Consider the following 288,358-nt stretch of genomic DNA (forward strand, 5'->3'; position numbering starts at 1 on the left):
TTTTCCAAAATGGTTCCCTCTTAAAGGGCTCCAGTAAGGAGTCCCACCTTGAATGGGTGGAGACACATCTCAATGGAAACCATCTAATCAAAAATTACCACCCACAGTTGGGAGGGTCATCTCCATGGAAACAATAAAAAAGCTTCCACCCAGCAACACTGAATGAGGATTAATAAACATGGCTTTTCTGGGGTATATAACAGATTCAAACTGACACAATGACCTATCCTGAAAGGCTAGATATGTGATAATAATTAATTTTCATTTCCCAGGAGCCTCCATATAATTTAAGGGAATCTTTCCTTTCTGGCCATCATAATTGACTTTGGCTCATCATCTGCTGAACCCATTACCATATGTCATCAGGATCTGTTCATTATTCCAGAGGACTTAAATAACCAAATTAAAGCTCCAAGTTTTTTTACTAGATTTCTATAGAGGTATCTTTTGCCACATCCTCACTCAACCATTTCCATTTCTGGGACGTTTCCCAGAAGGAATAGATTTCATAAAACAACTGCATTTTGGGGGTACAAAGTGACCACTAGAACATCTAGCCCAGAATTTCTTAAACTCATCTTCTAAGATTCATCTTCACAAATTTTGCCATTTTCATATACCACTTTCATTATTATCTGCTTACCATTTATTTTCCAATTTTTTGCTTAGTCACCTATGTTAATCTGGTCTGAAGCAATTATATTCATAAAATCACATATTTTAATTTCAAATTCAACTTCTAATATGCACTAATATACATTTATAACTTTAAAAAAAATAAAAAGAAGGAAATTTTCCCTCTGTTCCAGATAACATTGCCTTATCCCTGAAGGACATTTAATATGTTGTTGCAGATTTGTAAAAAGCTAAGTTGCAATGGCTGGGAAGAAGACTTCTATTTAGGGAGGCATCCCAGTGATGAAAACTGCATGGAAATCTTGTTATTTTCCAAGGCCAAGGCAATTATCCATTTTATTACAGTGAAGTGATGAAAAAGCTATGTATGCATTTATTTGTTTCCTCTTCTCTTTAGACTTTTTAAAAATGATGTTGTTCATTAGATTACAGCAATGCTTAGTGTCCTCAAAAGTCATTTTAATCAAGTGAAGCAAAAAAAGCAGATAGAGTAATAAAGCAAGTAAGGAAACCAGACATTAACCAGCACTAATGAGGGACAGAAAAATGTTCTTGCTTGGGTCACCACTTGCATGGCTTTCTCTCTCACCTTCCTATTCAGTCTCTACAGTTAGAAACAGCTGTTCCATGTTTCATGCTCTACTGTACCTACAAAGGCTCTGTATTTTATCCTTTCCCTGTTTCTCCAGCAGTCTCTGAGCTCAGAACAGTTTTATTCCTATAGATATTCCTATCACCTGGTATCACCCTTAAGTACTTGGGTATTTAATATTGTTGAATAAATAGCCAGAAAGTTTTGCATAGATATAATGAAGGCATAGGAAAATTTTACTTCAACACTCATTATTAATAATGCTTAATAAAATGGATAACAGTCCTTAAATCAGAGCCCCCATAATGAGAACTGAATGAGTACAGATTTAAGGAGAGGAAATGACTAGCAATATTTTTATAAAGTGGAGAAATTCTGCTGAGGTTCTCCTGTCTTAAAAAAAGTGGGTGGAATTGGATTGAAGTCACAGGCATGTCCAAGCAGTACATACCTCTGAATCTTGATAAAAGAAACAAATTACTCCTGGAAGGTAATTTCCAAGACACAGTTTTATCCTTCCATTGGTTTAGTTTTCTTTAGTATGAATGATATTTTCTGTCCTTTAGGACTTATGCCCATATGTGACTTCTGACCAGATTCTTTATAGTCAATATAAAGCATTATTTTACATACAACCCTATTTGTTTTAGCACTCTGTTAAAATTTAAAGTAATAACTGTAAAAACTAATTATTTTTGTTATCATAAAGGCAGATATCAGCCCTTCTACCATGAAACTTACAGACAAGTTGGTGACAGGCTGTAAACAAATAAACATATCTCTATATAGATTGCAAATGCGGGCAAATGTCAAGAAGGAGATACCCAAGAGGAACTGACAGAAAATATTTGGGGGAACTTTTTAGGTAGCATTTTAGTTTCCTGACTACTAAAGCAAATACAATAGGATAGGTTGGCCTAAACAATGGGAATTTTCTGATTTTGAAGCTAGGAGAAACTTTCTTCCTGAACACTGTGCCCTATGGAGACTGGCTATTGCTGATCCTTGGTCCTTGGCTTTGCTGTCACATGGCAATGCACATAATGACGCCTTCTTCTGGGTTCTGTTTATTGCCAGCTTCTGACTGCTCCCCTGACTTCGCTCTCCATCTAGACTTTCACTCTGCTTATAAAGGACTCCAGTAATCTGGATTCAAGCCCAACCTAAATCAGTTGGGTCACAACTTAACTGAAGTAACACCTTGAGGAGATGTTCTTTGCAATGTGTCTATACCCATTACAATGAAACCAAAGTCAAGAACTTGTCCAAGCTGGAATGTGCAATTTCATATATATCAGATAATGGACAAGAAAGGGCTAGAAATATTTGGGAGACCTATTTAGATAGGATGGATATGAAGGGCTTCCTGAAGAAGTAAAGATCAAGCCAAGGTCTGAAAGAACAATCCTTAAATAGTGAGACAGAATTCTAGGCATAAGAAGAAAAAAAAGTATCTGAAGAGGTCTGAGCTGTGAACACACTTAAGTGGATCTAGAAATGAATAGAAGACCAGTGAGGCTAATGTTTTTTAAACAGAGGAAAGAAGGGCATGGGATAAGTTTGAAGAAGGAAAAAGATATTACAGGCCACAGTGAAGAGTTTATTTTCATTCCATGTGTATTACAAAACATACTAAAGGGCTGTAGATGAGAGGCATGCTCTAATTTATATCTTCAAAAGATTATTTCAACTACTTTGTGAAGAATAAATTAGAGGTGATAGAAAACATGGGAAAACCATAAACAGCCTATTAAATTGTTTAAGAGAGAGGTAATAGAATCTTACATTAGGGTGATAGTAAGTGTGGATAAAAATGAAGGAATTAGAGACATATCTAGAAAGTGAAAATTAGTAACAAAAGATAGGATTCAAGATGACTTCAAGTTATTGTCTGAATAACTACATATGATACCAATTATTGAGAAAGGGAACAATGAAAGTATAAACAATTTGTCTGGGAAAACCAAGAGTTTTTCTATATTAGCAATTGACAATGTGTGTCAAGGAGGGGGCAGGCCTCCTGGGTGCTGACATAACCAGCCCCTCATAACGGCACTTTCCATGGACTGTGCATCCTCACCCCTCAGGCTCAGGGACAGCTGACCCTTGTCCCCAGGCTTGCTTGCACTGATGCAGGCTGTTTCAGACCTAGAGTCAGGACCCTTCTCAGCAGCCACAAGTAGGTTCCCCTCCTCCAGGTCCTGAGGCACACCAGAAAGGGCTCTGAGGGAGAGCAGGTCCGAGTCCATGAGAGGAACAGAAGGTGGACAGCTAGACTGAGGACAGCTCATTCCAGCCTCCCTCCTGCAAGCTTGGGGTGATATCCGGTGGAAACCCAGAAAGGGCCCCATCCCATCTCTTGGTTCTTTTGGTTAGTGTCTGTTAATGACCCTCCTTTCCTATGTCTGTCCATCCTCCCTACCCTGAAATCCACAGAAATCCTTGTGGTGGGTTTGCATCTTTGAAATGACCCTTTTGGATAAAGGTATTGGATCTCACTCTGCTTTGGTGCTTGCGTGTGCAGCCGGGGCCAGGCTCACTGTATCCCTTTGGGAAGACTCTATGTGGCCTCTGCCCTCACCCCCAGCACCAATGAGGCACCTTTTCTTGAGTTGGTGCTGCAGAGGGTGTGCTGGCATAGGGTCTGGGAGTCACCAGCTGTGTCAGACCTCATTTCACCAGCTAGGTGCCAGCTGTGGTGTCAGCTTCACAGAGCTGTGAGGACGCACATTGCTGGGTCGTGACTCCAGCTGGTCTGTGAAAACCAACCTCTATCCTGGCTTTCCTCTTGCCAGTGCCACATCGCCTTCTCCTGTGTCCCCCACTTGCTCCAGCTTGGGGTGGCCTGGGGCCTCAGAGCAAACTTGCCTGGTGCAGCACCTGCACAGGCACTTGTGTGTGATGGGGAAGAATCCTGAAGGCCAGGCCATGGGAGCCCAGGGACTCTGACCATTCCATGCCACCATGCCAGTTCCATCCAAAACAGCATGGCAGATGGTAGATGGCAGGGTTGGACTGCGCTGGCTGTTCTTGGCTCCAGTGTCTCTGCAGCCATCTCCTCAGGTGTCCATGTCTCATCCCACACCTGTGGGGAGCTCACGAATCATGGTGCCAGGGGCCACCACTCCGTGAGATGTGCTCATCTCATGGAGAGCACAACCACCTGGTGCCCACCCCTGAACTGGGGCTGATGGAGGGTCCACTGGGGTGCCATCCACCGTGAACTGTCCCGCAGACCCACCACCGTAGCCCTGTTTCAGAGCCACTGGAATGGGGACCTGCCATTGGCACCTCCAGTCTGCTGCATGAATGTGTCTGCAGGGACATCTGTGGATGGTGGTTACCAAGGATGATGCCCACTCGGGGCCTGTGCTCCCAAAACTCAGATCAAGTCCGAGGGCTGGAGGTCCATGGGGTGGAGTTTGTTGTTTGGATTTTTCGTGCTCTGCAGTGGCAGCATCTCAGCTCACTGCTGTGTTCTCTGATGATCAGTGGGATTCGGCATTCCTGGGGCACGCTTCTTAGTTCCTAGAGGCAGTTCTGGGCGGCACAACCTGTGAGTCCAGCATAACTGAACAAATCCAGGACAGGAACAGCCATTTCAGCTAATACTTCTACAGTAAGATCATCATGTTGATTTGATAGTATTCTATATGGAACACAGATTTATATCCATAGTGAACACTATTGGAGAAGTACTCACAGCACACATCATCATCTTTGTTCTCTAGAGTGAATTCTGTTTTCTAGAGTCCTTTGAAAAAATTTAATTTGAAAGGTAATTTTCGAATAACTGGTTTTAAGGAAAACTCTTGTAAAGGACTCAGGCATTTCTTTATAAAGCATCTTTTCAAAATCCTTTCCAATCATCTCTTTTATCGCTGCTGCATGAGAAATGTTATGTGGAGCTTTCGGTTGTACACGTTTTTATTTTTAGACACTTTTATGGCTAGAGTCAAACATTATAGTATACTAAGATCAGCAGAGGTGAGTTTCTACCTAGTAGGCCTGTGGTCAGTGTTTCAGAAAAGCCATCTTGCATTTTCTGAAGCTCAGGTCCCAGCATTTACTGCATGAATGTCAGGTTTCTTTGATATCGTAGCAGTGTCCTGGAGAGGAGGGCAGAGGCAGGAAACCTCAGGATTTCAGATCTAAGTCAGGAATGCAACAGTGTCCACCTCTGTGCAGTCCCCATTGGGAAGATGTGGTGCCATCCACGCAGTCTCTGTTGGGCTGACACAGTGCCATCCACCTCTGTGCAGTCCCTGTCCCAGCACAGTGCCAGGACTCCACATCCGCTCCCAGAGGCACTATAACCAGAATGAGTGTCGGAGACTGGGTTCTTGGGTGCTCATTTTAATCCAGTAGCTGATGTGATTAAACTAAGGCCTTTTAGCCACACGGGCAGCCCCAGTTTCAAAACTGAGTGACAATGAGAGCATGTGTGCTAAGGGGAAGCTGGCTCACACAGGCCAGAGCAGAGCAGGGTGAATGCCGGCCATGCTAGGAGAAGATGGGTGTGAGGCCCCAGTCTGTGGCTGCGGTTAGACAACCCACTGAACCCTGCACTGCAGGTTATTCGTGTGGAGAGGGCAGGCAGCTTTCAGGAGGGCAGGAGATGGCTGACACAGGCTTCCTGGTCACCCACCCTGTTCTGCAAGCAGCCAGGAACTGCCTGGAAGCTGGGGGCATAGTCAGGGTGCAGGGGCCCATCCTGTATGCTTGCACTGGGGGCCTTGGACAGCCTTCATCCCAGTAGCTCTGGCTGTCAGTGGCTTGTGCCTGTCGCCCTCTGGGGAGCCCCTGGGTGGATCCTCTCCCTACAGTCTAGCAAGTGCATGGTGAGAGCCCCACCCCCCACCCCTTGCAGGTTTCCTGGCAGTTTCCAGGCACGGATTTGTTCTCATTTTTTCCCCTCCTTTTCAGGAGACCTTGCTGATAGTGGCACAGGTTTCTATAAATGAGCAAAGCCAGCAACCATGCTGGACTCAGGCTGATGGACAGAGACATTTTGTAAGCTGCTGCGAGATCCTCAGCTTCTGAGTCGGGTTCGAGCTGTGCATGGGGGCGTGTGGACAGGAGGGTGCTGGGACTTCCCAGTGCCACGTGGATCCTCTGCTGAGATTTATCCCTGATGGACTTGCCGCCTTCAGGCACTTTCATTCTGACCCACTGTGGATGGCAATTTTTAGGCTCATTTCTTTTGCAGGCTTTTCCTTTGAGTTCAGGAATTGGGTCCCGCACACATCTGCTCTCAGCCCCCGTGTGCCCCACTGCCCTCTGTCCATCCCCTCAGGTTTTGCGATTTCTCACTATTGGGGGCCTCCTTGTTCTGTGCTGTGAAGTTGTCTGTGGATGGAAGCTCAGAGCAGGGTCACATGTAGAGGGACAGGCATAAAAAATTGGTGAATGTGCCTGCAGGGCCACCCACCAGCCCTCCATCCCTGGGATCAGGTCTGCACATGGCAGTGAGGCTCATGCCACAGCCGGGACTGGCACTGCACCACAGGGTGCCCTGCTCACGCTTTGGCCAGCTTCACTTATCCCTTTGGTTTGTCAGTCGGATGCTCCCAGTCCCAGCTAGAAGTTTGCTTAAGAACCAAGCACTTTCCTTACAACGGTATCTGTTCCTCTTTGTCAGTCTGAGAAGGAAACTTCTGCATGTTTAAACTCGGTTGTTTAATTTGTGTTGTGTCTGTTGCGGCCCTAGAGGAGACAGTTCTGCCTGCGAGCTCTGAGCACCAGGCCTCTCTCTGGTCTGGGCATGGGGTGTGCATGGCTGCCTTCCCCCCAGGGCTGGGCTGTGGGCTCTGGCTGTACTCGAGTCCCAGGAACATCCAGTCTGAGCCACGGCCACTGGTCTCACATCAGAGCTGCCACCTCTCCATTTTCTAGCATGTGGATGACCTAAAATAGATGCTTCTGAATTGTGAGCGGGAGCCCAGGCAGCTGTCCCAGCCACATGGCGCCTCATAGCAGCAGCCGATTGGTCCAGGTCCTGGGCATGGCTGCCCACTCTGCCCTCTTCCCCTCATAGTCAACTCTGGGGCTCCATTCAGTCGCACTGACCAAGGACCATTACAGTTCCCGGAGCCCTTCCTGACCCCGAGGCCAGGCACTACTTGTGTTTCTTCAGTTGAAGATTCTTTGACTCTCAACTTATGAGAGCCAGTGGGGGCAGCCCTCTTCTGTTTGGAGCAATGGCCTCGTCCAGTGTGGGGAGGGGCACCTGCCGGGGAACGTGCATCCTGCGCCACGAGGCCCTGTAGCACCTGCTGCCTGTGGGCTCTGCACGCTGGGCAGCGACCTGCCCTCAATTGGGAGATGGGTGCATAGGGTCACTTGCTTTTAAAATGTCTCGAGTTTAAAAAGAGTCACTTTTCTTAGCAGTTCCATAAGAAGGTGCTTGCATGTTTCCCTTGACAGCTGTTCACACAGTGTGTACGTGTGGGGGCCACATGGATTTTGTCTTTCATTTTGATTTCGTTTAACTACTAAAACTTGTGCTTTTGCTCCCCAAATTGGAGGGAGGCAGGTGGTGAGAAGACCCTGCTCTTGGAGAGATAAAGGCATTCTCAGCCCCAGGTTTGCTTGTCTGGGAAACTCTGTGGATGTCAGAAGCTTGGGCCATCGATCGACTGTTCTGACCTGCTCACCCAAAAGTGTGCGTGAGCTCCTCTTCCCCTTTGTGGGGCCCTGAGACAATGGGCTCCTTGCTCCTGAACCCTCCACTGCTCCACAAATGATCAGGCATCTGGGGGACCCAACAGAGGTCTTGGGGTGCTTGGGCCCTGGTCCCCACAGCCAGGGTATATGCTTCCTCACTGTTGCTGCTTCTGGATATGGGTGTGAGGAGGCAGGTCTGGGACTGGGCCTGCTCCTTGGGGGCCACAGGCAAGCAGGACCCCTGGACCCAGGGTCTCTGGCATCCTGTGGGTGCATCACAAGATGCTGCATTTGCTGAGTGGCACTGTCCCGTGACGTCTGGGGTTGACCCCCTCACCTCCCTTCTCACCCTTCTGGACCCCTCCTGGTCCAACCCTGGACAAGCCTGGGTGGGCCTTCCCGCTGCATCCATGGCATCAGCTCAACCTTGCCAATGGCACCACAATGAGCTGCAGCATGTAGGATGTAGGCACAGCTGTCCGCAGCCCCTGTCCCGCCCCACCAGGCACCTCCATGCCCCACCCAGCACTCCCACACCCCGCCGAGACACCCTTTACCATGCTCCAGGGATGCTCTGTTCAGCCAGGTCCAGGAGGGCAGGGCCAGTGGCTGCTAGGCTGGGCATGACCGTCCTGGGGCTCTGACTCCCTGCCCACAGCAAGGGCCTCCCTGGGCACCTCCGGGGCTCCCGTTCCAAGTAGGTGCTGCCAGAGATGAGCAGACATGTAGCTTTGAAAGCTGCTGGTGGCTGTGGACTGAGAGGCTGTGTTTTCAGTGGAGGGTGCAACAGAGCTTTCATTTACCATGTAGACCTTTAGCAGGTGAAAGGAGAAAACTTTACAGAGGTGCACGCCCTCCCCACACTGCAGGCTGCCTTCCTGGTTTCATCATTCTTAGCAGTAAACACTCTGTTTCTGTGCCTTTCCCTTGCCATGCCTCTCACACAAGCACACCTTCCCCACAGAGCTGTGTTGTGACTGAGCGCCAGACTCCCCCACCCCTGAGCAGGGAGGAGAAGCTCACTTAGGCCCTTGGTTGACCCCGTCCAGTGGTCCCAGAAGCCAAGCACCCTGGGTGCTGCTTCTAGAAGCTAAAGAGGAACGGTCATAGGAGATGGAAGGACTGTGCTTCCGAGCAAAGGGTCCCACAGCAAACGCCACTCCTGCCATAGGGGTGGGCACAGCCAGAGATGCAAACCATAGCCCAGCCAAGTGGCGGCTATGAGGTGTCTACCCACCATCCCTGTGCCACTCACTGCCGAGGGTCCTGTCCCTGCCTGGGTACACATTGGGTGGCATGCTTGCTCTCTAGCTCAGTGAGGAATGGGCAGCATGGCAGGACAAATGTCAGAGGGCACAGGCCTGGGGTCTGAAAGCCTCACCCACTTCTCATAGCCTGCTGTCTGATTGGAATATCTGTTTGTCCAGCCAAGCAGGTCTGGTCACCAGTCGGTGTCCCAGGCCTGGGCTTGTGTGGCCTCTTTGTCCTTCACACTCAGGGTCTACCATGAGTGCCCCTGTGTCCTTGTTTAGGCCTCAAATAGTCAAAAGTCTCAAAAAAGATCACTCAAAACTCCACACACATAGTGGAGGGCCAGCTGCCTCTCATCTGCTGGTCTGTTCTAGTGAGGTGTCCCCCCCATCCTGGGAGACATTGTGGAGGTTAAAATGGGCAGGGCCAATCCGGGTGAGAGGAGGATGCTAGTGTGGGGCGGGGCCTCCTTCCGGGCAATGCAGGAGCGTGCCCAGACATGCTGCCCAGGACCCAGTGATGGTGACTTGTTCTCAGAGGCTTGGGGCCTCCTCACTCCTCACCGCCCAGGCATCAAGACATTGGCAGCTGCGATGCAGGAAGAAAAGTCCCCAGGGGTGGTATGGGTGCCCTCTGGGGTTGCTGGACAAGTGAAAGCCCCCCTTTTGAGCTGCGCAGGGCTGGCCCACTGAGGACGGTTAGCCAAGGTCTTTCCAGCAAGCTGAAGAGGTTGCACCATGCTTCTTACAAAAGCCACTTCTCCTTCAGAGGTCCCTTGGTGGGGAAAGACAGGACCTGCAGGCCCGACCAGCCTTGTGTCCTTTGTGCCCTTGACCCCAACTCTCCACCTCTGCTTTGGTCACTACAAGCCTGCTCAGTTTTTATCAAGGCCTCTCATGAAGTGATGTTTTCATAAGAGTGGAAATCTCCTGTGAACCATCTCATCTTGGGGGCAGGCCTGTGCTCTCCTTGGCACGTACCTACAAGCCCCTTTTCCAGGGCAGGGCTGGGGTTCTGCACATTGTGACACATGGTGATTTTTATCTGGGAGCAGTCACAGGGACTCTCCCCAGTTTCATCTGGTGCTTTTTTAAGAGAACAATGAGAATGGTGCCGAGTGCTTTCCGCACCTTCGCTCAGGTCTGCAGAGCAGTGTGAGGGCAGCTGAGGCGTTGAGGGTCTCCCTATGGTGCAGAGAGCAAGGTCCATGGAGCAACACTGCTACGTTCTGTAAAAACAGAACAAAATGGTCACCTACTCATGTGTTCTTTTTAGTAGCAGGAATTGAATTTTATAACTGTGTGACTGGAGTAACACATAGGGGTTTTGGTTTTGTGTTGGTTTTGATGTCATTCAGTAGTTTTAGTTTAATGTCTTGCTTTCTGTTATGAGAATTTATTTGTGATCTTATCTCTCCTTTCTGGAAACATTTTCCCTTCCTGTGTGGCCAACTTTGTGTGAAATGACATGCCCACCCCCACCCCCAAGGACCAGGCCCCTTTCCAGGGGGCATCCACACGTGTTCTCGGCTTTGCTCTGAAACTGCTTCTACCCTACTTGCTTTCTCATCGATCCTGTCTCTTCCTGTCTCCTTCTCCAGCCTGTTTTGTAACCCTGCCCCCCACCTATGTGATTCTTTGCTACTGCTTGGTCTTCTGGAAATGCTGACTTCTTGGCACTGACTTGTTTTACCAGGAAATAATAGCTAGTCATGTGGTAAGCAGTGCCTGGGGGGAACCAAGCCAACATAGGGGTTGGCTAGATGGATGTCATTTCTTCTTGACCTTTGTCAATAAGGTCTACTTTACAACAAAGCCATGAAGGGGAGATGGCTTTCTTTGGAAATCTTCTCCTATAAGGGCTATTTGTGATTTAGCCTCAGAAGAGAGGTAGGGGAAGAAAAGGTCTTTCAGATGATAAGCCTGAAGTGGCTGGCTGTCCCCAAGACAAGAGGTGCAGGGTCACCTATGTGATGGGCCTCTCCTTTCTGTTGGGACTGAAGGGACTGGGACCTGGCCCTGGCCCTGGCCCTGAGGGACTATGGAGACCCACCTGGGGAGTGATTTCAGGGCAGCTTCTGCCTCCATTGCACATTGGAAGTAGAAAACCATCCCTGGCTGGCACACCCCTCCCAGCCATGCCTGTTTCAATTTTAACATCAGCCAAGAGCACACTCGCGCCACATTCTGTTCTTTTTCCAGCATGTTAAGGGTTCCATCTCTGAGAGAAATAATTCATAACATCGTCTAATTGGAATACTCATTACATGACTCTTAAGGTACTCTTCTACCTGCTTTACCTGTGTCCCATTTAGAACTCAAAAACAGTTTGGTGGAGTAGATGGTATTCTTGTCTTGCCGATTTGACAGATGGCAAAACTGAGATGTACAGAGGTTACGTGACTTGTCTGAGGTCTGTGTTCATTTTTAAATTGTTATTTACCCCTAAATAGCCATGTTCTCTTAAAGATTGATCCAGTCTTGTGAGGGCAGCCATGTTCTTTAATCCTGATTCAGTATTGTAGGTGGGATCTTTTGATTAGGTTGTTTCCATAGAGACACGACACACCCAGTCGTCGGTGTGGTCTTCTTTGGAGATATGACCATACCCATTCAAGGTGGGTCTTGACTAGTTTACCTGGAGTCCTTTAAGGAGAAACATTCTGTAGGAAGCAGATGCAGATATTTGGATTGCCAACATGGACACAGACATTTGGAGATACAGAGCCCAGCCGACGTCACCACGTGCCTTCCCATGAGATGCTGAACAGGCCAGAACCAGAAGGATCCCCAGGGGCTGAGAGCACCATTTGAAACCAGAAGCCAGGAGAAGATACAGCCATTCTGAGTTGAGATATAATCCTCTGAGTGCCTTAGTTTGGACAATTTTGTGGCCTTAGAACTGTAAATTTGTAACTTCATAAATCCGATGTATAAAAGTCATTTCTACCATGTTGCATTCTGGCAGCACTGGCAAACAGAAACAAATTCTTCTAGCCAGGAGGAGGCAGGTGATGGACTTGAACTTGGTGCCCTCACCCCAGAACCTGCCTTCATCACCACTCTGCTTTGACCATGCTGAGAAAGGGACCAGAGTAAGGAAGTAGGTGTGAACCAGGGTGGAAGTAGTGGAGGAATGTTCGGTTTTGTATGTGTTGATTTAGGGATGGCTTTGATTGAGTAGTCAGCAAATTTGTGGGTTTTAAAGCTTAGAAGACAGGTTTTTGCTAAAAGTTGAAATTTAGGACTAACCAAATATGAGGAATGGTGTAGGACTGTATTTTATTGAGTAGAACTAATTTAACATTGCGTTTTGTATTTATTATTGCATTTAGACCTTCCTGGAGGGAGGATTAGAGATAAAGACTCGATTTTGTAAATGAGGCTTTTCTGACATTGTGTGCTTGCCCAAGGCACTAGCTAGAAACTGGTGGAGTTAAAGGTAGACTTAATGCCACAGATAGGCCAGAAAAGAATATTTAAAATGAAGCATGAAGACACAAAAGCAGTGGTGTTTTAGTGTCCTCATTGCTAATGCACAGACCATGTAATGAACTGGTTGAAACAAATGTTTATTGGCTTGTAGTTTTGAGGCCAGGAGAACTTCAAATGAAGGCATTACTAAGGTGATGCTTTCTCACAGAAGACTGGTGCTCAGGGCTGGCTGCTGGTGGTCCACGGTCCTGGGCTCCTTGGTCATCTGGTATAGTAGTCAGGGTTCTCTAGAGAAGCAAAACCAATAGCAGATATTTACAAATTTAAGATTTATTGAAGTATTTCACACACACCTGTGGGAATGCTAGAGCCCTAAAGCTATAGGGCAGGCTGTAGGCTCCAACTCTGAGGAAGGGTCTTGATGAAGTGCACTGTAGGGACTCGCTGGCCGAAGAAGTGAAAATCCTTTCTTCTCCTTAAAGGTCCTCAACTGATTGGATCACATCTAACCAATCAAATTTTCTCCTTTGTGGGAGACATGCTCTTAGTTGATCATATGTGTAATCAGCCACAGCTGCAGTCAACTGGCTGATGCCTTAATAAACCAGCCCTCTCATTTATCAGTCAGCCATGAAATGACCTTGCAGTAATGGTTAGCCCAGTTCTTGCCTGACCCAATGCCTGGGTGCCATCACCTGGCCAAGTTGACATGAGAACCTGCCATTACACCTGGGAATGCATGTGGTGGTTTTTCCTTTCTCTTATGAGTTCTTTTGAGTTCCAGCTTCTGGCTGTTCCCTCAGCTTACTCTTCCTGTGACCATCTCTACGTGGACCTTGGTGGATTAAGACACATCCTGGGCCACACTTATCTGAAGTGACCTTATCCTATTTACAAGAAATCGACTTAGTTCAAAACTATGTTTCTCTGGGATGTATAGCCCCAAACAACTGTGAGTAGGGAAGGAGATGAGTAAGAGATATAAAAGGTATGTGGTCTAATATATGTGTAATCTGAGTCTGGAAAGAACAGCACACAGAGTAGAATGAAAGTCATTTCTGTGGATTCAATAAGTGACAAATTTCCAAACTGAAGAAGGACCTCAATGTACAAATTCAAGAAGCCCAACAAACCCCAGCAGATAAATTGTCCACTGATGTTCCTAGTGGCACTATTCATAATTGGCAAAGGATAGAAACACTCAAGTGTCCACCAACAGAAGAGTGGATAAATAACATGTGTCCTCTACATATGAGGGTCTATTATCCACAGTAAGATGAAATGTGGTCCTGGAGCATATGACAACATGGATGAACCTAGAGTATGTAATGTGGAATGAAATAAGGAGGACACAAAAGGATAGATATAGTATGATTTCATTATTATGGCTCTGATAAAGAGAGCAAACTTCAAATCATACAGCCTAGGAAGTAAATCTGCACTCCCATATAGCAATGAACTAAATGTTGCATCTCTGCAGCTATAACCAACACCATTCCTGCCAACCCTAAAGAACACCCATGGCTTTATGAAAGATTCTACACAAGCTTCACACACTAAGATTACTTCTAGAAACCTACAACCTCCAGATGGGTCCCTAGGCCAGATAAGGCCTGAACTGCAGAGGAGCCAGCCCCTCCAGAGCATCAACTACTTCATCCCTGTACCGTGTCTTATCCACAACCCCTTCCACCATGAAAACATTTCAACAGGCATAGTCCAAATACCTGTAAAGAGTGGGAGGAAGATTCAAAGAGAAGATGGAGTTATTCAGAGAAGATCAGGTTTAACAAACGAGAATGACTCCTGAGTAATAATACTGATGTTTCTTTTAGTCTCTAGTGTCTTGGAGCAGATGGCAGTAAAAACCAAAATTATGACTTGTAGCCCATACTAAAATCTGAAATTTGTTCTACAAAAAAATGTTGCAGTTTGTGTTGAAGTTGTTTGCTTTTTCCTTCTATGTTATCCTTTATACTAAAAAGGTAGACTGTGATGATGAATGCAGTTACATGATGATACTCTGAGTACTGTGCACTTTGGATGATTACATGGCATGTGAATATATATCAATAAAATTGCATTAAAATTTTTGAAAAATGTGAGTGTGAGATTGACATTCCCAAATAAAGAAAAGCTGAAGAAGTTTGTCCCCACTAGGCCAGCCCTACAAGAAATGCTGTTTTAGTTTCCTACCTGCCCAAACACACACCATTTGGCTTACACACTGGGAACCTCTGAATCACATGTCCTCAAGACAATTCTGGCCCTGTGCCCTGGAATTCTCTGTCCCCAGGCTCCTCCCTGCCCAGGCTCCTCCTTCCTGGGGCTCCTCTGTCCCCAGGTGCCTCCATTCCCAAGCTCCTCCCTCCCTGGTCTCCTCCATCCCCAGGCTCCTCCAACCCCGGAATCCTCCATTCCCTGGGTGTCTCTGTTCCCAGGCTTCTCCCTCCCCAGGCTCCCTCCTACCCAGGCTCATTCCTCTGCAGTCTCCTCCCACCCTGGGCTCCTTCCTCCCTAGGCTCCTCCCTTTCTGGGACCCTCTGTCCCCAGCCTCCTCCCTCCCTAGACAGTGTACCCAGTGGCCTCCCCTGGCCAGCCCCTTCTCTTCAGTGTCCCACGGATTCTAGCCTCCACAGGCACCTTCCTGCTTTCTCTCTTGTGACCTTCCTTCCCCATGAGGCCTCTGGTCAAAACACGGGAACTCATCCTGAGCCCGCTGGGCCACACCTTCATCGAGGTGGCCTCATCAGAAGCTCCTACTGACAATGGGCACACACCACATGAGCAGACTGCGTTGCAGAACATGTTTTTCTGGGGTGCATAGGGCCCAAGCTACCCCATATGCTTAACAGGGCTCTACAGGCTGAAAGGAAAGGACAACAGACAAGAGCTAGAAGCTGCCTGAAGAAGCAGAGATCTCTGGTGAGGCAACAATGTGGATACCTGTAATGACAGCACTATTGTAATTTTGGCTTGCAACTGCACTTTTTATCTCCCTCAGGATCTAAAAGGCAGGTGAATATAATACAATGATAATTCAGTGGTTTGGGACTCAATCCACATGTAACATGAGACAAGAACTACATAAAGATGGGGGACTGGAGGGTATAGCAACACAGTTTGCATTTACTGCTGAAGTTGGTGTCAAAGTAAACAAGACTGTTATTGCTTAAGGACCTTAAAGTTAAGCCCCAGTAACTACAAACAAAGCATCAGAAGAAATCCAGCTCAGGGAGACAGAAATTAGAGTACAAATTGCAGGTGCAGGGGGTGGGGTGGAGGGTGGGACAGGGAGGTAAGGCACAGCATAAAGGCAGGGCAAGAAACAAGAACTGAAAAATTCTCCTCTGTGAAACAAAACCTAAGTTAGAGGTCCAGAAAAAGCTGAACTGAATGTCAAAGAACAGACAGACAACAAATTCATCCAGCAAGAAAACCTTAGGTAAAAAGTTAAAACAATCTCCAGAATAAACTAATTAAATGCCTAGACACCAGGAAAAAATAACAAATCAAACGAGGAAACTGAACATATGGCCCAGTCAAAGGAACAAACCAACAATTCAAATGACATACAGGAGTTGAAACAATTAATTCAGAATACATGAACAGACATCAAAAACCTCATCAAAAATCAAATCAATGAATTAATGGAGGATATAAGAAAGGCAAGGAATAAACAAAAAGAAGAAATCAAAGTTCTGAAAAAGCATATCACAGAACTTATGGGAATGAAAGGCACAGTAGAAGAGATGAAAAAAATAATGGAAAACCACAATGGTATATTTTGAGATGCAGAACATAGGATTAGTGAACTGGAGGACAGGACATCTGAAATCCAACAAGCCAATGAAAATATAAGGAAAAATGGAAAAATATGAGAAAGGACTCAGGGAATTGAATGACAATATGAAGTGCACGAATATATGTGTTGTGGGTGTCCCAGAAGAAGAAGAGAAGGGGAAAGGAGGAGAAAAATTAATGGAGAAAACGAAAATTTCCTGGAATTTTCACTGAAAATTTCCCAACTCTTATGAAAGGCTTAAAATTACAGATCCAAGAAGTGCAGCATACCCCAAAGAAAATAGATCCAAACAGACACACTCGAAGACACTTACTAATCAGAATGTCATAGGTCTAAGAGAAAGAGAGAATCTTGAAAGGAGCAAGAGGAAAGCAATCCATCATGTACAAGGGAAGCCCAAAAAGACTATGCATCAATTTCTCAGCAGAAACCATGGCAGCAAGAAGACAGTGGGATGATGTATTTAAATTACTAAAAGAGAAAAACCGCCAACCAAGAATTCTACATCCAGCAAAATTGCCCTTCAAAAATGAGGGGGAAATTAAAATATTTTCAGGCAAAACATCACAGAGAGAATTTGTGATCAAGAGACCAGTTCGGCAAGAAATACTAAAGGGAGCAGTAGAGATAGATATGAAAAGACAGAAGGGAGAGGTGAGGTGTGGAGAGGAGTGGAGAATGAAGACTGTGAGTAAAGGTAAAAAGAAGGAAAATTAGGTAAGACATATAAAATCCAAAAGGCAAATGGTAGAAGAAAAGACTACCCATACAGTAATAACAGTAAAGATCAATGGATTAAACTCCCCAATGAAAACACATAGACTGGCAGAACGGATTAAAAAACTGGACCTATCTATATGCTGTCTACAGAAGACACATCTTAGATGCAAGGATGAACATAGGTTGAAAGTGAAAGGTTGGGAAAAGATATTTTATGCAAATAATATTCAGAAAAGAGCAGCAGTAGCTATTCTAATATCCAACCAATTAGACTTCAAATGTAAAACAGTTAAAAGAGTCAAAGAAGGAGACTATGTATTAATAAAAGGAACAATTCAGCAAGAAGACATAATAATGATAAATATTTATGCACTGAGCCAGAATACACCAAAACACATGAGGCAAACAATGAAAAGAGAAATAGACACATCTACCATAATAGTTGGAGACGTCAATTCATGACTCTGATCAATAGAACATCTAGACAGAGGATTAATAAAGAAACAGTGAATTTGAACAATACAATAAATGAGCAAGACTTAACAGACATTTAGAAAACATTACACCCCACAACAGCAGGATACACCTTTTTCTCAAGTGCTCATGGATCATTCTCAAGGATAGACCATATGCTGGGTCACAAAGCAAGTCTCAATGAATTCAAAAAGATTGAAATCATGCAAAACACTTTCTCAGATCATAAAGGAATGAAGTTGGAAATCAATAATAGGCACAGTGTCAGAAAATTCACAAATATGTGGAGGCTCAACAACACACTCTTAAACAACCAGTGGGTCAAGGAAGAAATTATAAGAGAAATCAGTGAGTATCTCGAGGCAAATGAAAATGAAAACACACTATATCAAAACTTATGGGACACAGAAAAGGCAGTGCTATGAGGGAAATGTATTGCCCTAAATGCTTATATCAAAAAAGAAGAAAGTGCAAAAATCGAGGAACTAATTGTCCACTTGGAACAAATAGAGAAAGAACAGCAAACTAACCCCAAAGCAAGCAAAAGGAACGAAATAATGAAGATCAGAAAGAAATAAAAGAAACTGAGGATGTGAAAACAATTGAGAAAATCAACAAAACCAGAAACTGGTTCTATGAGAAAATCAATAAGATTGATGGACCCTTAGCAAGACTGACAAAAGAAGAGAGAGGATACAAATAAATAAGATCACAAATGGAAGAGAAGACATAACCACTGACCCCACAGATATAAAGGAATTAATGACAGGATACTACAAACAACTTTATGCTAATAAATACAATAATGTAGATAAAATGGGCAACTTTCTAGAAAGGCATGAACAACCAACATTGACTCGAGAAGAAATAGACAACCCCAACAAAACAATCACAAGTAAAGAAATTGAATCAGTCATTAAGAAGCTCCCCAAAAAGAAAAGTCCAGGACCAGACGGCTTCACATGTGAATTTTACCAAACATTCCAGAATCTTTCTATGAAGCCAACATCACCCTCACACCAAAGCCAGACAAAGATATTACAAGAAAAGAAAAGTGCAGACCAATGTCTCTAATGAATATGGATGCAAAAATCCTCACCAAAATTTTAGCAAATCGAATCCAGCAACACATTAGAAGAATTATACATCATGACCAAGTAGGACTCATCCCAGATATGCAAGGAGGGTTCAACATAAGAAAACCATATCAACAAATCAAAGCAGAAAAACCACATGATCATCTGGATTGATGCAGAAAAGGCATTTGACAAAATTCAACATCCTTTAATGTTCAAAATGCTTCAAAGGATAGGAATAAAAGGGAACTTCCTCAAAATGATAAAAGCAATATATGAAATATCCACAGCTAACAACATCCCTAATGGGGAAAAACTGAAAACTTTCCCCCTAAGATTAGGAACAAGACAAGGATGTCCTCTGTCACCACTGTTATTCAACACTGTGTTGAAAGTTCTAGCCAGAGTAATTAGATGAAAGAAACACAAGGCATCAAAATTGGAAAGGAAGAAGTAAAATTCTCACTGTTTGCAGATGATATGATACTCTATGTTGAAAACCCTGAAAAATCCACAGCAAAACTACTGGAGCTAATAAATGAGTACAACGAAGTGGCAGGTTACAAGATTAACACTCAAAAATCTGTAGTATTTCTATACACTAATAATGAACACTCTAAGGGGGAAATCAAGAAAAGAATTCCATTTACAACAGCAACCAAAAGAAGTAAATATTTAGGAATAAATTTAACTAAAGAGACATAAGGCCTATACAAAGAAAACTACAAGAAATTGTTAAAAGAAATCACAGAACACCTAAATAGATGGAAAGGCATATTGTGTTCATGGATTGGAAGACTAAGTATAGTTAAGATGTCAATTCAACCTAAATTGATTTACAGATTTGATGCAATACCAATTAAAATTCCAAAAACTTACTTTTCAGAAACAGAAAAAACAATAACCAAATTTATCAGGAAAGGCAGCGTGTACCAAATAGCTAAAAGTATCCTGAGAGAAAAATGAAGTCGGAGGTCTCACGCTATGTGATTTTAAGGCATATTATGAAGCTACAGTGATCAAAACAGCAAGGTACTGGCATAAAGATAGATATATTGACCAACGGAATTGAACAGAGTATTGAGATATAGACCCTCTTACTTATGGACAATTGATCTTTGATAAGGCAGTCAGGCCAACTCACCTGGGACAGAAGAGTCTCTTCTATAAATGGTGCCTAGAGAACTGGATATCCATATGCAAAAGAATGAAAGAGGACCCAAACCTCACACCTTATACAAAAGTTAACTCAAAATGGATCAAAGACCTAAACATTAGATCTAAGACCATAAAACTATTAGAAGGAAATGTACAGAAATATCTTATAAATCTTATACTGGAGCCAGGTTTCTAGACCTTACACCCAAAGCAAGAGCATTGAAGAAAGAAAGAAAGAAATGGGAACTCCTCAAAAGTAAACACTTTTGTGTGTCAAAGAACTTCATCAAGAAAGTAAAAAGATAGCCTGTCCAGTGGGAGACAATATTTGAAAATGACATATCAGATGAAGGTCTAGAATTCAGAATTTATAAAGAGATTGTTCAACTCAACAACATAAAGACAGCCAGCCAACCCAATTACAAAATGGTCAAAAAACGTGATCAGACACTTCTCAGAAGAAGAAAGATAAATGGCCAAAAGGCACATGAAGACATGCTCAACTTCCATGGCTGTTAGAGAAATGCAAATCAAAACCACAGTGAGATATCATCTCACACCCACCAGAATGGCCATTATCAATACAATAGAAAATGACAAGTGCTGTAGAGGATGTGGAGAAAGAGGCACATTTATTTACTGTTGGTAATATTTACAATTGTCAAGAGATGGAAACACAGCCATAATGTCCATTAACTGGCAAGTGGCTAAACAAACTGTGGTATATACATACATTGGAATATTATGCAGCTGTAAGACAGAATAAAGTTATGAAGTATGTTACAACATGAATGGACCTTAAGAATATTATGCGAGTGAGATTAGCCAGAAACAAAAAGACAAATGTAATATGGTCTCACTGATATGAACTGACATTACTGAATAAACTTGGAGAATTTTGTTTGTAACAGAGACCATCAGGAGATAGAAATAGGGTAAGACATTGGGTAATTGGAGCTGAAGGGACACAGATTGTGCAACAGGACTGAATGTAAAAACTCAGAAATGGACAGTACAATACTACCTAAGTGTAATATAGTTATGTTAAAACACTGAATGAAGCTGAATGTGGGAATAATAGAGGATAGCTGGGGCACAAATGAAATGAGAAAGAAAGACAATAAAGACTGAGGTGGTATAATCTAGGAATGTTGAGACTGTATAATGATAGTGACTACATGTAAAAATTTTTTTAATGTTTCTGCATGAGGAAGAACAAAAGAATGTCATTACTGCAGGGTGCTGAAAATAGATGGTAATTAATATTTTAAAATTTCAAATTGTGTGTGAGACAAGCAAAAAATGTTTACTTGGTACAAAATTTATACTTTGACTATTGCATTTCCTAATACAACTTATGTAGACAGTTTAATTGAACACCATAAGTACAAGGAACCTTGAGAAGAACAGGAGATTTTGTTGGTTTGTCCAGAGTGATGCCCCAATAAATCCCAGAATCATTTGTACAGTGAATAAAAATATATTTGGAAAGTCCACTTCAGGGAATGGTGAGAACAAGGGAAAATTCAACTTCCCCAAGTTGAATTCTTGATATTCTCACAAGTAGTCTGGACAACCAAAGCTATAGGCTGAGTCACGAGTTTCAGGGTTTGTTCATATGAAACCTACCCCCACAAAGGACAGGTCAAGCCTGCTTAAAATTAGGCCTAAGAGTCACCCCCAAGAAAACCTCTTTTGTTGCTCAGATGTGGCCCCCCTCTCTCTAAGCCCAACATAAAAAGTAAAATCATTTCCTTTCCCTCTTCATAGGACATGACATCCAGTGGTGAAAGTCTCCCTGGGAAAATGGGACATGACTCCAAGAGCTGAGTCTAGCCCTGGCACCACGGGATCCACAATGCCTTCTGGATCAAAAGGGGAAAAAGAAATGAATAAAATAGGTTATCAGTGGCTAAGGGAGTTCAAGTAGACTGAAGAGGCTGCTCTGGAGGGTACTCTTACACAAGCTTCAGCCAGATACTGCTAATTACCATGGTCTGCCAACTTCAACCAACACCATTCCTGTCAACCCTAAAGAACACCCCTGGATTTATCAGAGATTCTACACAAGCTTCACACACTAAGATTACTTCTAGAAACCTACAAACCCCAGATGGTTCCTAGGCCAAGTAAGTCCTGAAACGCAGAGGGACCAGCCTCTCCAAGAACATCAACTAGTTCCTTCCCCCTATTTTATATTGCTGATACCCCTCTGTAACATGAAAAAGTTAGAATGGGCAGAGTCCAAATATCCCTAAAGATTAGGAGAAGGGTCAAAGGAGAAGGAGGTGTTACAACAGAGAATTAGAATGTAACAAATGAGCATGACTGCTAAATCACTATAGTCATATTTCTACTATGTCACTAGGGTCTTGGAGCAGCTAGAAAACCCAAAATTGTGGAACTGTAACCCATATCAAACTCTAGTTTGATAAGTACTTCTTACAATGTACTTCAAAATATATTCCTCATTGTATAAATGTTATATTCACAGTAAAAAATATTATAAAAAATAAAAAGAAGGTAAAGTGGCCCACGACAGGTGAGGCCAGCACCCCCTCCTCTTTAACAGGTGCTTGGAGAAACTCAGAAGACCCCGCCAGACAGATGGGGCCCAAGCCCCCATGGAGAAATATCTAAAACCAACTGCTACAGGGGGCTTTTGCACATCATGGCACCAACCTCCTCAACAGGCAAAAATCACAGCCCTAACTTCTTAACCGAACATAATGCAATTTCATATTTTCAGCCATTCAACGCACATTTTAAGAGAAAAGCCTCAATCAAACATCCAGCTGGACAGGTTTGGCCTTTGGGTTGGCGATATTCACCAGACAACTTTTCCAAAGGAAACTAAAGTTCGTGGGTTAAGCCAAAAATGCTCCCACAGAAGGCTTCCAGGTCACACCTGTGAGGTCAGGGCCCTGAGAACAAGGACCCTAACCCTGCGGCCCAGCCAGCAGGCCCCTTCCCAGGCCAGAGCCCCACTCCCCGCTCTGTGACCATGCTCTGCCGCCCCCTCCTGTGCTCAGCCACCCCACTCCTGCACCCATTGTCCCACTTCCGTGCCTGGCGCCCCACTCCCTGCACCCACTGCCCGACTCATGCACCCTGTGCCCTGCTCCCGCACCTAGCTGCCCCACTCCCAGGCCCGGAGCCTCACCACCCTTGTGCGCTACTCCCCGTGCCCTGCACCCCACTGCCTGCCCAGCGCTACACCCCACAGGGTGCTCCCCCACCCCCACCTGCACCTGATATTCCCCTTCCCGATGCTCTGCCACTGCGCGCCCACCCCCGCTCACCTTGCAGAGCTGGAAGTGCTCACCTGCAGTGTCTCGGCACTCTCAGGCTGGCGGCTGCTGGGTAGTGCTGGCGGTGGTAGCGGGCGTGCAGCCGAGGATGATCTGGCAGTCAGGCAGTCCAGTCCTTTGCTGATGTTGAATTTCCTCATGGTCTCAGCAAAGCCCCCTCCTGAGGGTTCCAGTGGCCCCAGGGCACACACCGGACCCACACAGGAAACATTCGACAGCAGTCCTGTGCCCAACTGTCTGCTCACCTGGATGTGGGCAGGCCCCACACCACCCCTGCCGCTCCCACTCTGACTCTGGCTCTGGCTCCCGGCTGGCCTCTGCTCTCTCTGCTCTCCCACCCAGCCCCACACAAATGCCTGGAACCCCAGGCCAGGCCAGCCCACTGCTGACTGGACCGCTGTGGCTCCCTGAGGGTCAGCAACCAGCACCAATGCCTGCCAAGACACAACAGACGCCAACGGTCGTGACCCACACACGGGGCCACGGGGCAGAAAATGCATCTAGGAAGAGCAGGAAGCCAGGCCTGCACAGGTGTGGCATGACCCACCAGGCCTCCGGTCATGCACAGGTGCATCGTGTTAGCACCTGCTGAGCTTGCAGTTGGGTGTGCACAAGCTCACCAGGAGGACCCGGGGTGGCGAACTTGGACATGTGCATGTGGGTCAAATGGCCAATCTCTGAAATATGTTCTACAGCTAATTGTAGTGCTGTGCTTTGAAACTTGTAGCTTTTTTGTATATATGCTATTTTTCACAAAAAAATTTAATAGTATGTTGTTGATTCTCTACCCTTCATAAATTCACATATCAAGGTCAGTAATTATACTTAAACACCACGTGTTCAAATTAGAAATTAATTTCAAATGAATGAATGAATGATCCATTAAATGAATTAGTTCAATTATAAAAATAGGATGATTTTTCCCTTTTGGGGATTTTAATATTTGCTCATCCCTTAAATATTTGAATCAGAACAACTCTTTTTCTTGGGTTGAAAAGCCAGATTTATTTTTTGAAATCCCTCTGCCCAACATGACATTCTAAAAATTACTTATCAGGATTTGAAACTAGTGTTTTAAACACTAGTATGTATGCTTTAAGCATACATTTTTTAGTATCCTCTCCTTAAAAAATTTTCTGAAAGTATTCTCAGTTTACCATATTCTCACTTATTCCCTACAACAACTCAGAATTTCCTAATCCAGCCTCAAATGAATGAGGGAGTAGAGTCATCACATCATCACTTAAACTTCAGTGGTTTCTCAGGCTCTTTACATGGATTCCAATTTATGTACTGCTTTCCATGGAATAAAGTCACTTTATAGAAAGGTGTGCTTATAAAGAAAACCTATATTATCTCTGTAAACCAGGTTGCAGATATAGATACTCTATGAAGAGGAGGAAAATTTTGTAACTGCTGCTCAAGTTTGGAAGTGACATGTTGCCATTTCTATAACTAACTTGTTAACCCAAACATATTTTTCTATCATTTTCTTTTGATATTCAGAAGTAAATTACAAGAAACTTTGCCTCAGTTTTAGAACTCATATATTTACTTTTGTTGCAGGTAATTCACACTTATTTCCATTGTCATCCAGATGATAAAACTGAACCCTAGGTTGAGTGGCTCACAGCAAGCAAAATCTGGGTGTCCATGGGCAGCTGTGGTGGCACCCAGTGTGGCCTGCAGAAGAAAGAGAGCAAGGGGGGTCAGAGCTAATAACCAGTGAGAGGAGTAAAAGATGAGAAGGTTCCTGGTGGGGTAGGGGACAGAGATGTTGGCATCCAGAAAAGAAAAAACGCAGAAGAGATCTGTTGACACCACTGAATCAAGTTGCAAAAATGAACATATTAGTAGTTAAGTTTAAAACTTGAGAGTATAAGATCTCTTTCCGCAAGACATAAGATGGAGGGAGTCTTTAGAGAATGGTCTTATTGAACCAGCTAACTGTTGCATCCAGGATGTGTGATGATTGCATTTGAACTTTGGGAAACAAGGCTTTTATGCAAGAGCAACACCAAACAAATCTAGGATGAAGAACCTCAATAAATGTGTTGTTTTATCACGTAGTTATATATTCCACACCATGATAATATTTAGAATATTTCCACCACACCAGAAAAAGAAATGAAAAAAGTAAAAACTCATTCATATCATACCCCTCCTCCCTCTCATTGACCACTTATATATTTTTAAACATTGTTTTATAGCATAACATAACATATATACAAAGCGAGGAAAGAAAAAGACAATAGTTTTCAAATCACACTTCAATAAGTAGCAGCAGAACACATCCCAGAGTTTGTCATAGGCTACCATTCCATCATTACAGATTATTCCTTCTGGCTGCTCCAGAACAGTGGAGGCTGGAAGGAATGTTACTATAGTGATTCAGTGGCCATGCTCATTTGTTGAATCTCATTTTCTCTACTGCACATCCTCCTTCTCCTTTGGTCCTTGTCCCAAACTGTAGGGATATTTGGGTAATGTTTGCTATTTTTTAAAAGTATATTTTTATTGAGAAATGTTCACACACACAGAGTCCATGTGTTGTGTACAAACAATGGATCACAGTATCATCACATAGTTGTGTATTCATCATCATTATAAGTTTTAAAATATTTGCATCACTCCATAAAAAGAAATAAAAAGAAAAAAGCATGCACAAACCCCATACCCCTTACCCCTCCCTCTCATTGACCACTAGCATTTCAATCTACACTGATTTTTTACTCCTTATCTCCCTTATTTATTTTTTATCTTTATTTTTTCCTCATTTATCCATACCTTGGATAAATGGAGCATCAGATACAAGGTTTTCACAATCACAAAGTCACATTCTAAAATCTATATAGTTATACAATCATCTTCAGGAATCAAGGCTATTGGAATACAGTTCAACAGTTTTAGGTACTTCCCTATAGCCACTCCAATACACCATAAACTAAAATATGATATCTATATAATGCGTGTGAATCACCTCAAGTGTAGCCTTTGAATTCTAGAGCCTCTCAGCCAATGAAAATTTATTTCTCAACAAGTGATTTTGACTAGATGGTTTCACCATGAGATGCTGTGTTTGGTGGAGTTCTTTCCTGTGATGTTTTTTCATGTTGTTATGTTGTGAATGCCTCGCTATGTTCACTCACTGGAGCATTTATGTGGCATTTGGATATTGCTGACTACCTCTGCCCAATCTCATGACATACTTCTCCAACACTTCATTCAGGTGAAAATCTAGGAATTGATTGGAGTAAAAATTCTGACAGAAAGGTTGTTGATTTTGGATCTTCCTACCTGTGTTTGCAAGCTGTAAGAATAAAATATATCAGAAATGGAATGACTTTTTTCAAGGTGAATCTAATAAATTCTAAGTTTACAGTTCCAAGTAAGTGAAAGTATCCAAATCAAGGCACCAACAAGAGGTTCCCTTCACTCAAGAAAGACTGATTTATCACTAACACCTCTGTCAGCAGGGTAGTCATGTGGCTGACATCTGTTTTTGCCTTGCTCCTGGGCTCCATTGCTTTCAGTGTCTGTTCCTTGGATGTTCCTCACTTTACTTCTCCAGGGCTGGCTTGCATCTGCTGGATTCCCCTGGCTCTCAACAGTTTCTGGCTTGCTTAAATCTCATGGCAATATCTGCTGGGAACTAAGCATCTCCAGTATCCATGTGTCTGAACTTCAAGTGTTGGCATCTACATCAGATCTGGGCTCTGTTGGCTCTGAGGCATCTGCTGTTTTTCTAGGCTATGATGTTTCTGTCAGCTCTGACTCTTTACAAAATGTTTACTCTTTTAAATGACTCCAGTAAATTAATCAAGACCCAGAAATGGGTGGAGTCACATCTCCATCTAATCAAAACTCACACCAACAAATGGTGTGTCATATTTCCATGAAGCTAATCTCATCAAATGATTACAATCCACAGAATTGAATTAGGACTAAAAGAAATAGTTCCTCCCACAATATTGGATCAGGATGAAAATGGTTTTTGGGAGTACATAATACTTTCAAACCAGTATGTTACCTCTGATGATTTATTGCAATCTTTGACTCATTTATATGTGAATAGAATTCATTTGACAAAGAGCATCATGTTCTGAGTTCTGTCTTCAAATCCAATGATTATCATTTTTGTTAGATTGGACTGTTTTGCAAAAAAAGAAAAGAAAAGAAAAATCTGCCTTCTACCAATTCTTCCCTAACAAAATTGTTTCAATGGGGTGGAAAAACTGAACCCTAAATAGTTTGAACTCATTTATTCCAGACTAAACTATAACCTGATATTACAACAGAAGCTAAAATCATGTTTTCTGATTCCCAATTCAGAGTTCTATTGTCCAGGCCTAAGCTGTTCTAAAACTGTGTTTCCTTCTTCTTGGCAATGACATAACATTCAGCAATAATCCTCACAAGTAAATGACCTGCAGTATAATAAGTAAATCTTCTAGGACAATTCCTTTGGTGTTTTATTATTTTTAACCAAGTAAAGCTCAGTTATAGATGCTGAAGTTTCTACCTTTCTTAGACTTCTAGAAATGTAATCCTCTATTAACTGTCTCATTGCATCCATGCCTTACTCAACAATTTCCAAGATAGAGGTGAAAATTGAACTTAATATTGTGTCCTTGTTCATTTCTTTAAACACTTATTTAGTGTTTTTCGAATTTTCATATTTAGTTTATTAAATTGCATTTTCAATTGCTAGGTACAAAGTTAGCTTTTGTTTTCGTGACTAGGTTTCCATGAAATTCCACATATTGAAATTATAATTTTTATTTAATATGAACACAGATAAACATATACAGACAGAGAGAAGGAAAGAAGGAAGGAGAAGGGAGAGAGAAAGATAAATTACTGGAATATATCCTTTGAATTGTGATTCAGATGAGGATGGGTTGATATTACTACATTTCTCAATTAAACTTTGCAAAATTTGGTTTCAAATCTTAGATCAAATTTCAGCACTCTCGCTTAGTAGGTATTTGACATTAGTGTTGTAAATTTAACCATCTGAGCTTATTTTTTTAATTTTTTTATTAATTAAAAGAATTAACTAACACAACATTTAGAAATCATTCCATTCTACATATGCAATCAGTAATTCTTAATATCATCACATAGATGTATGATCATCATTTCTTAGTACATATGCATCGATTTAGAAAAAGAAATAGCAAGACAACAGAAAAAGAAATAAAATGATAATATAGAGAAAAAATAAAAATAAAAATAAAAAATACAAAAATATATAAGAAAAAAAACAACTATAGCTCAGATGCAGCTTCATTCAGTGGTTTAACATAATTACATTACAATTAGGTAGTATTGTGCTGTCCATTTTTTTTTTTCAGAAATCATACCATTCTACATTTGCAATCAGTAATTCTTAACATCATCACATAGATGCATGGTCATCGTTTCTTAGTACATTTGCATCGGTTTAGAAGAACTAGCAATATGACTGAAAAAGATACAGAATGTTAATATAGAGAAAAAAAATAAAAGTAATAATAGTAAGAACAAAACAAAACAAAACAAAACAAAACAAAAACCTATAGCTTGGATGCAGCTTCATTCAGTGTTTTAACATGATTACTTTACAATTAGGTATTCTTGTGCTGTCCATTTTTGAGTTTTTGTATCTAGTCCTATTGCGCAGTCTGTATCCCATCAGCTCCAATTACCCATTATCTTGCCCTGTTTCTAACTCCTGCTGAACTCTGTTATCAATGACATATTCCAAGTTTATTCTCAAATGTCGATTCATATCATTGGGACAATACAGTATTTGTCTTTTAGTTTTTGGCTAGACTCACTCAGCCTAATGTTCTCTAGGTCCATCCATGTTATTACATGCTTCATAAGTTTATCCTGCCTTAAAGCTGCATAATATTCCATCGTATGTATATACCACAGTTTGTTTAGCCACTCGTCTATTGATGGACATTTTGGCTGTTTCCATCTCTTTGCAATTGTAAATAACGCTGCTATAAACATTGGTGTGCAAATGTCCGTTTGAGTTTTTGCCCTTAATTCCTTTGAGTAGATTCCCAGCAATGGTATTGCTGGGTCGTATGGCAATTCTATATTCAGCTTTTTGAGGAATCGCCAAACTGCCTTCCACAGTGGTTGCACCATTTGACATTCCCACCAACAGTGGATAAGTGTGCCTCTTTCACCGCATCCTCTCCAGCACTTGTCATTTTCTGTTTTGTTGATAATGGCCATTCTGGTGGGTGTGAGATGATATCTTATTGTGGTTTTGATTTGCATTTCTCTAATGGCCAGGGACATTGAGCATCTCTTCATATGCCTTTTGGCCATTTGTATTTCCTCCTCTGAGAGGTGTCTATTCAAGTCTTTTTCCCATTTTGTAATTGGGTTGGCTGTCTTTTTGTTGTTGAGTTGGACAATCTCATTATAAATTCTGGATACTAGACCTTTATCTGATATGTCGTTTCCAAATATTGATTCCCATTGTGTAGGCTGTCTTTCTACTTTCTTGATGAAGTTCTTTGATGCACAAAAGTGTTTGATTTTGAGGAGTTCCCATTTATTTATTTCCTTCTTCAGTGCTCTTGCTTTAGGTTTAAGGTCCATAAAACTGCCTCCAATTGTAAGATTCATAAGATATCTCCTTACATTTTCCTCTAACTGTTTTATGGCCTTAGACCTAATGTTTAGATCTTTGATCCATTTTGAGTTAACTTTTGTGTAGGGTGTGAGATATGGGTCTTCTTTCATTCTTTTGCATATGGATATCCAGTTCTCTAGGCACCATTTATTGAAGAGACTGTTCTGTCCCAGGTGAGTTGGCTTGACTGCCTTATCAAAGATCAAATGTCCATAGATGTGAGGGTCTATATCTGAGCACTTTATTCGATTCCATTGGTTGATATATCTATTTTTATGCAAATACCATGCTGTTTTGACCACTGTGGCTTCATAATATGCCTTAAAGTCAGGCAGCGCGAGACCTCCAGCTTCGTTTTTTTTTCCTCAAGATGTTTTTAGCAATTTGGGGCACCCTGCCCTTCCAGCTAAATTTGCTTATTGGTTTTTCTATTTCTGAAAAATAAGTTGTTGGGATTTTGATTGGTATTGCATTGAATCTGTAAATCAATTTAGGTAGGATTGACATCTTAACTATATTTAGTCTTCCAATCCATGAACACGGTATGCCCTTCCATCTATTTCGGTCTTCTGTGATTTCTTTTAGCAGTTTTTTGTAGTTTTCTTTATATAGGTTTTTTGTCTCTTTAGTTAAATTTATTCCTAGGTATTTTATTCTTTTAGTTGCAATTGTAAATAGGATTCGTTTCTTGATTTCCCCCTCCGCTTGTTCATTGCTACTGTATAGAAATGCTACAGATTTTTGAATGTTGATCTTGTAACCTGCTACTTTGCTGTACTCATTTATTAGCTCTAGTAGTTTTGTTGTGGATTTTTCTGGGTTTTCGACGTATAGTATCATATCGTCTGCAAACAGTGATAGTTTTACTTCTTCCTTTCCTATTTTGATGCCTTGTATATCTTTTTCTTGTCTAATTGTTCTGGCTAGAACCTCCAACATAATGTTGAATAATAGTGGTGATAGTGGACATCCTTGTCTTGTTCCTGATCTTAGGGGGAAAGTTTTCAATTTTTCCCCATTGAGGATGATATTAGTTGTGGGTTTTTCATATATTCCCTCTATCATTTTAAGGAACTTCCCTTGTATTCCTATCCTTTGAAGTGTTTTCAACAGGAAAGGATGTTGAATCTTGTCAAATGCCTTCTCTGCATCAATTGAGATGATCATGTGATTTTTCTGCTTTGATTTGTTGATATGGTGTATTACATTAATTGATTTTCTTATGTTGAGCCATCCTTGCATACCTGGGATGAATCCTACTTGGTCATGATGTATAATTCTTTTAATGTGTTGCTGGATACGATTTGCTAGAATTTTATTGAAGATTTTTGCATCTATATTCATTAGAGAGATTGGCCTGTAGTTTTCTTTTTTTGTAATATCTTTGCCTGGTTTTGGTATGAGGGTGATGTTCGCTTCATAGAATGAATTAGGTAGTTTTCCTTCTGCTTCGATTTTTTTGAAGAGTTTGAGGAGAGTTGGTACTAATTCTTTCTGGAATGTTCGATAGAATTCAGATGTGAAGCCGTCTGGTCCTGGACTTTTCTTTTTGGGAAGCTTTTGAATGACTAATTCAATTTCTTTACTTGTGATTGGTTTGTTGAGGTCATCTATGTCTTCTTGAGTCAAAGTTGGTTGTTCATGTCTTTCCAGAAACCCGTCCATTTCCTCTAAATTGTTGTATTTATTAGCATAAAGTTCTTCATAGTACCCTGTTATTACCTCCTTTATTTCTGTGAGGTCAGTAGTTATGTCTCCTCTTCCATTTCTGATCTTATTTATTTGCATCCTCTCTCTTCTTCTTTTTGTCAATCTTGATAAGGGCCCATCAATCTTATTGATTTTCTCATAGAACCAACTTCTGGCCTTATTGATTTTCTGTATTGTTTTCATGTTTTCAATTTCATTTATTTCTGCTCTAATCTTTGTTATTTCTTTCCTTTTGCTTGCTTTGGGATTAGTTTGCTCTTCTTTCTCCAGTTCTTCCAAATGGATAGTTAATTCCTGAATTTTTGCCTTTTCTTCTTTTTTGATATAGGCATTTAGGGCAATAAATTTCCCTCTTAGCACTGCCTTTGCTGCATCCCAGAGGTTTTGATATGTTGTGTTTTCATTTTCATTCACCTCGAGGTATTTGCTAATTTCTCTAGCAATTTCTTCTTTGACCCACTCGTTGTTTAGGAGTGTGCTGTTGAGTGTCCACGTATTTGTGAATTTTCTGGCACTCTGCCTATTATTGATTTCCAACTTCATTCCTTTATGATCCGAGAAAGTGTTGTGTATTATTTCAATCTTTTTAAATTTGTTAAGACTAGCTTTGTGACCCAGCATGTGGTCTATCTTTGAGAATGATCCATGAGCACTTGAGAAAAAGGTGTATCCTGCTGTTGTGGGATGTATTGTCCTATAAATGTCTGTTAAGTCTAGCTCATTTATAGTAATATTCAGATTCTCTATTTCTTTATTGATCCTCTGTCTAGATGTTCTGTCCATTGATGAGAGTGGTGAATTGAAGTCTCCAACTATTATGGTATATGAGTCTATTTCCCTTTTCAGTGTTTGCAGTGTATTCCTCACGTATTTTGGGGCATTCTGGTTCGGTTCGTAAATATTTATGATTGTTATGTCTTCTTGTTTAATTGTTCCTTTTATTAGTATATAGTGTCCTTCTTTGTCTCTTTTAACTGTTTTACATTTGAAGTCTAATTTGTTCGATATTAGTATAGCTACTCCTGCTCTTTTCTGGTTGTTATTTGCATGAAATATCTTTTCCCAACCTTTCACTTTCAACCTATGTTTATCTTTGGGTCTAAGATGTGTTTCCTGTAGACAGCATATAGAAGGATCCTGTTTTTTAATCCATTCTGCCAATCTATGTCTTTTGATTGAGGAATTCAGTCCATTGACATTTAGTGTTATTACTGTTTGGATAATATTTTCCTCTAACATTTTGCCTTTTGTATTATATATATCATATTTGAGTTTCCTTCTTTCTACACTCTTCTCCATACCTCTCTCTTCTGTCTTTTCATATCTGACTCTAGTGCTCCATTTAGTATTTCTTGCAGAGCTGGTCTCTTGGTCACAAATTCTCTCAGTGACTTTTTGTCTGAGAATGTTTTAATTTCTCCCTCATTTTTGAAGGATAATTTTGCTTGATATAGGAGTCTTGGTTGGCAGTTTTTTTCTTTTAGTAATTTAAATATATCATCCACTGTCTTCTAGCTTCCATGGTTTCTGCTGCGAAATCTACACATAGTCTTATTGGGTTTCCCTTGTATGTGATGGATTGTTTTTCTCTTGCTGCTTTCAAGATCCTCTCTTTCTCTTTGACCTCTGACATTCTAACTAGTAAGTGTCTTGGAGAACGCCTATTTGGGTCTAATCTCTTTGGGGTGTGCTGCACTTCTTGGATCTGTAATTTTAAGTCTTTCATAAGAGTTGGGAAATTTTCAGTGATAATTTCTTCCATTAGTTTTTCTCCTCCTTTTCCCTTCTCTTCTCCTTCTGCCACACCCACAACATGTATATTTGTGCAGTTCATATTGTCCTTGAGTTCCCTGATACCCTGTTCAAATTTTTCCATTCTTTTCCCGATAGTTTCTGTTTCTTTTTGGAATTCAGATGTTCCATCCTCCAAATCACTAATTCTATCTTCTGTCTCTTTAAATCTATCATTGTAGGTATCCATTGTTTTTTCCATCTTTTCTACTTTATCCTTCACTTCCATAAGTTCTGTGATTTGTTTTTTCAGTTTTTCTATTTCTTCTTTATGTTCAACCCATGTCCTCTTCATGTCCTCCCTCAATTTATCGATTTCATTTTTGAAGAGGTTTTCCATTTCTGTTCGTATATTCAACATTAGTTGTCTCAGCTCTTGTATCTCATTTGAACTCTTGGTTTGTTCCTTTGACTGGGCCATATTCTGAATCTTCTGAGCGTGGACAGTTATCTTCTGCTGCTGGCGTCTGGGCATTTAGTCAGATTTCCCTGGGTGTCGGACCCAACAAGGTTGTAAGATTTTTCTGTGAAATCTCTGGGTTCTGTTTTTCTTATCCTGCCCAGTAGGTGGCGCTCTGGCACACGTTTGCCCGCAGGTCCCACCAGTAAAAGGTGCTGTGGGTCCTTTAACTTTGGAAAACTCTTGCCGTCTGGGAGGTTCGCTAGCTGAAGCAGCTTGGAAGAGTGCCAGCAGGCCCGGGGTCTGAATGCAGGGAGGGTCGCTGGCTGCCGCAGCCCGGGAAAGCACCCATCCGAATTTCCTAGTCGGCCCAGGGCACCAAGCTTGGTGGGAGGGCACCAGCCACAGCGGCCCACCTGGGAGAGTGCACGTTCCCTGGGAGTCACGGGTTTGAAAGGGGCCCCCCCGTCGCCGTTCTCCGCGGCCTGGGGATTTCCGATCCAATTTTCTCAGTTGGTTCGGGGGGCCGTGCGTGGTGTGGGTGCCATCCACTGCGGTTTGAGGGGGCCGCCTGTCCAATTCTTCCAGTCGGCCTGGGGAGGGGGAAGGGAGTGACTCTGGCCGCTTGCCGCCCCATCCGGTGAAGCCCACGCCCCTCAGCTATCTCATCAGAGCGGGTTCTCTCAGCCAGCCAGCCATTCCAGGATGGGCTATGCTGTCTTTTTTATCTCTGTCATGGCTTTGGGAGCTGTTCTGTATCATTTCTACTCCCCTAGTAGCTGTCCTGGAGAGAAACTAAGATCTGCGCGTCTTACTAAGCCGACATCTTCTCCCTGAGCTTATTTTTTTAAATTAAACAGGTAGAAGAAATTAAATGAGTCAATACATCCTGAGTGCATAATATATCTTGCATATTCATCAGTTAATTCAGTAGTTCCCAATACAGAGGTGATTTGCCTGCCCAGGGGACATTTGACAATGTATGGAATTGTAATTCCAGTTATCATTGCTGGGGAGGTGCTAATAGTATTTCATGGGTAGATTCCAGGTATGTTTCTAAACGTTCTACAATGGTCAGAATAACTGCCTCTCAGGCAAAAATGTCAATTTTGTTGAGGTAGAGAGATGCTTAATGATTGGTACATTTGATCTTCTCCTACTTTTTATTTCATCTACACTTTCTTCATTTCCATACTTGCCATCTACTAAGATTATATAATGATAATGTTCTCCAGTACTTTTCTATAGACTGCTCCCATCTGATTCTCTGAGACCACTGCCATGTAGTCAGCAAAAATATTACATCTTTTTCACTGAAAGCTGGGTAAGTGTTCAAATCAAAATAGCAAATAAAAGCTGGCAATAGCATAATTTTTGGCCCCTTCTCCATTAAAGACAACAACACACAAAGAGGACCTTTTCCTAATTGATCATTGTTGATGACTTGACTATAAGAGTGTTATTGAGCTGGTTTGAAATATTACATACCCCAGAAAAGCCATGTTTTAATCCTTACTCAGTCTTGCTGAAGCAGTCATTTCTTAAAGTCTTGCAGGAAACTTTTGATTAAATTATCTTCATGGAGATGTGGCATGCCCAGGTGTAGATGTGACCTTTAGATTAGATGAGGTGTAACTCCACCCAATCCAGGTGGGTCTTGATCAGCTTAATGGAGTTCTTTAAAAGAGTAAATATTTTGGAGAGACAACAGAGATGCTTGGAAAACAGTTGCATCACAGAACAGAGACACTGATGTTTGGAAATGTTTGGAGCCCAGTATTTATCACCATGACGTGTTTAGCAAGCCAGAAACTGGAGAGAACCAAGGGTAGCCAAGAGATGAAAAGCAACCATGGAGAAGGAAAGTGAGAAGCACACACAGTAACAGATGCTGGAAACAGCATAGCCCAGGAGTAAGGTGACCAGCATGCCTTCCTAGCTGACAGAGGTGTTCCAGACACATTGGCCTTTGTTGAATTAAGGCATATTTCCCTGGATTCCTTAGTTTGGACATTTTCATAGCCTTAGAACTGTAAATTTGAATCTTATTAAATTCCTCTTTATAAAAGCTGCACCTGTTCTGATATATCCCACTCCTGCAGCTTGCAAACTGTAATAATTAATGCAGTTATTCTCTGGGTATTCTGCAGCAACCTATCTAATTCAGCTCTCATGTGGAAGGGTGCTGTATATGCCTGTGCCAATAGGTCTCAGTCTGGATCTCATCTCTCTTCCAATTCAGACATCATGTTCATAAATTAGCTCAAAACATAAACAAAAGAAAATAAAATACCCAATTGACTATTGTTTGCCTTCCAACCCATAGATATTGCTGAATAGTGCTTTATAAAAATATTCCAGCTTCCCCAACCCCTTTTCTAAAATTCTAATACCTATCTCTACTTGACATTGGATTGACTACCTTAACTATAGTGTCACTTCCTTCCAGAGTCAATCACACCAAGTGGATAATTTAAAATTTAATAAAACATATATAATCACATAAGATATCTGCTTTTAAACATTTACAATGCCAAGAATATAAAATTCATTGCAAACATTATCAACATCACAGTCATCTTCAGCTATAACTTCATAGATCTTGTAACCTACTAAAAATCCCTTTCCCATAGTGGTATAATTCCATTTTCTGTACTGTTTATCTCTAATCCTCCCTTTGAATATACCTTTACTGTTCAAGTTTCTTGACTAACTAAAGTATTCAACCATATATGATTTTACCTGCTTCACATTCCTTTTAATTTTGACACTGATCACCCATTGTCATCATGCTTTTTCCCTTGATTGGTGTTGTAGATTTGGGATTTGTTATCTTCAATTGTATCCTCAATGTAATACATAAGACCTCATTATTTTATAATAACATAGCTCTGTACTTAAATCTACCTATTTGAGAGTGAATTTAATTTAGGTTAGTAGACTGATTGTAACACTATATCACATAGACATATATGATTACTACCAGGTAGTCAAGTCCTACAGTGTAAATAACAGTATAAGCCTATTCATAGGCTGGTAATTCATAATATCTAATAAATGTTTTTTTTTTTTTTTTAAAGGAAAGACAGAGAGAAGGAAGGAAGGATAGAAGGAAGGAAGGAAGGAAGAAAGGGAAACATCTTTAAACATTTTCTTGTTTTATTGTATTTTGTTTTTCTGTTTTTGTTACATGGGCTGGGGCCGGGAATCGAACCGAGGTCCTCCGGCATAGCAGGCAAGCACTTTGCCCGCTGAGCCACCGCGGCCCGCCCCCTAATAAATGTTTTAATCCACATTTTAGAAGGTAATGGATAGTTCTATAGGATGTTTTCCATTGCCCCAAGTAATGTCTTATTTTGAAGGCTATAGATCACAGGGTTGAGCATAAGAGTAACAATAGTGTAGAAGACAGACCCTACTTTCTCTTACTTGGGATATGGGAAGAGATTGGGCTCATGTACATGAAAATGGTGGCTCCATAATATAGGTTAACCACAGTTAAATGACGGACTTAGGTGGAGAAGTCTTTCTGTAGACTTGCAGTAGAAGCCATCTGGATGATGGTGACCAGGATGAGAGTGTAGGAGGCCATCGTAACTGCAAATGGTACAGGAAACTAAACAGTGGTGCTGATTAATATCCCAGTCTCATAGGGCAAAGTGTCCTCACAGAACAGATCAAGACACCTGGAGGCCAACATAAGAAGTATGGATTTCTGTGGCTCCACAGTAGGAGAATGTCATGGTGTAGACAGTACATATTAAGGCATCCAAAGCACTAGTTATCCATGAGGTAACAGCCATCTTCAGGCAGAGGGACCAGTTCATATGGAGAGGATAATTCAGAGGCTTGCTGATGTCAACATAACAGTCCTAGATCATGAAGCCCAAGAAGACCCTCAGTTCCAGGACCAATGCCAGGAATATTCAGACCCCACATCCAGACACAGAAATGCCTTCCCTGTGCAGAATGTAGTCAGTTAAAACCTTGGGGACAATTATAAGTGTGAACAAGATGTCAATGACATAGAGCCACCAGAGGAAAAATGCATATGAATTTTGTGGTGGGGGCCAAACAGGATCAGCAGACCCAAAAGACTGTTTCTAGTCAGTGTGACAAGTAACATCCTGGAGATAAGAGCAAAGAAACAGAAATGTGCTGGGGTGTATTGTACAAGACCTGGAAGAATGAATTAGTGAATGTTTGGTTCTTGGAATGTATCATCCTCAGAAACTCCAAATAGATAAAAGGAAAAGCACCCTAATGTGGAAACTATTTACAATTAATTTGATCTATATGGAAGGTGGCCCATTACAAATGTTGTTTATGCTACTTTAAGAAATTATGGAGAAAATGGTAAATCAGTAGAACAGAAGTGATCACATTATATTTGTTCTTGATTTGGTGTTACATGACGTGAGACTGTCAATAAGACTGATTTTTTACAAGTTTTAATATATTTTGGATACAGACTTTTTCAGTGTGAAATATGTTGAATACTATGTATGTATTTATAGCGTTTTTGTTTGTTTACCAATACTTTCCCAGCACTCTTAGTGATGGCTCTCCAGTGTAATATATTTAATCATAATGAGATCCTTTTCTGCACCTTCATATGTTCCCCTTGGTTTGATAATGCTGATCTTTAGAACAAAGTAATAACTATAAACAAGTATGTTATGAATGAAAGAAGTTCATGGAATCATCACATCAGACATAAGTGCACAATAGTTCTGTTTTGGTTAGTAAAATCAAATTCACCTGAAATGCTTAAGAATTTCCTAGACTTTTTTTCTGCACATGCCTAGAGTTTTCTATATATTATTGACATTTCATTCATACTTTCCCCACAAATGTCAGCCACTATCATTCACTATTTTGACCATTCACCCAACTTTCCATAGTCAATAGGGATATGGTGGATATTCTTGTGGCCATTTTACTATGGTGATGAGAAAATTAGGTAATGGTCCCAGTGGTTAATGGCCACTTTATAATCCTCTGTCTTTCAAACTCCCACATTCAAGCATGCACCTTCACCTCAACATGGGAAAAGGCTAAGTTTTGTCCAAATATGAAACTGCCTTTTAACCTCTAATAAGATCAAAACTGTATACCCTCACAAGATCACTCCTTCGAGAAATGATTTCAAGCCTCCTCTTGAAATGTCTTATAAAAGTGATGAAGTTTTTATTTATGTATCAACTCAACATTTATACAAATTAAATAATTTTCTCTGCATAAATTTTAGCTCTCTTTTGGTTTCATACGGGAATAAGGTTTCCAATAATCTGTATGTCATAAAAACTGATATTATAAAATGATGTTCTGATGATTTAAAAAGTGAGATGGGTGATAGTGACCTGTGCACACTGAACTACAAAAATTTTTTCATGTGAAAGCTTCAGTAATAATTGTACTACATAACTATTTTGTATTTGCATTTAAACATTTAGTATAATACATCTGTTGATCAAAATACACAAAAGCAAGTAAACATATTTATACAATAAAAGATATCAATTATCTATTATGAAATGTGCAAATATAATAAATGAACACAGAAATGATAGCAATTATAATTATGATAATTTATAAACCTTAGAAATAGACAAAAAATAAAAATAATAGCTGCAGAGGTTACCAATATTATGCAAAATATCTGATAATTGGGACACTAATTTTTAAAAAAACAACCTAAAAACTAAGTCCTCATTAATGTACTTCTGATAACATTTTTACTTTATTTGCTGTTGCAATTTTAGATTATGGAATTCAAATAAAAATGCATATGGTGAAGAGTATTTTTATATAAATAATTCATGATCCAATCCCCATACTCTGAGTAAATTTCTACATCTTCAGATAAATATATCTTTACTCATGTCTCTTTCCATTGAGAACACCCACTTTATCTTACATTATCACTCCTTAAAGTAGAGTAGAGCCTTCTCAAAGCTACCAGTACATTTTCTAGTCCCATATCACTCTGTGCCTGATAGAACAGTCAAAATTGTCATGAAGCCATTTTCTTTATATCCTACAATACTGTTGTCTCTATCATATTAACATATATACTGCCTTATTTTACTTTATACCTGTTGGCAAGGAATTGTTATTTATTTTTAAGTGTATGTTATTTTCATAACTGTTTTAAACTCATTTGAACAGTGAGTTTTTACCAAGTTTATTCTCCCTCATTCATAGATCTCAATATTATTAAATATATTGTTATTTAATTAATAATGATTAAACATTTTGGTAATTGTACTCTGGTGAAAAAAGCATGGTATTTAAAGTCAAGATTTAGTCTGGGTTTTTTTTTTATATTTACTCGCTCTATATTCTGGGGTGAAGAACTTAATTGAAACCCCAGGATTTATCATTATAAAATTGAGATTTGTCCATCTCAAATATTTCTAGTACATGGTATATGTTAAGGAAGATATGGATATGGGTTATATTTTATTTTAAAACAAAAAGTGGCTTATGATAATGAATTAAATTTTTTTGATAAATTTATTATTTCCAGACCTAGCTAGTGAAATGAAATGACTTTGAAAACAATTGATGCACTCTTTCCACCCAGTTTCCTCAAGCTATAAACAGAACCTCTGACTCTAAGAACTCTCTAAGATGTCAACACATCCATCACACAAACATGAGGTCTTATACTGCTGAAAGAAATGAAATCCCAAGGTAAATCAATTCACATAATTGCTTGCCATGAAGACAGCAGATCACTATGCACATCACAATGCAGACAGACAGAGCCCTGCCTAATGACCAAATTAAAACACCAAAAGACAGCAGAAAAGCATAAAGAGGAATTTGAAAGAATAAATAAAAAAATAGTGGTTATCACATGGATTAAAGACACTGTTGACCAAATAAAAAACATAACAGAGGCACACAATACCAGATTTGAAGAAACAGAAGAAAGAATAAGTGATATAGGAGACAGGATAACTGGCTTCGAAGACTTAAAGCAGCAAATGGCAAAAAATATGGAAAACCTTTAATTGAATCTCAGGGAAATGATAGGCAAAAAAAGTGAACAAATATAAGAATCATTGGTGTCCCAGAAGAAGAGAGGAGTAAGGCCTAGGATGAGTTGTTGAGGATATGGGGGGGGGACCTCCCAACCATTATAAAGGACATAAATTATATACATCAAAGAAGCCAAAAAACTCCAGAGTAAATCCAAATAGGCCTTTCCCAAGGCACATACTAATCTGTCTGTTAAATGTTGAAGAGAAGCAGAAAATCCTGAAAGCAGCAAGAGAAAACCACCCTACAACATACAAAGGAAACCAAATAAAACTGAGTTCAGACTACTCAACTAGCACCATAGAAGTGAGAAGGCAGTGGTGTTATATTCAAGATCCTGAAAGAGAAAGATTTATAGCCAAGGGTTTCTATACCCAGTCAAATTATCCTTCAAAACTGATGGGGAGATTAAAGTATTCACAGACAAAGAAGTCCTGAAAGAATATGTCAACAAGAGAGGAGCTAAACAGTTGAAACATAGGGAGCCCAGAATAAGAAAGAGGTCCTTTAATCCTGTATAGAATATTGTAATGCTTGGATGTATCCTAGAGTATATTAAGTAGATAATCAAAAAGTATAGTCAAAGTCCCCTGAGGGATGGGAGAAAGAATATGGAACTATTAAACCTTACCATGAAGAATCACCTGATATTGTGTCAAACTTTAGGGACACCCAAATCAATAGGCCATGCCCTTGATTCTGAGGCTTACTCTTGTGAAGCTTATCTAGGTAGCAGAGAAAATTTGACTACTATAGGCCTGAGATTTACTTCTGGAGGACATCTTTTGTTGCTAAGATGTGGCCTCACTTTCTCTAAACCAAGCTCTGCAAGTGAATTCATTGCCCTCCCCCCTATATGGGGTATAAGATCCAGGGGTACAAGTCTCCCTGCTGATTTGGGATATGACTCATAGGGATGAATTCAGACTTGGCACCATAAGACCAACAATTCCATCCTGACCAAAAAAGGGGTAGAGAATTATAACTAATAAAGTATCAGTGACAGAGAGAGTTAAAATAAGTCAAGAGGCTACTCTGGAAGTTGCTCTTATGAAAGCTTCCATTACTCCTTGCTACCTTTCATAACCTGCCAACCCCCAACCAGGACCACTCCAGCCAATACTAAGGAACACTTAGGATAATATATAAGATTCCACAGGAGTTCCAGGCACTAGAGTAACTTTCCAGAAACCGACAACCTCCAGACAGGTTCCTGATCCAGATAAGTCCTGAAACCTAGAACAGCCTCTCCAGAACATCAGATAGTTCCATCTCCCTACCCCCATACTAGTGATGAACTCTTCCAATATGAAAAATTTAGAAGGGTCATAACCCAAACACCTCTGAAGAGAGGGATGGATAAATCAAAGGTGATGGTGGAGTTATACAAAGAAGATAGGATTTGACAAAGGAATATGAATGCTGAATCATTAAATTGGTATATCTTTTAGTTTTCAGTATTTTAGAGCAGCTTGAAATAAAAATAGAAAATTATTGAGTTGTAACCCATGCCAATCTCTGAAATATGTTCTACAACTAAGTGTAGTGCTGTGCTTTGAGACTTGTAAATTTTTTGTATATATGCTATTTTTCACACAAAAAAGAAGGAATAACAGTTGATTGTGTTGATAAAAAAATGTAAGCTTTCTAACCTCCTATATTCTGGGACAGCTAAAAGGAAAAACCTGAGAGGATTGTATGGTGACCCATGACAAACTCTGGGATCTGCCCTGTAACTACTTTTTGAAGTGTGCTTTGAAGACTATTGCTTTTTTATATCTTTGCTTTGTATACATGCTGTAACATACAATTAAAAAAAGTTTTAAAAAAGGGAATTGAAAAAACTACATGTGCAGAAATATCCATTTACTTTGATTTTTAATTTTTTATTTTTTTAAATTTTTTTGTATAATATAACATATACCGCAAGTAAAGAAAAAAGAAGTAATTTTCAAAGCACTCTTCAACAAGTAGTTACAGAACAAATCATAGTGTTTGTTATGGCTTACCATTCCATCATCTCAGATTTTTCCTTTTAGCTGCTCCAGAACCCTGGGACTAGAAGTAATATTTTTTATCATCACAATCAACTTATATTTATTTTTGGGAAAAATAATTTATATCCAAAAAGGCAGTAAATTTCAAAGCACATTGCAGCAGTTAGTTGTAGAACAAATTTTGGAATTTGGTATGGGATACAATTCCACAATTTTAGGTTTTTACATCCAGCCACTCCAAGACACTAGAGACTAAAATAAATATCAATATAATGACTCATCAATCATACTTATTTGTTAAATCCTACCTTCTCTGTATAATTCCACCCTCACCTTTGATCTCTCTCCCACTTTTTAGGGGTATTTGGACTATACCCATTACAGTGTTTTATGTTGGAAGGGGCTGTCTATAATGTGGGATAAGAAAGGAACTAGCTGATGTTCTGCAGAAGCAGGTCCTTCTGCATTTCAGGACTTATCTATTCCAGGGACCACTCTGAAGGTTGTAGGTTTTCTGGAAAATTACCCTAGTGCATGGAACTTTTGTAGAATCTTATATATTGCCTTAGGTTTTCTTTAGGTTTGGCTGGAATTGTTTTGGTTTGGGGTTGGCAAATGATGATAGGTAGCAATGTCTAACTGAAGCTTGTATAAAAGTGACCTACATAGTAGCCTATCCATTCCATATGAACTCTCTCAGCCACTGATACCTTCTTTTCTCCTTTTTAGTCAGGATGGTATTGTTAATTCCATAATGCCAGGGACAGGATCATCCCTGTGAGTCATCTCCCATGCCAACAGGGAGACTTTTACCCTCAGATGCCATGTGCCACATGGTGAAGAATGCAATGATTTCACCTGCAGAGTTGGACTTAGAGAGAGTGAGGTCACATCTGAGCAACAAAGGAGGTCCTCTAGAAGTAACTGTTATGTATACCTGTAGGTGGGCTAAGCTTCTCTGATATATACAGAAGCTTCACAAGAGCAACCTTTAAGTTCAAGGGTTTGGTCTGTTGATTTTGGTATCCCTAATATTTGACACAGTATCAACAATTTCCCCAGTGATAAAGTTTAATAGTTCCATATTTTTCTCCTATCCCTCAAGGGACTATGCAAATACATTTTGATTATCTGTTTAATATACTCTGGGAAGAGACATCCATTTTTTGTAACTACATACCTTTGTGAAGATTAGGAAGCTAACCAATGCAATTTTGGTTTACTTCAGAGTACTGAAGAGGAACATTTAAACTAAATAAATGAAGAGAAGCAGCTTTATATCAGTAATATCTTCTATGCATACTGCACCACACACACACAAAAAACACCGAAGACACTAAAAATCACTTAATAATTAGAACATTTTTAATCAGGTCAAGTGGGATTTTCATCATAGCAAAGGGATTTAGGGGAGGAAAAAGCCTGAGTGGAAGCAACTGGGGAGTTCTTCTAATTGTCTTATGAGTGCCATGTTTCCAAAGGAAGAAGATGAATTCAGGTGCTAAATATGATGCATGTAAATGTTAAGAAAATGGAATATGTTTACTTATGTCAATATATTATTACTAAAATTTTCACATCCATTAAGTCATTTTTGTGGCAAATGAGGTGTGCTTAAACAGCCTTAGTAAATGACATAACAATACTAAATATTTTAATGCAGTTAGTTGCTGAAAGTTATATATAAAAGTTACTAAAATCATTAAATGTAGATCCTTGTAAAGACACTGAAAAAAATCCCAATGAAAGTCATCTGAAATATTGTGCCAAATATTACCTAACATGAATAAATGTCTTCAATAAAATGGAGCTAAATAAAAACTGAATGACTAATCACATTTATGCATGCTTCTTTATCTTGTCACTAGTAATGTCCAGTTTTAAAAACATATAAATATCCATACGTTTCATGGATTTGTCCACTTAAAATGAATAAATTCCAGATATTCAAGTAAGCAATTAGAGAAACATCATTTAAAACTAAATGAAATTCAGCAAGATGACAGAGTAAGAAACTTTAAACATTCAAAGCTGAAAGAAACATAGAAAAATAAGAAGACACTGGCAGAACTATTTCAGAACTCTTGCAAACACTCAAAATTTAAAGCAATTAAGCCACATTAAAGGCAAATCTGTTGAAGACATTTTGCTCCAAAGTGCAATCTTTAGAAGGAAATGGACCCCACATATGGGAAATTTAAATGTCAGGAACCCTTTTCAAGGAAATGCAAAAGTAGTAGGAAAGCTTCAGGGCACTTTCACTATCTCATTTCCATCCTTGGCAGCAATCCTTGCCCATAGGGGTTTCCCTGGTCCCTGGTTCAAGAGAGGAGAATGCATATTATTCACTTATTATGACATAAGCATGCTTGTTCCAACACAGCTGATGGCTGTGTGAAGGACTGCATCAACATGCACATTGCTGTCTCATCTATCCTGGAATTAATTCGAGGCACAGAAGTGGCAGGCATTGCCATAAAAACACTGAAAGTGAGTGATCAAACTACATCCACATAGGTGGAAATTTATGGTTGAGACATTGTGGTGGCTTGAAGCTGTTATGTACTCCAGAGAAGGCCATATTATTTTAATCCATTCCTGTTGTTGTAAACCTATTGTTGGTGGGGCATTTTGATTAGGTTATTTCAATTGAGATGTGACCCACCTCATTCAAGGTAGGTCTTAATATGTTTACTGGAGTCCTTTATGAACCAGATGCAATTGAGTGGTGTTTACAGAAAAATATCCCAGAGAAACTAAGAGACAAATTTAAGAGAATCTTATGTGAATAACTTGGAAGAATGTAAGAGAGGATGCACAGAAGCTCAGTGGGCAAGACACTGAAGAAAGAAGCCAAAAGCAAAGAAACCCAGAAAGAAGGACCAACAGATGTTAGCCACATGACTTTCCATGTGACAAAGGTGTCCAGCCTGTAAGTAACCAGTTTTCAGAATCATGGTATGGTCCTCCTGAGCCTTGGATTGGACTTTTTACAACCTAAGAACTATAAATTGTAAGTTAATAATTCCACATTGTAAAAGCAAACTCATTTCTATTATAGTGCATTTCAGCAGCTTTAACAAACTGGATGGCATATACTAGATTGCATACGAGCTGAGATGAATGGCTCTGGGGAGTTCCCTCTGTGAATTATGGCATTCAGAAATATCCATAATTAGTTAACTGCCACTCCCTTACAGCACTCAAAGAGAGCTGGAAGGTAATAGAACATCAATATTGGAAAAGCTCTTTGAGCACATCTAGTTTATCCCTCTCATTATACTCCTATGGAAACTGACATCCAAAGAAGTAGTGTGTCTTGCTCAAATGCTCACAATTAGTTAAACCAGAGCTGGGATGAGGATCTACATATCCTAATTTCGAGTTAATTATTATTGCTGGCATATCACATGGCCTTCTACTTAACAAATTTTGTCTTGTAATACTTACATTGACACATGTGTTACCCTCACCATAGAGACTAGATACCTAATTTACCTTTCTATGAATTCAGGTTTATGCAGGGAAGAGATGGCAAACTGGAATTGTGTAGCTTATATCGATCTTTATAAAAAGACCATTAGAAAAACCAGGGTTTATATTTTCTTTAACCAACAGAAGATAGTGCTGTACTTTGAGACATCAACTTGGTAGGAAACCATTACCACCCTGGGCCTGAAGGGGCAGGGAAATAGCATTTACTAGTCCCCAAAGGCAGTAGCTCCATGAGTAAAGCAGCCCATCTAGCATGAACCAGCTTTTGCTGGCTCAGAATAAGTACCACAACTGTATTCTCCTCCCACTCCAGATTTCATCCCAGCATCCCCCATCAGCTAAACATAATGGAATCCAGAAGGGAAGCATTCTATATGGGTGCAATCTATCCTAGTCTGAAAGCAAGTGGAAAAAGAGTGGATAGTAAATCTGGAGAAATATGGGTGATGTCCAGAGCAGTTCTTAGCACCCTGCTTTGAACAGAATAGTGTTTTGGTTTGCTAAAGCTACTGGATTGTGATATACCAGAAATGGGTTTGCTCTATAATGGGGATTTATTAGTTTACAAATTTACAGTTCTAAGGCCATGAAAATGTCCCAGTTAAAGCACTGAACAGGATGATACCCCCTCTGAAGAAAGGCTGCTGGCATTTGGGGTTCCTCTGTCAGGTAGCAAGGCACATGATCAGCATCTGCTGGCCTATTGCTCCTGGGTTTCCTTGCTTTCAGCTCCTGATTCCATTAGCTTTCTCTCTGAGATGTCTGTGGATCTTCTCTTAGTATCTCTGGGACTATTTTCTCTTGGTGAACTCTCTCTCTCTCTCTCTCTGGGTGTTTCTCTCTCAGCTCCCTCTGGGTGTTTCTATCTTTTATCTTCATAAAGGACTCCAGTAAGGACTAAGACTCACCTTGAATTGGGTGGGTCATATCTCCATGGAAACAACTTAATCAAAACTGCCCCACTCAAAACAGATCTGCCCCCACAAGAATGGATTAAAAGAAAATAGTCTTTTCTGGGGTGCATAGGGTATATTTCATGCACAAAAAGTAAGAGAGAAAATCCTTTCCTCTGTCTCAGGTGTTCTTTATGCCCCTCTCATTTCCTAGGAGCTGTGCACGTTGAATTTAGTAGATCACATCTCAATTGAAACAATGTAATCAAAAGGTACAACCCACAACAGATCTGCCCCCAAAGCAATTGATTAAAAGAATCTGACCTTTTCTGGGTACCTAAACAGTTTCAAACCAGTGTAAGTAGGAGACTCATAAAATATTTTTAAAATATTAAGTATCAATTAAAATAGTTTAAAATTAAACAACATATTTAATGACAAAAATCTTCATATTTTATTTCACATTTCAGGTATGGTGTCTTCACTTTCTAAGTTAATTATAAACGAAGGGTTTCCTCACACTGCACAGACAGTGCTGTGCCTAAAGTACACATTATATAAGTATTCGGAGAAAGCCCAGATAGACAAAAATAAAATCACTTTTCTTGAGCAAAAAGTAGGCATGAAGGCCAAGGTCAGTCAGTGGAATAGAATCAACATTTGCAGACAATGTCACACATAATACTCTCCTGTCACTGAACAGTCTTTATGGATTTTTCTGCAAGTCATTTTCCTCAACCATGGTCTCTAAGTTCTCTTCACTTACATTAGAAGCTTAAGGTGCAGGTGACATAAGGAGCTATATACTCTTTACAATATGTATTGCCTATTAGCTTGATTGCCCTTTTAAAATATATTTATTTATTTATTCAAATTATTAAAGTGTGCTAAGGGTTATGATAGAGGATCTCCTAGGTAAATGGCTGCCAGTAAAACACATGATCCCCTTTTATATCACGGTACTATTTATTATGTGACTGGCTCCATTGTTCCTCAATTTCACTGTGTATTAAAAACTGATGACCACATGCACCCACACCTGGGTAACAGTTGCTTTTAGAAACCCCATATAAAATGGGGTTTCTAAAATACTGGTAGGGCTATAAAACCTGGTAAAAATTAGAGAAGTCTTAAAGATCTACTATTTTTCTCTGGGAGAATAAGTATCATAAAGGATTAAAATCCTACTTGAGCTTAGGTTCACACTTTAAAGAGTTTTCTAATTTTTGTATCACCCATCTAATTCCATTTATCCTCTATTAAGCACACTGCCAAGAGTTAGTCACTATGAAAGATGACCAAGGTGGCTTATGGCCACAAATTTTTCCAGCAGCTTGAACAGGAGAGAGAAGCCAAGTTCAAGTCTGGTTCATTACTCAGTGGTGTGATAGTTCTTTAGGAATGCTAAGGTTCTTTTCATGGTATCTGTCCTTATTAGTGAGTAGTAAAGAAGAAAGAAGATTTCAGAAGGTGAAAGTATGCCTGTAGTCATCTCCTGAGTGATGGTCAGAGGCTAAAGTGAGAGACTGCATACAGATCTCATTGGAAGAAGACTTCCTTAGAGCTCTCACATTGAAGATTTCTCAAGACTTATAGTTCCCTATCCAGCAAAGGATATGTAACTCTCACTAAAGCCAACAGAATCTGTCCAAGCCTCTCCAAGAATAGAATCCAACCTCTGTGTTCTAAGAGTCAAAAAAATGTTAAAGGAATGAATTATATTTGAACACTCAGAAGTGCTCCTTCCCTACCAGTCATGCACTCTGCCCTCACTTTTTTCTCTCCTACATGGACACCTGCTCTCAGAAGAATAACTTGAGCTAAGATGTAAATAAATGAACAAGGTTTAATATGTATGGGTACCTACAGCAGGAAAATGACCAAGGTACAGAAGAGAGAGGCAAGATTTTTTCTCTGTTAGGAGTAGTTTCTGGGAATGGGGCAGGTTGACTCAACTTTGTCTCTTTAGTTCATTGCCCAATGTCTAGCTGTTTTTGTCAGGAATTTTCAGAAAAATAGAAACCACTGTAGATATTCTGAGCAAGAAAAAATTTAATATCTCAAATTAGAAGCCTATCCTGCCTTTGAGAGAGTTGATGAGCTGAGTGCAGGTAGGCCCTGATGGCTTTCTGGAAGTCTGGAAATACCAGAAATGCAGTGAAGTTACCAGTAAAAATCTCAGCTGCTTTAATACAAAAGTGGATGATCCACAGAAGGATGCTGGAGACCCCTGATGTCCCTCTGTGAACTATCAGCAACCACCCACTTGCCTGGAGCTGCTACCATAGAATGATGGCTTCTCCTCTCTTGCCTTCCAAGTATCACAGATATGCTTTGCATTGGAAGAATCTAAATGGAATAAGAAGGGTGGGTTTCTTACTGGGAGAAAGAAAAAAACTGTCACGTTGGCAAAGGACTCAAACAGTTTTGCTAAAGTAATGAATGAATAATTATATAGAGGAATGGCAAAGATTAGATGGGGAAAGTGGTAAGGCCCTTTTCCCTCTGAAGTCTGTGGGTCTCTGTGTTTGAAACGGTTGCATTCCACTAGATTCAAAGCTCTATTTTGCTTAGTTCAGTGAAGTGAAGCTCTAATTCTGGAATTTTAGGCATCTTCTATTTTGTGATGCCAGGTTTTGAGGAGGCAACATGGAGTACTTCCAGAATCCCTAAACCTTGACCATGAAGGCTACCACTCTACTCTACCTATTAGGAAAGAATGCCCAAGTTACAAAGCAATGCACATGTGTGTGTGTACATATACATACACACACACATGCACATCTCTCCATATATGCTTTTTTCAGAGAATTATCTTGATTTAGAAAGTTTTATAAGAAATTGTCATCTCACATTAGGCAGAATTTTACTTCTGTTAGTTATAATTCTCTACCATGGTGAATAAACCTCTATAAATCATATAATAGAAAGACTAGGGCCTAGAGATATGGGTTTCAATTGTCAATTATTCCCAAAATTCCTTGAATGACAATGTACATATTTCCATCTTTTATACTTTCATTTTCTTGATTTGAAATTTGAGGGCTTTGAAATGTATAATTTCTGATAGCTGTTTCAAGGTTCAAACACCCATGGTTTTATAACTTAATTGTCACCTGTATCAAAAAAAACATAACCATTAGTCATTAGTGATATTGTGACCTCTTTTGGTTAGCTGTTTGTTTGACTTCCCGATTCTCTCTTGACCATACATTCCACCATGTTGGGATTTTGCGGTTGGGTTTTTACCTAAGGTTGCTAAAGCCACCGTAAGTCCCTAGACAATGTTCTTGGTCCCTTAAGGTTTCTTTGTGGTAAAATGTACTGCTTTGTCTCTAAAGAGCCCTAATTGAAAGATCATAAATTCCTCCCTGTGTCCATCTCTCATCCACTGGACTTGGGGTGACATGAAGGTGTTACTATAATGGCATTAATATGATGTCTGGTCAGAGATCAGCAGTGTCTGAAGACTGCCTTGGCTCAGGTCTTCCCCCCATCCATGAGTTCCCTTAAGGGGAATTTATGCACAAAGATATGAAGGCAAAGTAACAATTCATTACTTAGAAGCTTTGACCCCAAACACCAGTGAATTGGATCATGTGAAAGGCTCCTTCTACTTAAGTTAAATAGGTCCAAGTAACCTTGAAGCAAAGTACTCCTAGAGGATTGTTTTATCTGCTTCATCCCTAATGCATAAAACTAGTTTTAGATCTTACCATTATGTTAAAAGACTGATCCAAAACACACCTCCTAGAGTCTGAGAAACTTGAACTAGAGAGAGGTATAAAAAAGAGGGAGAGAAAGTTTGCTCCTAATGCCTGTTGTTGAGCTGACCTAGACTGTAAACAGGGCAGCAGTCTCAGTCCCCAGGGGTACTGTGGGAAGAGGAGGCAGTGTCCAAGGAACAAGAGAGAACCAGTGCTGAGACTGCTTCTCCCTGGGCCTCTGAGAAGGAAGGGAGAGATGCCTTGTCTATGCATGCTGAACTTTTGAGCAGTTTGAAAGTTCCAACTGTAGAAAACTGCAGCCCAGGGCTGGCTACATAATTTGAGGGGCCCTGTGGAAAATGAAAATGCCAGGTTCCAGTTGGAGGGCCGGCAGGTCCCAAGGGATTGAAATTTATACACAGAACATACTTGCTCAGTATCTGATTTCTGGGTAGAAGGTGGCAGCAGCCACAGGGTGGGGTTGAGAAGAGGCAGGTCGGATTGGGCTCAGGGCACCATGGAGTGCAGAAAGCAGAGAAGCTGTTCTAGGGAGGCAGAAAGGTGGGCAGAGGTGATACAATCCATGAGCAGTGAACCAAAGCTCCATGCCCCAAATGCATACTCTATTGACCCATCAGACTCTGTTCATAAAACACAAATTCAAAGGTAAAATTAATAGGAATTTCAAGATGGCAATGGCAATTGCAGAGCATTAAATTCCAAACACAGGGTCTTTACAAGTGATGGGTCCTGTATGGCTATATTGGTCACATTCCTGTGATTCTGCTGCAGCCCATCCAGTCCCAGTCCAGGTTAATGCACCTTCCCTACCTAGAGGTGGAATGCATCTGGCAGGGCATGGAGGGAAGGGCAGAGATAGGAAAGCTTGAGCTCTCTGCAGGTCTCCAAAGGGATGGAGAGCAGAGCTCCAAACAGGAAAATTCTACCAGCTCAACACTCTTAATCACTTCTCTCAGTTTAAGGCCCTGCCATGAGTCCTGTCAGCAAGCCCAGGGACAGTTCTTCAGTAGAACACAGACTTTGTAGGCAGAGAGACCTGGGTTCAAATATGACTCTAGTCTAACAGGGTACAAACTGTTTGATTTCTTTGAGCCTCAGTTTCCTCATAGGTCAAATACAGATAATAATGTCTTCCTTAGAGCTTTTATAATAAAGTGCCTGTTGCAGAGTCCAGGAGTGTGGCTGGCTCGGCTGTCATGTGGTAGCTGTCTCCATCAGCAGGGATTTCACATACTGGCTTTCAGCATCATTTCCCACAGTTGATGGCTCCTGTCAGAGGTTGATCTTACCCAGAATGACTCTCCAGTGCTTTCAGCAGCCATACTGTCAGTGGGCCCAGCCACACTTCCTGTGGCTTCTGGAGTGCCCTGGTGCCTCCTGCTTCCCTAAAGAGTGCTAGGAAGACTGGTGAGAAGGCCCCAGAATGACATTAAGAAAGAAGGAAGTATATATATTAGAAAGAAAGAAAAAGAGAGAAGGAAATGTCTGTCCTCTGATAGTACCACACATTTGTCTCCTTAGGCTCCCTGGGCTGGGCTTTGGGGCAAGATCCAGGTCTCCTGAGCCTCAGGACAAGGTCATTTCCATCCTCTGTAAGGCACTTCTACCAGAGGATGGAAAGCAACTGTGCCCTTCTAACAGTATCTGAACTCTGGATTTTAGGAGATTTGGGATCTGGCATAAGTCCCAAGTCCCTGTTTGCATGAAGCCTCAAAGGGCTCTGGAGCATCTATACAAATAAAACTTCTAGAATAGCTTCTGGTGTGCTGTTCTTTCCCAAGACAGATGTGCAAACTTAATAGCACCCCTGGGTTATATACCTCTGTGTGTGTGTGTGTGTGTGTGTGTGTGTGTACATATATAGGTTTTTCTCTACTTATCACATCTCTAGAGTCAGATTTCGAACTCCTGGTTGTGCAGATGATCTCTTTGTTAGGTTTGCTGCACTGATTTGCTGAGCCTGGCATAGCCTTCAGCAGGCATCCTTGCACTGGCATCTCGGTGAGTGCCTGTTGATTTATTTTTTACTGGTCAAGGCTGCAGAGACTGCCGATCTGAGAGACAGACTGTCACTTTACTGCACACCTTTTGTGTGTAAGAAGTTCTACCACATGGATTTGCCATAGGGCATTTGGACGTGGTTCTTTTATACAGAGCTTCTCAAACTTTAATGTGCATAGGAATCTCTTGGGGATCCTGTTAAAATGTAGGTTCTCTTCCAGGAGGTCTAGGTTGGAACCTGAAATTTTGCTTTGCTAAGAATCTCCCAGGTGATGCCAGTGCAGTTAGCCTGAGGACCACAATTTAATTAACAAGGATTTAGACAATGACCATTTTTCAGATGAAGAAACAGAGGCCCTAAGAGGCATCTAGCACAAGTGGAGGCCCTACTTCTAACTCCTTACCCCATGTTGTGCTTGCTGAGCTGCAGAGACTTTCAGAGCAGGTTTCTGGCCCCTTTTCTCTCTTCACTGCTTAACTCAGGCTCTGTTTTCTTTGGCTCTCCCAGACCTCACTTTTGAGCAGGAGACTCAGGGCCAAAAGTTGACAATTTCATGACAGTCCCTCTGGAGCCCCATCAGAGTTCAGGGCGAGGTTAAATTTGCTCTGGCTGGACTGCTAACAATCACTTTTGGGTGTCCAAACTCCCAGACTTGAAAAAGGAAATGTAATATCTCCCTGAGGAAGCACTTTTATTGAGTCCATGAATAAGAGAGCATGCAGTTTACTGCATCTAATTCCAGCTCCACTCTCTCCATGTGGCATGCCTGCAAGGCAGGGGCTCTCATGGCTGGGTGATATCAGAAATGTAACAGGAGTTAGAAAAAAAAACTGGAACTGTGTAAAAGTAGAGAGCTCATTAAAGCAGCATAAATGGCTAAACTCAGTCTGTGCTTCCACTGATATTATCTAGGATTTAAAAATAACAAGATTACTTGTTTCAAAAAGAAACATAGTCAAGAGTCTCTCTCTCCCCCTTCTGCTTTTCCAACTACTACAATAAATACACTTTTATACATTTATATTTGGCACAGAAAGATCAGGAAGGTATGCATCTTAGGTTTGAAGTTTCATTCTAACATTCTCTGCATGCAAACAATATAGACAGCAATTAGACAGGTGAGTTACTTAACAAGGCAACAAAATTGAAGATATTTCCCTATGACTGTTTTAATCAAAGTCTGGAAATTTTGGTTGCTGGATGGAATTTTTCCCTTGTCAGGAGAAACTATTATTTGCCCTGTGTGTTTAATAGACTCTGTGGAGATTTTATCTCCAGGAAGCTTCAGGGAAGAGTGCCTTTTAAAAATGTGCAGCTGAAGCAGTTTGCAAATGCACAATGATTCGATACTAAATTAAAAATAGGTATTCCAAGATTATATTTAAATAAACTTTAGGATAAGAAATGTTAATGCCTTCTCCTTCCACAATGTAATTCAGGGCTTCTAATCCCAATCCTGTATAGACCAAAATGAGTGTGTAGGGTACAATGTGTAGGGAAGTTAGAATTAGTCATTAATGTTTATAAATGTATCCTCCTTCTCCTTACTATGCATCTAATGTGATATCTGATTCTTATATTCCCAAATGGTTATAATTATTTGTCTTCTTTTTCCTGTTACTTCAGTTAGCAGCTGAGTTTCAACCAATATAATCACCAGAGAGAGCTTCCTTTTCTGTGCAGAAGAAATCTTTAAAAAATAAATAAAAAGAGGACATACATTTTCACAGTACCCTAAAAGGTACTTTGGGGTTCATACATCTTGCCTACTTCAGACTCTCTGTTTGAGTGGTGATCTTTTTCCAACAATAATTCCTAATCAATGTACACTTCACTGGAAAAGAAAAAATTTCTTACATTGACTGAACAACCACAAAAAGAATTATATGGTGTTTTTGCTACATGTGAGTAAATAAATATGCTTTTGGCATTCCTGGATATCTAACTCATTAAATGAGCCAAAATATCCATTTGCTCTGCTTTTTTTCCAGTTTAAATAAATTCTCAAGACCTGTTACAGCACTCAAGGGTGAGTTCTTCTGCAGTTGAAGCTGCAGGAAATATTATTGTGCAGTGAAAAGTGCAGCAAGTGAGATGTCAGGAGATGTGGTTTCTGGCCTGCTCTACCACTAGCAAGCAAAGGTACCCTCAGCAAATCCTTTTGGCTTTCTCATCGTCAGCTTTCTTATCAGTAAGAAAAGAATTTTCATTCATTTATTTATTCATTCTTTCAACAAGTATGTTTTGAGCCCGCATTGCACCACACATAGTCTTGTGTTTGGGAAGCTTAAATGAACAGAAAAAGTAAAGGCCCTGCTCCATGTTGGTCTAGAATCTTGGCTCTAGAACCTAGAGTCTAGATGATCTGTGTAATTTTTCCCAGAGTTGAGACTCAGTGTTTCATTCTCTCCAGAGCATATCAAAAGGTGAGGGTTTAAATGTCAGTGATCAAAGTGGCAAGATTCTGGATTTTGTAGTAGTTTAATGTTTTTGTTGCTTTTTTTCCTGCTTTTCCAGTTAACAGAGCACAGTATATCTACATGCAGACATAGAGCAGGAAATCAAATGTCTTTTCTTTTTTGTACCTCTGATGACCCATTCCTCACCCAAGTTCACCTCTACATCACAACCCCACCAGCCTCAATGGTTAATGGGATGAGTTCCATTCAATGGGACTTCTGGACAGAGTCTGGAGTTGACTGACAACTCTGAGGAAAAACAGTGGTAATCTGAGATCAGCATGGGAGTCCAAAGCCCCTTTCCGCATTGTGGTGCGTTCACCTGAACTCCCCTTAACTCTACATTCAGCCACCATCTATGGACACACAAGAAGAGGGAACAGATACCTGAAAGAATAAATTTACCCCCAGAGACTGAGTAAAACAAACGATAATATTAAAACCTGAAGGAAAGCTGGAATACATTAACTGGCAAGTTAAAGCACTCCAACACCCCTGCTGCCTACCAGGTAAGGTTGAGAGTTTATGAGGAAGATAGAATTAATTCTAGAAATAAAGAACTTAGAACTTCCAGGCAACCAAGGCGATGGTAGCACAACATTGTAAATGGAATTAATTGCACTGAATTATATGTCTGAATGTGTCTAAATGAGAAAATTTCAAGTTGTATATAGGTTAATAGAATAAAAATGAAAACAAACACATAGCATAGCACTGTAAAACATGAACAGTGAACCCTAAGTAAAACATGGACTATAATTAGTAAAATTATAATAACATTCTTTTATCAGTTGTAACAAATGTACCACATTACCACACTAATGCAAACTGTTAATTATAGGGGATGGAATGGGGAAATTCTGAATTTTTGCCTGGCTTTTCTGTAAACCTGACTTCTCTGATAAAAACAACAACAAGAAGAAAGAAAAAATGGATGAAAAGAGCAGGAACTCAAGTGTTCCTCATACATCTGAAACACTTATGCTGCATTTAAAAATTTTTCTATCTCTTCTGCCACATCTTAAAGTCACCTAAAATTCAACATGCCCAAAACATAAATCATGCTCTTCTGCAAACTTCGGTCTTTTCTTTTATTTTCTGTACCAGTGGTGCCACCATCCAACTAGATGGAAAATCCAACAACATATGCATTGCTTTGCCTTTCATTTTAAATTCATCACCAAATTACATTAAGTTTATTTACTAAGTATCTCTTAACTCTTTCCATTTTATCTCTTTCTCTAGCACCACCATATTCTCTCTCTCAGTATTCCTGTCTCACTCTCTTTTCCAAACTACAACCAGATTGAGCATTGAAAATGAAAATTTCAGCAGATCACCACTCAACACCTTCCCATTTGTCCTAAAATAAGGATTAAAATCTACAGTGGGGTTCATAAAGCCCTTCCTGGTCTGTCTCCTGCCTCCCTTTCCATAAATTCTTCCTATTCTTCCTCCTTGCTCTCTGCACTCACTCTTTCTTCAGCCTCTCCACTGGGTTCTTTTTCCTCATGCTACATTCTTATGACTCATTGTGGAGCTTCCACCCCCTATCCCTTTCTCACCCTTCCTTGAGGTCCTGGCTTCTCCAGAGAAGTCTCCTTGATCCCCATTCCAGGTCAGACTTCACACTAGGCAGTGTATACACCGTATGCCATCCTTTCATAGCAGTTGTTTCCATTTTAATCATACTGGGACAAGCAGGGTCTGCCTCTGATTTGGCTCACAACTGCATCCCTAGTCAAGGCAGATACTGTTTAAATATGAATATAGAATAAATGAATGAAGTTATTCTCTTTTCATGGGTAGATTTTTTCTGAGGTTGTTTTTCCCACCTTTCTGGTACAAGATTGATTTTGAAAAATTCTAGCTTGATTCTTTTTTTTTCCTTTCTTCTCCAATTACTGCTTATGGCAAATGGGGACCACGATATGAAATAAGAAATGTTTATTAGACTATTGTCTCCCTCTTTCCATAAATCCTAGAAGGCAACTTTTTAAAAGTGTGGCTTTTCCTCTTAATAACTAAACAAGAAAAGATGCAATATGTTTGAAAGGAATCTGTTTGCAAGATTTTTAAGGAGGCTGACTGAGGCTAAAATTGCAGCAAAAGAGTTCAGAATCACACTCCTTCACATCAAGGAAACTTGTCTTGCCTTCTTGAAACCTTATTTTAATTACTTCCTTCTAACGTTTCAGTAGTTTTCCCTTATATTATCCAGCTCTTGTACTAAACACTGATGTAGGCATAATACTTATTCTAACCTTTGTGAGTAATGTTCAGGCACTTTTTTTTATAGTTCTACACATTATGTTTTAGGTTCATACAGGGGAATTGCATGATTAGGTAACACCATTATCATCAACAATGGAAGTTAGCTGAGAACTTACAACTCTTTTTTTTTTTTACCAGGCTCTAATTTTTATTTGAATAAATAAATTGTATCCCCAACTCTTGTTTTTAAGGTGGTTTAGTCTGCGCAGGTACATAATTGAAAGGTTTTAAGATATGAGGTATTTGAGAGAAAGGAAAGTGGATGAAATGAGTTTAAGTGAGTGTGCTTTATTGGCTGCGCTCCCGGGCAGAGTTCACGGAACCCAAGATGGAGTGAGGTGAGACCGTGCATGGGCTTTGGTGAGTGCAGCTTTTAAGGACAGGGATTAGGTGATGGCATGAAAGGGGCGGCACATTAAACAAAGGATTATTATGCTACAGGGTTGAGCAGCGGGTGGTCAGATGTCCATTGAGCAATGAGTGAGCTGATGTTTGCTGTGTAAAGACCTTGGTTGTAATGATTCACCTCCCATTCCAAAGTGAATTCAAGAGTCCAGCCCTTCCTTATTCCCCTGACCTAACAATAATTATTGGAGGTTTGAGTTCCAGTCTCACCCACAAAGGAGAGGTAATAACAGCACTATTCCAATTGCAGGTAACCCTGCCACACTGACTTCTGTAAGAAAATTTGTTCCATGCCCAGCAGTGGACACAAGATGGTGACTCTTGCACTTCTCAGTGTGGTAGGCTGTTGTAGCAATAGCAACAACAGGAGATACGAAAGGGGACTATTCTTGAACTTTAAGTCTCTGCACTTACTTTAAGTCTTTGCAACTCTCCACCTCCAAAGAAGTGCCTCTGCTATAGAGGACATTCTCAGGGTGCTCTGGAACAGAACTGTATAGACAGAAGCAGAGGCAGAAGCTCCAGGCTGAACTTGCCCCAAGTCTACAGGGCCCTTGAATGAATGCTGAATGCTTGCTTGTTGAAATGTCTGTGCCCTGAATTGAGAGGCAGTACAAGCCATAGGATTTTCTAGAAAGGTAACAATCTTAAAATTGATTTCACCACTTCCAATGCCAGCATATGTGGTGTATTCAGAGAATACTAGAGGTAACAGCTTGTATTGGTCATTGGTATCCATTCCTTCATAATGAGCTCATTTTCCCTATGTTCCTTTAGATAGTAAGGAGAAAAATACAAGTATCCTATTATACCTACCTATAGTTTTTTTAATTGTGTCTAAATTTAAACAGCTAGTGTTAGAAAAGCCAAGGCTGAATGATGACATACAAAGACTACGGATCACTTACTTGGGCAGTTTCATAGAAGGAAGATTTCAAAGTTATGTTAATTAGAGGTATTATGGCCTTGAGATAAAAGCTTTCTAATGAACTAATTTTATAGACAAAGAGAGAATTTTTCCTGGTTATCAATGAAAACTGCTTTACCAAAAGTAAAAATGAGGGAGAAATACTTAGTGAGTCTAGATAAAGTATTTCCTTTTGGAAAACAGAAAAAGTTAGAGGTAAACACCCTCCAAAATTTGTAATTGGTAAATCACTCTTTCTCCCATTCAGCATTTACTGATAATCTACTATGTAAAAACTATTGTAGCTAGCCATATAGACTGCCTTCCCTCCACCAAGAAGCATAAAAGTTTCAAGCTACCAAGGTACAATTGGAAATAATCCCAGGCCATACTTGAAAACAGTCTAATAAGACTCAATCAGAAAGGAGGAAAACTGGGAGGTGTAAGCTGGAAGGTGAAATTTCTCTGCTCATGGAGCCTGAAGAAGAGCTTGGCGAATGAAGATTTGCAAAGATAAAAATGTCTCTCTAATCACAACCAAGAAATATTGGAAGGGCAGATAGAAAAAAAACAAGGACGAGAAAAAGGTGAGGATGGACTGAGATTGTTAAAGGGAAATCTGTTTGTTTTTAGATGGTATAAAGAGAATTTTAAACATCATCATCATAAGACCAAAAAAAAAAAAGAAACAGCTTTGGGTGTGCATTCCAGATCACATGCTGAATTGGATGAAAAAGGAAATTTGTGTCATTTTGAACAGTGATTCTTTAAACTTAGTCCAGTTTATGACACAGAATTGGGTGAAGGAGAATTCAAGGAGTCTAAAACAGAAACTGTACAAGAGACATTCCCTCAGGAATGTATTTACAAAATCATTCTGGGTTTAATTCTCACCTCTTAACTTCTTTGAGGGATTCTGACACTATAATTTCTGAAGGTGAAAAAATAACACTGCTGGAAAGGAAGCATATGGGGAGAGAATGTTGATTATGCTTTTTTCAAATATGAAGGTGGCTCAGCTGCAACAATCTGGACTTGTGAAAATTTAGTTGATTCTTGTAATGTCATGAAAGAGGAAACTCCAATAGATGAAGCAGGACAAGTTTTAGACTTGATTGAGAAATTAGATATCAAGGTATTCCAAAAAGGAGTTTGAACCAATACCAAAAATGTAACAGGAAGAGAAAGAAGTGGTGGGGGCAGGGTGGAGAGGGAGGGAAGGAAAGAAGAAAGTAGAAGGGTAGAGACAGAGGAGAAAAAATGATTTTTAAAGTATATCTAATGCCTATGTGTCCAAGAACACACTCTTACTTGAATTTTTTGTTCTTTTCCTAGTTTAGGAAGTCCTACTGTTTTTTGTTTTGTTTTGTGTTTCCTACTCTTTTTTGATGTTGCTTTGGGGTCATAAAGACAATTTCAATTGTCTCACTCTGGGGAGGAGTTGACATGAATAGAGAGGAACAGAGCAGGAAGGGAAGTGATAAAAAAAGGAAGTGTGAGAGAACAACCATAACAGCTCATGACCTGCTTTGGGTTCAATCCAGGCATTAAGTTAAAGCTTATCTCTAAAAGTAAAGATTTATTGAGGACAGGAACTGAAACCTTTTACTGAAGGAAAAATGCCCCCGACATCCATTTTTTTTGCCTACATTTGCCCACCTCTATGAGCCTGTATATAAGGTAAAGCATTTTGAGAGTGGAATGCAGTCACTTACTTTCTCATTCATTACCTATTCTCAAGGAATTTGTTTTCTGGTATTACAAGGAAAGAGACAAACCCAATACAGTATGATGATGATGATGACATCAAAAATGACAGAAAGGAGGATGCTGATGCTTATGCTGACAGTAATGATAAGAGTAGACCTGTGTACAAGATTCCCTGGACTATGGTGGGGATGGGTGAGAGGGGAGAGAGCCTATACTTCACATGGGAGAGCCAGGAAGATTTCCTGAGGTGGGCAGTTAGAAAGAAGAATAGGAGTTTTCCAGCTGACCAAAGTGAAGAGACGATCATTCCAGGGAGGTCTATAATGTGTAGGGTATTTAGAGTTAGAGGTTGTTAAATACAGGAGAATAGGAGAAAGGTGATGACAGGAGATGCAGGTAGACAGATGTGCAGCGGCCATATTATGAAAATCATGTTAAGGAGCTTAGGGTTTATACTATAGATGATAAGAAGATATGGAAACATTCTTAGTAGAAAAATGATATGTTGAAATTTTCAGTTTGGAACATTTTTTAGCAATGAATTTATCAGAGTTAATATTTCTCCCACCATATTGATTAATCAGGACAAGATTTCTCAGTAGCCTCTGAGCTTGCTTTCTATTGTCAGGTGTCTCAAGCTTTTCTTAGAAATTTCTGAACATAACTGAATAGCTTCCAGGACCTCTAACTCTTGCCCTCTAGAAAACTACTAGCCCTAGTCTTCATGGTTAAAGTAAGTTAAATATATACCCATAGAGGAGCAAAATATGAACAACTGGAAAAGTACTTATTTTTACATTTTTACCTGCTAGAAAAGAGGGACTACTCAGGGGACCTTCACTTTTCTGATTGCCCCATTAGGAGTACTTGAGGATTTCAATGCATTAGTTATAGGAAATCCAGTCTAAGTCTCATTCAATGAGGAGAAAGGAGGAAACCTATTGCAATAGTTGTCAAAAAATGACTCATCTTTATAAAAATCATCTTACTGGCAAGTTACAGGAATTTTTTGTTGTTGCATGAAGTTCATATAATTGGTCAAGGAGAATGAAGTTAAATTAAGAATGTCAATTATTCTTAAATGAGATTTTCAGGTTAAAGAGATTCCCAGGTCCAAGCCTGGAAGTGTGTAAGAATTACCTCATAGCTGCCTTGTGGTTCTCAGCCATAATTTATATCATGTGCTACAATTGCCCTGCTCATGACTTTTAAGAGTGGGAAGCAAAGCAATGTGAGGATTGCAAAACAAAGCCACTCTACCCATGAGAGGAAGAAATCAAGTGTGACAGTAGGTATAAGTATTCTTAAAAACAGGCTCACATGATTTGTGTGGAAGTTATGAAGAGCTGTTAGTGCTGTCTAGTGTTTTTCAATCTCTTTGAGTGAAGTGTAAAAACTTCCTCACCACTAGGATGAGTGCAGGTCTTCCTATATTACAGCTCTGTTAATTTGGGAATTGTGCATCTTCTTCCAGAGAGATCTAAGATTGCTTTTGTCTTTACAACCTTAATGGATCTTGAGCTTTGAAATCAGGTCCAAAAGGTGGCAAGGTGAAAAATCATCAGACTAGGGATCAGAAAATCAATTCAGTCCTGGTTATGTCATCTACAAGTGGTCTTTTGGCCCCACTGGGTCTCAATTGAAACTTGGGATTCTGATTTTTTAAATTGAGACATTATTTACCACTCCTTTTAGATTGCTTCTGCTAGATAATATTGTATGGATCCAGAGACAATGCACAAGCAGCAACCTAATATTTTAATAGAGCTATATAAACAAAAGCATTTGTACTATTGATGACAAAGTTAAGACAATATCTACTTTGGAAAAGAAATGTGAACATGAAATTGATATTAATGATCCTTGAGGGTCTCAGTGAATGGTAGAAGGGATGAGAAATTAGAAGATTTGAATTTTCCTTTTAAGAACTGAGATTTTCACAGGATACAATTGTCAGGATTCCCAAATTAATGAAAGCACACCTTTGATGTGATAATAGAAGGGGGTTTTATAGATTGCTCTTGAATTTTGACCATTCACAAAGGAAGTGCATAATGATACTGCCTCTCAGAGGCTACTGTCTGAAGCCCAACATTAGACTGAGCATTGCTTTTTTTCCTTCTGGGGATCAGCATTTTGTTGGCCCAGGTGACAGCAGTCATAACTGTTCCCTGCTATATGGAGCCAGAGCATCAGCATGATGACATGAGAGTAGGTGAGAAGGATCATATAGGTTGGTTGGAGAGAGAAACCTGATAATTTAAGGCACATTAAATTCAACATATACAAAGAAGAACAAATTATCATCATGCCAAAGAAGGTCCCTCTTCTAACTTTTCTTCTAGACACAAATGCGCAATTATTTTCTGACTTCTTTATCTCCCTCTCTTCCTCCATCATCCAAACAAACAGTTATTAAGACATATATATTCTCCCTGAAGATCTTTTTTGCACTCTTCCCAAGAAAGAGAGAGGACTCAAAGACCTGCTAGGACTCATGGCATTATTGGCTGTAATCCAGACTTGTGCTCTAGACACAGAGAGCACCTGGGAAGTCTCTGTTTTTGACACCTTAACAGAGTTTTGTGGAGTCAAGAGGTATAATGATGTTGGCTGGTTGTTCTTAGATACACTGGATACAGTTATAAGAGAAAGGGGTGAGCTAAAGACTTCAAATTTGCAACTTACAGGCCATATGAAAGATGTAAAACTTTCTATGTCTACCCTGAAAGAAAATCTTATTTCCTGAGGTTGCAGAAGCAGACTTCAGATTTCTGAAAAAAAGACCCACAGTCTCAGTGTACAAAAAGGAGATTTACAATGTAATCTAAAATCTCAACCTTGCAGGTGTTTGCTGTAAATGCATTGACTGTAAAAGGATGGGATTCTGAAAATTAGGATGGGAACATATGGGTGGATAATGATGGCATTGGGGAAATTGGAAACCTGAATTCTCTTGGGTCTTTGCTAGAAAAACCTCTAAGATCTGCCCTGAGAAACTGCCATCCATCCTACACTTAAAGACATAAACTTTCAGTGCCTGCTAATGCTGTAACCACCTCCCCTGGGGAAACAGCCACCACCCCTCTGTCTGGAAAGATCAATCCTGTCTCACTGGATGAAACTGCAACAGAATGCCCTGAGGTAATTGGACTGAAGAACACTTCAAATTATTTTCCTGACCTATCCCCATCACCCCTTTTCTTCAGGACCTATAATGAGACTTAACTCCAAACAGACACTGAAAAGTGAGGTACTAAGTTTTACCCATGAAGAACAATGCTATACTCCAAAAGAACTGCAAGAGTTTTCTAATTGATATAGACAAAAATCAGGGAGTGTGTGTGAGAATGATAATTAAGGGCATGGGATAAGAGTGGATGGAATATAAAGTTGGATCTGGCTGAATTTATTGATGTGGGCCCTTTAAGCAGAGATTCTGTATTCAATGTTGTGGCTTGAGGGGTTAGAAAAGTTGTTAACAGTTTGTGTGGTTGGCTGAAGCATGGATCAAAAGGTGGCAAGCATTACCTGAGGTCAAAATGCCAGAACTGGTATAACATACAGGAGGGGATCCACAGGCTTAGAGAGATTGAAACGTTAGAGTGAATTTATCATAGAAGACCTGCTCACACTCCTAAGGAATGTCCAAAGCACACACATTTTTTAACCAGGACTTTGAAGGACTAATTTGTGGGACTAGCTCCATCATCCCTAAAGAATTCCATAGTCGCCCTTCTCTGTAGGTCCATATTACTGTGGGAACTGCTGTCACTGAGCTGGAATCCTTGAACACAATGTGGATGATGCATCTCGAGTTGGCAGAAGCTTAAGCATTAATGGTAGTGCTTAACCATTAAAGGCACGTGGATGTGGCTACCATAATGGACAGCAGACTCAAAACAGCAGTCAACTAAACTGACTTGTAGAGACTTAAGACATTGCTTAGTAGATCATGGGGTTCCTAGAAGTAAAATAGATAGGCATTCAACTAAATTCTTGTTTGAGCTGTATAAGCAAAAGAGTTCTAGGTCAAGTGAACAAAAGTCTAACTTAACTTAAAAAAAAAACAAGGAGTCACAGCCCCTTAATCAATTTCTAGATTTTAGACAGTTCATAGACCCAGAGCTCCTTGAATTAGGGGAAGGCCAAGTAATCTTGGAGCAGGACCTTATTACACTGCCAAAAATTTGTTCTGCTAATCTTCCTCCCAGCCTTGCCTAAAGAGTCCTATGGCCTTTTACCAGGGTAACTGTGCACTGGAGAAAAGGAAATAATCATATATTTAGGGGATTGTTAGACACTGGCTCAAACATGACATTAATTGCAGGAGACCCGAAACACACTCTCCACCAGAGTAGGAGGTTATGAAGGTCAGTTAATCAATGGAGTTTTAGCTCAGGTCTATTTCATGGTAGATCCAGTGGATTCCCAGGTCCATTCTGAGATTATCTCCCCAGTTCTGAAACTCATAACTGGAATAGACATACTCAGCAACTGGAAGAATTCCCATATAGGCTCCCTGACTCATGGAATGAGGGCTACTATGGAAGAAAAGACCAAATGAAAGTCACTAGAACTGCTCCTACATAGCAAAATAGTAAATCAGAAGCAGTACCGGGTTCCTGGAGGGATTGCAGAGGTTAGTGTCACTCTTAAGGACTTGAAGTATGCAGGGATGGTGATTCCCACCGCGCCCTCATTCAACTCTCCTATTTGGCCTGTAAAGAGAGCAGATGGGTCTTGGAGGATGACAGTGGATTACTGTAAGCTTAACCAGGTGGTGTCTCCAATTGCAGCTGCTGTTCTAGATGTGGTATCATTGCTTGAGAAAATCAGCACATTAATAACTGTACCTGGTATACAGCTATTGATCTGGAAAATGCTTTTTTCTCTATAGCTGTTAGTAAGAACCACCAGAAAGTTTAATTTCAGCTGATAAGCCAGCAGTATACCCCCACTGCCCTACCTCAAGGGTATATCAACTCTCCAGCCCTATGTCATAATCTGGTCTGCAGGGACTATGATAATTTCTCCTTCCCACAAGACATCACACTGATCCATTATATTAATGATATCACATTGATTGGACATAGTAAGCAAGTTTTAGCAACTATTTTAGGCTTATTGGTAAGGCTTTTGCATGTCAGAGGGTGGGCAATAAATTAAAAAGTACAAGGACCCACCATTTCAGTAAAATTTCTAGGTATCCAGTAGTGTAGAACATGTTAAGATATCTCTTCTAAATCAATAAAATTGATGGATGCTTAGCAAGGTTGGTAAAATGAAGAAGAGAAAGGATGCAAATAAATAAACCAGAAATGGAAGAGGAGACATAACCATTGATCCTGCAGAAATAAAGGAGGTAATAAGAGGATACTATGAACCACTTTATACTAATAAACTAGACAACGTGGATGAAATGGAAAACTTCCTAGAAAGGCATGAACAACCAACATTGACTTGAGAAGAAATAGATGGCTTCAACAAACCAATCACAAGCAAAGAAATTGAATCAGTCATTAAGAAGCTCCCAGAAAAGAAAAGTCCAGGACCAGATGGCTTATATGTGTTATTTTTTACAAAAAAATATTTATTGTGATGATAAATGCACAGCTATATGATGATAATGTGAACCACTGATTGTGCACCTTGGAGCATTACATAGTGTGCCAGTTTGAATCTGTGGTGTACCCCAGAAAAGCCATGTCCTTTAATCCTCAATCAATATTGCTAGGTGGGAGATTTTTGATTATCCATGGAAATGTGACACACCTTGTTGTGGGTGGCAACTTTTGATTAGATGGTTTTCATGGAGATGTGTCTCCACCCATCCAAGGGTGGGGTTACTTACTTGGGCCCTTTAAAAGGGAACCATTTTGGAAAATATGAGAGCTAGGAGAGTCACATGCAGCCAGAGACCTTTTGTAGATGAAAAAGGAAAATGGGGGAGCTTCATAAAACAAGAAGCCTGGAGAGAAAGCTTGCAGATGTTGTCATGTTTGCCACATGACTTTCTAGTTGAGAGAGAAACCCTGAATGTCATTGGCCTTTTTTGAGTGAAGGTGACCTCTTATTGTTGACTTAATTTGGACATTTTCACAGCCTTAGAACGTGAATGAATGAAAAGTTTGCATTAATAAATATAAATTAATCCATGAAAGTACATTCAGAGAATCACTCACAAACATTGTTATTCCTCTTTGTTACCATAATAGTAACATATAGTGACAGAATAAGGAAAACCAGATATATTCTGTATAATTGCAAGAGTCATTGATATCAAATTAATGGCAGAGGGTACTGTTTTGTGCTAAACTATTATTTCTGAGTATTTCAGAGAAATCAAATTAAAAATAGTAGAGGAATGCTGAACTCAAATGAGAAACTTTCTGTAAATCTCAGATTTTTTCATAATTGATGATTTTCCCCATAGGTAAATAATGACAAATACAACTTTAAATATAATTAATTTAAATTCCTTGATACTGTATTATTTATAATAGCTATAAAATATTCCCTTAGTTATATAAAATTTCAAGCCTGAGGCATTTATACCTATCTTTAATGTTTGTATATAGCTGGTTGTTTTATAAAATATATAATCATTGATAATGCTGGGGTTCTTAAGGAAATTTCTTGGATGGTATAAAAATAACTAAATTTTCTGAATCCATAGTCTATACATTAAGAAAAGGGTAGTCCATCCACCAGGGCAGCTAATAAATAACCAAGAACTGTTTGAAAAAAAATGTTTGTGGAGCTTCAAAGACCAGGTGCTCATTGTCCACCAGGCAGGAATAATGAAAGTGGGAGACTGATTAATCACTGTTATAAGTAAATCCTTCCATGCTGTGGAGGCTGGTGTCCTTCAACCACTGCCATGACAGAGTGACTCAAAGTCACCCTCTAGTGTGAGACAGAAACCCTTTCTCCTAGTTACAAGGAAGGGAAATCAGCCAGGGACAAATGTACAGGTTTGATTAATGAATTTGGACTACTGAATACCAGTCTGAGCACAAATAAATTTGCAATATAATCAAGAAAGAAATCAGGAGATCTGTTACAGCCCAACTCCAAGCATGGAGGAGTCTGGTTAAGGAGAAACAAAAAAAACCCCACAGGCTTCTGGATTTGGTGGAGCTCAGATTACTCAAAAAGGGCTGTGCCCAAGCAAAAGGGCACATAGAGCCAGGTACCAAATCTGACTCCTCATTGTTAAACCTGGGGTGCTGAGGTCCAGCTCTGAGAACAGCTAATTTTTTAAGCATCCCATTAAAGAAAGTAATTCAGTCTTGCAATAGGGAATGGTGGAAGTACATTTAACTGAGACATTAGAGACCATATGGCAGATCTTCCCCAAGCAAAGGGAGGTAAGGCCCAGTGCATATGGCAGGTGTCATTCAGAGAATTTAGATCCCAAGTCTGTGATTTCAGCAACAATTCAGTCAGCTAAAAGCAGAGCTCAGCTTCTGTCTAAAACAAACCAAGGCAATGTAGGAAGTGGGGCTGCTTAAGCATCACTCTAATGTTTCCAGCCTACAGGGTACAAGGAGCTGAAGAGTGGCTCCACCCAAAGAAAAGTGGGTTTCAAGTCCCAGCACAGGTGGCAGCTATTATTTATAGAATACACAATAGGGCTGGGAAAACAACAACAGTTTCAAATAGCTCACCCTTACTGCAGCCTCTACCTCCACCATGCTGCTGGTCAGGATATGGTCAGCTGAGAAGTGAAAGTAAGGAATCACTCTAGGCCCATGGGATTCAGTGGGTGGAAAGGCACCGTCTATTGGGGAGGACAGAAAAAACACTGAATCAGGATGCTTCACAGGAAAGACTAGCACCCTCATCCCCAGAGAATATCGATACTGAAATACAGCACCTGCTTACATCCTGGACTGATGTAAATTTTCTGACTGGTGTAGATTCACTCTAGGGGTATTCTCCCAGAATTAGCTTTCAGATAAAAGTTCCCAGATGTAAAGAAAGGAGTATTAAAGAAGCAACAAAGGAAAACAAAACAAAACAAGAAACAAGAGAATATTATTTCTTGAGAAGGAAGAGGGAAAAGAAAGCTTTTCCTTGGGACAAAACAATTGGACAAAAAAGGTAATCTCAAAAATCATTACATACATGCTGGGAAAGAATGAAAAAAAGAGCTGAAAAAATTCTGACCAGCTAAACCAAAGCTATGCTATAGGTCTAGAAAACATTGAATCATATGTCAAAGAACAGTTAGAGCACAAATCCAATCAAGGAGAAAACCTTAGGTAAGAGAGAGAAATTTACCTCCGGAATAGCAGGAAAATAAGATGCCTAGAAACCTGCAAAAAATCATAAGTCACACTTAGAAACAATCAAAGGGAAAAACAAAACAAAACTTCAGATAAGATACAGGAGTTGAAATAATTAATTAAGGATATTTAAATGAGCTTTCTAAATCAATTCAATGAGATGAAGGGAAATGTGACAAAAGAGATTAAGGATATAATGAATACACTGTATGACAATAAAAAAGAACTTGGAGACTTGCAAACAAAAATGACAGAACTTAGGTAAATGAAAGACATAACAGAAGAGATGAAAAATGCAATGGATACATACTGCAGCAGATTTGAGGTGGCAGAAGAAAGAATTAATGAACTAGAGGACAAGATATATGAAATCTTACATAAAAAGAGCAGATAAGGAAAAGAATGGAAAAATTTGAGCAGAGTCTTAGGCAAATGGATGAAAACATGAAGCACACAAATATATGTGTTATGGGTATCACAGAAGGGGAAGAGAAGGGAAAAGGGGCAGAAATAATAATTGAGGAAATAATTACCCCCAAATTTCCCAACTCTTATGAAAGACAAAAAATTACAAGTCCAAGAAGCACAGCACACCCCAAACAGAATAGCTCCACATAGATCTATTCCAAAATATTTTCTAATCAGATTTTTAAATGTCACAGACAGGAGAGAGAGGTTTGAAGGAAAGTGTATAAATGAAAATTATCAGTAAGATAATCAAAAAGGTAAAAAGAGGAAAAAATAGATAAGACATAAAATCTAAAGGTCAAAATGGTTGAAGACAGTATTGCCATCACTGTAATAGCATTGAAGGATGCTAGATTAAACTGCCCATTCAGAACACACAGACTGTCAGAATGGTTAAAAAAAAAAAGGATCCATCAATATGTTGTCTACAAGAGACTCATTTAAGACTCAAGGACAAAAATGGGTTGAAAGTGAAAGTTATAAAAAGATATTCTATGCAAACAACAACCAGAAAAGGGCAGGGTTAGCTATACCAATATAAGGCAAAATTATAGCTATATGTAAGACAGTTAAAAGAAACAAAGAAGGACACTCTATGTTAATAAAAGAGATGATTTTTGGATTCTGGGAAGATGGCATAAAGGAGATCAAGTTCAGCTCTGCTCCAAAGAAAAGTTAGAGAACGTATGGGAGGGCTACTGAGATGAAAGTTCAAGACTGCAACTGATCTGGCTGATATAGGGCAGCCCTGACTTCAAAAGCTGAGGAACTGAGAAGCCAAAAACTGCAGCCTAATGTGGAAGCCTGGAGCCCACAGGAGTGCACCAACAGGGAGATCAGGACTAGGAAGTAAGCCAAGCTCCACTCCTTAATGTGCTACCCTCACCAGTGCAGCTTCATGACATATGACTCACCCCATACCCCACATACCTGAACCCAGTTACCAACCTCCACTCCCAGCACTTCAAGCACCCTGCCCCACCAATACCCCCACTGCATGTACCCACCCTCCACCCCCACCCCAAGTGCAGCCCAACTCACCTTTCCTGCAGCCCTCCTGAACGCTACCTCCACTTCCCGGCTCCATGAAGGCTGTTTCTAACACATAAAAGTGGTGAGTGCTTACTTCCATACCAAGATACACCCACTCCCCACCTTTTGGGCTGCACCACCTCACCCCACCCCACCCCAAACTCTTTACATCAGTTTATGGCACTCATAGACCCACATATGCACTCAGCCCTTTGTCAAGCCCCTCAGCTCTGGGAAAATCAGTTTATGGCACTCCTAGAACCATGCATGTGCATGGACCCCAATTATGCCCTTCAGCTCTAGGAACATCATTTTATGGCACTCATAGACCTGCACATGTGCATGGCCCTGAGTCAAGCCACCAAACTCTGGGAAAGCACTGAATTGTGCATCTGGGTCACATCCACTCACAGCCCAAGCAGGCATAAAGCCAACTTGAAGTTATAGCTCTGCATATGCACATAAAGGGCCCCATGCCCTAGACCAGTGCTCACCAGGGTTATGCCCCCAGACATCTGTATCTACACAGCTACATCCCCCCCGGCCACTGGTGTCCACATTTTAAAGTCTTAGCATTACATCTCCACCTGTGCTTATACCTGCACTGCAACACATCACTGCACTGTTATGCTCTGCCCCATACCCTGCATCCTGCTACATATCCACCCCACAAACACAAGGCATAAGACTACTGAAGGAAATCAACTCCCAAAGTAAATCAATCAAGATATTGATATGTGACAAAACAACAAAAGATCACCAAACATATCACAATCCAGACAGTTATGACTCAGTGTAATGACCAAGTTAAAACACTAGAGGAGACACAGACATTGGAACAGCAATCAAAGATGTTCATATAAATCTACTAAATAAAATAAGTGGGATGGTGTTCTAGTCTGCTAGCTGCCAGAATGCAGTATACCAGAAATGGAATGGATTTTAAAAAGGGGAATTTAATAAGTTGTTACTTTATAGTTCTAAGGCTGAGAAACTGTCCCAATTACAGTAAGTCTATAGAAATGTACAATCAAAGGCATCCAGGAAAGATACCTTGGTTCAGAAAGGCCAATGAAGTTCAGGGTTTCTCTCTCAAGTGAGAAGGCACATGCTGAACACAGTCATAGTTTCTCTCTCATCAGGAAGGGCACATGGTGGACATGGCATCATCTTCTAGCTTCTTCTTCTGGCTTCCTGTTTCATGAAGGCCCCCAGGAGACATTTTCCTTCTTCATCTCCAAAGGTCACTGGCTGGTGGACTCTAATTCTCATGGCTATGTCATTCTGCTCTGCTTTCTCTGAAAGTCTTTTATTCTCCAAAATGTTTTCTTTTTATAGGACTCTGGAAACTTATCAAGACCCACCAAATGGGTGGAGACATGTCATCATCTAATCCAGTTTAACAGCCAGTCTTGATTAAATCACATCTCCAGGGAGATGATCTGATTACAGTTTCAAACATACAGTACTGAATCAGGATTATTCTGCCTTTATGAAATGGGATTTAGATAAAACATGGTTTTTCTAGGGGACATATATCCTTTCAAACCAGCACAGATGGCTAATGATTTGAAGGAGATCAAGAAGACAATAGAAGAGCATAAAGAGAGATTTGAAAGAATAAATAGAAAAATAGCAGATATCACAGAGATTAAAGACTGTTGACCAAATAAGAAAATAATAAAGGCACAGACAGCAGATTTGAAGAGACAGAAGAAAGAGTAAGTGAGCTAGAGGGCAGGCTAACTGATTTCAAACACTCAAAATAGCAAATGGCAAAAAAGATGGAAAAATTTGAATTGGAATTCAGGGAAATGATAGACAAAATGAAGTGCACAAATATAAGAATGGAAGGAGAAGAGAGGAGTAAAGGACTAGGAAGAATAATTGAGAATATAATGGGGGAAACTTCCCAATCCTTGTAAAGGGCATAAATCTACAAGTCAAAGAAGCCCAATGAACTCCAAACAGAATAAATCCAAAGAGACATTCCACAAGACATATACTAATCAGTTTGTCAGGTTGAAAAGAAGCAGAAAATTCTGAAAGCAGCAAGATAAAAACAATCCAATACCTACAATGGAAACCACATAAGACTGAGTTCAGTTCAATTAGCACTACAATGGTGAGAAGGAAGTGGTGTAATATTCAAGACCTAGTAGTAGGAATTAGCTTCCTAAGCTTTACACCCAAAGCACAAGCAAAAAATTTTTTTTAAAAAATGAATATGAACTTCTCAAAATCAAATGCTTTTGCACTTCAAAAGACTTTGTCAAAAAGGTGAAGAGGCAGCCAACTCAATGGGAAAAATATTTGGAAATAACATATCAGACACAGGTTTGATATTCTGTATACACAAAAAAATCATACAACTCAACAACAAAAGAACAACCAAATTATAAATTGGGCAAAAGATATGAATAGGCATTTTTCTGAAGAACAAATGCAGATGGCTCAAAAGCACATGAAGAGATGTTCATTTTCTTTGGCTATAAGGGAAATGCAGATCAAGACTACAATGAGATACTACCTCACAACTATAAGAATGGCTGCTATTAAACAAACAGAAAACTATAAATGTTGCAGAGGATGTGGAGAAATTGGGACACTTGTGCACTGCTTGTGGGAACATATAATTGTGCCACCACTATGGATGACTGTTTGACATTTCCTTAGGAAACTAAAAATAGAGTTGCCCTGTGACCAGGCAATAGCACTACTTGGTAAATGCCCAGAACAGCAGAGAGCAATGGCACAAACAGACGTCTGCACACTGATGTTCATAGCAGCATTATTCATAATCAGCAAAAAGATGAAAACAAACAAATGCTCATCAGCAGATGAGTAGATTAACAAAATGTGGTATATACATGCAATGAAACATGTATATATGAACCTGTTATTTAGAGATAAGAACAAAGCTGAATGTTGTGGTTAAATTCGGAACACAGATCTGGCAGGCGGTGGCTCCACAGAGAAGGTGCTCAGCAGCCTGGAGACTGCGGCGGAAGGAGGTGGCGGCCGGGAGTCCGGAGACAGAGTCTGAGGAGGACAGCAGAGTAGTGCTTCGTCACATCCGGGAGGCCTGGGAGGATCTGCTCATCTCTGATTTCTGGAGTTCAGCACTAGAAACCATTGGTGGATGCCTTAGGAAACATTCGGAACAGCTGAAGACCTTTGTGGGCAGTCTTTCAGACACCCTTGGAAACCTGTATCTTGACCCATCACCAGAGGAGTCAGATGTGGCCCCTGACTCCATCCCCAGAGAGACTCTGGTCGTGGAGACCTGTCATTGGAAGTGTGTGTGTTATGGCATTGGAAACTCTGCCACCTGCATCATAGCTAGAAACCAGCTAACATTTTTGCTGCTCTGCCTGTAAAAGTGCCAGATTCCCAGAAGTTACTGCTTGATATATGACCCATTGTTTAGCCAACTGGAAATTGCCACTCTTAATGCCTTTGGTGTGGCTGTTCTCAGTGAGAACGAGGAAGGAAAGCAGAGCATTTGTGGTAATCCCACCATCTTTTACATGCTCCATTGTGGGACAGCTTTGTACAACAGTCTTTTATGGAGTAACTGGTCAGTAGATGCCCTTTCCTAGATGATCATCATTGGAAACAATTTCAAAGGACTTGAGGAAAGGTTGCTGACAAGGATTCTGCAGAAAAATTATCCCTACATTGCCAAGATTTTAAAAGAACTAGAGGAGCTTGAGTTTCCTCAGACGTCACAGTACATGGATATATTTAATGATGCCTCCATCCATTGCTTCCTTGTACAAAAGCTAAAACTACTCTCCATGGATACATGGGTGTTTCAGGAAGAACCAGATTATCAGGACTGTGAGGACCTTGAAATCATCAGGAACAAGGTGAAGGGTCCTTAAGCTGCTGACGTGAACTCACGGTAATGTATCTGGTGACAGCTGAGGTAGAGGACTCTGCCAGGAGAGGACCACAGAGAGGTCTTTCTTTGCTAGTGGACCAAATTTCAGTGATAAAAACAGGAAACATTTTAACTTGAATTTTGTGTTTAAGGAATGATTCATGTGTTTGATGATTTGTTATGAAGAGTTACACATTTAAAATCTGCAAAAAAAAAAGCATAATTATGTTGTATATCCTTCCTTGGTGATGCTGCCTGACATGGAGTAAATCCTGAATAGAGAAGTTACCTTTTAAAAGATAATTTAAAGTAATGTTTTATTTTTAAGAAGCGTTTTGAACATCCCTCTTAGGCGCAAGCCTCCAGACTGCCCTGGCCCTTGGCCGTCTACTTGGCCATGTCAATCAGGCTCTGCAGGGAGGTGGGCACCCATGTCTTCTCCCCCTGGATGAATGCCACTCCCTGGTCAATGTAGATTACAATGTGGCCAAAGGTATAGAGCTGCTTCCCTTCATGTCACTTTCCAATGATGGGCATGAAGACGATGTTGTGTTCCTCAGCCTTGGTCTGAATAAGGTCCTTAAGATTCATGAGCACTGAGCTGGCCACCACACTGATGCCCCTCTGAGCCATGTTCTCGGCCTCTTGTCGCTCCGGCATGGCCTCGTACTGGAAATCCTTCCTCCGCTCAGTGTGGATAAGATGGGCAATGTTCTCCCGTGCTCCAGGCTGCATGTAGGCACCTGAGAGAGGCAGAGGAGGGGGGAAAGGTGTTCTCAAAGTGATATCAAAGATGATTATTTGGCCTAAGTGTGAGATGTTAGATGTGCCACCATTATAAAATCTGTGACTTACTGATGAGCAGCTCTGCCTCCAAGACCCAAAGCACTAAAACAGGTGATCACCAATGGAGAAAGTTTAGACAGGAGCCTAGGATCACAGATCTGAAGATAACTGGCAGGGGTATCTGAAACTCCTTTCAGAACTGGAAACCTTGACCCCATTATCAGTTACTATTCCACGCCTATCTCACTTGGTTGAGTTTTAAACTCCTCACTGCCAAAGAGGTAGGTAACTTTAAATACCCTGAAAAACATACGGCCTACTCTGGTGGGCTTCTCCTGCCCTGGTGGAATTTAAAATGTATTAGGGGAAACAAAACATGTGTTTATAGGATTATCTGGAACCAGAATGTCAAGTGCCAACTGAGGAGTTCTGGGAACATGGAGACTGGGATGTCTGAGGAAGTTTTCCAGAGGATGTGAAAACGGAGGTGGCCCTTGAAGGACTTGGAGACATGGAACTCAATGCTAGCACATCCAAAACTGGACTCCCCACTTACCAATGTTGGAGGACACAGCCTGGTTCATTCTATCAAGTGCTTCGTTAAATTTATCCTTAATAGATGGATGTGTGTCTGAGAACATGGATTTCCAATCCACTTGGTGATTTCCTCATAATTTGGGCTGTTACTAAGCCATGAGCACAGCACCTGCCAAAAAAGAAGAAATAAGAACCCATCCTTTCAGGCAACAAATAGGAGGCAAAATTTGCAAAGGGGCTCTTTGTTTCAAGCCTAGTCCTACCAGCTTCTGACATAAGGATTTCTGGGGGCTGAACAGCTGGGCACTTAGTATGAGTTAGCTTGGTAGCCATGGGACCTTACAGGTAAGCTCTTTGAGCCTCAGTCTCTGGGATTGTTGTAAGGAGCCAAGAATTATTTTTTAAAATTCATTTATATCCTAATATATATAATTTTTTTCAATACATAATTAAAGGGTTGTCATCTGACTGTTATCCAAGGACCAAGTACCTACAGTTAGGCCTTGGCAGGAAATTACATGAACTCTCCACCCCCAAATAAGCAAACCAAAGTGTAGCTGAAGCCACTTGGGGAAGAAATGCTTCTCAAGGAGCCCTACCAGGCTGGAGATGGAGATCATCCCCTCCCAGTCAATCACCCAATAAAAGGTATCCATGTGCTGCTGGTGGGTGTTAATGGCCAACTCACCAAGACACATTCCTGGAAGAGAAACCAAGGCTCTGAAACTCAGCTGTAGTCCAAGTAAAGCCACAGAAGAGACCAAGTCATCATCAGACATCATAAGTCTTTGCTCTGCTTTTAAATGTCAATTTTAAGCTCTTGAAATAACATTTATTAAAAACCATTTTTCTCTAACCAAGAAACCTCTCCCTTCCTTAAAAAAACTATATTTGGAATAAAATGCCACAAAATTTTGAGAAAAAAAATTCAGAACACAAGGGTAAGAAAGACATTGTTTATATTTTAAAGCTCCCCATACTCTTTAAGAACAAAGGAAGAAAGCTTTATTTGTTCTGGAACCAAAATTTTCTGTAGCATGTAGTCTAACTCAATTAGTTTGTATAGTTCATTTCAACAGTTGAAACACAGGGAGCCCAGTATAATAAAGAAGTCCTTTAATCTTGTATAGCTTAATATAATGCCTCGGTACACCCTAGGGTATATTAAGTATATAGTTAAATGTATTGGGAGCAAAAGCATGGAACTTTTTAACTTTACCATCAGGAAATCCCCTGATACTGTGTCAAACTTTAGGGACACACAAATCAGTAGGCCATGCCCTTGATCTTGAGACTTAATCTTGTGATGCTTATGTAGGTAGTTGAGAAACTTAGCTTACCTGTAGATATGCGTAAGTGTTACTTTTGGAGAACTTCTTTTGTTGCTCAGATTTTTGTTGCCCAATTTCTCAAGCCTGGCTCTGCAAGTGAAATCACTGCTCTCTCCCTTACATGGGACATGACATCCAGGGTTCATAGTCTCCCTGGTAGCATGGAAGATAAATCCCAGGGATGAATCTGGTCCTGAAACAGTGGTATCAACAATTCCATCCTGACCAAAGGGGAAAAAATGTAACTGATAAAATATCAGTGACAGAGAGAGTCCATATAGAGGTGAGAGGCTACTGTGGAGGTGGCTGTTATGTAAGCCTCAGTTAGACATCACTACCTACATTACCTGACAAACCCAAATGAGGGCCATTCCAAGCCAATTTTAAAGAACACCTAAGGCAATATATGATTGCACAGATGTTTACATGCACTAGTGTAACTTTCCAGAAATCTACAACCTCCAGATGGGTCCCTGAACCAGATAACTCCTGAAACCTAGAGGGTCCAGCTTCTCCAAAATATCAGATAGTTCCATCTCCCTAACCCATATTAGTGACAGACTCAACATTAAAAGTCAGATTGGCCATAACACAAACTCCCTGAAAGAGAGGTATAGAAAGATCAAAGTTGATGGTGGTTATACAGAGAAGATAAGAGTTAACAAATGAGTATGATTGCTGAATTATTAAATTAATAACTCTTTTAGTCTCCAATATTTTGGATCAGCTAGAAGTAAAATCCTCAAAGTGTGGAATTGTAACTCTTGTCAAACTCTGAAATATGTACCATAACTAATTGTAGTGCTGTGCTTTGAAATTCATTGTTTTTTTTGTATATATGTTATTTTTCACAAAAAAAGATTTTAAAAAGTCAATTGTGATGATAAAAAAGTTTATGCCTTCTAGCTTCTTATATTCTGTAACAGCTAGTAAGAAAAATCTGAAGGGATCATATGGTAGCCCATAACAAACTCTGGGATTTGTCCTGTAACCACTTGTGGAACAGTGCTTTAAAAATGATTGCTTTTTATTTCTTTCCTTTGTATATATGTTATGTTACACCAAAAAAAAAGTTAAAAATAAGAAAAACCAGAGATGACTTCTAAAGAAGAAATAATCACAAACATTTATGCACCTAGACAAAGTGTCCCATAATACATGATACAAACACTGGAAATGCTAAAGGAAGAGGTAGACACCTCTACATTAATGGTTGGAAAATTCAATACACCACTCCCATCAATGGATAGAACATCTAGGTGGAGGATCACTAAAAGAACAGAGATCTTGAATAACATGATAAATGAACTAGCCCTAACACACATATGCAGAACATTGCACCTAACAGCAGTATATACATTCTTTGCAAATAGTCATGGATAATTCTCCAGGATAGAACACCAGTTAGGTCAGAAAATAGGTATCAATAAATTTTAAAAATTGAAATTACACAAAAAAACTTCCTCAGACTGAAATGGAATGAATATGGAAAGAAATAACACTAAAAGGTTGGGAAATTCACAAATATATGGAGTCAAATAATACATTCTTAAACAACACTTGGATCAAAGAGAAATTTCAAGAAAAATCATTAAATATCCTGAGGCAAATTAAAGCAACAACACAGTATATTAAAACTTATGGGATGTAGTGTATATAGTGCTGGGAGGAAAATGTATTGCCCTAAACTCATATGTTGAAAAAAAGAAGAAAGGGCAAAAATCAAGAACTTAACTGCACACTTGGAGAAAATAAAATAAGATCTGGAAAAGTAACCCCAAAACAAAGAGAAGGGAAGGAAAAAGAAAGATTAGAGCAGATATACATGCAATCAAGAATATAGCAACAATAGAGAGGATCAACAAAGCCGGACATTTGTTCTTTGAGAAATCAACAAAATCAATGGACCATTGCCTAGACTGAAAAAGAGAGAACACACAGGCAAATAAAATAGAAATGGAAGTGGGGACATAACTGCTGACACAGCAGAAATTAAAGTGATAATGAGAGGATACTTTTAACAACTGTATGCCAACAAACTAGGCAATTTAAATGAAATGGACAACTTCCTAGAAACACGTGAATAATTTACATTAACTTGAAGAGAAATAGAATATCTCAACAAATGAATCATATATAAAGAGATATATTCACTCACAAAAACCTCCCAAGAAAGGAAAGTCCAGGAACAGTGTCTTCACATGTGAATTCTAGAAAGCATTTTAGGAAGTTTAGTGCTAGTCTTGTTCAAATTTTTCAAAACCGTTGAAGAAGAGAGAAGGTTTCCTAACTCCTATGAAGACAATATCCCCCAATACCAAAGCCAAGCAAAGGCACTCCAAGAAGAAAAATTACAGACCAAACTCTCTAATGAATAAAAGTGAAAAATTCCTCTACAAAATAATTGCAAGTTGAATCCAGCAGCATATTAAAAGAATTCTACATCATGACCAAGTGTGTTTTACTACAGGTATTCAAGGCTGGTTCAAAACAAGAAAATAAGTTAATTTAATATACAACATCAACAAATAAAAGGGGGAAAATATGACATCATCTCAGGGATGCTGAAAGGTTATTTTTGAAAATTTAGCAGAATTTCTTGATAAAAACATTTTGAAACACAGATGAAAAGCCCACAGCTAATATCATACTCAATGGTGAAATACTGAAAGATTTCCCTGTAAGATACAGAACAAACAAGGATGTCCATTGTCACCCTTGTTATTCAACATTGTATTAGAAGATCTAGCCAGAGGAATTAGGCAAGGAAAAGCAATAAAAAGCATCAGACTGGAAAGGAATAAGTAAAACTTTCACTGTTTGTGAATGACAGGATCCTATATGTTGAAAGTCCCCAAAAAACTACAAGAAATCTTCTAGAGTTAATATGAAGTTCAGCAAAGTTGCAGAATACAAGTAAACATGCAAAAAAAATGAATAGTGTTTCTATACAGTAGTAACAAGCAATGTGAGGATGAAAACAAGGAAAAAATCCATTTACATTAACAATCAAAAGAATCACATATTTAGGAATAAATTCAGCCCAAAACATGAAGAAATGATACACAGAAAACTACAAAACATTGACAAATAAATCAAGGAAGACCTAAATAAATGGAAGAACATAATGTGTTCTTCGATTAGAAGATTAAATGTAGTTAAAATATCAATTCTACCCAAAATGATTTATTGATCCAAAGCAATACCAATCAAAATCCCTACAACTTACATTGCAGAAATAGAAAAACCAATAATCACATTTATTTGGGATGGCAGGATGCTGGGAATAGCTAAAAAATACCCTGAGAAAGAAAAATTAACTAGGAAGTCTCACACTGTGTGAATGCAGAGCATATTACAAAGCTATGGTGTTCAAAACAGCCTTGTACTGGCATAAAGATAGATAGACCTACCAATGGAGTTGAATTGAGTTCAAAGATAGGCCCTTTTATTTATGGAAAATTGACTTATGATGCAGGAGCTTTCCCTAGCTCCCGCCTGGGGTCTTCCTCGCAGCGAGACGGGGGAACTCGGTAGCCGACCAGTCCCGGGGGCTCGAAGGTCTGGAGGGCGCGCGAGACGAAGAATGACTCACGGGAACTGGAGGAGCTGGCAAGGCGTGTGCACCAGAACGTTTATTAGTGGAAGTACAGAGCTTTATATAGTGGTGAGGCGGAAATAGGGAGGGGCCAGGGGAGGCACGCTGCATGATTGGTGAGGAGGCTAAGGGGTAGCAGCAAGGGATTGGGTGAGCTGAGAGCAGAAAGATCCAATGGGATAGCTTGAATATGTTGCTAGGCAGAGAGCTAGAGGAACGGGGCCAAAATTACATCCGGCATTATGACAAGGTGGCCAAGCCCACTCAATTTAGACAGAATGGCCTCTTCAAAAAATGGTGCTGGGAGAACTGGATATTCATAGTGAAAAGAATGAAAGAGAGCCCCTATCTCATTCCTTACATAAAAATTAACTCAAAATGGATCAAAGACCATGTTCTGATTTTCTAGCTACCATAATGCTATGCACCAGAAATGGAATGGCTTTTTAAAAAGGGTAATTTAATAAGTTACAAGTTTACAGTTTTAGGACTATGAAAAGTCCCAATTAAAGCAAATGTATAGAAGCATCCAATCTATAGCATCCAGAGAAAGGTACCTTGATTCAAGAAGGCTGATGAAGGTCAGGATTTCTCTCTCATCTGGAAAGGCACATGACAAATATGGTCAGGTTTATCTCTCATCTGGAAAGGCACATGGCAAACATGGCATCATCTGCCAACTTGCTCCCCAGGTCTTAAGGAGGCTTTCATCTTCTTCATCTCCAAAAGTCACTGGCTGGTGGACTCTGCTTCATGGTTCTGTGGCATTCTGTTGTGGCTTTCTTGTGACTCTTAAAAGTGACTCTTTCCAATAGGTTTCCTTTTCTAGAGGATTAATAGGTGGAGTCACAACTACATGGAAGCTTCTGATCAAAAGCTACCACCCACAATTGGGCAGGTCACATCTTAATTGGAACAATCAAAATGCTTCCAGCCATCAATATTGAATGAGGATTAAAGGGCATGGCAATTCTGGGATCCACCACAGATTCAAACCAGCACATTCCACCATTTGGACTTCAAAAGTCATGTTCTTTCTAAATGCAAAATAAATTCATTCCCTAATAATGTTAGAAAGCCTTAAACAATTTCAGTCACAATGCAAATACAATACCAAGTCAGATACAGTATAAAATATCATCAAAGTCAGTTACAGGCATGGACTGTCCTAAGGCAAAATTTGTCTCTGGCTCTGGACCTGTGAAACTTAGACAAGTTATTTGCTGCCAGTGTACCAACAGCATGCAAAGGAGGAGCAGTCATAGCATACATATATTCATTTTCATAGGAAGGAAAGAACACAGTCCTCACCTGACTCAAATATTTTTTTGAAAGCCTACAGGGAAAATTCCATCAGATTTCAAAGTCTGAGAGTCAATTATCCTTGGGACTTTAGAAAACTCAGCAGCCCCACCCTTTCCAAGGGTCCTTTGCCATGGCCTGCCTCTCTCTGAATGCAACCTTGGGGGACATTGGGGAAACCACCTTTTTCATGGCTGTTCCTCTCTAACAATCAAGGGCTGCACCCAGGCTCTCTGCTATCACTGGGGCACACACTCAATCCCTTCATTGAGAACCTGGTGGCAGCAAGGCTCTCCCCAAACTCCAAGGAATGTACTTCTCCCTTGCCAGGGCCTGATGTGGCATAACTCTTCCATTGCAGTGAGGTGCCTTTGGGGCAACTCACTCTCTCCACATGCTGAGGTGGGTCCACTCTCTGGGCCCAATACTTATTGACTTAAAACCCCAGCATCCGTGATTTTGCCTCTGAAGTTATTTTTCCTTCAATGTGATTCTTCACTGTCCTTCTCAGTTCCAACTTGCAGTGGTTCTGTTTGTACAGGTCCCAAAACACTCTCATTGGCTTTCTATGCAGTAGCCTTGGATCATGCCCATCAGACATAAGGAGTTTCCATATATCCTTCCTGGATAACTCCATGTCCAATTCTGGCTTTCTCTGAAATGGCTGACTGGCTCCTCATTTGGTTAAATTTTCATGTGGGACACCACTCTCTGGGGTCTCACATCCTAGGAGCCAAGAATTTTCCAGAACATCAATTTCTGGTTTCTTTATACCCAAGAGTTCAGTTCTCAGCTTATCTCTTTCCTGTCTCATTTCACTCTAAGCTGTGAGGAGAAACCAGGCTTCACTTTCCACATTTAATTTGGAAATCTCTTCTGCTAAGTATTCAAGTTCATGGCTTTTAAAATCTGTCTTCCAGCCAAAATCATTAGTCAACTTTGCCAGATTATCTGCCATTTTAAAACAAGGGTCATCTTCCTTCTGGTGTATAATAACACATGCTTCATCTCTGAGTAAGGCCTTACCAACAGATATGTAAAGTCCACATTTCTACCAACAGTCTCTTCAAAGCATTATAGGCCTTCTCTATGATGCTTCTCACAACTCCTTCAAAATCTTCCTTTTTACATTTAGAAAGCCATTCCAACATGTTTGGTAATTGCAAACTGCAGCAGTACCCCACTCCCAGTACAAAGCTGTATTAGCTAGGGTTCTCTAAAGAAATAGAATCAGCAGGAGATATCCATAGATGCAAAAATGATAAGTGTCTCACATAACCTTGGGAATGCAGAGTCCAGCGTCTGTAGGGCAGGCCACAAGCTGGCAACCAAAGAAGGCCCTAAACAAACTATCAGAAGGGACTGGCTGGGAAACCATGGGAATGTAAGGGTCCAAGTCTGTAGGGCAGGCTATGAAGCTGGTGACTTCAGTGAAGGGTCTGTACAAACTCCACGTGAGAGGCTCATTGGCTAAAGCAGAGTGACTGTCTCTTCTGAATCCTCCTTAAAATGCTTCCATTGATTAGATTAAATGTCACTCATTGGAGAAGACCTCCCTGTAGCTAATTACAAATGCAATCAGTTGTGGGCACAGTCAGCGGAGTCATGATTTAAGTCCATAAAATGTTCTCATAGCAACAGACAGGCCATTGCTTGCCCAATCACATGACTGGGCACCACCACATGGCCAAGTTGACATATGAACCTGACCATGAGAGACCTAAACACAAAAGCTAAGATCATAAAATTCTTAGAAGAAAATTTATGGAAGTGTCTTAGAGAAATTGTGATAGGAGGTGGTTTCCTAGACTTTATAGTCAAAGCACAAACAATGAAAGAAGGAATAGATAAATGTGATCTCCTCAAAACTGAATACTTTTATTCATCAAAGGACTTTGTCAAGAATGTAAAAAGGCAGCCTACTAAATGGTGAGAATATTCAGAAGCCACATATCTGATAAGGATTTAGTATTTGAAAGCCTAAAGAGCAACAACAAAAAGATAAATAACCCAATTTATAACAAAATGATGAAAGACAAAGAGTAAATATAAATGGCTAAAAATCATATGAAAAGATGCCCACCTTCACTAACTATCGGGGAATGCAAATCAATACCACAATGTGATACTCGGTTACACATAATAGAATGGCCATTAGTAAAAATAAAAACACAACAACAAGAATACCCTGGTATTTATCTCTTTCCTGTCTCAGTTCACTCTAAGCTGTGAGGAGAAACCAGGTTGCACTTTCCACATTTAATTTGGAAATCTCTTCTGCTAAATATCCAAGTACATGGCTTTTAAAAATTCATGGCTTTTGTCTTCTTGTTGTTGAGTTTTAGTTTTTCAAATATTAAATCCTTATCAGATATGCAGCTTCCGAATATTCTCACCATTTAGTAGGTTGCTGAGAACTGAACTCTTGGGTATAAACCTTGCTTGGTGGAGAGGATGTGAGGAAATAGAAATATGTACATTCGTTCACTGTTGGTGGGAATGTAGAATTGTGCAGTTACTCTGGAAAGCAGTTTAGTGGTTCCTCAGGAGGCTAAATATAGAATTGCCATGTGATCCAGCAATCTAGTTGTAGGTATATACTTGAAGGAAATGAAACCTGGTAAATGAACAGACATCTTCATACTGATGTTTACAGTGGCATTATTCCCTTTTTCCAATAGGTGGAAACAGTCCAAATGTCTATCAATGGAAAAGTGGATAAACAAATTGTGATATGTACAAAAAGGATGGAATACTATGCAGCTGTAAGACAGAATCAAGCCAATATTGCATGCAATAATATGGATAAACCTTGAGGACATTGTATTGAGTAAAATAAGCCAGAAACGAAATGACAGATATTGAATGGTCTCACTAATATGAACTAATTGTAATGAGCAAACTTTGAGAGTTAATTTAGAGAGTACGGATATCAGGAGATAGAAAGAAGGTAGAGATTAGAGAGTCAGTGCTTAAGGAGTACAAAATATTCTGTAAGGTCAATTGTAAATATTTGTAAGTTGATAACAATACTGTGTGAGGGAGCACCATATTGTAAGTGCATTTAACTAAGCTTGGTGTAAGTGTGGTTGCAAAAGGAAAGCTAGAGTGGTGTATGTCCTAGGAAGATAAGCTAGCATAAACACTGGGGCTGTAAAACTTAGCTAAACCCATAGAGGGCAATGGTGGTGGTTAATTGTACAAATACGAGAAAGATTTTAATGAACAAGAGCAAATATATGTCATTATTGCAATGTCTTAAAAATGGGATGGTATATGGAAAATACAATTAATGCAAACTAAGTTCTATTGTTAACAATAATGTAATATTTTTCATTAATTGTAGCAAGGACAATATACTAAAGCTCAATGCAAATAAGAGGTATATACAATGGAGTTTTCCCTCAATTTTTTCCCTCTTTCCTTTTTGGAATAAATAGAAATGTTGTTATGTAGATTGTGGTGATAAATGCATAACTATGTGATAGTACCAGGAGCTATTGATTGTACTTATGATGGATTGTATGGTGTATGAATAAAACTGTTTAGAAATAAACAAGCATTGGAAGATATGTGGAGAGAAATGTATTCCTATTCACTGCCAGTAGGGAAGTAGAATTGTGCATCCCCTTCCATTATGTGGAGGGAAGTGGAGTGGTTCCTCAGGAAGCTAGGTATAGAATTGCCATATTATCTAGCAATCTAGTAACTAGTTACAAACACAGAAGAACTGAAAACGGGAACATCAATATATTTGGTGGCATTATTCATGATTGCCAATGAATGTAGGTGGCTGATGGGCCCAGTGACTGATGAACTGAAGGGTGAACTGTTGTGTATACATATGATGGAGTGCTGTGTGGCTGCAGAAAGGAATGAGTTAGTGTGGCATGCAATGGGATGTGAATGAACTTTGAAGGCATTATGTTGAGTGAAATAAGCCTGAAGGAAATGACAAATATTATATGATGTCACTAATATGAACTAACTGTAATAAGCAAATATTAAGAATTAAATTAGACAGCATAGGTATGAAGGTTACGTTGTGGTGTCAACTTGGACAAGAAATGATGTTCAGTTGTCTGATCAGACAACTACTGCCCTGACTTTGTAGCAAGGGTATTTCTTGGCTTGTTAATGACCTGGAAGGCTGGTATACTAAATTATCATTCAGCTGATTGCATCTTTGGCTGAGTGCATCTGCCATCAACTAAGGCATGTCTCCAACCAAAAAGATAGTTCAGTCAGTTGAAGGATTTTAAGGAAGAAGAGAGATTATTTCACTGATTCTTTAGCCAACAAGTCTCTCCTGAGGATTTCATCCAGACCCTTCATTGGAGCTGTCAGCTTCAGAACCTGCCCTGCAGATTTTTACTCTTCCATTTCCACAGTTGCATGAGACACCTTCATAAATCTCATACTTACAGATATCTCCTGTTGCTTCTGTTCTATAGGAAACCCAGAGTAATAGAGATTGGTACTGGGAGTGGTTCTTGACAAAGAAAATCTTAAAAATGAAGTTTTACAATTGATTTTCTACTCTGATTAGAATCAGAAGCATGGATATCTCTGCTCCAAATAATCAAGATGACACCGACAGTCCATGGAGTGAATTGGCAAGAGAGATACTAAAAATATCACCAGTAGATTCTGCTAATTGTACACTTACAGAAAGCAAGGCTCTAGGTGAGATTGTTTTTGACAAAGTGTTTACAATGTAAACTAAAATCTCAACCTTGCATTTTGTCTGATGTTAAAGTAACAGTTTTGATTGGAAAAGAATGGGATCCTGAATTTAGGTAAGGGGCATATCATATGACTTAGTAATTATGGTGATGGGGAGATGAAATTCCTAGAATCAGCTGAAACTTTGCTAAATAGCCCTTTGAAGGATGGCCCTGAAAAAAGAGCCTTCCCTTCCAGCCTGCCTTAAGGAAACAGGCCTCTGGCATTTGGTGTGCTGAGAAGGGTCTGCCATCCAAATTTCACCTAAAGAGATTAACACATCCATTCCTACTAACTTGTAACCATTGCCCCTGGGGAAATGACACTTATTCTTCTTTCTTTCTGGAGCTAATAATCATGTTTTATCAGATGAAACTGAAATGGAATGCCCTGAGATAACTGGTTTAAAAGCATTTCTATTTCTTTTTAAGACACCTTCACCACACCTCTTTACTTCAAGACTTATAAGTAGCTAAAGTCTTTACAGGCCCTGACACATGAAGTACAGAGTGAGACCTATGAGGAGGTGTGGGATAGTTTTGAAAAGAATATAAAGTTGGATCAAGCTAAATTTATTGCTTGACCCAGTAATCAGGGATTCTGCATTCACTGTTCTAGCTAAAGGGGTTAGAAAGAGCATTAACAGTTTGTTTGGATGGTTTCCTGAAACATGGATCCAAAGGTGACTGACATTACAAGATGATGAAATGCCAGAACTGCAGATATAGATGAGGGGATCCAGAGGCTTACAGAGATGGAAATGTTAGAGTGGATTAAACATGGAAGAACTGCTCACAAAACTAATGAATGTTCAGAGGACATATCTTTCCCTAGACTTTGAGAAATAAATTTGTGAAACTAGCTCCATCACCCCTGAAAAGCTCTGTAGTTGCCATACACCACAGGTCAGATATTGCTGTGGGAATTGCTGTCACTTAGTTGGAGACTTTAAACACAATGGGGATGATTAGATCCAGAGCTGGCAGAAGCCATGTGGTGACAGTTAGTCACCATAGTCAAAGTGGGTGTGGCCACATTAATGGACTGCAGACTCAAAGTAGAAGCCAAAATAATCTGTCTTGCAGATTTGTGGTATTGACCAGTAGATCTCAGGGTACCTAGAAGTAAAATAGATATGCAATCTAGTAAATTCCTGTTTGAACTGTATAAGCATAAGTATTCTAGAGCAAGAGAATAAAAGTCTAACTTGAATTGCAAAAGCAGAGTCAAGGCCCCTTAATCAATTCCAGACATGAGAGAGTTTACAGACCTAGAGCCCTTTGAGTGAGGGGAGGGATGGCTCACCTTAGGGAAAGACCCTGTTACACTGCCCAAAATTTACACTATTAACCTTCCTCCCAGTCTTTCCCAAGGAGACTGATGGACTTTTACCAGGGTGACTGTGCACTGGGGAAAGGAAATGATCCCCTAGTTCTTTCCCCTGTTTCCAGGGAGATGTGCACCATTTGGGGTAGGTCCTTTGTGGCTGGAGGGAAGCAGTGAGATGACCTGCTGAGTTGGCAGAGAGAGGGCAGGCCCCTGTGGGCCACAAAAGACGAAGACTAGCAGGATGTACTGCAGAGGCTGGATGGAAGTGCGTGAAAATGTCAGGCTGTGTTCCAGAGGCCATATTTCTTGAAGATGATTGTATAATGATATAGCCTTCACAATATGACTGTGTGATTGTGAAAACCCTGTGTCTGCTGCTCCTTTCTTCTACCTTGTCAACAGACAGGTTGAATATATGGAATAAAAATAAATAATAGAGGGAACAAATGTTAAAATAAATTTACTTCGAAATGTTAGTGATCAATGAAAGGGAAGGGCAAGTTGTATGGCATGTATAATCATTTTTCTTCTGCTTACATTTTATTTCTTTTTCTGTTTTCTATTTGTTTCTTTTTATTTTTTTTTTCTGAATTGAGGAAAATGTTCTCAGAAATGATAAATATACAACTAAGTGAAGATATTGTGAATTACTGATTACATATGTAGAACAGAATGATCACATGTTAATGTTTTAGTATGATTGTTGTTTCATTTTTTCAATGAAAAGAATAAATTTTTAAAAAATCAATTTTATTTGGAAATGCTAGTAATCAATGACAGGGAGGGATAAGGGGTCCAGAACATATAAATTCTTTTCTGTTTTCTTACTATTTCTTCTTATGAACTGATGCAAACATTCCAAGACATGATCATGACGATCAATATGCAAGCAAGTGATGATTTTGTGAATTCCTCATTGTATCCACAGAAGGAAATGATTGAAAGAGGAATGTTTGCATTTGTTTGGTGATTTTTGATATTGAAAACAAGTAAATGAAACAGGAAAAACAAAAGAAAAACTCACAGGGCCACAGCCCCTCCGTCACAAAAGTGTGTAGCAGTCAGCCAGAGGTAGTGTCCAAGGGAGGTGGAGCTGAGAAGGAGGCCCCCCACTACCCAGTCCTCTGCCGACATGACGATGGCAGCAACTGCGGGTCAGGGAACCCCAGGGAGGGTCTGGTGCCCCACCCCTCCAACGCTCCCAGGTTTCAGGTAGACGGAGGCCAATCAGCATGCCCAGCATGAAGGCATCGATCTCCGCTGCCAGGGAATGATGCCGCCGGAGGTCCTGACCAACACCCAACACAGAGCGCAAGTGGCTAGAGTACACCTGGGGCGCTGGCTGGGCTTTCCTGCCAGAGTTGAGGGTAGCAGAGCTGCGAGGTCTCCCCGACTCCTGAGAGGACCAGAGAGGACCGGCCAAAGTCAGGGGTGATTGTGAAGCGCTACCTGATATACTGACGGGTGGGCCGTCCCCTCTTCCCAGACAGGTTTTCTGCTGAGCCACTTCCCAGGTCCCAGGCTGGAACCTGGCTCCGGACGGTGCTCCGGCCAGCCCAGGGGTCCAAGCGGCAGGCGGCGCTGGCCAGTTGGGAGCGGTGGTAGGGAGAAGCTGCACTCCAGCAGAGAGGGTGCATGGGTTGTGCTGGGTGGCGAAAGCGGCGGGGGTCGGCCTGGCAGGAGGGGGCAGGTTGCTGGAAGGGATCCCAGAGAGTTGAGCTGCATGCAGGGTGGCAAGGTGCGGCGCCCTGAGCACACCAGATGTGGTGGTGTGCGGGCAGGAGGCCGACCGAGGGAGACGCTGGCAGAGGGTGGGCGGCCAGCAGGGCCCTGCGGTTGGGAGCCAGACAGCATGTTGTGGAGGCCAGCGCAGCCCTCCCCAGCCTCAGCTCTTGGGACTGCCGGTGGTGGACCGCGGCACTAAGTCCCTAAATTGTTTCAGTGCGCATGCTTGCCTTTCAGCAGCAAAGCTAAGCAGGGTCAGGCCTGGTTTGGGCTTGGATGGAAGACTGCCTGCCGTTTGCATCTTTTTTCAGGTTTCCTGATTCAATTGATGGTGACGGACAACTCATAACCAGTACTCCTTGTGGGAGGAATCGAATGATCGAAAACTGGCCACACCTGTGCTCAGGGTGCCAGTCCAGGGAATGTGAGGACTTTGGAATAAATCTGTATATCTCAATTGCACGCTGTCTAGGTTCTTGGAAAATTATTTTTGTGCATAAAAATTCATACCAGTGCATTCCATCCAGGTGGAGAATCAATCAGCTCGCAGTATCATCACACTGGTGTGCATTTGAGACCGTGATCATTTGGTAGAATATGAGAGGAATTCTTAAGAAAAAAATTACTCACACAAGCCATGTCCTTTCCCCGTTATTCTCATTCACCACTGGTATATGAAAATGCACAATTTGCTTTACCCTCTCTGCTGTCTTTTATGTATTGATTATTTCCCATACCCGTTTTGTGCTTCAATAGATACCCTGGAGAAAGAAGCAGCAAAATAAAAACAGATTTCCCAAGACCACAGTCCCTTTGTGAATGTTGAATCTTTCAGTGATCACCTTCATGAGTCAAGGCTTGGGGTACAGGGCTCATCAGGTTCAGGTAATTCCCTCCAGCCTCTCCACTCCACCATCAATACAAGCTGGATGTCCATAGAATGCCTATGAATCAGTAGCAGGATACCATCAAGAGTATTTGAAATCTCTTGGCCACTTAATCCTTCTTTGGCTCATTTCTCTCCTTCCCTTTTGGCCAAGCAGGCTTTCTCATTACCTTGATACTGGGTACAGGCTCATCCACTGAACTGTCCCATGTTTCTAGGGAGATGTGGACCCCTTTGGGTCGGTCCTACATAGCCAGAGGGGAGCAGTGGGATTACCTTCTGAGTTGGCCAAGAAGCAGTGGCCCCTGTGAGCCACAAAAAATGATGTCTGGCAGGATGTAATGGGCTGGACGGAAGTGACTGAAAATGTAGAGCTGTGTTCCAGTAGCCATGTTTCTTGAAGATGATTGTATAATGGTATAGCTTTCACCATATGACTGTGTGATTCTGAAAACCTTGTGTCTGATGCTCCTTTCTTCAACCTTGTCAACAGAGAGATTGAACATGTGGAATAAAAATAAATAGTAGGGGGAACAAATGTGAAAATAAATTTAGTTTGAAATGCTAGTGATCAATGAAAGTGAAGGGCAAGGTGCATGGTATGTATAATCATCTTTTTTCTGTTTTTGTTTTATTTCTTTTTCTGTTGTCTATTTCTTTTCCTGAATTGAGGCAAATGTTCTAAGTAATGATGAATATACAATCACATGTTAATGTTTTAAAATTTTTTTCATTAATAAATAAATAAATTTTAAATAAATCAATTTCTTTTGGAAATGCTGGTGATCAATGACAGTGAGATGTAAGGGATATGGTATGTATAATTTTCTTTCTGTTTTTTTTTACTCCTTCTGAATAGATACAAACATTATAAGATATGATCATCATGATGAATATGCAATCATGTGATGGATGATATTGTGAACTACTCATTACATATGCTGAACGGAATGATCGGAATAGGAATGTTTGCATTTGTTCGGTGATTTTTGGTATTTATAAAAAGATAATAAAACAGTAAACAAAAAGAAAAACTCACAGGAACCACAGCCATCACACCACAATCGTCTGCTCCAGTCAGACGAGGGGAGGACACACGTGAGGTTGAGGTGAACAGGAGGTCCTGTCCACACCCCAGTCTCCTGGCTGACACAGCAGTGGCTGAAACTTCAGGTCAGGGAGCCCCATTGATTGTCCCATACCCCACCGCACCAACAAGCCAGGGCTTCTGACAGGTAGAGGCCAATTCTAGTGTCTGATGTTTCTTTTATCTACGTTGTCAACAGACAGGTAGAACATATGGAATAAAAATGAGTAATAGAGGGAACAAATGTTAAAATAAATTTAGTTGGAAATGCTAGTGACCAAAGAAAGGGAGGGGTAAGGGCTATGGTATGTGCACATTTTTCCAGTTTCCCTTTTATTTCTCCTTCTGAATAGATGAAAATATTCCAAGAAATGTTCATGATGATGAATATGCAAGTATGTGATGAAATTCTGAATTACTCATTAAATACGCAGAATGGAGTGGTCAAAATAGGCATGTTTCCATTTCTTTGTTGTCTCCTGGTATTTGAAAAAAGAAAATAAAACAAGAAAAAATAGGAAAAAATCACGGGGACCACACCCCCTGCATCACAAATGTCTGTCACAGACAGTTGGGGGGAGGATCCGGGGTAGGTGGGGCTAGGCAGGAGGCCCCACCCACTGCCCAGCAGGCCGGGCAACACGGAGGTTGCAGCAACTGCGGGTCAGGGAACCACAGGGAGGTTCTGGTGCCCCACCGTACTAATGAGCCTAGGCTTCTGGCAGGAGGAGGCCATTCCTTGTGTCTGATGCTTCTTTTATCCTCCTTGTCAACAGACAGGTAGAACGTATGGAATACAAATGAGTAATAGAGAGAACAAATGTTAAAATCAATATAGCTTGAAATGATCATGATCAATGAAAGGGAGTGTTAAGGGGTATGGTATGTACAATTTTTTTTCCAGTTTCTTTTTATTCCTTCTTCTGAATAGATTCAAATTCTCCAAGAAATAACCATGATGATGAATATGCAACTATGTGGATGATGAATATGCAACTATGTGATGATATTTTTAATTACTCATTATATACATAGAAAGGAATGATTGAAATAAGAATGCTTACATTTGCTTTGTGTTTTGGAGTATTTAAAAAAAGAAAATAAAACAGGAAAAAAAGATAAAATCACAGGGACTGCAGCCCCTGTGTCACAAAGGTCTGTCGCAGTCATTCTGGTGGAGGGTCCGTGGAAGGTGGAGCTGAGCAGAAGGCCCTGCCCACTGCCCAGCCCCCTGCCAACTGGCGGTGGCGGCAACTGCGGGTCAGGGAGCCCCAGAGAGGTTCTTGTCTCCCCCAGCCCTCAAACGAGCCTGGGCTTCTCCCTGGTGGAGACCAGTTGGTGTGGTCAACACGAAGGCATCGATCTCGGCTGCCAGTGAATGCTGCCAATGCACATCCTGCCCGACACCCAACACACAGATCCCAACTGAATGGCAGACACCTGGGGCGCTGGCTGGGCTTTCCTTCCAGAACTGGGACAGTATAACCGAGAGGTTTCCCCGACTCCTGAGAGCACCAGAGGTGCCGGGCCAAAATCACGGGGTGCTGTGTGAAGGCCTACCGGCTGTCCTGTCGGGTGGGACGTGCCCTCTTCAGTGTTCGGTTTCCTGCTGAGCCACTTCCCAGGTCCCAGGCTGGAGCCTGGCCCCAGTTCTTGTTGCATCCAGCCCAGGAGGCCAAGCGGCAGGGACACTGGCAGTTTAGGAGCGGTGATGGGGTGAGGCTGCACTCAGGCAGCATTGTGTCCCTACTGTTTCCCTCAAATTCTTTAGTTATTTGTCCATGTTTTCCATTAGCTTTAGGTCCTTTTTTTAAGTTTTTCCCTGGAGTACCTCATGTCTTCTTCTCACCACCAATGTTTTCTGCTCCTTCAGTCTCCCTTACATTGCCCATTGCCTCCTTTTTCTTCGTATGTTTATTTAATATTTTGTTGAAATCTCATTATTTTAACATATTATCACAAGAGGTTAGACTCTGTGGCATCTGTTCCTTAAGCTTATATCCAGCCCTTTATGAGAGACCTTACCTGAATGCCAAGAACTAGCAACAACATCATTCCCAGTCTTGGCTGATACACCTGTGTAAATTCTCTCCTTCAGAGTTTATGCATGCAAGGGGTTTAGAGAAAAGCTCAAGGCCACAGCATAGAGGCATCTTGGGTCTTTTTGCATGTGTTCTTTATTTTGGGCATGTGTGCTTTGCTCTCAAAATAACACCATTAACACAGATAAAAGTGCCCCCTTTTTTTCTGGGAAATAGTTCCTTAGTTTTTTGGGGCATGGCACTATATGTCCTTCAGTCAACATTCCCTCACTCCACATACTCACATGACTATTCTCTCACAGTATTCTGTAGGACAGCTCTGTGGGTTTCCTTCTACATACAGGACACGTGGTGGGAAAGTGAATTCTTCAGATCACCTGCAGACTAATGGGCCAGACATAAATGCTCCCAATATTTTCAGGAGGGTCACTCTGCTCCCTTTGGAACCAAGACCTGGGATCTTCACTGGGACCACAGGCTGGCTCCACCCTGAGCAAGGGAGGGCTGGGGAAAGGGCCAGCCTCAGTGCCAGGAGATACTATGTATTTTTAAGTTGGCCTTTTCCTTGTTGTGGTGCTTGCCCTGCTCCTGCACTCTTACAGTTTCCTGGAGCTTAGAGAAAATGTTTATCAAAGTACTTCCTGGTTGTTCAAACTTGTGGGAATCAGAACACTGAAACTTTTTATTCTGCCATCTTAATTTGGAAAAGTATTTTTGATGTATATGAAAATCTAAGTTTATAATTATTTCCTGTCTGTACTTTAAAAGTGTTCCCTCACAGTTTTATCACTTGTATTATTTCCAACAGGAACCATAAGAATTTTAATATCATCTCTATCTTGGTTTATTTAATAATTCTGGTTTTATATTCTGGTCAATTGCACAAATTTTCTCTCTCAGGATGTATTTTAATGTAGTGTTAACCTTACCTGCAGTTATGACTGTGTCTTGTGCTTGTTGGGCTTCTTGGCTCTGTAATTTTATAGTTGACCTTAAGTTTGAAATATTTTCAGCCTATCATTTTGAAAATACTTTTCACTGTCCCCCTCAAATTGCTGCCTCCTTTAGGGACTTGAATACTCTATATTACACAACTGTGGTGTTCCCATACCAAACTGGTGCTATTTTCATTATTTTGGCTAATTTTTACTCAGAGTTTTACAATGAATAATTTTACTGGCATGTCTTCAACTTTAATGTATTTTATTCTGATGAGTATATTCTGTCATCAATCTCATCTAAGGTAAATTTCACATGAGACACTGTAATTTTCATCTGTAAAAGATTGACATGACAATTCTTCTTCCCTGTTTCTGCTTATCTTTTGGAAAGTCTGAGATAGTGCTACAATAATCACTTTAATTTTCTTCCCTGCCAAGTGTAAAATCTGTGTTGTGTGACTTAAATTGTTTTATGTTATTTTTTTAATGTGTGACACCTAGAAGGTTTGGCATGTAACTATAGTATTTAATGCTACCCCTCCAAGAACTGAATATTTTTTTAAATAATAAAGTTTACTAGAGAACAGTTTCAGATTTATGGAAAGTATACCACAAATCCATTGTATCCATATACCTCATAAACCCACATAGTTTCCTCTATTACTGAAATCTTACATTGGTGTGGTGCATTTACTGCCACTGATAAACCAATATTGGTACACTCATAGTAGTCAAGTCTACAGTTTATATCAGATTTCACTCTTTGTATGTACAGTTATGTGTGTATTGACAAATGTGTAATACCATATATTCACTAATGTGGAATCAAACAGAATAATTCCACTGGGCTAAAAATGCAATGTGCCCTACCTATTTATACCTACCCCATAAACACCACGAACCCATTGAAGTTAGTGATATTTTTATTGCCTCTTCTGTTTTTTTTCCAAAATGTTATTTAATAGGAAAAATACAAAATATAGCCACTTCATACTGCTTCTCCATTTAGCAATATGCTCTTAAGGTTCCTTTGTAATTACTTTCACCAGGCTTGATTGCTTATTTTTTTTATTATTTATTACTATTTCATTGTGTGGATGTGCCACAGTTAGTTTATACATTCATCTATGGATGTCCATTTTGGTTGCTTTCAAATTTTGACAATTATGAATAAACCTACTATAAATGTGAATGTGCAATTTTTATATGAACATAGGTTTCCAAATCCTTGTGTAAATATCTAGATGCATAACAGCTGGATATTATAGTAGGTCTATGCTTAGCTCCTTAAGAATCTGCCAAACTGTCCATCAAATTGGCTGTACAATTTTGACTTCCAAGCAGTAATAAAATAGAGTTCTTATTGTTCCACATCATCATTGGAATTTAGTACCAGTGGTTTGGATTTTAGTTATACTGATATGCATGTAGTGATATCTTATTATTTTAATTTGTAGTTCCCTAACAATTAGGATGACAGACATCTTTTCACATGCTTGCTGGTCATTTCTATATCTTATTTACAAATGTCCTTACAGCTGTTTTGTCCAATTTTTAGTTGGATTGCTTGCTTATTATTAAATTTAAGTATATGCATATTTTCAATAAGGTACTATTTTACACATGTGTTTTGCATATATTTTCTCCTGAGTTTTAGTGTGTTGTGTGTATGAATGTATGTATATATGTTGTATGTATGTATGTATTCATTATTTTATTCAACAGGGTCTTCCACAGAACAGAAGTTCTTAACTTTAATGAAGTTTGACTTTTCAAATTTCCATTCATGAATAGGGCATAGGGATTCAATCTAATAAATCACTGTGAACACAAAATTACCTAAATTTAATCTTATATTACCTTCTAGAAATTTTATCATTTTTTATTTTACTTTTGGGTTTATGATCCATTTTGAATTGATTTTCATGACTGCTGTAAGGTGTATTTATTTATGCTTTTGTTTTTTTTTTTTTGCATACAGATATTCAGTTGTCCCAGAACCATTTTATGAAAAGAATATCCTTTCTCAACTTTAATGCCTTTGCTCTTTTCTTAAAAATCTCTTCACTATATTAATTTTGGCCGTTCACATGTTGCTTTATTCAATCTATTCATTTACTCTTTCACCAATACCATACTATCTTGCTCCCTATCATTTATAATAATTCTTAAGGATTGGTAGTGTCATTTCTCCAAATTTGTTCTTCTGCAGTACTGTGTTGCTTATTTTGAGTCGTATGCTTTTTCCTAACAACTTTTGAATCAATTTGTTGATAGCCCTAAAACATAGTGCTTAGATATTGATTGAGAATGTGTAGAATTAAAATATCAATTTGGAACAGTTTCAGTTTGATAAAACTGCTAGAATACAGCATACCAGAAATGCACTGCCTTTCAACAATGGTGATATTTTAGATTAGAAGTTACATTTTTAATGCCATGAAAATATCCAAATTAAGGCATCAACAGGAGTATATCTGTTTTCATGAAAGATTGCTGACACCTGGGACACCAATGACACATGGGCAGGCAGAATGGTCAGTGTTTCCTTGTCTGAATCTTCTCGGTTTTAATATTTTCAGCTTATGATTCCAATGGTTTCCTTCCTGAGCTTTCCAGTTCTGTCTGTGGGTCTCTTAGCTTCTCTGGGGGCTTTATTCTCTAAGTTCTCTTGGCTTTTTCTGTATTTTATCCTTTCATAAAGGACTCCAGTGAAAGGACTAAGATCCACCTTGAATGAGAGTGGGTCAGACTTCAATTGAAATAACTGAACCAAAAGGTCCCACCTGCAATATATCTGCAGCCACATAAAAGGATTAGAAGGAAATGGACTTTTGTGGGGTGCATAGCACCTGCAAACTAGTATGGAAGTTTTGTCAATTAATTAATATTTCATCTTCCCATCCATAAACATAAAACATCTCTCAATTTACTTAGGTATTCTTTGATATATTTTTATTGTGAAATACAACATATATGCAGAAAAGTGATAAATTCCAAAGAACATTTTAACAAACAGTGATGGAAAAAATTTGAAAATATCATATTGGTTACAGTTCTACACATTCAGAATTTCCCTCTAGCTGTTCTAATATACTGGAATCTAAAAAGAAATATCAATATAACAATTCAGAAGCTACTTGTTAAATCCTACCTTCTCTATTAAAAATCCTCATTTGATCCTTCTATCACTCTTCATGGATATTTGGGAAATGAGAATTCTAAATTCTTCAGGTTGAAACAGGTGTTGACATTATGGGGTAGGGAATGAAACAGTTTGATGTTCTTGGAGAGACTGGTACCTCTGGGTTTCATGCCTAATCTGGCATAGAAATAATCTAGAGAGTTTAAGTTTCTGAAAAATAAGCTTACAAAGTGGAACTTTTATAGAATCTCAGATAGAGACCTAGGTATTTTTCAGGGGTTTTAGGAAAACTACAGTTTAGGTCTTGGCATACCATGACAATTTGCAATATCTAGTGAAAAACTGCATAAGAATAATCTCAAGACTAGCTGCTCAATCCTGTTTGAAATCTCTTAGCCACTGAAAATTTATTGTGTTATGCTTGTTTTCCTTTTTTGGTCAAGAGGGCATTATCAATTCCATGATACCAGGGTCAAGCTTATTTCTCAGATTCATGTTCCACATTGCCATGGAAACACCATGTGGAAGTCATGTCCCACAAAATGGGTAGGGTAATGGTTTTCTCTGCAGCTTTGGGATTAGAGAAAGAAAGGGCACATCTGAGAAACAGGTTCTCTGAAGTACAATCAGGTATAATTTTAGGTAAGCTTAATTTAACCACTGCAGAATTATGTTTCATAAGGGCAAGGCTTAGGATTGAGGACTTGGCCTATTAATTTGGTGGTCCCTAATACTTGAGAGAATATCAGGAATTTCCCAGGTAGGCAAGTTTAATAGATCAATAATTTTTCTTTAGTTCTTAAGGGACTTTGCAATTACTTTTTTATTATCTTCCACAAATACACTGGAATGTATCAGGGTATTACATTAAGCTATGTAGAATTATAAAATTTCATTCCCTGTCTTTGGTTCCATTTGCTTAGGTTGTTTAAATGAATTTGCTAGAGAGTTAAAGTTAGTTTTCAGCATTCTTAGTTTTCGTTATTTTTCTTTTCTAAACTTGCTATTGTAGTAGCACATATAGAATTCAAAAGTTTCCATTTCAACACTTTCAGGTGTACAATTTAATAACTTTAATTATATTCACAATATTGTACTACCATCACTGACATCCGGGACCTCTATTTTTCATTACCTTACACAGAAATTCTGAACCCATTAAACAATAAGATTCATTTACCTTCATATTCTGGCCCCTGGTAACTGTGATTTACTATGTGACTATATTAATTGCTGATACTATATTAAATATTTAATAGAAGTGAAATCATGCAATATATGTCTTTTTGTGTCCAGTTTATTTCACTCAAAACAATGACTTCAACTTTCATCCATGTTTTTGCAAGTATCAAAATAATCATTCCTTTTATGGGTGGATACAATTTCATTGTGTGTATACCACATATTGATTATCCATTTATTTGTTGATGTATACTTGGGCTGTTTCCATTTTTTGACTATTGTGAATCATGCCACTATGAACATTGGTAAAGAGATATCTGTGCCCTGCTTTCAATAGTTAGGGGCATAAATAAGAAGTGGAATTTCTATAACAGAAGTCATATAAGACTTTTTTTAAAAAAAATAGAAAATACAAGCATCATATTCATGTGAATTGCAAGGGGTCCCAAACAGCAACATCAATTTTGCAGTACAGGAAAAAGATGGAGGCCTCACACTTATTACAAAGCTGCAATAATAAAAAGAGTTTTCCAAGCATGAAGATAGTCATATAGACTCATGGAATAGAATTGAGATTCAGAAATAAATGCATACATCTCTGGTCAGTGACAAGAACACTAATTGGAGAAAGAATGATCTCTTCAACAAATGGTGCTAAAAATTTGCATATCCACCTGAAAAAGAGCTAAGCTATATGGCCATATCACAACACATACAAAAATAGCTCTAATTGTATAAAGGAACTAAACATAAAAGCTAAAACCAAAAAAGGTCTTACAAGAATATTTAGGGGTAAAATTTCATAGCCTTGGAAATGACAGATTTTTTAGATATGACAAGAAAACATGAACAAAAAAAGGAAATCGATAGATAAAATAGGCTTAATCCAAATTAAAAACTTTCTACCAAAGACATTATCAAGAAAGTGAAACGACAACCTATAGAATGGGAGAATATAATTGCTAATCATATATCTCATAAGGGTTTAATATCCAGAATATATATAAACAGTTATAACTCAACCACAAGAAAGAAAATTACCCAATTTGAAGATGGGACAAGGACATGAGCAGACATTTTGTGAGAGAAGACATCCAAATGGTCATAAAGCATATAAAAATGCCCAATATCATTGGACATCAGGAAATTAAAAATTGAAACAACAATGAAATATCACTTCACTTATGCTGAGATGGTTATTGTTTTAAAGAGTGGTGACAGAGATATAAAAATTTTGAAAATTTACATTATTGTTGGCTTTGTGAAATTGTGGACACACTGAAAATCTATTTGGTGGTTCAACAGAAAAAATGTCTTCATGTAATACTATATGTAGTTTGTTCTTACAATGATTCTATTTTTGATGGTAATGTAAATGGTGTTGTGTTTTAAATTTCAAATTCTCATTTTTTCTTGTGTGTATATAAGGAAGCAATTGGATTTTGTATATTAGCCTGTATATTTCATTCTTGATATAATGACCAATTGGTTCCAGAGTTTATTTTATTTATTCTCTGGGATTTCCTACATACACTATCATATTATCTGAGAAGAAGACAGTCATTTCTCCAATTATTTGTTTTTCTTGTCTTATTGTGTGAACTATGACATCAGTATGATACTGATTGGGAGTGGTAAAATGTGCACCAATTTTCTTGTTCCCAATCTTAGTGGGAAACATCAATTTTGTCAACTTTAAGTGTGATATTGGATGCAGATTTTGGCATATATCTTTTATCAGCTGGAGGATGTTTCCCTCTACTCCTAGTTATGGGGGATTTTGTCATAAAATGGTGCTGGATTTTTCCAAATGCATTTTCTGCATCTGTTGATAGGAACATGAGTTTTCTTCTTTAGCTTGTTGATGTGGTAAATAACTGGTAGTTTAGCTCATGTGTCAAACTGGCCAGGTTATGGTGTCCATTTGTTTGCTCAAGCAAGCATTGGACTGATTGCTACTGTGAAGATATTTCATGTATTTAAATTATCAGTAAGTTGACTGTATCTATGGCTGACTAAATCAACAATCAACTAAACAGACTACCTTCAACAAAAAGAGAAGTCTAATCCAATCCATTGAAGGCCTTAAAGGTAGAACTGATGATTTCAGGAGTCAGAGGGAAAACTTTCCATATTTATATCAACCAGCCAACTTCTCCAGGGGATTTATTAAAAAACTTTCTTTGGAGTTCCCAGCTTGTGGAACGCGTCATGAAATATGAACATGCCTGTCCTCACAGTTGCATGAGCCAATTCCTGTAGTAAATCTCATAAAATTTACATAATGTATACAATATGTATCTTGTTGACTCTATTTCCTTGGCAAACCCTCACTAATACAATTCCATTAATTAATCTTTGAATGATGAACCAGTGTGTTTAATCTGGAATAATTCTTGCTTTGTCATGCTGTATAATCATTTTATAAACTGTTGGATACAATTTGCTAATACCTTGGTGAGAATTTTTGCATTGCTTCTCATTAGAGAAATTACTCTGTAATTTTCCTTTCCTTTAAAGTCTTTGGCTTTTGTACTCTGATATTACTGGCCTTACAAAATCAGTTAGAAAGTGTTCCCTCTGCTTCCATTATGATTTGATTTTGATTGTTTGATTATTCCCATTATTATGGGTCATGCTTTCCTGTCCATTGGGATGCCAGCTAATCTTTAATACTTTCCATCCATAGCGAATTTTATGTTGCTGGCTGCTGCATATATTTGTGTGACTGTAAATATTCCTGAAATATGTTGGGTGATATAATTAAGTTATTTAGGAACAGTTTTGGATTTTATATCAAAATCAGGTTTTGATTTATGATCTATTAGTTGGGGCTTGAGCAAATGTGAATCTAAGAATAATTATTCCACACAACTAAGACAATACCATCTTCCTAAATCTACCCAGAGCCTCATAAATTTTGAGTATTTTTTCCCAGTCTTTTTTTATCAGAACAGGTGCTATGCCTTGCCCTCAGTGAATGTCATATACTCTGCAATCTAATCCTATTACATGGTCTCCCTTAATGTTGACTACTTTTTCCTGCCTATGTGAAGACTAATTTGATCAATACTTGGAGAGACCCTTGCAATTTTCTGAGTTTCTGTCTGTGCAGTTCTCTCTGGATTTCTTTCTGTTTCTTTAACTCTATTTGTCTTGTCTCCCTGGACCTCCGACCTCGTATCATCAACTTAAGGAGCTGTCTGTCCTCTTAATTCCATGAACTACACATTCTTTCCAGGCAATAATCTGGTCTCACAATAAGTGTGATGGTTAAGTTCATATGTGAATTTTGCCAGGTTATGGTTTGGTCAAACAGGCACAGGCATGATTGTTATTGTGAAAACATTTTGTGGACTACAATTATGATTAAGTTGATTGTATCTATAGATGATTACATCTACAATCAACTGGTCTGTCAGAATTCATTCAACAATGAGAGAAGTTTAATCCAATCAGTTGAAAACTTCCAAAAGAGAACAGATGATTTCAGCAATCAAAGGGGGGAACTTTCATCTCTTCATCATCCTGCCAGCTTCTCCTGGGGAATTCATTGAAAAGCTTCATCAGAGTTCCCGGCTTGAGTGCTTCCCTGCAGAATTTGGACTTAACAATCCCCAGAGTCATGGGAGCAATTCTTATCGAAATATAATGCTTACAGATATCTCCTGTTGATTCTGATTCCCTAGAGAACTCTGACTAATAATGTAAGAATAGGACTCACCTCTTTCATTTATTATTTGTCAGGGATCATTTTCCTTTATTGCCACATATCTTATTTCTTGAGCATTATTGTTGAATGTATAATATCTTCTTGTATTTGCTGTGTCAGGTGAGAAGGTATATCTTGTCTCTATTAGCTATTGTGGCCTTAAGAAGTCCATTTTAATTTTTAAAATATGATTTTGATTCATTTGGCATTATTTTGGAGCATGACCAAAGGAATGGATCAGAATTTATCTCTTGCTTTTCAATGAGAATATGTAAGAGTTTGAACACAAATTATTAAAAGTGTGTTCCCCATTGCCCTCTTTTGAATATATCCTTACACACTCTGGTATATTCTTGAATTTTCTAATCCAGTAGTCTCTCAATATATTCACACAAATACCACATTGTTTTAATTAGAGATGCTTTGTAATATGATTAAATAGCTTGTGGTACTAGCCACATTTGAGATATGTTTTCTTGACTATTTATAACCATGAAAAATATACATGGCTATATATACTGGGGTTATCTTCCTATCTAAGATGATGGCATACTTTTTCTCATTTCCTCAATTTAGCATTACTTGTATTAGAAATATTTTCTGATTCTCTCAGGTCTTTTCACATTTCTTGTTAGAATTCTTCCTATTTTAATTTATTCTTTTTAAATGATAGCCTCACTTCTATTGTAACTTGTAAATGATTAGAATGTGTAAATATGAAGTTCTTTGCTCTACCCTAATGTCATATTCCCTAAAATTATTTTATAGATAAAATTTTTGTAGTATTTTTTTCATTGATTTTTGGGCTTTCCCCATATATATTCATATGTTCTGCAATAAAACATGATTTATCCCTTTAATTAGTCATTTTCCTATGTTTAATTATCTTTACTAATGCCTACAATAATGTGCTAAGCAAGTGAGGTGATGTGGATCTCCTACAGTGTTCTTTTGAACTTACTGAGAATTAATCTACTACTTTTTATACATGAGATAACATTTTAGAGCTCAGTTAAATTTGTTTTAAGTTAAGGAAATAATCAAAATATTTCATCGAATTAGTTTCATCATCGTCTATAGGATTTTGTCAAATAAATTCATTTACCTCTATAAATATAATCATATATATTTCTCCTTAAATGTACAAAGATGATTAATTCTATTGATGCATTTACTAATAATGATAACATTGCATTCCTGTTAAAAGCTGTACTTAACCACTCTATTCATATTTCTAATTATAGATGATTAGCCTAATAGGTTGATTTATTTATTTATTTTTGCTAATAGTATATAGACTTATTTTACATCTTTGTCTGATGTAAGATTTCTCAAATATTATAACCATGACAAACTACTGAAGAGTTTGGTAAATTATCTGGAAGCAGTGTTCATCAATAACTTTGAAGGGCCTAAGAAGCACTCATTTATTTGATATTTTAGAGGAGTAGAATGTCACTGACAAACAATGTCGACTCTTCCTTTTATGTAAGGAATGCCTTTCATGAGTACATTTTTCTTCTATGGATATTTTTAATCCAAAATTTCCAACTTTTCTTGGATCAATGCTGATAAACTATATATTCCAAGAAGATATACATGTCAATATTAACTGGTTTTTACAAACAATTTGAATTGAATGGAAAACACGTTCTCTAAGGATTTTCAATTTAAGTCGATGGTATTATGTTCTTCCTTTCACTTCTCTTCTTGAAAGTCCCTTATCAGGTCCTTTGTACCATTCCTCTGCTCTTAAACTACAAAATTTTGTAGTCCAAGAGCCAGAGGATAAACTGACAATTATATTTGTAGCCCTAAAAAATCCTAGGAAAGTGGTGAATCCATTGATTTGCATTTGCTTTGTGGCCTGCTCATCAAATGACAGGTCTAAATATTTCCTACTTCTGCCATATGAAATGCTGTTTACCTCCAGCTATTAAAGGAAAAACATCTCTCAGGAACTCAACCTGTCACTTTGGATATGCTCATTAGAAACTCTTAATTGTTTCTTGAAATTGGGAACTGGGAAAAATTTGTAATAAATATTCTCAGTGAAACAAACATATAGTGTCATTGAAAATACAGGTAAGTACTAATTGCAGTTAATTTGGGAATTGAAGTCACAGAATCACAAACCAATATCTCAGTGTCCACTTTTCCTCTCTCCCAAACAAAAAGGTGTGTCAGGACTGTCACAATAATCCCACCATTTTTGTAAAAGAAAGGATTTGGGTATTTTCTATTTTAGTCTGTGAGGAGTCTGTAAGGGAAGGAGATGTATCATCTGTGTAAGTCTTTATGCCTGGTTAGGGATCTTTTGGGGACATGGACTTGTCGGTAGCAAAGTCACAAGGAAGAAGGATAATTCTTAATTCTGAGCTTGGACTATGGAAGTTAATAATAAAAAATAATAATCTGACTGATGTGGCAAGTATTGCATTTGATAAATTTTACTTGTATGAATTTGTTGACTACTAGAGCCTCTTTGTGAGATAATTCTCACTTGAGAGGTGGGAGAAACTGGAAGTTCTAGATCCTACACCAATCATAACTCTTTCTAATATATTTAAAACTATCTTTCATGATGATAAACATTGTTCCAAGGAATGATTAAGACTGATTTTTAAGATCCTTGAGACAGTAATCCAGAAATTAACCTGCAATTCAATATGTTACAAACAAATCACAGAGAAATTTTCACTTAGTATAGTTATATTTAAAGAGTGCTGTACATATGATAATAGCTCATTGATTTTCCCAAATTTTCTGTACAAATAATATGAATGAGTGGCTACTTCTGAAAATAAATATTTTTCTCTCTCTTGGGTTTGATGTGTTTGATGGAGATGAAAGCATGTGTCTACTGAGAATGTCTCTAGAGTGTTGATCAGGCTAGAACAATTATCCATCATGAGATTAGGGAAGGAGTTTTTAAAGAAAGCTTAACTTCATCCTTGCAGGATACAGGGAGTGGGGAAAAACAAGGGATGTGCAAGTTTTTTGATGCATGGTCCAGAAATCAAACCCATTTTCCTGAGTGGGAAGTGAGCATTCTACCACTTAACTATCCAAGCACCCCCAAGGGCTTTGGCATTTTTTAAACTCAAAATATTCTGGTATTTTCTCAGGTTAAAAATTCTACTTTCCTTTTTCAGGTTCATCTTCATCTCTCCCTTATATCAGTTTAGTCAATACATGAGAATTTACAACTGTAAATTCCATTTTACCTACTTCACATATATGTTAACTTTTCTGAATCACATTAAAATTTCACTTAATCTTTTTAAAATAATGAAATATAATTACATGCAATTTAATGAGGAATAATTTAGTTTCTACATGAAAATATTTATCTCTTATTTAGATTCCTTATCCCATAGCTTAAGAAAAAGACAGATATTATACAATAATTTCTTATAATGATACTATAAATGAAAATAGCAAGAAAATGATATGAGTCTTTCTATTGTTCCCCTAATATTAATCCACATTCACTAAATGGAATTTGGTCATGGAAATTAATTAAATGTCCTTTCATTTTAATAAAACCTTTCCATTTTCATCCATAAGTGATGTTGGCTTTTATTTAAAATATTTATGCAAAAAGATGTATTAGCAAAAATATAAAGTAAAACATTTCAACAAAGAAAGATACAAATATATGAGGAACGTTTAAAGAAAAGAGCCAGGTTATGGGAGTATAACAGTGTGGTAAATAACAAAGTCATGTCAACCAAGCCTCCAGGTTCAAACTTTGACAATAGTGATATTTGGATGAGTCACAATCTCTTTTTAGTTTAATTATTCTAGTCTTTAAAATGAGAATAATAAATAGTTCTTAATTCTTAGAGCTGTAAATATTAAGAGAAATAAGTAAAATTTTAATAATAATGATCTATATATTTTAAGTGCTACATACAAACTTGGGAAAATTCTTAATGAAATAAAAGATATTTTAGAGATAATTTTCAGAGAAAAAAGTAGTAAGTGGAGAATTTAGAGTTTAATTTTGCATGAGAAAAAAAATAGCCCACAATTTATGTTTCCACACAGAAACTCATATGTGAAAGTGAACGATGAGTCCTAAAAAAAGAACAGAATGGCCTCCATGGATTTTAAAATTGGAATAATCTTCCTGTTTCAGATTGCCACTGAAATGTTGGGGAATGTCTCATTATTATATTATTATCTATTCCTTAACATCGTTGGATACAGATCAAGGTATACAGATTTGATTTTCAGTTACCTGGTTGTTGCCCACTCCTTGGTCATTCTCTGCAGAGTAATCTGTGAGACAATCAAAATTTCTGGGTGGACAAATTTCTTCAATGATTTTGAAACTTCTTCTGTGACTTTGGCATGCCTCCCATCATGAGTATGTTCCAGGCCATCATGAAAAGACCTTGGAACTCCAGGTGGGCAAAGCTTAAATTAAAACCCCAAAGTACCTTGGTCCCTTTGATACCGTCTGTTCTAGTTTGCTAGCTGCCGGAATGCAACACACCAGAGACGGATTGGCTTTTAATAAAAGGGGATTTATTTTGTTGGTTCTTCAGAGGAAAGGCAGCTAACTTTCCATTGAGGTTCTTTCTTATGTGGAAGGCACAGGATGGTCTCTGTTGGTCTTCTCTCCAGGCCCCTGGGTTCCAACAACTTTCCCCGGGGTGACTTCTTTCTGCATCTCCAAGGTCCTGGGCTGAGCTGCGAGTGCTGAGATGAGGAATGCCGAGTTGCTTAACAGTGCTACATTGCAATCTCTCATTTAAGCACCAGCCAATTAAGTCAAACATCACTCATTACAGCAGACACACCTCCTAGCTGACGGCAGATGTAATTGGCAACAGATGAGGTTCACTTACCATTGGTTTATGTCCGCAGCAACAAGACTAGGTATGCTCACCTGGCCAAGTTGACAACTGAATCTAACTAACACATGTCCACACCTTGTCAACTTGGCAACTTCGAGCATCACCTTACATAGATGTAAAAAATTCTCTTGCTGTGGACCTGTGAATCTCAAAACAAGTTGTCTGGTGCCAAGATGCAAAGGAAGATATTCACAGGATAGAGATTGTCATTTCCATAGGGAGAAACTTGAACACAGATGTAAAACCTGCAGGGCAAGCGCCGTGGGATCTCAAAGTCTGAAAGTCATTTATCCTTCGGCTTTAGAAAGTGGCAGTCCCACCCCTTCCAAGGGCCTATGCAGTGGCCCGCCTCTTTCCAAATCAACCTCGGGGAACATCGAGGAGACCATCTCTGGGCTCCACTCTCTCCAGGCATCAGGGCCACCCCTGGGCTCTCTGCCATTTCTGGGGCACATGCTCAACCCCTCCACATGGTGGCAGCCAGGCTCTCCCAGTCCCCCAAGGAGCGTGCTATGCCTTTTCCAAGACCCGAGGCTGCACAACTCTTCCACTACAATGAGAGGGGAGACTCATCCTCACCCTTCAGGGTAAACTCACCCTCTCCACGTATACAGGTGGGTCCACTCTCCTGGCCAAGGTTTCTTGGCTTCAGACCCGAACTTCCATGGTTCTCACTCTGCAAACTCCAATCTCTCCCTTTTGTGTCCTCCTTTGTCAAGATTGATGGTGGTTTCATTTACACCAACAGTCTCTTCAAGCCCTCCAAGACTTCTCCATCATTCTCTTCATGGTTCCTCCAAAATCTTTCCTTTAGCCATCCCAAAACTATTCCAACATATCTGGTATTTGCAAACCACAGCAGCACCCCACTCCTGGTACCAAATCTGTTCTAGTTTGCTAGCTGCCAGAATGCAACACACCAGAGATGGATTGGCTTTTAATAAAAGGGGATTTATTTTGTTGGTTCTTCAGAAGAAAGGCAGCTAACTTTCCACTGAGGTTCTTTCTTATGTGGAAGGCACAGGATGGTCTCTGCTGGTCTTCTCTCCAGACCCCTGGGTTCCAACAACTTTCCCTGGGGTGACTTCTTTCTGCATCTCCAAGGGCCTGGACTGAGCTGCGAGTGCTGAGATGAGAAATGTTGAGTTGCTTAACAGTGCTATGTTGCAATCTCTCATTTAAGCACCAGCCAATTAAGTCAAACGTCACTCATTACAGCAGACCCGCCTCCTAGCTGACTGCAGATGTAATTGGCAACAGATGAGGTTCATGTACCATTGGCTTATGTCCGCAGTAACAAGACTAGGTATGCTCACCTGGCCAAGTTGACAACTAAATCTAACTAACACACTGTCTGTTGGATCTTGCACATGATAATAAATACTGTTATTCATATATAGATTATCAGCATAAAAAGTTTAGAATTTTGGTACTCTTCCATTACTCTTGGGGAAACAAACCTCAGACCTATTCTATGTAATATTGCTACCTTTCCATGATGTTTTTTTTTTTGATGGGCAGGCACTGGGAACTGAACTTGAGTCTCCAGCGTGATAGGTGAGAACTCTGCCATTGAGCCACCATGGCCCACATTCCATAAAGTTTAGTGTTTGGGAATCATGACCTGGGCCATTGGCTCTATGGTTTACTTCCTGTATAGGCACCAACAGTAAGTATGGCTCCTCTGTAGGAACAATAACTCCCCCAGATTCTCCCCTGAAACCAGAACTACTTAAACCATCCTTGTTTTTTTAAAAATATCTTTGTTGTTTTATATTCCTTCTTACATAATTTATAGTTATTTTTCTGTTTTCATAAGTCTAGTTGGTGGCTGGCAAAACCTATTCCTTAATCAGTGTATGTTCCCTAACTGTCTAATCCTTTGTTCTCTTGAGTCAGGAAGCCTGAGTACCCAGGCTCTGCTTGAGAACCCTGGAAGATTTGAAAAAGTCTCACATTTCATCAGGAAAAAAACTGAATTGACTGCTTTTCACCTAGTTCAGTTATTGATACATTCTAACATGAAAAAATGCATTACCTCTGTGGGAGGTAAGAATAAATAAAAATTCAAAGCTGCTTTTGGGTGACTTGGTGGTAAAAGAGAAGATGGAAATAATGGAGGAACTTGAGATCCTGGAGGAAAACAAATAAGAATGACAAATATAAACACACCCCAATTACTCTTTTTCCATTAAAAATATGTTGAACAAAAGACACTCATGAACTAGAAATTTTGTAAGACACCGAAAATCTTAACTCTCATCCTATACCTATAGAAACCTTACTTCAAGATTCAAAATGAACAGAAAGAAAAATCAACAAATAGAAAGTTACAGAAAGAAAAAAAAAACAGAAAATGAGAACCATAAAATTCAACTCATGAATTCCTTCAAAAAAGCAAGAAGCAAAGAAACACAACAAAATTTGAGGGCTAGTTTGCCAAAGAAGTGGTTTCTGTTACACAGATTTGCCTATAAGTGGTTGATTTCATGTGCACTAAAAAATAATACCTTTAAAAAAAGTAATGGAACCAGGATTGGACAGAGGGCAAAACTCATATGAATACAATTGCAACAAAGTTTTCCGTCAATATCAGAGGAAACTCTAAGGTCAGGATAGCCTTAAAGATGTCCCAAATCAAAGCAAATGTAGTGGCATTCCATATTGTCACTCCAAAAAGTAATTTTATGCTGGCAAAGATGAGTCACAATGTAACATGCCTGTCAAATAAGCACAATCTAAACCTAATCAAAATGGAACCACCAAATTCAGATTGAGGTTAGTTCCACAAAGCATGTGGGAAGTACTTGGCAATGTGTTAATGTAATGAATGCCAAAGAAAACCTGATGGTCTATCCAAGATTAAAATAAAATAAAGAGACATAGCAATTAAATGCAATGCATGATTCTGGATTTGCTCCTAGGCCAGAAAAAAATCACATACAGAAATTTATATGAATAGTTGATGAAATGTGAATATGGACACATGCTGGGCAATTGTGGTTTAGGGATATTACTGAATTTGATACTTCATTGTGCTTTTGTAATAAAATTCCTCTGATATATCCATTTAAGAAGCATTCAAATTGTCTAATTCAAGGGACTGAGAACAAGCAAAACAATCTTTTACGAGAGCATTGTCTTAGTTAGATTCAGTTGTCAACTTGGCCAGGTGAAGGCACCTAGTTCAGTTTCTGTGGACATGAGCCAATGGTATGTGAACCTCATGTGTTGATCATTACATGTGCAGTCAGCTAAGAGTCATGCCTGCTGCAATGCATGATGTTTGAGTTAATGGGCTGGTGCTTAAATGAGAGACCGCTACATAGCACAGCCCAAGGCAGCTCAGTACTCCTCATCTCGGCACTTGCAGCTCAGCCCAGGCCTCTGGATATACAGAAAGAAATCACCCTGAGGAAAGTTGTTGGAACCCAGAGGCCTGGAAAGAAGGCCAGCTGAGACCATCCTGTGCCTTCCCACATAAGAAAGAACCTCAATGGAAAGTTAGCTGCCTTTCCTCTGAAGAAATAACAAAATAAATCCCCTTTTATTAAAAGCCAATCTGTCTCTTGCCTGTTGCATCCCAGCAGCTAGCAAACTAGAACAAGCATCCTATTTCAAAATCCACTGTAAACTGCAGTAACAAGGCAATTTGATATTGACATAAGGCATGATATAAAAATCAATGGAATATAGTTCAGTGTCTGGAAATACACCTTTACATTTATCATCACTTCCTAATTGACAAGTGTAGCAATAACATTCAATTGGAGAAAGAATAGATTTTTCAACAAGAATTACTGGAAAAATTCAATATATTGATATCTACATATATAAGAATAAGGTGAGTCATTACCTCACATCATAGACAAAAAATTATTTAATACTAGTGATCAATGAAAGGGAGGGGTAACGGGCATAGAAAAAATAGGGGGAACAAAGGTTAAAATATTTTGGGTAGATGGAAATACTAGTGGTCAATGAGACGTAGGGGTAAGGGGTATGGTATATATGAGTTTTTTTCTTTTCTCTTTTTATTTCTTTTCCTGGAGTGATGCAAATGTTCTAAAAATAATCACGGTGATGAATATCCTACTATGTGATATTGTGAGTCATTGATTGTACAATATGTATGGAAAGTTTGTATGTTAAGAATGTTTGTGTTTGTATGTTGTTTTGGCTTGTCACATAAAAAATAAATAAATATAAGAATAAAAATTTATTATAAAGGAGTAAAGACTTAAATGTGACTGCTAAACCTACAAAATTATTACGATAGAAAGAGGAGCAAAACTTTGTGACCTTGGGGCAGGTCACGGTGGCTCAGCAGGCAAGAATGCTCACTTGCCATGCCAGAGGACCTGGGTTGGATTCCTTGTGCCTGTCCACATAAAAAAAAAAACCTTGTGACCTTGGATTGGGCAATGGTTTATTAGCTATGACATCAAGAGCATCTGACAAAAATAAAACTAGATGAAATGAGCTTCTTCAAAATTAAAACTTGTTAGACCCCAAAGAGCTCCATTAAGAAAATGAAAAGACAACATATGAATGAGAGAAAATATTTTGCAAACTCTGTACCTGATAATGGACTTGGATTCAGAATATAAAGAAGTTTTTCAACTCAAAAATAAAAGACTAAGAACCCAAATGCAGAGTGAGTTAAAAGTTCAAATGAACATTCCTCCAAAGAAAATACTGAGATGGGCAATAAGCATATGAAAAGATGCTCAACATTATTAGTGATTAAGGAAATGCAAATCAAAAACAAAATGAGAACTTCCTGGAAGATGGTGGCTTAGTAAGACGCGCGGATCTTAGTTTCTTCTCCAGGACACCTACTAGGGGAGTAGAAACGATACAGAAAGCGCCCAAAGCCACAACAGAGATAAAAAAGACAGTGTACCCCATCCTGGAACAGCTGGCTGGCTGAGAGAAGCAGCTCGGGTGAGATCGCCGAGGCGCGCGGGCCTTACCGGGCGGGGTGGCAAGCGGCCGGAGTTACTCCCTTCCCCCTTCCCGGGCCCGCAGGGAGAATTGGAGAGGTGGTCCCCTGAAACCAAGGCGGCTAGCACCCACACCACGCGCAGCCCCCGGACCAACTGAGAGAATTGGATCGGAAACCCCCAGGGCGCGGAGAACGGTGACGGGTGGGGGAGGCCCCTTCCAAACCTGTGACTCCCGGGAAACGTGCACTCTCGGGCGGGCTGCTGCCGCTGGCGCCCTCCCGCCACACTTGTTGCCCAGGGCCGACTAGGAAATTCGGACGGGCTCTTTCCCTGGCTGTGGCGACCAGCAACCCTCCCTGCGTTCGGACCCCAGGCCGGCTCAAGCCGCTTCGGCTAGCGAACCCCCAGGACGGCGAGAGTTTTCCAAAGTTTAAGGTCCCACAGCACCTTTTACTGGTGGGACCCGCAGACAAACGTGTGCCACGAGCTCCACCTACTGGGCAGGATAAGAAAACCAGAACCCAGAGATTTCACAGAAAAATCTTCCAAACTTTTGGATCCAATATCCAGGGAAATCTGTCTAAATGCGCAGACGCCAAAAGAAGATAACGGATCACACTCAAATAATTGAAAATATGGCCCAGTCAAAGGAACAAACCAATAGTTCAAATGAGATACAGGAGCTGAGACAACTAATGCTAAATATACGAACAGAAATGGAAAACCTCTTCAAAAACGAAATCGATAAATTGAGGGAGGACATGAAGAAGACATGGGCTGAACATAAAGAAGAAATAGAAAAACTGAAAAAGCAAATCACAGAACTTATGGAAGTGAAGGACAAAGTAGAAAAGATAGAAAAAACAATGGATACCTACAATGATAGATTCAAAGAGACAGAAGATAGAATTAGTGACTTGGAGGATGGAACATCTGAATTCCAAAAAGAAACAGAAACTATCGGTTAAAGAATGGAAAAATTTGAACAGGGTATCAGGGAACTCAAGGACAATATGAAGCGCACAAATATACGTGTTGTGGGTGTCCCAGAAGGAGAAGAGAAGGGAAAAGGAGGAGAAAAACTAATGGAAGAAATTTTCACTGAAAATTTCCCAACTCTTATGAAAGACCTAAAATTACAGATCCAAGAAGTGCAGCGCACCCCAAAGAGATTAGACCCAAATAGGCGTTCTCCAAGACACTTACTAGTTAGAATGTCAGAGGTCAAAGAGAAAGAGAGGATCTTGAAAGCAGCAAGAGAAAAACAATCCATCACATACAAGGGAAACCCAATAAGACTATGTGTAGATTTCTCAGCAGAAACCATGGAGGCTAGAAGACAGTGGGATGATATATTTAAATTACTAAAAGAGAAAAACTGCCAACCAAGACTCCTATATCCAGCAAAATTGTCCTTCAAAAATGAGGGAGAAATTAAAACAGTCTCAGAGAAAAAGTCACTGAGAGAATTTGTGACCAAGAGACCAGCTCTGCAAGAAATACTAAAGGGAGCACTAGAGTCAGAACCAAAAAGACAGAAGAGAGAGGTATGGAGAAGAGTGTAGAAAGAAGGAAAGTCAGATATGATATATATATAATACAAAAGGCAAAATGGCAGAGGAAAATATTATCCAAACAGTAATAACACTAAATGTTAATGGACTGAATTCCCCAATCAAAAGACATAGACTGGCAGAATGGATTAAAAAACAGGATCCTTCTATATGCTGTCTACAGGAAACACATCTTAGACCCAAAGATAAACATAGGTTGAAAATGAAAGGTTGGGAAAAGATATTTCATGCAAATAACAACCAGAAAATAGCAGGAGTGGCTATACTAATATCCAACAAGTTAGACTTCAAATGTAAAACAGTTAAAAGAGACAAAGAAGGACACTATATACTAATAAAAGGAACAATTAAACAAGAAGACATAACAATCATAAATATTTATGCACTGAACCAGAATGCCCCAAAATACGTGAGGAATACACTGCAAACACTGAAAAGGGAAATAGACACAAATACCATAATAGTTGGAGACTTCAATTCCCCACTCTCATCAATGGATAGAACATCTAGACAGAGGATCAATAAAGAAATAGAGAATCTGAATATTACTATAAATGAGCTAGACTTAAAAGACATTTATAGGACATTACATCCCACAACAGCAGGATACACCTTTTTCTCAAGTGCTCATGGATCATTCTCAAAGATAGACCATATGCTGGGTCACAAAGCAAGTCTTAACAAATTTAAAAAGATTGAAATCATACACAACACTTTCTCGGATCATAAAGGAATGAAGTTGGAAATCAATAATAGGCAGAATGCCAGAAAATTGACAAATATGTGGAGGCTCAACAATACACTCTTAAACAACGAGTGGGTCAAAGAAGAAATTGCAAGAGAAATTAGTAAATACCTCGAGGCAAATGAAAATGAAAACACAACATATCAAAACTTATGGGATGCAGCAAAGGCAGTGCTAAGAGGGAAATTTATTGCCCTAAATGCCTATATCAGAAAAGAAGAAAAGGCAAAAATGCAGGAATTAACTGTTCAATTGGAAGAACTGGAGAAAGAACAGCAAACTAATCCCAAAGCAAGCAAAAGGAAAGAAATAACAAAGATCAGAGCAGAAATAAATGAAATTGAAAATATGAAAACAGTAGAGAAAATCAATAAGACCAGAAGTTGGTTCTATGAGAAAATCAATAAGATTGATGGGCCCCTATCAAGATTGACAAAAAGAAGAAGAGAGAGGATGCAAATAAATAAGATCAGAAATGGAAGAGGAGACATAATTACTGACCTCACAGAAATAAAGGAGGTAATAACAGGATACTATGAACAACTTTACGCTAATAAATACAACAATTTAGAGGAAATGGACGGGTTCCTGGAAAGACATGAACAACCAACTTTGACTCAAGAAGACATAGATGACCTCAACAAACCAATCACAAGTAAAGAAATTGAATTAGTCATTCAAAAGCTTCCTAAAAAGAAAAGTCCAGGACCAGATGGCTTCACATGTGAATTCTACCAAACGTTCCAGAAAGAATTAGTACCAATTCTCTTCAAACTCTTCAAAAACATCGAAGTGGAGGGAAAACTACCTAATTCATTCTATGAAGCCAACATCACCCTCATACCAAAACCAGGCAAAGATATTACAAAAAAAGAAAACTACAGACCAATCTCTCTGATGAATACAGATGCAAAAATCCTCAATAAAATTCTAGCAAATCGTATCCAACAACACATTAAAAGAATTATACATCATGACCAAGTAGGATTCATCCCAGTTATGCAAGGATGGTTCAACATAAGAAAATCAATTAATGTAATACACCATATCAACAAATCAAAGCAGAAAAATCACATGATCATCTCAATTGATGCAGAGAAGGCATTTGACAAGATTCAACATCCTTTCCTGTTGAAAACTCTTCAAAAGATAGGAATACAAGGGAATTTCCTTAAAATGATAGAGGGAATATATGAAAAACCCACAGCTAATATCATCCTCAATCGGGAAAAATTGAAAACTTTCCCCCTAAGATCAGGAACAAGACAAGGATGTCCACTATCACCACTATTATTCAACATTGTGTTGGAGGTTCTAGCCAGAGCAATTAGACAAGGAAAAGAAATACAAGGCATCAAAATAGGAAAGGAAGAAGTAAAACTATCACTGTTTGCAGACAATATGATACTATATGTCAAAAACCCGGAAAAATCCACAACAAAACTACTAGAGCTAATAAATGAGTACAGCAAAGTAGCAGGTTACAAGATCAACATTCAAAAATCTGTAGCATTTCTATACACTAGTAATGAACAAGCTGAGGGGGAAATCAAGAAACGAATCCCATTTACAATTGCAACTAAAAGAATAAAATACCTAGGAATAAATTTAACTAAAGAGACAAAAAACCTATATAAAGAAAACTACAAAAAACTGCTAAAAGAAATCACAGAAGACCTAAATAGATGGAAGGGCATACCGTGTTCATGGATTGGAAGACTAAATATAGTTAAGATGTCAATCCTACCTAAATTGATTTACAGATTCAATGCAATACCAATCAAAATCCCAACAACTTATTTTTCAGAAATAGAAAAACCAATAAGCAAATTTATCTGGAAGGGCAGGGTGCCCCGAATTGCTAAAAACATCTTGAGGAAAAAAAACGAAGCTGGAGGTCTCACGCTGCCTGACTTTAAGGCATATTATGAAGCCACAGTGGTCAAAACAGCATGGTATTGGCATAAAGATAGATATATCGACCAATGGAATCGAATAGAGTGCTCAGATATAGACCCTCTCATCTATGGACATTTGATCTTTGATAAGGCAGTCAAGCCAACTCACCTGGGACAGAACAGTCTCTTCAATAAATGGTGCCTAGAGAACTGGATATTCATATGCAAAAGAATGAAAGAAGACCCATCTCTCACACCCTATACAAAAGTTAACTCAAAATAGATCAAAGATCTAAACATTAGGTCTAAGACCATAAAACAGTTAGAGGAAAATGTTGGGAGATATCTTATGGATCTTACAACTGGAGGCGGTTTTATGGACCTTAAACCTAAAGCAAGAGCACTGAAGAAGGAAATAAATAAATGGGAACTCCTCAAAATTAAACACTTTTGTGCATCAAAGAACTTCATCAAGAAAATAGAAAGACAGCCTTCACAATGGGAGACAATATTTGGAAATGATATATCAGATAAAGGTCTAGTATCCAGAATTTATAAAGAGATTGTTCATCTCAACAACAAAAAGACAGCCAACCCAATTACAAAATGGGAAAAAGACTTGAACAGACACCTCTCAGAAGAGGAAATACGGATGGCCAAGAGGCACATGAAGAGATGCTCAATGTCCCTGGCCATTAGAGAAATGCAAATCAAAACCACAATGAGATATCATCTCACACCCACCAGAATGGCCATTATCAACAAAACAGAAAATGACAAGTGCTGGAGAGGATGCGGAGAAAGAGGCACACTTATCCACTGTTGGTGGGAATGTCAAAGGGTGCAACCACTGTGGAAGGCAGTTTGGCGGTTCCTCAAAAAACTGAATATAGAATTGCCATACGACCCAGCAATACCATTGCTAGGTATCTACTCAAAGGACTTAAGGGCAAAGACACAAACGGACATTTGCACACCAATGTTTATAGCAGCATTATTTACAATTGCAAAGAGATGGAAACAGCCAAAATCTCCATCAACAGAAGAGTGGCTAAACAAACTGTGGTATATACATACGATGGAATATTATGCAGCTTTAAGACAAGATAAACTTGTGAACCATGTAATAACATGGATGGACCTAGAGAATATTATGCTGAGTGAATCCAGCCAAAAACTGAAGGACAAATACTGTATGGTCCCACTGATGTGAACGGACATTCGAGAATAAACTTGAAATATGTCATTGGTAACAGAGTTCAGCAGGAGTTAGAAACAGGGTAAGACAATGGGTAATTGAAGCTGAAGGGATACAGACTGTGCAACAGGACTAGATACAAAAACTCAAAAATGGACAGCACAATAATACCTAATTGTAAAGTAATCATGTTAAAACACTGAAAGAAGCTGAATCTGAGCTATAGGTTTTTGTTTTGTTTTGTTTTGTTTTGTTTTGATTTTACTATTATTACTTTTATTTTTTTCTCTATATTAACTTTCTATATCTTTTTCGGTTATGTTGCTAGTTCTTCTAAACCAATGCAAATGTACTAAGAAATGCTGATCATGCATCTATGTGATGATGTTAAGAATTAATGATTGCATATGTAGAATGGTATGATCTCTAAATGTTGGGTTAATTTCTTTTTTTCCATTAATTAAAAAAAAAAAATGAGATAACCCTTAACTACCACTAGGATGGAAACAACTTAAAAGACAGACCATAACAAATGTGAGTGAGAGTGTAGAGAAACTGGAACCCAAATACATTGCTGGTTAGATTGTAAAATGGTGCAGTCACTTTGGAAAATAACTTGCTATTTCTCCAGAAAGTTAATCATAGAATTACCATATTACCTAGCAATTTCACTTCTAGAGAATTAAGCATATATGTCCACAAAAAGTCTGCCATAAAAGTTCATTGCAACATTATACATAATAGTAAAAATGGAGGCAAATCAAATAACTATCAGCTGCTGAATGGGTAAACAAAAAGTGGTATACAATGTGATATTATTCATCCATAAAATAAATGTAGTACTGATGAGTGATACAATACAAATGAAACTTGAAAACATTATCCTAAATTTAAGAAGTCAGACTGTAATAGCTAGGGTTCTCTAGAGAAACAGAATCAACAAGAACTATCCATAGTATAAGATTTATGTGTCTCACATAACCATAGAACATAGAGTCCAAGGTCTGTAGGGTAGGCTGCAAGCTGGTAACTTTGAGGAAGTTCCTCAATGAACTCTCAGGACTGACTGGCTGGACAAATATAGGAATGGAAAAGTACAAAATCTGTAGGCAAGCTGTGAAGCTAATGACACCAATGAAGAGTCTGGATGAATTCCACAGGAGAGGCTCACTGGCTAAAGCAGGAAGTAACTGTCTCTTCTGAATACTCCTTAAATGCCTTCCAGTGATTAGATTAAGCAACACTCATTGCAGAAGACACCACCCTTGGCTGACTATAAGTGCAATCACCTGTGGATGCAGCCAATGTAATCATGATTTAGGTCCAGGAAATGTCCTCATGGCAGCAGATAGGCCAGCACTTGCCCAACCGGGCAAACAGGCACCACAACCTGGCCAAGTTGAAACATGAACCTGGCCATAACAGTCCATCCCTTCTCAAATGGGCAGATATACACATCACTTTAAGCCATACATAATCTCTGAATAAAAAACAATAAAAGGCACATTTTTCCTTGCCCATTAATACTCAGGAGTCCCACGTACAACCAGAAATGCATTCAATCACCCCAGAATAGGGTGCAAGTCCTTGGGTAATATTCATCCTTAAACTTGATATCTTATGCTTGAATACTATAGCATGAACAAAACAGCATTATGACCCTCGTGTCTGTAACTGATCACATGGTCATAGTTTATATGTATCACTACCTTCTTCCACTACCCATTTCATGTTCCCTTTACTCTCAGCAAGCACTTCAGCTGACCATGGTTCTTTGCTTGGTGGGGTAACCCAAACCTTCACTCCTGAAGTTTCAGGGCCATTGGTAGCCCTGTCTGGATTGACTTGCAATTTTCCATTGATTTTAATCACAGGGCATGTTAGTACTAAAAGATGCCCTAAGTTATCTCCTACATTTCAGGAAAACTCTTCTTTTCCTCCTTTCTGTAGATGTAGTCTTATTTCCCCCAATAGTTCCTGATTGTAAGGGTCAATCAGCCCTGCCAATAAAATAATCCCCTTCTTGGCTTGCTAATTCAGGGGCATGAGTAGCCCAAAGTGACAAGGTGGCAGTCTTAGATTCCAGTCCAATGGAATCATTGTTGTTTCTCCTGGTGGAAGCACTCCCCCTTCTAGAACTAAAACCTCCAGACAAGCAGAGCTGAAGGTAACAGGAAAGGAAGCAAATATTTTCCTAGTGGATTTCTAGGGGTGATACTGAGTGGTGCCACTTCCATTTCCACACCTTGGCTCCTAACCCATGGATAATGGCTATGGGAGAAACTACACCATACAGTGGATGCTGATTCAAAGCATACACAGCCTCCTGGAGAACATCATCCAAGCCTTGCAAGTTATTGCCACCTAGTGGGCCCTGTAATTGAGTTTTCAAAATGTCATTCAATCATCCTATCATTCCAGCTGCCTCTGAATGATGGGGAACATGCTAAGTCCAAAAAATTCCATGAGCATGTGCCCATTCCAACACCTTATTTGCTGAGAAGTGTGTTCCTTGATCAGAAGCAATGCTTTGTAGAATACTATGATGATGGATAAGACATTCTGTAAGTCCACAGATGGTAGTTTTGGGAGATGCATTGTATACAGGGAAAGCAAACCCATATCCAGAATATGTTTCTATTCCAGTTATAACATATTGCTGTCCCTTACATGAAGGGAATGGTCCAATGTAATCAACTTGCCACCATCTAGCCAGTGGGTCACCTTAAGGAAATGTGCCATATCAGCGACTGAGTGTGGATCTCTGCAGCTGGCAGATTTGGCACTCAGCAGTGGCTGTAGTCGTGTCAGCCTTGGTGAGTGGAAGTCCATGTTGCTGAACCTATGCATAACCTCCATCCCTACAACCATAACCACTTTGTTCATAGCCCATTGAGAAATGACAGGAGTTTCTGGGGAAAGATGTTGACTAGTATCCACAGAAAAGGTCATCTTATTCTCTTAATTACTAAGCCTTCCTCTGCTAAAGTCACCCTGTGGTGCACATTCACATGGGACACAAACATCTTCATGTTTTTAGCCCCTCAGAGAGGTCCATCCTTATACCTCTTCCCAAGACCTCTTTGTCACAAATTTTCCAATTATGGTCTTTCCAAGTCCTTGACCAACCAAACAATTAGCAACAGCCCATAAGTCAGTATACAAACACCACTCTCAGTAGTTTTCTTTCCAAGCAAAATGAACAACCAGGTGCACTGCTCAAAGTTCTGCCCACTGGGAGGATTTCCCATCACCACTGTCATTCAGGGATATCCTGGAAAGGAGTTGTAGTGCTTCAGCTGTCCACTTTTGGGTGGTACCTGCATATCATGTAAACCAGGCCTGAATTTTCTCTTCTACAGTCAATTCACTGTAAGGAACTCCCCAAGAAGGCATATCTCTGGTCCAGGAAAGAGAAGGTAATGTGACAGGAGTGCAGAACATGGGTATTTGGGCCACTTCCTCATGTAACTTACTTGTGCCTTCGGGACCTGCTCTGGCCCTATCTCATATATACCATTTCCATTTTGTGATGGAGTGCTGTTGCATATGCCCAAATTTGTGGCTTGGTGGGTCAGACAACACCAGCTCCTTATAGGCAACTTGGGTTTCATGGTAACTTGGTGGCCCATGGCTAAGTGCTCTGTCTCTACTAAGGTCCAATAGCAGGCAAAAAGCTGTTTTTCAAAGGGAAAGTAGTTATGTGCAGCAGATGGTAAGGCTTTGCTGCAAAATCCCAAGGGTCTGCATTGTGATTCTCCTATAGGAGCCTACCAATGCCTCCAGACAGCATTTCTCTTTGCCACTGACACTTAAAGCAACATTGAATCTGCTGGATCATGTGGTCAAAATGCCAAAGCAGTTTGTATGCCTTTTGGACATGTCACAGAGCCTCCTCTTGTTCAGGTCCCCACTCAAAATTAGCTGAATTTCTGGTTACTCAATAAATGGGCTCGATTAGCACACCCAAATGAGGAATATGTTGCCACAAAAATCCAAAGAGACCAACTAGGCATTCTGTCTCGTTTTCAGTTGTAAGAAGGACCAGGTGCAGCAACTTGTCCTTCATCTTAGAAGGGATATCTTGACATGCCCCACACCACAGGACACCCAGGAATTTCACTGAGGTGGAAGGCCCATGTATTTTTGTTGGATATGTCTACCATCCTCTGACATGCAAATGTCTTAGCAATAAGTCTAGGGTAGCTGCTACTTCTCGTTCACTAGGTCCAATCAACATGATATCATCAATATAATGGACCAGTGTGAGGTCTTGTGGGAGGGAGAAACAATCAAGTACCCTGTGGACAAGATTATGACATAGGGCTAGAGATTGTATATACCCCTGAGGTAAGGCAGTAAAAGTACATTACTGCTCTTGGGGGTCAAGATGGTGGCTTGGTAAGGGGCGCACATTTTAGTTCGCCCTCCAGAGCAACTACAAAATAACCAGAAACAATACAGAGCAGCTCCCAGAGCCAAGACAGAGACCGGACACGCAGCGTGCCCCAGTCTGGACGAGCTGGACCAACTGCGATTCTCCGCGGCAATGAGTTTTCGGAGCCACGCGGATTTCCCCAAGCCACGGTGGCCAGCAGCCAGCACCACTCCCTCACAGGCGGCTTCCCAGACTGGCTGTGAGGCTCCGGAACAGCGAGTTCCCCAAGCCACAGTGGCTGGCGACTGGTGCCCCTCCCCCACAGGTGACTTCCCAGACCAGCTGCGAGTTTCCAGTCCAGCTGCGAGTCTCAGAGCAGCAAGTTCCCTAAGTTGCAGCAGCCAGCGACTGGCACCCCTCCCACACGGGAGGCTTCTGGTGGGAAAGGAGGGAGTCTCCAACAGTAGCATGGACTGAGTCTAACCGACCACCAATAGTGGCATTAATGAACAAATTCTGACTACTGAAAATAGGCCCGAAGCTTAGGCTTGGTTGCCTCTGGACTCAGCGCCAGGATTACACAGGCTGCAACTGCCCCAAATGCAGAAACAGGCTGCTTTCAGGGCTGTCTACCACCTGAACCTTCCCCAAGGGAGGGGTGAAATGCAACTCAGGTGGAATCCCTCTCTCAAGGAATTCAGATCCCAGGGCTTCGCAATTTGAAGCCATTAAAACCAGCCTACAACCTTTCCTCTGTCTCCACCATGCTCCCAGCAAGTAGAGCCTTCCAAAGTTAAAGGAGCCACAACATATTTTGCTGGTGGGACCCGCAGACAGACAAGCACCACATACTGGGCAGGATAAGCAAAACAGAGCCCAGAGACTTCACCAGAAAATCTTTCATCCTGCTGGGTCTCACACTCAGGGAAAACTGATGCAGGTGATTCCTTCCCCATAAAAGGAGGCCAGCTTAGTCCAGGAAAACCCAGCTGGAGTTTGTAATACCTATGTAGACCCTCCTAAGGGTAGGGAGGGAAAAGGCACCTTACAAGCAGGACAAGAAAAAAGAAAATAAGAACTGAAAATTTACCCTCCATTAAACAAAACTTAAGCTAGAGGTCCAGAAAAAGCTGAACTGAAGGTCAATGAACAGATAGACAACAAACTCATCTAGTAAGAAAACCCTAGGTAAGATAAGTGAATGCATTCTCCAGAATAAACTAATTAAGGTAATTAAATGTCCAGATGCCAGCAAAAAATAACAAATCACAGCAGGGAAATTGAAGATATGGCCCAGTCAAAGGAACAAACCAATAGTTCAAATGAGATACAGGAGCTAAGAAACTAATTCTGAATATACAAACAGAAATGGAAAACCTCTTCAAAAACCAAATCAATAAATTGAGGGAGGACATGAAGAAGGCAAGGAATGAACAAAAAGAAGAAATGGAAAGTCTGAAAAAACAAATCACAGAACTTATGGGAATGACAGATACAGTAGAAGAGATGAAAAAAATAATGGAAACCTACAATGGTAGATTTCAAGAGACAGAGGTTAGAATTAGTGAACTGGAGGATGGAACATCTGAAATCCAAAAAGAAACAGAAACTATAGGGAAAAGAATGGAAAAAATTTGAGTAGGGGCTCAGGGAATTGAATGATAATATGAAGTGCACAAATATACGTGCTGTGTGTGTCTCAGAAGGAGAAGAGAAGGGAAAAGGAGGAGAAAAACTAATGGAAGAAATTGTCACTGATAATTTCCCAACTTTAATGAAAGGCCTAAAATTACAGATCCGAGAAGTGCAGCGCACCCCAAAGAGAATAGATCCAAAAAGACGTTCTCCAAGATGCTTACTAGTTAGAATGTCAGAGGTAAAAGAGAAAGAGAGGATCATGAAAGCAGCAAGAGAAAAACAATCCATCACATACAAGGGAAACCCAATAAGACTATGTGTAGATTTCTCAGTAGAAACCATGAAGGCAAGAAGAGAGTGGGATGATATATTTAAATTACTGCAAGAGAAAAACTGCTAACCAAGAATTCTATATCCAGCAAAATTGTCCTTCAAAAATGAGGGAAAAATTAAAACATTCTCAGACAAAAAGTCACTGAGAGAATTTGTGATCAAGTGAACAGCACTGCAAGAAATACTAAAGGGAGCGCTAGAGTCAGATACGAAAACACAGAAGAGAGAGGTGTGGAGAACAGTGTAGAAAGAAGGAAAATCAGACATGATATATATAGTACAAAAGGCGAAATGGTAGAGGAAAGTATTACGCAAACAGAAATAGCACTAAATGTTAATGGACTGAATTCCCCAATCAAAAGACATAGACTGGCAGAATGGATTAAAAAACAGGATCCTTCTATATGCTGTCTACAGGAAACACATCTTAGACCCAAAGATAAACATAGGTTGAAAGTAAAAGGTTGGGAAAAGATATTTCATGCAAATAACAACCAGAAAAGAGCAGGAGTAGCTACACTAATATCCAAAAAATTAGACTTCAAATGTAAAAAAGTTAAAAGAGACAAAGAAGGATACTATCTACTAATAAAAGGAACAATTAAACAAGAAGACATAACAATCATAAATATTTATGTACCGAACCAGAATGCCCGAAAATACATGAGGAATACACTGTAAATACTGAAAAGGGAAATAGACACATCTACCATAATAGTTGGAGACTTCAAATCACCACTCTCATCAATGGACAGAACATCTAGACAGAGGATCAATAAAGAAACAGAGAATTTGAATATTACAATAAATGAGCGTGACTTAACAGACATTTATAGGATATTACACCCCACAACAGCAGGATACACCTTTTTCTCAAGTGCTCAAGGATCATTCTCAAAGATAGACCATGTGCTGAGTCACAAAGTAAGTCTCAACAAATTTAAAAAGATTGAAATCATGCACAACACTTTCTCATATCATAATGGAACAAAGTTGGAAATCAATAATAGGTAGAGTGCCAGAAAATTCACAAATATGTGGAGGTTCAACAACACACTCTTAAACAATCAGTGGGTCAAGGAAGAAATTACAAGAGAAATTAGTAAATATCTTGAGGTGAATGAAAATGAAAACACAACATATCAAAACCCATGGGATGCAGCAAAGGGAGTGCTAAGAGGGAAATTTATTGCCCTAAATGCCTATATCAGAAAAGAAAAAAAGGCAAAAATACAGGAATTAACTGTCCACTTGGAAGAACTAGAGAAAGAACAGAAAACTGACCTCAAAGCAAGCAAAAGAAAAGAAATAACAAAGATTAGAGCAGAAATAAATGAAATTGAGAACATGAAAATCAATAAGACCAGAAGTTGGTTCTAAGAGAAAATCAATAAGATTGATGGCCCCTTAGCAAGATTGACAAAAAGAAGAAAAGAGAGGACACAAATAAGATCAGAAATGGAAGAGGAGTCATAACCACTGAACTCACAGAAATAAAGGAGGTAATAACAGGATACTATGAACAACTTTATGCTTATAAATACAACAATGTAGATGAAATAGACAAGCTCCTAGAAAGGCATGAACAACCAATTTTGACTCAAGAAGAAATAGATGACCTCAACAAATGAATCACAAGTAAAGAAATTGAATCAGTCATTTAAAAGCTTCCCTAAAAGAAAAGTCCAGGACCAGATGGCTTCAAATGTGAATTCTACCAAACATTCCAGAAAGAATTAGTACCAACTCTGCTCAAACACATTCAAAAAAATCGAAGTGGAGGGAAAGCTACCTAATTCATTCTATGAAGCCAACATCACCTTCATACCAAAACCAGGCAAAGATATTACAAAAAAAGAAGACTGCAGACCAATCTCTCTAATGAATACAGATGCAAAAATCCTCAACAAAATTCTAGCAAATCGAATCCAGCAACACATTAAAAGAATTATACATAATGACCAAGTAGGATTCATCCCAGGTATGCAAGGATGGTTCAACATAAGAAAATCAATTAATGTAATACACCATATCAACAAATCAAAGCAGAAAAATCACAAGATCATCTCAATTGTGCAGAGAAGGCATTTGATAAGATTCAACATCCTTTCCTGTTGAAAACACTTCAAAGGATGGGAATACAAGGGAACTTCGTAAAATGATAGAGGGAATATATGAAAAACCCACAACTAATATCATCCTCAATGGGGAAAAATTGAAAACTTTCCCACTAAGATCAGGAACAACAAAAGGATGTCCATTATCACCACTAGTATTCAACATCGTGTTGGAGGTTCTAGCCAGAGCAATTAGAGAAGAAAAAGAAATGCAAGGCATCAAAATTGGAAAGGAAGAAGTAAAACTATTACTGTTTGCAGATGATGTGATACTATACGTCGAAAACCCTGAAAAATCCGCAACAAAATTACTAGAGCTAATAAATGTGTACAGCAAAGTAGCAGGTTACAAGATCAACATTCAAAAATCTGTAGCATTTCTATACACTAGCAATGAACAAGCTGAGGGGGAAATCAAGAAATGAATTCCATTTACAATTGCAACTAAAAGAATAAAGTACTTACGAATAAATTTAACTAAAGAGACAAAAGACCTATACAAAGAAAACTACAAAAAACTGTTTAAAAAAATCACAGAAGACCTAAATAGATGGAAGGGCATACCGTGTTCATGGATTGGAAGACTAAATATAGTGAAGATCTCAATCCTACCTAAATTGATTTACAGATTCAATGCAATACCAATCAAAATCCGAACAACTTATTTTTTGGAAATAGATAAACCAATAAGTAAATGTATCTGGAAGGGCAGGGTGCCCCGAATTGCTAAAAGTATCTTGAGGAAAAAAAACGAAGCTGAAGGTCACATGCTGCCAGACTTTAAGGCCTATTATGAAGCCACAGTTGTCAAAAGAGCATGGTATTGGCATAAAGATAGATATATCGACCAATGGAATCGAATAGAGTGCTCAGATATAGACCCTCTCATCTATGGACATTTGATCTTTGATAAGGCAGTCAAGCCAATTCACCTGGGACAAAACAGTCTCTTCAATAAATGGTGCCTAGAGAACTGGATATCCATATGCAAAAGAATGAAAGAGGACCCGTATCTCACACCCTATACAAAAGTTAACTCAAAATGGATCAAAGATCTAAACATTAGTTCTAAGACCATAAAACAGTTAGACGAAAATGTAGGGAGATATCTTATGAAACTTACTATTGGAGGTGGTTTTATGAACCTTAAACCTAAAGCAAGAGCACTGAAGAAAGAAAGAAATGGGAGCTTCTCAAAATTAAACAGTTTTGTGCATCAAAGAACTTCATCAAGAAAGTAGAAAGACAGTCTACACAATGGGAGACAATATTTGGAAATGACATATCAGATAAAGGTCTAGTATCCAGAATTTATAAAGAGAATGTTCAACTTAACAACAAAAAGACAGCCAACCCAATTACAAAATGGGAAAAAGACTTGAACAGACACCTCTCAGAAGAGGAAATACAAATGGCCAACGCACATGAGGAGATGCTCAATGTCCCTGGCCATTAGAGAAATGCAAATCAAAGCCACAATGAGATATCATCTCACACCCACCAGAATGGTCATTATCAACAAAACAGAAAATGACAAGTGCTGGAGAGGATTTGAAGAAAGAGGCACACTTACCCACTGTTGGTGGGAATGTTAAATGGTGCAACAACTGTGGAACGCAGTTTGGCGGTTCTTCAAAAAACTGAATATAGAATTGCCATATGACCCAACAATACCATTACTAGGTATCTACTCAGAGGACTTAAGGGCAAAGACACAAACGGACATTTGTACACCAATGTTTATAGCAGCATTATTTACAATTGCAAAGAGATGGAAACAGCCAAAATGTCCATCAACGGACGAGTGGCTAAACAAACTGTGATATATACACACGATGGAATATTATGCAGCTTTAAGACAGAATAAACTTATGAAGCATGTAATAACATGGATAGACCTAGAGAACATTATGCTGAGTGAGACTAGCCAAAAACTAAAGGACAAATACTGTATGGGCCCACTGATGTGAACCGACATTAGAGAATAAACTTGGAATATGTCATTGGTAACAGACACCATCAGGAGTTAGAAACAGGATAAGATAATGGGTAATTAGAGCTGAAGGGATACAGACTGTGCAACAGGACTAGATACAAAAACTCAGAAATGGACAGCACAATACTACCTAATGGTAATGTAATTATGTAAAAACACTGAATGAAGCTGCATCTGATCTATAGTTTTTTTGTTTGCTTTTTTGCTTTTTATATATATTTTTGTATTTTGTATTTTTATTTTTTCTCTCTATTATCGTTTTATTTCTTTTTCTGTTTTCTTGCTATTTCTTTTTCTAAATCGATGCAAATGTACTAAGAAATGATAATCACACATCTTTGTGATGATATTAAGAACTACTGATTGCATATGTAGAATGGAATGATTTCTAAATGTTGTGTTAGTTAATTTTTTTTAATTAATAAAAAAAAGAAAGGGCAAAAATTCGGGAATTAACTGTCCACTTGGAAGAACTGGAGAAAGAACAGCAAACTAACCTCAAAGCAAGCAAAAGGAAAGAAATAACAAAGATTAGAGCAGAAATAAATGAAATTGAGAACATGAAAACAATAGAGAAAATCAATAAGACCAGAAGTTGGTTCTATGAGAAAATCAACTAGATTGATGGGCCCTTAGCAAGACTGACAAAAAGAAGAAAAGAGAGGACACAAATAAATAAGATCAGAAATGGAAGAGGAGACATAATCACTGACCTCACAGAAATAAAGGAGGCAATAACAGATACTATGAACAACTTTATGCTTATAAATACAACAATGTAGATGAAATAGACAAGCTCCTAGAAAGGTATGAACAACCAACTTTGACTCAAGAAGAAATAGATGACCTCAACAAATCAATCACAGGTAAAGAAATTGAATCAATCATTAAAAAGCTTCCCAAAAAGAAAAGTCCAGGACCAGATGGCTTCACATGTGAATTCTACCAACATTCCAGAAAGAATTAGTACCGACCCTGCTTAAACTCTTCAAAAAAAGTGGAAGTGGAGGGAAAACTACCTAATTCATTCTATGAAGCCAACATCACCCTCATACCAAAACCAGGCAAAGATATTACAAAAAAAGAAAACTACAGACCAATCTCTCCAATGAATATAGATGCAAAAATCCTCAACAAAATTCTAGCAAATCGTATCCAACAACACATGAAAAGAATTATTCATCATGACCAAGTAGGATTCATTCCAGGTATGCAAGAATGGGTCAACATAAGAAAATCAATTAATGTAATACACCATATCAACAAATCAAAGCAGAAAAATCACAAGATCATCTCAATTGATGCAGAGAAGGCATTTGATAAGATTCAACATCCTTTCCTGTTGAAAACACTCCAAAGGATACGAATGCAAGGGAACTCCCTTAAAATGATAGAGGGAATATATGAAAAACCCACAGCTAATATCATCCTCAATGGGGAAAAATTGAAAACTTTCCCACTAAGATCAGGAACAAGACAAGGATGTCCACCATCACCACTGTTATTCAACATCATGTTGGAAGTTCTAGCCAGAGCAATTAGACAAGAAAAAGAAATACAAGGCATCAAAATCAGAAAGGAAGAAGTAAAACTCTCACTGTTTGCAGACGATATGATACTATACGTCGAAAACCCTGAAAAATCCACACAAAACTACTAGAGCTAATAAATATGTACAGCAAAGTAGCAGGTTACAAGATCAACATTCAAAAATATGTAGTGTTTCTATACACTAGCAATGAACAAGCTGAGGGGGAAATCAAGAAATGAATTCCATTTACAATTGCAACTAAAAGAATAAAGTACTTACGAATAAATTTAACTAAAGAGACAAAAGACCTATACAAAGAAAACTACAAGAAAATGTTAAAAGAAATCACAGAAGATCTAAATAGATGGAAGGGCATACCGTGTTCATGGATTGGAAGACTAAATATAGTTAAGATGTCAATTCTACCTAAATTGATTTACAGATTAAACACAATGCCAATCAAAATCCCAACAACTTACTTTTCAGAAATAGAAAAACCAATAAGAAAATTTATCTGGAAGGGCAGGGTGCCCCGAATTGCTAAAAATATCTTGAGGGAAAAAACGAAGCTGGAGGTCTCATGCTGCCTGACTTTAAGGCATATTATGAAGCCACAGTGGTCAAAACAGCATGGTACTGGCATAAAGATAGATATATTGACCAATGGAATCAAATAGAGTGCTCAGATATAGACCCTCTTATCTATGGATATTTGGTCTTTGATAGGGCAGTCAAGCCAACTCATCTGGGACAGAACAGTCTCTTCAATAAATGGTGCCTAGGGAACTGGATGTCCATATGCAAAGGAATGAAAGAGGACCCTTATCTCACACCGTATACAAAAGTTAACTAAAAATGGATCAAAGATCTAAACAGTAGGTCTAAGACCTTAAAACAGTTAGAGGAAAATGTAGGGAGATATCTTATGAATCTTATAACTGGAGGCAGTTTTATGGACCTTACACCTAAAGCAAGAGCACTGAAGAAAGAAAGAAAGAAATGGGCGCTCCTCAAAATTAAACACTTTTGTGCATCAAAGATCTTCATCAAGAAAGTAAAAAGACAGCGTACACAATGGGAGACAATATTTGGAAACAACATATCAGATAAAGGTCTAGTATCCAGAATTTGTAAAGAGATTGTTCAACTCAACAACCAAAAGACAGCCAATCCAATTACAAAATGGGAAAAAGACTTGAACAGACACCTATCAGAAGAGGAAATACAAATGGCCAAAAGGCACATGAAGAGATGCTCAATGTCCCTGGCCATTAGAGAAATGCAAATAAAAACCACAATGAGATATCATCTCACACCCACCAGAATGGCCATTATCAACAAAACAGAAAATGACAAGTGCTGGAGAGGATTTGGAGAAAGAGGCACACTTATTCACTCTTGGTGGGAACATCAAGTGGTGCAACCACTGTGGAAGGCAGTTTGGCGGTTCCTCATAAAGCTGAATCTAGAATTGCCATATGACCCAGCAATACCATTGCTAGGTATCTACTCAGAGGACTTAAGGGCAAAGACACAAACGGACATTTGCACACCAATGTTTATAGCAGCATTATTTACAATTGCAAAGAGATGGAAACAGCCAAAATGTCCATCAACAGACGAGTGGCTAAACAAACTGTGGTATATACATACGATGGAATATTATGCAGCTGTAAGACAGAATAAACTTATAAAGCCTGTAATAACATGGATGGACCTAGAGAACATTATGCTGAGTGAGACTAGTCAAAAACTAAAGGACAAATACTGTATGATCTCACTGATATGAACCGACATTAGAGAATAAACTTGGAATATGTCATTGGTAACAGAGACCATCAGGAGATAGAAACAGGGTAAGATAATGGGTAATTGGAGCTGAAGGGATACAGACTGTGCAACAGGACTGGATACAAAAACTCAGAAATGGACAGTACAATACTACCTAATTGTAATGTAATTATGTTAAAACATTGAATGAAGCTGCATGTGAGGTATAGTTTTTTTCTCTATTATCGTTTTATTTCTTTTTCTGTTGTCTTTTTATTTCTTCTTCTAAATCGATGAAAATGTACTAAGAAATGATGAATATGCAACTATGTGATGATATTAAGAATTACTGATTGTATATGTAGAATGGAATGATTTCTAAATGTTTTGTTAGTTAATTTGTTTTAATTAATAAAAAAAGTACATTGCTGATCTTGCCAGCTGAAAGCATACTGTCTCTGGTGGTTCTTATTATCGGTTATGAGAATAAAGCATTTGCCAGATCAGTAGCTGCATATCACATATCAGGGAATGAATTGATTTGCTCAAACAATGACACCACATCTGGAACAGCAGCTGCAATTGGAGTTACCACCTGGTTGAAATAATGTACTGTCATCCTCCAAGACCCATCTATTTTCTGCACAGTCCAAAAAGGAGAGTTTAATGGTAATGTCACGGGAATGACCACCTCTGCATCCCTCAAGTCCTTGCAGTGATCTCTGTAATCCCTCCAGGAATATGTTATTGCTTTTGGATTACTATTTTGTTAGGTAGGGGCAGTTCTAGTGGCTTCAGATTGGCCTTTCCTACCATCATAGCCCTCACTCCATGAGTTAGAGAGTCAATGTAGGAATTCTTCCAGTTGCTCAGTATGTCTATTCCAATTATCCATTCTGGAAGTGGGAAAATAACTACAGAATGGGTTTGGGGCCCCACTGGACCCACTGTGAGATGGACCTGAGCTAAAACTCCATTGATCACCAGACATCTATAAGCCCCCATTCTGGTGGACCAGAGTGACATTTTAGGTTTCCCAGAATTAATGTCACTTCTGAATCAGTGTCTAATAATCCCTGAAATATATGATCATTTCCTTTCCTGCAATGCACAGTTACCCTAGTAAAAGGCTGTTGGTCTCCTTGGGGAAGGCTTGAGGAAAGATTAACTGTATTCATTTATAGCAGTGTAACAGGGTCGTGCCAAAAAGGAGCATGGCCTCCTCCTTATTCAAGGGGCTGTGGGTCTGTAAACTGTTTCAAGTTTGGGAAATAATTTAGGGGCCATGACTCTCTGTTTTCATAATTCAAGTTAGACTTCTGTTCACTTGACCTAGAACTCTTTGCTTATACAGTTAAAACAAGAATTTAATAGACTGCCCATCTATTGTACTTCTAGGTACACTGTTACCTACTAGCCAAAGCCACAAAGTCTCTTTGAGTAAGATTATTTTAAATCCTGCTTTGAGTCTGCTATCCATTATGATAGCCATGTCCACTTTGTCTGGTCAACTAAGTGCTGCCACATAGCTTCTATGAACTTGGGATTTGTTCATCCCCATTATGTTTAAGGATTCCAGCTCACTTACAGCAGTTCCCACAGTAATATCAGACACAGAGAGAAGGGCAAATACAGAGCTGTTTAGGAATGATAGCACTAGTTTCCCAAATTTATTTCTCACAGTTCTGGTAAAAACATCTTCTGGGCATTCCTGGGGTGTATGAATAGGCTTTCTATAATAAATCCACTCTAACATCCCTAACTCTTTAATCCTCTGAATTTCCTCATCTTCATTATACCAGGGCAGTTCTGGCATTTCAACCTCAGGTAATGTCAACCAGCTTTTGATCCATGTTTCAGCCAACCGTCCATAAAAACTTTCTAACACCTTGAGCTATAACATTGAATGAAGAATCTCTACTTAGTGGGCCCATATCAATAAATTCAGCATAATCCAGCTTTATATTTCTCCCACAATTATTCTACATCCTTAAAATCCATTGCCACACATATTCCCCTGATTTCTGTCTATTTCAATTGGAAAAGTCACGCAGGTTTTTGGAGTATAATGTAACTCCTCATGGGTGATAATTTGTACCATACCTTTTGGGGCCTGTTGGTACTTTAGTATAATTATAGGTCTGGAAGAAATGAGGGGAGTGGGGGTGGGTCATGAAAAAAATTAAAAGTATCTTCCGAGGCATTTGCTTCAGGGCATTCATCTGTAGTTTCATTTGGTGAAACAGGATTAATCACTCTAGCGCTAATCTCTTCAGGTGGAGGTTGGGTGGCCAACTCCTCAGGGCAGGTTGGAGATGGGGTAGCTGTGTCCTCAGAGAAGTCGATTACAGGGTTATCTGGAGAAGACTCAGCATGGCCTAGAGCTTCAATCTCCCCACCAACATCATTATCAGTCTATACTTTGCTATCCCATTTTTCAGGGCCCCACTCCTTTCCAATCATTGCTCTCACTTTAATTGCAGAAACCATGAAAAATTGAGATTTCAGTTTACACTGTAAATTGCTACTTTAACAATTAGATTCTGAGTCTAAGTCTGATTTTCAGAGATCTCAAGTTTACAGCTACAGGAAATAAGGTTTTCCTTCAGCACACTCATAGAAATATTTACATCTATGAGATGACAATAAGCTTCTCACTAGAAGACTTAATCCCATCCCTTTCACACATTAATGTATACAGTGTATCTAACAACAACAAGCCAACATTTCTATATCTCCTATTTCCACAAAACTCCATAAAGGTGCCAAAAATATTATGACCCCTGGCTTCATACAAGTGAGGCATTAGAAGAATCCAATGGTGATATTTTGACTCTTTCTTTTGCCAACTCACCCATGGATTGGCAATATCATTCTGATTATGGGAAGCAGAGTCGTTATTGCCTTTGAGTCCAGTCAGAGTAGAAAACCAATTGAAAGAATGTATTTGTAAGATTCTTCTTCTTAGTTTGGTACAATCCTGGTTCCAAACTATATTAATTACCGTTCTCTAAAGAAACAGAATCAGCAAGAAATATCTGTAGATAAAATATTTATAAAAGTGTCACACATAACCATGGGAACTTACAGTCCAAGGTCTGTAGGGCAGGCCACAAGCTGGTAATCCTGATGAAGTTTCTCAATGAATTCTCAGGAGAGGCTGGGTGGACAACTACAGGAATGAAAAAGGCCAAAACCCATAGGCAAGCTGTGAAGCTGATGACTCTGATGAAGGGTCTGGATGAACTCCACAGGAGAGGCTCACCAGCTGAAGCAGGATGTGACTGTCTTTTCTGAATTCTCCTTAAAAGACTTCCAGTTATAGATTAAGCATCACTCATTACAGAAGACACTCTCATTGGCTGATTAAAATTGGAATCAGCTGTAGTTGTAGCCAATGTAATCATGATTTAAATTCAGGAATTGACACATGAACATGACCATGACACAGATCAAAAGGGCTCACTTTGTATAATGGCAATTTATATGAAATTACCAAAATAAGCAAACCTACAGAGAAAAAAAGTAGATTAGTAGTTGTCAAAGGCTGATGGGAGGGTGACTGGTAATAAGTACATAGTTTCTTTTGAGTGTGAAAAGCTCTTCTGGAATTAGATTATGGTGATGGTCTTCATGAACACTTTGTGAGCATTCTAAAAAATACTATTATACACTTTAAAATGTTGAACTTATATCTCAATAAAAACAGTTTTTTTATATATAGTTTCATTCCAATCCCCCTCCCTTGTTGGTGCCATAAACAATATTCTATATGATAAGGCTATCAACAGATTTATATTTACTGTTCTATATAATTGTTTTCTAAAACAAATAAGAAAAGATAATTATATGTAAATATTGTATATATATATATATATATATACATTATATTTACCTGAGTAGTTAGTTTACTAGTATTTTTGAGACTTCTCATGTGGCTTCAAGGTTCTGCCTGGTATCCCTTTTTTTTAGGGCAAAACATGCATTTCCATATCTATTGTAGGTAAGGTCTAGCAGCAATGATTTTGCTTAATTTCTGTCTATCTGGCTATATTGTCATTGCTAAAAGGCCTTGGTAAATTCTGAATTCAACCATGAGATTCCTAGTGACTATGAGAACCAAAATGTTCGTTATTTTCTCCAAAAATTAATGAAAATGTATGTGTATAGCTCCATTCTATTTTTAAGTGGAAACGGCTCATATAAATCTAGATTTGAGCAGATGCAGAATGCACACAAAATTTGTCCGAGCATATGACTCAAATTCCCATACTGATGCTCATTCTCCTTCATTACCTCTCTCTAGCAGACTTTTTAGAAAGGGGTGCAAATATGACTTATGTAGATGAGTTTACATGTGGATGAGTTTACTTCTGACAAAAGATTACCTTTGCATTACAAACATAATCAAGGATGGTCCTGAAAAGGTACAGTGAAGAGAAATATCACAAGCGCACATTATTTCAGGAGGCATGCACAGCCACAAGCAGCAATGCTCCTCAAAAGGGCTTCTGGGTAGCAGAAGCAGAGCCCATGATAAGGAACTCAGGAAACTATCTAACCTGAAGGATGCTGGATCCCCAGGAAGAGCCACCATTCACAATCAACTTATGAAATCTTTTTCTTTCTCTTTAAAACCCTTGCCTGGAAGCACTGAGATGGGAGGTGACTTGGGTTCCTACCTGAATCTTTGCTTCTCAAATTGAAAAATAACTGCCTTTGTTGCCTTGCAGCTTAGTTTGCTATTTCCTAGTTGACAGCTGATGACAAATTTTAGAAACTTGGTCTGAGGCAGGTGCATTACTTTATGCAATCATTTATTGAGTACTTTCTTCTTTCTTTCTTTCTTTCTTTCTTTCTTTCTTTCTTTCTTTCTTTCTTTCTTTCTTTCTTTCTTTCTTTCTTTCTTTCTTTCTTTCTTTCTTTCTTTCTTTCTTTCTTTTTCTTTCTTTTTCTTTCTTTCTTTCCCCCTACCACTTCACATGAAAAGCATTGATAATTCTTATTTCAATTTTGATTTGAGGTAGGAGTATGTCTAAGCTGAAATAAAATGATTTTGTGGAAACTGAGGGACATTATATGTTTCCTGAGCTGGGGACAGAGTTTTACACTTATAAGTTAAAAGTAGGTGTTAGGAATTGAACAAAAAAACTATTGTGGATCATTGCATTTGCTTCTACAGATCTACCTCTCATCTTCTCACCTCAGTCAGGCCCTAGAAAGCTGACCCTACAAACTGCATGGATTTGGAGATGTGTTCTTTGGCTACTGCTTAGGTAAGTACAAAATAATGGATACCAGAGAGGGAAAGAAATGGCTTCAAAGTATTGACTCAACTGAAAATTCATATTGACTTTTCACTGTTGCTAGTCTTAGGCACTGCACCAGTTTTTAAATCCCTTAATTCTGCAGAAAACTGTAAATAGTTTTTGATGGTTCTTCTAAAGGGACCCCAGCAGGAGGGCATGACAATTTTTATGAACACTTTTTCTATGGTGAAATTCCACAGGTATCCCCTTTGAAGCAAAGAATATGTCAGAGTGTTCACAACCCTGTTATTATCCCACATTTTCATAAAAGCCCAGGTTATACAATAATATAAATAGAAATACAATATTAAATGTTGGAAAGAAAACATGTTCCTTATTTAAGATGATATGATTGTCTGCTTAGCAAAGCTGAGAGAGTCAACTGAAATTTGTCATATGAAGTAAAGGAGTTCATTAAAGTGCAGAAATTAAGAGTGAACTAATAAACATGTGATTAACAACTTTCTTGAATACTAGGAAGGATCATTGAGATGATACAATGTGGAAAGGTCAATTTTCATTAAGTAATTAGATTACAAAATATGGGGAAATAAACTCAAAGAAATGTATGAATGACTTAGACAATGAAAACAAATCAAAATAAAGGATCATGGGAGAATTTCAAAGACCCAAATAAATAGATAGATCTTTTATGTTACCAAATAGAATGGTTAAATATGGTCAAGATGTCAATTGCTTCTCAACTTAGGTATACTCTTATTACATTTTCAGTCAAATTGCTAACAGATATTTACAACCTTTTAAAATTATTATAACCTTAATGAGGAAAATAACTGTTTGGAATGGAAAGTTTCATCTTAATAAGAGTAATGAAGGGTAGGCTTTTTACCAGATAATATAAAAGTCTGCTATAAATGAACTATTATAATGTGATACTGTCCTAGAAACAACTAACAAAAGGAAGAGAGTCTAGATAGAGACACATAACTGTTTGGACATCAAATAGAGTAAATGTGTCATTTGGAAATAAGATAAATTTAACAATAAATTTGTTGAAATAAGTTGGTTTGAGGAAAAGAGAAGATCATTTGAAAAAGTAGCAAATATGTAGTAAAATATATACCTTACAAATATGCATCTGATCAATCAGACATTCTCTGTATTTTTCTTTAAGACATTCCACACAAATAACATGCATAGAGATATTACAAAATGTTAACTATATGTAAACTTTTATAAATTACTCAAATAAAATGTTTGTGAATTACCATATAATCTTGAAGTAGGAAAGGCCAAATCATTAATGAATAGGATTGACATTTAAGCAACATTGAAATTAAATGTACATTCTTCCATCCTACAAAATACTTGTAAGGAGAATTTTTGTCTTGTATTTAAAAGTATATAAAAATCTTTTAAATGAATAAAACAATTATGAACATGCCAATGAAACTAAGTAAATTATATGAAAAAGCAATGCATAAAAGTAAAAATTGCAAACATACTTCACTATTAAGAAAATGATTTCAAATGATTGGTGCAAAATGAAATATAATTGTTTTCACATAATACGAAGATTACAAACACTGGTAAAATCCATGTTCAATTAGGCTGTGGGTAAGAGCAACAAGAATTTGACTTATCTAGGAACAATCTATTAAAAGATATGAACAATCTGTTAAAATATATAAAAACTTTAAGAGCATTAGATATCTAAATGAATGGAGAGATATGTTATATTAATGGGTAGGAAGATTCAGTATAATAATGATGCCAATTCTTCATTAACTTATGGGTAGCATCAATGGAACTCCAATAAAAATACTAATCTCTTTTTGAAAGAAAAAAGATGAATCTAAAATGCATATGAAGAAGCAAAGGCCCAAAATAGCTGAATCACTTTAAAAAAAGGAATAATTTTGTGGAGAATTGTCATATCAGAATAGAAAAACTTATTATAATGGTATAGAAATGATCAAACAGATATAAAAATTGGATAGTTGACCAAAAGAGATAAAACAGAATGAGTTATACATAAATGAAAACTTAATATGTGTCATTGGGAAAGAATTAACTATTCAATACATTCTTAGGGAACTAGTTATTTACATTCTGAAAAATGGAGTAAGATGTTTACCTTCCAGTATATATAAAAATCAATAGTCAGTGGATTAAAATTGAAAATTAAAACTTGAAAAAAGTTGAAATCTTTGCAAGACAATATAGAATATTTTCCTGGCCTTAGAGTGGAAAAAAGATTTACTAGTGAATACACAGAAATGTTAACTATATACATAACGACTGAGAAATTTGACTACATTTGAAAAGTTCTTATTCATTAAATAAAACTATATAAGTGTAAATAGAAAAATGTCAACGTGTGGGAAAAGACTTTAAAAAATGTATAAATCTTCTGTACCAAAAGTAGAAGTGTAATGAAAGAAAATAAAATTTCAGTGGCTGTGGGATTTCAAGTAGAGCAGAGAAGTCATTTGGAGATTATTCTTATGGAGTATCTAGATATCCCCTTTCGGTTTTGGTATATTGGAGTATCTAGAGACAAATACCTGAAACTATTGAACTATGTCCAGTAGCCTTGGTTCTTGAAGATGACTGAATAACTACAGAGCTTTTAAGGTGTGTCTGTGTGATTGTGAAATCCTTGTGACTGACACATTCTTTATCCAATGTATGGGCAAAGGAATAAGAAAAAAAGCCTAAAATAAATAAATAATGGGGGAGGTGACTGTGGAATGTTCTGGGTGTTATTTTTCACTTTTATTTTTAATCTTTCTTTTTGAATAACAAAAATATGACAATGAGGATAATGCAAAGCTATATGATGGTACTATGAACCACTGATTATACAGTTGGATGATTATATTGTATGTGGATATATAATATATCTCAAAAAATTGCATACAAAATACATATAAAGAAACAGTAATTACTATGAAGATACCTAAAAATATCCAACAGATTAAAAATAATAAAAATAAAACAAGACAACCCAGTGAAAAATTTTGGCAAAAACATAAAAAATCTGATGACTCAAGGGATTTAGAGTAATGGAATACTTACATATGGTTTTGGGATGTATAATTTATAATACCACCTCAGGAAATTTATGCAGGTTCTATAAAAGTGAACATGTAAGCACCCTACTTAACACAACATAACTTATTTCAGAATATGCAGAATGTTTTGTGTGCAATAGCAAAGCATGAAACCACCCAAAGAGTACTGGAAGATAACAGGTGCAGAGTCATAACAGGTGCAGAGCAAAACATTTTTTATGTTTTTGCTAATCTGAAAGGTATAAAATGTGATTTCATTGTGGTTTTAATTTACGTGCCTTATTACTATTGAATTTGACTGTGTTTTTATGTTTAATGGACATTCATTATTATCCCTCTTCTATCAAATTTCTATTCATGTCTTTTGCCAAAACAGGTGGATTTGCCCCATGAAATCCTACAGCATGGGGGTGGTTGTGCTGGAGTGACACAATAATCAATCACATCATGGAAAGTTAACACAGAGTGATGAAAACAAGATGAAGAAAACATAATTTTAATAAAGGCAAGGAATGGGAATACATAAACAATATACTTTAATGATGCATATATATGTAGTTAAAGTATTTTAAATTATGATTAATGAAAATTTCAGAAGTGGGATTACCTCTTGGAGAGAGGCAGATAATGTGTCAGGAGATGCAGGCAGAAAGTTTCAGTGCTATTGATAATATTCTAAGTAAGGTGCTACAAAATATATAAATAAATTACATATATTATTGGATATGTATTAAAATTAACTAATTATATTTAAAAATAAGACGATGCCTAAAGCCCTGTTTGTTAGTTAAAAAAGTAAACTCTTGCTAAATACAGATGATATTCCAGATTACACCAAAATAATTCTTCAACTTCATAGTTTGGGGATAGTCCAGGATTCTGAGAAAAAATAACTTTAAAATAAAATTTAAAAATATACTTTTTTGATCAAACAAAAGATTACTATGTCTATAAGCAAAAACTACTTAAGTTAAATTCAGCTCTTAGGGAACAAAATGCTTATGAAAAATAGCACATTTCTTTTTTTCATATTTGTCGCCATATTTTGGAGACAAAAGAAGCTCTATATTCACTTTTAAAGATGTCAATAATGCATATATTAGCCAGAGAGGGAAAAAATAAAAATATGCTAACAGCATGGATAAATATGGTTTGAAAGTAAATTATTATCTCTGCCTAATAAAGACCTAGACACTATTTTCATCATCAAACACAGCTTATTTAAAACTGCCCACCAATAACCAAGTTTTAATATCATTTCCCAGCCAAATATCCTGAAATGCAAATTTATAGACACTGAGCTGGGGACCAGAGGTAATCTGAAACCAAAATGCAATATACAGCTAAAGAAAGCTGCTGTGCTCATAGAATAAAGACTATGGAAAATTTTTAAAATGAATATTCTCTGTGTATCAGAATTTTGTTCTGCTAGCCAAATTGAGATGATATCAATTTAGATGATACTAAACTTTCAAAAGTAATCTGTTTAAACATTTTTAAAAATGAAAGAGTACTTTCTTCTAAGTCCCATTTCAATACAAACTGAAAAAACTAAAGCTGTGTTGTGAGCTCATTTTATTTTTATTTTTACTTAAAGTAAGACAAATACTTGTGCCTTTTGTTCAACCTCCAGACTTTCTTCATTCTATTGATTCTAACCTCAAAGGGTAGTTACTCCTTTTCTTACAACAGCATTAAAATAGAGAATTATCCTCAGAGAATCCACTGATTTTGCTGAGTCATCCATTGTGAAAATTTGTTGTCTGCTTCTTTTTAGAATTTGCAATAAACTCATTCAGTGCATGTGCTGGTTTGAAAGGATTTATGTACCCTAGAAAAGCCACGTCTTAATCCTAATCAATGCTGTGGGAGCAACAGTTTCTTCTAATCCCTATTCAGTACTATAAGATGGAAAGTTGATTAGGTTACCTCCACGGAGATGTGATTCAAACAATTGTGCATGGAGATGTGACTCCACCCATTCTACATGAGTCTCCATTAGTTTACTGGGATTCTATAAAAGAGGAGACAGTGTTTTGAGAGGAGACCTTTTGAGAATGATGAGAAAGCAACAGCAGAGCTAAGCAGAGCCACAAGACCAAGAGAACCAGAGTCCACCATCCTGCAACCTTTGGAGAGTCTAAGAGAGTAGGATGATAGAAAGACAAGAGCCACAAAGCAGATTCCACTGGCCAGTGGCCTTTGGAGATGAAGGATAATGACCCTGGGGGAGCTTCATGAAGCAAGAGGCCTGGAGAGGAAGTTAGCATGTATTGCCATGTTCATACATGTCTTTCCAGATGAGAGAGAAACCCTGAAATTCACTGGCACTGTAGAATCAAGGTATCTTTCCCTGTATGCCTTGATTGAACATTTCTATAGACTCATTTTAATTTGGACAATTTCAAGAGCCTTAGGACTGTAAGCTAACAACTTACTAAATTCCCCCTTATTAAAAGCCATTCTGTTTCTGGTATATTGCATTCTGGCAGCTAGCAAACTAGAACAGATTTTGGTGCCAGGAGTGGGGTGCTGCAGTTTGCAAATACCAACATGTTGGAATGGTTTTTTAAATGGATGAGAGGGAGATTTTGGAAGAGTTGTGAGGAGCTGGATAGAAAAGGCCTATAATGCTTTGAGGAGACTGTTGGTAGAAATGTGGACTGTAAAGATACCTCTGATAGAGACTTAGACAGAGATCAGGCATGTGTTATTGTAACCTGGAAGGAAGGCAGTCATTGGTTTAAAATGGCAAATAATCCAGCAAAATTGCTTAGTGGCTTTTGCTGGAAGGCAGATTTTAAAATCCATGAACTTGGACATTTAAGAGAAGGGATTTCCAAATTGTATGTGGAAAATGCAGCCTGGTTTCTCCTCACAGCTTATAGTGAAATGTGACAGGAGAGAAATAAGCTGAAAACTAAATTCATGGGTACAATTAAATAGAAATTGATGTTCTGGAAAATTTTGGGCTTCCAGGAATGGATATCCCAGAGAGTGGTGTCCTATATGAGGATTTAGCAAAATGTGGAACCAGTCAGCCATTTCAGAGAAAGCCAGGATTGGACATTGTTCTAGTTTGCTAGCTGCCAGAATGCAATATACCAGAAACAGAATGGCTTTTAAAAAGGTGAATTTAATTAGATGCTAGTTTACAGTTCCAAGGCCAAGAAATGTCCCAATTAGAACAAGTCTATGGAAATGTCCAATCAAAGCCATCCAGGGAAAGATACCTTGGTTCAAGAAGGCTGATGAAGTTCAGGGTTTCTCTCTCAAGTGGAAGGGCACATGGTGAACACAGTCAGAATTTCTCTCTCATCTGGAAAGGCACATGGTGAGTATGGTCAGAGTTCCTCTCTCATCTGGAAGAGCACATGGTGAACACAGTGTCATCTGCTAGCTTCTTCTCCTGGCTTCCTGGTTCATGAAGCTCCCTGGGAGGAATTTTCCTTCTTCATTTCCAAAGGTCACTGGTAGGTGGACTCTGCTTCTCGTGGCTATGTCATTCTGCTCTGCTCTTTCTGAATCTCCATTCTCCAAAAAGTTTCCTTTTTATAGGATTCCAATAAGCCAATCAAGACCCACCAAAATGGGTGGAGACATGTCATCACCTACTCCAATTTAACAATCACTCTTGACTAAATCACATCATCCAGGGAGATGATCTGATTACAGTTTCAAACATACAGCATTGAATAGGGATTATTCTGCCTTCATGAAATGGGATTTAGATTAAAACATGGCTTTTCTAGGGGTCTAGGGGGCATACATCCATTCAAAGCAGTACAGATATGAAGTTATCAAGGGAGGATTTGTGGAAACTTCTTATGTCTGATGGGCATGATCCAAGATTACTGCATAGAATTCCAAAAAGTATCGTGGGGTCTGTATAAAGAGAAACACTGCCAGTGAGTACTGAGAGGACAGAGAAGGGACACATTAGAGGAAAAATAACTTCAGAGGCAAAATAATGGAGGCTGGTGTCTGAAGTCAAGAAGCCTCAGGCCAGGAGTGGCAATACACCCAAGCACATGGAGAGGGTGAGTTTGCACTGAAGACAGAGGATGAGCCTTCCACTTCATTGCAGTGTAAGAGTCTTGCCACCTCAGGACTTGGAGAGGGTGGAGCACATTCCTTGGGGTTTGTAGAGTGCCTGCTTGTCACATGGAGCATGTTCCCTAGAGATGGTAAAGAGCCTGGGTGCAGCCCCAATCATTGGAATGTGAAGAGCTATGAAAAGGTTTTCTCCCTGATGTACCCCAATGTTGCATTCAGAGAGAGGTGGGCCACTGAGTAGGCCCTTAGAAAAGGTGGGACTGCCACTTTCCAAAGCCTCAATTATAAATGACTCTCAGGCTTTGAAATCTAATGGACTTTGCCCTGCAGGTTTTTGAAACTGCTTGGAACCTGTGACCCCAGTTTTCCAATTCCTTCCTATGGGCATGGATATAAGTATCCTATGATGGTTCTTCCTTTGCATGTTTGTAGCATATAACTTGTCATGAGATTTACAGTTGCATAGCCAGAGGAGAACTTTACTTTATAACAGACCATGCCTGTAACTGACTTTGTACTGATTTTGACTTTGGTTGTATTTGTATTGTTACTGAAACAATTTAAGGATTTCTGTAATGTGATGGAATTAATATATTTTGTATATGGAAAAAGAACATGTCTTATTTAGGGTTCAGAAGATAGAATGTGCTGGTTTGAAAGGATTTTTTTACTCTAGAAAAGCCATGTTTTAATCTAATCAATCTTGCAGGAGCAACAATTTCTTCTAATCCCTATTCAGTACTATACATTGGAAGGTTGATTAGTTTATCTCCAAGGAGATACGACTCAATTGATTGTGCATATTAATCTTAATTAAATGGGTATGTGTCTACACCTGTTTTATATGTTTTATTTGTCTTGATTGGTTTACTGTGGTCATATAAAAAAAGAGACATTTTTTGGAGAGAACATATTTGAGAATGATGAGAAAGCTATGGCAAAACCACAAGACCAAGAGAACCACAGAGTCCACCATCCAGTGACCTTTGGAAATTCTGAGAGCAGAGAAGGATGACAGAATGATGAGAGTTACAAGGCAGATTCCACCAACCAGCAACTTTTTGAGATGAAGGAGAATGCCCGTGGGGGAGCTTTATGAAGCAAGAGACCTGGAGAGGAAGCTAGCAGACAACACCATGTTCACCATGTGCCTTTTCAGATGAGAGAGAAAACCTGAACTTCATCAGCCTTTGAGAACTAAGGTATCCTTCCCTGTATGCCTTGGATTGGACATTTCTATAGACTTGCTTTAATTTTGACAATTTCACAGCCTTAGAACTGTAAACTAGGAATTTATTGAATTCCCCTTTTAAAAAGCCATTCTGTTTCTGCTATATTGCATTCCAGCAGCTAACAAACTAGAACAGTGTGGATGGCACATTCTTCTTCAACATAGAGTTAACTTTTTACACTAGAGTTTTCCCATAGCACTTTTCATCTCAGAATTTCTCAAGTATATATTAAAGGATTCAACATAGGATTGATAACCATAAAAGCTCCCTCACAGATTTATTAATGTAAAAGTTGGAAACAGGTCTACCATACATGAAAAGGCAGGGCACAAAGTAAAGGACAATTATGATGACATGAAGCTGCAGGTAGACAAGGCTTTGTACCTCCCTTCCTGACTACAAGTCTTCAGGAAGCTGAGGATGATCCCATAGGGGGTGAGCAGAAGAGTGAATACAACCATGCAGATGGCCCCATTATTGGCGAGTGGATTTGAAATGCACCACATGACTACAAAATTATTTAGTATATTGTTCTCTGCAGCAATTACTTAGCCATATAATTGTCAGCTTCTTTTTTTTATTAATTAAAAAAAGAATTAACAAAACAATTAGAAATCATTCCATTCTACATGTACAATCACTAATTCTTAATAACATCACATAGTTGCATATTCATCATTTCTTAGTACATTTGCATCGATTTAGAAAAAGAAATAAAAAGACAACAGAATAAGAATTAAAACAATAATAGAAAGAAAAAAAAAAACAAAAAACCTGTACCTCACATGCAGCTTCATTCAGTTTTTTAACATAATTGCATTACAATTGGGTAGTATTGTGCTGTCCATTTCTGAGTTTTTATATCCAGTCCCGTTGTACAGTCTGTATCCCTTCAGCTCCAATTACCCCTTCTCTTTTTTTTTTTAATTAATGGAAAAAAAGAAATTAACCCAACATTTAGAAATCATACCGTTCTACATATGCAATCAGTAATTCTTAACATCATCACATAGATGCATGATCATCATTTCTTAGTACATTTGCATCGGTTTAGAAGAACTAGCAACATAACCGAAAAAGATATAGAATGTTGATATAGAGAAAAAAATAAAATAATAGTAAAATCAAAACAAAACAAAGCAAAAACCTATAGCTCAGATGCAGCTTCATTCAGTGTTTTAACATGATTACTTTACAATTAGGTATTATTGTGCTGTCCATTTTTGAGTTTTTGTATCTAGTCCTGTTACACCGTCTGTATCCCTTCAACTCCAATTGCCCATTATCTTACCCTGTTTCTACCTCCTGCTAGACTCTGTTACCAATGACATATTCCAAATTTATTCTCGAATGTCTGTTCACATCAGTGGGACCATACAGTATTTGTCCTTTAGTTTTTGGCTAGACTCACTCAGCATAATGTTCTGTAGGTCCATCCACGTTATTACATGCTTCATAAGTTTATCCTGTCTTAAAGCTGCATAATATTCCATCGTATGTATATACCACAGTTTGTTTAGCCACTCTTCTGTTGATGGAGATTTCGGCTGTTTCCATCTCTTTGCAATTGTAAATAATGCTGCTAAAAACACTGGTGTGCAAATGTCCGTTTGTGTCTTTGCCCTTAAGTCCTTTGAGTAGATTCCCAGCAATGGTATTGCTGGGTCGTATGGCAATTCTATATTCAGCTTTTTGAGGAACCGCCAAACTGCCTTCCACAGTGGTTGCACCATTTGACATTCCCACCAACAGTGGATAAGTGTGCCTCTTTCTCCGCATCCTCTCCAGCACTTGTCATTTTCTGTTTTGTTGATAATGGCCATTCTGGTGGGTGTGAGATGATATCTCGTTGTGGTTTTGATTTGCATTTCTCTAATGGCCAGGGACATTGAGCATCTCTTCATGTGCCTTTTGGCCATTTGTATTTCCTCTTCTGATAGGTGTCTGTTCAAGTCTTTTTCCCATTTTGTAATTGGGTTGGCTGTCTTTTTGTTGTTGAGATGAACAATCTCTTTATAAATTCTGGATACTAGACCTTTATCTGATATATCATTTCCAAATATTGTCTCCCATTGTGTAGGCTGTCTTTCTACTTTCTTGATGAAGTTCTTTGATGCACAAAAGTGTTTAATTTTGAGGAGCTCCCATTTATTTATTTCCTTCTTCAGTGCTCTTGCTTTAGGTTTAAGGTCCATAAAACCGCCTCCAGTTGTAAGATCCATAAGATATCTCCCAACATTTTCCTCTAACTGTTTTATGGTCTTAGACCTAATGTTTAGATCTTTGATCCATTTGAGTTAACTTTTGTATAGGGTGTGAGAGATGGGTCTTCTTTCATTCTTTTGCATATGGATATCCAGTTCTCTAGGCACCATTTATTGAAGAGACTGTTCTGTCCCAGGTGAGTTGGCTTGACTGCCTTATCAAAGATCAAATGTCCATAGATGAGAGGGTCTCTATCTGAGCACTCTATTCGATTCCATTGGTCGATATATCTATCTTTATGCCAATACCATGCTGTTTTGACCACTGTGGCTTCATAATATGCCTTAAAGTCAGGCAGCGCGAGACCTCCAGCTTCGTTTTTTTTCCTCAAGATGTTTTTAGCAATTCGGGGCACCCTGCCCTTCCAGATAAATTTGCTTATTGGTTTTTCTATTTCTGAAAAATAAGTTGTTGGGATTTTGATTGGTATTGCATTGAATCTGTAAATCAATTTAGGTAGGATAGACATCTTAACTACATTTAGTCTTCCAATCCATGAACACGGTATGTCCTTCCATCTATTTAGGTCTTCTGTGATTTCTTTTAACAGTTTTTTGTAGTTTTCTTTGTATAGGTCTTTTGTCTCTTTAGTTAAATTTATTCCTAGGTATTTTATTCTTTTAGTTGCAATTGTAAATGGGATTCGTTTCTTGATTTCCCCCTCAGCTTGTTCATTACTAGTGTATAGAAATGCTACAGATTTTTGAATGTTGACCTTGTAACCTGCTACTTTGCTGTACTCATTTATTAGCTCTAGTAATTTTGTTGTGGATTTTTCCGGGTTTTCGACGTATAGCATCATATCATCTGCAAACAGTGATAGTTTTACTTCTTCCTTTCCAATTTTGATGCCTTGTATTTCTTTTTCTTGTCTAATTGCTCTGGCTAGAACCTCCAACACAATGTTGAATAATAGTGGTGATAGTGGACATCCTTGTCTTGTTCCTGATCTTAGGGGGAAAGTTTTCAATTTTTCCCCATTGAGGATGATATTAGCTGTGGGTTTTTCATATATTCCCTCTATCATTTTAAGGAAGTTCCCTTGTATTCCTATCTTTTGAAGTGTTTTCAACAGGAAAGGATGTTGAATCTTGTCAAATGCCTTCTCTGCATCAATTGAGATGATCGTGTGATTTTTCTGCTTTGATTTGTTGATATGGTGTATTACATTAATTGATTTTCTTATGTTGAACCATCCTTGCATACCTGGGATGAATCCTACTTGGTCATGATGTATAATTCTTTTAATGTGTTGTTGGACATGATTTGCTAGAATTTTACTGAGGATTTTTGCATCTATATTCATTAGAGAGATTGGTCTGTAGTTTTCTTTTTTTGTAATATCTTTGCCTGGTTTTGGTATGAGGGTGATGTTGGCTTCATAGAATGAATTAGGTAGTTTTCCCTCCACTTCGATTTTTTTGAAGAGTTTGAGGAGAATTGGTACTAATTCTTTCTGGAATGTTTGGTAGAATTCACATGTGAAGCCATCTGGTCCTGGACTTTTCTTTTTAGGAAGCTTTTGAATGACTAATTCAATTTCTTTACTTGTGATTGGTTTGTTGAGGTCATCTATGTCTTCTTGAGACAAAGTTGGTTGTTCATGTCTTTCCAGGAACCCGTCCATTTCATCTAAATTGTTGTATTTATTAGCGTAAAGTTGTTCATAGTATCCTGTTATTACCTCCTTTATTTCTGTGAGGTCAGTAGTTATGTCTCCTCTTCCATTTCTGATCTTATTTATTTGCATCCTCTCTCTTCTTCTTTTTGTCAATCTTGATAAGGACCCATCAATCTTATTGATTTTCTCATAGAACCAACTTCTGGTCTTATTGATTTTCTCTATTGTTTTCATGTTTTCAATTTCATTTATTTCTGCTCTGATCTTTGTTATTTCTTTCCTTTTGCTTGCTTTGGGATTAGTTTGCTCTTCTTTCTCCAGTTCTTCCAAGTGAACAGTTAATTCCTGCATTTTTGCCTTTTCTTCTTTTCTGATATAGGCTTTTAGGGCAAAAAAATTCCCTCTTAGCACTGCCTTTGCTGCATCCCATAAGTTTTGATATGTTGTGTTTTCATTTTCATTTGCCTCGAGGTATTTACTAATTTCTCTTGCAATTTCTTCTTTGACCCACTCGTTGTTTAAGAGTGTGTTGTTGAGCCTCCACGTATTTGTGAATTTTCTGGCATTCCACCTATTATTGATTTCCAAGTTCATTCCTTTATGATCCGAGAAAGTGTTGTGTATGATTTCAGTCTTTTTAAATTTGTTAAGACTTGCTTTGTGACCCAGCATATGGTCTATCTTTGAGAATGATCCATGAGCACTTGAGAAAAAGGTGTATCCTGCTGTTGTGGGATTTAATGTCCTATAAATGTCTGTTAAGTCTAGCTCATTTATAGTAATATTCAGATTCTCTATTTCTTTATTGATCCTCTGTCTAGATGTTCTGTCCATTGATGAGAGTGGGGAATTGAAGTCTCCAACTATTATGGTAGATGTGTCTATTTCCCTTTTCAGTGTTTGCAGTGTATTCCTCACGTATTTTGGGGCATTCTGGTTCGGTGCGTAAATATTTATGATTGTTATGTCTTCCTGTTTAATTGTTCCTTTTATTAGTATATAGTGTCCTTCTTTGTCTTTTTTATCTGTTTTACATTTGAAGTCTAACTTGTTGGATATTAGTATAGCCACTCCTGCTATTTTCTGGTTGTTATTTGCATGAAATATCTTTTCCCAACCTTTCACTTTCAACCTATGTTTATCTTTGGGTCTAAGATGTGTTTCCTGTAGACAGCATATAGAAGGATCCTGTTTTTTAATCCATTCTGCCAATCTATGTCTTTTGATTGGGAAATTCAGTCCATTAACATTTAGTGTTATTACTGTTTGGATAATATTTTCCTCTGCCATTTTGCCTTTTGTATTATATATATATCATATCTGGCTTTCCTTCTTTCTACACTCTTCTCCATACCTCTCTCTTCTGTCTTTTCAGTTCTGACTCTAGTGCTCCCTTTAGTATTTCTTGCAGAGCTGGTCTCTTGGTCACAAATTCTCTCAGTGACTTTTTGTCTGAGAATGTTTTAATTTCTCCCTCATTTTTGAAGGACAATTTTGCTGGATATAGGAGTCTTGGTTGGCAGTTTTTCTCTTTTAGTAATTTAAATATATCATCCCAATGTCTTCTAGCCTCCATGGTTTCTGCTGAGAAATCTACACATAGTCTTATTGGGTTTCCCTTGTATGTGACAGATTGTTTTTCTCTTGCTGCTTTCAGGATCCTCTCTTTCTCTTTGACCTCTGACATTCTAACTAGTAAGTGTCTTGGAGAACGCCTTTTTGGGTCTAATCTCTTTGGGGTGCGCTGCACTTCTTGGATCTGTAATTTTAGGTCTTTCATAAGAGTTGGGAAATTTTCAGTGAAAATTTCTTCCATTATTTTTCTCCTCCTTTTCCCTTCTCTTCTCCTTCTGGGACACCCACAACACGTATATTTGTGTGGTTCATATTGTCCTTGAGTTCCCTGATACCCTGTTCAAATTTTTCCATTCTTTTCCCGATAGTTTCTGTTTCTTTTTGGAATTCAGATGTTCCATCCTCCAAATCGCTAATTCTATCTTCTGTCTCTTTGAATCTATCATTGTAGGTATCCATTGTTTTTTCTATCTTTTCTACTTTGTCCTTCACTTCCATAAGTTCTGGGATTTGTTTTTTCAGTTTTTCTATTTCTTCTTTATGTTCAGCCCATGTCTTCTTCGTGTCCTCCCTCAATTTATCGATTTCATTTTTGAAGAGGTTTTCCATTTCTGTTCATATATTCAGCATTAGTTGTCTCAGCTCCTGTATCTCATTTTGAGCTATTGGTTTGTTCCTTTGACTGAGCCATACTTTCAATTATTTGAGCGTGATCCATTATCTTCTGCGCATTTAGACAGATTTCCCTGGGTATTGGATCCAAAAATTTGGAAGATTTTTCTGTGAAATCTCTGGGTTCTGTTTTTCTTATCCTGTCCGGTAGGTGGCGCTCGTGGCACACGTTTGTCTGCGGGTCCCACCAGTTAAAGGTGCTGTGGGTCCTTTAACTTTGGAAAACTCTTGCCGTCCGGGAGGTTCGCTAGCCGAAGCGGCTTGAGCCGGCCCGGGGTTCTAACGCGGGGAGGGTTGCTGGCCACCGCAGCCCGGGAAAGCGCCCGTCCGAATTTCCTAGTTGGCCCAGGGTGACAAGCTTGGCGGGAGGGTGCCAGCGGCAGAGGCCCGCCCGGGAGAGTGCACGTTCCTGGGGAGTCACGGGTTTGGAAGGGGCCTCCCCCACCCGTCACCTTTCTTCACGGCCTGGGGATTTCCGATCCAATTCTCTCAGTTGGTCCGGGAGGCCGTGCGTGGTGTGGGCACCAGCCGCCGCGGTTTCAGGGGACCGCCTCTCCAATTCTCCCAGCCGGCCGGGGAAGGGGGAAGGGAGTGTCTCCGGCTACTTGCCTCCTCGCCCAGTGAAGCCCGTGCGCCTCGGCGATCTCACCCGTGCGGCTTCTCTCAGCCAGCCAGCTGTTCCAGGATGGGGTACGCTGTCTTTTTTTAATCTCTGTTGTGGCTTTGGGAGCTGTTCTGTGTCGTTTCTACTCCCCTAGTAGCTGTCCTGGAGAAGAAACTAAGATCCGTGTGTCTTACTAAGCTGCCATCTTCTCCGGAAGCCAATTGTCAGCTTCTTGAGGAACTGTAATTCTCTCCATTTCATCTTGCCTTGTCTTACAAATCTTAACACACTTACATACATTATCAAAGTTTTCAGCAAATATTTCAAATTGAACTTAAATGACATATCTACCACCAATAAGTATATTAGCAGCTAGTTTTTTTTTCCCAAAATATTTGTGGTGATGCAGGTAGTAATGGGGGAGAAAATAGACAGTAAATATGAAGATAGAAGAAGATGGGACACATTTTTATTTATAATCATTCTTAGTCACTGAGAATGCTCAAAATAGAATTTTAATGACTGTATTCCAAAAGTACCCATACATGAGATGTTCAAGTGTCAGAAAGCATGAGTTTTAACCATTTTCTAAATTTAATTACAAATCTTTCTCATCTTACTCAATAGAAATTAAAGAGATTAAATTAGACAATCTCAGAAACCTTTTAGCTCAACTATCTATATTTTCTGTGCAGCTCTACCATATTCTGTTGTGCTTTTGTCCTGTTTTCATATATTTATAATTAGGCAACAATTTCCAAGTTTTGCTACTAGCTAGCTAATGGTAAGTGAGACAATCATTTCAGTGACCACATAATGATTACCAGGCCTTCATTTTTTGTGTACCTATTTAAGACCCAGCACATCCCTGGAGAGAGAGCACAGTGCAGTGGTGAATATTGTGGACTCTGGAGTCAAACAGCCTGGGTTGGAATACTTACTTCACCACTTACTATGGGACCTTGAAAAAATTGATAGACCTCTCTGTGCCTAAGCTCCATAATCTGTAAAATAAGAAAACTAATGTTCCTAACTCTTAGAGTTATTGTGTGATGCCATATACAGTGCCTAGAACACTATCTGGCATTTGGTAAACTGTAAATGACCACTAATATTATTTTTCTTGAAAGCTTATACTATGAACATTGAACCAGAACAAATTATGATGATCTCTGACAATTTGGCAAGAATTGTAGACACAGTTCAGTAGAAAAATAAAATTATACCTATAAATAAAGAAACACTTTTTGGACATAGGAGAAAATTGTACATCTCAGGGATTATCTACTTTGTTATATGTGAGTAGTAATCTTTACCTCTGGTGGTGATGTGTGTTGTCTAGAAGCATGCAAAAAAATAGAAAAAAATTGGTCTCATGCAACAGAGAGGGAGCTAATGCATAGAAAATGAAAGGAAAGAAGGATCAAATCAGGAAACAGAAATTTTGTGGAAGAAATGAATATCAAACAAGTAATAAGAATATTAGTGTAGTGAAGCAAGGCTAGTATTACTCAAAAAGGAACTTCTTTAGAAAAATTTATTGCAATGAGAGAGTGCTAGAAGCCCAACCACCTGAGGCTTCCTCAGCTTACCTAGGAAGCTGCTTTAGGAGCCACAGTAAGTAAACCAAAACCAAAAAAGGAAAGAAAAGAAAGGAAAAGGAAATTCCAAAAGAAAAATATTATTCCTCAGTCCTTAGATCAGATAGCGAGGAACAAATTTAAACAACAGATAATGATGGAAAAAGCACTCCTGTCAAGGAATATAAGGGTATAAAGTATTCTATATTGAATTCCTTTTCTGTTTTTACTCTTTATTTTCTGCAGATCTAGTGCCCATACTCTTATTACTCATCAATGTTGCATTTAATGAGAAAAAACTATTGGCCAGTTAAATTAATAACTTGTAAAAAAATTTATACATAACCTATCTTCTCTAGTTTCAGTCATCAAAATTTTGATACCACAAAATTTGAAAGATAATATTACCAGGCCTTCAGCTTACACCACTTAAGCAAAACTTCTTTAGAAAAATATAATTTAACACAGTTTCTTAAAAGCTTTGCTTTTGAAATAAAATAAATCAAAATCCCATAATAGCAAAAAATATCCTTTATGGTACATTGCAATTACAATTTTATAAATTGCTCTAACAGTAGGCAAAGTACTAACTTGTTCACTTCTTTCTTTATATATATATAATATGGTTGATGTGATAAATTTACAAGATTTACACATGGAAGTCCAAGCAACCTTCTAGAACATAGTAGAGAATTGTTCCTTTGTACCCCATCACACTTTATATGATATTCAATAGTATTCCCTGATTAAAATATGTATAAAAATTATAAATATTTTTTTATTTATTTTTTAAAATATGATATGAACTAAGATTATTTTTCATTGCTTGTTTGCAAGGCATAACATGTTTATTTTATTATTTTGCAAAATAGGCAAAAAGCATCTCTCAGCCTGCAATGATAAAACCATAGATTTTATTTATATTCTGGTTAATTTTTGTGCTTTGTTAGCTTAATTTTCCCAATTCTGACTTCCTCAAATGGGAATATATGTAGATATTTGCTACATTTCAATATATATATGAATTTTCATTGGGTATCCTTTGCTTGCTTTTTTAAGAACTCACCTCTTGGATCTTTTCCTTTGTCCTGAAAAATCAGTTGTTGCTTCACTAAAGGTAACTGGATACCTAATGTATTTATGTATCTGTAACCACCGACCACATGGCAATATTTGGCTGATTAGTAGATCTAGTAATAGTTTCAAGTGGCTATATTATCCCTATTTCCATACAGGCTTCCCACCATCTCATTCTTTCAGATAACATGAACTGTGGAATCATCCAAAGTGAATGCTTATAATATAAAGTTATTAAATAAAACATCAATATTTACTGTGCAAAGAGTTGAACATTCTCATGTCCTTCAGAAATATTTTCAAAGAAAAACACAGAGGAGGTGTTTGCATGGCCTAATTAGTACAAATTATCCAAACTCATTATTTGGCTGCCAAGCAAATTTTAAAACACTGTTATTAATTACTTGAATTTGTCTCTTCTCAATCAATTGTGATGAAGCCACACAAAAGAATTTTATTTTTCAAATTTAGGAAAACAATTAAGTCCTTACTTATTAAGCTTCTGCCTAATAAGGTAAATGCTGGAATTTAACTTCCTAGAAAAGCCAATGCTACTGTGTTATTGCAGGTGAGTGTAGAACACAATCCATTAAGTCATTCAAGCAGCATATATCTATGGCTGTTTCTTTTTTAATTAAAAGCATGTTACTATATCTCCCCCACCTCATTCCAGAAGACCAGAACCTTTCATAAATTCATACAAGCAATATGAGTATGTATGCAAGAGATATTATAACAAGACAACACCTAGAGGACTAGAAAACAGTTGAAGATGAAATTCTACTTGGGTGAAAATTTGATTTTTCATAAATCTCTTGGGTCCCTCTATAAATTAGTTTAGTAGAGTATTTGGAACTAATCCCAATGGAGAAAGTTCTCCTTGACAGTTTTCTCCCCTAGAACATTTCCTAGATGGGAAAATATGGGTCTTGTCAAGAAAATTAGCAGACAACAAAGCATTGTGAAAAGCCAGTACTTTGAAAATAAAATCTTAAAATAAAGTGGATAAATCATGAGTCTCCTGTTAGGAAATCTATAGGTAATGGACATAGTATTTCACCCAAAATATGTGCTACCCAACCCCATGTTCCTTGTTCAACCACATTCCAGAAGTTAACAGCCTCTCCAGGGTCCCCTGTCCAACCATATTCCAGCAGTTGATGGCCTTACCTGCCTGATAGAGTTATGGAGGCAAAGAGCCCAGGGACTGGGAAGAACTTTGAAGTTGATAGGGCAGTTCAAGAAAAGACAAGTAATTATTGCTCAGGAGTTCTGGGTTGAGGTATAATCTTGGTTCATTAAAGCCTGAATCTGTGTTAGCTGGAGTAATAATGATCTTCTATTTTGGGACACACTCAATGATTGTATTCATAAGCAGAAACAACATGAGAAGTTATATTTGATTCAAGAGAACATGTCTTAATATAATCAATTTATTCTCAGTTGGATCAAAACTCAACTTGGCTAGAACTTCACACTTGTTCCACAACTTTGTGAGGTTCCTCACTAAATGAATATGTGTTTGAGTACACCTCATTACCTACCTAATCAGGAAAGTCAAGTCACTTGCCTTCTTTGTGGTCAGATTTCAAATAGTCTTACTCCTATTTCAGGCTTTCAAATTATTATTTCCAAACAATTTTGCTTGATTCACTTATTTATGTTTCATGTGCTGAGACAGTATTTTTAGTTGATGGTTAAGTTAGGTGGATGTTGAAGATAGATAGATAGATAGACAGGCAGACAGACAGATAGATAGATACATTGAATGATATGGAATTATTGAAAATGCAAAAGTCATTATCACCACTTCTGCAACTGGATACAAGGTATTTTTTTGCACTTCAACATAGTTTATGTACATTTATGACTTGTCACAAAAATAGCAAAGATTGTTGTTGTGTTTCTAAGTACATCATCATCAAGCACTTCTCAGAGAACTGGGAGGGGATGTGTCTGTACTTCATCCCACAAATCTCCTGCCAACCCTGGGTTATGTCAGGCTGCCTGATGCCCTACAAGAGGCAGTGGTAACACTGGGAGCTGTGTTTGCATTAACTACTGTGCGTGTGACTTACTAATCACTCCCAAACTAAAACCAGGAACAAAGCTTATCATTTAAAGTCAGTTATAAATTAAAAACTCTTATGGGCTGAAGTTAAAAATTTCAAGTAAGTGGGGGAAGTATTGGTATCATATCCAACAGTTGAATAATTTCAAATTTTATACTATTGGAGAACTGTTTCCATTTTATGTGTCTTTTTAAAGATGTTCCATTGATTCAATGTTTACTGGAATACAGTATTAGCTAATTATTTAGACTCTGTCAGTCTGTCAAAGCAGAGGTTTCCAAGTAATGCATTTATTACCTAAATATATTCCATAATCTATACTACAGAAACAATACATATTTATATTTAAATTATCTGAATGCATCTATAATACAGTATGTTTTTAATAACAGTACAAACCAGAGGGAAAAATCAAACAAGACTGCATAGGTGATATCATTTGCACATTTCACAAAGCAATAATTTACAATGATATACTAATGCTCTTGTTTGCTAGCTGCTGGAATGCAACACACTGGAGATGGACTGGCTTTCAATAAAAGGGGACTTATTTAGTTAATGTATAGTCCTTTAGAGGAAAGGCAGCTTACTTTCAACTGAGGTTCTTTCTTACATGGGAAGGCACAAAGTGATCTCTGCTGGCCTTCTCTCCAGACCTCTGGATTCCAACATCTTTCCCCAGAGTGATTCCTCTCTTCCTTTGGAGAAAGGCCTGGGCTGAGCTGTGAGTGCTGAGATAAGGTATGCTGAGCTTCTTGGGTTGTGCTATGTTGAGCTCTCTCATTTAAGCACCAGCCAATTAACTCAAACATCATTCATTGCAGCAGGCACACCTCCTAGCTGACAGCAGATGTAATCAGGAACAGATGAGGTTCACATACCATCAGTTCATGTCCACAGTGATATAAGTAGGCATCTTCACGTGGCCAAGTTGAGAACTGAATCTAACTACCACAGCTAGTTACTCCAGAAAGTCAGTATTCTTTCAGAAAAAGACTTACAAGAGGTCCACATAATGCTTTCTTTTATAGTAGACAAAACATTTCCCATGGACTCCACTGCATCCCACAGATATCATCACAAAGAAAATTGCAGGCTGTGGACTGGTGGTGATATGTGCAGACCTTTATTTCTAAAAGATACATCTTTTTAAAAGTTGGTCTATGAAAGTAATGAGATTTGAGCAGTGATTTTACTTTTATTCTTCAATGATTGAGTGGGGGCTTTGGGGTTCACTATGAAGGAAGGCATAGAAAGAGGAGGAAGGGTAAAGGAGGTGTGGGGAAACACTGCCAGGAGTGAGAACTTGGGCTACAACACCAGGTGTGCTCTCCCACATTTGGAGCCTAGGAGCCAAGGCTTCTAGGCCAGCCCTATTGTGGAATGGCCAACAATGATGATTAAGAAGAGGCTGTTTATGAATTTTCAAAATGAAGTAAGTCACAGTGGGAAGCTTATAACGCCCCACTGTAAAAAATCTATCATACAACTTGTGCTCCTGTTAAACATGTAGGGAAAATCAAGCCAAAAGAGATGGCAGTTTACATGCAAGACAACACAGGTGTGATCTGGGCTAAGTACAGGGAAATCAAAGCCTTGTTGCAGGGCACTGGGCCATGCTTCTTCTGTTGTGCCCACCTTGGGCATTCCACATGACCTGAAAATACTGATGGGCTAAAGGGGACACACAGCCATTTAACTGGGTAAAAGGAAACTGGAAAATTACAGGAACTGGAAACTATTAAAGCACACTGATCTAAATTAGAGTTTAGGTTGCTAAAGGCTAAAGATATCCTCAAATTCTTAACTTAAGCTAAGGCTTTAAAATAAATTCAAATGTACAAATCACAGCTTGTTTGTTGCTTTCCAAATTAATTGCCCCAGTTTTTTCTTTATTTTATTACTTTTTTTTTTTTTTTTTTTTTTTTCAAAGAGAGGGAGGAAGGGAAGGAAAGACAGAGAGAAGGAAGGAAGGATAGAAGGAAGGAAGGGAGGAAGAAAGGGAAACATCTTTAAACATTTTCTTGTTTTATTATATTTTGTTTGTTTGTTTGTTTTTTTTTACATGGGCTGGGGCCGGGAATCGAACCGGGGTCCTCCGGCATGGCAGGCAAGCACTCTTGCCCGCTGAGCCACCGCGGCCCGCCCTATTTTATTACTTTTTAAATTATTTTTATATTTTTTAAATACCAAAAAGCATGTAACAACACAAACATTCCTCTTTTGATCATTCTAAACAGAATGATTCTACTTATATAATCATTAATTCACAATATCATCACATAATTGCATATTCATCATCATGATCATTTCTCAGAACATTTGCATCTATTCAGAAAAAGAAATACAATGAAAATAGAAAAAAATTTATACATACCATACCCATTACCCCTCCCTTACATTGATCACTACCACTTCAAACTAAACTTATTTTAACATTTGCTGCCCATATTATTTATTTTTATTCCATATGTTCTACTCATCTGTTGACAAGGGAGATAAAAGGAGGATCAAACACAAGGTTTTCACAATCACATTGTCACATTGTGAAAGCTATATCATTATTCAATCATCATCAAGAAACATGACTACTGGAACACAGCTTTACACTTTCAGGCAATTCCCTCCAGCCTCTCCATTACATCTTGAATAACAAGGTGATACCTATCTTAATGCATAGATATTAAGGATAACTATTCCAGGATAACTTCTCAACTCTGTTTGGAATCTCTCAGCCATTGACACTTTGTCTCATTTCACTCTTCCCGCTTTTGATCAAGAAGGTTTTCTCAATCCATTGATGCTGAGACTTAGCTCATTCTAAGGTTTTCCTCAATCCCATGATGCTGAATCTCAGTTCATTCTGGGATTTCTGTCCCAAGTTGCCAGGAAGGCCCACACATCTGGGATTCATGTCCCATGTAGACAGGGTGAGAGCAGTGAGTTTTCTTGTGTTGGTTGGAGAGAGAGGTCACATCTGAGCAACAACAGAGGCTTTCTTGGGGGTGACTCTTAGGCCTAGTTTTAAGTAGGCTTGACCTATCCTTTGTGGGATTAAGTTTCATATGAGCAAGCCCCAAGACTGGGAGCTCAGTGTATAGCTTTGGTTGTCCACACTGCTTGTGAGAGTATCAAGAATTCAACTTGGGGAAGTTGAAGTTTCCCCTGTTTTTACCATTCCCTGAAAGGGACTTTGCAAATACTTTTCTACTCACTGATCAAATCACTCTTGGATTCATCAGGGCATCACTCTGGACAAAACCAACAAAATCTCATGTCATACCAAGGTTCTATGTACTTATGGTATTCAATTAAGCTGTCTACATACGTTATATTAGGAAATGTACTAGTCAAAATACAAATGTTGTACCAAATTAACATTTTTTGCTTTAGTTTCACATAGAAGTTGAAATTTTAAGCTATTAATTACTATCTATTTTCCATACCCTGAAGTAATGACATTTATTTGTTCTTCCTCATGCAAAAACATTTTTAAAATTTGTGCATTTAGCAAATGAACCGGGTGTGAACAGGACACCTGAGTCGGGACGTATGGCAGCACTCAAGCTAGGACTCTGCTTCTGCACCTGGAGTGGTTTGCCGGCTTTTACTCTGGCACTGTCTGTACAAAGCTGCTTGAGGAAACTGGAGAAGACCCACGCACTTGCTGTGGGCTGCATCACGATGGAAGAATCTCTTAACCAATCCGGTAGAGTCTACCTGGATTGAAGACCTGATGCACAGTGTCATCAATTCCGGAAACAGACTCTATCTTTCTGTAGGATATGTGAATGAAGCATTGGTGTCTTAACCAAGAAGCAGCACCTGACGGCTCTTCTGAGGAGCTAAAAGATTGCCCCTTAATGTAAACACCTGTGTATGAACCATTTTTGTGTCTACGTACGGGATAGCTTTCTTGAACTTAAATAACTGTCCATAAAAGTGTTTGATATTAGTTAAGCCTGTGTCAACAGTCTGGGTTTTTTTTTTTTTCACTTGTACATTTGGGAATTTTGTTTTTTCTTTTGGTTGATTAAAGTTGTGTGTGCTAAGGGTAAAAAAAATTTTGTGCATTTAGTCATTATCATTATACTGTCTAGGAATTGTCTCCATTTTTAAACAAGTTCTTGTCTACTTGGGTAAAGTAATGAAAGCCATTTGTACTTAGGAACCCAAAGTATTCTACAAATCAGTCCCATTTTAAAGTCTCCTTTTAAAGTCTCCTCCTTTGGCTTAACCTCTTACAGCACACTATGTGATCTGTTTAACCTCTTATACCACACTATGTAATCTGCAGGATGAAGGAAATAGGGATGAAGTGCAAGTGCTGACAATTCCTTTTTAGCAGGGTTACAAAATCAACCTCCATGGAGATCAAAGCAAGAGCAGAAATTATGAGAGGATTTGAGCTGAAGCCTCAACTCCAACACTCAAGCAGACTAAAAGCCCTGAGCTGGAAGAAGGAGCTCTCTTTTTGAAGTAAGAATTGCTTCCCAACCTGCAACCATTATGTGGCCTCCCAGGAAAGGTTTCTCTAAGAATTACTTAACCCTGCACAGTGTGCATCATTAACCAGGAACATAAGCAGAAAGAAACAAAGAAGCGCATCAAGCTTTCTGAAACAAGAAATGCAGTGTCCAGAATTATACACTACATTCCTGCCGATAAAAGGGTCAGATTGCTCAGTGTGCAGTACTAACTACATAATTAAAATTAGTCAAAAGCATCACCAAAGTGTACAAATTGTTTAAGTATATATAAAATTAGTTGTAATCCAGTTAGAAATACGAAATGAAAATTATGAATGCTTTCCCAAACACCTGTGATTTCACAAGTTTACAAGCAGATTATACAATAAAGTAGACTTTAGTTTTAAAAAAATTGCATTCAGTATCTATTCCAAAAATGACCTCAATACTGAGGTTATTAAATCATTCATCTGGAAATTAGAGCCATTTAATGTTTTTTTTACAAAATTGCAAATGACAAACAAACAATAAAAAAGATCTGTACAAGGCTGGAATTTAATCTATTTCTTTTCAAAAGAGTTTGACAAGGCTGTTAATTCAGCAGATTGATTACAGACTCCTTGGTTTTTATATACATTATGTGTCAATATGAACAGATCCAAAGCTGATCAGTGGAGGGACAGGATGGAGATGTTGGTTCTCTGTGATTATTAGTTCAGCAGAACACAGGTAGTAAAAACAGAAGTTTAACTTATCAAGGACATGAGGCCATCACAGTATTACAAAAAGAGTATAAACTTACCTTGGGCCAAGAGGATATTTAAAAAAAACAACACAAATACTATTCTGTCTCTACTGCTTATATACAAAAGTTGAAAGCGCCCCAAGATCTAAAAGTCTTTTCTGTAATTATATGGCACTTTATTGAAATGACATTTCCAATGGTACAGTCCTTATCTACAGTAGCACATCACCTACAAATAATGGGCAAACATCTTGTACCGGGAAAGTGTCTTTGCTGACAAGCCTGATGAAGGAAAAAAAGGAATGCCTTTTTATCAAACCAAGAAAACTAAGAAGGACATCTTTGGACAGCTTCTTTCAGTTCCTGCTGCCAGACAATCTGAAGTACTTTTAAATGTAGCCTGCTGTCTCTGGCTCTCAGCCTGACACCCAGCTATATGTTGTCATCTTGATGCTGTGTGGAAAGCTTGCATTAGGCAGCATATTGTCAAAATTAAAGTCCAACACGTCAAAAAAAGAAAATTCAATGTATCCCCATCCATGAGGTCATTGCAAATGATGGACTCTATGGCACAGTCCAAGTGCTCAATGAACATGCTGTCCAAGTCACTTGGGAGCTTCTCCTGGTGGGGGTCACCCACCCTGCCTTATCCATTACAGCTGCCCATGCAGTAGCTCCCCAGGGTGTTCGTCTGCACAGGTGATGGAAGAGGCACTTTAAAGGTGTCTTTATCAGGGACAGACAGTTCAGGCCTGAGCTGTGGGGTACAGGGGCATGGGGCAAGCCCTACCTGGTGCCTGCAGGTATCTGCTTAGCATGTCCAGGGTGGACTGAGAGCCAGAAAAAAATCCCAGTTTTCTATGGGATTTTTGGCTGCCACAGGCTGGAGGACAACCCCGGGCCCAGCAGCATGTTTTAGCCCAGAACCTACGTGCTGAGTGGGGTGGCCCCAAGGTCAGCAGGTGCCAGCATGTTGCTGTCCTGGTGGGGGTAAGTCAGAGGTGAGCAGCTCCTTCAGTAGCCCTGGGGCACATGGGTATGGGCTCTGGAGAGTTTGCATGGGCATCTGTTCCAGAGGGCTTGCACTGAGCTGGCTTAAGCTTATTTTTGGTAGTTGGGGTTCAGCAAATCCAGACTAGTGTTTGGGGGTTCAATCAAGTAGCATGACACCTGCTGCATCATGCCTGTGGGTGAAGACTGGAGACTGTCAGTGATGTGGATGGTGAGATTAGGTTGAGGATGTCCAGAATGTTCCATGACCTCAGGGATGCTGATCTTCAACAGGCTGGGGAGCACTGATATCATATTCATCACGGATGGTGGGTACACCATGAAATGCACATTCCCATCCCAAAGGTCATCTTGCTTGGGCATGATGGAAGAAAGCCTCCCACAGATCTGCACCACTGGAGCTGATTCAAGGATGAAACATGCTCCATCTGTCAAAGTCATCATTGGGGAACTGAGATGAGGGACTTTCCCTAGCAGCCTCCTGGTTGGGCTGGGGAGAAGCCTTTTTCTTGGTGGGTCAACCTCAGTTCTTAGCAAATTTACTGCTGTGTCCATTGACATAGCTCTTCTCCTGGGGACTTCCCACCCTTGCCCCCTCCAGACTGAGTATCCACCAAGAGCTTTTTCCAGTCTCTTCATTCTTTACATGAAGGAAATTTCTGTGTAAGGACAGATTGTGATGAATTGAATTCTCCAACCCCAGAAGGCTGTTGCTGTCCTTGAAGTAGAGCATACTCTCGACCATCCATTCATAAGTCTGAGACAGCATGAGCTACTTCAAAAATAAAAGGTATTTATGTATTATTTTCTCCACTATTTTTTCCATGTTCTCTGCCACTTAATTTCAGTCCAGTATAAACTGACTGTATCTACAATAAGGGAATTATTACTTCACCAACAAGGGGCTCCCTCTGTACCAAATTTCTAAGGACTTTCACTATTTTTCCATAGCAGGCTTACCAGAGGTCCAATGAAGCATATTAATCTCCACAAGTATCAAGGTCAATATTGGCTCTTCTGGGTATGGAGCACTCCCAAATTTAATATGTAACACATAATTTTATGGAGTATACGTAAGTGCTATGTCTTTTTTATTGGCAAGTGGCAAAATATGTAGAAACTTTTCCTTGATTTGAAGAACTATGCAAAAAATACCTGACCATAAGATTTTCAGAAATTTTAATGAAGTGGGAATTCATTTTCACAAAATTTCTCTCTGAAATTGTGGCATAAACATGTCCTAATAATACATTTGTTATTCATTTTCATGCTTTTCAGATTTCAGCAACATGGTGTTTTTAGTGTGTGGATCAACCCATCATCCACTGCATTGCTGATATGGTCAAAGTTTCTGTGGATTAAATTATGGCTCAGATATAGAAAACTAATAAACGCATAGGACATATGTCCCAGTGTGGCTTCCAGATGAATGCCAAGAACAACTGATGCATTTTCTTTATCTGAATTATGCATAAGCATTTTCTTGATTGGATGATGCCTATAGTAGCCACAAAGCTGAAATCACACGCTCCAATAAGAATACATTGGAAATAGCAATTGAAGTATTTGTGGCCTCAAAATATGCAATAAACCACAGATTTTTTTTGCCACTTATATCTGTTGCCAAGATAGAAAATTAAATTGAAATATAATATTTATCTCTTAGAAAACCAAGATTAGCTTGTTTTGTACCCAATCTTCCAATAATAACAAAAACATCAGGAAAAACATAAAATGTATATGCTTGAAAGCATCAGAGATCTCTGGGGCTGATATTTTGTAGAGAAAGGAACCCAAAAGCTAAACTATGCATTTTGGGCTTCTTTTCTTTAAAGGCACATGCTAATTCTGCAAACCACAATGGAAAGTCTGAAAAGCTGAATGGTGTTGGACTTGGATGAGACAGAGGTCACATGCTCACTGCAGAGATATGGCATAGCTGTATCTGTGGGGATAGGCACCTGATGTGCTGAAAAGACTAAAATGCTACAAAGCTATCTGAGTCTGGGGCAGAAGGAGGCCTTGGGAAAAATGTGCAACTTTTGGCTCATCTGGGCACAGGGAAGCAGATGCTTCAATCTGTGCTTCCTCCTTTCCCATTCTTTAGTTACTGTTTTGTTCCTTTCTTTACCCTGCAGCCCTATAAAATAAACAGTGCTGAACCTCTTGAGGTCTTCAGTTTTCATCAGAGCTCAGAGGCCCACCTTGTCTCAGTTTTATCTATACCTTTTTCCCTTATTTTTCTTTCTTAATTCCCTGTCACCTCCCTTCAATCCCAACACTGAGCCATGCTGGTTGCAGCAGCATGGAACTTTCTAGATATATTTGCACTGGGGAAGAACGCATAGGATATGTTTCACCAAGCAGAAGAGGCTTCTGTAAACACCCAGGCTTTCCTTTATGGCCACATAGGGCTTTACTCAGAGTAAGGGTGAGTAGAAAATAGAGCAGTCCTCAAGGGAACTCAAACCCAGTTTAAATAATCTTAATTCCTTGTTCAGATTAAAGTTATCTGTGATACTCATTTCCCCATGTCTAGCTGTCAGTGAGAAACAAAATCAAATCCTCTGATAAAGTCTTCATCAAGAGTTTTGAATAACCTACACAATTTTTAAATTGTTAAATCTGGGACATAAATCTAACAGAGCACAGAAAACAAGATGATTAAAAAATGAAAGCAATAGAAACAGATACATAGATGATCAAGATGATTGAAAATACATATCCTAAAACAATTGAATATATTGTGTTCAAATAGTTAAAACAAAGAAATGGATAACAGATTGAATCAAATAAATTTGAAAATTGAAATATGTAATGACTGAAGTTAAAATCTCAATTATTGTATTTAAATTCACATTGGCACCATTGAAGAGATACTTAGTAAATTGGAAGAAAGTTTAAAAGAAATATGGAGATGAAAGCAGAGAGAAATAAAAAAATGGACAGTATAGAAGATAGTAAAATATGACATAGGACAGTGCAAAACTCTAATACACCTTTGATTCAATTACAATGTGAGAAATATAAGTAACAATAATAGGGTAAGCAAAATACAGCAAAAGTGAGCATTGCTGTGAATGACCTTAAGAGTATTCTGATGGTAAATTAAAGTGGCCCATGTGGATTTCACCAAATAACCCAGATATTGGCTCAAAAAAGGAAGACAATACTTTTGCCCTAACCTCTGGAAGTGGTCATGAGGATATGAGATGAATGATCATAATGCTGGGCAGAAACACATATCCACTAAGAAAACCAAAGTTATTAGAGTAGAACACTATGGTAACTAACAAAGCAGACAGATGCTTAAAATAGCTATAAGTAGGACTCCTCAAGGGTGAGGAGGTCCTGGGGGCTTAAATGGATTTATCATGAACTAGACATTTAATTCCTTTTTGGCATCACTTTCCTTGCTATCCAAACCACAACTGGAAAAACTATCAAACTATTGGAAAAATTTATTCTTTACCAATTTGCTCCCCTATATTATTTGTTTCTTCCTTAAGGGTGCTATGTGATTGTGGAGTATATGGGAAAGAAAGTTGGAGCACAATAAAAAGCTAACATATGGTTTTGAGGATTCAAAGTTTAGATCAAAGCTGCCAGAGACAAAATTGCATATAGGCAGGGTGAGACTACACAGAACCCAGGAAAAAAGAATGCTGAAGGCTAAAAAATCTGAGCAGAAATTTCAGCAGCCTCTAAGTGCAGATGTGTTGTAAAAAATTCTTATATTCATGGTCTGCCTAGTTAGAGTGACTTGTTAAATGTTTCAAACTTTCCATTGAAATCCAAGAAGGTCCACACTTCAGGAATAAGGTCTACATCTGATAATTACAGACTATGTTAAAAGATTTACATCAAAACCAAAATATATGCATACTAATAAGGATTAAAGTTCAAGTGTCTTAGGGATAAAGGAAACCTGCCAAAAATGTAACTGCCAGAAAAAAACTCAATATCTTCAAAAGAAAACAACTCAATACAGAGTCTCTAAAGTGTATCATCACAAATATCCAGTGTAAGTGTTCTAAAAATTCATTGCACATACAAATAAAGAAGAAACATATGACCTGTAACCAAGAGAAAGAAAAAATCATTAGAATCAGACTGAGAGATGACTCAGATATAAGAATCAGCAGATGAATTCTTTAAAGTAACTGTGAAAATTATTTTTAAAAATCTACAGGTAGGTTCTGGAGAAATGGCAGAATAGGGTAAATTGAGCTCAGCTGTGCTTCAAGGGAAAGTTAAGAAGGGGTGGGAGGGTGACCGAGATGCTGATACAAGAGTGCAACTGACCTGGAAGAGTCTCCTGCAATACATAAGGTGGCCTTGGTTGCAAAAGTCAAGGAACTGAAAAGCAGAGAACTGGAGCTTAATGTGGAAGCCTGGAGCCCACAGGAGTGCATGGACAGGGAGACATGGACTAGGATGTAAGCTAAGCTGTATTCCTTGAATATGCTACCCTCAGCAGCATAGCCCTGTGACCCACAAGTCACCTCATATCCTACATATCTAAACCCCATCATCCACTCTGACTTCTGACATTCAAGTGCTCCTGCCACACCAAATCCCAGCATATATACCAGCCCCACAACCCTGCCTCAAATGCACCCCTACCCACCTCTCCTGCACCTTCCCAAGCACTACTCTCTCCTCACTGCTGGCTATTGATAGTGCATAAAGGATGTGGGCACTTACCTCCATACCCAGGCTACACCTATTTCCAGCCTATAGTGTCACACAGCTACACCCTGCCCACCCTGAGCTCTGTACATCATTTTAAAGCACTTTTATGCCCACATATGTGCTTAGCTCTCAGTCACACCCTTCAGCTCAGGGAACATCAGTTTTGGCACTCCTAGACCTGTGCATGCACACAACCCTCAGCCATACTCCTCATCTGGGAAAGCACTATCCTACACAGCTGGGACTCACCCACACCCAGACCATGCAGGCATAATGCTAAGCCACTGCCATAGCTCTGAACATTGGCACAAAGGGCCCATGCCCTAAACAGGCACATGCAAGGGTTAATCTCCCCAGACCTGTGCATCCACACAACTGCATCCTTTCTGGCCACTGAATACCCACTGTTCTAGTTTACTAGCTGCCAGAATGCAACACACCAGAGAGGAATTGACTTTTAATAAAAGGGGATTTATTTTGTTAGTTCTTCAGAGGAAAGGCAGCTAACTTTCCACTGAGGTTCTTTATTACATGGGAAGGCACAGGATGGTCTGTGCTGGCCTTCTCTCCAGGCCTCTGGGTTCCAACAAGTTTCCCCAAGGTGATTTCTTTCTGTATCTCCAAAGGCCTGGGCTGAGCTGCTAGTGCTGAGATGAGGTATGCTGTCTGCTTGAGCTGTGCTACATTGAACTCTCTCATTTAAGCACAAGCCAATTAACTCAAACATCATTGATTGCAGCAGGCATGCCTCTTAGCCAACTGCAGATGTAATGAGCAACAGATGAGGCTCATATCTTTGGCTCATATCCACAGTAACAGAACTAGATGGCTTCATCTGGCCAAGTTGACAACTGAATCTAACTACCACACCCACATTCATAAGCACCAGCATAATATCCAACCTATGCCTTTACCTGCACTGCAGCACATCAACATTCTGTTGCGCCATGCCCCCCATACACTGCATGTTATTACACATCTGTTCCACAAACATAAGGCTTTACACTCCTAAAGGAAGTCAACTTCCAAATTAAATTGATCAAGATATTTATATGTGATGAAACAGCAGAAGATCTCTAAGCATATCACAATGCAGACAGATATAGCCCGGCTTAGTGACCAAATTAAAAAACCAGAGAGAACACCAATGTTGGAACAACTAATGAAAGATGTTCATATAACTCTACTAAATAAAATAAGTGGGATGGCTAATGACATAAAGGTGATCAAGAAGACACTACAATAGCATAAAGAGGAATTTGATAGAGTAATAATAGAAAAATAGCAGATGTCCCATAGAGTAAAGATTCTGTGGATCAAATAAAAACATGCTACAAAACAGAAGATTTGTAGAGTCAGAGGAAAGAATAAGAGAACTAGAGGACAGGATAACTGATTTCTAGCATTCAAAAATTAAATGGCAGAAGAGATGGAAAAATTTGAATTGAATCTCAGGAAAATGATGGACAAAACACAGTACACAAATATAAGGATCATTGGTGTGCCAGAAGGAGAAGAGAGGAGTAAAGGGCTAGAAAAAAGTAGTTGACTATATAATGGGGAAAACTTCCCAACCCTTATAGAAGACATAAATATACAAGTCAAGGAAGCCCAGTGAACTTCAAACAGAATAAATCTATATAGACCTTCCATAAGACACATACTAATCAGTCTGTTCAAATGTTGAACAGAAGCAGAAAATTCTGAAAATGGCAAAAAATAAGCACTGAGCTCAGATTATTCAACTGGCACTACAGAGGAAAGAAGACAGTGGCATGATATAATTAAGATCTTGGAATAAGACTTCTAGCCTAGAATTCTGTGCCCAGCCAAACTGTCCTTCAAAAGTAAGGGAGAGATTAGAATTTTCACAGATAAACAAATCTTGAAAGAATTTGTGAACAAGAGATCAGCCCTACAAGAAATACTAAAGGGATTTCTGCCAGTTGAAAAAAAGAGAGAAGAGAGGGAGGCCTGGAGGAGCACACAGAATTGAAGAGTACCAATAAGGGTAACTAAAGGTTAAAAAGCAAAAGAGAGAAAACAATATATAGAGCTGAAAAATAAAATTAAAAAGATAAGATGATTGATTCAAGCAATGGTTTTTCAGTAATAACATTTTATGTAATGAACTAAATTTACCAATTAAAAGACACATATTGGCAGAATGAATTAAGAAATATAATCCAGTTATATACTACTTAAGAGAATCATCTTAGACACAAGGATACAAATAGATTGAAAGTGAAAGGATGGAAAAAGATTTTCCATGCAAGATGTAACCAAAAGAAAGCAGGAGTAGCTATATTATATCAGATAAGATGGAGTTTAAATGTAAAAACATCGTAAGAGACAAATAAGGGCACTATATATTAATTAAAGGGGTAATTCACTGAGAAGATACAATAATCATAAATGATTATGCTCACAAACATGGAGCTCCAAAGTACATGAGACATATATTGGCAAAACTGAAAGGAGCAATGGATATCTCAACAGTAATAGTAGGAAACTTCAATACGCCTCTCTCCCCTGTAGATAGAACAACCAGAGAGATCAACAAGGAAATAGGTTAAATAACTTGATACATGAATTAGACCTAACAGACAAATATAGGTCATTGTGCCCCAAAACACAAGAATATGCATTTCTCTCTAGTAGGCATGGAATATTATGCAGGATAGCCATATGCTGGGGCACAAAACTATTCCTTATAGATTTAAAAACATTGAAATTATTCAAAGCACTTTCTCTGATCACAGTGAAATGAAGCTGGATCTCAATAACCACCAAAGAATAAGAACATTTACAAATATAGAGATTAAATAAGACACTATTAAACAACCAGTGGGTTAAAGAAGAAATTGCTAGAGAAATCAGTAGCTATTAGGAGATGAATGAAAATGAGAATACAACTTATCAGAACTTATTGGATGTCACAAAGGCTGTAATAAGAGGGAAATTTATTACCCTAAATGTGAATATTAAAAAAATCAAGAAAGAGCAAAAATCAAGGACTTAGCTGCTCAGATGGAGTAACTTGAGAAAGAACACCAAACTCATCCCAAAATAAAAAGAAGAAAACAAGCAAAGATTAAAGCTGAGTTAAATGAATGGGACAACAAAAACATAATAGAAAAGATCAATAAAACTATAAGTTGTTTATTTGAGAAAATCAATAAAATTGATGGGTCACTATCAAGACAGACAAAGAAAAAAAGAGAGAGGATAAAATAAACAAAATCAGAAATGAGAAGGGGCACATTACCACAGACCCTGAAAAATAAAACAAATCATGAGTACAATGTGAGCAACTGTATGCCAATAAACTGGACAACTTAGATAAAATGAACAAATTCCCAGAAACACACAAACTAGCTACCCTGACTCAGGAAGAAAGAGAACACCTCAACAAACCAATCAAAAATAAAGAGATTCAGTCATTGAAAATCTTCCTACAAAGAAAAGCCCAGGGTCAGACAGCTTCACAGGGGAATTTTATCAAACATTCCAAAAAGAACTAACACCAATCCTGCTCAAACTTTTCCAAAAAATTAAGGGAAAAAGAAACTCTACCTAACTCAGTTTATGAAGCTAGCATCATTTTAATACCAGAATCAGGTAAAGATGCTATAAGAACAGAAAACTACTAGTCAGTCTCCCTAATGAACATAGATGCAAAATCCTCAAAAAGTATTTCCAAATCAAATCCAACAACACATTAAAAGAAGTACACAGCATGACTACATGGGTTTTACAACAGAATTGCAAGGATGGTTCAACAGAAGAAAATCAATTAATGCAATACAGTTCATTAACAAATTGAAAGGCAAAAATCATATGATCATCTTGATTGATGCTGTAGAAACATTCAACAAAATTGAATTATCTTTTTCTGATAACAACTTTTCAAAATATAGGAATCAAAAGTAACTACCTCAATATGATGAAGGTAATATATGAAAAAGTACTTAGCATCGTACTCAATGGAGAGAGACTTAAAGCTTTCCCCCTAAGATCAGGAATGAGACAAAGATGCCCACTATTATTCAACATTGTGCTAGAAGTTCTAGCTAGAGCAATCAAGCAGGACAAAGAAATAAAAGACATGCAAATTGGAAAGGAAGAAGTAAAACATCTATTATTTGCAGATGACATGATACTATACCTGGAAAACCATAAGAAAGCTACAATAAAGTTACCTGAACTAAAAAACAATGTTGGGTATTTGGAAATAAACTTAATGTGCAAAAACCAGTAATGTTTCTACATACAAGCAATGACCCAGCTGAGGAGTCAGTTAAGGAAAAAATTCCATTCAAAAGAGCAACTAGAACAATGAAGTACTTAGGAATGAACTTAACTAGGGATGTAAAGGATTTCTGCACAGAAAAGTATATAACAATGCTAAAATAAATAAAAAATATCTAAATAGGTGGAAAAAATTCTCTACTCATGGATAGGAAAGCTAAAAGATGTCAATTCTATCCAAATTAATCTGCAGATACAACACAGTACCAATCAAAATTAAAACACCCTAGTATGAGCATTTGGCAAAAATATTTATCAAATTCATCTGGAACAAAAGAGACCCCAAATATCTAAAGCTTTCTAAAAAGAACAAAGTGGGAGGATTAACACATCCTGACTTTAAAACCGATTATAAAGTCACAGTAGTCAAAACAGCATGGTACTGGCACAATGATAGAAGCACTGACCAATGGAATTGAATTAAGAGTGCAAAAATAGATCAAATCTATGGTCCACCTGATTTTTTAAAAGTCCCCCAAGTCCTGTGAACTGGGACAAAATAGTCTTTTCAATAAATGGGCATGGAAGACATGTATAACAATAGCCAAAAGGATGAAAGAGGACCCCTACATTACACCCTAAACAAAAATTAGCTCAAAGTGGATCAGACCTAAATGTAAGAAACAGCACCATAAAGCTTCTAGAATAAAATATAGGGAAACTTCTTCAAGATCTAGTAATAGGAGGTAGCTTCTTAAACTTTATACCCAAAGCACAAGTAACAAAAGAAAAAATAGATAACTGCGAACTCCTCAAAATCAAATGCTTCTGCAGTTCAAAATACTTTGTCAACAGAGTGGCTCAGCAGGCAAGAATGCTTGCCTGCCATGCCAGAGGACCCAGGTTCAATTCCCGGTGCCTGCCCATGTAAAAATAAAAAATTTTAAAAAAATAAAAAAAAAGACTTTGTCAAAAAGTTGAAGAGGCAGCCAACTCAAAGGGAAAAAATATTTGGAAACCACATATCAGACAAAGACTTGATACCGTGTATAAATGAAGAAATTATACAGCTTACCATCAAAAGAACAAACAAGCCAATTATAAATTTGGTAGGGGAATTGAATAGACTGTATTATGAAGAGAAAATACAGATGAACAGAAACACATGCAGAGCTGCTCATCTTCATTGGCTATAAGGGAAATGCAAATTAGGATGACAATTAGATATCACCTCATACCTATAAGAATGGCTGCTATCAAACAAACAAGAAACTATAAATATTGGAGGGGATGTGGAAAAATTGGGTCACTTGTGCACTATTGATGGGAGTGCATTATGGTGCAGCCACTAGGAAAGACTGCTGGTTCCTTAGGAAAATAAATATTGATTACCCTAAGACCCAGCAATAGCACTACTTGGTATATACCCAGAAGAGCTGAAAGCAATAGAAAAACAGACATTTGCACACCTACATTAATAGCAGCATTATTTGCAATCACCAAAAGATGGAAACAAATCAAATGCCCATCAGCAGAAGAGTGGATTAACAATTGTGATATTGTGGTATATACATATGATTGAATATTATAAAGCACTAATGTGTAATGATGTCCTGAAGCATATGACAATATATATGAACCTTGAGAACATAATGCTGAGTGAAATAATCCAGAAACAGAAGGATAGATATTATATAATTCTACTTTTATGACCATGGTAAAGGTAAAATCAGAGGCTTTTAATATAAAATATAGGAGAGTTAGAGATACATAGAAGCTAGAGATGTGTGAATGCTGAGCTAATGATGTTGAACTCCAATGTCAGGGAATAGATAGAAGTGAAGGCAGTATTCTAATGGGCCTATAAGTAACATTGCCATGTTGAAGATGAACAAGATTGAAAGGGGTTGCATAGACCTATGTGTCCCACTGACACATAGGTTCTTTCAAGAACTACTTCAAAGGTTTTATTCATGTACGAGAATGTTAAGTCCAGGGTACAGGGGAAACTGCTATTTCCTGTTATCAGTGCTGTTTAAAATGAAAACAACAGCATTACCACAGCAACAACATAGGTAAATAATGGGGGGAGGGGCAAGAGTTAGACCAGGTGTAGATTTCCTATTTGGTGAGGGTATGTTTATTTATTTATTTACTCTTGGGAACAATTAAATTATCTAAAATTGAGAAAGTTCATGGACTGTGGACTTTGAGCACTATACATGATGCCTGATGAATGCAGGTGGCTGAAGGATGTCCTGGCTGATTAGTAGACTGGTGAACATTGTTGTATACTTATGAATGAATGTTGTGCTGCTATGAATAGAAATGAAGTCATAAGGCATGCCACAATGTGAATGAATGTGTGGGATGTTTGGTGAGGCAAAATAAGCCAGAAACAACAACAACAATAACAACAAAATTATGGTATGGTCCCCTTTAGAAAATGCTTATAACAAAACAAGGGCATATATTGTAGATTTTTATACCAGACACATTCATTCCACAGTGGTAATTATTATTTATAGATTTTGAGAGGCTCTTTATATTAATAATACCCTGATATTTAGAGATAAAAATGAAGCTGATCAAGTTGGGGTTAAAGTAATTCAGAAGGCAGGGGTAAGGAAGATATTGTCTGTGCTTTAGAACCACACATACTCTTTCAAACCAATGGAAGAAAAATCTATTTGGTCTGTAAATGAAATTTTCTGTAGCATATAATCTAATTCAACCTATATGTATAGCCCATTTGAGTAATTGAAACACAGGGAGCCTATAATAAGAAAGAGGTCCTTTAATTCTGTATAGCTTAATGTAATGCCTGGATACATCCTAGAGCATATTAAGCAGATAATGAAAAAGTATTGGCAAAGTCCCTTGAGGGATGGGAGAAAAAATATGGAACTATTAAACTTTACCATCAGGGAATCCCCTGTTACTGTGACAAACTTTAGGGACATAGGTCATATACTTGATCTTGAGGCTTGCTCTTGTGATGCATATTTAGGTATCAGAGAAGCTTAGCCTACCTATTCAGTATGCCTAAGTGTTACTTCTGTAGGACTTCTTTTGTGGTTCAGATGTGGCCTCATTCTCTTTAGGCCCAACTCTGCAAGTGGAATCATCATTGCCCTCGCTGCTACATGGGACATGACATACAGTGGTGAAAGTCTCCCTGGCAGCATGGATGATGATTCCCAGGGATGAGTCCAGTCCTGGCACCATGGGATATACAATTATATCCTAACAAAAAGGGGAAAAGAAGTGGAACTAATATATCAGTGGCAGAGAGACTTTAGGAGGCTACTCTGGGGGTTGCTCTTATGCAAGCTTCAGTTAGACATTGCTACCTATCACAATCTGCCAAGCCCCAACCAGGACTGCTCCAGCTAATCCTAAAGAACACCTATGGCAATATATAAGATTCCTACAACTTCCAAATGGGTTCCTAGACCAAGTAAGTCCTGAAACTTAGAGGGCTCAGCTTTTCCACAGCATTAGATATCTACATCTTCCTACCCCAAATTAGTGACAAACACCTATGGCCAATTTAGAATGGCCATAGCCAAAACACCCCTAAAGAGAAGAATAGAAAGATCAATGGTGATGATAGAGTTATACAAAGAAGATCAGATTTAGCAAATGAATACGATTGTTGAATCATTACATTGATATCTCTTTTAGTCTCCAGCATCTCAGAGCACCTAGAAGTAAAATCCTAAAATTGTGGAATTGTAACCCAGGCCAAACTCTGAAATATGTTCTACAACTTATTGTGGTACTGTGCTTTGAAATTCATTTCTTTTTTGTATATATGCTATTTTTCACAAAAAAGAAAAAGTCCATTGTGATGGTAAAATTTTTTTATGCCTTCTGGAGTATATTCTGGAGCATCTAGGAGGAAAAATTTGAGAGGACCATATCATAGCACATGACAAACTCTGGGATCTGTCCTGTAACTACTTGTAGATGAGTGCTTTGAAAACCATTGCTTTTTTTTTGTATGAGCAGGCACTGGGAATTGAACCTGGGTCTCTGGCATGGCAGGTGAGAACCCTGCCTGCTGAGCCACCATGGCCTGACCTGTTGCTTTTTTGTTTTTATTTCTTTTTTGCTTTGTATACATATCATATTGTACAGTAGAAAAGTTTAAAAAATTTGTAAACAGTGAGAGTTATAAATTTGACTGAAGGATGCAGATTTGCCAACAAAGTATTGAATTACATTTTTTAAAATGGAGTAGAGATGGATGATTGATAGAATCTCTGACAAATAAAATCAACTTATACCTTCCTGCCAGGATGTTACATGCAAAGTACAAAGCAGTGATGAGAGTATAAAGGACCATAGAGACAAGGTAGGATTTTTTTCTCTTTACACTGTTAGTAAATTAATTCTGGCCCCCATCACCTCTTCAAATTGCTTCCATTTTCCACCCTTTCAAAAATGTCCCTACACTGCAGATAGAGTCTTCTTTCTAGGAAACAAGCTTGACCACAATTTCATCATGTAAAGCCTTTCTGTACTCCTCTTCGTACTCAAGGTAAAGCTCAAACCTCATACCCTGTAATACCCCTTAGCCTATAATGAATTTCCCCCACATACAAAAATTTTTCCTGAGTCTGGACCTTTCCCCTATTTTATCTGGCTAAATGCCTCTTTTCTTTCAGGTTTTGCGTCCTCCTTTCCTTGCAAGCAGTTGCAGATACCACTCCTCTGTGGGTTCCATGGTGCCTAAGTTTCCCTACTCAAAGCCTGTTTACTACCCTGTACATAAGCCAATGACTTTATCATTTATTGCTGGGGCTACAAAATAAACATATATATTCATCTAGTAAACAGGAAAAAATACATAGGGAGGCTATTTGTTTTAAAGAGTAAAATGAATGGGCTTGTTATATAAGTTAATTAACAGTATAAATAAAGTATTTTCTATCAAATACAGCATTTGTTTAGATAGGTTCTAAAGGTTTTGAGTTTAGCTTTATAATCTCAGCTTACATTTTGTATTAGTTTTTAAGGGGAAAATGTAACACCAGATAGTATACCTTAAAATGATTTAATAAATGCATTGAGATGTGAAAAAATCTACAGGTGATCTGTATCTATAGTTTTTTTTTCTTACTTACTTTGATTTTAAATTGGTTTATGAAGCATATTGTTCAAACAGGCTTTACAATGATTAGTTAGATTTCTTTTAATATGTGTAGGGTTAAGCTAAGATATCCATTTAAGGTAGTGAAGATTTCTATATGTGAATTGTAAAATATCTGTATCTTAATATTTTCCTGAAATCAGGAAAGTGTTTCACAACAAATCATTACTATAGCAATGCAGATATTTGTAAGAAATTTCAACTTGATATTTTGAGAACATTCACAGTTTGACAGCTGATGAAATGCTATCTAAGTTAGTGTTTAATATTTAGAATTTAAGAACTTTGCTATCCGAATTTGTAGATTTTTTTTCCATGTTGCCTTCATTTTAAATTGGCTTATGAAACTTACTGTGCACACAGGCTTTACAATAATTATATGGATATTTTATTTAAATATGCCTGTGGTTAAGCTAGCTAAGATATACATTTTGGGTGGTTCTAAGGGTATTTTTGTTTTCTTAAATAAAAAATTTGAAAAGTTAAAAAGTCCTCAGGTGTACCTTTTACAAACTATGGACTATAGTTAATAGTGATAGCTTAATGTTTGTACCAGTTTGAAACTGTCATGCACCCCAGCAAAGCCATATCCTTTAATCCTCACTCATTATTGACAAGTGGGTTCTCTTTTATTGTTTCCATAGAGATATGACACACCAATTGTGTGTGGTCACTTTTGATTAGATGATTTCCATGGATGAGTCTCCACCCATTCAAGGTGGAGTTGTTACTTGAACCCTTTAAGAGGGAGCATTTTGGAAAAAGCTTGAGGGCCAACAGAGCCCACACAGCAAAAGACCTTTGGAGAAGAAGAAGAAAAATTCCCCCAGGGAAAGCTTATTAAATAAGACAAAGCTAGAAGGTATTGCCTTGTGCCTTCTCAGCTGAGAGAGAAACCCTGAACTTCATTGACATTTTCTTTGTCGTTAATGTATCCTTCTCTGGATGCCTTAATTTAGATATTTTATGGCCTTAGAACTGTGATGTTTTAACTTAATTATATCTCTTTTTTAAACCCATTCTATTTCTGGTACATTGCATTCAAGCAGCTTAACAAACTGTTCTAGTTTTCAAACTGCCAGAATGTGTTTTACCAGAACTGGAGTGGCTTTTACAAAGGGAAATTTAATAAGGTAAAGTTTACAGCTCTAAGGCCATGAAAATGTTCCAATCAAAACAGTTCTATAAAAATGTCTAAATTAAGGCACCAACAAAAGGCTACTTTCATTCAAGAAAGGCCAATGATATTCAGGGCTTTTCTCTCAACTAGATGTGCACATGGCACACATTGTGATGTCTACAAGCTTCCTCTCCAGGCCTCTCCTTTCATGAAGCTCCCCCAGGGGCATTTCCCTTCTTCATCTCCAGAGTTCCCTGGCTGTGTGGGCTCTTGTGGATCTCATGGATCTGTTGTGGCTCTGTTTCTCTCTCCAGAATTGTTCCTCTTTTTAAGGATTCCAGTAAACTAATCAAGACCCACTTGGAATTGGTGGAGTCATATCTCTCTCTCATCAAAGGTTAATACCCACAATTGGGCAAGTCACATCTCCATGGAGATAATCTGATCAAGCTTCTAACCTATAATGCTGAATAGAGATTAAAAGAAATGTCTGACTCCATGAGATGGATCAGGAATTAAACATGGTTCTTCTAGAATACTTAATCCTTTAAAGCTGGTACAAAAACTAAAACAGATTTTGGTACCAGAAAAGTGGGGTTCTGTGCTTTGCAAACACCAAATTATTTAGAATGGCTTTTTAAATGGATAAGGGGAAGATTCTGGAAGAGTTGTGAGGAGATTTGATAGAAGACCTAGAATGCCTTGAAGAGACTGTTGGTTGAAATGTGCACTCTAAATATACCTCTGATAAGGCCTTAGGCATAATTGATGCCTGTGTTACTTCAAACTGAAAGAAAGATGATTCTTTTAAAAGTAATGCAGAATCTCACAAAATTGACTACTGGCTTTGATGGAAGGCAGATTTTAAAAGCAATTGGATATTTAGCAGAAGAGTTTGCAAATTAAATTTGGAAAGTGAGGCCTGATTTCTCATTGCATTTTATAGTGAAATGTGAGAGGAAAGAGGTAATTGAAAACTGAACACTTGGGTACAAAGAAACCAGAAAATTGATAATCTGGAAAATTTGGGGGCTTCCAGAAAAGAAGAACCCAGAGAATAATGCCCCTTGTGAGGATTTTACCAAAAATGGAACTTGTCAGCCACTTCAGAAAAAATAGCATACTGGTTTTAAAGTATTATGTACCCTAGAAAAACCCTGCTTTAATTCTAATCCATAGTCTAGATGCATCATTTTTTAAATCCCCATTCATCTCTGTTGGTTGGAAACTTGATTAGATTATATCCAGAGAGATGTGACTCACCCAATTGTGGGTACTAACCTTGATTAGATGAAGATGTGACTCCATACATTACAGGTGGACCTTGATTAGCTTACTACAATCCTTTAAAAGAAAAAGCATTTTAGAAAAATCCATGAAACAGAGACCCCTCACACCCAGAGACCTTTGGAGATGAAGAAGGAAAACACCCCTGGAGGAGCTTCATGAATAGGAGTCCTAGAAGGAAAGCTAGTAGATGCTGCCATGTTTCTCATGTGCCTTTCCAGTTGAGTAAGAAACCCTGAATGTCATCAGATTTTTTGAACCAAAGTGCCTTTCCCTGATTCCTTAGATTGGACATTTTTATGGCCATGCTTTAATTTGGACATTTTGGGGAGCTTAGAACTGTAAATTTGCTTAGAGCTGTAAACTTTAAAATTGTTTGAAAAATTCCCCCTTTCAAAAGCCATTCTGCTTCTGGTATATTCCAGCAGCTAGAATATTAGAAGAGATAGTATTGGGGAAGAAAGTATCCAGTAAGGATTTGTGGAAAGTCCTATGTCTGATGCATATTATCTCAATGTACTGCATTGAAACCCAAGAGTTCTAGGGGATATGTATAAATGGAACCATTGCCAGATTGGAATAAAAGGGACAGAAAAGTGATATTGAAGAAACAGTAACTGCAAAGGTAGAACCATGGAAGCAAAGGTCTGAAGCCAGGGAACCACAAGCCAAGAGTGGACCCACCCATGACTTGGAGAGGGTGAGTTTTCCCCGAAGGCAGAGGGCAGGAGTTTCAGTACTCCAGGCCTCAGAGAGGGTGGAGCACATTCCTTGGGTGTTGGGGAAGCCCTTGTTGTCACCACATTGGGGGCAGATGTGTGACCCAGAGATGGCAGAACCCAGATATAGACATGATGCTTGAAGAGGGTGGAACCAAGAATAATTGGTCTCTCCTATGTCCTTCAAGGTTGGAATTCTCACCTCAGCATTTGAAGAGAGCCAGGCTGCTGGGAAGGCCCTTGGAAAGTGTGGAACTGTCACTTTCTAACACCCCAAAGATGAATCACTCTCATATTTTGAAATCCAATGGAGTTTGCCTTGCAGGCTCTCAGGATTGTTTGGGTCTGATGATCACTGTGCTCCATCCAATTTCTCCTTATGGATATGGATATGGCAGTCCCTCCTTTGTATATTGATAGTAGATAATTTGTTCTGATTTTTAAAGGTCCAAAGCCAGAGGAGAGTTTTGCCTTAGGACAGACCATGCTTGTAGCTGACTTTAATGTGATTTTGTATTGTTTCTGATTGTGTATTGTATTTGTATAATTAATGAAATTGTTTAAGGCTTCGTGATATTGTGATGGAATAAATGTATTTTGCATTTGGAAGGAACATGTATTTTGGGGTCCAAACAGTGGAATGTGACAGTTCAAAATCGTCATGAGCCCAGAAAAATCATGTTCTGTAATTCTCATTTATTATTGCTGGGTGGTATATTTTTTATTGTTTCATGAAGATGTGATGCACCCAATTGTGGGTGGTAATTTTTGATTAGGTATTTTCCATGAAGATGCATCTCCACCCATTCAATTGGGGTTGATTACCAAAGTCGTTTAAGGAAGAACCATTGTGGAAAATCTTCAGTGACAACAGAGCCTACATAGCCAGAAATCTTTGGAGAAGCAGAAGGAAAATGCCCCCAGGGAAGCCTTATGAAATGAGGAGAGAAAGCTAACAGACATTGTCATGTGCCTTCCCAGCTGAAAAAGAAACTCCAAACTTCAACAGCCCTTTCTTTGGAGTTAATGCATCTTTCTCTAGATGCCTTTATTTGGACATTTTCACAGCCCTAGATCAGTAAACTTGTAACTTAAAACATTCCTTTTTTCTTTTTGCTGGTCCCTCGGAACATGTTTGGATTTGGCTCTTGTTCTAGGACTGGAGTCAATGAAGAGATGTATGTGTGTGTGGATGGCCTTGCATCCATGTGTATCTGCACACTGAGTGTGACACATGAGAATTAGCTTCATCTTTCTAGGCAACTCTGAAGCAAGGAAGACATTTTGAAAATTTATTCAACATACAAATATCTGATTTAAATTTGCAGATTGATATGCAAACTTCAGAGCCATAAATAATGACCATTGCCAAATGTTTGAGGGCTGATTTCCTGAGGGATTCATTATTAAAAAAATCTCTATTCCAGACTAAGGAAGATTTTCCTGGATCTAAAGCTAGATTGGCTGGCTTAGAATTTGTCTCTTATTTCTAATGCAAAATGAAGAATGAACTAATTTCACTGAATCTAATCAGCCTTGGGATCAAAGATTCCCTTCTGCTTTCTATAACCTTGTTTTTGTTTTTGCTTTTTTTGTGTATTGCATTAGAGCACCTGATCTCCCTTAGGAAGACTGGATGAACTTCTTTTTCATAGATAATAATATATCAGACTTTAAAATAATTTTATTTTCTATATTCTCTCAGGCTACTGACCATATAACTTTGCAAATCTGAATCAAAACAGAATTTAATGAGATGTTTAAAAGTAGAAACAGAAACTATTGTACATCATCTATTACAGTGTTTATTTTTGCACAGAAATAGAACTATAAAAGGTACAATAAGATCTTATGTATTCCCTTAGTAGCAGCAAGTACAGCAAATGATGAAATAATTCAGATATGAAGCTGCCCTTTCAAAATTTTATCCAATATAATTTATTTTACTCAAGTATTATTTTTGCCTAGTTTTCTGGGAAATCTGTGGAAATTTTTTAGTAGAGCTAATTTCTTTTGATTTCCTATTGTGATTCTCATGTTGTCATTTGTTCACATCCCAGATGTTAGGCTGATACTGCTTGGGAGAATATTATTTACTCAAGAGAGAGTATTAGCTACCAGAGTTTAATTTTTTCTATATTATTTCTCTGTTTTTGTAAAGACATTATTAAAACAACTTTATGATTTTGTGAAAAGAAACAAGACTCCAATTTCACCCCTAATTTTACTTCTTCAACAAAGCAGGTATTTTCATTTTCTCTTGTGTTCCCTTCATTTCTGAAACAATCACCATAGATTTATGACTTCTTTGACAGCAAAATTTCTTCAGGCACTTAGTAAGGCTTTCCATCTATTTGACTCCAGTCAACACTTTTTACAAAAAGCATTCCATTTTGGTATATTGCATTCTGACATCTTAACCAACTAAACAATGTTCTTCCATCAATAGTAACAAATTTACCACATCAACACTACAGTTCGACAATGGGAAGGGGGATGAAGAGTGTGACATGTTAGATTTACTTTTATATGTTTTTTAGGGGGTAGAAATGAAAATATTCTAAAATTGATTGTGGTGATTAATAAATAACTATGTGATAATACTGTGAACCATTGATTGTGTATTTGAACATGTATAACATGTGAATATATATTTATAAAATTGTTAAAAATAAGAAAAATCTACAGGAAAAAGGTAAATATAACCATTAAAAAGATAAAGTATTTCAGGAGAGCATTGGAGACACTTAAAAAGAGCCAAATGGAAATTCTGTAACTACAAAACACAACATATGAAATAAAATTTCACTGGATGGAAATAAAACAGATTAGACAATGCGTAAGAAAGGATCAGTGAACTTGAGGACCAGTTAATAAAAAATATTCTAAATAAATTAAAGTGAAAAAATGTTTTTACTCTCAATAAACACTGAAACATTTCAACCATACAAAATGCATTTTTTTGGAGTCACAGAAGGATAAGAAAGAGAAAAAGGAGCAGAAAATATATTTGAAGAAATATTGGCTACCAAGTTTTCATATTTCATCAAAATGCTAAGTTCATAGTTCTAAAATTTTCAGCTACTCACCATGCAGGATATTTACAAAGAAATCACACCTAGACATATCTTAGTAAATTTGATACAATTCAAAGAGAAAGAGAAAGCATTAAAATTATCCAAAGGTGAGAAAAACACATTATATGCAAACACTGATACAGAAATAGAATGCCATGTTTGCCATGCTAAAAGAAGAAAAATAATTATTAGCTTAGAAATCAATAAATGACAAAGTCATTTTTTTCCTGAATGAAGGCAAAATAAAGACTTTTACAGAAAATTTAGGGCTGGAAAAGCATAGCCAAAAATATGTGGAAAGACAAAAGAAAATTCTTCAGGTTGAAGGAAAACAATATCAGACTGAAATTAGAATTTACATGACAAAATGAAGAAAATAGAAATGATATAAGCAAATAAGAGTTAGTTTTCTTTCCTAAATAATTTTTAAATTACTGTTGAAGGCAAATCAATAACATTATATTCATAGAGTTATAGCATTTGTATCAGTAAAATATATGACAATTTTACAGAGGTATTCGGATGTTATACTTTGAAAACATTTGCATTTATATGTAAAGATAATATGATACTAATTTTTAAAATATTGTTATTTCAAAGATGCATAATGTAGCATATTGGTTAATCCCATTTATAATCTTGGCTAATTTACTGTGTCCATTCTGGTCAAGCAAGCACTGGCATAATTGTTACTATGAGAATATTTTGAACTTGGATTTGCATTTATAATCCATTGATTGTTACATGTGACTGTATCTATAACCAGCAAAGGAAATTTCCTTCAGCAATGACGGAATTATTCTCATCCAATCAATTGGAGGTTTTAAAACCTAAAACACAGGATTTCAGAATCAGAAAGAATTTCTGCCTTAAATTCAGTCAGCTAGCTTCCTCTAGTAAATTCAGACTCAACTTCAGCATCAGCTTGCAGCTTGCCCTGCAGAATTTGGAATTACCAGTCTTCAGAATCACCTTAATCATAGTTTCCAGCTTGTGATCTATACCCCACATAATTTGGACTTGCCAGCCCCTAGAGGCATGCAAGCCATTAAAATAATAACACAAATGTGTCTAGAACAAATGCTAATAGAAGTGAAATAATGACATACAAAAACACTGCACTGAATGAAAATAAGTCAGGAAAAGAGATATAAAATACAAAAAACAAAAACAGATGGGAAAAATAAGACACATAGCAAAATGATATAACTAAACCCAGGAATGTCAATACTGATGTGAAATGTAAATATACTAAACATTTCAATTAAAAGCCAGAGATTGCAAGCTTGGATTATAAACAGGCTTAAATACCTGCTGCTTACAAGAGACATGTTTTACCTTTAAAAATAGGAGGTGAAAGTGAAAAAAGAAGGAAAATATATACCATGTAGAAACTAAGCAAAAGAAAGATGAAATGGATGTTTATAATAACTAACTGGGATTAAAGGCTTCAAGAATATTACTTCATAATAGTAAATATTTTATTTTCTAAGAGTATATAATAATCAATTACGTAGGCATTCAAAATCTGAGTTTCAATATATGTGAAACAGAAATTGACAGTATAGAGGGGTGGGCAATGGTGGCTCAGTGGCAGAGTTCTTGCCTGCCATGCTGGAAACCTGGGTTCATTTCCTGGTGCCTGCCCATGGAAAAAATAAATAAATAAAAAGTATGTAAACATCTTTTTAAAAATTGACAATATAAAAAGCAAAAATATCCAAATCCACAGTCATGATTGATGATTTTGGTAATAATTTCTCTGAATTGTTGCAAAAATTGACAAACACTCAACAATTATAGATTAATTGTATAACTATGAACAAGATGACTGAACTAACATTCACAGAATGTTACACCCATCAAACACGGAATATTAATTCTTTTCAAGTGCACATTGAACATTCACAATGGACCATAATCTATGCTATGAAATAGGCAATTTCAAAGAATAGAATATGCACTTTTACTACAATAGAATTAGATTGGAAACAAAAACCAATATGTCATAGTGGACAACTTTAAAGACGATGTTCTCAAGATCCTCCCCAACTCTTGGATTTCACGCCCTTGTGTGATCCTCTCTTCTTAAGTGTGGATTGATCCTAGTCATTTCCTTCTAATAAATATAATATGGATAAGAGTTTTGGGATGTCAATTCTGTGATTAAAGTATGAAAGACTGACTGCTACTTCACACCTTTAACTCTCTGAATGTTCTTGAGTGTTTTCTATAATGAGGCAAGTTGGGAAAGTCTACATGGCAAAGAATGGGAGGTGGTTCTCACTCAACCACCAGTGAGGATCCAAGCCCCTCATTAAACAGACTATAAGAAGCCAAATCCTTCCATCGACCATGTGAGGTAGCTTGGAATTGAAACTTTCATCAATCAAGCCTTCAAATGAAAGTAAAGAATAAAACATACTTGAACAAATATTGTAAGCTGAGTTGACACATTGATTAGAGCTTTGCAAAACTCTCAAGGAGGTTACAGCCTGGTGAGACCAGCTAAGTGGTGTCAAGTTTGCTGACCTAAAGAAACTATGAGAAAATAAAAGTGCATTGCTTTAAGTCACTACATTTTGGAGTAATTAGTTATGCAGACATAAATAGCCAATACAGACATCTATAAAATCTTCCAAGTATTTGAAAACCAAGCAATGAATATGTAAAGAGCCCATTAATCACAAAAGATATCATAAGATATATAAGCAAATCTTTAGAACAAAACACTAACCATAAAATATCAAAATGTGTGGCCTGCAACTAGAGCAATGCTTACAGAGAAATTTATAATGTGCTTATAGTAAAAAATAAATGTTTGAATGCAATTATTTAAATATTACCATAAATTAGAATAAGAGAAATTTAATGTCAAAATGAAAAGCAGAAAGTTTACTTTAAAAATTCAAGAGCAAAGATCAATAAAATAAAAACATGAAAAAGAGAAAATACAAAAGCTATTAAGTTTTTTATCTAACAACAAAATTTACAAATCTCAATCAAATATGATGGAGAGAAGAATCCAAATGCCCTATATCAAGAATATTAGAGTAGATGAATATCACTACATATCCTTCAGACATTAAAAGCATGTTCTTTTGGAGATGTGAAAGATTATATTTTCCCAAAATTGGATGCAGCAGTATCTCCCATTGCATGTGTTGTTCTGTAATATTACTATGTTGGTTTGAAAGGATGTATGCCCCCTGGAAAAGTCATGTTTTAATCTAAATCCCATTTCTAAAGGAAGAATAATCCCTATTCAATACTGTATGCTTGAAAGTATAATCAGATCATCTCCCTGCACGATGTAATTTAGTCAAGAGTGGTTGTTAAGCTGGATTAGGTGATGACATGTCTCCACCATTTTGGGTGGGTCTTGATTACCTTACTGGAATCTTATAAAAGAGTAAACATTTTGGAGAAAGGAGGGAATTCTGAGAGAAACAAAGAACAACAGAGCCATGAGAAAGCCACAACAGAGAACATCGCAGAACCGTGAAGCAGAGAGTCCATCAGTCAGTGACTTTGGGAGATGGAGAAGGAAAGCACCTCCCAGGGAGCTTCATGAAACAGGAAGCCAGGAGAGAAGTAGCAGATGATGCCTTGCTTGCCATGTGCCCTTCCAGATAAGAGAGAATCCTCTTTCCACTTGAGAAACCCTGAATATCATTGGCCTTCTTGAACCAAGTTATCTTCCTCTGTATACCTTTGATTGGACATTTCTATAGACTTGTTTTAACTGGACATTTTCTTGGCCTTAGAACTGTAAACTAGCAAGTCATTAAATTCCTCTTGTGAAAAGCCATTCCATTTCTGGTATATTGCATTCCAGCAGCTGGCAAACTAGAACAATTACTTTGCCAAACCCCATGAACTGTTCTATTTCTCCACTCCCTGAAATATGGCCAGACTCTATAACTGCTTTGACCAACAGAAGATTGTGAAACTATCACTGTGTCAGTTCTGAACACAGCCTTTAACTGGCCTTATAGGTGCTATATGCTACCACTGGGAGACTTGGGCATCACAGTAAAAGTCTGATTATCATACTGATGAGCTTAATTCACTGAAGAGTGAATGAAGCTGGCTTGGATGCTTCAGACCAGACCAGACCAGCTGTTAGCTGAAAAGCAGAGTGACTTTAGTCCATGCCGCATGAAGCAGAAGAAACATTTAGCCAATCCCTGACTGAATTTCTGTTCCACAAAATCTGGAGATAAAATAAAATTGTTGTGGTAAATTCATAAAAATGTCAAGTCATATGTCATAAAGCAAAAGATATCAAGAACAATAATTGGAACTTGGAAATAATGTGTTTCTAGAACAAAAATCTAAAGCATGTGGCATTGACTTTGGTTCCAGGAGCTCAGTGCAAACTGAAAGGACTTTGCCTTATTTCCCCAGGTTGCTAAGATGTATATCACACAATGTGTTAGTTTAAATAGTGGAAGTTTACTAAGTCACAGCATGGAAGCTAGAATAAGTCCAAAAACAAGGCATGAGCACAGTGGTGCTTTCTCCCTGAAGACTTTGTTTTGGATCTGGCTGCCAGTTATCTTTATTTCCTTGGCTTTACTGTCACAAGGCAATGTTTCTTCCTTTCTCTTCTAGGGTGTCTTGACTTCCAGCTTCTACTGCATCACATGGCTTTCTCTTTATAAAACCCCAGTAACTAGGATTATGGCCCAACATCATTCAGTTTGGTCAGAACAAAACTAAAAATAGCATCTTCAAAACTAAAGATAACATCTTCAAAACGTCCTATTTCCAAAGGTTCCCATCCATAGGAATGGATTAAGATTAAGAAAACGTTTTATTTTTCTGGGTTATATAATTCAACCTACCAGAGCTTTCCCTCTAGATCCCCAAAATACTCATTCCTCCCATTTGCAAAATAATCACAACATCACAAAACCTTTAACCATTTCAATAACAATGCTGTGTGAGTTCTCATCAAAATTAATTATGGGTGTGGCTTATCCTGGACAAAAAATAATGGTAGAATAATCATAGAATACATGTCCTCATTCCAGAAGGAAGACTTGGAAGAAAAACAGAGGTCAGAAATCACAAGCAATTTCAAAACCCAACAAGACAAGCTCCATGAAGTCTCAAGTCCTGAGAATTATTTGTGGATCCATGCTTTGTCTTTCAGGCCTGCAGAAGCAGTAGTCCCACTCTTTCTAAATAATTGTGCAGCAGCTGGGCTTTCCAAGAATTCTTGGGTATAGGACCCACCTTCTATGAACATCAGAATAGAAACAAGATTCTCTGTGAATGCTGGGGCACAAGCACCAACACTTCTTAGCCTAGAGGTGGTGACACTTTCCCTGAATATTAGAGTATAAGGCCTGCCCTCTTCCAGCTTCAGGGAAGTTGGCCTGGCCTCTCTAAGTGCATCTTCTTTCTCCACAAGCTTGGTTGTGTTGTCAATCTTGGCATGAGGTAATCCCTTTGTTCCAGAATTCTGCATCTATGATTTTTCCCTTGAAGTCCTATTTCCTCCAATTCATCCATTATCTGTCACTTATAGTCCAGGATCTGTATGAACAGTTCATCTGTTCATACAAATTTTGCACAGCTCTTGAAAGATTTGTATGCAACTCAAAGGGTATCTTTCTGAAGATCTTTACTGAATAAATTATTGTGATGGTTTGACAAAAAGGTCCTGTCCACAACAGGTCTGCACCCACAGGAATGGATTAAAAGAACGTGGCCTTTTCTGGAGTGCATAAGAGCTTCAAATCAGCATAATAACTATAATGATATGTTGGCGGCAGAGAAGTAAAACTCCCTAAAATTTAAGGAACATAAGACATGGATCAAAGGTTGAATCATATGTATATATAAAAACCTTGACAAATTAAAAGGATAAATTTCAAATTATTACTGAAAATAATTAATAGGTAGTAAATTGTTAGCAGAATATTTGATCTAATTTGGAAAATAAACTTAGACATTTCCTCAACACAAACAAAAATAAATTCTAAATGGGTTGAAAAATATTTTTTGAAAAGTTATGAAGGAAAAGAAAAGGATAAAATGTATAAAATCACTAGGGAAAAGGAACTTTCCAAGCATGGTATGATAGAAGAAAAAATAGCAAAATAATATTAAAATATAACTTCTATGTAAAAAATATAATTATAAAATATATAATAAGACAAATAGCAAAGAACAGTGGTATATACCTTTAATATAAATGTAATTCATCAAAATTTGTCAGTAAAAATTCTGACTCAAACAGAACAAGAAAGGACACAAGTAATTGAGAAAATGTTTATGCAGTGGATTTTATATCCCAGAAATTTTATAAGGAACAGAAAAACTATTAAGAAATTCTCACAGCCTTCAACGAACTTACAGATGAAAGAACATTAGATATAATTATATAAACCTGAAAATGAACCAAATATTCAAAAATGGAGAACTAAGTTAAGTAAACTTTATAATCACATCTCTTGATATTATTTCATGAATAGTGTTATGTTTAGGCAGAATTTTAGATGATAAAACACAGTCAAAGATGTATCAATGTATAAGGTGGAAGGTGGTCTCACATACATCAAAATGCAGGGTACAAAGAGAGGAACACTACAGTGATGTGGGAACCACATGTGGATAAGTCTTTTTGCCTCCCTTTTTGACTAAGCCTCTTCAGGGAATGCAGACTGACCCTATAGGAGATAAGTAAGAGCACAAAGATGACCACACAAATTGCCCCATTGAGACCAATGATGTAGGTGTCAGTGAAGATGAGTTTTAATAACGGGTACATGTCACAGATGAAGTGGTTGATGACATTAGGACCACAGAAGGGCGGGTCATAAACAAAGAGAAGCTGCACTACAGCATGCACAAAACCACCAACCCAAGCCAGCAGGAGCAGCAGAACATGTCAGTTGGTTCATGACTGTCATATAATGCAGGGGTTTGCAGATGACCACATAGGCCATGATCAGCAGAAGGAAAATCTTAGCATCACCAAATAAGTGTCCTATTAAAATCTGGGTTATACAAGCTTGAATGGAAATGGTTTTCATCTCCCAGAGTAGGTCTGTAATCATATTTGGGGTAACTGTTGCAGAATAAACAGCATTCATGAATAAGAGGTCAAGGAAGAAGTACCTGGGGGCATTCAGGGTTGAGCTGACCACCACAGTCACAACTATGAGTAAGTTGCCCACCATTGTCACAATGCAAATGAACAAGAGCACAACAAACAATATTTTCTGACCCTGGAGGCTCTGAGTGAGCCCAAGAGGACAAACTCACTCACATTTTTCCTTGTTCAAGATGTCCTTCTGTGTATCCTTATTTTAGAGGTCAAGGACAAATTTACCTAAGAATACAATTATGACAATGACTATGAAATTTAAGGATACTTTGTTTATTCATTCAACAAATAGTAGATGATATTTATGTTGCAACACTACATGTGATTATAAGAATACAAAGCAGATGTAAAAAACATGGCCCCCAACCTCAGTGATTTTTATAGAGTAACAGAAACACACATGCACCTGTAATTAGATATATATGTGGAAATGGACAGATTAACAAACAAATGGAGTTACAGCTGGAAGAAAATAAAATTGCACATAAAGCTAACATATACAAGCATAAAGATAATAAAATATTTAATATAAAATTAATGTTTACTTTATATTTCCTGTCAAGTTAATAAAGGAAATGATTTCCTACATCTAATTGTGAATGAATCTTTTAAAGACTTGAAATCTCAAATAAACATGTTAAACAATATTACAATTTTCAAGATTTTAGAAAAACATGGCATATACAAAATCAATAAACAAAAACAGTTTGAGAAAAGATTTACATTTCAAAGGACACATGCAGGGTTAATATTTAAAGTAGTCAAAGTTCTAATCAGGTAGCAAGTAAAATAAAACAAAGCAAAATGAACAAAGGATAGCAATATTTTCTGAATCACAAAGGATCCCTAAGAAGGCTGATTATCAAATAATGACTTATGAGAATTTAAAAAGACTATGACTTTTCAAATAACACCATCAAAGTACTTGGCAAAATGAAAAGCTTGTTCAAATTTCTATGTGTAAATATATTTCCTGGGTTACCTGCATGATGAGGTAGTTATTCAAGAAAAATTTTGGGCTGTGACACCTTCTTCTGTGAAGGAAAATATAACAGTTTCATGTACTGATTACATCTCATTAAACAGAGAGCAAGACACAGGCACCATCACCTGACCTTGAAATGTTTCAATGTGACAAGCAATTTCTGTGCTTGCAGAAATTCTGTGTTATCTCAGTGTTTCAGAAAACAGTTACATTTTAAATTTCAGGGATTTTCAAAGTAAATACCAAAAATTTCACTTCATCTAAAGAAGTCTGAATCTTGAGATCCAAATCCCCATTGTTGGCAAAATTTGTCAAAAAAACAGATGTTAAATCCACACTAAAAGTTAAAAATTTCACAATTGTGCATTATGTAAACAAACATTTTGCAGTTCATATTTTAAAAGTCAAATAGCAAATATTAAATCAACATTTTAATTCTCATTTAATGGCATGACTTCATATACTATATTTGAACTTTGGTTACCCTGAAGAATGGAAAATAATTTCATGTCAATATTTTATAGCACTTTTGTATCTATCATTTCAATTCATAAAAAAGTGATGAAAATAATCATATAAATACCTTCTGTAGTAAGGTCAAAAGACTGTACATTTTGTGTACATTTGAACTAAAGTACATATTATTGAGTAATTAAATTGGTACATCTCCAAAGGTAATTCTTCTCTAATTAACTTCACTGTGACCTTGATCACATTTTTGGGAGTAGACTCTGTAACTCCAGAGATTCCATAAGAACAGTCACTCATGTAGACCAGAATTGCAGTCAATATAATATGGCAAGAAAATCATAAAACAACTGAGGTCAAATCATCAAAAGAGGAGAGTCCAATATGTACAATATTTAAAAACACATTTAAATTTGTAAAAACTGTCTTCTTGAAATCATGACCTTCAAAATAGGCAAATGTATTGAGTAAGTAAGTTCAAACTATGCTTTTAAAGATGACCTCCAAACTCACACTCAGAATGAAGGTTCACTTCAGAACAAGTCACTTGAAACTTGAATCAAATGCAGGTAAAAACAATGATACCCCTTTAGTAATAACAGTCTTGAGTTTGTCACAGAAAGAGTTTCAGACAGATAAATAGGTACATTGCAATACATTAAAAAGCATTGTAACTGAAAAGAAAAGCTGAAACATTAAAGAAATGACAAAATACTCCATAAATTCAAAGACTTTCTCACACTCTAAAGACCTTTCTGAAGGAAAATACCAACTGTTTCTTTCTGAATAAAGTTTCAGTGAACTCCCTGGGGATTGAAGAAAAAAAATTTCCTCACTTGGAAATACACCTCAATAGAAGGAAGACTAGCAGATATTAGAGTTCTGCTTGCCTTCTTGATATTTTTCTTGCCTTCTTTCTTAGTAACAAATTGACTTGTATTTCCAGGGAAGGTAAGAGCCCAAGATTAAAAGAAGTGTATTTCCCAATACCTTTTGAAATTTTGAGTGACCATTAAGATGCAAGTTAAGTATTTGAGTGGGACAAATAGGAAGTGGGATGATACAAGCAGAAGCCAAACTCCTTTTTGCCTTTCCCCTTTATGCTTTCTAGAATTCTGACAAGTTTACGGAAAACCAACAGCCACCTGATGAGCATGAGAAGATCACAGGAATGGAAGCCTTGAGCCTTGTGCTGAACAGAAAGAATTAGTGTTTCCAAATGTTTGGGAACAACTTCATAGAACCTCCATGGTACTTGCATAAGATAGAAAAATAAGACTCTACCCGGTTGAAGTTACATTATTTCAGTTTGTAATTAGCTGTTACTAGCAGCTTGTAATTAGCATTCAGAATACATCCTGAATGATATCGTACATATCCCCATACTCCATAAGATTTGTTGGTTTTAGCAGTGAAATTCAATTGTCTGTAGAAATGCTTAGATGGTCCACCCACTATCCATTATCCCCTGTGTACTAGTAAAATTAATTCATATTTTCACCCAAAGTTCAAATGTGTCTCTCATTTACAGCTCAAAAAGCCTAGCTCAAAATTACAAAAGAAAATTTAGTTAAATTTTATTTAAAATGGTGATGAAAATTGTTTAAATTGACAATTTCTTATTTGTTAGATAATAGTTTAACAAATATTTTTAAATTATTTAAAAAGTTTTCCATTCCCTTCTGTTTAAATTTCACTTTGACATTCCACTTTAAGGAAATTATTAGAAAAAAATGCATTGCAATTTATACTATAATCAAATTTAAATAAAATAATCTCAGCATAAAACCTGATTACAAAACTGAAAAGAATAAATTCATGTAACATTCTCAAAGAAGTTATACTCTGTAGAATAAAGTGCTGGGTAACTGTAATATGAATCTCAAGCACTCTCTTTTACCAATAAAAACCAAAACAGTAGTGGAACTGGGGTGGAGAAGGAAAAGAAGATTTGATATTATTCTATTTATTTAAAAGTGTTCATGGAACATTGAGCAAACCAGACAATATATGCCATTATAAAACAAGTTTTTTGAAGAACTTAAACCATGCAGAATATTTGTTTGATAATGGAACTTAACTAGAAATTGGTAATGAAAATATAACTAAATATTTTCCAATTATATACAAATTAAACACTACATTTCTAAATAACTCATGGGTCAAAGAAGAAATCACACAAAACATTAGAAAATGCCTTTAGTGTAAATATAATAAAAACAAAAATTAAAATACATTGAATTAATTAAAGAAATGCCCAGAGAGAACCTTATACCTTTACACGCAAATTTTGGATAACAAGAAAGACATAAAGAAATGAACTATGCATTGATCTCAGGAAGCTGGAAAAGATGAGCAAAATAAACCCAGAGAATATTGTGGAACAAAAATAAAAATATAAGACAGATATTTAAACAGAAGTCAGAAGGGAAGGGAACAAACTACTGAGACACCCAATAATATGGATAAATTTCAAATGCATTGTGTTAATCAAAAGAAGAAAGTCTCCAAATAACTATGTACTGTATGATTTGACTTATATAACATTCTGGAAAAGGTAAGATTATCAGAACAGCAATAAATCTGTGTTAGCCAGGATCTGGAGGTGAAAGCTGTAACTGACTACAAATTCTTGAATGGCATTTTACCATAACTATGAACATCAATTTTTAAAAACATACAGAATTTGATTTCACAGTTGCACATCTGTAAACTCATACTTGTACATATTTAATTGGTCAGGTATTTATTATAAAATTATTTGTTAAAGAGAAAGATGAGAAACTGCATGAGAGGATTGGATGTATTAATTTTAGAACAGCTTTATGAGGGAGTATAATACACTGTGGTCAGAAAAATCCACACCATTTCTGTGTGTGAGCCCACTGTAAATAGAAACTTTTGAACTCATTATTTTTAGTTAGGGTGTGGCCCAACTCAATGGACCTCAATGAGGTTGTGCCTTAATTTTATTTGTGGAGATTTTAAGAAGATAGAATCCAGTGGAAGCAAGGAGCTGGAAGTCAACAGAAGCCAGAGGAGAAAGGAAAGGACATCATAATGAGTGTCAGTTTGAAACTGTTGTATACTCCAGAAAGGATGTGTCCTTTAATCCTGATAAAATGTTACTGGGTGGTATCTCTTTGACTATGTTGTTTCCATGGAGATGTGAGCCATCCAATTGTGGGTGGGTTCTTTTTGATTAGGTGGGTTTCATGGAGATGTGTCTCCTCTTATTGAAGGTGAATCCTTACTTGAGTCCTTTTAGAAGGAACCAGATTTTTAAAAAGCTTCAGAGCTGACACAGACAGAGATACAGAAAGAAAGCACCCCTGGGGAAGCTGTTTGAAACTAGAAGCCAAAGGACCAAGAAATGCCAGGCATGTGTCTTCCCAGCTAACAGAGATGCTTTGGCTCCATTGGCCTTTCTTGAGTCAAAGCATCTTTTTCTTAGTCTGGACATTTTTATGGCCTTAGAGCTGTAAACTTGTAACTTAATTAATTCCATTTTTAAAAGCCATTCTATTTCTGTTATATTGCATTCTCCTGACTTTAACAAACATATCATTGTAACTTTCAGTGATACCACAAGTATAGCTCTTTCCATGGAAGGACTACAAAGGAGAAACATATCTCTCAGTGTAAAGGTAATTTATTGAAATCGCACTTTGCAAGGAACTGGAGGAATTTTCCCAATACCAGTTTGGAGTGGGTATGTGAGTTAGGGTTTTAATAGATAAAGGAAAAGGGGTAGGAGTCAAAAGCTAAGTAATGTCTCATGATATATTCTTCTCAGGTCAGCGATGACACTGGATCTTTGTGAGGAAGGCATGGACACATTTCTTAATCTTGTGTGTCTCAAGCTTGTTTCAGTTTCAGTGATTAAATTTAGATATTTGTGTGCAAGCTCTTACAGGCTGGGTCATCATGACTCATTTCACATTTTTGTCTTTTGAGGAGATCATGGATTCACTGGGCTATAGTGTGCTCTTTTTAAATAACTTTTTCTTTATTGTGGATTATAATATATATACAAAAAGGCAATAAATTTCCAAGTACATTTTAATAAATAGTTAAATAACAGATTTTAAAGTTTTGTATTGGTTACAGTTCCATTCTTTTTTGTTTTTTCTTCTAGCTGCTCCAAGACACTAGAGACCAGCAGATATATCAATATAATGATTCAGCAGTCATACTCATTTGTTAAATCCTATCTTCTCTGTTATGCTTCTCCTCATCTTTAAATAACATACACACATCAAAGCAATAAATTTCAAAGCGCATTGTTGCAGAGCACACAGTGGCCAAGGTCCCATGAGTTTGACAGAACACCTTATGACAAGGCTAAATATAGCCTGATCTTGTGAGACCTGACTTCTGGGTGGCTCTTATCCTTCCTCCTTTACATAATGTTCTTACAGTTGATTCTTGGCAAAAAAAAAATGAGGGAATAACTTGCACATGCTTCTTCAACATACAGCTTCTTTATTTCCTTATACTGTATGACTTCAGCCTTATGCTAAACACTGTAACTGCAATGAGAGTATATAAGCAACCAAGTATCCTGAATAAACAGCTTTTTCCTCTCAAGAAGCTCACTTCTCTTTGTTTCATATGGCTCCCTGGTGGTTTCTGGAGGACAGAATACCTAGAAGCAACAGTACCTCATGACAAATAGTTGCAGAACAGATTTCAGAGATTGAAATGGGTAGCAATTCCACAGTTTTAGGTTTTTATTTGTAGATGCTCTAAAATACTGGAGGCTAAAATAAATACTAGTTTAGTGATCATCATTCAAACTCATTTGCTAAGCCTGACCTCATGTTGTAAGGGGCTGTCAGCAAAATGGGATAGTAGGATGGAACTAGTTGATGTCCTGGAATGACTGGCCCCTTTGCACTTATCTGATCCAGAGACTCATTTTGATGTTGGAGGTTTTGGAGAGTTACCCTAGTGCATGGAATTTTGTAGAATCTAATCTAATGTCCCAGATATTTTTTAAAATTAGCATTAATGAGTTTGTTTGGGGGCTGGCAAGTTATGGTAAGTAGCAATGTCTAAACTGAAGCAGGCATAAGAGGGACCTATAGTGTAGACTTTTAGCTTTATTTGAACTCTCTTAGCCATTGATTCCTTATTTGTTTTACTTCTTTTCCCCATTTTGGTTAGAATGACATTGTCAATCCCACAGTGCCAGGGACAGGCTCATCCCAGACTGTCACATCCCATGCTGCCAGGGAGACTTTCATCCCTGGATGTCATGTCCCATGTAAGGGAAAGAGCAATGGTTTCACTTGCAGAGTTGGGCTTAGAGAGAGAAAGGCCACATCTGAGCAACAAAAGAGGTCCACCAACAAATGAGTATAAAAATTGGATAAAAAATAAATAATCGGAAAGATAAAAGGTAAAAAAAACAAGTATTGCAAAGTTCCCTTGGGAGAATGGTGAGAAAGGGGGAAACTCAACTTCCCCAAGTGGAGAATTTTTTATATTCTTACAAGCAGTGGGGACAACCAGAGCAATAGGCTGAGCCTCCAATCTTGGGGTTGGTTCATATGAAACTTAAACCCACAAAGGATAAGCTAAGCCTACTTAAAATCAGGCCTAAGAGACCCCCAAGAGAACCTCTTTTGTTGCTCAGATGTGGCCTCTCTCTCAGCCAACACAAGCAAACTCACTGCCCTCCCTCTCTCTACGTGGGCCCTGATTACCAGGGGCGTGGACCGTCATGGCAAGGTGGGACAGAAATCCTAGAATAAGCTGGGACTCAGCACAAGGGATTGAGAAAACCTTCTCGACTAAAAGGTGGAAGAGAGAAATGAAACAAAATAAAGTGTCAATGGCTGAGAGATTCCAGAGTTGAGAAGTTATCCTGGAAGTTATTCTTATGCATTAAATAGATATCACCTTTTTAGTTAAGGTGTAACTGAGAGGCTGGAGGGAAATGCCTGAAAATGTGGAGCTGTGTTCCAGTAGCCATGTTTCTTGAAGATGATTGTATAATGATATTTCTTTCACAATGTGACTGTGTGATTGTGAAAACCTTGTGTCTGATGCTTCGTTTATCTACATTATGGAAAAATGAGTAAAACATATGGATTAAAAATAAATAAATAATAGGGGAACACATGTTAAAATAAATTTAGTAGACATTTATTTAGTAAATGCCAGCGATCAGTGAAAGGAAGAGGTTAGGGGTCTAGTATATGTGAATTTTTTTCTGTTTTCTTTTTATTTCTTTTTCTGAATTGATGCAAATGTTCTAAGAAATGATCATGACGATGAATATACAACTATGTGATGAAAAAAGAATGTTCATGTTGTATGTTGATTGGTTTTATTAATAAAAATTTGAAAATATAAAAAATGAAAAGAGGTCCATCAGAGGTGACTTTTAGGCATAGCTATAGATTGGCTAAGCATCTCCACTACATACATATGTTTCACAAGAACAAGCCTCAAGATCAAGAGCTTGGCCTATTAACTTTGGTGTCCCTAATGTTTGGCACAGTATCCAGAGCTTCCCTGGTGGTAAAGTTTAATACTTCCATAATTTTCCTCTAATCCCTCAAGAGACTTTGACTATACTTTTGGATTACCTGCTAAATATACTCAAGGATATATCCAAGCATTGCATTAAACTATGCAGGGTTAAAGGCTCTCATTCTTATTCTGAGTTTCCTGTGTTTGGATTGATCATTTGAACAATTTTCTTAACCAGACAGGTTAAGTTAAATTATGTGCTAGAGAAAATTTAGGTTCCAGACAAAATAAAACTTTCTCCCTTTGGCCTCAAAGAGTAGGTAAAGTTCTAAAACATATGCAATGTCTTCCTTACCCATGTATTCTGAATTACCATAATCCCAATCTGATCACTTCATTCTTATGTCTAAGTACCAGGTTATACACATGTAAAACAGCCCCTCAAAATCCAGAAATAGCAATTACCACTCCAATCTAAATGTGACTGCTATAAGAGTTTACAATCTAGGCCTCAGCCTTCTTACAAATATTTTCTAAGTAAGATCATGTAATATTTGCTGTTTTGCTTCTGGTTTATTTTTCCTCACCAATGTTCCACAGATTCATTCACTATCATTGCATGTCTCACAATTTCATTCATTTTGTAGCAGCATCAAGTTCAAGCATGTGTTTACACCATCATTCACCAATCTAATTCTCTTCTTTCATTCTTCTGCCTATTGAGATCCAGTTCTCACAAGCCCATTTATTGAAAAAACAATTTTGTCCTAGTTCAGTGAATTTGGGAGCCTTGACAAAGACCAGTTTACTAGAGATTTGGTGGTTTATTTCTGTGTGCTTGATTCAACTCCATTGGCCAATAATTCTATCTTTGTGCCACTACCATCCTGTTTTGACCACTTTATAATATTTTTAAAATATTATAATATTTTAAGTATAAATTAGCTTTATAATATGTTTAAAATCAGGAATTGTTTAACTTTCAGCTTCATTCTTCTTTTTTTAGGATGCTTTCAGTTATTCAGTGTCTCTTTCCCTTCCATACATATTTGGGGCAGAGGGGTGGGATTGTGCCTACATGGGCTGGCTGTGGTTATGGCCTGGATGCACAAGTCACCCCTAGCCCAGAGCTGGGAGTGTGTGGCATCTGTGGGCAAGTGTGCATGTACACATCTGGGGGGCTGGATGCTGATGTGTGCATATACCCAGCATGGGGGGTTGCACATGGAGTTGCATGACTCTATGGCCTGGATGCAGGAGTGGTCCAGATATGAGCATGAGTACCTGCAACCTGGATACACAGGGAACTGCCTACAGGGAGCAGGGAGGAGCCAGGGTGTTTGAAGGGTTGGATGCAGGTATGTGGTCTCAGGAGGGCAGGGCAATTCTACATGGAAGAGGTCAGCCAGGTTGAAAAAGGCTTGTTCACCTGTGTAGGGTGGGGATTTGGGGGGGGGGCACACAGGGAGGGGGTCAGGGCAGGGGTGCTTTGATGGGATTGGGGGAATGTGGGGGGGAATAATGGGTCACAGGGCAGGGACTGCATGCATGAAGGTTATGTTTGAGGAATGCAGCTTGGCTTACTTCCTTCTCTCTGCTATGCTTTCCTGAGGTCTCTGAGCCTCCGTCTGGAAATGGACATGCTTGGCTATTTGCACTAGCTGGTGGGTCCCCATTTCTCTGCATCCCAATTCTGCTTTTACAACCAGGACCTCCCTATTTGGTTTAGAAGACTGCCACAGGTTATTTATATCCTGAAATCACTCTTCCTGTCTTTGTTCTGTGCCTTCTTTAGCTCTCCTGCTTGTTGCAGGGGTAAACATGACCCATTTCAATCTACCATCTTTCTAGAAGTCTACAGTGTTTTCCTGATGCCAGTGTATTATCATAGTTCTGTAAACAGAGAAAGTCTGTTTAAAGTCCTTCTGGGTCAAGTAAAAAGAGTAGATTGCTAAGCTTAGCGAGAGTAACCGTATTTTCCAGCTATCAACAGGGAAAAGCTAAGGAACCCCAAGGATTGCTGGCCAGCTAGAAGATACTGACTCTTGGAGGAAGAAAGTCTTCTAACCTCTCTGAAACTTGAGTCTATTTTTAAACCAATATTTTTATTATATTTGTTATCTCAGCTGGGAAATTAAGATATGTATAATGAAGATAGTTTAGAATGTGTGAGATCAATATGAACTGGTATTGAAAATATATCAAGATACTGAGCAGTAAAGTACAAACTCATGCACACAAAAGCATAAACCATATGAATGTATTGTATGTAAATATTCTTATATTTGCAAAGATAATTTATTGAAGAATCTTAACTTACAAAAACAGTGATTACCTATTGTAAGGAGCACTGAGAGACTCTGGTAAAGGATAGATAGATTTATTTTTGGTTAATACCATATTGTATGTTTTATATTGTGCTATTGTAATAGTATATTTTAAAATGCAATCATAAAATTGGGGTAGTGCAATGGTGGCTCAGTGGTACAATGCTCGCCTGTCATGCTGGAGACCTGGATTTGATTCCTAGTGCCTGGCCATGCAAAAAGAAATGTAATCATAAAATTGAAAGCAAACTGTGAGTGTGAGCTGTTAGTCTCACATAGTAACAATATATCAATGTAAAGTCTGCACCCAGATATTTATGAGATTTATCTGTCACTCCAGGCTTGGAGACATCATATCTCAGGTGTCACAGAAGATGCAAATCCTAATGGAAGTAGTAAATAACTGAGGTAAAAAAAAACTATTGAAGTTCCAGACCTCTGTTACCTATTACCCAAGATGATTATCTGTCTAGCATAGATAAAAGCCAATAGAAAAATCAGCATGAGGAGGTTGATTTGGGAAACTCTCCCTTGCCTTCCTGCCAGCATAAATAAACCTCTTTTCCCTGCTCAGCTTTCTGTGTGTCTGTACATTTAGCTCAGTAAGCAACAAACTCAGATTTGAGGAAAGCCCCAACTACAATTTGGAACTCAACATCGGGCTCAATGTCTGCACAAGGTGCTGCTCGGGGGATTCCTTGACCCCTTGAGGTAAGACATTTGCAAGTCTTAGATTCTTGACCATAGAAGGAACTTTTTCCATTGTGTGGATTAGAAAGTTTCCTGCCCTAGGTATTTAGGACCCCAACAGTCATTGGCTGCAGAGGAAACCAGGTTTGGTAAGTAAGTTTGCAGATCTTGTATTCTTGATTTGGTTTCTTATTCAATGACACATAAACTCCTACCAAAGCAGTAACTGGAAACCACACTTAAAAATTTTGTTTTGGAAAGAGAGAAGCCCCTGGAATTAAAGGATGCTGTTGAATTTGGTGCCCACATTTGGATTTGGTTATTTGGGTGCCCAGTGACATATAAAAGCCATTTGAGATTTGGTTACCTATGTTTGGCTTTGGTTTTTGCTTTGTTAGTTATGAGTTTGAGTTTGTCACCCTTGCTTTCTCTCAAACATTGCCTAGTGAGTGTTAAAAGGAAATAATATGAGTGAGAAATCCAAGGAAAATAATGAGGATAATCCCTTAAATTGCATTCTTAAGTTTTGGGAACAATTTGCATATGAGTCCACGACAAAGAAAAGCATGAAAAGTTTATGTGAAGTAAGTTGGCCCCATTACGAATTAGAGGATGGCCTAGAAGTGGCCAAGCCAGGTATCACTAGAACATAACCTTGCTTTGTTTCTAGATATATTTTGTAAGAGAATGAACAAATGAGATGAAATTCTGTATGTGCAATGCTTTACTGCTGTAGTTCAGAATGAAAAGCTGCAGAGAAAATGTTCCAGGCATGTCATTTTACCCACCTGCCAAGTCTTAGCCTGATTTTGAGAGTTACTGAACTTTTGGCTCAAGGGGAAATAAAGGAAGGCACCAACCTCTCAGTTGGAAAAGAGCTGATGAAGATTCTCATCCCATAGGTTATCGAGGTTTTGGAACTACAGGAGGAGAAATTACTGGCAAAGATTTCTAGGCCCTGGCTTACAGCTTCCAAAGCCCTAAGATCCGTAATTCTTGAACTCTCCTTTCCCTTCCCATCAGAGCCCACACCTCACCACTCCCTCCTTTTTCTTTCCTTCCAGCATCTTGTCAGAAGACTGAAGATAAGAGCTGGATACCTACAAACTCCCCTGAAATGGTCTCCCATTCATATCCAGAGTGACATGCTTTTTAGATTGGGTATCTCTACCTCTGGAAAGCAAATGAAGGACAAATGCCTCTCCAAAAATTGCCAGCTGGAATAGATGGCCAGAGTCAACTGGGAGGATATATGCATGTGCATAGCCCTTTCTCTACATCAGATGTATGCAATTGTCAAAGCTTGATTTCCACTTATCAAGGGGATCCAAGGAAAATGGAAAACTTGTTTAACTTGATTTTTACAACATTTAATAATAATTGGGTTTATATACAAATATCTTTTGGAACTCAACTAAATAAGTTGCCAGAACATAATTTGATCATGATTAAACAGACATAACAATGGGATTAGTAAATAGAGTGTCTTAACAAAATAACCTAAGTAAAGTAAAAGATATTGTCCAAAAGCCAGATGAAAATCAATCAATGTTTTGAAGGCATTTATTCAAAGCTTGTCATAATGTAAGCATAGAAGGCCCCATAATGAGAACAGGCTAAATCAGTCCTTTATTTGTCAGAATGCCCTCAATATTCATTAGAAATTGCAGAAAGTTGAGGGTGAACTTGGGTTGCTGAGCTCAGCATGAGTGGAAATTGTGTTCAATAATTTTGATGCACCTCAAGAAAAGGACAGAAAGAAAGTGATTGAATATAACTCTAAGTTAAGTGCTAATCTTAAGAGCTGTCAAGAGTAAAACTTCTCAGCAGCAAAAGGTGTCTATGAAAAGTAATACCCCTGTGGCCCCAAGGAAACCATTTGACCTCCAGCAGTGTGCATACTACAAGGGGGAGGGGCATTGGAAACAGGAACATCCCAGCTTGATACAAAGGGAGATAAAAGGGACTCCAGCAATCTAGTGCCTAGAGCTGAGGGCAGGACAGTGACCTGAAGTGATGGAACCTGGGGCACTTACTACCAGTCAGGAAATCATCCTGATCACTGACAAAGAACCTTAGGTCTTACTCCAAGTAAACAAGAAATTAGTAAATTATTTGGTAGATATGAGACTTAATTACACTTCAAATGAATCAATCCATCTTATGGGCATGACTGAAGTTGCTAATGATTGATCCTTCCCACAGCTGCAACACTACTAAACTAGAAAAGGTCAACTGATTTACAAATTTCTTTGCAAGTCTCTCTCTGTCACCAGGCAAAATGAATTTACAAGTTCCAACTCCAAACAGGAATCTCAAACTTAACAGACTACATTAAAAGATTCAGGCACTCACCAGTATCCAGCAACAACTTCTTGATGAAGTAGGTCCGTAAAAAAAACTGCTCAAGGTGAGCTAAAGATGGGCAGAAAGTCACAGTAAGATTGCAGCTGGACATAATTCTACCACATCTTATGCAATGTCCGCTTAGGCAAGAGACAGGAAAAACATTTGCCACTAATTGTAAGATTTTTAGAATAAGGACTAATAAAACCAGAAACTCAAGATTACAGATTTTTCAAAGACTTAAGAGCTATAAGTCAAATAGTAGAAGGTATACATACCACAGTACCTAAACCATATACTCTTCACATCAATATTTCTGATGCATATACTTGGTTCATGGTTTAAATTGAAAAGATGCTTTTTTATTGCATCCCACTAAATACTCACAAAAACTCTGCATTCAAATGAGAAGAACCCAAGAGAACTAAAACAGCACTACAGTTGGATTTTGTCATCATGAAGTTTTAAAATGCACCAACTGTTTTTTGGACAAATCTTGTCCAGAAATCTTCAGGGAGTAAAGCTCCACAAGATACATTTTATGGGTTTGACCCTTTGGCAAGTAGCCATGCCAAATAACAAAAAGGAACTCGGAGGATTCTTAGGTTGGCTGACTACTGTTTACTGTGAATACCAAATTTTGAATTAACAGTCAAGACCTTATATCTGGTAGTGTCAGAGAGAAATGAAAAAAAATTCCTTAGAATGAATCCCTTTCAAAGTTTAAAGGCAAATTGATATCAGCTCCAGACTTGGGGCTTCCTGACCCCACAAAGGAATTTTTACCTGTTTGTCCAAGAAAGGCAGGGTATTACTTTAAGTTTGTTTGTGCAGCCTTTTGGAGGAAGTATATGACCACTGACTTAATTGTCAAAACAGCTTGATGAATAGTTCCAAATTGGAGCCTGGGAAACAGACAGTCGTAGCGAGACTTCCCAGGGTCCCATTCCATCCAGAAGCCGACCGACCCACCACCTAATTGAACTCCACCTGGCCAGCAAGGCGATCTATACGCCTCAGAACTGGGGGGTGGGGAGTGAGAAGGCCTGGGCTTGTGGGGTGCCTGCACAATGCGGGGCAACATGCGCCCCTGTCATGGCCGCAGACGCAGGGGCTGCAGACTCTGAATCACAAACGCGGGTCCCAGGGGTCAGAGGGTGGGGCCCGCGCGAGGTGGAGCTGTGCAGGAGACCCCGCCCACCAACCCTCCATGGAGGCAGCAGCAGTGTTGGCGCAGCGGTGCAGGCGGAGGCGCCCCTGTCTCTGGGAATGCCAGGTAGGTTTCAGAGTCCAGACTTTCCAAAGGATCCCGGCCTTCTGACATGGCGAGACCTGATCCCCGTGACCAGCTCCAAGGGCATCTCTCTCCTGCCCCCGAGGGGCCGACCCTGTAGTCCCCATCTTGGGCCTTGGCTGCATTTTCCAGCCAGAGTGTAGGGGATCAGAGCCCTGATTTCACCCAGAGTGCTCAGTTAACTGAAGGAGCTCCTTCGAAGGACTGTGTTGTGTGAATGCCCCGTAGCGTCCAAGGTTTATCTTCTATTTCTTCCTGAATCAGTGTAGCTTCTTTGCGTGTTTCCCAGAATTTTCCCATTTTATCTAAACTGTCTAGTTTATTGGCATATAGTTGTTCATATTATCCTCTTATAATTTCTTTTATTTCCTCAGGGTCTGTGGTTATGCACCCCTTCTCATTTCTGATTATGTTTATTTCAACCTCTCTCTCTTTTTGTTTGTCAGTCTTGCTAGTGACCCACTAACTTTATTTATTTTCTGAAAGAACTAAGTTTTGGATTTATTGATTGTTATATATTCTGGGTGAATTGGCTTTTTAATTATTATACGGTATCATTCTTTGTCTATTATGATGACTACGTTTAATGTCTATTTTGTCCAGCATTACTATAGCTACTACTGCTTTCTTTTGGTTCTTGTCCATGCTTTCACTTTCAGTCTATTTGTATTCTTGTGTCTAAATTGAGTCTCTTTTAAGCAGCATATGGCTGGATTATTATTCTTAAACAATTTTGCTAATCAGATCATTTAATTCATAAGTTTATTCCATTAACATTCAAAGTTGTTACTGAAAATGCATTTCTTGAACCCATCATCTTATCTTTTTTTATTTTGTCAGATCTATATATTCTTTTCCCTCTTTCTCTTTGTTTTCTTTAAATTGCTATTGGTGGTACTCTTCAATTCTTTGCCTTTCTCCAGAATTCCCTTTTCTGTGTTTTTTTTCCAGCTGGAAGAACTCCTTTTAGTATTTCTTGTAGGGCCAGTCTCTTGTTGAAAACTTCTTTCAGGATTTCTTTGTGAAAACTTTAATCTTTCCCTCAGTTTTGAAGGACAATTTGGCTAGGTACAGAATTCTTGGCTGGAGGTCTTTCACTTTCAGGATCTTGAATATATCATATCACTGCCTTCTCACCTCCCTGGTGCTATTTGAATAGTCTAAACTCAGTCTTATGTGGTGTTCTAGTTTGCTACCCACCAGAATGCAATATACCAGAAACAGAATGGCTTTAAAAGGGGATTTTAATAAGATGCTAGTTTACAGTTCTAAGACTGAGATAATGTCCCAATTACAACAAGCCTATAGAAATGTCCATTCAAAGGTATCCAGGGAAAAATATCTTCAAGAAGGCTGACGAAGTTCAGGGTTTCTCTCTCAAGTGAGAAGGCACATGGTGAACACAGTCACAGTTTCTCTCTCAAATGGAAAGGCACACAGTGAGCAAGGTATCATCTGTTAACTTTCTCTCCTGGTTTCCTGTTTTATAAAGCTCCCCAGGATGCATTTTCCCTCTTCATCTCCAAAGGTTGCTGGCTTGTGGGCTCTCTGCTTCTCATGGCTATGTCATTCTTCTCTGCTCTCTCTGAATTTCTTCCATTCTCCAAAATGTTTCCTCTTTTATAGGACTCCAGAAATTTATCAAGACCCACCCAAATTGGTGGAGACATGTCATCACTAATCCAGTTTAGCAACCACTCTTGTTTAAATCACATTTCCAGGGAGATGATCTGATTATAGTTTCAAACATACAGTATTGAATAGGGATTATTCTGCCTGTATGAAGTGGGATTAAGATTAAAACATGGCTTTTCTATGGGACATACATCCTTTCAAACCAGCATATGTGGTTTCCTTTGCATGTAGTAGATTGTTTTTCTCTTGCTGTTTTCAGAATTTTATGATTATCTTCAAAATTTGACAGTTTGATTAGTGCATGTTTTGGGGAAAGCCTATTTGTATTTATTCTGTTTGGAGTTTGTTGAACTTCTTTGACTTGATTATATATATCCTTTATAAGTGTTGGGAAGTTTCCCCCATTGTATCCTCAACTACTTTTCTTAGCCCTTTTCTCCTCTCTTCTCATCCTGGGACACCAATGATTCTTATATTTGTGTGATTTATTTTGTCCTTCAGTTCTCTGAGGTCCCAATTCAAGTTATTCCATCTTTTTTGCCATTTCCTGTTTCGAGTGTTTGAAGTCAGTTATCCCAAATTCTAGTTCACATGTTCTTTCTTCTACCTTTTTAAATCTCATGTTTTGTGCCTTTAATATGTTTTTTATTTGGTCCACAGAGTCTTTGATCATTGTGGTATCTGCTATTTTTCTATTTATTCTTTCTAATTGTTCTGTATGCTATTCTATTTTCTTCTTGATATCCTTTGTGTCATTTGCTATCCCACTTATTTTATTAAGCAGAGTTGTATGAACATCTTTGATTCATTGCTCCAACATTTCTGTCTCCTCTGGTGTTTTAATTTGGTCATTAGGCAGGGCTATATTTATCTCCATTGTGAAATGCTTAGTGATCTTTTGTTGCTTTCATTGAATACAAATATCTTAATTGATTTACCTTGGAAATTAATTTCTTTCAATAGTCTATGGTCTTGTGTTTGTGAGATGAATGTGCCACTGGGAGCAGAATACAGGACAGGGTACAACAGCACAGTAATTCATTTCAGGGCAGATAGAGGTGCAGTTTGGGGATGTTACACTGATGCTTGTGAATGTGAATGCCCAGATGCCAGGGAGGATGTAGTAATGCAGTTATACCTGTCTGGGGGCATAACCCTGGTGTGTGCTGGTCAAGAGTTCAACTCCCTTTGTGCATTTGCATACAGTTGGGGCAGCAGGTCAGTTTTAGGCCTATGTGTGTTGGAGCAGATGTGACTAGGCAGTGCAACTCAACACTTTCTCAGAGCTGGGAAGGATGTTTGAGGGCCATGCACATGTGCTAGATTTGGACTTTCATAATATTATATTCCCAGGGCTGAAGGACATGATTGGGGCCCATGCACATGCACAGGTCTGGGAGTGACATAAAGTGAAGTTCCCAGAGCTGAAGTGCCTATTATTAGGTATATAATCTCTGCAGCTTTTTGAATGTTGATCATATACCCTGCCACTTTTTTTGCATTCATTTATTTGCTCTAGTAGTTTTGTTGTAGATTTTTCTGAGGATTCTCTACACAGGACCATGTTTCTGCAAGGAGTGAAAGTTTTACTTACTCCTTTTCATGTTAGATGTCTCTTATTCCTTTTTTCCCTGTTGCTTTGGCTAGAGCATAAAGTGAAATTTTGAATAGCCCTGGTGAGTGTGAACATTCTTGTCTTGTTGCAGAAATTAGTGAGAAAGCTTTTTGTTTCACCATTGAGTGTGGCGTTGTTTTTTGGTTTTTCACATATACCATTTATCATGTTGAGGAATTTTTCTTCTATTCCTATCTTTCATAATATTCTTTTCAAGAAAAGATGCTGGATTTGTCAAATGCTTTTTCTGCATAAATTGAGATGAGCATGTTTTGTCACCCTTCATTTTGTTAATGTAGTGTGTTACAAAATTATTTAAATTCTTGCCTACCTGGGATTAAACCTACTTGATCATGGTGCACAATTATTTTAATGTGCCATTGTATTCAATTTTCTAGTATTTTGTTAAGGATCTTTGCACTATATTCATCAGAAAAAATGGTCTAAAATTTTCTTTTCTTAGTACCTTCATCTGGCTTTTGTATCTGGGTCATTTTGGCTTCATAGAATGAGTTAGGTAGTGTTCCCTCCACTTCAAGTTTTTGAAGGATTTTGAGCAAGATTAGAATTACTTTTTCTTGAAAGGATTAGCAATATTCAGCTGTGAAGGTATCTCTTTCTGGGCTTTTCTTTCTTGGAAGGTTTTGATGACTGTTTCACTGTCTTTACTTGTGATTGTTTTTCTGTTTTTTTCTAGAGTCAATGCAGGTTGTTTATACATTTCTAAGAAGTAATCCATTTCATCTAAGTTGTCAAGTTCACTGGCATACATTTCTTCATAGGATCTTCTATGATCCTTATTTTTTATGTCACATCGGTATTAATGTTCACCCACTTGTTTCCGATTTTCTTCATCTGCATCTTCTTCCTTTATCAATTTAGCTAAGGGTTTGTCAATTTATTTAATTTTCTCAAATAATCAAATTATGGGTCTATTGATTCTATTGGTTTTTAATCTGAATTTCATTTATTTATGGTCTAATATATGTTATGCCTTTTTGTTTGCTTTGAAGTTAGTATGATATTGTTTTTCTACTTCCTCCAGTTGTATACTTGGGTCTTTGATTTAAGTTCTTTTTCTTTTTTAATGTAGGCATTTAGAGTAATAAAATTCTCTCTCAGTATTGTCTTTTCTGCATCCTATAAACTTTGATATGTTGCATTCTTATTTGCATTCTCTCAAGATATTTACTGATTTCCTTTGCAATTTGTTCTTTTGACCCATTGATAGTAAAAGAGTGTGTTATTTAATTTCTATATATTTTTGTTTTTTTAGTTACTCATTTCCAGAATTATTTCATTATGTTCAGAGAAAATGCTTTGTATAATTTCAATCTTTTAAAATTCAGTGATACTTGTTTTAGGATGAAACATGTGGTCTACCCTGAAGAATGATCCATGTGCCCTTAAGAAGAATCTATATCCTGCTGTTTTATGGTACAACATTCTGTACATATGCATCAGGCCTAGTTCTTTTATGATTTATTCACATTCTCTGTTTCATTATTGAACTTTTGCCTAGGTCTATTTATGAGTATGTTTTATGGGAGCCTCCCACTACTACTGTAAAGTTGTCTGTTTCTCTCTTCAGTTTATCCAGTGTTTGTCTCATGTATTTTTTTGGTTCTGTGAGTAAAAGCACTTTCATGGTTGTCATTTTGTTTGGGTATATTGTTTCTTTTATTAATATACAATGTCCTTATTTTACTCTTATATAGATGTTGTACATCCATTCAATATGGAAGGAATAGTCTCTTTAGCAAAAAGTTATGGGAAAACTGAATATCCACATCCAAGGATGAAAGTGGACCCCAAACTCACATTCTAGGCAAAAATTATCTAAAAATGGACCAAAGAACCAAATATAATAGCTAGAACTATAGAACCCTTAGAAAAAAATAGAGAAATATCTACAGCACTTTGTAGTAGGCAATGGATTCTTACAATTTACCCAGAAAATATAAACAATGAGAGAAAAAAGTGATAAATGGGAACTTCATGAAATAAACTTCAGGGATCAGATATAATTATGAAGAAATTGAACAGATGCCCTAAAAATTGGAAAAACTATGTGGTTAGTAGATGTATTAATTTGTAAGCTGTCAGAATGCAATACACCAAAACTGGAATGGCTTTTATAAAGGGGAACTTAATAAGTTGCAAGTTTACAGTTCTAGGGGCATGAAGGTTTCCAAATTAAGGCACCATTAAGAATTTACCTTCACTCAAGAAAGACTGATGCATCTGAAACTCCTGGGTCAGCTGCAAAGTCAGGTGGGGGCATCTTCTGGTTCCTTGCTTTTGGGCTCCATTGCTTTCAGCCTCTGTTCCTATGGAGGTTCCTCTCTTTGCTTCTCTAGGGCTGGCTTTCCATCTCTTGGCTTCTCTTGGCTGGCTCCAGGATCTGGCTTGCTTAATATCTCATGACAGTGTCTGCTCCAACTATCTCCAAATATTTGTGCCTCTCTGGGCTTTGAAGTTTCTGTCAGCTTTCTCTCTGTCAGCTGTGTCATTTCTGAGGTTTCTCCAAAATTTTTCCTCTTGTAAAGACTGTAGCAAACTAATGAAGACACACTTGGAATTGATGGAGTCACATCTCCATCTAATCAAAAGGTCAAGACCACAGTTTGGTATATCATATCTCCAAGGATATAACCTAATGAAAATTTACCAACCTACAGTATTGAATCAGAATTAAAAGACATGGCTGACCCCAAGATTTCATCAGGAATAAAACCTGGCTTTACTGGGGGTACACAACAGCGTCATACTGGCACGTTAGATATCCGGTTAGGGTTTAACTTCAAGAATATATGAATATTTCCTTTCAACTCAAAAACAAAACAAAAATATAAGTATCTCATGTAAAAATGGGCAAAGTACTTGAATAGACATTTCTTCAAAGAAGATGTACAAATGGTCATAAGCACATGGATAGATTCTCAACCTGAATTGTCAAAGAAATTAAAATTAAAATCACAATGATATAACTCTTCACACCCATTTAATGGTATCTATTAATAAAAGGAAAATTACAAGTGCTAAAGTATATGTGCAGAAACAGGAACCTCATACGTTGTTGGTGGGAATTCAGCATGGTGTATCCATTGTTGAAAACAGCTGATGGTTCCTCAGTAAGTAAAATAGAACTACCATAATACCTGGGAATTCCACCCAAAAGAACATACCCCAAAGGGTTTAAAGCAAGGACTCTGATAGATATTTGTATACCAGTGCTCATAGCAGTATTATTTGCAATAGACAAAAATGTGCAAATAGACAAAATTTGGGACATCTCAAATGTCCATCAGCAGATGAAAGGATAAGCAAAATGTGACATATGCATATAATGCAATATTACTCAGATTTAAAAATAAATGATGTTCTGATATGTGCCATTACATGGATGAACCTTGAACACATCTTGCTGACTGAAATAGTCAGAACAAAAGGGATAATTTTTGCATAATTCCACTTATATGAAAGAACTAGAGTAAGGAAATTCATAGAAATAGAAAATAGGGTGCAGAATCCCAAGGGTGAGGGAACAAGCAATGGGTGTGAATCCATAATGGGTGTCAGAGAATGTTCTGGTAATGTATGATTTTGAGGATAGCACAGTGTTATGAATGTGATTAATGCCACTGAATTGGGATTGGTAGAGATTGGTAGTGAAAGTTTATGTTCTGTATATGTTTCCACAATAAAAATGAGAAAAAATATAACTCTAATGAAAAATACAAAAGGACAGATAAATCAAAACATGTCATGTTTCTGGATGGGGAGACTCCACATCACTAAGATGCCAGCCAATTCATCCTAAATAAATTTATGAATATATGGTTTCATCAATCAAAATAATAGCAGGCATTTTTCTGGGAATTGGGTAGGGGATGGGGTGATCTAAAACTAAGTTTAATGTTTATTTGGAAAAACAATAGCTAAGAGGACTTAGATAATGAAGAGAAATTAGAAAACACTAGCCCACCAGAGAGTTAACATGCCATAAAACTTCAAAAATAAGAAGCAGTCTGGTCTCAGCTATTCCAGAAAGCATGAAATATGATGGTAATTAATTACATAAAAACAAATATTCCATATTTCAAAAAACATCATTAACAAGGTCAAAAGGTAAATGAAAACTCAGTGTGAATATTAAAAATTCATATCAGAAAGGAGTCATAGTTATATATAAATAGTTCCTAAAACATAATTTAAAAAAACCTAAACCCAAATATGACAAAATTATATGAACCGACAGTTCACAGAAAATAAAAATAGCCTTTAAATATATGAAAAGATGTCCAACTTCACCCAAAATAATGTAAAAACATTTAAATTACTGAGATGCCATTTTCATCTATTCTTTTACTAAAGTCCCGAAGTTCTACAACATGTTTTGAAGGAAAAAGAAAATTTCTAGTGAGAGCACAACTTCTATGGCAAACAAATTGGAAATATATATCAAAATTGGAAAGAAATATCAACATTTGGTCAAGCATTTCTACTTCTGGAAAACGATCTTGAAGATTATTTGCATAAGTTTTAAGCAAGGTTACTCATGGCAGCTCTATTTGAAAACAATCCAAATATCATCAAAGGACAGCTTGAGCAAATGATGACACATCCATTCAATGAGTAATACAAAGCTGTAAGAAAATAAATAAAGAATTATCTTTATATTAATATAAAAATATCTGCAAGGTATATTATTAACTGTTAAAGCACGTTTCAAATCCTTTCAAATAGTAAGCTATCATTCATGTAGAAAATAGTGATAATAAGAATGCACACATGTGCACACACCCTTGTATTTACCATGGCAACCCTGAAAGGAAAATAGAAATTAAGAAAATTATTTATCTGTTGGAACTGTGGGAGAGGGGACATCAGGAATGAGGAGAGAAGGGAGGAAAATTTTTCACTATGCACCTTTTTTATTGTTCTTTAAAATCTTATGAATGCATTATAGGTCCACAAATTTCTATAAAAATGGAAGTCATTTGTAAAATGAAAAGTATATTTCATTAATAGTTTAGAATATTTTAAACACAAAATCAATGGAAGAAATCATTAAGAAAATCATAGATTTTACTATGCAAAAATGCAAAATTTTACTATTTAAACATTGAATATTTTGTAAAATAAGTCAATTAAACATGAAAAACCCATCCTCATAAGAAATGCAAATTAAATAATATGAAGATGTCTATCAAATTTGTAAATATTTTAAGTTTATATTTTAAAATAATATCTGACATGAAAAGAGTTGCAATAATAACACAGATACTTCCTATATATCCTAATCCAATCTTCAAATGTTAATATTTTGCCGCATTTTTATCATTCATTCTCTCAATACATAGATTTTTAATGAATTTGAGAATAAGTTCCTGAGATGATGTTTCTTTACTGTAAATACTTTAGTGAGTAATTCCTAAAACCAAAGGACTTTCTCTGATCTATGCACAGTACAGCTATCAAGATTAAGAAGTTAACATTCATATCATTCTATTATCTAATCTACAGAGCTTTGTCCCCACTAATGTCCTTTGTCTACTCTAGGATACACTCCAGGATTGCATGTTGCAATTAATTAACATGTATTTTTAATCTCCCTTCATATGGAACAGCTCACCATTCTATATTTGTCTTTCATGACATTGAGACTCCTAAAGAGTACAGGTCAGTAATTTTGTAGAATGTCCTTCAAATTGGGTTTTCCTGATTTTTTGTGTGTGATTAGACTCAGGTATGTTAGAAATGCCACAGTCATGATATTGGGTGTTTCTCAAATGTATCACACATGGGTGAACATGACATCAAGTTGTCCCATTAAAGGGGTGTTTATTTTTATCAGCAGTATATGGAGGAATTTCCCAGGTTTTTCCACTTGAAACTTACATTTTATGGGTAAAAACTTTGACATTTAGGTAAACATCCTATTTCTCATAAAAAATGTTTAATGATGGTGTTCCATTTCATCAAGAGCATTCTCACAGGAAAATACTTGCATACAATCTTTCTGTGAATCAATTTAATACTATGGATCAAAAGTCCTTATACCCTCCCTATATTACAATAAATTTGCTATATGAAGTGAGTCTAATAGAAAATGAGAACTATGGCTAAAATATCTCTTCAAGAATATTGAGGGCAATATTATTTATAGTAATACAAATTAGAAACAACCTAAACGTCTAACAACAGAATAAATGGCTAGTAAATTTATGGTAAATCCTTAAGAATAAATATTTTACAAACATTTAAAATGAAATTTCTGAAGATGGGCACAATTTAGAATAACTAGAACTAATATACGCTGTAAACTTTCCTAAACCCATTTGTCTTCTCTTAGGGATTTGATTTGGATTCAGCAGCATTGTAAATTCAAGATTCCCCTTCTCAGCCCCAATTTCTCATTTGGTCCCATTGTCCTCATCCACAGCCTCTTCATTGCTTTCTTCACTTCAGTATTTCTCAGGGAGTAGATGACAGGGTTGAGCAGGGGTGTGAACATTGTGTAAAACACAGCCACTATCTTGTCAATAGTCAATGTGGCAGAAGGCCTCAGATAGATGAAGACAATGGGCCCAAAGAACAAGTCCCTCAGATGAAGCAAGATAACTGCATAGGAGATGAGGAGGACCACAAAGCTGATCACAGAGAGGGTGCCTCCATTGGCAACAGTCAGCAGACCAATGAGGAAGGTGTCAGAGCAAGCAAGTTTGAGCAGTGGAAGTACATCACAGAAATAGTGATTGATCACATTGGGGCCACAAAATGGCAAGTGGAAGATGAGAAGGATTTAGCCAAAGGAGTGTACAAAGCCCCCCATCCATGAAATTCCCACTAGGATAGCACACACCTGCTTGGTCATTATAGTGGTACACTTCAAGGGCTTGCAGATGGCCACATAGCAGTTATAGCCAATACAGAGAGAAGAAATATCTCTGTACCACCAAAGTAGTGCAAGAAGAAAGTCTGTGTAAGGCAGCCCCACAGATATAGATTTCTGAGTAGTCAACAAATGTGACATGAGTTTAGGGACTGTACTAGAGGAGTAACATATCTCCATGAGGGACAAGTAGCTGAGGAAGAAGTACATGGGGGAATCAAGGCTTCTGTTGGTCATCAAAGTGAGTACAATAAGGATATTTCCCAGCACAATTGCAGTGTACAAGAGCAGAAATATCATGAAGCAAACTCTATGTACCTCCTGATTTTGAGAAAGTCCCACAAAAATAAATTCAGTCATATTGTATGCGTTAGCCATTAAGTCACCACCAGAAGACAGTAGTATGGGTGGGGTGATCTGAAATTATATAGAATAGGAGACTGTTAACATGAGTGGGTGAGTTATATAATAAATCTTGGCATTTCCTTAGGAAACTAAATATCGAGTTGCCCTATGACTCAACAATAACACTGCTTGGTATACATCCACAAGAGCTGGAAACCACAACACAAACAGATACTTCCACACTGATATTCATAGCAGCATTATTCACAGTTGCTAAAAGATGGAAACAACCCAAATGTCTATTAACAGATGACTGAATCAACAAAATATGGTGCATACATATGATGGAATATTACTCAGCAGCAAGACAAAATGATGTTATGAAGCACATGACAAGAGGATTGAGCCTTGAGGACATAATGTTGAGTGAAATTAGTAAGACACAAAAGGATAGATACTGTATGATTCCACTTTTATGATCAGCATAATGGTATAATCAGAGGCTTATAATACAAAATATATGGGATTTAGAGATAATAGAAGCTAGAGATGGGTGAAACATTAGCTAATGATGTTGAACTCCAACAAAAGGGAATAGATAGGAGTGAAGGTTGTTATCTAATGGGCCTATAAATACTATTACCATATTGAAGATGCACAAGATTGAAAGGGGTTGTATAGACCTACATGCCCACTGAGTCACACTAAAAATATGAATTAGTTCTCTCTAGAATTACTTTAAATGTATGATTCTTGTGCAAAGACTGTTTAAGTTGAAAATACAGGGGGGAACTGCTATTGATTCTTTGAGCAATGTTCAAAAGGAAGCTGCCAGCACTACCACAGCAACAGCGGAGATAAATAATGGGGGGAGGGCAAGAGTTAAGAGGGGTTTTAGATTTCCTATTTCTTGAGGGAGTGTTTACTGGTTTTCTTTCTCTTGGGAAGATTAAAGTTATCTAAAATTGAGAATGTTGATCGATGGGAACTTTGGACCCTTTACATGATGCCCAATGAATGCAGGTGGCTGAAGAATGTACTGACAGAGAAGTAGACTGATGAGTGATGGTGTATACTTATGAATGAAAGTTGTACTGCTACAAAAAGTAACACAGTAGTGAGACATGCAGTGAGTTGAGTGAACATGTGGGACATTTGGTAAAACAAAATAAGCCAGAAACAAAAGAACAGGAATGATATGGTCACATTTAGAAAATGCTATACAAAAACAGGGGCCTAGATTGTAAGTTTTTAGAGCAGATGCATCAGGTTCAGAGTGGTAATTAATATCTCTGGATTTTGAGAGGCTGTTTAATGTGTATATAGCCTGATAGTTAGAGATAAAAATGAAATCAAACAGGTTGGGGTAAAAGTAATTCAGAACATAGGGATAAGAAGACATTGTCTGTATTTGAGAACCATACATACTCTTTGAGGCCAATGGAAGAAAGGTTCATTTGTTCTGAAACTGAAATTTTCTGTAGTGCATAATCTAATTCTACCTACCTGTATAGCTCATTTGAGCAATTGAAACACAGGGAGCCCAGAATAAGAAAGAGGTTCTTTGATCCTGATTATATGATTGTAATGCCTGGATACATCCTAGAGTATATTAAGCAGATAATCAAAAAGTATTTTCAAAGTCCCCTGAGGGATGAGTGAAAGAATATGGAACTACTAAAACTTACCATCAGGGAATCCCCTGATACTGTGCCAAATTTTAGGAACACCTAAATCAATAGGCCATGCCCTTGATTCTGAGGCTTACTCTTGTGAAGATTGTGTAGGTAGTAGAGAAGCATAGACTACCTATAGACATGCTTAAGAGTTACTTCTGGAGGACCTCTTTTTTGCTCAGATGTGGCCTCAGTCTTTCTAAGCTCCAATCTGCAAGTGATATCATAGCTCTATCCCCTATTTGGGATATGACTTCCAGGGGTGAAATTCTCCCTGATGACAAAGGAGATAACTCCCAGGGATGAATCCAGACCTGGCACCATGGGATCAACAATTCCATCCTTGCCAAAAGAGGGTAAATAAGTGCAATTAATAAAGTATCAGTGGCAGAGAGAGTTCAAATAGAGTTGAGAGCTACTCTGGAGGTTTCTCTTATGCAATCTTCAGTTAGATCATGTTACCATTCATAACCTGTGAACCTCCAACCAGGACAATTCCAGGCAATTCTAAGGAACACCTAGTGCAATATATAGGTTTCCACACGGGTTACATGCACTAGAATAACTTTCCAGAAATCTATAACCTCCAGATGGGTTCCTGGTCCAGATAAGCCCTGAAACCTAGCCTAACCACTCCAGAACACCAGCTTATTCCATCTCCCTAACCCATATTAGTGACAGACCCTTCCAATATAAAAAATTTAGAATTGCCATAGCTCAAACAAACACCCCTAAAGAGAGGGATGGAAAGATCAAAGGTGATGGTGGAGTTATACAGAGAAAATAGGATTTAACAAATGAATATGCGTGCTGAATCATCAAACTGATATCTCTTTTAGTCTCCAGTATTTTAGTGCAGTTAGAAGCAAAATGCTAGAATTGTGAAATTGTAAACAATGTCAAACTATGAAATATGTTCTACAACTAATTGGTATGCTGTGCTTTGAAATTCATAGCTTTTTATATATGTTATTTTTCACAAAAAAGGAAAAAAGATGATCATGAAGATAAAAAGGAAACATTTGAGCCCTCTAGTCTCCCATAATCTGGAAGAGCAAGAAGGAAATATATGAGAGGATTGTATGGCAGCCCTTGACAAACTCTGGGATCTGTCCTATAACTGTTTGTTGAAGAATGCTTTGAAAACTATTGCTTTTTATTTCTTTGCTTCATATGCATGTTATACTATGCAATAAAAAGTTAAAAATAAAAAACATTAAAAATAATAATAAGCTATACCCACATTCAATAAGCCCAGCTCATTCTGGGTAATAAGAAATATGGTAAGACCCACTGATTTCATGAGCATGAACCCAGTGCTGCACATTCTTTGCTGTGAAATTTGATCCTTGATCAAAACATGCTGCATGAAAATGATGTTCTGCAATGAAGCATTTTGTAAGTTTACAGATGTTGAGGCTAGCAGAGGCATTAAAGTCAGGAAAAGCAAATCATCATCCAGAATACCTGTCTGTTCCCATGAGGAGAAATTAAGGAATCTGGATCCCAGACAAAAATATGCATCAATTTCAAAGACTTGATTTTCCAAAACTTCATCTGACAGACCTCACAGGGGAAAGATGAATTCCCCACATAATACCTGCTGCTCAGTGTCCAAGGGAAGTTGCACTCAATGGTGCAGTTGCATTCAATGGCTCTTCATACTCATGCACAAATATATATTATTAGCTCAGATTCTCCATTCAGGGTCCTCTCTATTAGGAGCCCAAAACAGTCATCTTCAGGTGCTTTTTCTTGTTTTATTCCCTGATGTATCACAGTGCCTAGATGAGTGTTGGGTTGGACAGGCTTTGAATAGAAATAGATCGAAATATGAGAATTCTCTAATTAAAACTATGAAGTTTCAAGGAAATTAAATATCCATTATAAAATAAATGGAGAAGAATGAAGACTTTGGGTTATAAAAGAAAATACAGAATAAGAGAAGAGGAAAAGAGAAGAAGTAATCAGGTTATAAGCACTATGACAAGATTGCCATTGTACTTCAAGATTAGTATCTAAATAGCATATATTTCCTTTGTTCCATTTTGGATACAGGTAAGCCAGAGGGATTGGGCAGAAGTATTGTGAACTATAAATAAAAAGGAAGAGAGAAGTCATGTAAAGGAAGATACAAATAAATTTAAGTGTTCACTGAAAATATGTTATGGATCTGCATGTGATAAAAGAAATTAATCCTTAAAAGTGGTAAAAGTGGGTGGGCCATGGTGGCTCAGCAGGTAAGAGTGCTTGCCTGCCATGCCTGAGGACCTGGGTTCGATTCCCAGTGCCTGCCCATGTTAAAAAACAAAAGTGGTAAAAGTGGGAAATTTCAACTTCTAAATTCATATGACAACTAAGAAGCTTTTTAAAAAATGATGCATTAAGGGGGTGCAAAGGTAGTTCTGTGGTAAAATTCTTACCTGCCATGTGGGAGACACAGGTTTGAATCCCAGTCCATGCACTTCACAAAAAACAAATAAGCAAAACAAAGCAAACAACAAAAATATCAACAAGTGTTGCTGCAATAACAGGATACTCACATGGAAAAATAATGAAATGTGAAATTTTTTGTACAGCATACAATAAAAAGAATAGTACAACACTTCTCAACATTTTTCTCTTTCAACTCCCTATTTCTAATTCTACATATTATTTTTCTATGAAAATAGAATGAAAAAAAACTGACACTTAAGCTCATACAGAATTTGGGATGGTGAAGTATGAAGAAAATTTTAAATTTTATCATAATAGAATATAGGCTCATCCAAAACAACTCAGTTAAGAGAAAAGAGTAATAGATATTTCAGGATTTACTTTCTATAACAAAGGCTTAGAAGTGAAAGCAAATAATTTTGAAAGCTAATTAACACACATCACCTTTAGAGAAGGGAGCCCATGGCTGGCTAAAATTTATGAGAAACTTTTGAAACAATGTTTAGGTTAAATTAATTTAACAAAAACTGTTTTTCGAACAAGCATTCAGAATAAGCAGGGCAGAAGAATATGCTATGTCACATGAACATAATTGAGGATCTCATATGGAAAGAAATGTAATCTACCCTTGAAGATGAAGCAACTAGGCTCTATGCAGTTTAATTAATAGTTGAAATTCCTTATAAATTTAATGGATGTTTTAGGTAGCAGAATGGAAACAAACTGTAGAGTCATATATGGAACTGGACTTTCAAAAGTAGCTTCTCCTCAAGAAATACTCTAAAAGGCAAATAGAATATAAAATAAATAGATAATTGTGACTAGATTAGCTGATAAAATATCTTTCTAAAATGTGTCCAGTAAGAGGGAATAGAGGGAAGAGGAAAGAAGAAACTCTAAAACAAACACAAAGAAGAAACAAAATAAAATGACAGAAAAGGACAAGATTTTTCAAAGCAGAAAAAAGGGCTCAGCAGATAATATGGTATAATGCCTGTGAATGATGTCTGTTAATGTTTTCAACCACTGCCCTCCACACAAGTTGTTACTTCATTAAGAATTATAGTTTATTTTTCTTTCTTTCATCTGGTGATTTGTTTTTACCAATAGAGTACAGCACAAGTAAAGGTGTGCCTTTTCTAGTCTCACATTTAACAGGCCTGGCATGTTCTACACTTCTCTTTCAGCCATGGACCACCACATAACAAAGAACATTGGCACACCCAGATATTAATTATTGTGGTCATCCCATCAGAGGCATCAAATCTTTCAGTGATCTCATGGATAATTCTCCAGGTTTCCTTATCTTCTCTAGCCAAGAACATATGTAGGAGAAATCAAATTGTGCCTTGTGAATCTGACACCTTGTATAATTGGCAATACCTGACACCATGTATAATTGGCAATAAATTTATTGTCTTAAGTCACTAGATTATGATGTGAATTTTATACAGGAAGAGATAACTTAAACAAATATCATTTAGGGAAAGTTAATATACATGTGCACATGTATAATCATACACAGAGAAACATACACTATAATGCATTATAAAAGCATCATGATGAAAAATTGTTTGAAACATCCATGACAAAGTGTGAAGCAGTACAAATTGGATTTCCTATTAGCAATGTTGAATGCAGTAGAAATATTGCAACATGCTAATGTCCTTTGAATAAATGACTTGGATCCTATAATAAATACCCACTAAACTTATCTGGTTAGAAGTGGGTTGAAGTCACATAATTTTCAGAAAAACAAGGATCATAAAATGCATAATTCAATTGTGGGAAGATGGCAGAGTAAGAAACCCCATAATTCAACCCATGCACCAGAATAAATTGTAAATAGGAAGAAACTATGAAATAAATATTTTGAAACTCTAGAGTTCAGAAGAATACAGTACAGAATCCAAGAAAAGGTGGGAGGAAGGGAACAGTAAATTAAGGAACCATTGGAACTAATAGCTATCCTATTAGTTCATCCTTGGGTTTGTTCCATCTGGGAAAGATTGGCTTGGAAAATCTTCTCTTGAATATCCCCCCTTCCAAAATTCACTCTCCAGGTCAAAAAGGCTTAAGACAAGGAAAGAAGTGTAAGAAACTTTTGCAGTGTATATATGGAGGCAAAGGCTTTGGTGCTTTACACATACTAGAGAGGGATTTCTGCATCCTGAGATATAAAGGAAGCATGTGACAGCAGATGTGAAGAAGCAGAAGAAAGAAATAGTGAATTAGAAACCAAAACAATTGAAATCAGACAGTCAGGATATTTGAGGAAATAATAGCCCTAAATTTCTCCATTCATATGAAAAACCACAATTACATACCCAAGAAGAAAAAAGTACTTCAAAAATAATAAGTCCTAATAGCCCTACTCTGAGAAACATACTTTTAAGAATATCAAATGCCAAAGAAAAAGAGAAAAATTTAGAAGTGGTAAGAGGAAAGCAGTTCGTAACAAACAAATGATTCTCAAAAAAGACTAAGATACAAGTGATCATCAAAAAGACTCATTGCCAATTTCTCATCAGAAACTGTGAGGTAAGAAGTGAGTGGTTTGATATATTTAAGGTACTGAAAGAGAAAAACTATCTGCCAAAAATTCTTTATCTGGCAAAAATATCTTTCAATATTGAGGGAGAGCTTAAAATATTCACAAATGAAAAGTGACTGAGAGTGCTCATCAATAAGACATCTGTTCTACATGAATTACTAAAGAGAATTCTTCAGATTGAAGGGGAAAGACAGGAAAGTGTGATTTGAAATTGTGTGAAGCAATGTTCCTTACTAAATGCAACTGAAAGTGCAATTGTAAAATCCAATAGCTCTGTATCATCAATATATAATGGCTATTTAATTTCTATGAGGCAAAATACAATTGAACAGGAAAAAAAACTTTCCTGATAATGGACAGAGAAAATATAAAGAGATAACATGGACAAAAATATATACAAAGGGGAAACAGATGGATATTTGAGCAGAGAATGTGTACAGTATTGAAGCTAAGTTTTATTTTTTCAAATTATTAGCTTATAAATGAAGCCTGTGTAATGTGAATCAGGGTGTGATCACAAATAGTGTATTAAAATATGCAGGAACAAAAATGACAGATGGATAAGGCAAGTGCATTGGAAAAAATCAAATATACAGGATAAGTAGATACAATAAAGGAAAAGAGAGAAAAAAATATATGACATACAAAAACTAAAGGATAAAATGGCTGAAGTACTGCTTTTACTGAAATAACACTTAATATTAATGTATTAAATTCCCCATTCAATAAACCCACATTAGCAGGATGGATACAAAAGCAAAATTCATTTAGGTTGTTTACAAGAGACTCATCTTTGACCCAAAGACCCATACAAGTTGAAAGTGAAATTAAGGAAAAAGATAATACATGCAAAGAATATCCAAATAAAAGCTGGAGTAGCTAAATTCATGTTGGACAGAATAGGCTTTAGGTCCAAATATGTTAGAAAAGACAAAGATGGACTCTGTATATTAACACAAGGATCAATGCACCAAGTAATAAAAAGCAATCATACATATTTGTGCATCTAAACATGGTGCCCCAAAATACAAGAGGCAAACACGGGCAAAAATGAAGGAAGATTCAAACATTTCTAAAATATTATATATTCCAATAAACTGTTATCATTAATAAATACAGCATCTAGACAGAAGATCAAGAAGGGAAGATATAGCTTGAATAACATGGTAAGTGAAATAGATCTAATAAAAATGTACAAGATATTGCTACCCTATAATAGCAAGATGTATATTCTTCTCAAGTGCATATGGACCATTCTCCAGAATAGACTACATACTATGTAGCAAATCAAGTCCCATATTATTTTAAAAACAATGAAACTATAGAATGCATATTCTATGAACACAATAGAATAATACTGGAAATCAATTATAGGTAGAGAAAGGGAAAACCAACAAATATGGAAGTTAACAAACCATTTAAAAGAATGGGCCAAGAAGATTTAGAAGCATGATCAATAAATATCTTGAGATGGAAGAAAATAGGGACACAACATATCAAAACTTATAGAATACAGCAAAGAAGCAGTGATGAGAAGGAAATTTGTAGATAGGAATGTTTACATTCCAAAAAAAGAAAGCTAAAATTAAAGACTTAATTGAATGCCTGGAGGAATTAGATAAAGAGCAGCATACTAAAGCCAAAGTAAGAAGATAAAAAGAAATGAAAACAGGCAACATGAGAAAAATAGAAATTTGTTTCCACAATAAAATTGACAAAACTTTAGCTAGATTTACAAAAAAAGAGAGAGAAAATGTATATTACTATTGACCCCACATAAATAAAAATATTATAGGAGAGTATTATGAACAGCTGTATGTCAGCAAGTTCTCAGAGTCAGTGTCAACAAGTTGAAGTAAAGAAGAGTTTATTGAGACTTGATTTAATTAAATTGCAGTGTATGAAGCCTAAATAACATCTGGATAAATGGAATGTGCTGGGATGTGTGGATAGAAATGTCTAGGTTGAAAATATCACACAGTCTAAGGAAATGTAAGACCCGTTGCAGTTGGAAATCCTCAAAAAGTCTCATGCTCACCCAAATCTCCACTCTCATCTATTTCCAATGTATATTCTCTTTCCTTTCATCTCCATTCATATTTTATAATCTCTAATCACCAGGCTTTTAGTACTTAATCTTTCTTGTTCCTTTTCATTTCTATTTTATGCTCTATTCTTTGCATCAATTTCCTCATATGCTTCTGTCATAGGCAGGTTCATGTGTCAACTTGGGCAGGTGGTGCTGACTGGTTGTCTGGTTGGACACGCACTGCCCTGTCTTTAGCTATGAGGACATTTCATGGACTTAAATCATGATTATGTTGGCTGCATCCACAGCTGATTGCATTTGTAATCAGCTAATGGAAGTGTCTTCTGCAATGAGAGGGGCTTAATCTAATCACTGGAAGGCATTTAAGGAGAATTCAGAAGAGGCAGTCACTCTTCCTGCCTCAGTCAGTGAGCCACTCCTGTGGACTTCATCCAGACCATTCATCGGAGTCATCAGCTCCACAGCCTGCCCTATGGATTTTGGATTCTTCCATTCCAATGGTTTTCCAACCAGTTTCTCTGAGAGTTCCTTGAAGACCTTCATCAGAATTACCAGCTTGCAGCCTGCCCTACACAAATTGGACACTTACATTGCCCTGGTTGCCCAGCCAGCCTCTCCTGAGAGTTTTTTGAGGACCTTCATCAGGGTTACCAGCTGGTGACCTGCCTTACAGACTTTGGACTCTAAACACCCATGGTTACGTGAGACGATTTTATACATTTTATAACTCTGGACATCTCCTGCTAATTCTGTTTCTCTAGAAAACCCTAGCTAATACAACTTCCTTCTGTCTTCTATATGCTTAATTTTCCTGTTATAGTCTTTCAGTGTCTTTATCATTTTTTATTCTTCTCCATTTCCTAGTAACAGTTTGCAAGAAAACATTGAAAAGGACCCAAACAGCTCTCATTATCATGTGGGAATTCTACAATCAATATGAAATTGTGACAATCATACTTTAAAAGTGAAAGAACAAAGGTATTGTATTGATCTTTTTATTTTAATGTTGACCACCTTTGGAACCAGACCATGTTTGACATTTATTTAGGTAGATATAACTATTTTCTATACCCTTATTGCAATGTATTTTGATTTTTTCATTACATATGTAGTATTAAATGTATTAAATACTTTGTTGTCTTACAAATGAAAGCATTTTACTCCTGCTCAGTAGTCATTCCCTGATTTCAATTTTTGCTGTAAGTCTTGAGGTTACTCTTCTTTTCCAAATGGGTAGACTGGAAATAAATATATTACCATGGAAAATTGACATAAGTTCCTAATTCTGAGAGTAAAAAAAAGTCATTCCTTTTTTCTGTCATCAAAAAAAAAAACAAATGACACTAATATTTTATTTTCCTGCTGTATAAAATATTCTACACTTATGTACAATGAGATAAAGTTTATTTAGTATATCAATCCACAATCTGATAATTTTCTGGGGAAATTGTCAGAAGCAAAAGTATTTCAAGTTAAATTTTCAATAATAACAGAGTGATATGATAGGTATATTCTACCCAAAGAATTAAAGTGTGGTTTACAAACCACTTTTCAAGAATCTACGCTGTTCTAGAGGTGAGGTACTATTTGGTTTGATATACACTGTTTGTTATATTGCTGATATAAAATAAGAAATGCCTGATATTGTTGTATTTAAGCCAGAGATCATAGGGAAGAGCAAGAAAGAAAAATAATTGAATTTGCCTCAATTCAATTCTGAAAAACTTTTTGAAAGCTACTCTATACTTAATATTTTTAGTTTAATAAAGTTAGACAAAAATTATGAGCCTTCTCCATGCTAAATGTTCATCAAACAATACCTATTAGTTGCAGAAAGTTTAACCAGTTTATAACAAACAGGATTCAACTAAAAACAGTTAAAACACCAAAAATATAATTAAAAATAAAGACATCTTAAGAGTATAGGGAAAGAAGCCATTAGAGTACTTCAAGCTTTCAAGTCAGGAGGTCTAGGATAATTTTTTGTGCAGGGTTTTACAGCAAGAATAAGAGTGTAGTTTGTTATTATGTAGAATGGTTTTTTTAGAGATGTAGTATAATAATGAAGGCTAGAGAGAGTAATTGCTGGCTATTTGTATCAATTTGAGAGTTGGTTATATTCCAGCCTGTCCTTTCCTTACTCCTTTCACTGCCTTGACTTTACTCAAGAGCCAGTAGACAGCTACAGATAACTTTCTCTAGTTTCCCTGCTTTTATATTTAGCCCTTCTAATACAAAAGTTCTTTCAGCACCTTAGAGATCCTTTTGAATGTAAAATTGATTTATAGACATTCTGCAGCTTCACACAACAGTTTAAAATATTTCAATACCTTTTTATATTTGCTTGATTAAATATTAATCTGACTCATTATTCACAGCATCTCATACCTTCCACAAGTACACCCCATCTCTGGCTATCATGAACCCTGATTGGTCAGGTATTTCACATCATCACATGTCTATTTATTGTGATGGAACAGACTCACAAAAATGGCACATAGCAGTGAAGCATTTAAGGATTGCAAGGTTTTCTTCTGTCCCTTAGATATTTATCATGTTCAACTTTTAACACTTTGTTATGGAAGGATTTTTTCCCTGCCCAAAAAATTGACCGATGTCCTTTCCACATATGTTAGGAAAAGCAAAATCATTCACAAAGGAGAAAATGATGTGTTGCTTTCTAAAGAAAATAATGCAAGTAGGGGTTTTGAATAGATAGGGTTCTGGGCTTGTTCTAAAGTGGAGAGGTTAAAATATAGAATATTAATCTTTCTCTGACTAAAGAAGAATAGGTGCCATGCCAGAGTGTACTCATCCCATACTGTCTTACACTGGGCTTGTGAAACACAAGAGGAAGTGTGGTGAGGTATAGAATGGAGAAACCATTGGTCAAGTTTTCTATAATTATTGAGGAAAGCAGCAATCTGGAAACATGTGAACAATAAAGGAGGAAACAGTCAATAGGGAAGTTCAAGAAAGAAATTTAGCAATTAATATGTATTTTTTTTACTCCCAGCTCATCCACTGACTCTAAAACTATAGATAAGTCAGTAAGCTATTATAAAATTCAGTTGTTTTGTCTATAAAATAGATAAGATTCCTTAAGTTAATCTCTGTGAAGGATGGATGAGAGGAAAATATGAGACCAATGCAAATAACTGTTACTGTGAGGAAACAGTTTGAAAGTGAAGATTGGTAAAGATGTCTCACTATGCACAAGGGGGACTGCCTAGTAAAGGGTCTTGCACATGTATTCATTCAAAAGCATTTTCATGAATTGATGAATGAACATTAATTCTCTGGAACTTCCAGATAAGACAAAATAACCATCATGGGATTGAGAAATCAGATTTCCAACCCAGATGCCATCCAGTTTGGTATCTTCTACCACAGCTGCAATCACACCTTCTTCTCGTTAGTCCTGGGCATCTTCACGGTGGCCTTCATAGGAAACACTGCCATAGTTCTCATCATTTACCTAGACACACAATTCCACACCCCAATGTACTTCCTCCTCAGTGAATTGTCCCTCATGGACCTCATGCTTATCTGCACCACCACCCAAGTTGGCCTTCAACTACTTGCTTAGGAAGAAATCCATTTCTGTGGCAGAATGTGGAACCAGGTACTCTTTTTTGTTTCCCTGCTTGGGTCTGAATGTTTCCTCTTGGCTGTAATGGCTTATGATCATTATGTTGTTATACAGCTCCCTCTAAAATAAACTGTCTTCATGAATCAGAAACTGTACTGGTGACTATTGCTTCCTGGGTCTTGGAATCTCATGATGGCATCATCGTGTTTGCAGCTGCTTTGTCATTCTCTTACTGCAGATCATTGGAAATTCATCATTTCTTCTGTGAGTTACCTGCCCTTCTACCTTTATCCTACACAGACACTTCTTTCTTTGAAAGATTGCTTTTCATCTGCTGTGTGGTGATGCTAATCTTTGAGTCTTTCAAGTTGTCATATGCATGGGTTTTGGGGAAAGGCATCACTAAACTTTCACAACTTGCTCCTCCCCCTAGTTGTGGTTGGACTCTCCTGTGGTGCTGCCATGTTCATGTACATGAGACAAGCCTCAAACCATACCCCTAACTAAGACATGGTGATGTTGGCCTTCTATGAATTCTCACTCCCATGCTCATAGATAGCCTTGCTGACAAAGACGTATCCAGTGGACTTAAGAAACTATTGAGAAAAGGAAAGTTTTTTTGTAATTAAGCACCTTTTAAATGATTTTTACTGTAAAATATTACATATACAAAACAAAAAAGAGAAAAGCAATAAGTTTCAAAGCATACTTCAACAAGTAGTTACAGAAGAGATTCCAGGGTTTCTCATGGGCTACCATTCAACCATCTCAGACTTTTCCTTCTAGCTGCTCCAAAACACTGAAGACTAGAAGGGATTTATTATAGTGATTCTGCAGTCATGCTCATTTTATTAAATCCTATTTTCTCTGTTTTATCTCCTCCTTCTCCTTGATTCTTCTCCCAATCTATATGGATCTTTGGGCAGTGTCTTTTCTGAGCTTTTCATATTAAGAAAAGGTGTCAATACTACAGGATAGAGAAAGTAATTAATTGATAATCTTGGAGAGGCTGGGACCTCTAAGCTTCAGAACTTATCTGACCTAGGAGCCCTCTGGGAATTATGGGTTCCAGGAAGGCAAACAGTGCATGAAACGTCTATAGAGTCTCAGTTTAAGCCTTAGATGTTCTTAAGAATCAACAGGAGTGATGTTGGTTGGGGATTAGCAAACCTTGGCAATTGGCAGTACTTAATTGAAGCTTGAATAAGAGTAGCCTCCTGACTCCATTTGTACTCTCTTGGCCACTGATGCTTTATTTTATTACACCTCTTTTCACACTTTTGGTCCAGAAATATTGTTGATCCCATGGTGCCATGGCCAGAGTCATACCTGGGAGTCATGTCCAACATTGTCAGGAAGATTTTCACTGCTAAAGGTCATGTCCCATGTATGGGGGAGGCTAATGATTTTCCTTGAAGTGTTTGGTTTAGAGAAAGAAAGAGCACATCCGAGAAAAAAAGAAGCTTCCTGGAAGCAACTCTTAGACCTCACTAGGGATATTCTTAGCTTCTCCCCTACAGAAATAAGTTTCACAAGGTCAAGCCACAAATTCAGAGCTTGGCCATTTCTATTGGGAGTCCCCAGTGTTTTACAGGGTATCCAGCTCTCCAGATAAGAAAGTTTTAGATATGTATTCCTCCTTTGGGCTCCCAAGGGACTCTAGCAATGCTTTTTAATTATCAGCCTGCCATAGCCTGAGATGTAATCCTGGTATTACTTTCAGCTATAAGAAATACATGGATTCATTCCTGTTCTGGATTATGAGTTTGAGTTGCTTAAATGAGCTATCCAATCAGGTTGATATAGACTATGCTCTACAACAGAAAATTTAGATTCTAGACATAATAAACCTCTCTACCATTAGTGCCATGCTGTAGGTGGTCTAGTGCACTTGCACTATTGTCTTTTAACTTGTATTCTAATTTACCTTAGACCCAGCTACATTGGATTCATTTTAAACTCTAATCAAAGTCTTATCTCTTTATTGGCTCCCTCAACTGCTATTATATATTGGTTTGCTAACATTCATAGTCACAGGCTTTCTCAAAGTTCCAAGGAAATACCAGCTGATACACATACAGCTCAGTATTTCAGAATCCAGAAATACATTTTAAATTTCTGGCTAAATCTGGCTGCTATAAGGGCTTAAATTCCAGGCTCCCAGTTTTATATCATTATTTTCTGAGAGAGATATTATCATATTTGTTCTTTTGAACAACACATTTTGTCCACAAGGTTTATTAAGTTCATTGTGTCCCTGTTGACATCCTTCCTTCTTTTAGCTGCACCACATTACATCATATAACTGTATCACAGTTCAACACTCTGCTTCTCAGTCATTGTACTCTTCAGCTCCCTCCATCTATTGGACATCATGGATAATGTCCAAAATAAACAACCATGTCTTACAGCATCCTTGCTTGTCTGTACAATCATCAGAATTCTCAATTATAGACAATTTTCACTGGTTCATAGTGAAAAAGAACTTGCAAGTGCACTGTCACCAACTATCAAATCTGAACTGTACTTTATCATTTGTCCCTTCCCCCAATTAGTTTTACCTCATAGTGCTTTGGTACTGTTGATGTCTTGCTGATAACTATTGGCCATAGCATGTATTTTTAGTTTCTCCCTATATCCCTCTACTATTGGCTGTGTCCACTATCTAACCTTTGAACTAGTTCATGTGCAAATGTGTTTATAATTGTAGATTTAATCAGTGGATATATTCCCTTTCAATCATATTCACCTTCAATATGACAATTTTATTTATAAAACTGCTAATTAGTTACCATCACTTCTATCCATTCCCTAGCATACAGGTTCAACCTCTCTGGGTTGCCTGCCATATTTTTCTAGCTTTTGTGTACCTCTAGGTTTGCTATATTCTACAGTGTAAACTTTGAGATGACCTTTACATGTGTAATAATAACAATATCATGGAATAGCTATCCTTTTGAGACTGATTTATTTCACCGAGGGAACATCTTTTAATTTCCTGTGTGGCCAGCACTCCACCAGGAAACTGGAAACATCTGAAACATTCATTCCTGCTGGTCTATTTTTTCCATGTTTTTTTGTCAAATTAAAAATTTGTTTATTCTAATCTTATAAAAAATAATGAGTACAGTGAGCTGAATCTAAATACTAGCATACACTGCTTCACCTATATGAACTTTTCTTATGTCATTGATTTTTAGCTGTCAGTGGCACCTGATTTTAGAATACTTGCCTTTCTTATCAGGTTTAAGAATTAATGATCTTTGACACATCCAAGGACTAAAGGTTGGATTTGTTCCATGGTTTATGATGAGATGTTCCTTTGTTTACTGATTATTTACCTACCAGTCTGTCTTTAGTTTCATCTCTCTTCATTACAGGTTTTTGACTGTTTTATTCCTGAATCTTCTCAACTGCATTCCCAAGACTGTAGATGTGGGACATTAAGTATCAGCATATCTTTCAATCAAATCTCATGCCTATAAAATCTCTTTGAAAAACCTTATATTATAACCTCTCTTTGACAATGGATAATATTCAGTTAGCAGATCTATTTGTTTTCACTGAGCAAATTTCATCTCCATCATGATTATTGAAAAATAAGAGCACTATCAGTTCCTAGAACTATTGATCATAAAAATTTATATAACTCATAAAATTATTGATTAATAATTATATCACAAAATTATTTATGCATTACAAGATGAATTTGCAAAAGTTTACTTGAAGATTTTTGGGACCTAAATCTATTTAAACCAATTTCTTTAAGGTGTCACTGATACCAGCTGTTTGATGAAATCCTTGGTGTAAAAACTGTCATCATGGGTTGCACTTCATGTTTTTAAACCCTCTTTAGGTTTTAAAGTTAAACAAAATAGCTTCCAGCTCCACCGGACTGCCTTGTTTTATTTATACATAATGTTACTGCAACAATCATTTATTTTTAATATTCTACTTTTAAATAACTATTTTAAACTAAATTGTACTTTATATTTTAAGCACATTTGCTATGAATTATAATCTCTTGCATCATTTAGAATATTATAAAATGTTTTGAGGCAAAAAGAATATTCTCAATATGAGGATTGTTTTTTTGGATTTTGAGATAAAGTTTATACACCATAAATTCAACTGGTTAACAGGAAAATTCAGAGACATTTTGGAATATTTCAGAATATTCAAATAATTCTTCAAGCATCACAACTCATTTCAAAACAATTTCTTCATTTCAAACAAAAAGTCTAGTAATTAGTCATCATTTCACATTTCCTCTGCATTAGCCCCGGATTATCACTAAACTATTTTATCTCTTCAGTTTTCCTTATTCTGGATATTTCATATAATTGAAATTATACAATATGTGACCCATAGTGACTGGATTCTTTCACTCAAGGTTTTATCAGGTTGAAGCATGTACTAATGCTAAATTTCTCTATTCAACTTAATAATATTTTATTATAATGTTACACCACATATTGTCTTTTCATTCATAAATTGATGTACACTTCAGGTGTTTCCACTTCTTAGTTATTATGAAAAATGTTGAGATGAATATTAATATACAGAGTTTTGTATGGAACTCTTTTCAAATCTCTTGAGGGGATTTATGAGTAAACTCCCATGAGTGAATTGATTAGTCATATGCTAACTCCATATTTAATTTTTGAGGGATACAAAAATGTTTTCACCAGTGGCTGTAGATCATTTCCCCCAGCAGTGTATGAGAGTACCAACAGCTACACACCCTCTCAAGTTCTTACTCCCCATTTTTCATGCTGCTTCTGATGTTATTTGTTTGTTTTGGTTTGATTATAGTCATCAACCAAAATACATACAATAGAGCCTTCATCAGTTGAAATACTTATTTCTTATAAAAAACCATGGAACTGTGACAGCAGTGGGATGAAATATTTAATGTGCTCAAAGTGAAAGAAGTTTTCAACTAAAAACTAGTGGTTGTCAAGTGGTACCACGTTTGCATTTGGTTTGCATTTCCATAATGACTAATGATGTTGAACAAGTTTTCATATGCATATTGTCCACTTGTACAGCTTTTGAGGAGAAATGTCTATTCAAATCATTTGGAATTCATTGTTGTTTTAATTATTGACTTGTCAGAGTTCTTTATATATATGGATACTATATTAAATAAGAAATTATTTGCAAATACGTTTTCACTTTCTGAGTGTTGTCTTTCCACTTTATTGACGATGTCTCTGGAATCTCAAAAGTTCTTCATTTTGGTGGAGTATAATATACCTATTCTTCTACTGTTGCTTATGCTTTTGGTGTCATGTCTAAGAAGCCATTGTCAAATCAAAGGTTTCAGGGATTTACATTTCTCTTTTCTTTTATACAGTTTTGTAGTTTTATCTCTTGTATTTAGACCATTTTCCATTTTGAGTTCTTGTATTGTATGCTGTATGATACTGTGCCAACTTTATTTGAAATGCATTCTTTTTTTTGAAATGCATTCACATTTACAGGATGCTTTCAAAAATAATACCAACTCTATACAAAGAATTCTAAATTACCCCTTCATACCCAGATCCACCAATTTTAGCATTTTGCCATATTTGTCATATTTGTATCTATTCATACATCTATTAATCCATCTAGCTCTAGCTAGCTAGCTATCATCTTATATGTCTATCATCATCTGTTTGTATAACTATTTATGCAGCAGTTTTGAATGCTTGCCTGTTTTATACATCATGTTCCTTGGACACTTAATACTATATGTACATTTCCTAAGAACAAAGATAGTCACATTTGTAACCACCATAGGTGCAGTCATCAAGTTTAAACATTTAATATCATTATAAAGCTTACAGTCTATATTGCAATTATTTTTCAAATGCAGCAATAATGCTCTTTTTGAACCTTTTTCTTCTCCTGTTAGTTCTCACATTGGATCATGTATTGCATTTAATGTCATGTTTCTTTAGTTGCTCTTTATTTTAATTTTGCAAATATATATACAACATAAATTTTCACACCTCAGTTTACCATTCAGTGGGTTTAATCACTCTCACAATGTTGTGGTACCATCACTACCTTCTGTTAAACCTCATTCCCACTGATGCCATCTCCAGGCAACCTGTACTTGAGCTGTTGTCCATATAGTCTTGCTTATTAGCTGATATTTTCTTTGTGGTTATTAATATCATGAATCTGTAACAATTATATTTGTTTTGATGTCAACTGAAATTCAATAGTGTACCCTGTTTCTATAACATTCTGTCCCTACACCTTAATATAGTTTTGAAAAAATTATATATTTACATGTTAGACGTTAAAAACCATTGATTTATCATTACATTTTATAAGTTTGTCTTTTACAACCCGTACAAAGAAAAAGTGAAATTACAAACCAAAAATACAATAGCACTGGCATTTTTATTTACCCATGTTGTTACCCTTACTGTAGATGCTTATTCATATGACCTCATTCTGTTGTCTATATATTTTTTCCTTTCAACCTAAAAAGCTTTCTTTGGCATGTTTTGTAGGGCTAGTTTAATACTGATGAGCTCATTCAAATTATGTTTTTCTATGATGTCTTAATCTCTCCCTCATTTTTATCAGACAGACTTGATAGACACAAAATCCTCAGTTGGAAACTTCTTTTACTTTCAACACTTTAAATATATTATCTCACTACTGTCACACCTGTATGGTTTTTTATAAGAAATAAGGACTTCAACTTATGGGGCTATTGTATGTGAAACACTGATTCACTCATGTGGCTTTCACAATTTTCTATCTTTAGCATTTAACAATTTTAATATAAGAACTCAGTGTAGGTCTATTTTAGCTTATTCCTATTTGAATATCATTTCACCACTTGGATGTGTGTTCTCATGTCTTTCATTAAATTGGGGAAGACTTCAGCCATTAACTCTTCAAACTAATTCTCTTTATCTTCATCCTTTATCTGGGATTCCCACAATGAATGTTTGATATGTTGCACAGGTTTTCAGTGTTCAATTTATTTTTCTTCATTCTTTCTTCTTTCTCTTCCTCACACTGAATGATTTCAATTGTCTTACTTTCAAGTACCTTGATACCTTCTTGGGCCAGCTCAGATTTGTTGTTGAAATCCTCAGAATTGTTAAATTTCTGTTACTCTCTGTGGTCTTCAAATCTTTTTTTGCTGCTTTTCTTTATTTCTATATCTTTATTCATATTCTCTTTTGTTAGCTTATCATTTTCCTGATATCATTTAGTTCTTAGTCCATTTTCTTCAGTTCTTTGAGCATATTTAGGAGATTTTTGTCCTAAAATCTATGTCCAAGACATGGTTCTCTCATGAATGGATTCAAATGCTTTAATCACTTCCTTTTTCTGGGTCAATTCTTCTTTCTTTATATGTTTTATAATATTTTGTTTAAACCTGGACATTTTGACATTTAAATACGGTATTGTAATTTAGATTCTGAGGCATTCCTTTTTAATCCAGCTAGTAACATAAGAAAGTTCTCTTTTAATATTAGGAGCTAACAAAATAAAAAGGGAAACTATGCTTTTGCAGTCTTTACTAATTGACCTGTGGGTGTGTGCTCATTAAGAGATAACCCATAAAATGAGTTAATAGATCTAACTGAAACCAAAGAAGAGGGACTTTTGTATTTCTTCCTGCACTTGCATCTTGCCTTGGGCACATATGCATGGCCTTGGGAATTCCCTTGCATGGTTATGAATGTTCCTTGTTCCCTAGGGAACAGTGCTCTTAGCTTGGGCACTGTGCTTTATGTTCTACAGTTAGCAATTGTTTGTCTCAGATAGCCATGACTTGAATGCTCCCCAGAGTTTTCTGTATGATAGTGCTGTGAGCTGTTTCTACAAGTAGGACAAGTTCCATGATAGCAAGCCAGCTACTCTAAGGCCACTGCCACACAGATTTGGCCAGATATATATGCTCTCAATATGTGCACAAGATTTTCATTGATCCCTCTGAAACTAGGGCATGGATCTGTGCTGGGAGCACAAGCAGATTCTTTGCTGAACAGAGGAGGATAAGAAGGAGCAAGATGGGGCTCCATAAGATCCTACCATTTTTAGTTACCCTTTTTTATATTTAACACTTGTTCTATTCCTGCAACAATTTAATTGGGTTTTTTTTTTAGCTCTGAGAAAGATATTTCAGCTGGTACTTGTTTGTTCTTCAAAGCTTCTATGGGAGAGCAAAGCTCTGAAGCACCTCACACCACTATCTTTATCAGGAAAAATTACTCTTTTGCATGTGTATCCAGTTGTCTCAGCACCAATTATCAAACACACTATTCTTTACTCCATCACATTGTCTTAGAACACATCAAAATTATTAGTGTGTTCATACTTCTACATCAACAGTAACAAATAAACCACATCAATATCATAGGTCATTAATACAGGTGAGATAAAGGAAATGGGGGTATATTTATTTTCTTATTTATTTTCTGGAGTAATAAAAATTTTATAAAATTTGAGGTGCATGGATGGTTTAGTGTTAGAATGCTTATCTTCCATGCAGGAGATCCAGGTTCAATTCCCAGATGATGCACAGAAAAAAAAATTGTTGGGTGCATGGGTGGTTCAGTGGTAGAATGTTGGCCTTAGGTGCAGGAAACCCAGGTTTGATTCCTGGACCATGCAGCCCCCCCAAATTTTATCCTGAAGATGTATGAACAACTCTGGGTTGATACTGTGAACCACTTATTGTGTACTTTGGATGATTTGTTTGGCATGCGAATCTGTCTCAATGAAATTACATTAACATTTTAAAAATTAATTGAACATGGAATTATGCATTTTTCTAGACTCTTAAGTTAATTCTATTAGTTTATGTATCATTCATTATGCCAGTACTTCACCATTTGATAGCCACAGATTTGCAGTAAGTTTGGAATTAAGGAAATGTTAGTCTTCTGCTTTGTGGTCAATATTATTTTAGCTTCCAAACTTTTAAAGTTTGTGTTTATAATTTCATGTCCTTTGAATATCCATGTAAATTTTTGCATCAACTTATCAATTTATGAAAAATATGAGGTATTGGATTGCATTATAGATCAATTTGGGGAGTATTTTCAGTTTAAAAATATTGTCTTTCAGTTTATAAATAACACACAGGTTATGTTTTTAAGCCACTTTAATTTCCTTCAGAAATGTTTTGTTCATTTTTGGTGTGTAGGATTTGTGCTTATTTTATTAAATTTTTCATGTAAATTTGTTAAATTTATTGCTATCATAAAAGGAATTGTTTTCAGAATTCCATTTTCAGATTGCTCATCACTAACATCAATATATTATTTTTTGACATATTAATAATTACCATTTGTTGACATGTTTATAATTAGCATTTGCATTTCACTCATCCTACTTTTTGAAACACTATCATATATTTATAAACATCTCTCATGAAAATTATTTCCTTCATGATTGCATAATGCATAATTTATTCATCATTGCTTACTTTCAAATCTGTATTTTTACTGTTTAGGTCCATGAACTCACCTGAAAAAATCCCATGGGATCATTGGGATGACTACCTGACTATTGTACAAATAGGGAAATCCTTGAAGAAACATTTGAAATGGTATTTGGGAACCATTAAATACATGTGCGAAGCATAAGAACTGGGCAAGCATTGGATATGCCATATTCACTGAGGAATCTGCTCTGACTGGCCTCTTTTATCTTTCTTTTTTCTTTTTATTTGTCTGACTGTGTTTTGAATGCACAATGAGATGCTGTGCGAACAAATAATAATCTACAGAAGCTTTATTGGAATTGCCTCATTTTTAACTGAGGCATCTAAATTACATATTCTGGAAACAAGACAATAGATCATTGAAAACAAGACAATGCATCATTAAGAAAACATCAACATAATATAATTTATTTTAGTAAGATAATGTTAATCATCAATATTTGGAATTTTGTATTTGTAAAATACTGAAAATATTTTGCAACCAGTTATTACTTCTAATATTGCCACTGAAATGTATTGAAGAAAAAATTCTTTAAATATTCATGAGATTTAGTCATTTTATTCACACTAAAATTCTTAACACTTTTTGTAAATTAATGTGGGCCATGTAGACTTGGTTTTTATTTATTTATATTAGAGAAGTTGTACATTTAGAGAAAATTCATTCACAAAACATAGATCTGCCACATAACCACTCTACTACTAATTCCTTGCAATAGTGTGATACATTTCTTACAATTGATTAAAAAATTATAAAATTTTACTATAGGCTATAGACCCTGGTGTCCATAAGGGTTCAGTCTTTGTATTGCATATTCCTACAGGTTCTTTTCTTTATTTTATTCTAGTAACATATATACAACCTAAATTCTTTTAACTGCATTTGACTATATAATTAAGTGCAGTTCATTACTTTCCCAATTTTGTGCTACCATCATGACCATGTCTTTCAAAAAGTTTCCATCATTGTGAACGCTGTACAATGTAAGCATTAATTCCCCATTCCCTATACCCATTTATCTCTGGGTAACATATATTCTAGCTTCTGACTCTATGAATTTTCTTATTAAAATTATTTAATATCAGTGAGTCCATGTAATATGTATTCTTTTGTGCCTTCCATATTTCACTCAACATGATGTCTTCAAGTTTTATTTATGTTGTCATATGTATTAAAACTTCATTCCTTATTATAGCTGAATAACACTCCATTGTGTATATGTACCATATTTTGTTTATTTATCATTTGATGGGGCAATTGGGTTGCATCAATATTTTTGACAAATGTGAATAATGCTACTATGAAAATCAGTGTTTAAATATATTAGAATCAATGTATTCAAATCATTCAGACATATACCTAAAAATGGGATTGCCAGGTTTTATGGTAATTATATACTTAACTTTTTAGGAACTTCCAAACTAGCTTCTAGATTGGCTGCACCAATTTAAATTCCCACCAGCAATGAGTGACTGCTCCTGTTTCTCCACATCCTCTCTAATAATTGTCATTTTCAGTTATTGGAATAGTAGTCATTTCAGTGGGTCTGAATGTTAGCACTTTGTGGTTTTGAATTATATTTCCTTAATGTCTAATGATGCTGAAATTCTTTTTATTTGCTATCTTGTGTATCTTCTTGTTACAAATGTCTCTTTAAGTATTTTTCCCATTTTTAATTGCATTATTTTCCTTATTGTTTTTGAGTTGTAGGATTTATATTTATATTCTGGATATTAAACCCTAATTGGATATATAGCTTCTAAATATTTTAACTTATTGTTAGATATTCTTTTTATTTTCATGATAAAATCATTTAGGCACAAATGTTTAATTAGTAGTTTTTTTTATTTCAATGAGGTTATATTTATTTATTTATTCTTTTGTTGCTTGTACTGTGGGTGTAAGTCTAAAAAACCATTGCCTAACATCCTGAAGATGCTTCCCTAAATTTTCTTCTAATGATTTTATTGGTATGGTTAATAAATTTAGGAATTTGAGGAATTTTTAATTGACTTTTAAACATGTTGTTAGATAAGGGCCTCCTTAACCTAATTCATTCTTTTGCATATTCATTCCAATTTTTCTAGCTCCAGTTGTTAAAGAGAGTATTATTTCTCAATTGAATGGACTTCGTATACTTGTCAAAAGTCAGTTGGCTATAACCATGAAGTTTGATTTTTGAAGTCTCAGTTTGATTCCATTGTTCTATATATGTATGTATAGAATATTTATCTGTATAGGTGTACAGCATTTGTGGCAGTAACATCCCATTTTGTTTACTGTGACTTTGTAATAAGTTTAAAATCAGAAAGTGAATTCTTCAATTTCTTTCTGTGTTTTAAATATGGCTTGACTATTTGGGGCCCATTGCCCTTCCATATAAATGTGAGGATTTGTTTTTCCACTTCTATAAAGAATGCTGTTGGAATTTTAATTGAGATTTATTAAATCTGCAAATTGCTTTGGGTAAAATTGGTATTTTTAAAATATTTAGGTTTCCAATCCATGAACATAGAAAGTCCCCCCATTTATTTAAGTATTTGATCTCTTTTTAGCAATGTTTTGTAGATTTCTGCATACAAACCCTTTACATTCCCAATTAGTTTTAGTCATACCTCTTTTAATCTTGTACTTTTATTATTATTATTATTATTATTATTATTATTATTATTACGGCATGGGCAGGCACCAGGAATCAAACCTAGTTCTCCAACATGGCAGATGAGAATTCTGCCACTGAGCCATTCTCTAATTATTTTTGTAAAAGGGATTTTTCCTGATTTCTTAACATTGTTCATTACTTGTGTGTAGAAACACAACTGATTTTTGCATGTTGATCTTGTATATCATCACTATTCTGAATTCATATATTATTTAGGATTTTTTAGGATCATGTCACCAACAAATAGGGAAGTTTTCACTTATTCTTTTCCAAATTAGATGTCTTTTATTTCTCTCTTTTACTTAGTACCTGTAACTATAATTTCCAGTACAATGTTGAATAACAGCAAGGTGATAAAAGTGGGTATCCTTGTCTTTTCCCTGACCTTAGAACTCTTATCTAGAAGGGATACTGAATTTTATCAAATTCCACTTTTGCCTCAATTTAGATATTTTGGGTTTTTTTCTTTATCCTGTTAATGTGCTGTATTACATAATTGATTTTCTTAAAATGAACCATGCTTGCACAAGTGAGATAAGCCACATTTATCATGGTGCGTAATTCCTTAAGTGTGTTATTGTCTTCAGTTTTCTACTATTTTCAGAATATCTGCATCTATATTCATAGGAATTTTTGTCTGTAGTTTGATTTCCTTGTGCAGTCTTTATCTATCTTTGATATGAAGAGGATATTGGACTGATAGGATAAGTTTCTTCCTTTTAAATTTTTGGAAGAGTTTGAGTATAATTTGTGCTATTTCTTCTTTGGATGTTTGCTAGAACTCATCTGTGAAGCTATCTAGACCTAGGCTTTTCTTTTTGGGTGGTTGATGATGATGAATGATTTGATCCCTTTACTTGTAATTTATCTCCTTAGATCTTCTATTTCTTCTAGAGTCAATGAAGGTTTTCTTGTGTTTCTAAGAGTTAGTCCTCTTCATCTAGGTTATCTAATTTGCTGGCACACAGTTATCCATAGTATCCTCTTAAAATCACTTTTATTTCTTAAGAATTATTAGTAATGCCCCCTTTTCATTTATATTTGTTTGTTTGTATCCTGTCTTTTTTCTTCTTTGTTAGTCTATCAAAATTGTATATAAATTTTAAATTTTACTGATACTTCAAAATAAAAACTCTAGGTTTTGTTGATTCCATTTAATGCACTTTTAAAATTCATTATTTCATTGATATCCACTCTAATCATTGTTTATCTCATTCTTTTTGCTTACTCAGGGTTATTTTGTTCCTCTTCTTCCTGATCTTCCAATTTTTAGGTTAAATCTCTGATTTTATATCATTCTTCTTTTTATGTGGACATTTGTAGCTACAAATTACACTCTTGGGACAGTCTTTGCTACATCCAATAAGTTTTGATGTATTGTGTTTTCATTTTGATTCACCTCAACATGTCTCCTGCACTCTCATGATTTCTTCTCTTGCTCATTGATTGTTTAAGTGTACATGTTTAATTCCACATACATGTGGATTTTCCATTTTCCTCTGTGTTATTGATTTCTAGCTTCATTCTATTGTGGTCAGAGGAGATACATTTATGATTTCAACATGTTTTAAGGGTCCTGGAGAATGATCCATGGGTTCTCAAGAAGAATGTGTCTTCTGTTGTTGTTGGGTGAAGTGTTTTATATGTATGTGTGTTAGTTCTGATTGGTTTAGAGTTTCACTCAGGTCTTGTATTTCCTTACTGATCTTCTGTCCAGATGTTCTATCCATCATTTAAAGTTGTGAATTGAAGTATTTTATTGGTAATATGGAGTCATCTATTCTTTCCTTCAATTCTGTCAATGTTACTTCATATATTTTGGAGCTCTGCTGCTAGATGCATGTATATTTGTAATTCTTCTGTTTTCTTGTTGAACTGACATGTTTATGGTTGTATAATCACCTGATGTTATCTTCATAAAATTTTTGGACATAAAGTCTATTTTAATGGATATTAGTATAGTTTCCCATCCTCTCTTTGGCTTACTACATGCATGATATATTTTCCCCATCTTTTCACTTTCAATGTGCTTATATCTCTGAATTTATGGTCAGTCTGTTATAAACAACATTTTGTTGGCTCATGCATTATTATGCATTCTGCCAATCTCTGCCTTTTGGCTGAAGAGATCAATTTGTTTCAATTAAAAATATAATTATGCAGGAATTTCTCCTGCCATTTTCCAATTTTTTCTTAGTAAGTCAAAATTTTGATACTGAATTCTTATATTAATGTCAACTTTCATATCTAAAATGATTTTTTTGCATTTTACTGATTTGAGCCTCTTATTTCATTCTGAATATGGTTTCAAGATCTGTTTGTGGTTACTATAGGGATGAATTCAACATCTAAATCTTTAACATTCATATTTGATTTTCTTCATCCTTAAATTCAATAGCACACACATATATTGTTCCTATAACCCCCATTACCCCATGATTTTTGTTCTTATGTAAAAGTATATCTTTATACATTTTATGTCCAAAACCATAGATTTTAAATTATTTTTATGAATTTGTATTTTAGCACCTGTGTGAGGAAATATGTAGTATTACATATTAAACATACAATAGAATAACCCTGACATTTTTAATTACCCATATAGTTACCTTTACCAGATGTCTTTGTTGCTTTTGACATGTTGATTTGCTCTCTGATGTCCTTTTCTTTCAGTCTGAGAAGCATCCTTTATCATTGCTTGAAGCACACTTCTAGTGGTAAGAAGCTCCCTCAGCTTTTGTTTATCTTTGAATGTCTTAATCTCTCCCTCATTTTTGAAAGAAAGATTGACAAACAGAAAATTCTTGGTTGGTGATTATTTTCTTTCAGCTTTTAAAACACTCTTTACCATTTCCTTTTCACCTTTATGATTTCTCATGAGAAATTGGCACTTAATGTTATTGAGACTCCAATATACATAATTTTTCCCTTACTGTTGTTCATTTCTTATGTTCCTCATGCCCTTTCATTCTTTACCCATGTATTCCTTCATCTTTTTGAACATATTTAGTATAATTCCTCTTAAATCTAGGTTCAATAAGTCCTCAGGCTGGTCTTATTCTTTGATGGTTTCTTGATTTTTACCTGGTACATTTTGGAAAGGCCATCATCTCCTGTTTCTTTGCTTGTTTTGTGTTCTCTTGTTGAATAGTTTAGTTTTTAATATTTTAGAGTGTTAGTGCTAATTTTGGAATTTAGTTCTTGAGTTGTATGTTCCTTAAGTTTGCATCTTACTTGTGATATTGCAGAGAATTTCTGACTCTCAGGAGTAAATTGAAACAAACCAAAGCAGAAAATATCTTTCTCAGGCTTTACAAATTGGCATCATTTTGGTTCATTGTCTTCTTAAGAGCTTAACCCTCCTATCAAAATCAGACCAAGGCAAATGCAAAGTGCAAGGTCCTCTCTGTCTTGTTTTAGCCTGGTAGGAATTTAGAAGCTTACTTCTTTTTCTGGGGTTTTTCTCCCTGGTCACCCTAGAAATTATCCCCTGTATCAGTCATAGTTTAAAGCAGTTAGGTGATCATCCTCTCTACTCTTTTTGAAATAGACATTTACTCTCTTCTGGGTGCCCTCTTGCATGTCTTAATTCAGTTAGCCCTGGGTCTCAGTCATGACAACTTGTTTCATATATTACCCTGTCTGCAAGCCTCTTCCCAACCTTCAGGAACAAGTCTGGGAAGGTGAATATGAGATCTTTTCCTCATCTCAGTATCTTATACTAAAAGATTCACACTGACATACATACACCCAATTTTGTCCATGGAGACCACTCTGTTCCCTCTAGAATAGAGTCAGTGACCCACACACCTGGAATGCAAGTTATCTTAAACCCATATGATGGGAGTGGGAGAGGAGTCTTCAAAGTTGCCAGGAGCTTCTTCTATGGATTTTGAAAATTTGTTTCAAAAGTGCTTGCCAGTTAATCCAGCCTTTTACCTGTTTTCCATAGTTTTGAGGATGGTGATTGCCTTTAGGTTCCTTAGTTGCCTTTGCCCAAGTGGGTTGTGAATGATGACTGTCTTCAGAGCTGACATTCCATGATCTGAAATAGCTAATCAAAAGCAGTGATCAACAAAGAAACCAAACTTCAACAGAATTTAAAGAACTTGGTCTTTATTCCTTCTCCCTCAACAGCAGTCTGCACCAGGTGCCTAAGCTTCTGTCCCTGGTGCTGCCTGCCATGAGGCTAAGAGATGGGGTATTGTAGATCCTGCAGGTAAGGTAGAAGCCATTGGTGTTTACTGTGATTTAACAGTCTCATCCTCCCCCTCACACCCTGGATGCTGCACAGTATTCCTCTGCACTATGGAGTTCCAAAATAGTTGTTTCAACAGTTCCTGGCAGTTCAATAGTTGTTTTGTTGAAGGTGTTGATTCCAGGAGCTTCCTACTCTACCATATTCCTACAATATTCTCCCAATGCACATTTTTAAGCATAATTTATTTATTAAGAAAGAGATTGAGTCAGGCATAATATTTTTGTGACCATATTTCTGCTTTCATTAACCCAACCTCATTTGCTCACCCAATGAAATGATAAGTCACTAAGTGAGACCCTTAAATCCTTGCAGCCTTTTTTACAAATTCAGACACCATGAAAAAGAGAGAGAACATCATGAAAATAACACATAGTTTACTTTAAAACAGTGAAGAAAAGGCTCTGTCTTTACAATGGTGAACTCAAGCATTCCCCTTATAACACTGCTTTTCAGAAACCATCCATCAATCACATATCATATATATATGTAATCCCAGAGGGAACTCTCATTCATCACTTACTCTTTTTAATACTTTGAGATTTTCCTTACTTCTCTTATCATTTCAGTACTCATTCAATATTCAGACCTTTTTTTGTTGTTTTATTTTTTATTGTGAAATAACATGTATACTAAAAAAAGGCAAAATATTTCAAAGTACATTGTAACAAGTAGTTACAGAAAAGATTTCAGAGTTGGGCATACATCACAGTTACACAATTTTAGGTTTTTCCTTCTAGCTGCTCAAAGGCACTGGAGACAAAAAATATTGATATAAATTCTGCATTCATATTCATTTGTTATGCCGTATCTTCTCTGTTATAACTCCTCTGTCTCCTTTGATTGCTTTCCCATTATTTGGGGTATTAGCTATAGGTTCTTACAAGACTCAGAATATAGTTGCATTCAATGCTAAGATTTATATAGTGAGATATGTATGATAACCAGTGGAATAACATGAATAATAAAGATTGTTCTAAAATACGTGTGGAGAAATCCATATGAAGTTTTCCTTCTCTCCATCTGTGAGAGGTCACCAGGATTGCACATTTCCATGAGCAACCAAAAATACAAGCAAATGTATATAATGTCTTACTGAGAGAAGTCCATTGTAGACTCAATATCTGAGATTTTTATTGGAGTTGGAACATAGGTACCTTCTGCCATGAATGTTTCAAAAATCCTAACTGGTAGAAGGAAATCAGGTATTCTGCATTAACCATATTGTTACACAAATATTATATAAACATTGTAGGCTCTATGAAGCACATTTACAAGTTAACTGTTGAATGGAAACACTCTGAGACTCATACTTCTAGTTGCAGTTGAAGGGTCAACCTTGGAAGTAAGCCTTTCTAAAGATAGCAGTCTCAGACCTGCTATGTTAACTGCACAATGCTCAACTTCATTTTTTCTTCAATTATAAATTGCTCTTACAATTCAATAACAAGAACCAAAATAATTCAATTGTTTTGGTTTCCTGATGCTGATGGAATGCAATATACTAGAAATGGATTGGTATTTAACAATAAAAATTTGCCAGCTCACAAATTTACAATTCTCAGGGCATAAAATGTCCAAATTAAGACATCAGTAGGATGACACTCTGTCTGACTACTAGTTCTTGTCATCTGTGACCCTCTCTCACAGGGGAAGATGCATAGCTTGCTTCTGCTGATCCCCCACTACCAGGTTTAGGATTCCAGGTTCAGTGGATTCCTCTCTGAGACTGCACGGGTCCTCTCTCATCTTCTCTGGGGATTTTGTCTATGAGTATCTCTTAATTTAATCTCTAAGTTTCCATATGTGTATTATAAAGTTATAAAGAATCACCAAGAGGACCGAGGCCCACTGTGAAGGTGGATCAAATGTCAACTGAAATAACTTAATCCAAAGTTTCCACCCACAATAGGTCTTCACCCTCAGGAATGGATTAAAACACCTTGCATTTTCTGGGATACCTAACAGCTTCAAATTGCTCACCAATTTAAAAGGTGACAAAATTTTGAAAAGGCTTTTCACCAAAAATATATAGAATATGATGGATAATTCTCACAAATATTTTCTTTAAAATGTCTGGACATGAATGCATTGCTTGTGATTCTATTAAAGTAAACTATGAAATTACTCTAGGGTGTATGAAGTAATGAAAATGTTTCCTTTATAGAAGATGGGTGTTTAGGGATTTTTAGTAGACATAATAACCTTTGGTAATTTTGGTCATGGGTTGTATTATTAAAGAGATATCTCCATTTTTCTTGAAAAATATTGAAGTGTGTGTTTTATCTGTGTATTACATACTTCCTTAAACAATATCATTTTTAAAACTTGAGTAACATAGGTAAGTAGTTTTTAAGAGAAAATATATAACATCATGTAAAACTATATTAGTCAGGATTCTCTAGGAAAACAGAACCAATGGGAGATATCTGTAAATATGGGATTTATAAAGGTGTCTACACAATCATGGAGATGGAAGAGTCCAAAATGCATAGGGCAGTCTGTGAAGCTTGCAGCGCCAATGAAAGTTCTTGATAAACTCCACAAGAGAGACTTGTTGGCTTAAGAAGCAGTGAAAAATGCTCAGCTCTTCTTTGATAAACCCGAACTGATTGGATTATATCATTTGTGGAAGACATGGCTTAGATGAATGAGGATGTAATAAGCCAAATTTGCAATCAATTCACTGATGATTTAAACACCAAGCTTCTGGTTCATTACACAGCAGGGAAATATGTTTGCTGCAATGGTTAGGACCATGCTTGCCTGACCAGACAACTAGCCAATGTAATAACAAAACCTAACCATCAAGGTCCACCTTTGTCAAGTTTGCAGCTGTACACATCACTTTGAAACATGCTTACATTTCAAATAAAACACAATAACAGATGTACATATCACCTAACAACATTCAACTGTCCTTTGTACAACCAAAAATGCACTACAGCTCTACAGAATACTGTGAACTTCCTTAGGAAACATTCATTCTCAAACTTTATATACTATAACTTAAATACTAAAACTTGAACAATACAACTTATGTTATATGATAATAGGAAAACAAGGTATTTGCTTATGCACAAATACAATCATACTCAAAGAAAACAGGGAGTAAATATCCATACCATCACAGCCCTCATATCTATAACTGGTCACATGGTTGTAATTAATATTGATTACTACCTTCTTCTACTACCCATTCCATGCCCATTGCACTCAGCAAGCACTTCAGCTAACCATGGTTCTTTGCCAGGTTGTGTGAACCAAACCTTCATTCCTGAAAGTTTCCAAGCAACTGGTAGTCCTTCCAGGATGAGGTTGCTTCAGTTTTTCACTGACTTTAATCACAAGGTATGGTATTATGAAGAAACCCCCCAGGGGATCTTCTGTATTCCAGGTAAACTCTCCTATACCTTCATTGCATAGTTGCAGCCCTATTTCACCTTCATAGTTAGGGTCAGTCACCCCAGATAGTGCAGCATAGTAATCTCCTTCTATAACTGTTCATCCAGTGGCATGAGAAAAACAAAGTGGATAATTGGCAGTATTTACTGACAGTTCAATGGAATCACTGTTGTGTCTCTTGACAGGAGTATACTTCTTTTTGGAGCTAAGACCTATAGAACAGCAGAGATTAAAGATTCAGGGAGAGGAAGCAAAAAGATTTCTAACAGATCACTAGGGGTGATTCCAATTTCCACCTCTTTAGTCCTGTACCTGTAAATCCTGGTAATGGGAGAGACAGCATCTTAGAGTGAATGCTTAAATGCTGCTTCAGGGCATATACCACACCCTGGAAAATTTTGCCACCATTCTGTAAAGTAATACCAACTTCTTGGCACCATAACTAGGTCTTCAAAAGCCACTCTACTATTCTATCAACAGTATGCCTCTGGATGATGGGGAACATGCTAACACCAGAAAATTTCACAAGAGTGTGGCGATTCTCATTCTTCATTTGCTGTGAAGTGGTTTCCTTGATAAGAAGCAATGCTGTGTGGAATATCATTATGGTGGAAAAGGCATTCCATAAGTCTATGGATGGTAGACTTTGTGGAAAAACTGCACGCAGGAAAGGTAAACCCATATCCAAAGTATGTGTCTTTTCCAGTTAGAACCAATTACTGCCCCTTTCATGATGGAAGTGGTCCAATGTAAGCAACCTGCTACCAGGTATCAGACTGATCGCCTCAGGGAATGGTGCCATATTGGGGATTGAATATGGGTCTCTTCTGCTGCTGGCAGATTTGGCACTCAGCAGTGACTGTAGAAATTTGGCCTTGGTGAGTGGAAGTCCATTTTGCTGAACCCATACAAATCCTCCATCACTACCACCATACCTTCTATGTCATGAGCTCATTGGACAATTGCAGGAGTGATTGGAGAAACAATGACTTGCAGCCACAGAATGAGTCATCTTATTCACTTGATTATTAAACTTTCTGCTGCTGAAGTCACCCTCTGGTGAGCATTTAAATGAAATGCAAATACTTTCATGTTTTTGCCCACTCTGAAAGGTCTGTCTGAATACCTCCTCCTAGATCTCTTTGTCGCCAATTTCCCAATCATGCCTCTTTGAAGTCCCTGACCATACTGCCAAATCATTAGCAAAAGCCAATGTGTTTCAATTCTTGGTGCCTGCCTGCAAAAAAAAGCCAATATGTCAGTATACAAAAACACGTCTGGCCAGTTCACATTCCAAGCAACATGAACAATCTGGTTCACTGCTGTCATGGTTAGGGACAGGTGTCAACTTGGCCAAGTTGTGGTACCTGTTTATCTGATTGGGCAAGCGCTGGCCTGTCTATTGCAATGAGGACATTTCATAGGATTAGGCCATGATCATGTCAGCTACATCCACAGCTGATTCCATTTGTAATCAGCCAAAGGGGAGTGTCTTCTGCAATTAGTGATGCTAAATATAACCATGGGAAGCCTTTTAAGAAGGACTCAGAGGAGAAAGATTCGATTTCTGCTTTGGCTGGTGAGCCTCTCCTGTGGAGTTCATCCAGGCCATCCATCGGAGTCATCAGCTTTGCAGCCTACCCTGTGGATTTTGGACTCTGTGTTCCTACAGTCACATGAGACACTTTTATAAATTTTATATTTGCAAGTGTTCCCTGTTGATTCTGTTTTTCTAGAGAACCCTAACTAATACAATTGCTGTAAGTGGAAGGAATTCCCCTCACCACTGTCCTTCAAGGACATCCCAGAAAAGGGATGTAGTGTTTTAGCTGCCCACCTCTGGGTGGTATCTGCATATTGTACAGAACCATCTGTAAACCTAAGTTTTCACTTCCTCAGTCAACTGACTGCAAAAGGCCATATCTCTGACCTGGTAAAAAGAAGGTAAGGTGGTAAGAGTTGGGGTCATGAGCATTTGGGTCATGCTTTCATGTAACTTGCTTGTGCCTTGAAGACCTGCCAACTCCCCCCTCCCTTTCACATGGACAGGCACTGGGAATCAAATCTGGGTCTCCAGCATGGTAGGCAAGAACTCTGCCACTGAGCCACTGTGGCCCACCCAAGCCCTATCTTTTATATACCATTTCTATTTTATGATTGAGTGCCATTGTACATGCCCAACTTTATGGCTTAGTGGGCCAGAAAACACACAGCTCATGATATGCAACTCCTATCTCATGGAAATTTGGTGGCCCATGGTCAAGTATTTAGTCTCCATTAAGGCTCAGTAACAAGCTGAAAGCTTTTTCTCAAAAGAGGATTAATTATCTGTAGTGGATGGTGAGACTGTGCTCCAAAATCTTAAAGGGTTTGCATTGTGATTCTCCTAAACAGTTCTGCCAAAGGCACCAGACAGCATCTCTATTTGCCACTGACACTTCCAGAACCACTAGATCTGCTGGATCATATGTCCCAAGTAGCAGAGCAGCTTGCATAGTCATCTAGAAAAGTCAGAGATCCTCCTCTTGTTCTGGCCCCCCACTGAAAACTAACAGGTTTTCTGGTCGCTCAGTAAATGGGCCAGAGAAGCACACCTATGTGAGGAATATGTTGTCTCCAAAATTGAAAGAGGCCAACTAGGTACTGTGCTTCTTTTTTGGTCATAGGAAGGACCAGATGTAACAGCTTATCCTTCAGTTTAGAAGGGATATCTCAACATGCCCCACACCACTAGACAGGTAGAAATAAGGAGATAAAAGGACCCTGTATTTTTGTTGAATTTATCTCCAATACCCTGACAGGAAATTCCCTCTCAATAAGTCTAGAATATTTGCTACTTTTTGATCAGTAGGTCTAATCAACATGAAATCATCAATATAATGGACCAGTGTGATGTCTTTTTAGTGGGAGAAACAATCAATCTCCCTGAAGACTATGGTCTAAGACTGGAGAGTTTCTGCACCCTTAAGGCAGTATAGTGAAGGTATACTGAGGGGAGTGAAGGTACACTGCTGGCCTTGTCAGTATAATTCAAACTATTTCTGGTGGTACTTATTGACAACTATTAAGAAACATGCATTTGCCTGCTCAATAGCTGTATAACAAGTGCCAGGCGATGTGTTGATTAGTTTAAACAATGATAGCACATCTGGAACAGCAGCTGCAATTGGAGTCACCATCTGTTTAAGTTTACAATAATTCACTGTCATCCTCCAAGATCCATCTCTTTTCTGCACAGGCCAAATAGAATAGTGATTGGGGATATGGTGGGAACCACAACCCCTGCATGCTTCAAGTCCTTCATAGTTTAATGAATCTATGTAATCCCTCCAGTAATCCAGCATTGCTTCTGATTCTTCTTCTTAGGGGCAGGTCTACTTGCATCCACTTGGTCTTTCTTATTATAATAGTCCTCACTCCCATGAGTTAGAGAACCAATGTTGGGATCCTGCCATTTGCTAAGTATGCTGACTCTTATTGCGCATTCACTTTTTTTTGCATTGGCAGGCACCAGAAATCATACTTGGGTCTCCAGCATGGCGGGTGAGAACTCTGCCTGCTGAGTCACAATGGCCCACTCCTAATATGCATTCTTGAACTTGAGAAATGACTACAGAATGGGTCCAGCCCCCAATAGGCTCACTATGAAATGGACCTGAGTTGAAATTCCAACAATCACTTGACCTCTATGAGCCCCTAATCTGATTGGTGGACCAGAGTGACATTTTGTGTCTCCTGGAATTATTGTCACATCTGAACCAATGTCTAATAATCTCTGTGATAGTAAATCATTGCTTCATCCCCAGTTCACAGTCAGCCTAGTAGAAAGCCATACTTCTCCTTAGGGAAAGCTGGAAGGAAAGTTAACAGTGTATATATTGAGAAGTGTAACAGGGTCTTTTCTCAAGGGTACCTGGCCCTCCCCTCATTCAATTGGCTCTAGGTCTGTAAAATTTCTGATGTCTGGGAAGTGATTAAGGGTCTGTGACTCTCTCTGTTTTTCTAATTCAAGTTAGAATTTTGTTCACTTTACCTAGAATTCTTCTGCCCATTACAACTCAAGCAAGAATTCAGTAGACTGTCCATCCAATTTACTTTCACACACTCCATAATCTATAAGCCAATGCCACAATTCTCTGTATGTCAGATTATTTTGACTGCTGCTTTGAATCCACTGTCAATTATGATGGCAATGCCCACCTTGTCTATACTGATTGTCACCACATGGCTTCTGTCAGCTCAGAATCAGATCATGCCCACTGGGCTTAAGGATTCCAGCTCCATGACAGCTTTTCCCACAGTAATATCTGACCTATAGAGAAGGGCAACTATGGAGCTCTTCAGGTTGATGAATCTAGTATCATGAATTTAATACTCATGGTTCTGGTGAAAGATGTGTCCTCAGGGCATTCCTGGGGTATATAAGCATGTCTTCAATGATAAATCCACTCTACATTCCAATCTCTCTATTCCTCTGGTTTCCATGATCTACATTAAATCGGGGCATCTCTGACATTTAACCTCAGTTAATGTCAGCCATGTTTTTAATTTTTTTTTGTATGGGCAGGCACCAAGAATCGAACCCAGGTCTCTGGCACGGCAGGTGAGAATTCTGCCACTGAACCACTATTGCTCTGCCCTCAGCCACCTTTTTATACATGTACCTGTAAATGCCCTTTTAACACCTCAAGCTACAGTATAGAATCTCTGCCTAGTGGGTCCCTATCAAGAAATTCAGCTTGATCCAACTTTATATTCCTTCCACCATTATCCCACAACCTTATAATCCATTCCCACACATTTCCCCCTGATTTATGTCTATATGTATTGGAAAACTAATGCTATTATTTTGAAGTATAGTGTACCTTCTTATGGGTCATGCTTTCTACCTAACTTCTTGGGGCCTCCTGGAATTTTATTCTAGTTATAGTTCTTGAAAGAAAGAGAGATGGTGATGGTGGGTCATGAAAGCCCATAGAAGTATCTTTCAAGCCCATTACCTCAGGGCATCCCATTGCAGTACCATCTGATGAAACAAAATTAGTCATTCCAAATAGAGGATTGGTGGCTGTGGCACCAGGGGAAGTGGCCACACGATTAGCAGGCACTGAAGGGTTAATATAATTAGGAGGAGGCTGGGTAATAGACACATCTGAGCCAAGCAGAGGCCAGGAAGCTGTTTCTCCAAGGCAGGCTAGAGGTTGGGAAGCTCTTTCATCAGGACAGTCCATTACAGGTCTGTCTAGCAAAAGCTCAGCAGATTCCAGGGATTACATCACCTCATTGCCATCATTATCAAGCCACATGTCACCATCTCAAATTTAAGGACCCCAGTCTTTTCTGATCATAGCTTTTATATTAATAGTCAAGAGCCTGAAAGGTCGAGATTTTAGTTTATGTTTTTAAATCTGCTACTCAATTGAGCCTCTGAGTCTGGTTTACAGGCTATGGGATTTACAATATGGGATTTATAAAGGTGTCTCATGCAACCATGGGAGTGGAAGAAATCTGTAGTGTAGATTGTGAAGCTGGCAACTCTTATGAAAGGAATTGATGAACTTCACAGGAGAGATTCACTGGTGTAGGAAGCAGTGAAAAGGTCCTTCTTCTTTGATAGTCTTCAAGTGATTATATTATCTCATTTGTGGGAGAACACCCTTAGTTGATTGAAGACTTATCAACCACAACTGTAATCAAATGACTGATGACTTAATACACCAGCTTTCTGTTTTATCAACCAGACAGCCATGAAATATCCTTACAACCATGGTTAGACCGTTGCTTGTCTTACCAGATAGCTGTGCACATCACCTGGCCAAGGTAAAACCAGAACCTAACCATGACAATGTACCTTTTTAATGTTGATTGTGTGCTATTATTAATCACAATGCCTTCATTTTGTGAAAAAAAAAAAATACTGAAGCCCATGTTTCTTTGAATGCAGCATACTCCGATCAGCAATTTCACTTTTAAAAGCTCAGATGATATAAATAAATATTTTTTGAAGAGAGTATATAGTATTATATATAATAAAAATAAATATAAATAATAAATTTAGGAAAAATTGTAAAGAATGAGACATTTATCTGACCAAACAAAAATAATCACAGCAAAACATATCCAAAGGAATAAGAAGTAATGGGACACAAAAGTGCAGAACATATGTACATGCAACTAATACAAAGCACAAAATAGGGATGCTCCACAAAGATGAAGGCTAGTTTAATAAAATGCACAAATTGAGATGGATCAAAACACAGTAAGAAAAGATAAGTGAAAACATCAGAACAACAAAATGATACATAAATACAGATTATGCATGCATTTAAAAGATAACAGTATATTATAATAATATTTTTGCATGAATTTGAAAACATACTTCAAATAGGCAAAGTTGAGTAAAAATATTTCAAATATTAAGCACACTGTTTGACTAACATTTACATCCACAGTGGGATATTATATATATTTATGTATATATTTATGTTTATATCTCCCCCCAGGGCAAAATTACAACAAAAAATGTCAAATTATATGAAATAGTCATGTTTTCAGTAATAGTGTTTGTACTATTAGTTTGAATCTTGCTTACTATCAAAAAGCAATAAATGATTTTGTTAATATTGAAGAGAACCAAGATTTTAGCATAAAGGTAAATCATTTTAAAGTCTAAAATCAATTTAAGTAAAAATCTGGAATTTTTTATTTTAATTAGAAATATGATATGCAAGTCTAATTTTGTCTTTCTAGATAATATATACTTTCTAACTCTTTGTTGTAGATAAATAGAAGCCATGCTGATTCAGTAACTATGAGCATCATAGCTCGATAAACATAGCAGATTGAAAGGGCTTCACTAACCAAATATAGTATAATTTAAACATCAAAAAAGCAACAGTGCTTTAAAATATATCAATTTAAAAGAAATTTCCTAGTTCATAATTTGCCCCCCCCACATACACTAAATATATTATTCAATACCTGAAGATCCTGGGTTCTGACTATGAATTATATCAGTTTAAAAAATGATTATTAGAGAAAGATTCATTAGAAAATGCAAAGGAAATGACAGAAGAGGGCGGGCCATGGTGGCTCAGCAGGTAAGAATGCTTGCCTGCCAAGCCCAAGGACCCGGGTTCTATTCCCGGTGCTTGCCCATGTGAAAAAAAAAAAAGGAAATGACAGAAGAAATACCTTCATTTCACCTCTCCTGATAAAATCATGAATCCAGGTAATAGTCATCAATGACTGCTCATAATTAATCAAAACCTTAATTTGGAAATTTATAAGAAATTAATCAAACTGACAATAAGTGAATCCATAGTTCAAACTTGGGATGAGTAAAAATGAGTCAAGTGAAATCATGACCACATGATTAGATGCAATAGGAAACACACAGTATCATCCCTGAAGTTTTCTTGATAGTACCATTGAACCAGAACCAGAAGATCACTATGGAGGGGAACAAATTAAATGATATCAGACAGATAACACAAATATAGAATATGTGTTATTCTATACAACAAACATCTCAAAAATTCCAATAGTGCTATCATAGAGTGGTGGCAGTCAAGTTTGCCTTAGCTTAGGATTCCCTAGAAGCAGACACTAAGACAGCAATTTCAAATAAGACGTTTAACTGAGATTAGGTGCATACAGAATTGATACAAAATGCCTTATTATGTAAATTCATTAAAAATGTCTTATTATGTAAATTACCAGTTTGTGATAACAGCCTAAACCCATGGCTCGCCTTGGGGAAAGTGTATGAAATAAACTCCTCAGAATTGACCCTGCCAATGGAGAGGACACAGAAGCACATGGACTTTGATTGATTTCACCAGTATTGTTTGAGACCTTCTCTGTTAGAGAGTTTCATTCTCTAAAACATCCAACCTGTTACACATTGATAGAGTGACCTTCCTTGGAGTTGGAACTGCTGTGAGTGGGGCTCAGAGCACAGGCAAAAGATTCTTATGTAAGAAGCAAGAGTCAGTCTCCACACCCACCTATTACAACACCAGCAACAATCCAGTGTTTTATGTCTTGATCCAAATATGCCCATTTTAAAAATGAATTATCTTTCAGATAACCAGAATATATTGCCGCGGTCCAGCTACAGCAGAGGGAACGGGCTTGAAGGTGTGGAGGGTCGTCGGCGCGAGAAGAACACCAAGAGACAGCTTAGAGAATTTTCCTCTGAGAAGAGTTGCTTAGATTTATTTTTGCTTAACTGATTTTATACCCTTATTCTTGGCAAGGAAACAGGTATCACAGAATCATGGTTGTGTCATGGCTTACGTTTTAGGTAAAGTTACAGGTTCAGGGAAGCAAAGCGAAAGTACACGTTTTGATTTTCTTAGGAACACTTACACAAGATTTTAATAGCAGCAGGATATTGGCTTAAACCACAGACATTGTGTTTGCAGTTTTCTGAGTTTAGACTTTCTTTTCCTATTATTCTACAGGTGAGGCAATATGTCAAGACCTATTTTAATCTGGTTAAAGGTTAGCTTGTTTTGATTAAAAGGTTACATTGTTTACTTAGATTTTTTATTGTTTTATAGCAATGGACCGGTGCCGTGGTGGGGGAGTAAATTTCCAGGATGGCTCAATGCAGGGTTTTTTAATTGTAAGTGTTTACTTTCTATGGGGTACTTTTCTGTGACTTGTTCTAAAAGCACTTCTGCCTGCTGTATTTGCAGCATGACTTGCTTAATGGGGGCGTCCCAACCTAATTTTTTCCAAACAGTCATTAACAAGGTTTTGCAATTTGTACAATTTGTATCATTTTTTCCAATTCTTTTGCTTTCTGATTCGTTTTGATATAATGCTTGGAGCACAACCAGCAACAAGAAACACACAATTAGTGTCGTTAATCCCAGTATTTTTCTATTACACCATTTTATGCCTCGTCCTCTTTTGGGGCATTGAAGGCCTTGCCACCGCCCTTCCTTCCAGGGAACCGTGTCAAACCGGGGAGGAAAAAGAAGACGCGGCAATATATGACTGGGAAAGTTAATAGATGACAATGTGGAATTACTGTTAGCATGATAAGTTTTCATGTTCATATAAAAATTGGGTGTTGACTTTTAATTAGAGTAGTGAAAGTATATGTAATATTTGCTTTAACTACATCCAAAGAATTAAGTTTCCATAGGTGTATTGTGGAGGTGCAGAGATAAAACAAAATTCACTGGGTTCAAATTAGCTTCTTAGGAATTTCTCTGTATTGTTATGCTTAAGACATTTAAAATTATGCCCAAATTCCAGCAAACAAAGCAAAGCAATATAAAGAAAACCCTCTCTTCTTGAGATGACCTTCTCTGATCTCTTCTAAGAAAAATATATAAGCAGCTATTTCATAGAAAAGGACATGTGAATGGTTGATAAGCATCTGAAACTGTGGTCAAGGAGGAATTTTAGCATGATTCAAATGGAAACAATAAAATACTAAGAAAATATTTCATATCCATGAGCATGTGCATTGGTTGAATAATGTTGCATTGCTCAAGAGAATGCAAGCTGGTATCAGTGCCATTGGAAAACAGCTGGTCACTATCCTGTATATGGAGAGTTCACATTTCCTACAATACATCACATATATTCCTGTGTATGCATCCAAGGGAGATTTTCTCCAAGGATAGGATACATATGAAGGAATGTTAAAAAACACACTTCTTTACAGAGGAAACATCAAATGATACAGCCAAAGAGAAATAGCTAAATAATTTGTGAAGTTTTCAAACAATGGAATATATTATAATGGTTAAAATTAATTCACAGCAGTAATCCAAAAAACAAACAGAAGAGTAATGTGTATCTCTGTAATACAATGCCAAAATAGTACATTCAAGAAGGTTAAATTCTGCATAAAAGTTTTAATATAATTTTATAAATCATTAATATTAAAAGAAAGTTTTTAAAATATCTACAGTGAGATGAGATATAGCTAAATGGAAAGGGGAAGAAGGTGATACTGTACACAAAGTTTAGGATGAGGTTTCTTCTGGTAGGGAAGTAGGGAAATGAAGTATAAGAATGGCACATTTTGATTGAAAATTTCTGTTAAATTCCTAGATTTCATATTGGGTGATGTCAATGTGTCCTTTTTTATTTTTTAGCTTTTTATTATTTTGAGAAAAGAACATATATGCAAAAAACAATGAATTTCAAAGCACATCATGATAATTAATTGTATAACCGTTATCAGAGTTTGGTATGGGTTACAATTTCAGAATTTTAAGTTTTTACTTCTAGCTGTTTTAAGATACTGGAGACTAAAGGAAATATGAATATAATGATTCGGCAGTCATGATCATTTGTTAAACCTTACCTTCTCAGTATAACTCCACCATCTGCTTTGATCTTTCTCTCGCTCTTTAATGGTATTTGGGCTATGCTTTATTCTATTTTTTCATGTTAGAAAGGACTGTAGATAATATGGGAAGGGAGTTTGAACTAGATATTCTGTAAAGTCTGTCCCCTCTGCATTTCAGGACTTACCTGAACCCATATAGAGGTTGTAGGTTTCTAGAAAGTTATTCTAGTGCATGGAAACATTGTAGGATCCTATATAATGCCCTAGGTGTACTTTAGGATTGGCAGGAATGGTTTTGGGTTGTTGTTTGGCCAGTTATAAGAGGTAGCACTATCTAATTGAAGCTTGCATAAGAGTGACACCCAGGGCAGCCTCTAGACTCTATTCAAACTCTCTCAGCCACAGATACTTTATTTTTACACTTCTTTTACCACTGTTGGTAAGGATAGCATTGTTGATCTCATAGTGCCAGAGCCAGGCTCATTCCTGGGAGTCTCTCACATGTTGCCAGAGATGTTTTCAACCCTGGGGATCATGTCGCATATAGGGGAGAAGGCAAGGATTCCATTTGCAGAGTTGGGCTTAGAGAGAGATTGGCCACATCTGAGTTACAAAAGTGGTCCTCCAGAAGTAACCCAAAGGCATACCAAAGGTAGGCTAATCTTCTCTGTTATAGACATAAGCTTAATAACAGCAAGCTTCAATTTCAAGGGCTTGGCCTATTGATTAGGGTGTCCCTAATACTTGATACAAAATCAGGGGTTTCATCAGTGGTAAAGTTTAATAGCTCCATCATTTCTCTCTCTTTCCTCAAGGGACATTGCTAAAACTTTTTGAGTATCTGCTTAATATACTCTGGAATATATCCAGGCATTACATTAAGCTATGCAAGATTAATGGTGTTTATTCTTATTCTGGGCTCCCTGCATTTGGGTTGTTTAAATGATTTATCCAGACAGGTTGATTTAGATTATCTGCTACAGAAAATATAGTTTCTAGACAAAATAAACCTTTTTCCTTTGTTCTCAAAGCACAGATGTGGTTCTAAAATATAGACAATGTGATCTTTATCCTTGTATTCTGCAATTCCTTAATTCCAGCATGAATACCAGGTTATACATATCTAAAACCAAAATCCATAAGTAACAATTACCACTCCAGACTAAATGTGAGGGCTATAAGAGCTTACAATCTAGGTCTCTGTACATAAGCTCTTAAAATAGTTTAAAAAACAACCAAGAAATATTCAAGAGAAGTGGAAATTTGTGAGGACCTTGCAAGAAAATGTTACACATCAGAGATAGGCATTAGTGAAGACTCAAATCAATGGATTGGTGTTTCAAAATCTTTTTTTTAACATTGTTCTCCAAATTATCAAATGATTTAATGTAATCACAAACAAAATCTCAAACTAGTAATCATGAGTGTAACTGGCAAGCTATGAACATATTCATCTATGCAAAAATGCCATGAAAATAGAAAACAATCTTAAAGTCATGGAAAAAAATTTCAGGAATTACCCTGACTATAATTAATACAAACTAACACTATAGTTGTATTAATGGGTAGAAGTGAAATTTCAGAAACAAACTTCCATACTCTGGATTCCCCCCAAAATAAAGCTCTGGTAATAATTTGCTTCCACTGCTATTTTGTGGTGGATTGCCTTTCCAGGGAAGCAAGATTTTATAAAACAAAGAATGAGGCTGGAAGGATAGAGGGATGACCTAGTGATATGTTACCAAATAAATCTCTGCTAAATGCAACTGATGATTTTAACCTCATAGAACTATCTTCCAAGATCCATATAAGCTGATAAACTTTATCAGCTATATACAGTCCCCCACTATCCAAAATTTTCCCTGTGGGAAATCATCTCCCCACATTTTTAGGTTGCACATTCATAGACATTGAGTGCTCTGATATTTGAATCCTTTTGAAGGAGGCCAGATATAGGGCCCAGGCACAGACAGCACCAGAATTTTTCAGCAGGTGACAGAATGGCTCATAGAATCACAGGTGGTGCACTAGAGGGCTGTTGTGGATTGAATCAAACCACCAAAAATGCAGGTTCAAGCTCTTACCCCCAGTCCTGTGGACATGAATCCATTTCTAAACAGGATCTTTGAAGATGTTATTAGTAAAGGTGAGGGTAAACCAAGGCAAGAGTGCTCTTAATCCGATGTGAAAGAACTCCTTATAAAAAGATGAAATTTAGAAGCATTAAGGGACAGATAGAGATAGAGAGAGAGAGACATGGCCTTGTGACTGAGGCAGAGATTGTGTTATGAACTGCCTAAAAAACACTGACAGAACATTTAGACACTGGATTATTCATGATGTTATCAACACCTTAAATTTGGATGTCAAGTTTCCAAAACTGTGAGAAAATAAATCCCTGTTCTTTAAGCCAGCCAGTGTGTGGAGTTTTTACAGCAACCCTGGAAAACTCTGTAATTCAGTATTCAAGAATTAATAAATATTATAATTTTATTTATATAAATGCTTTTTTGGTTTCTAGCATATTATAGAATAGCTAAACCATTGAGCATTTCAGAAGTATAATATAGATACATGTTAGCCTTTTAATATAATCAGAAGACAAAATTTCTGATTATTGTAAACCACTGAACTATAGTCTTGATGACTGTTAACCTTTTGAAGTAGCCAAAAGCAAATGCCTGTAACTGTATAACTCACTGAACTGGAACCCAGATGCCTTGATGTTTTGATGATGATGCCTTATTTTGAAATTGCATAATCATGGCTTTAAGTATAAGGCCTCAGGATAAGTCATGACTGGCTCTACCGGTAGCAGTTATCTTCTTTTATCAGTTTGAAGTCTTTAGTACTTATAGACACCCTCTTAATGCTTTTAATGAAGAAACCTGAGTTAGCCCAGCTTATTTACCTCAATTATTAAACTATCATACAAGACAAACCTTGTTCAAACCAGAATCGGCCCACATTACATGTGCAGTAGTTTAAATCTTATGCTAAAGGTGATCTAAACCTTATTATAATACTAAAAACTATGGCCATAATGTTAAGTCTACCATATTCTTATATACATTCTAAGATTAAGCATGTAAACAATCCATGCATGCCCAATAATTAGACTATCTGTAACTTCATTATCTGGAGTTCTTATACTCATTATCCTAGATGTACCTGCCTTTGAATGCTACAAAACTCTCAAAGTTTTTGAAGTTCTGGGAGACAGATCTGAGGTTTCCACCTCCTATTCTTACTTTGAACAATGCAATAAAAACTCTTTCTCTCTTTGAAATTCCAGGATCTGGATTAATCACTGCATGCATTATTTTCCAGCATGATTCTTTTCTCAAGTTTCTTGAGAACTGATCCCTATAACAGACTGGATTAATAAGGGAAAACGCAGGGAGATTTCCAAATAACAATTGTCATTCCTTGTGACATCTGCCTCAAGTGAGCTTTGGCAAAATTCACAAGGAAGGGGAAACTGTTCTCCTTTGGCAAAGGGGATGGCTGTCTCTAATATCTGTGAAAGTTTAGAAAATTTTGTTTTTTTTTAATTTAGTTTTCAATACTTTCTCAACCCAAAAGTTACTGACTTGGGTCTAGGGTCCTGCTGTTTTCCCATCAGCCTCCAATGCTTCACAATTAACTCCTGGACATAATTTTTGACACAATCTACTTTGTGACTGAACATGAGGATCTAAAAGCAGCCACTGTACTGGCCCTCTATTTTTTTTCAGAATGTCTAGAATTGGCTTAGCAGTTGGAAAGTTTAATTTCATCCTACCAATCTTCAATCAATCTCAACAATACCCAGGTTACTAGGTTACCCTTATAATTTTCCTTGCCCAATTCCATTAAATTGCCTCAGCTATCATATATTCTAAACAATTGCAGCTCATTTAATTCATGTCTCATTTAGCCACAAGGTGAGCTCCCTTCATGCCAGTTTTATCCACCCCACTTTGCAGCAATAATGGTGTCTCACCTTGAGAATCTGCTGTCAGGGCCATTCCTCTTAATATATCCACTTCTACAATCCCTAGAAAGAGAAGCTTTACAAAAAGACTTAGGCATATCTACTTCATTAGAGGGAGCTGTATAAGGAGCAGTAAAAATGTAGAAGAGGAGAAAGGCAGGGAGGAAACGAGCACCAGTAGTGAGTGAATTTCCAGTTGGCCACAACAAATTTCCTCTAGTAGCTTCATTTTTCATTACCATTTTCTACAAACCCATACAATGTTTATGTAGCAGAGTCCCCCTGGGCTGAATAAAATAAAATCAATTATCCATGTGATCTTATATATTAATTGCTCATTTCTATTTTGCACATGCTTTATACTAAGCATAGCCAGTGTTGTTTGCTGTCTCAGTGTGAAAAGAGAAGCCCAGGAAAACAGGCAAAAGAAACATAATGCAGGTATGAGATTAGAACCTATTGAATTGAGCTTGCATGAAAAATGAGTCTACTAAATATATAGGTAACTTTGACAAATTAATCTCTATTTTTACTTATAAGAGATAATAAATCTTATATACACTTAGGTCCTAGAAGATATGCTTAAAATGGAGATTGTCTCTGAATTTAGTGAGAAAAGGGCAAAGAGGGAAATTTAGTATGGTTAGCATCTAGTCCACATATTTAAGCAACTAAATTGGGGATTAGAAAGAAACCAACCAACAAATCCTGTTTTTGAAAAGTATTTGACTTCCTGTCATTTACCACTGTGCATATTCCTCTCAGGAAGGCCATCAAATAGGGGTTATAGAGAAGGAAATCTGAGAAATTGAGATTCTGAATCTTTGCATAAACATCCTGATTATTTACACTAGCCTACACTGTCATTGCTTCCCAGTGCTGCACAAGGAATCTATAATTGGAAATTAACAAAGTAAATTGAATTATAAGGTGAAAATAATCTCAGAAATGGAATAGTGCAATAACCACAACTTTTTGTTTATAAATGTAACAACTGAGTAAAATGATTGGCCACTGGGTTCTTGTTTAGTTTCTTTAAATGCTTGTATATTAAACTATTAAGAAGCAAACAGAAGCTAGGAATAACAAATTTCACCCAAACATTTTATGTGTGAGAGTTTGCCACACGATCCCACCCACTCACCAATGGGTTTGTTGAGCTTACAATTGTGTGCATTTCAATTTAAATACATTCTGAAATATGTTGATTGAAATTGTATATATGTTATTATTCAATATATGTTTAATGAAATGTGTAGAAGTAAGTTAAAGGACACTTGAACTTTCAACCAACTGGAAGCCTATATAATCCAATACCTAAGGGGGTAAGGAGTCCACTAAGGACTAGACAAAGCATTAATCACTAGAAACTATGTGTCTCTGGGGCAAGTGTGAGAGACAAGGATGTTAATTGGAAGAACATTGTTCAGGGGCTTGCTAAATTAGGCACTTGGGATTGTTACAGAAAACTTTTAATGAGTTTTGTTTGGCAGAGCTGCACCCAGGTAGCCTCGTTAAATAACTTCCAAATTGACATGGGTTAAAAATTTATATAATCCCCTTGAAACTGGCAGTTAATTGGTTCCCTGATCTATTAAAGGGATTGAGGGACATTCCCAATGATCAGAAATGACCATTTTTAGCAAACTCAAAGGACACAAATTTGAATGGTCACCATGGTAGCACTTGACAGAGAAGTAAGTCTCAGAGCAGTAAGCTTAACTCCTAAACTATACTTCGGACCAGTTAACAGTAGCCCGTCTGTGTTTGTTGTACCATGATTATCAGTTATATGATAAAAAAAGCTTCCTATTATCCTATAATAAATGATTATAGTTAAATTGGATTAACTCAAACTCAGAAGCAGAAGCTATTAGACAGATTTATGAGTATTGAACAAAAAGCACAAATACCCATTTAAATGTACTCATGATATTGATTGGAGGGGACTGGTGAATTTATGAAACAAATATGACAGATATACCCCTTATAGGAATATGCTGAAAGAATTATTTCATTACCACACTTTATGATGGGACACTATATAACCATGTATCAAGATCTTTTAAGTTTAAAGACTCTCAACTAAATAATTATGTGAAAATTAATTTTATAGTGTCTTATCAATCTTCAATAGGCACAAATGACATTTTTCAAAGTCATAGCACTTTCATGAAAATTAGAAATGCTTATATTTTCTTGAAATATTTCAAATACAAAGCAAGAGTAGGAATGATATCATTACACTTAACATCTAGGCTTATTTTACTCAAAATAACATAATGTTTTTCCTAATACTTTTTAAAAGAAATGTAAACTACAGATAAAAGAAAAGCCCTTGATGCTTTTCTTAATCCCATATTTATTTCTCCCTTCTTCTGCTCTAGCATCAACTAAAAGCATAATAAATTTAGTATTGGTCAATCACTATGTGTGGGGAAGGGTTTTCTCACTCAAACTCCATTCTGTCACCCTTCAAGTCAAATAACTACAAGCACAATTTCTCAGATTCACTTGTTTGCTTTTTATCCACGTTTTGTTGTTTAGATAGAGTTCCACTCCTGTGATTTGAAAAGGGGAATGACACTGACAAATGGTAATACTGCCCTCATTTGGCAGCAGCTGGTATGAATCAAAATAATGAAGCTGGAGCAGTCCACATTCTCTGCTGCATCGTTTTTGTATGCATTTTCACCCTTTCTATAGGAAAATTTCCATGGTGGATTGATTCTGAATTATGTTGGGGTGGGAGCATGGGAAATATCTCTAGATGTCCCTCACCAAATTCCCTTAGTCAAAACCTTCCTATTTAATTTCCTGTACTGTAGCATGATTGAGAAATATAACACTTGGTGTAATTTTCAGTTAAATATGTATAAATCCACAAGTATTATTTGATATTAATGAAATGTATTAAAAACAATCATAAGATCTGCTATGCATATTATTATAAAGCTTGCACTTTAACACATTCATTTAATGTGAATATATATGGATAGATGCAGTTGTACATAATTCATTTGAATTGCTGAATTATATACCACTTTTAAATTTCTATCATAAAACATTTAACGGTTTCTGTTAATATGCATTTGAGACATTCATACAACCACTGCAAGCAGCATATTGCTTGAATCTTTTCATGTAAACCTCTAGATATCGAATTTATACATCTCCTACCATTACTGATGGAAAGCATATCTAAAGTATGTACTAGTTTCATTTCTCATTCTATCAAAGGTGTTTATAAAGTGCCAAATATATTCTAGAGAATAGGAATGATATTGATATAACATTTTTGTTTGTTTACAAATAATTGAATGAATTTGTCATGTACTGATGAATTTCCTGTAAATTGTATTGAATTCTCTATAAAGATAACCATATCATATTCAGAATTTGATAAGATTTTCCCTTATTTACAATAATTGTATATCATATTTATTTTAAGTGTTTCACAGCATTAATACCAAAATGCAATGTTAAATAAAAGATTAAAATAAAAATAATGTATATAATAATGACTTTAGTTGCACTGAATTAAACCTTCAAATTTCATATGATGTTGTATTAGGTTGTATGATATTAGGTTAAGGAAGTTTACTTCCCTTTGTACTTAGCTAATCATTATTTTTTAAACCAATTTAGATCTAAATTGTCCTGAATGACTTTTTCTACTTCATATGACTTCACTTAAACAATCTCTTAATATGATATAATATATTGAATGGAACTCTGATGCTCTATGTCAATTCATCAGAAAAAGAATAAACTAAATGTTTATAAATAAATAAATTTAAAGTTAAATAGATAAATAAAATTAAAATGTAACCACAAAAAATTATTTCAATATGGATCATTTATATCTAAAACCAAGTGCTGAAACCATAAAATTTCTCAAAAGGAGGTAAGTATATTCACACACAAAAATATGGAAGACAAAGGTTTCTTCTTTTACTGCTTTCCTAAAACATATGATAGATTTTTTTCCTTTCATTTTTGTTAAGAGCATGCTGTACAATCATCTGAGCCTCATGTCTGCTGGAGTGGAATAGTTTGATTATCTATTCTATTCCTTTCAAAGTTATTGACTCATTTTTGTTTTCTATCTCATATTGAGTGCATTTTGTACTGTTTTAATTAAAGAAAAATTCTATGCACTTACTTGGTTTAAAGATTTTTGGCAAAAATTGTTGAGCAAATTTTCTTAAGATTTTTTATGAAACATTGAAATTTTTAGTCATTTTTTTTACTTGTGTGTGTGCATATCTGCCAGTATAGTCTATATTTACTCTAATAGCATGATTAGTTTCATTAGAGGTATATTTCCATTGTTCACATTTAATTAGAACCATATATTAACAATGTTGACTCCACCTATTTAATATTTTATTAAATTCTGTTTTATCTATATCATTTTAGTTTTAAAATTATTTACCTTTAAATTCTTAGTAAATTGTAAGTTCTTTCAAAAATATGAATTATTTAGCATTATATTTTAAAATTTCCAAGCTGTTAACAAGTGTCTTTTGAGTTTTTAATTGTAGATTTTAATTACACAGTTTTCAGAAAATGTTGTTTGCCTTTATCATTATTTAAAATTTGCTGCTATTCATTCTTGATTATTTTCAAATTTTGCATTTTATCTATGAACTGTAAATAATTTAATTTTATTGTTTATTATATACTTATGTCTGTTTTCTTACTGTTAATTTCTTGTTCAATACATTTAATCATATGTTTGGCTTAATCTGCTAAATTGTTTTGTTATCACTTTGAATTTATTATTTCCATTTTAATTCAGTATTTTAAAATTATATTCTACCAGAATTCTTAGGCAAGGAAAATAAATTAAATCTATATAATTGGAAAAGAGGAAGCAAAATTATTTCTATTTGCAAATAATATGATTTTAAATGTATTAAATCCAAAGAAATCCACAAGAAAGTCTTTAAAGCTAAGAATTAACTCAGCAAAGTAGTGTGGTGCAAACCACGTACAAAGACCAATTTATTCATACATTCTAGCAAGAAATAGTCCAGAGGGGAGATTGAAGAAAAAAATCCATTTACAATATTTCTAAAAGAATGAAATAACTTGAGATAAATTTATATAAATATAAAGGAGATTTTGTATTTAAAACTACAAAACATTGCTGAAAGAAGAGCTAAATAAATGACAAGACATATTAGACTCAAGGGTTAGGAGAAGTATCATTGATAATATGTCAGTAGTACTCAAAGTAAAATGCAAATTCAAAGCAAGCTCGATTAAATTTCCAGCAGCTTTTTATGTTTAACTTCTGCAGAAATTGGGAAACTGACCCGCAAATTCATTTGGAACTTCAAAGATAAATGAACAGCTTTAATAATTTTGGAAAAAGAACATGGTCCATACTTCTGGGTTTCAAATTGTATTATAAAGCAATGATAATGAAAGCAGTGTAATACTGGAATAAAAATAAACAAATATATGTATGGAACAGAATATAAAGTGCAGAAATAGACTCACACATCTATGGCAAATTGATTTTTGACAAAGGAGCTAAATACATGCAGTAGGTAATGAATGACCTCTTCAGCACTCTGTCTTTTAAAACTGGATATCCACATGCAGAAGAATCAAGGTAGACCCCATCTCACAAGATATCAAAAAATCAACTTGAAATGTATGAAGGTTGTAAACATAAGAACTACAACTATAAACCTCTTAAAAGATAGTATAGAGGCAAATCTTCATAACCTGGAATTGCACAATGAATTCTTTCAGATGGCTCCAAAAGCAGAATTAACAAAAGAAACATTAGATGAATGCAGTTTCATTAAATGTGAATATTTTATGCAGAGAGGGACATTATCAAGAAAATGAAAAAACAGCCTACATGGGGACAACCAAATCAATAGACTGAGACCTCAATCTTGGGGTGGGCCTCTATGAAATTTATCCCTACAAAGAATAGGCTAAGCCTACTTAAAATTAGGCCTAAGAGTCACCCCCAGAGAACTTTTTTTGTGCTCAGATGTGGCTTCTCTCTCTCTCAACCAACATGACAAGCAAACTCACCACCCTCCCCCCTCTATGTGAGACATAACTTGGAGTGTAAACCTCTCTGGCAATGTGGGACAGAAATCCTAGGATGAGCTGGGACTTGGCATCAAGGAATTGAGAAAACTTTCTTGACAAAAATGGAAGAGAGAAATGAAACAAAATAAAGTGTCAGTGGCTGAGAGATTTCCAACAGAGTCAAGAAGTTATCCTGGATGTTATTCTTATGCATTATGTAGATATCCCATTTTTAGGTTATCTGGTATAGAGTGGCTAGAGGGAAGTACCTGAAACTGTAGAGCTGTGTTCCAGTAGCTACATTTCTTGAAGATGACTATATAATGATATAGCTTTTGCAATGTGGCTGTGTGATTGTGAAAACCTTTCTCTGCTGCTTCTTTTATCTAGGAGCAGATGAGTATGGACAGAGGAGTAAAAAATATGGGTAAGTAAACAAATAATAGAGGGAACAAAGGTCAAATTAAATTGTAGATTGAAATACTAATGATCAAGGAGAGGGCAAGTTGAGGGGTATGGCATATACAAGTGTTTTTCTTTTTCCTTTACTTTGCTGGAGAGATACAGATGTTCAAAAAATGATAATGGCAATGAATACACATCTATGTGATGATATTGTGAGCCATTGATTATAATCATGTCAAGAATGTTTGTATGCTTGTTCATTGTTTACAAAGAAAACATTTTTTAAAAAAGGGAACTTACAGAATAGGAGAAAATAGTTTCAAACTGTACACCGAAAAAGGGATCAATAGCCAACATATATAAAAATATTTACAATGCAATAACAAAAAAGACAAACAACCCAATTTAAAGATGGGCAAATAACTTGAATATACATTTCTCCAAAGGATATAGACAAATTGCCAATAAACACATGAAAAGAGAGATGGTCAACATCATTAGTAATTCAGAAAATATAAATTAAACCCATGGGATGACACTTCACACCTACAAGAATGGCTATAACCAAAAAAATGGAAACTAAGGTAAACCATGGATTATATTTATTAGTAGAATTATCAAAATATCATTTAACGCTATTATTATTTCAAACATATATCACACTAATGCAAAGTGTTGATAATAAGACAGTATTTGGGAAGTCTGTATTTTATTAATGGTTTTTCTGTAAAATTATATGTTCTATAATAAAAAGATGATTAAAATGGAAAATAAGCTTTGGATAGGATGCAGAGAAATTGGCACTCTATAATATTGCTTGTGGGAATGTAAAAAATTTCAGCCTCTGCAGAAAATAATGTGGCAATTCCTCAAAAGTTGTATATAGAAATATAATTTGCTCTAGAAATCCCACTTCTAGGCATATTCCCAAACAGGTTTACATGTGATATTTGTGCATGCTTGTAGAAGCATTATTCACAATAATCAAAAGCTGATAACAACACAAATATCTCTCAACAAATCAGCAGATTAAACAGAAAATCATGTATATACAACAATGAAATATTTTCAGTCACAGCAAAAGAATGAAGTTATGGGATATCCAGTTTCATTGCAGACTCCTGAAAGCAGTATGCTCAATAAAATAAGTAAGACATATAAGGACAAAAATTGTATATCACTTATATTAATAGAAAGAGAAATTTCTCAAAAACAAAAAGTACATTATAGGGTATTGGGTAGTCGGGGAGTGGAAGTGAGTGTGTTGGTAAAAATGTAATATTAAATAAAATAAATGTGTGAAAAATAATGGGATGGGACAGGGATATAAAAATATCACAGTCATTTGACAAGAATCTTCTGCAAACACTGATCCATGAAGGAAAAATAGAAATTCTCCCAAGATTCCCAGGTGAAATTAAAATAAATTCTTATAATTATTTTAGAAGATAGAGTGGGGTGAGTGTGGTCATTACTATAAAGCACAGCAAAGCTGTCAGCTACACACCATTTATTCTTTTTCATATGATCTATACACAAATTCTTGCAATGTTCTACCATTTATTCCAGGGAAACCTATTTGTGACCAGAGGCCCCAGGATTGCGTTGCTATTCAATAAGAATAACAATTTTTTCATGTGACAATCACTGGAATATAACAAGTACACTAGCTCCTAAGGCAAATACCATACAAGGGTAAGCTTACCAACAGAACTTACAGGCTCACTGTTTCACAGGCTAGAAGGTTTGCTGCTCTCTGGGGTAGAAACCATCTGCCTGGTCAACAATCTTTGGGTTTCCTTGGCTTTTCTGACACATGGTAATGCACATGATGGTGTTTTCTTATTTTTCTCCCAGTTTTTGCTAACTTCCAGATTCTGGTTGCTCTCTACTAGCTTCCTGTCTTGTTTCCAATTCCCTTTGCTGATGATGACTACAGACATAATGGATTGAGTGATAACCATATTCATTTTGGGCATACCTCAACTAGTAACATTTCAAAGAACATGTTCATGAATGGTTTCACACCCACAACACCAAGGGTTGAAACCAGAATATGACTTTGTGAAAGACATGATTCAATCACCATAGATATTGTTAATAATAATGATAACTATAAAATGTAAATCCAAGTTGAATCACAAGATTTGTATCATCAGTTTATTTCAAAGAAAGTACTCCTAAAGATGTTTAGGAGCAGAAGCATTTATAATTTAAATGGAATTTTCCTGACATAAAAATATTCTAATGTTATGTTAGGTACACACAATTATTTATTGTTATATGTTATATATTTTTGTTGGATTATTTCATTGACTTGTATATAACAGTGTCCTTTATACCTGTCTATCCATGTACTAATATGATACAATAGTTACTTTTTATGGGAATATTTGTAACACAAATTTCCCATTTCTTTGAATGTAGTTTGTGTTTCTGTTTAATGCACTATTTCTCCATTATCTGTTTACACTTCTTCTCCAAAGTTTAATGATTTTTTATTTGTTTTTCCTGCCAATATTTCAAATAGTACTTTTAGTCATTCCCCATATAAACCCATCTTGTTATATAAAAAATAAAACAAGTACTTGTTCAGCATTTTGTTTATCACTGCACAAATTCACTACATGATCATTGCTAGGAAATATGAGATTATATTTAGACAGAATATAGTTATTATTTTCAGTCATTAACTAAAGAATATTTAAGACAATTTTAATCAATTTCCATGTTCACAATCTTTTTACTTCATCCGTGCCTCTCCTTTGAATTAAAATTTCCCTTTAATAAAGTTAGAGACTTTTCATCTGTAATGAGAATCTGTGAATGTGAAACTCTGTCAATATTTTTTATTAGAAAATGTGTTTTCTTACCCCCTTTTTAGATGGTCATATACATGCACATTAATTATTTTTCCTGAGCTATTGGAATGGGGATACTCGATAATATAGCTGTCACTTATAGTTATATAGTTGGAAAAAGGGCTCAATATAGCCCTTTATCCAGAAAAGGCTTAGGATACAATTTTGTGGCTACAAGTGTTTATTATAAACATTTCATTCAAGTGACTTTGATTCATTTCAAGCCTAAAAGTTCAAACTGGCATTATTTGCTGTAATTAATCCCAAACCAAAAGTGTACTCTCTGTTCCTGGTTATATTAATGAAACTTTCCAGCTCTGCAACATCCAAAGCATGATGAAAATATCTTTGGCAATGCCAACACCTTCTTCACTTTAAAGGACAAATTCAAAAGACTGAATGGCCAATAGAGAGAAGGGCCAAGAAAATAACAGGCTATACAGACCACACAAAATAAAGTGGATGATCATTATTTTAATGAATCCTGTGACTTTTTATTTAGCTTATTTTCCTTCTTTTTTCTTTCTTTTTCTGGACACTGACCATTTTTTTGTTGGGATTTAAAATCTCTGTATTAGCTAGGGTTCTCTAGAGAAACAGAATCAACAGAAGGTATCCATAGATATAAAATTTATAAAAGTGTCTCACACAGAGGGGCCAAGATGGTGGCATAGCAATGTGCATGTTTTAGTTCATCCTCCAGAACAACTACTAAATAACCAGAAACAGTACAGAACAGCTCCCGGAGCCACGACAGTGACCAGACACACAGCATACCCCAGCCTGGACCAGCTGGACTGGCTGCGAGTCTCTGAAACTGTGAGTTCCCCAAGCCATGGCGTCTTGCACTCAGAGCCCCTCCCCCACAGGTGGCTTCCCAGAGGGAAACAAAAGACACTCTAACAGTAGCAGGGACTGAGTCCAACCAAACACCCATTGCAGCATTAATAAACAAATTCTGACTACTAAAAATAGGCCACCAGCTCAGGTGAAACTGGTCAAGGCAGAGGTCGCTTATTGGGCTAACCAAAAAAGAGGAAAGGGGATGAAACAGAAGTTTTTGTAGCTGTTTCTATGGAGGCTTGGCTGCCTCTGTATTCAGTGGTGGGATTACTCGGGTTGCAACTGCCCCAGGCATAGGCAGAAACAGGCTGCTTTCAGGGCTGTCTCCTGCCTGTTCCCCAGGGGAGAGGTGAAGCCCAACTTAGGTGGAATCCCTCTCTCAAGGAAATCACACCCCAGAGCTTGGCAGTTTGAAGCCATTAAAACCAGCCTACAACCTCTCCTGTGTCTCCACCATGCCCCCAGCATGGAGAGCCTTCCAAAGTAAAAGGAGCCACAACATCTTTTGCTGGTGGGACCCATAGGCAGACAAGCACCACATACTGGGCAGAATAAGAAAAACAGAGCCCAGAGACTTCACAGGAAATCTTTCAAACTACTGGGTCTCACCCTCAGGGAAAACTGATGCAGGTGACTCCTTCCCCCTGATAGGAGGCCAGTTTAGTTCAGGAAAACCCAGCTGGAGTCTGTAATATCTATGTAGTCCCTCCTAAGGGTGGGGAGGGAAAAGGCACTTTACAAGCAGGACGAGAAACAAGAAAAGAAGAACTGAAAAATTATCCTCTGCTAAACAAAACTTAAGCTAGAGGCCCAGAAAAAGCTGAACTGAAGGTCAAAGAACAGATAGACAGCAAACTCATCTAGCAAGAAAACCGTAGGTAAGATAAGTGAAAGCAATCTCCAGAATAAACTAATTATGGCAATTAAATGTCTAGACACCAGTAAAAAAATATCAAATCACACCAGGAAAATTGGAGATATAGCCCAGTGAAAGGAACAAACCAATAGTTCAAATGAGATACAGGAGCTGAAATTATTAACTCAGAATGTACAAACAGAAATGGAAAACCTCATCAAAAACCAAATCAATGAATTGAGGGAGGACATGAAGAAGGCAAGGAATGAACAAACAGAAGAAATGGAAAGTCTGAAAAAACAAATCACAGAACTTATGGGAATGAAAGATACAGTAGAAGAGATAAAAAAAAAAAGCAATGGAAACCTACAATGGTAGATTTCAAGAGACAGAGGTTATTCTTAGTGAACTGGAGGATAGAACATCTGAAATCCAAAAAGAAACAGAAACTATAGGGAAACGAATGGAAAAATATGAGCAGGGACTCAGGGAATTGAATGATAATATGAAGCGCACAAATGTATGTGTTGTGGGTGTCCGGAAGGAGAAGAAAAGGGAAAAGGAGGAGAAAAACTAATGGAAGAAATTATCACTGAAAATTTCCCAACTCTCACGAAAGACTAAAATTACAGATCCAAGAAGTGCAGTGCACCCCAAAGAGAATAGATCTAAAAAGACGTTCTCCAAGACACTTACTATTCAGAATGTCAGAGGTCAAAGAGAAAGAGAGAATCTTGAAAGCAACAATAGAAAAGAAATCCATCACATACAAGGGAAACCTAATAAGACTATGTGTAGATTTCTCAGCAGAAACCATGGAGGTGAGAAGACAGTGAGATGATATATTTAAATTACTAAAAGAGAAAAACTGCCAACCAAGAATCCTATACCCAGCAAAATTGTCCTTCAAAAAAGAGGAAGAAATTAAAACATTTTCAGACAAAAAGTCACTGAGAGAATTTGTGACAAAGAGACCAGCTCTGCAAGAAATACTAAAGGGAGCACTAGAGACAGATGTGAAAAGAGAGAAGAGAGAGGTGTGGAGAAGAGTATAGAAAGAAGGAAAATTAGATATGATATATATAACACAAAAGGCAAAATGGTAGAGGAAAGTACTACCCAAACAGTAATAACACTAAATGTTAATGGATTGAACTCCCCAATCAAAAGACATAGATTTGCAGAATGGATTAAAAAAGAGGATCCTTCTATATGCTGTCTGCACGGAACATATCTTAGACCCAAAGATAAACATAGGTTGAAAGTGAAAGGTTGGGAAAAGATATTTCATGCAAATAACAACCAGAAAAGAGCAGGAGTAGCTATATTAATATCCAACAAATTAAACTTCAAATGTAAAACAGTTAAAAGAGACAAAGAAGAATACTATGTACTAATAAAAGGAACAATTAAACAACTAGACATAATAATCATAAATATTTATGCACCAAATCAGAATGCCCCAAAATGCGTGAGGAAAACATTGCAAACACTGAAAAGGAAAATAGACACATCTACCATAATAGTGGGAGACTTCAATTCCCCACTCTCATCAATGGACAGAACATCTAGACAGAGGATCAATAAAGAAACAAAGAAGTTGAATATTACAATAAATGAGCTAGACTTAACTGACATTTATAGAACATTACACGCCACCACAACAGGATACACCTTTTTCTCAAGTGCTCATGGATCATTCTCAAAGATAGATCATATGCTGGGTCAAAAAGCAAGACTCAACAAATTTAAAGATTGAAATCATACACAACACTTTCTCAGATCATAAAGGAATGAAGTTAGAAATCAATAATAGGCAGAGAGCCATAAAATTCACAAATACATGGAGGCTCAACAACACACTCTTAAACAACCAGTGGGTCAAGGAAGAAAATACAAGAGAAATCAGTAAATATCTCGAGGCGAATGAAACTGAAAACACAACATATCAAAACTTATGGGATGCATCAAAGGCAGTGCTAAAAGGGAAATTTATTGCCCTAAATTCCTATATCAAAAAAGAAGAAAGGGCAAAAATACAGGAATTAACTGTCCACTTGGAAGAACTGGAGAAAGAACAGCAAACTAACCCCAAAGCAAGCAAAAGGAAAGAAATAAAGATCAGAGCAGAAATAAATGAAATTGAGAACATGAAAACAATTGAGAAAATCAATAAAACCAGAAGTTGGTTCTATGAGAAAATCAATAAGATTGATGCGCCCTTAGCAAGATTGACAAAAAGAAGAGAGAGGACGCAAATAAATAAGATCAGAAATGGAAGAGGAGACATAACCACTGACCTCATAGAAATAAAGGTGGTAATAACAGGATGCTATGAACAACTTTATGCTAATAAATACAACAATGTAGATGAAATGGACAACTTCCTAGAAAGACATGAACAACCAACTTTGACTCAAGAAGAAATAGATGACCTCAACAAACCAATCACTAGCAAAGAAATTGAATCAATCATTAAAAAGCTTCCCAAAAAGAAAAGTCCAGGACCAGATGGCTTCACATGTGAATTCTACCAAACATTCCAGAAAGAATTAGTACCAACCCTGCTCAAACTCTTCAAAAAAATTGAAGAGGAGGGAAAGCTACCTAATTCATTCTATGAAGCCAACATCACCCTCATACCAAAACCAGGCAAAGATATTACAAAAAAAGAAAACTACAGACCAATCTCTCTAATGAATATAGATGCAAAAATCCTCAACAAAATTCTAGCAAACCGAATGCAGCAACACATTAAAAGAATTATACATCATGACCAAGTAGGATTCATCCCAGGTATGCAAGGATGGTTCAACATAAAAAAATCAATTAATGTAATACACCATATCTGCAAATCAAAGCAGAAAAATCACATGATCATCTCAATTGATGCAGAGAAAGCATTTAACAAGATTCAACATCCTTTCCTGTTGAAAACACTTCAAAAGATAGGAATACAAGGGAACTTCCTTAAAATGATAGAGGGAATATATGAAAAAGCCACAGCTAATATCATCCTCAATGGGGAAAAACTGAAAGTTTTCCCCCTAAGATCAGGAACAAGACAAGGATGTCCACTATCACCACTGTTATTCAACATCATGTTGGAGGTTCTAGCCAGAGCAATTAGACAAGAAAAAGAAATACAAGGCATCAAAATCAAAAAGGAAGAAGTAAAACTATCAGTGTTTGCAGATGATATGATACTATATGTCGAAAACCCTGAAAAATTCACAGCAAAACTACTACAGCTAATAAATGAGTAAAGCAAAGTGGCAAGTTACAAGATCAACATTCAAAAATCAGTAGTGTTTCTATACACTAGTAATGAATAATCTGAGGGGGAAATCAAGAAACAAATTCCATTTACAATTGCAACTAAAAGAATAAAATACTTAGGAATAAATTTAACTAAAGAGACAAAAGACCTATACAAAGAAAACTACAAGAAAATGTTAAAAGAAATCACAGAAGACCTAAATAGACGGAAGGGCATACCGTGTTCATGGATTGGAAGACTAAATATGGCTAAGATGTCGATTCTACCTAAATTGATTTACAGATTCAATGCAATACCAATTAAAATCCCAACAACTTACTTTTCAGAAATAGAAAAACCAATAAGCAAATTTATCTGGAAGAGCAGGGTGCCCCGAATTGCTAAAAGTATCTTGAGGAAAAAAAACGAAGCTGGAGGTCTCAAGCTGCCAGACTTTAAAGCATATTATGAAGCCACAGTGGTCAAAACAGCATGGTACTGGCATAAAGATAGATATATTGACCAATGGAATCGAATGGAATGTTCAAATATAGACCCTCTCATCTATGGACATTTGATCTTTGATAAGGCAGTCAAGCCAACTCATTTGGGACAGAACAGTCTCTTCAATAAATGGTGCCTAGAGAACTGGATATCCATATGCAAAAGAATGAAAAAGGTCCTGTATCTCACACTCTATACAAAAGTCAACTCAAAATGGATCAAAGATCTAAACATTAGGTCTAAGACCATAAAACAGTTAGAGGAAAATGTAGGGAGATATCTTATAAACCTTATAATTGGAGGCAGTTTTATGGACCTTACACCTAAAGCAAGAGCACTGAAGAAATAAATAAAGCAATGGGCGCTCCTCAAAATTAAACACTTTTGTGCATCAAAGAACTTCATCAAGAAAGTAAAAAGACAGCCTACACAATGGGAGACAATATTTGGAAATGACATATCAGATAAAGGTCTAGTATCCAGAATTTATAAAGAGATTGTTCAACTCAACAACAAAAAGACAGCCAACCCAATTACAAAATGGGAAAAAGACTTGAACAGACACTTCTCAGAAGAGGAAACACAAATGACCAAAAGGCACATGATGAGATGCTCAATGTCCCTGGCCATTAGAGAAATACAAATAAAAACCACAATGAGATATCATGTCATACCCACCAGAATGGCCATTATCAACAAAACAGAAAATGACAAGTGCTGGAGAGGGTGTGGAGAAAGAGGCACACTTATTCACTTTTGGTGGGAATGTCAAATGGTGCAACCACTGTGGAAGGCATTTTGGTAGCTCCTCAAAAAGCTGAATATAGAATTGTCTTATGACCCAGCAATACCATTGCTAGGTATCTACTCAGAGGACTTAAGGTCAAAGAAACAAACAGACACTTTCACACCAATATTTATAGCAGCATTATTTACAATTGCAAAGAGATGGAAACAGCCAAAGTGGCCATCAACAGACAAGTGGCTAAACAAACTGTGGTATATACATACAATGGAATATTATGCAGCTTTAAGACAGAATAAACTTATGAAGTATGTAACAACATGGGTGGACCTTGAGAACATTATGCTGAGTGAGACTAGCCAAAAACTAAAAGACAAATACTGTATGGTCTCACTGATATGAACTGACATTAGTGAATAAACTTGGAATATTTCGTTGGTAACAGAGACCATCAGGAAATTGAAATAGGGTAAGATATTGGGTAATTCGAGCTGAAGGGTTATGGACTGTACAACAGGACTGGATACAAAAACTCAAAAATGGACAGCACATTGCTACCTAACTAATGTAATTATGTTAAAACACTGAATGAAGCTGCATGTGAGAATGATAGAGGGAGGAGGGCTGGGGACATAAATCAGACAGAAAGATAGATGTTAAAGATTGAGATGGTATAATCTAGGAATGCCTAGAGTGTATAATAATTGTGAAATGTGCAATGTACAAATTTTAAAAATGTTTTTGCACGAGGAAGAACAAAGGAATGTCATTATTGCAGGGTGCTGAGAATAGATGATAATTAATACTTTAAAATATCACCTTATGTGTGAGACTAACACCAACAATGTTTATTTGTTTCAAAGTTTATATTTTGACTAGAGCATTTCCTAATATAACTCATGTAGATAGTTTGATTGAATGTCATATGTACTTGGAATCTCAGGTGGGACATGAGATTTTGTTGGTTTGTCCAGAGTAATGCCCTGATGAATCCCAGAGTGATTTGATCAGTGACTGGAAAAGTATTTGCAAGCTCCCTTCGGGGAATGGTGAGAGTGGGGAGAAATTCAACTTCCCCAAGTTGAATTCTTGATATTCTCACAAGCAGTGTGAACAACCAAAGCTATAGGCTGAGCCCCCAGTCTTGGGGTGTGTTTATGTGAAACTTAACCACACAAAGGATAGGTCAAGTCTACTTAAAATTTAGGCCTAAGAGTCACCCCCAAGAGAGCCTCTTTTATTGCTCAGATGTGGCCTCTCTCTCCAGCCAACATGACGAGCAGTCTCACCACCCTCCCCCTCTCTGCATGGAACATGACTCCCAGGGGTGTGGACCTTCCTGGAAACGTGGGAAAGAAATCCTGGAATGAGCTGAAACTCAGCATCAAGGGACTGAGAAAAACCCTAGAATGAGCTGAGAATTAACATCAAGAGATTGAGAGAAACTTTTGACCAAAGGGGGAAAAGTGAAATGAGACTAAGTGTCAATGGCTGAGAGATTCCAAACAGAGTTGAGAGGTTATCCTGGAAGTTATTCTTACGCATTAAGTAGATATTACCTTGCTGTTCAAGATGCAGTGGAGAGGCTGGAGGGAACTGCCTGAAAATGTAGAGCTGTGGTCCAGTAGCCATGTTTCTTGATGATGATTGAACAATGATATAGCTTTCACAATGAGACTCTGTGAATGTGAAAACCTTATGTCTGATGCTCCTTTTAGCTACTATATCAACAGAAGAGTAGAACATATGGAATAAAAATAAATAATAGAGGGGAACAAATGTTAAAATAAATTTAGTTTGAAATGCTAGTGGTAAATGAAAACCAGGGGTAAGGGGTATGGTATATAAAATCCTTTTTTTCTCTATTATCATTTTATTTCTTTCTCTGTTGTCTTTTTATTTCTTTTTCTAAATCGATGCAAATGTTCTAAGAAATGATGAATATGCAACTATGTGATAATATTAAGAATTACTGATTGTATATGTAGAGTGGAATGATATCTTAATGTTTTGTTCATTAATTTTTTTAATCAATAAAAAAAGTTAAAAAAAAGTATCTCACATAAACATATGAATGTAGTCCAAGGTCTGTAGGGCAGGCTGCAACTGGTAATTCTGATGAGGTTCCACAATGAACTTCCAGTTCCATACATATACCCCTGTCATAAAATTCACCTTCTCATTAAGACAAGGAGACTTGTTTGTATGCTTAATCAGGAATAATGTGGGCCTAACTATTGAAAGCTGTGTTATCTGACAGTAACAATTTTTTAAGCAAGCCAGGACCCTTACAACTTTACACACATCCCTGATATGTGACTTGTGAGTTGTAGAGTTCCCCTGGACCACTCATCACTTTTCCTAGCAGCTTCCTGGGAATTTTTCCTGGAGGACCTACACTGGAGGGTCCAGTTGGATGTAACTTCTGGGATAAACACCAGGCTTATCTCTGTGAAGATGGATTTGCTGTCACACTCTTCCTGTTCTGGGTCAGTATGTGATCTTTTCTTATGATTCTTTTTGCTTTAATTAGCTTATTGCATGAAAAAGTTATTGAGTTGATACAGGTATTGTGCAAACAGAGTCAGTGGGTTTGATCCCCACTATCCATGACCCTATATTTGTGATTCTCCTTTGATTCTGTGAAGTTGTAACTTGTCCAGTTTGAATTTGTGTGGAGAACCAATTAAGTTTGAGAAGCTCCTATTCTCATGTCCTGTCTTTGTAATTTCTGTGATACTGCTGAGCTATGGGAAACTCTCAAATTGTGCCAGCTACATCTCCCTTGGGAAATATTCTTATGATTGTTCTAAATTTGAGTAGCATCATTGAAAGAAGGAATTGTTGGTACATTATTGAAATTTTTTTTGGCCACAATATACATTTAGTAATGAGGTGGAGTAGCTGGAAAATAGGACTCAGGACCTCCAGTTGATTATCCAATTAGAAATGTATTGCAAAAAAAAACAAGAGACTAGAATAAATGCCTCTCATTTAACAATTTGTGTGATTGCATAAAGATAAAAACACTGTAAAAATATTTAATTTACTGCACCTTAAGAGCAATGGGAGATATAGAGTTGACATCTATTGCAATGAAGAAGAAACCTATAAAAAAGGACTTGAAAGTTGTAAGTTATTTAAAAAGAAACCACAGGATGAGTTCCAAGGGGGAAAAGAGATTGATATTAAATCCTTACATGAAACCCTCACCTGTGATAAGGATTCATTAAATGATCTGCTCAACTCCACATCCCCTCAACCTCTTCTACTGTTGGTATAGATAGTATCATATTCATAGTCTCTGACATCTGGAGGGACAACACCCCCTGAAGTAGGTCTGGCAACAATGCCATTCTTACTCCTCCATTGTCTGTGAGCCTGGCCAAACTCCGCAGAAGTCCTTTAGCATCACCATATGTTCCTATTGAAGGAATGAACTCCCCATCTCAGACCCATAACTGTGTGCGAAACAAAAGCTTATGTAATTTGCTAATATGTTGAGGCGTCCCTTTGCAATATGTTGATAATATTTTAATAGCCAGGCAAGCTGTGGAAGATTCAGATGCAAATATTACTAATATTCCAAACTTTCTTAATGCTATGGGATATAAAATGTCTCAGTAAAAGGTAGAAATTACTAAGCCCTATGTAAAGTATTTATGGTATTTATTCTCCCAGGGTCAGAGTGCACATCTGCCTGATAGGTACAGAGCCTTGATGACTATATCAGCCCCTAAGAAAAATAAATTACTATAGAAATATTTAAGAATGATCATTTTCTGCCACATCTGGATCCCCAACTTTAGGCTTATTGCTAAGTCTTTGTGTGTGGCTGTACAAGATTCAGACTGTAAGGCATCAAAATAGACTGGAGAATGAAATCAGGCCTTTCATCACATCGAAAGAAAGCTGGGTACTGCTCCAGCTTTGGGACTGCCTGATGTGCACCAACCTTTTGATCTGTTTGTATACAAAAGGCAAGAATAGGGCTTGGTGTTCTCACACAAATCTCTGGGGAGTGCTGACAATCTGTAGCATTTTTTAAAGAAGCTGGGCTTAGTGACACAGGGGTGGTCACCTTGCCTTCAGGTTGTGGCTGCCACTTGTGCCATTTTACAGGAAGATACAAAATTTGCCTTAGTCTAGGAAGTTGTTGGACACACACCAAAAATTGTGGTATCTCTGCTTCAGCAGAAAGTAGGTTACTCACTAAATTCAGGCAAGCTAAGAAAATATCAAGCCATATTCTTTGATAATGCTAACCTGACCCTCTTAAGTGCAACAATTTTAAATCCAGCTACACTGGTGCTTGAATCCAAGAAACCTGCTTTGTATGACTGTGTTCAGGTGATTTTGGAAGTGTCCTCCAGTTGACCAGATTTGGGGGACACCTCTGTAAATGAAACTCATCTAGAAATGTTCATGGATGAGAGCAGTTTATGATCCCTGGATATGAATGACCAGAATATGCCATAGTAGCTGTGACAGAAGTGCTGGAACCTAACCCCCTACTGCCAGCTACATCAGACCAAAGAGTTAAACTCATTACTCTGAACTAAGCATTAATCACTGGACAAGGTAAGAAGATAAATATCTATACACACCTCACTATACCTTTTCTGCATGCATGCTCATGGCACAACATGGAGACAAAGACCACTTTTAACCACCAATAATAAAGAAGTTAAGCATCCAGAGAGCATATGAGCTTTATTAAAAGCTGTTTTGTCACCAGAAAAAGTTTCTATGATGCATTGTTTGGAGCATCAGGCACATATCCAGCAATAAAGGGAATCATAAAGCATATTTGGCAGCAAAGGCAACTTCTAAGATACTATTTGAACCCCAAAGCAGGAAGAATTAGCTCTTATCCAAGCTTCCAACCTCTCACTTATTCACATAAACTTATGAAACGAAAGATTTAGACAAAGCAGAAATAAAAAGAAAAAATTTAATGTAAGTCAGAAGAAAAATGGTGACAATCAAAATTTCACCAAACTTTGCTATTGTAAAAGTAGTAGAACTGTTGCTGTCAAACTTGCACCAAGAAACTCACTATAGAAGAGAAGCCTTTGGAAAATAAGTGAGAGGGCACATTGCAAAACAAAAATATCCAAATTACAAGACATGAAATAATAATGAACTGTGCTTCTCTTAGAAACCTTGGTCAAGTGGAAAAAATAAAAAATATATATCATACACTAAAAAGATTGCTACAATATGTCAAGAAATTAACCACAACTGGGACAAGGTATTGCCTCTTCCTTTCCTCGGAATCAGGTTTGAGTCCTTTTAAAGCAATTTATGGGATGCTCTTCCTCAAAAATACAACTGAAAATATGCTTTTGCAAACATGCATATTCAAACCCTGTACAATAAACTGTAAAGAGATACAGTCATCTCCCTAAAGAGTAATAAAGTTAATTTTGAATTTGATGACAATTAACTTTATTTCCATATAGATATTGTTTTACATTTTCACAAACTGGGAGATGGAATGTTATTAAGAACATGGGAAAAATGCATCTGAAAGGTCAGTTTACCTTAAGTGGGAGGGAATTTATATCATATTGCTTATCTCTCACTCTTCTTTGAAACTACAGGTTGTTAAGCCTTGGATTCACCACTCAAAAATTAAGCCAGCCATACAGACAAAATTCAAAGAAGATGCCTCCTACTCATGTATCCCCTTGCTAATGTAAAATTATTTTCTGTAAATTGTTTAAAACAGTATAATAATTATAATTAAGATGTAAATCTTTGGTTTTTCTCTATCATATTTTGTGCAAGAGAATATCTTCCTAATATGGAATGCAACAGTAGCAGCTCCCCATCAAATATATATATATATATTTAATCATATATATATATATAATCATACATATATATGATTGCGTGGTTCAGTAATAGAATGATCACCTTCCATGCAGGAGATCCAGGTTCAATTTCCAGACCATGCACCCCCACAAAAAAAAATGATTTCTAGGTATATACTTATTTGCCTACCACTGGAAGCACTAGTTTGCCTAGCTAATCTTACCTTTCTCACCATAAAATTGGTCTGACTAATTAATCTTAATTATCCTATAATCCCACTCTTGCACACATAGTGGGACCTTCCAAGACCTAGTCTGGACCCTTACAGAAACACTTAGAAGAGTCTTCAGTTTAATTTATTGCACTCTAAGAAAAAATAATTTGATATGCCTGGTGTTAAGTGTGATAATCATCCTCTCTTAGAAAAATGAATGGCTCAGTGTAAAACCATTAAATCCATGTCATCTGATCCCAGAGCTAGCCTCTGAAAGAAAAAATATTTCCAGCTTATTTGCCTTGAACTGGAGCTGTATGGCTCTATAACTTCTAGCCATATTTGCCTTATACTTGAATAAGGAAGTGTACTATATGATATCTCTTTTTGCCTAGGCAAATACTTAAAACTCTATCTAAAACTCCAAGCAAGAACTCAGCACATTAAATAAAGAAATAGCTCAGATAAGAAAACAGAACAGTGGGAAATAGAGCAAGATGGCGTCATAGGCAGGTGTATTTCTCCAGGGAAGATAGTAAATAGTCAGGAACTATCTGTAACAACTGTTTTGGAGACATCTGTGACTGGATACTCACTATACACCAGCATGGAATGAGAAGAAGAGTCAAAATCAAAGTACAGAATAGTAAGTAATGTTTCCCAAACCATGAGGCCTCGAGCCCCTTCCTCACTGGCATAGCAGGTTGTTTTGGAAACACTTCACCATGGGAAAAAGAAGCAGTATCTATTAGGAGCAAGGCAAGGAGAGCTCTAGCCAGCTCCAAATGTGGACTTAATTAACTGCTTAAAACAAACTTCAAACACATGTAAGCATAATGCAAAAATGAAAGTAACCCTGGGGTCCTCCTGGCAGAGAGGAGGCGAGGCAGCAGAGGAGGAAAATAAAAAAGAACAGCAGCTTTGGAGCTGGCTGAGCTCAGAGTACTAGAAAAGTGCTGTGTTCCAAGATAAGGCCTACAAAGAGCTAGGTACCACCTCCCACTTTTGATGTGCAACTATGTGAAGCCTGTTAACTGGCTCAGAAAAGTATTTTAAAAAGTATTTTAGCAGTCCACTAAAAAAAGCCCCAGACATTTTAAATAGTTAGCACTGACCCAGGAAAGGGCAAAGTTAAGATATATCTGAGAGGCAAAGTAAGTAATCAAATGTCAGAAATAAATATCTGAAGGGTATATCTTCACCAAGAAAGGTGGGGGAGGGGTGTAGTAAAAGTGGCAGCCCTCATTTAGGGAATTCAGACCCCAGGGGCTAGAAAATAGAAGCAGTTTAAGCCTTCCTTCTACTTCAGTCTCTGTTTTACTCATGCTCCTGACAAGGACAGGGTCTGCCCAGATTAACAGATGCCTTATGGGGGTGGGGAGCTGTAGGCTGAAAAGTATCCCCTGCTGGGCAGGAGAGGAAAAGCTCAAAGTTAAGACGCTTCTCAGGAAAGACTGGCAATCTCTTGGTTCTCATCTTCAGGGAAACTTTATATTGATTACACCATCTTCCTCACGTGCACATATTTTTCTGGTAAAATCTAATTGGAGTCATCATACATGGGAGGATCTTCCTTGAAAAAATGTTCAATATAGGCCAAGGAAGAACCAGAAAAGAAAATTTTTGAGCAGTTAAACAGAAGTATTGCTGGAGGTCAAGAATAAGTTGAAATGAATGATAAGAAGAGATATAGAAAAAAAATAGACCTGCAAAAAAAAAACCAAGGTTAAAGAGAGAAAACAGTCTTCAGAAAAAACTAATCAAGGAAATCAGGTACAAAAAACTAGCAAAAAAAATCTCAGCATATCAGGTAAGATGAAGATATGGCTCAGTCAAAGGAAAATAACTAGCACTTCAGATGAGATACAGGAGTTAAAATGACTTATTAAAGATGTCAAAACAAATCTTCTTAATCAATTCAACAAGTGGAAGGAACATATGGCAAAAGAGATGAAGGATATAAAGAAGACATTGGGAGAACATAAAAAAGAACTTGAAACCTTGAAAGAATAAATGGCAGAATTTATGGGAATTAAAGTAACAATAGAAGAGATGAAAAACAAAAAGGAGACACAAAGATTAGTTTAGAAGAAGCAGAGGAAAAGATTAGAGGACTACTGGACAGATATCTGAAATCCTATACACAAAAAGGCAGATAGTGAAAAGAATGGAAAAATATATACAGGGTTTCAGGATTGAAAGGCAAGAGGAAATGCATGTATATAAATATTACGTGAGTCCCAGAAGAAGAAAAGGAAGGAGGGGGCAGAAAGAGTAATGAAGAAAGTAATCACTAAAAATTCTGCATCTCTTATGATAAACTTAAAATGACAGATACAAGAAGCACAGAACAACCTAAAATAGATCTGAATAAACCTAGTTAAAGATACTAATCAGGTTGTCAAAGGTCAAAGAATAAGGGAGAATTCTGAAAGCCACAAGAGAAAAGCAATCTATCATATTCAAGGGCATCCCAATAAGACTACGTGTGGATTTCTCGGCAGAAACCATGGAAGTGAGAAGGCAGTGTATGATATATTTGCACTGATAGAGTAAATGTACCAATGAAGTGTTCTATATCCAGCAAAATTGTACTTTGAAATTGAGGGAATATTTAAAATATTTACAGACAGACACTGAGAGAGGTTATGAGCAAGAAAAAAAGAAACACTAAGGAGAGTGCTATAACTAAATAGGAAAGAGAGGATAGAGAGGATTGGAGAAGGGCATAGAAATGAAGATTATCAGTAAGGGTAGAAAGAGAGGAAAAAAATACATCACACTTTAAAATCCAAAAGACAAAACAGAGGAAGAATGTCATGGCCTTTAAATTAATAACATAAATGTAAATGGATTAAATTCCTCAATCAAAAGACATAGACTGGCAGAATGAAATTTAAAGAGCAGACCCATCATACGCTGCCTTCAAGAGACTCACTTTAGGGCAGGGGGCAAAATAATGGTTGAAAATGAAAGCTTGGAAAAAAATATTTCATGAAAATAAAACCAGTAAAGAGTTGGAGTGGCTATTTTAATATGAGGCTAATTAGAATTCAAATGTAAAACATTATGAGAGATGAAGAAGGACATTAGTAATAAAAGGGACAGCTAGTCAATAAGACATAATGATCATAAATATTTGTGAACTGAGCCAGAGTGTCTCATGAGAAACACAATGACAACACTGAAGTGAGAAGTACATGCCTCTACATAAGTTGGAAACTTCAGCACAATACCTTCACCAATGGATAGAACATCTAGACAGAGGATCAAAAATTATGTTAGTTTTCAAGGTGCCCAAGAGCAATATACCAAACGAGAAATGACTTCTAAAAAGGGGAATTAAATAAACAAGTTTACAGTTCTGAGCTTATAAAAATGTCCAAACTGAGGCATCCAAGGAACGCTACCTTAATTCAAGAAAGGTTTGTGGGTCAGTATCACCTCTGTCAGCTGAATAGTCATATGGGTGGCATCTGTTCATCCTTTGATCTTTGGCTCCATTACTTTCAGCCTCTTTTCCTCAATTTGCTTCTCTTGGTCTGGCCTTAATCACTTGGTTTTCCTTATCTCTCTCTAGGTTTTGGCTTGCTCAACATTTCATGGCAACATCTGCTGGGCTCCAAACATCTCCAAACATCTTTGTCTTTGTCTCCACATATCAGCATCTGTGCCCACTATGCTCTAAGGTTTCTATCAGCTCTGTCATTTCTTACACTGTCCAGAATATTTCCTTTTTTAAAGTGTTCCAGTAAAGTAATCAAGGCTCACCTTGAATGGGTGGACTCACATCTCCATCTAGTCAAAAAATCACCCCCACATTTGAGCATGTCACATCTCCATGGATGCAGTCTACTCAAAAATTTTAAAGCAAGAGTATTGAATTAGGATGAAAAGTAGCGGCTGCTCCCACAAGATTGGGTCAGGATTAAAATATGGCTTTGCTGGGGTACATAATATTTTCAACTGGCATAATAAGGAAACATTTTGAATAGTATGATAAATGACCTAGACTTAACAGATATTTATAGAATGCCACTCCATAACAACAGGATACGCATTTCTCTCAAGTGCTCATGGATCACTCTCCAGGACAGACCACATTTTGGGTGATAAAGCAAATAACAATAAATTTTTGAAAGCTTGAAATTGTATAGAATACTTTCTCAGATCATAATAGTATGAAGTCAGAAATCAATAACATGTGGAAGACTGTAAAATTTTAAAATATATGGAAGCTAAACAACACGCTCTTTGAAAACAATTTGGTCAAGGAACAAATTATAAGAAAATTCAGTAAATATCTTGAGAAAAATGAAAATGAGAACACAACCTAATAAAATTTATGAGATGCAGCAAAGCCAGTGATTAGAGGAAAATAACAAGGGCTAGAGCAGAATTAAATGAAACTGCAACTTGAGAACAATAAAGAGATTCACAAAACCCAGAGATGACTTCTCAAAAACATCAATAAATTTGATGTACACTTAGCTAGGCTGACAAGCAAAGAAAGAGGATGTAAATAATGAAATTACAAATGGGTTGAGCTACATAACTACTGAATCCACAGAAATAAAGGAGATAATGAGAGGATATTATGAGCAATTATATACTGAAAAATTAGACAACTTACATGAAATGCATAGCTTCCTAGAGGAGAATGAACAACCAACACTAACTCAAGAAGAAAGAGATGACCTCAAAAAAAATTTAAAAAGTAATCACCAAAACTTCCCAACAACAAAATTCCAGGACCAGATGTCTTCACATAGGAACTCTATCAAACATTCAAGAACGAATTAGTCCTTTCCTGCTCAAACTGTTCAAAAAAATTGAAGATGAGGGAAAGCTAACTCATACTATAAAACCAATCTGATGCTAATACCAAAGCCAGACAAAAATATTACAAAGAAAGTTGCAGTGCAATCTCTTCAATGAATATGATGTAAAAATTCC

General features: G+C 37.3%; 2 long non-coding RNA genes and 3 pseudogenes across 2 annotated transcripts; 2 read left to right on the plus strand and 3 right to left on the minus strand.

Annotated features, from left to right (window-relative positions):
• The first annotated feature begins 57,796 nt into the window (after window positions 1-57,796).
• Window positions 57,797-74,289, plus strand: LOC143673308 (SRR1-like protein pseudogene; annotated as a pseudogene).
• Window positions 74,290-77,094: 2,805 nt separating this feature from the next.
• Window positions 77,095-204,758, minus strand: LOC143673312 (uncharacterized). The gene is made up of 4 exons (XR_013170318.1): window positions 204,429-204,758; window positions 203,652-203,711; window positions 81,074-81,116; window positions 77,095-77,139 (listed from the first exon to the last, which is right to left on the minus strand). It is a non-coding gene; the product is annotated as an uncharacterized LOC143673312 (long non-coding RNA).
• LOC143673313 (forkhead box protein O1 pseudogene) lies at window positions 162,319-162,968 on the minus strand (annotated as a pseudogene).
• Window positions 204,759-204,805: 47 nt separating the features above from the next.
• On the plus strand, window positions 204,806-237,675 carry LOC143673310 (uncharacterized). The gene is made up of 3 exons (XR_013170316.1): window positions 204,806-204,918; window positions 225,010-225,123; window positions 237,219-237,675. It is a non-coding gene; the product is annotated as an uncharacterized LOC143673310 (long non-coding RNA).
• Window positions 214,560-215,462, minus strand: LOC143673307 (olfactory receptor 4X2-like; annotated as a pseudogene).
• Window positions 237,676-288,358: the final 50,683 nt, after the last annotated feature.

The sequence above is a fragment of the Tamandua tetradactyla genome, unplaced genomic scaffold (assembly GCF_023851605.1).
Source record: "Tamandua tetradactyla isolate mTamTet1 unplaced genomic scaffold, mTamTet1.pri scaffold_96_ctg1, whole genome shotgun sequence".
Classification (NCBI taxonomy): Eukaryota; Metazoa; Chordata; class Mammalia; order Pilosa; family Myrmecophagidae; genus Tamandua; species Tamandua tetradactyla.